This window comes from Equus przewalskii, chromosome 3 (assembly GCF_037783145.1).
Source record: "Equus przewalskii isolate Varuska chromosome 3, EquPr2, whole genome shotgun sequence".
Lineage (NCBI taxonomy): Eukaryota > Metazoa > Chordata > Mammalia > Perissodactyla > Equidae > Equus > Equus przewalskii.
In genome coordinates, this window is record NC_091833.1 from 98,063,412 (window position 1) to 98,351,769 (window position 288,358).

Sequence of the window (288,358 nt, forward strand, 5' to 3'; positions counted from 1 at the left end):
CAGAAAGCCCATGACTTCGTGGAGCTGAGTCTGCCATTGGCTCACTGGAATGGACCCAGCTCCATCTCCTTCTGTCTCTTGAGCAAGTGAATGAATGTTATGAATGAATGAGTGAGGCTTACCACGGCAGGATAAATAAAACCAGGCCCTAACAGCAAGCATAACAAGGCATAACAAGCACAGGTTTTAGAGTCAGAAAGACTAATTTGCTGTCTACCACTTCCTAGCCGTGACTTTCAGCAAATGACTTAACCTCTGAGAGCCCCCATTCCCTCTGCAGCAAAATGGTTGTTAGAGATAAAGATAAATATGGAAAGTTCCTAGCACCTAATACCAGGAGTTTCCGTCCTCATTCTTCCACCCTTCTCTTCCTCCCTCCTTTATTCCCTCCTTATAATAACTAACTAACATTTAATAAGTGCACACTAGATGCCAGGCCCTGTGTGCCAGGGGCCTTCCTACACATCCTCTCATTTAGTCTCATCCTTATGCGTTAAACAGTGTCCTGTATTAGTTTGCTAGGGCTGCCACCATAACAAAGTATTATGAAGTAGGTGGATTAAATAAGAGAAATGTATTTACTATTAAATAAATCTTAACAGTATCACAATTAAATACCACTCTGGAGGCTAGAGGTCCAAGATCAAGGTATCAGCAGGGTTGGTTCCTTCCAAGACTGTACGGGAGAATGTGTCCCAGGCCTCTCCCCTAGCTTCTGGTGGTTTGCTGGCATTCTTCGGTGTTCCTTGGCTTGAAGAAGCATCACCCCTTCAAAGGATGCTTCCTCCATCTTCTCATGGTGTTCTCCCCGTCTGCATCTGTCACTGAGTCCAAATTTCTCCTTTTCATAAGGACAACAGTCATATTGGTTTAAAGTCCACCCTAATGGTCTCATCTTAACTTGATCACTAGCATAGACTCTATTTCCAAATAAGGTCACATTCACGGTACGGCACTTCATTCATAGGTACTGGGGGGTAGGGCTTCAGCATCTTTTGGGGAGACACAGTTCAACCCATTCAGCTCCCAAAGGTGGCCAGCAAGTCCAGAACCAGGACTCACACTCATATCCTTCTGTCTGTCTGTCTTTCTCCCTGGAGCTGTCTTCGGTGTAACTGTTCACACCAAACTCCGGAAGAAATGCAGCGTGAACAATCCAAGCACAAGGAGAAGCTTGGGAGAGTCTTAGAGCACGTCAGACTGGAAAGAGATCTTCAGCATCTCCTGGTCCAGTACTGCCATTTTACAAGTGAGGACACGGAGCTCCACAGAGGGGCAGTGACTTGCCCAAGGTCACACCACTGGATAGAAAGAGGCCAGGTCTGGAACCCAGGTCCCGGATGCGCCTGCAGAGCCACCCCTCTCCTCCGTAGACAGTCCTCCAGGAATCCTGCGGCAGGGACTCGCCAGCCCCCACACTGATGCTGTCCACTAAGGTTGAGGAAGAAGACGTTTCTCAAACATGAAGCTGAGTAAAATCTTCACTCAGTTGCACTGAAGCACTGCAGGAAGCAAGGTCCATCCTAAACCAGAGGAGGAGACTATTATTGTTACTACCATTATCATTACCTAATCCTCAAGTCAAAATGGCCAGTAAGTCCAAGAATGCCACATTCCTCCCATGTCCACTTTCAACAAAACAACCCACAGAAACTGAATCACAGTTTCAGCTAAATACATATTTAATTCCTTATGTATTTTTTATATTTTGTTTTGTGCAGGACTGTTTACCTAGTTAACGATGAAGGGGAATCTATTGTCACCAAGTTTCTAGGTTTTTCTCTTACTCAGTCTTGAAGTGCCCTCTAGTGAAATGTTTTTATATTTAAGAAGCTGAGGAAAAAGTTGAAAATAAGATTTTCAGAGAGCTGAGGAGAATTTTAGAAAGAAATGGGGGCAAAGTTGGGGGTTTGGGGGATGGTTCCTTTGTTTCAAGGAGTTTGAACATGATTCTTGTAAAATCTCTTTCTAAGCCCTTTTCTATATGCTTGCTCATGCAGAGTGCCTTGCAGATTTGTCACTGAGACAGGAAGGTTTTACCCACAGAGCATACGCCAGACAAATCCTGCAGGCCCGCCTGCAACCAGGCAGTGGGAGCAGCCAGCATGGCCAGACGCTGCGGCCAGAGCGAAGCCAGGGATTCAGCCAGTTACTCAAGCAGGTGCCGTGAAAATTTTGCCAACACTAAGTTTGTGCATGAGCGATTTTAGGGAGCATCCTTCCAGGAGAGGAAATCTGAGAGTCATCCTTTGGTTATTTCAAGTCTTGCAAATTTGTATCGAAAACAGCATTTGATGGGGGAAGCTGTGTGTGTGAGAATGTAGGGATATATGGGAACTCTCTGTACTGAAAAATAAAGTTTATTAATTAAAAAATTGTTTAAACCCACAGCATTTGATAAAGCAAAATAAAGCCACAGGAACTAAGCATCAGAGAGGTAACCAAACATCAGCTTCATCCAAAATGACAGTTTGCAACCTGGCCTCCGTACCAGAATCACCTACAGAGCTTTTTAAAAATACCCATTCTGGGGCTGGCTCCATGGCCTAGAGCTTAAGTTTGGTGTGCTCCACTTTGGTAGCCTGGGTTCAGTTCCTGGGCGTGGACGTACACCACTCATCACCAGCCATGCTGTGGCAGCAACCCACATGCAAAATGGAGGAAGAGTGGCACTGATGTTAGCTCAGGGCGAATCTTCCTCAGCAAAAACATATATACATATACATATATATATCCATTCCCTCTCCCCATGCTCAGAAGTTTGCATTTGATTGGTTTGGGGCAGAGCAGGCATTAGTCTTCTCTCAGAAGTGCCCCCAAAGCAACCTGATTGAGTGCAGCCAGGGTTGAGAAACACTGACCTAGATGATGGCCCTTGCTCAGACTCCAGATCTCACCAAGGCACCTCTGAGGGGTGATTTGGGCTCCCTTGGGATCCTCCTACAGGCAGGAGGATGGGGGACTGGCCATGCAGAAGGGATGGGCATGCAGGTTTCCAGTATGCCATGTCCCCTGGACCTCTGTGGGAAGGCAATAAAGCGGCTTCTGATTCTAGATTGGCTCCCCAGGTGAGCAGTTCACAGGGGGATTCAGATCTCCATGTCAACTCAAATTATCAGGGCAACTTCACCAACTGGACCGGGCCACAAAGCAATGCTGCAGCGTGGCCTGCACTCCAGCCGGAGCATAATGCTCCTGAGAGGGCAGCATGTCCCCCAGGGAAAGGCACCGGACACCTAGTGAGCTACCAGAGACAGCCCAGGGGCTGCAGTGAACCGTGCAAGAAGGTGTCTATAAAATGAGTATTCCCAGGCCTCCCCGGCTCCTCCATCGGTCTCCAGGGGTGGGGTCAGGAATCCATGTTGTGTAAATGCTCCCTGGGTTATCCAGATGGGTTTCCCAGGTATGGAAGCCACCAACATATGAGAAAGAGCCCCAGGTTTAATCCAGACAGATCTGGATTCTAGCCCCACCACTTATTAGCTGTGTGGCCAGGCATAAGTTGTTTGACCTCTCTGAGACTCAGTTTCTTTATCTGTAAAACCAAAATACATATGCCTTCCCTCACAGAGTTGGGGTGAGGTTTACATTTAAGAGTGTTTGCAGGTGTCTGGCACAGAGTCCCATGTATACAGCAGGGCTCAATCAACAGCAACTTTAACGTTAAGCTTCAGCCCTGACCATGCTTGGTGGTAGCTCAGAATAAGGCTCTAGACCCTCTTACTTGGGGAAGCCACTTAACTTCTCTGAAGCTCAGTTTTCTCATCTTAAAATGGGGATGATAATAATAATAAACGATATAATTGTTTTGAGGATTAAATGAGTCAATCCATGGAGAGCAAAGCTCTTGGAATTATTCGGGTACACAGTGAGTGCTCAGCAAATGCTGACTTGTTTTGTTAGCTCCAGCTTCTGTACCTCTGCTCATTTCATTAACCCCTTTATTAAAGTCTAATGAACATCCCACCTCCTGTGGTTACCCCAGCCAGCCGCAAGACACCTTCAAAGTGCAGCATAAAACCCGGAGCCATGGAAAGCAGTAGTCCCAGGTTCAGATCTCATGCTTGGCTTCAGCAGTATGTGTCCGTGGCTGGTTTCTTCACATCTCTGAACCTCAGTTTTCTCATCAGTAAAATGGGTATGTAAGGTTCTCCAGACTTCAGGGCTATCACTTCAATACCCATCTAAGGGAGTCGGAGCCCCCATGCTACGGCTCTGATAGGATGCTTCTCTCCCCACATTTCTGAGAGCCTTTTAGGGAGTGTTTCCACATTGCCAAAGGCAGTGCCAGCTGCTGCCTGCCAGCCCTCGCTTCAGACCCCTGTGGGCATCTCTTCTGCTTACTGTCTTGTTGTAACCATTTCTCCCAGCCACTGTCCTCCCTCCTTTCTACTGTGCTCCAAGCATGAGAAACACAGCTTTTCTGTTTCCTCCAAGCACAGAAAACACAGCCTGTGATGTTCAGTAAGTCTTGACTGGAGGCCTGAACAGAACATCAAGAAGTCTCGGTATTAAAAAGGACAGTTTCAACAGGACTATCAGATGTCTCCACTCCCAAAGGCCATCGGGCTTACTCCTTCTTGGGAGGCTCCACTGAGAAAGAAAGAGGGGATAGAGCTTCTTGAAGGATGAAGGGATGAGGAGGATGCAGGGATTGGCCCCCTGGAGAGCTCCAGGTGGTACAGCAGCAGTCCATGGAACCGCACACCATGGGAGCTGATCCTGAGAATGTCGCCCATGAAAAGAGAGGGGCCTTTGCCCAGGAACAGTCGCGTGAGGGGACCCAGAGGAGGACCACTTCAGAGGCTTTGTCAAGGCCAGTGACCACATGGAAGCCGAGTCCTCATCGCTGGCTGTGACCACTGCCTCCACAGCACCTGTGGTTCTGGTCAGTGCAGGAGAGGGCCAGCGCCTTGGCCACCAACTGTGCAGCCAGAGTGACACCTGTGTATGCCATGGGACTGCTTGGCATCATCCACCTGCCCTTGTGAATACCTACGCCTCTCCAAATGGCCCAAGAAAACATGAACCTAATGGTCAATGGGCAGGGACGTCTAGCTGGGAGACGGGGGTACAGGAAGCATCCTCACCTGTTTCAGAGGGAACTGAACACCTCTCTTAGGGGTTTGTGACACCCCTCTTGATGTCTGAGACCAGCTCTTCTTTCCCCATTGGACAGGGACAAGCAACACTGTTCCCAGACAGCGTGGCACTCATGTCCCCTTTGCCCAGCCCACAAGAGCTCTAGCCAGAGCCTGAGTGCTGCTTGGAGGAGGTGCTGGGCACTCCCAGGAGGGCTCTGCCGCACTGTGAAAAGGCCTCACTGCTGTACGATCCTGTAACGATGGAGAAAGGACGTTATGCATTTGGCAAAACCTATAGAACTGCATGACACAGAGCAAACCCTAAGGTAAATGATGGATTTTAGTAGTAACAATGTACCAAAATCTGTTCAACAATTGTGACAAATCCAGCACACTAATGTAAGATGTTAATAACAGAGGGAACTGGAGGAGGGGAGGGGAAGCGAGTGGATGAGAACTCTCTGTACTTTCTGCACAATTTTTCTATAAACTTAAAGCTGCTCTAAGGAAGAAAGTCTATTAATTTTTTTTAAAAAGGCACTAACTTTGTGAACTTCCCTTGGAATGAAAAGCATGACCTTACCCATCAGAGGCAGCATCATTTGAAATGTCCAATCATCCCTGCACAGGGGAATAAAGCCTACGGGAGCAAACTCACACTTGGGCACGGCCCCTCCAGCCCTCCCAGTCCCCAGAGTGGTAGCCTCAAACCAAACCACCAGCCTCTCACGCAAAGTCCCCAAGGCAGAACCGCTAGAGCTCCTCCCGTCATCAGAGAGCCTAGACTCCTCCTTAATTATAATGAGTGGTGCTGTCCCCACTAAAAGCTCATATTCAAGTGTAAATAAATTGGGCTGGTGAAGATGGCTGGGGTTTTGGTATTACATACCAGCTGCTCCCAGGGCTGGGAATTATTTCCTTACAAAGGTGAATACTTTCTCCAGGGCTGCATCCCACCAGCAACATTTGCCACACCTGCTTCCTGGTGGATGGGTACCGAAGACCACAGCCAGATATTCTGCATGTCCCATTGGGCGAGCCACCGTGAAGTCTATCCAGGACTGATGAAAGCTACATCTGCCCACTCCAACTCAGCCAATTTGTCTGCCCAGGGGGAAAAAAAATTACATTGAAAAGAATGGCCAATTTTAAGACAGAGGTTGCTTTTTCATTATTGTGAACCATTTAGTATAAAGTGATATTTATCACCGTTTGCTTACTGCATTCCACTCTGGTTGCTAAAAATAAGGAGGCCAACGTTCCCACTATCCTGAAGGTGGTTAGACTTGTGTTAGCAAGGCTCCCAGGGGACTGAGTAGCATCCAAGGTGTACCAGGAGCACTGCCAGATGAAATGTTTACAAAGTCCCCCCAAAAGATGCCTTAACAGAAGCAAAACAGCCATAGATCATGACAATAAAGGAGGAAGGAAGATCTGGTGGTTTTAAAAAATAAAAGCATCCCTAATGCAAAATTTTCCCTCTGTGCAGGACACCCAAAGGAATGTTTCTGGTAGGCTGTCCCTCCTCTTTCCACCTTCGGATTATCCCTTCATCTACCCCATTCCCTCTGCCCCTCAGATAATCTTGGTGGGTATAGGATTCTCCACTTTCTCTGCTCCAATGCACATCTTTACAAGAGAAATCCCAGAAAGGCATTTACTACCACTTCCTCCCCACATTCATGTCCAGGAGGAACACAAGGCCTGGCCTGTAGGAGACGCTGGATAAAGGTTTGTTGACTGAGCAAAGAAAGATGGGCATCAGTGGCCCCATTCACAGATAGGGAGAAAGCAGCTCACTCCATAAGTGATGATGTCGTGGTAATAACCCACGAAACCGATAAAAGGAGACAGATACAACCAAGAAGATCGATCTGGCTCTTAATCCCGTGACCCTGCCACAACATGGTTCTGCTACCGGCGGCTGGTGGCTTCACAGTTGATAGTCCAGCTATTGGCTGATGCATGGAGATCAGCCTAGACTAGCAGGCAACCTCTAGCTGTGTGCTCAAGAGGCCTTCAGCACAATTCCCTGAATATATTAAAGGAAAGTTTCTCAATTCACCAGGAAACTCAAAACTAAGAAAGGGTGTTGATGATGGTTGCACATAATGAATGTATAAATGCCACTGGATTGTACACTTTAAAATAGTTCAATGCTAAAGTTTATGTATTTTACCACATTTTTTTTAAAGCATGATGTGCCTTAACTTCTGATAGATTTTGATTCCCTACCAAGTCCCTTCTTGCCCTGTAATTCTACCCCAGGCCCCTCCTTAGCCTGAGAAGAGGTATTTCTGAAGGAGAAGCAGTGGCTTCTTTACGAGGGTGGCTCCTACACTACTCCAAGAAGTCCCCAAGACCCCAGAAGAGGGAGCTGACATGGGCTGGACAAATGGGTACGACTAGAGCCCCAGCTTTCTTTAAAAAAATATTCGTACGCTGCTTCTGGACTTAATATACCACAAACATTTTCTCCTATCCCTTCAATATGATTGTTAATATCTGCATAATATTCCATTTCTGAAAGTATCCTAATTTGCCTTAAGGTTCTGGTTGTGTTACCAAAGCAAATTGGGTCCAGTTCCTGGTGAGTTGAAATCAGAGCCTTCTCCAGAGGTAGTTGTCACACAAAGTAAAATTTATTTGCGGCAAATAGGAGACCACGTGGAATCTTCTCCAAACGCACAGCTGCCCCCCCCCCACCCGCCTCCACAGAACACCGGGCAGCAGGGGCCTTTTATTTCAGATGGGGAATGAATATTCAAAAGGGAGAGGTGGGCATTCAATTGCGCAGGCTCAGTTGGAAAACGTGCTTCCGTATACATCGCATGTTATGGTAATAAGAACTAAGCTCCTCCTGAAGCAGAGATCTTAGGACTAAAATGAAGTAAAGGGCGACTTCAGGTCATCTCTCTGCTCATCTGCACAGGCGCTGCTCTGGCTGCTCCTGGCCTGATCTGGTTCAGGGTGGTTGGTGATTGTATCTGTTAACATCACAAAAAAGAAAAAAACAATTTAGAGAAACAGTTACATGCTTCCGAAATCTCCCTTGAGTTACTCAGGCAATTAGTCGGTGCCGGATGGTTCACCTTTATAAATACGCTGCAGTGAACATCTTCATATGCACATCCCTGTGTCCTCCCTGGGTATTTCCAAGGCTATTTTTAGTGTCCCCAGAGAGAGCCCCCTCTTTTGCCCCACCACTGTGTCCCCCAAGCCCTGCCCAGCAAAGACCCCAGGGCTCACCTTGGCTCAGTCTGCCCAGTGGAAGATCCCCAGAGATCTCCACAGAATTTCTCCTCAACCCTGCTACGTCTTCATTGGCAAATACATTCCTTCCCTTAGAGGGCATTTATTGATCTTAGTTTGCCACTTCAGCCAGCCCTCCAGAAAGCAGTTACAAACATTGTTCTAGACTTGGACGTTAAACCAGGGCATGGGCAAGGAAGGTAAACCCAATATTTAATCAAAGAAAAAAGGAAAAACACCTTAGTGGGGGCTCTCTGCGCAAGCAATAAATTCATCTGAGTTCTTTCCTTTGCAATAAATTCATCTGAGAATGGTACTGGCTTAAGTCATTTTTAAAGCTCTTTCTCTTTAAAAAAAAACAAACGTGAAGGGACGTGTGTTTTATGCCATGAGATAGCTGCAGAAGGTTTGTGCTTCGTTTTGCTCAGTATTAATCTCCACATTCAAGTCAACGCTGCTGTGGCTGAGTCAGCGCCGTTCCTTTAAGTGACCTGATTCTGTAATTCCATTATTAATATTATGAAAATAGCTTTCCTCTACACTATTTTGTGCTATCGATGGAAAACCACAGTTCCAAAATGCATTAGCCGTGGCCGGCTCCAGCAAGATTATTTGCATCAATATAAACCGAGTTAATCATCGGCCAATTTGAATAATCAGTCACGTGGCGCCCGCACCTGCCCGGGGCTCAGCCGCACCTCGCTGGGGGGCCTCGCATTTCATTTGGGTCCCGCATTCTGTTAAACACGGCAGAGTTTCCTGCTCGCTATCCTGCAGCATCTCGCCATTTACTTCGCAATTTTTCCTCTCCTTCCCTGACAGAGAGGTATGCCGGTGCCCAGCCCCCTAATCAGCAGGTCAGAGGTGGTAAATGGCATGTGTTAAGACGGATAAGCAGAAAGAGAAAGAGAAAAAACAGAAAGAGAAAAAGAAACGTTCATTAGGAAAAATAACGAGTCCAGGAAGAATAAATGTCAGAACAGCAAAAAACACCTCTTATTTTTTCACATTATTAAATTGCCTTTGGTATCTTAGGCCTTGAGGTAATATTTTACTGCTTTACAATTTGCAAAACCAAAATTAAGGCAGATGGGGAACAGGGGTGGGAGAGAGTGCAAATTAGATGCTAATAAGGGGGCGTTTGATGCGTTCCAACCTGCACCTGCCCTCACCTGAGCCTCCTGGGATTGTCAGGGATTTCCCACTGACAATATTGTTGGCGATCATCAGAAAATTAGGCCGTTGGAGGCTGGGGAGAAAAAAGGAGGAGCCAGGGAAATCTTTTAAAAATGCAAATCAGATCATTTTACTCCATATAAAACCACAAGGTGGTATGGGGCCCTGTGATCAGAACCCACCTGTCTCTCCAGCCCACTTCGCCCCTCCCCACACACAGACCCTCTCTGTCCCAGCCCAGCTTGCCTCCCCTTCCTTCCCTGGGAGGTGCCCCGTCTCATAGAGCTCCGTCTTCCTTCCTTTGTAATGATCCACCGCTCTGTAATGTTCTTCCTTCTGATTTCAAACAATGTCACTTCCTCTGACAAGCCTTCCCCCAAAGAAGAGGTTGTTGCACCCTTTTCTTGAGCACCCTATGAGTCCCCTTTGTAACATGCTCCACACTTTTAACCTGTTCACCAACTGCAGTGAGTTAAATGGTGGCCCCCGAAGAGATATGTCCATGTCCTAACCTTGGAAACCTGTCAATGTGACCTTATTTGGAAGAAGAGTCTTTGCAGGTATAATTAAGGAACTTGAGATCATCCTGGATTATCCCCATGGGCCCTAAACCCTGTGATAAATGTCCTTTATAAGAGACACCCAGAGGAAAGACACACAGGGAAAAGAGGAGATAGTCATGAGAAGTCAGAGACAGAGACTGGAGTGATGCAGCCATAAGCCAAGGAACATCTGGAGCCACCAGAAGCTGGAAGAGGCAAGAAAGGATGCTCCCCTAGAGTGCTGGAGGGAGCGCAGCCTGCTGACACCTTGACTTTGAACTTAAGACCTCCAGAGCTGTGAGAGAGTAAGTTTCTGTTGTTTTAAGCTACCAAGTTCATGCTGATTTGTTATGGCAGCCGCATGAACAGATCTTAAGTTCCATGCAGTCAGCCACTGTATCTGTGTTGCTCACCAGTCTCTCCAGAGAGTGTACTAGCACATGGCAGAGCTTAATGTATGCTTACTGGATGAATGAATGAATGAACAGACAAGTGGTGAAGTACAAAGTAGTGTAGAAAGAAATGTGTTTCTTCAACATGGACCTCCAGCTTTGTAGTTAACTTGCAACCGAGGCAGCTCCGACTCCTGGCAACCCTGTGAATGAGTGATGTCCACCATGTCCTGTCCTTAACAACACTACTCAGCCCCTGTAGACTCATGCCTATGGCTTCCTTTGTGGAGTCAATCCACCTCATATTTGGTCTTCCTCTTTTTCTGCTGCCTTCTACTTTTCCCAGCATTATTGTCTTTTCCAAAGAATCCTGTCTTCTCGTGATGTACCCAAAGTAGGACAGCCTCAGTTTTATTATCTTTGCCTCCAGTGATGATTTAGTCCTTATTTGCTCCAGGACCCACTTGTGCATCTTTCTGGCAGTCAAGTGTCTCCTAGAGCTCCTCTCCAACAGCATATTTCAAATGAAGCGATTTTTTGTGGTCAGCCTCTTCACTGTCCGACTTTTGCACCTGTATATAGTGATTGGGAATATGAGGGTGTGGATAATCTTGGCCTTGGTCTCTAATGACACTTCCTTACACTTAATGATATGTCCTAATTCTTTCACTGATGCCCTTCTGTCACCAACTGATTGCCCCCAGGAACTCAAGGGAAGTTTCAGAAGCATTTAACTGTTTCTCCAAATTGTTTTTTTTTCTTTTTTATTATGTTAAGAGATGCAATCACCAACCACCTAGGACCAAACCACGCCCCACCACAAGAGCAGCACCTGCACAGACGAGCGGAGAGATGACCTCAAGTTGCCCTTTATTTAACGGGCAGTGTACGCGGAAGCATGTTTTCCAGTTGAGCCGGCACAAGCAAATACTCACCTCTCCCTTTGAATATTCATTCCCCACCCAAAATAAAAGGCCCCTGCTGTCCCATGCTTGGGGAGAGCCATGACTTTGGAAATGATTCTGTGTGGTCTCCCATTTGCTGCAAATAAACTCTCCTTTGTGCGATAACTACTTCTGGTGGAGAGTCTGATTTTAACTCACCAGGAAGCAAACCCAATTTGGTTCAGTAACACTTCCAAGTCTCAGTCTTCTGATTTCTTGGCTACAGTCTCCACTTAACTTGATGATTATAAATAGGCCTCCAGCCTATACTACCTAAGTACCTTATTGGAAGGGGCTCTTTTGTTTGCAAATGATGGAAATTAACTAAAGCTCTGAGGCAGCCTCTGGAAATCAGAAATGTGGCCAGGCTTCAGAGGACTCAGGAAGAGGAACTGGGAAGTCATCGGCACCATCTCTCCCCACACATCCCTCATCTCAGCCCCTCCACACAGCTGCTCTGAGCTTCTCTCTTGCAGCACAGTTTTCTCTGCTTCTGCCTGGAGGAATCCATCCTGCTCACATCTCCTCTGGGGTAGTCCAGCTACTCAAAAAGAGTGACTCTCTTCCTCTACCCTAATTCTAAACTATCAGAGAAGAATCTCTGACTGGCCAGACGAGTGAAGAGCCCACCTTTTATCAGTCACAGGCAGAGGAGCAAACATGGCTGTCAGAAGTCCCCCACCTTTGCAGTTCTTAAAGCAGAGAGGCTGAGCAAAGAACCCAGGAGGTACCCCCTACAGCTTGTGTGAGCTTGTCTTATATCTCAAGCATCTGATTGACCCACTGTCTCTGGAGCCACCACATCCTTCACAGGCTGCCAGCCTTGTGAATGCACAAGCATTCAGTGCACAAGAGTAGACTCTGATAGCCTGTGCTCAGCAATAATGCACCGAGACTTGTGGCTATTCCCCTTAATTAATTGCAAACTCCAACTGCGCATCCCCATGTAGCCATGAAAATCTCAAGGAAGCTACACCCAAAGCAGCAGCAGCCTGAGCAGGAAGATGATTTCCTTAGGCAGAGCACATACACTGCAAAGGGGCCAGCATGCAATACAAGAGACATTAGAGAACATGCTGGAAATGATACCTCCCTGAGAAATGAAAGGCCCAGCAGTCTTTGAAAAGTACTAAGAGTGAAATCAGTCCCCACCAGTACATGCTAGAGACTCAGGCTCTTGCACATATGATTATACCACAGAGAAAAGCCTCATTAAAAAAAAATCCCGCAATAAGAAAATAACTACTTAGAGGCACTTATCATAATGAAGCTACATTAAGTTACAACAAATAGATGTCCTCTTGAAAGAACTTCTACAGATAAAAAGCTTCACCGGGCAGAGGAGAGCCAGGAATGTCAGAACTGGAAGGCAGAATAACAATCGTCTAACTGAAGGACCTCACTTGACTCGTGGTGAGCCAGCCTCAAGGGGGTGGAGGGATGTGCCGCATCTCACCATTGGCCAGTGAGAAAGCCCTGGTTAGGAGTTAGCTCTCTCACATGCCCAGTTAGTGCCGTCATTGCTCCCTCTCCTCATGTATCAATAAGTCAAAGCAAGAGACGGGTAACCAAAGAGGGTCAAAGAAAAGCAAGGACAGAGGTGAAAGAAAAGGCAAGCAAATTTATCCAAACAAATCAGTCTCTCTTGAAAGGACAACAGCCAGTTACTAGAATATTCCATAAGGTTATTTTCTCATTGCTTCTTTCACAAAAAAAATATTATGTTCTTTTGTGTATGAAGACAAAGATGAACAAACTCTTGATGGAGACAGGGTTGAGACTTTTAATCCTAATCCCCATACAATTCTGGAATCCAAGTGATTTAAGAAAGCCACTTACGGAAAGTTTATGATCTCTTTGCCAAGATCTCCTGTCTTCAACATGCAGGTTCCAATGGGCCGTGGAGAGAAGTGCCAGAGTTCCCCTCCCAGGACCCTGAATCTCAAATCTTGGTGACTGTGAGATTGCCATGTAGAAGAAATATATGTTTGGTCATACTCCCTTTTCCTGGCACAGAGCTCCTGAAACTCTTGGAATTTCCAGTGATATGAGCCATAAAGATGTCTGTTGTTGTGTTAATGAGGTGACTTCAGAAAGCAGCTAAGGAAAGGGACCAGCTGCCAGGAGAACCAACCATGTGATTAGAGGGTTGGAATTTCAGTCCCACTCCCCTGACATCAGGGGAAGGGAGAGGAGCTGGAAGTTGAATCAATCACTGATGGCCAATGATTTAATCAATCATGCCTATGTAATGAAGCCTCCGTAAAAACCCAAAGGATGGGATTCAGAGAGCGTCTGGGTAAGTGAACATGTGGAGATTCAGGGAGAGTGGCACCCTAGGAAAGGGCAAGGATGCTCCACACCCTTTCTCCATACCTCCCCCTGTGCATCTCTTCCATCTGGCTGTTCCTGAGTTATATCCTTCTACAATAAACTGGCAATCCAGTGAGTAAAATATTTCTGTGAGTTCTGTGAGCCAATGTAGCAAATTAACTGAACCAAAGGAGGGGATTGTTGAAAACATCAATCAACATCTGGTCGGTCAGAAGCACAGATGACAACCTAGACTTGCTTTTGGCAGCTGAAGGGGTTGGGGGTCAGTCTTGTAGGACTGAGCCCTTCACCTGTGAGATCTGATGCTCTCTCCAGGTAGATAGTATCAGAATTGAGTTGAATTGTAGGACACCCAGCTGATGTCCAAGAATTGCTTGGTGTGGGGAAAAAACGCACCTTGGAATTTGGTGACAGAACTCTAGTGACCTTCCCAGAGAAGTTTAGGCAGCATCTGCAGCACAGACAGCTGCCCTGCTTTAGCGGAATTAAAATAAGAACAAATCCCCAAGCCTGTTCCAGCTGATCGGTGCCACTGGAATCATGAGTGGTTCAGTCAAGTTGAGCTAATTGATGAGTTGTGCTGGCCAGACCCAGATGTGAACTAGAAAATATGTCCATAGGAATTAATCCGTCCTTTTCTGCCGATGAAAAGTTAGAACTGTCGACTTCAGTCACCAAATGCTTTTGGTGCACACTGATTCCGTTGTCTTCTAAACAACCATCCTTTGCCTCTTCTAATTAATTTCCACTGGGGAAAGCTTGGTCTGGGTAGAACATCAGAAAATCAGTTCCTCTCCAACACCTAAACAGGATACAAGCTAAGTTCTTACACCCAGTCACCACATTTTGTATGTCTGGAGGTCAAGGCTGCAAGTGTGGAGACAACCACGAGAAGCACATTAGGCCCTGTCCAGTCTCATTTTGCACAGATACTCAGTTCTGTTGGACCTTAAGCATACAGAACAGGGAACTGCCATCAGCGTTTTGCCAGGTGCTCTGGAAAGAGCCCTCCCTTGCTCTGATTTCTGGGTCCCATCCTAAATTCCTGGGTCCCATCCCCTTTACACCTTCTTTTTTATTAAAGCACCAAAGCTATATGAAGGTTCTTAACACCAAAGGAGATAAGACCCCGAAGCAAAGCAGGTGCATTTTGATGGGCAGAGAGAAAAGGGCCAGAGTGCTGGGACCAGCAACCACGGGAGGCCGAGCCCACAAAACATTGGGAAAAGACAGGGCTAAGGAGGTGAAGTCATGGGTCCAACCCACGGCAGACGCAAGAGTCTGGGTGTTAGGAGTTCTCTTCTATGCTGTACAGACAACTGGTCATCATTTCCGAGACACACTGCGGCCTTGGAAAGGCCACCCCCAGACGAAGAGAGACATAGAATATGAGAATGACTAGTGACCTTTGACCCTCCACAGCATCTCTGTGACAGGGAACCATGGCAGTAGCTGACACTGCTTGGTGATCTCCATAAACGCCTTCATTCTGTTCTGCCTGCAATCCAGGGAGCAGGGCTACTGTTATCCTCAATTTAGAGGATGAAAATGGTCTCAGGGACTTTATAATTTGCAGTCTCATTGATTGCAAGTGGCCAAGGTCCTGTTTTTATAGGGGAAAAAAACATCACTTTCTTGAGCCAGCCCTGATGGCCTAGTGGTTAAAGATCAGCTCTCACTGCTTCAGCAGCCCAGGTTCACTTCCTGGTCACAGAACCACACCACCCATCTGTCAGTTACCATGCTGTGGTGGCAGCTCACATTAAGAACTAGAAAGATTTACAACTAGGATACACAACCATGCACTGGGGCTCTGGGGAGGGGGAAAAAAGAGTAACATTGGCAACAGATGTTAGCTCAGGGCCAATCATTTACTGCAAAAAAAAAAAAAAAAAAAATCACTTTCTTGCCATCCACAATAAGAAGAGAGAAGATGCTTCTAAGTGCCATAAAAACTCTAGACCAGGTTCCAGCAGCCACCATCCAGGACCATCATGCCAACTTCTTCCTTTCTGGCTATATGCCAGACCAGGCCATTTGTCCCAGATCTCCAGGCTGATGGTAAATCTTTCAAAAATTCTATTGGCCTCCACTGCGCCAGGCCTTGGTTGGAATCACCCTGCCCTCCTTCAACTTTTGTGCCTCAGAGGTTGAGGGGTGGGTTCTTTTATGCTCAGAAGTCTCCTGGGCTCCTAAGGTCCTCTTCCTCCAAGAACTCCAAGGGAGAAGCCACATTCACCAAACCCACAAAATATTAGTTAAACTCGATTCCCAGGAAAAGGGGAACCTCCTTGCCTTACTGGTTCTGTGATCCCTGGACAAGTTTTCTGTTTTCTGCAAAATGAAAGTAATAATAGTACCAACCTCATATGATTTTTCTAAATTTAAAAGAGATAATGCTTGTAAAGCACTGAGCGTGCACACGCTAGATAAATAATAATTATTATATACAATGTTGCTATCGTTCATGCACACGCTAGATAAATAATAATTATTATATACAATGTTGCTATCGTTATCATTCACCTCCATTTGCAAAAATAAGGTTTTTCAAATGACCCTCTGCAAAATGAAGATCTGCTTCCAACTGTCTTTCTCTCCGAGTCTACTCCTGTTGCAGCTGGAATCTTCTCTCGACTAAAGCCTACCCTTCCTTACATATGCACCAATTCACGGTCCCAGCACCTGGCTTCACAGAGAGCTGATGCCGACCTTTCAATGTATTGCTGTCTCGAGGTTATTCTGCATACTCTGTCGTTCATTTACCTCTGACTCCCCTCCACATTCACACACACACACACCCCCCATACACATACGCACACACCATACACACACACACACACACCAGCTACTTAAAAAATTTTTTAAAAAGGCTTTCAGAAAGAAAAAAATATTTAATGTAATCCCTGTTCTGTTCTCATGATTACTGATACAGAGAAGTGCACTGGAGCAAATGTTTAAGCCCATTAAAATTAAATAATGCATTGCCTGTGTCTTTGTATTACCTAACACACAGGGACCTCTGTCAAATAATAAAGGTTGCCCACACTTTCGTAGTTCAAGTTCTGGGACAGCAATCACTTTGTAAGTGCCCGGTATCACCTGTGCATTCATTTATCTCCTAGAAAATAAGTCCTTAGCAACTGTCACTTAAACCTGATTAGAATGGGGAAATGAAAGAAAACCAGGATTTAAATAGGCTTGTGAGCTTAAACGCGATTCTATCGAACACACAAAATCATTAGCAAATGTGAATGTGACTGATGGAATATTGTATTAAGAGCTGTTAAGAAAAGGGTTCACCTGGCAGCGTTCATTTATAGGAAGGCCGTTCGAACTTCTCTCTCCCTACACCTCTCCTCCTCAATTACCCACTTCAGTACTTGATTTGTTTTCCTTCTAAGATATAGATACAAGGCAGGCACCATTTATTCCATCCCACTTCTATTGGGTCCCTATCATGTACCCAGAACTGTGTCAGCCACTGGAGACAGAGATGAAGATGCCATGGTCCTGCCTTAAGGGGACTCACGGTGGAATGGGCTGCTACACATGACGAGGGCTATAATGTAGAGAGAGAGAATGTCAGGGGCCACAGGGAAGGAAGAGTGCTGTTAACCAGGCATCTCTGGGAAAGCATTACAGAGAACACATGTCAGAAGAGCTTTTAGGGCTGAGGCGTTCACTAGGAGAGAAGGGGCCTTGTATGTGGAGGAAAAAGAAGAGATTTGAAGGAGCGAAAGTGCTTAGTATTTTCATTGATGGCGAGCCCAACAATAAAGTTAAAAGGAAAATGGTTTGTTGAGTTTTGTATCAGGAAGGTTTTTCCACAAGTAACAGAAAGCCAGACCACCAGTAGCTTGAGCCATTAAGATAATTATTGTTTACTTAATAAACAGTCTGTGGGTTCTAGATGGTTCCAGGGTTCATTCTGTGGCTCAATTATGTCATCAGATGCTCTGGCTCTGACTATCCTTTTTGTCTACCATCCTCAGAGCATTGGCCTTCTGCCCTGGTACTTGTCAACTCATGATGATGGCTGCCACAGTTGCAGACATCACGTTGCCATCTAGTGTCCCAAGAAGGAAGGAAGAAGTGGGTGCCAAAGGGATTCTCTTATCAGAAAATAAAAGCTTTCCAGACCTATGCCCTCACCTGACTTCTTCTTTGATCTGAAAATAGGTTATGTGTAGAAGGAGTCCGTATCTGGCAAAGGGAAATGGAATTGCCAGGACTGGATTAGATCCATCCTGATTTGTCCCTGAGGAAGGACACATGGTTGGGTCAGAACCTAACTGTGCCGCAAGATTTTTATTCTTAATGTTTGAGACACACAAAACAGCATGAAGAATAACAACTCTCACCCAGCTTTAAAAAATAATTCACTGCCAACACAGTTAAATTCCCCTTATCGGATGCTCCAAGATTCCTCCCCTCCCTTCTTTCTATCCGGGAAGGACCCCTGACTGATTCTGGAGGTTTTTTATTTATTTGCATTTCCTTTTTCCCCTCCATCTATATATCCCTATTCAATTGATGGAATTGTTGCACATATTGAACTTTCATATAGAAAGCATACTGTGAACATTCATTTGCAAATTTCTTCTTTTGATCAATATTATGTTTGTGGAATTAATCCATATTGACTCATTCAGCTCTAGTTCATTCCTCTCCACTGCTATGTGGAGTTCCATTATAGAGAGAACACAATTTATTTCTCCTCTGGATGGACAGTGGGAAGTTTCTAATACTTTACTATTATAAACAATACTTCTATGATTATTGTTTTTCATGTCTCCTGACATATATGTGTGTGTGTGCATATATATAGGTGTATATGTGTATATATGTAATTACATGCATACATATATATGTGTGCATATATATGTATATATATTAATTCATCTAGGGTATATATCTAGAAGTATAATTCTTAATAATAGTGTATGTGTATCTTCAACTTTACTGGATGTTGCCAAAGTTTTCTCCAAAGTGGTTGTACCAATTTTCATTTCCAACAGTAGTAGATAAGAGTTCCCATTATTCCACATCCTAAGCAAAACTTAATACTGTCAGATGTTTTATTTTTTGCCAATCCGATGGTGTGAAACAGTATCTAGTTTTAGTTTTAATTTGCATTTCCCTTATTAATAATGAGGTTAAGCATCTTTTCAGGTGTTTATTGGCAACCAATGTTTCCACTTTGGTAAATTGCATCTTAACCATTCTGCCCATTTTTATTAACCTGTTTGTCTATTTCTCTCTGATTTAGAGAAGTTCTTTATGTATTCTGGATATTAATTCTTTATTTCTTCCTACCTGTAGGTAATCTTTTCATTTTCTTAATGGTATCTTTTGATGAACAAAAAACTTTTTTGTTTTAAAGCAAACTGAATTTTTCAAATTTAGCTCTGGTCTGTGAGTTTGAAACATCATAAGATTCTTTTCTCCATCAGGTTCATAGAGATGTTCTATTTTCTTGTAAAAGTTTTAGACATTTATATGTCTTTCCACAATTAGGGCTTTAACTTACATGATGCCGAGGATGTCACTGTATTTTTATCCATGTTAATAACCAACTACTAATAAATAAAACACTAACTGAGGGATGCCATTTTCCCATTGAGCTGCGGTGCCAGCAGAGATGCATGGAGTGTGTTTGGGTTTGCGACCTATTGCCAGGGATCTATTTGCCTGTGCCAGTACCTCACTGTCCTTACTATAGCTTCACAATCTGTCTTGAGAGCTAGTAGGGAGCATCGCTACCCCGCCTTCCCCTCCCCCACCCCGGGCTTGTTCTTCCCCTTCAGAGTGTCTGTTAGCATAGTATAAAATATGGAGGCACTCCTATTCCCATCCGGCTCCTTCCAGCCAGTCTTCACAACCCGGGATGCTTGCTTTCCTCTACAACCCACCAATAGCATCTCTCGCCTTTTAATTTGCACACTCAGCAAAGTGTGGGATGGTTTGGACTCCTTCAAGCTGAAAAATTTGCTTCCCATTTGAAGCCCCATCTGAAAACAGACACCCCATTAGCAGAAGTGCATTCAGAGGACAATTCCAGTGTCTCAGTTAAACATCCTCTGACCACATTAGTGAGCGCGGGGAGGGAAAGGGAGGAACGGTCTGCCCCGCCCCCTATAAAGCGTAAGCGCCCCACAGCCAAGGAAAGCCACAGTCCGACCGACAGCTCCAGGAAATCCCAGGTGTCGGATGGACAGCCAGAAGGGATGGAGACAGGAGGGGACCAGCGGTAACGTGGCTTGTGTTTCCTCCTCCTCTCATCCTGGGCTGCCCCAAGCCCCACCCTCATCCACTCCTCTCTTCTGCTGATAGGGCAAGAAAGACCTTTCGATTCTACCTCTTCCAGGCCTCCCCTGGTTCGCCGAACTCTTAGATCTAATTTAAAGCTCAGATTTTCTCATTCTCATTCCTAACACTAATCTCTGTTCAGTTCCCCTAAGGAATTTCTAATTTCTGTTTGTGTATTTCTAACTGCTGTTTTATATGCATTTATATTTATAAGTATCTTCAAATATGTTTTAGGGAAAGATAAAATCTAAATGTATGTTCCAGTTTACAGATCAGGAGCACAAAGTGTGTGTGTGTGTATGCTGTGTATACCCACTTTAATAATTAAGTGTGCATCTGAAACCCTGCAGGAAAGGTGACCCCCCAACGCCAATTCCTTTTTAATTCCTAAACCCTCAGCGCTTCACCTAAGGCACAGGGTTTTACAAGCTGCTCAGGAAAGGAGGAAAAAATCCTGACACTAACCTAAAAGCTCTATTTGCCCAGCAGGAACTATCATTTTGCTATCAGCACAGAGACCTTGCCTGACAAGTGGGGCAGAGGCCTTGTCTAGAACACAGAAGAAGGAATTGCAACAATGGCGAGTGTGTTAGCACAGTGAGCAGGGGCCAAAGATGAGCTCTCTCAAATTGCTCCAGAGCCACAGGAAGACCCTGCCAAAGGGAAGCAGGTCAAGCCTAACTGGGACACAGTCACCCCCAGACCTGGGTGGTCCCTCCTCACTCACATGTGCCGATGCCCGGGAGTCCCTACTCACAGGTTCATGTAGCTCTGATCCAGGGGCTGTCACACTTAAGCCCACATCAGAATCACCTGGAATCGCTCATTAAAGCAGATTGTGGGCTCCACCCCAGAGTTTCTGGTTCAGGCAGGCTTGGGGAGGGGTCCGGGAATTCGCATTTCCAAACAATTCCCTAAAAAGCGATGCTGCAGGAACACGAACCACGTGTGAGAACTGTGGCTCCACTCAATTCAATTAAGCTTGTTAAAGATCTCAAATACCATTACAGATGCCAGGCGCTGTGGGAACAGAAAAATCAATAAGACACAGTCTATCCCTCCAGGGGCCTAAGAGTCACACCTTCCCCGCCTCCCACCAAGATGCTTCTTATGTTTTTGAGATAAGGCTGTGTTTCCAAAACCCAGTTAATCAAAAAGAGCACCCAGGAAGCTTGAAAACATACAGAGTCCTAGGCTCCTCCCAGAAAAAACAGAATTAGCACATCTATAATGGATTCAGGAATCTGTATTTTCAAGAAGTTCTCCAGGTAATTCTTTTGATCATGAAAGTTTAGACAGACTTGACTTAAGGCATGATTTTCCAGAATGCCTGGACCTTCTACCACTAGGAAGGTCTCAGAGTAACCCATGAATACTCCCACTTCTATTTTCTATTATCTATCTGGCATAAATTATTCTAAAATAATCTGGCTCCTTCCCATAAATGATCCCAAATAAAGAGCCCTGGAATAACAATGCGGAAGATGAAGAAGGAGTGAGACCAAGGACAGGTAACCTTAGTAGGCCTGGATGGAAGGCATGAGATGCAGAGAGGTTTCTGGAAGTAATGTGGTAGATTGCAAAATGGCCACAATACTTTGTAGCTCCTCCCACAAAGAAGTGGAATCTATTTCTCCACCCCTTGAATCTGAGCTGGCCTGTGACCTGCTTTGATCAATAGCATGTGATAGAAGGGACACGGTGCAAGTTCCAATCCTAGGTCTCCACATGCCTGACAGCTTCCCTTTTTCCTGTACGGGAAACCCTACGGTCACCCTGACAGCAGGCCCAGCTAGCCTGCTGGAAGATGAGGGACCGTGTGAAGAAGCCCCAGTCAAAAGCCACTCTAATCCTTCATAGGCCAGCAAGCCCCAACCACAGACCACAAATGTCTGAGCAGGATGGGCCAGACCAGAAGATCCGTCCCGCCAAGCCCAAGCCACACGACCTGCAGAATCAGGCGCTAAATGGACGGCTGTTGTTTCAAGCCACTATATTCTGAGGTGGTTCACTACATAGCAAAGGTAAACTGATACAGGAAGGAGGCCAGGAAATGTCCGGGGAACTCTGAAAACCACTTCCATCGTTGGAGCATTTTGCATTGGGCCAGATCTAAGTATTGTGCCCCTGTTGATAAGCGCACCTTCAGGCTCCCCCGCCTCCCATCCTTCCCACAAAATTCAAAGCTTTTCACTGAGTAGTGAACAGGAAAACTCCGATCCTTCTGACATCTCAGCTTTGCTCACTGTCCTAGTGCCCTGAACTCAGTCATGAGATTCACTTTAGATGGGAATTAGCTGTCATTTCACCACTTGCCTCAGTTGCCATCTAAGAAGGCGAAGCAGGCAGTCCCCCATACACACGCATATGAGGAGTGTCCTGCAACATCTTGTGGATAACTGAACCCTGAAGTACTCTTTGTGAGGCAGGCATTCACACTGAGCTAAAAATGGGCTAGCCGAGAAGCAGGTGGTAAAGTGACAGCATACAATAAGCAATGGGCCAGGGGTCTGGCAACCAGGGTTCCAGTCCTGCCATATTGTCATTGGGAATCTTGGGATAGGCACTTAACCTCCCTCAGCCTCAGGTCTTCAGGTTGGATTTGATCATCAACAAGTTTCTAGGAATCTGGAGAACAGAGGATGAAGCTCAGGTAAGAGATCTGAGCCACTGTTCAGAGACAGCTGCCTTTGCGAGTGTGTAACCCACACAGTTACACAGGGGCCTGGGCACAGAAGAGTCACATGCTTGGTTTAATGCTCCACCGTTGCCATCTTGAAATTCTTAATAATTTTATCTTTGAAGTTGGGTTTTTCAAATGAAGTTTGTTGGGATAATGGAGCATGCACATGAGCAGAGAAGACATACACAATATGTATGTCTATCTTTGTTCCTTGCTGCCACCTTCACATGTACTGTTCATGGTTCCCCATGAGCACAGAATGCCAGTGGACCTATGACATGGGACTTCAGCAAAACTCACATCTACAACTGGGTAGCAGGAGCACGGACAGCCCCAAGAGGTCATCCTTTCTGTCGAAACCAGAACTTGCTTCAAATACAGAAAGAAGGCAGTGAGTTCTAACAAACATGTACAACCAAGGAAACTGTCATGGGTTGAATTGTGTAGCTGCCTCCCAAACTCATAGGTTAGCTATCTTAATTGCCAGTACTTCAGAATGTGACCTTATTAGAAATGGGCTCATTGCAGATGTAATTAGTTAAAATGAGGTCATACTGGAGTAAGGGGCCCTAATCCAATATGACCAGCATCTTTATGAAAATGGAAATTTAAACACTGACGTGCACACAGGGAAAATGCATGTGAAGACTGGAGTCACACTGCCACAAACCAAGGGCTACCGGAAGGCAGGAGAAAGAGCTGAAGATCCCTCCCTAGAACCTTTGGAGGGAAATGGCCCTGCCAACACCTGACCTTAGAGAACTATGAGATGCTCCATTTCTGTTGTTTCAGCCCCTCAGTGTGTGGTACTTTGTTGTGGCAGCCGTGGCAGAGTAACACAGACCCCACTGATAGCCTTTCTTCCTCATGTTACCACGCATGCTGAAAACGATGGCATCGAAGGAAAGGGAAAGCTAGGTAAGTCATAATTCCTCTTCCTTTCTGTCCTTCCTTTCTCAGCCGTAAGCCAAAGGTGGAGAGTGTTGGTAGCATGTGCACCTATCAGGAAGCAAAACTTAAAACAGCTGAGTTAGTTTTGTGCATTTCTACTGTTCTGGAAAAAAGAAAATATATATGCACGTACACGCTACGAAGTGTGAGTTATGGAATCTCGGTGATTGTATGAGTTAAATATTCTTATATTTGCATTTAAAAGAGGCATTGTACAATGCAAGGATGAGCATTAAATTCATGTTAATAATTAAAGTTTTAATTTCTCCTCACTTAGAACAACGTTAAGAGCAAATATAAAACATCCTGAGAAGCTGAGAGAGACCACAGAAGAAAGGAAAAAGCTTCATCTTGTGCTACCTTTACCAGCATTATTTTCCTGCTTCTTGGAAAAAACCTGCATTTTCATTTTGCTCTGGGCCCTGCAAATTATGCAGCTGGCCCAGTTCTGGAGTCAGTCAAGCGCTGCAGGAAATGATATTTCTACTCAGGTGTTCTGAACTTTTGGCTTTTCCCCAACTCCAAAATCTGGATCTCCTGATATTATTTCTTATAGCTATTTATATGCATATAGCAAACACAAATTTTACATAATCACAGTGCTCAAATGTGCAAAAATGTCACCTTTTTCATTTCTCCATAATTGATACAAACTTACTTCTCCGGACTCTATTTACCACTGATGGGGGGAAAGAATTTGCGCATTCAAGGAAACTCAATGACTTTGGGGTTTAAACTCAGTCAATTCAGGATACTGTCCCTGCAAACTCCTCTGACACACACACACACACACCCCTCTCCAGGGAAGGTTTAAAATCTGGAAAGAAGTTTCTGACCTGCCGTCACTAGCATTCATCCATGCTGACTTGTTGAGATATAAAATTCCCTTTTGTCTTTAGCCTTCAGCCCTCATCTCTCTACAGATGTAGTTGAAGTGTTCAAGGCCTGCTCTGCCCTACAGTCCGCACAGCCCCTTCTGCATCTCTTCGTGCTCACCCAGAAACCCTTCCACATCCGGGAGCCAGCCTCAGCCTCTTCTCACTTCTCATGGGTATGCTGGTGACTCGGGGATTTGACTCAAGTCCTCTTAGCCTAGACCAGGGGTTGGCAAACTACGGTCCAGGAGCCAAATCTGACCTGCTGCCTGTCTTTGTAAATTAAGGTTTGTGGCAACACAGTCACACCTATTCACTCACGTGTTGTCCTTGGCTGCTTTCACTCCACAATGGTGGAGTTAAGTAGTTGTGACAGAGAATGTACGGTCCACAGCAAAAATACTTATTGTCTGACTCTTTACAGAAAAAATTTGCTAACCCTTGGCCTGGACATAACGGCTGTTACTTTTACTTACTGTAATTTTAATGTGGTAGATATTCTTTTTTTTAGAATGTTGGCTGCTTCCCTAGGAACGAGGGGTTTAAGTCCTCTCTACTTTGCAGAATCCCACAAACTTACCTGGGGTCTCCACCCACCCTTTCAGGAGGGCTGGGCATCTGTTCATGTCCCAAGATGGAAATCCCTCATTGTCTTAATCCTGGTGACATTCTCTCTGCTTGTACTCTACCACCAACAAGCCATCAGATCTTTCTCACCTCTTTGGACAGGAAAATTGATTTTATATCATTGTGCATTGGCCACATGTATTGGTTACCTATTGCTGTATAACAAATTATCCCAAAACTTAGCAGCTCAGTAAAACAAACATGTATGAGCTCACAGTTTCTGTGGGTCAGGAGCTCGGGCATGACTTGCTCGGCGTCTCTGCCTCAAGGTCTCTCCCAAGACTGTAGTCAATCTGTCATCAGCCGGGCTACTGTCATCTCAAGGCTGAACTGGGGGAGGATTCACTCCCAGCTCCCTCATGTGGATGTGGCAGGCCTCAAAAGACCTGTTCGAAGGTCACTCACATGGGTGTCTCCACAGGGTGGCCTCATGACATGGCAGCTTGCTTCCCACGAAGAGAGTAACCCAAGAAAGCATGAGAGACAGCTCCCAAGATGGAAGCCACAGTCCTTTTCTGCTCTGTCCTTGGAGGGAAGTCTCATCACTTATGCCATCTTCTATTCTATTTGACCTAATGTGCCGTGTTCCATTTAAGGAAGTGGCCTTAAAACCACCATAGCACTCTTAGGCTTATGACAAACTCTGGCCTGAAAATACCTTTTGTCAAAAATACAACCAAAAAAACAAAGCTCTTGCAGTAAAAAACCTGGGCTGCCTTCCATTCAGAGACTACTGGGAAGATGGCAGCTAGGAGGACTCTGAACTCACCTTCTCCGATGGGCACAACAACTTTACAACTATCCTTGGAAAAATTATCCCTGAGAGAGAACCAGAAACTGGATAAAAAGAGCCCCAACAACAAAAGGCAGTGATGACTGAGGTGGAAAAGGCAGAAATTCCTTTCTGGAGAGGATAAAGCTGCCTTCTAGCCACAGTGCTTCCCAGCTGGGAGCCATCTGAAGGTATGACGCTTTCTCTGGAGGAGCGGCGGATCTGAACAGGAGAACTTTGCCACAATAAGCAGCTTTTGAACTCAGCACAACCGAGACGAGTGTCATAATATCTGGCTTTGGTGGCTATTAAATATAGTGAGGAATACCCCCAGAAAAGTTATTAGACATAAGAGAAAGAAAACCCTGCTCTTAAAGGGCCCAAGCACAAATTCACCTGTTAGGAAAAGCAACCTAAAGTCATGAGAAAGAAAAGTACGCAGTCCTTTGGTGAGAAGAGACTCACTTGATAGGCTGTGGGGGCATCTCAGGGAGGCAGGAGATGACTGGAACCACCTCCCCAGGGACTGAAACATTGGCAGCAGCCATTATTGTGACCTAGGACAGGTGTGCTGACACAGACGCTGGCAGTTGCCATTAGAGTTCTTCCCCTGGCCTATTAGCACAGGGGTCTGCCCCAGCCACTAGAGCACCAATTTAATCCAGCTCAGCCAGGGCAGGAAGCCCTCCCTAGGGACTGACCCCACCCAATAGCAAGCCCTTGAGCAACTTGTGGGCCCACTTAGATGGGGTGTGTGGGGCTGCTACAGCAGGGCAAGTGGGTGGGGGGTGCACACAAGGTGGGACTGCATTGACAGGGTGTATGTGCCTGCAAGCAGTGGGGCTCGTCAGCTGCAGCAGACTTATACTTCTCAAACAGCCACATAGGGGATTGGCCCCAACTTCCAAAGCCTGAAACAATTGTGTGCTGCCACACCTGGGGCCAGCCCCACACAGCTGCCCTACTGAGGGAGCTGACAACAGCCTTCCAGGCCAGAGGCCCACAGCGGTGTGAGCCCCTCGGCCTAGCAACCAGCCACACTGGGGGCCTCAATTAACAGAAAAACTGCAACAGGAATGTGCTAGTAGACCTTGCAGCCAACTGTGCTGGGGCTCCTCATGCCCGATGAAGTAACTGAAGGAACTATAGCAGCCACACAAAACTGAGCATTACAACAAGCTGGCCAGGGGAAAAGCCTAGCCTCTCCATTTACCTGCAGCAACAGCAGCCCCACCACAAGAGAAAGACACACAGAGCCCACACAAGGGACAGTACTGGAATATTTGGAAGTGGTGATGAGAGGGAAGCACCCTGCTAAGCCTCATAAGACATCTCTTACATAAGGCCACTTCTCCAAGATCAGGAGACATAGTTGATCTCCCTGACACATAGACATAAGCACAGAGAAAGGCAAAATGAGGAGACAAAGGAATATATTCCAAGTAAAGGAACAGGACAAATGCTCAGAAAAAGAACTAAATGAAACAGAGATAAACAATCTACCTGACAAAGAGTTCAAACAAGAAGTCATAAGGATGTTCACTGATCTAGGGAGAAGATTGGGTGAATACAGTGAGAACATCAACAAAGAATTGAAAAATATAAAAAGGACCCAATCAGAAATGAAGAATACAATAATGGAAATGAAAAATTCACTAGAGGGAATCAATAGCAGAGTAGATGATACAGAAGAATGGATCAGCAAGCTGTGTGAAAGACTAGAGGAAATCATGCAAGCTGAACAGAAAAGAGAAAAAAGAATTTAAAAGAATGAGGACAGTCTAAGGGACTTCTGGGACAATATCAAGTACACTAACACCCATGTTATAGGTGTCTCAGAAGGAGAAGAGAGAGACAAAGGGGCAGAGAATCTATTTGAAGAAATAATAACTGAAAACTTTCCTAACCTAACCAAGGAAACAGACATCCAGGTACAGGAAGCATAAAGAGCATCAAACAAGATGAACCCAAGGAGGCCTACACCAAGACACATTATAGTTAAAATTTCAAGAACCAAAGACAAAGAGAATCTCAAAAGCTGCAAGAGGAAGGTACCAAGTTACATACAAAGGAAACCCCATAGAAGAAGTATCAGCTGACTTCTCAGCAGAAACCTTACAGGCTAGAAGGGAGTGGCATGATATATTTAATGTGCTGAAAGGAAAAAACCTACAGCTAAGATTACTCTAGCCAGCAAGGTTATCATTCTGAATGGAAGGAGAGATAAGAGTTTGCCAGACAAGCAAAAATTAAAGGAGTTTATCACCAAGAAACCAGCCTTACAAGAAATGCTTAAAGGGACTTATTTAAGTGGGAAAGAGAAGACCACGAATAGGAATAAGAAAATTATCAATTAAAAAAAAACAAGAAACTCACTAGTAAAGACAAAAATACAAAAAGGGCAGCAGATCAACCACCTATGAAGCTAATATGAAGCTCTAAAGACAAAAATACCAAAATTATCTATTTCCATGATAAGAGGGTAATGGATATACATGCACAGAAAAAAGGTTAAATATGATATCAAAAACATAAAATGTGGGAGGAGGAGAGAAAAGGAGTAGAGCTTTTAGAAAGAGGTCAAACTTAAGAGACCATCAACTTAATATAGATTGTTATATAAGTAGGTTATTATATATGAACCTCATGGTTATCACGAACCAGCAACCTCTAATAAATACACAAAAAGTTAAGAGAAAGGACCCCAATATAACACTAAAGAAAGCCATCAAACCGCAAGGGAAGAGAGCAAGAGAAGAAAGAAACAGAGAAGAACTACTAAAACACCCAGGAACAAAGTAACAAAACGGCAATAAGTATACACTTATCAATAGCTATTTTAAATGTCAATGGACTAAATGCTCTAATCAAAAGACATAGGGTGGCTTGATTGGATAAAAAAACAAGACCCATATATATGCTGCATAGAAGAAACACACTCAGACCTAAAGACACTCACAAACTGAAAGCAAAGGAATGGAAAAAGATACTCCATGCAAATGGCAATGAAAAGAAAGTTGGCGTAGACCTGTACACTGAAAACTATAAAACATTGCTGAAAGAAATAGAAGATGACACAAAGAAATGGAAAGATACTCTGTGCTCTTGGATTGGGAGAATTAACATGGTTAAAATATCCATACTTCCTAAAGCAATCTGCAGATTCAATGCAATCCCTATCAAAGTTCCAACAACATTTTTCACAGAAATAGAGCAAAGAATCCTAAAAGTTATATAGAACAACAAAAGAGCCCAAATAGCCAAAGGAATCCTGAGAAAAAAGAACAAAGCTGGAGGCATCACAATCCCTGATTTCAAAATATTCTACAAAGCTAAAGTAATCATAACAGCATGGTGCTGGCACAAAAACAGAGACACAGATCAATGGAACAGAATCAAGAGCCCAGAAATAAACCCGCACATCTAAGAACAGCTCAATTTCGACAAGGGAGCCAAAAACATACGACGGAGAAAGGAAAGTCTCTTCAATAAATGGTGCTGGGAAAACTGGACAGCCACATGCAAAAGAATGAAAGTAGACCATTATCTTACACCATGCACAAAAATTAACTCAAAATGGATTAAAGACTTGAATGTAAGACCTCAAACCATACAACTTCTAGAAGAAAACATAGGCAGTATGTTCTTCCACACAAGTCTTAACCTCTCATTTTCAAATACCATGGCTGACCAGGCAAGGGAAATGAAAGAAAAAAGAAACAAGTGAGACTACATCAAACTAAAAAGCTTCTGCACAGCAAAGAAAAGCATCCACAAAATGAAAAGACAACCTAACAAATGGGAGAAGATATTTGGAAACCATATATCTGATAGAGGGTTAACATCCAAAATACATACATACATCTCAACAACAGAAAAAACAAACAACCCATTTTAAGAATGAGCAAAAGATCTGAATAGACATTTTTCCAAAGAAGATATACAGATGGCCAGCAGGTACATGAAAAGATGTTCAACATCGCTAATTATTAGGGAAATGCAAATTAAAACTACAGTAAGATATCACCTCACAGCAGTCAGAGTGGCTATAATTAACAAAACAAGAAACAACAAATGTTGGAGAGGATGTGGAGAAAACGGAACTCTCAAACACTTCTGATGGGAATGCAAACTGGTGCAGCCACTCCAGAAAACAGTATGGAGATTCCCTGAAAAATTAAGAATAGAACTACCATACAATCCAGCTATTCCACTACTGGGGATTTATCCAAAGAACATGAAAACACGAATGCATAAAGATACATGCACCCCTATATTCATTGCACTTTATTCACAACAGCCAAGACTCGGAAACAACCTAAGTGCCCATAGAGAGACGAATGGATAGAGAAGATGTAGTATATATACACAGTGGAATACTACTCAGCCATAAAAAACTGAAATCATGCCATTTATGACAACATGGATGGACCCCGAGGGTATTATGCTAAGCTAAATAAGTCAGACAGAGAAAGTCAAATGATTTATGATCTTGCTCATAAATAAAAGATAAAAACAAAAACAACAACAACAACCAAACACATAGATACAGAGATTGGATTGGTGGTTACCAGAGGGGAAGTGGGGAAGGAGGAGGGTGAAAGGGGTGACTGGGCACATGCGTCTGGTGATGGATGGTAATTAGTCTTTGGGTGGTGAACATGATGTACTCTACACGGAAATCAAAATATAATGATGTACACCTGAAATTTGTATAATGTTGTCAACCAATGTTACCTCAATTGAAAAAAAGAAAAAAATTCCGTTCAGAAACTTGTTTGGAAATCATTCATAAATACTCCACAGTTCTAAGCACATGACTATTTGAGTAAACATTTGACCCACATCAACATATTAGCAGGTAAGTCTTTCAGGAAGAGATCATTGGAAGACCTCGGCTGAAGAAAATCAAAGTTGCTGCTCAGATGGAGTCCATTCTTTGTACACAACCTATTTTCTTCTATCTCTTCCAGGCTCCTTACTCAATCCCCCATCACAAAAGTTTCAGACTGTCAACTTTGAAATCTCCGCCTTGATTAAGACTAAATTCAGTGGTCTTCCAGCATCAAGAAGATTAAAAACATTTCTTCACTGTCCTCTTTCTGAGAATAAATAACAATAAAAACAATAGCTACTGTTTTCTGTGTACATATTATCACTTACTTTGTTAGGCACCTTACATACATTATCTCATTTAATTCTCATCCTCACAACAACCCTGTCAGAGAAATATTACCTCTTTTTCAGATGCAATAACAAGCTCAGAGAAATTAATTCATTTTCCCCAGGTCATACAGCTATAAAATGGGGAAGTCAGAATTCAAACCCACATCTTTCTGAGTCCTGAATCCATTCTCTTTACAGTATTACCATTCAAGGATTAAACCAGGTGCACACATCTTCCTGGAGCATCCATTACCTGTCAAGATTTAGGGGGAAATAGTATTTCCATATTAAAATAAACATGAATATATTATTTATAGGAAAATTAAGATGTATTGTTAAGATCAAGTAAATGCATGCTTTCAGTCTGCACGTTTGGACCACACATCGAGATCTCTGGGGAGATGGGTTTCCCCTTGGTTACAGTTGAAGTCTCCTCCACAAAAAAGTCCAGGAAGCCCAACACCCCTGCCTCCCCACAAGCAAGCAAATAACAAGCTAAGAACAGCAAGACACTTAAGTTTTTTGATTTTTTGTTTTTAATACAGTCTTGATTCCTTTGTGGGACTCTCTTAACACAGTAACTACTGCACAAGTGAAAATGGATGTTTTTTTTCTATTCCTGTCCCATCCCCTGTGCCACCTTGCCTTTGAGTTCCGATACAATCCTGTAGAGATCCTTACAGGGGAGTGAGACATTTTGATCTGTTTGTTGATTTCAAAGGCAAATCCCTGGGAAACACCACAGCAATTGTGTTCAAATTCACCTGAGTAAAATGTTTTTGCTTATTAGAAAACAATCTTTGCAACAGGAGCAAGCTGTGCATAAGATGCAGAGATCAGGGATGAGAGAGGCCAAACAGGGACCCTCTAAAAGTTACCAATAATTTCTTGAGATGTACTGATGTGTCCTATTTGAAAAGAAAATGAAGGGAGCAAGTGGGGCCACTTGAAAGAGTACAACTCAATAATTTAGACTTCAGTCACCAAAAACTCACTGTAATTTTGGATACAGCCTGAACTAATAGATAAGGGCCATTAAGAGAGTGACTGTGTGCCACAAACTCTGCACATGCGGCCCTCGTCTATTCCTCACAACAACCCCTGGGGTAAGAATCGTTATTCCCATCTTACACACGAGTGAAATCAGGCAAAACATCCAGGAACTTCCCTAGGTCAGGGAGCTTAAAAGCAGTAAGGCAGAGCTTCCAGGTTGGCGAACATGCCCACGTGCTGGGAGGGTGGCACACCCAGAGAGGCATGGAAGCTCCCTTGGAAGAGGTTTACTCGTCCTTGGAAAGTCTAGGGAAGTAAATGTCAGTGAAGCAACTGCTGGAGTTCCTAAACCCAGGAAGTGCCAGGGCCGTGGGGGAGCCACCTGCAGCCCCAGTGGGGGTGATTCCTAGGAGCTCACCCAGAAGCTGCTACAGACCTCATGCCAGCATCTGCCCACAATACACAAGGATGATAGTTCCCCTTCTCTTCCACTTTCCAAATCTCCCTCAAGTGCCTCTGACTGGCTGAATATAAGCCAGAACCATATGAGGACAGCAACTGCGGGGCATGTAAGTTCCTGTTTGCTCCCCACAGTACAGAAGAGAATGGACAAAGAGGCAGCAACAATTCTGAGCTGACTGTGGCCAATCCGGGCAAAATGCTAAATAGTCTATGCTTTGCCAATTTATAATCTCAATCTCTCCATCTGGGACTAATAAATGGATTTTTTTTAAATGGGTGCCATTACTGTATTATCGATCTATTGCTGCATAACAAACCACCCAGAACTTAGTGGTTTAAACAACCACCATTTATTTGGCTCACAATTCCCTGGGTTGCCAATTTGGGCTGCACACAGCTGGTCTCTCTCAAGTGTCTGTGGTCAGCTTCCATCCGAAAAGTCAGATGGCTGTTTTGGTGGGGTTGGCTGGTTGTTGACTGGGGACATCAGGGAAAAGAAGCCACATTTCTCTTGTCGTCCAGCAGATTGGCCCAGGCTTGTTCTTATGGAGCCTGAAGGAGTTCCAAGAGTGTGAATAGAAGCTGCAAAACCTCTTAAAACCTAGGATTAGAACTGACACAATGTCATCTCCGCCACATTCTATTGGCCAAAGCAAGTCGCAAGGCCTGCCCAGATTCAAAAGATAGAGAAATTGACCCACCTACTGATGAGAGAAGCCGCAAACTCACATTCCCATTGGGAATACATACATGAAGCAGAGTATTTTAGGAAACAGTGAGGTAAATAGAGTTCAATATGTTCTCAAAAATCCCTTGCAGTACTTTAAAGCACTAAAGTGGATTGTTAATCTCCAAGAGGAGATTGTAACGCGTGATGTTCCCCACAAAGCCCTTTGGGTTTTGTGCATGACGGGGCCCTGGTGCTCTGAGAATCGTCCTTGGGAAACACCACGCTCACATTGTGAATCAAGAATCAAGGAAGATAGCTGTTTCCATAATTTGGGGGATAAAATGTCATCAGTGGGACAGACACGTTGTGGGGGAGAAGGCCTTGTTTTATGGTTGGGTCGACAGGGGAAATAAAGCCCCATATAGTCCTTAAAGCTTTGGTTTCCAACCTGGAAAGACCACAGCGTGTGTTCCAACAGCCTCCCTGAAGTCATTATTGCTTCAGAGCCAGCTGAATTGGTTGATGATAACTATTCTTTGCACTTCTAGAACGCCTTTCCTCTGAGGAGTGCCAAGTAATTTACAATCACTTATTAATTAATCCTCAGCCCCCACATGACATGACGACGGGTTATTATGCATCTTTGACAGATGTGTTAAATGGGCAAAGGGAGACAAAGTGACATCAAGCTTCTACCCAAGGTCACCATGTTGTCAGATTCACTGGACACGTTCCCAGCTCCGCCGACCTCACCATTCATTTTGGGAGCCTCTCCCCCAGTAGCACTGGAATTCTTCAGAGCTGGGTTCCAGCCATTTCAGAAAAGTATGAGCTTTTCAGAACAAATGTGAAGATTGTGCTGTTCCATTCTCCAGGGTTTTGTTTTCACTGTTCTGTGTCTGATTTGGGTGTCGATATGGCAGTTGTAAGTCTACCGTTGAGGTGTCCAGGGAGAGTTGGCCCAAACTGCATTACTTTTACTCTTTGTCCACACACATCACTTAGGGAGACCCTCTACCAGCTGAAATAGGATGCCTAACAGCTCACAGAGTGTGGGAGAGGGACCGAGAAAGGAGGAGAGAAGTGTGTGCTGCCTCTACCAGGGCCTTGTATTTCACAGCCACATCCAATTAAGAGATAAATGCAGATTCGCTTTTCTAAACAGAACGCACTTACACGAACACTCAGGAAGCTGGTGGCTCCCTTCCCTTCGTAGCTGAACGCATTCACAGAAAAAGCTCCTGGCTACAAAGGAGCCTTTGAGATCACTTTCTGTCACTGTTTCCAATTTATTTTCAAAAAGATCTCTTGCCTAAGTATGTGTTTTTCCAAATATGCAAATTAAACCAACCAGAGTGGGTTTGGTTTTATATAGAGAAGCAACCTGTCACACAGAAAGAAGAGTTGTGCACATTGAAAACTCAGAACCTGTGAGGGACATACCCCCGTGACGAGGCAGCGAGAGCCACAGCCAGCCTTCTGAGCTGCAGTCACTGCTGGCAAATCAGAATAGACACTCTGGGTGACCTGAAAACCTAGGAGCCACCAAAGAGTGCTTAAGAACGGTGACTTCCAGGGTGATTTAATGGAAGAAAGCTGTTTGGAACTTTGCGAAACACTCTTTGGGTATGATACAGTCAAAGCTAGGCTAACTGATAGAACTTCATTCCTTCCTCCTTCATTCATTCATTCTCTCATCGAATGTTTAGTAAGCACTTGCTTTGTCGAAGGCCCTGTTCTGGGGCAGCCCATAGTAGAACATTCGATGAGTTAATGTCCATGGACTCTTGCCTCCTCCTCCTCCTCTCCCTTCAGGCCTATGTGCCATTTGGCTCTGCCAGGTACAGTATCAGTCCCATTCCTGGCAGATTAGGTTGTAATGCAGAATGCTGTCCTAGGAAACAATCTAAGAAGGCTTTGTGGAAGACCCAAGCACTCCAGGTCTCAAAGAAGGAGGCCATGATGGTGGAGTTGCTGTTAGAAAGGCTGCCATTTGTGGGACAGAAGTGGTGCTATCCGTGAGTCCGGATCACGTCATGTTGTAGGAGCCCCTCAGCTGCCTGGGTCACAAGCAGAGGGGAGCACGGTGCACAGCGGGGTGTAGAGAGAGTATGTCATTGTGTCTGGGGATTGGCCTGCAACTTGCAGCTACTGGCCCATATCACAAGGCTTCCTCAGGACCACACCGGCACACCTTCAGACTTGCTCACATTGTGAGCCTCAACACCTTCTTTGTTCCTGGGTCCTGAGAGTAATCTTGCATATCCGTGTGTGTATGACAGGGGAATGTATGCCCTTACATGTGTTTTAACTAATTGCTCCTTACTGAGTGAAGTTTGTTATCTTCAACCCATCCTTTTCCCTCCCGTCCACCCTCACCCACTGAATCCTCTTGATTATATTCTAAAGCCACATTTGGCTGGTGTGAATCTCATCTCTGCCACTGCACGGCCCTGGGTGACAGATTTCACTTTTGAGTCTCATTGTGGACAGGGTCATTGTGGAAAAGAAATGAAATAACCCATGTACAGCACTTGGCGCAGAGCCAGCAGTCAGTAAATGTTCACTCTTTTTCTCGGCCTCCAATGTCTTTCTCTGAGTTCCTGTGGTGAGCTGTTCATACGACTCTAGTTGGCTTGAGTGACAGGCTGCTTTGTATAAAAGTTGGTGACAACTAGCCCTTTAAATTAATGATGAATAATTTTTTAAAAAGATAAGTCGAATCTTTATTGACTACAGGGTAACCAAGATAGAAAGAAGAGGCACAGCCTCGGGGGGCAGAGGGGGGTGGCAGGGATGGGAATCGTAATTGATTTGCATACACACACTCACCAGAGAATTAGAAACCGGTCATTTGTTTATCATCAAATCCTACAATTTCAAGTATTTACAAAGAATTTATCAAATCAACACAACTATATTTTGGAAAGCAATCTTCCAGAAATTTGCCATACAAGAAATTCACTCCATATTTAAAGAGACAAAGGGAAACGACAGACAACCATGAAACAAGTTGCTACCCTAAAGGATATAAACATGATCCCAAAGAACCCAAAAGAGAACAGATGTGACATTGGTAAAGGATGTGCTTGCTTTGGATAGATCCTTGAGTGACTGCCAATGTCAGTTTATATGTAATTTAATAAAATATGTGTCACAGAAAATGCACAGTTTGGCAGACATCTGAGAAACAGCCACTGGTGGATAATGAGTTAACACATGCACTGCTTGCAGACAGCTTCATTTTTTCCGACCTATTTGAAAATGAAGGATAAAAAAGAAGATCCTATAAGAAGCAAAGAGAAATTCCAGCTCTTTACCAAAATGATCCGTTACCTGGTCTCTATCACCACCAGGTGCCTAAGCCACAAAAGCCCCTGAGAAGGACTAGCCAGCACATAAATTGTCCCTCAGTCCCTCCCTGTGACCAGCTGGAGCAAAACCAGAAGCAAATCTTCAAATATCCTCCTGCTTTGAGCCTTGCTCAGCACAACAATATTTCTATAATTCCATGCTTTTAGGGAAAGAAATGTACCTTCACCTGCATTTTATTTTGAGCCAAATACACTTTGGGCAAATCAAAAAGAGATGATTATGCACTGCCCCCTCGCCCCCCCCCCCCCCCCAGCAATGTCATATGGCTTAATTAGAGACAGTAATGACTCTGGGGACAGAAAAGATGTTAGAATTCTAAGCCAGCCCCAGCCTAGCATGTTCCCTCACCAATCAGGAATCAGAGAAAATGGCGAGAGAGCAAGACCAGCCTGAAGGTCACCACACCAGGGGAAGGTGACTCCTCTCCAGTTTTAAAGAGAGAGGCAGAAAAAGCCAGCAGCTGCAGCTGGTGGCCCACAGAGCTGTATTCGTATTCATCCGGGGAGGCAGGGCCACGCAGATTACAGACAAACTCACACACGTAGTCTCACTGTGGGCAGCACCCACCAAAATGAGGACGCCCACGTTAGTAAGATGACCCGGCTTCTCTCTCTCTCTCTCTCTCTCTCTCTCTCTCTCTCTCTCACACACACACACGCATCACAAATATTGTCTTTAAAAGAGATGTCAACAAATGAAAAACTATGACTTTTCTCAGCAAATTTGGACCTCTCCGGCCTTCTGCATTGAAGGCATCTTGTGACAGCCCTGAGCAGACCCACGCCTTGTCCGGTTAAGCGATATGCACCAGCTTTGGTGGGCGGAGCTTCACGTTTCCAGAGTGAAGATGGTCCCGTGGTTTCAGCTCTAGTTAGCCAGCTGGGTGGAAATTCCCAGAGCCCCCAAAACTCCCCTTGACGTCTATCCCTGATTACAATGTAGTAAGACAAACTTCATAGATTTCATTCAAATCTACTGCTCAATTGGGAGACCATTTTAAATTTTATTCAGTAATGAGGATGGCTTTATTGTTGTAGCTGCCGGAGGAATACAAATTGGCCAGGTTTCTGGTCCATAAAAAGGCCAGCATGAGAGTCTGGAGGAATGTGAAGTCGAGAAGAAGAACTTTTCTGAAGATTTATGTGTAAATAAAGTTAAAGCACAAAACAGGGAAACTGAACTCTTTAATACGGCTCTCCTTTAGAAATATTTATACAAGCCTTTGAACTGAGCCCAACAATTCAGAGTTGCTACCCAGCAGTATTCTTAAAAACTTATCAAATATTAAAAACCCCCATTTTGCAGAAAAACAACACTTTACATGCTGAAAAGGCAGAGTCACACTTAAGCAAAGATCCCTTTGTTTTCCAGCAAGAGAAACTCGAGCATTTTTTTCACCTTTTATAGTCTGTGAAGGAAGATCTTTTCCTTTGTTGCAGATTCAGTAAGAAGCTGGCAACTTGGGAACTTTCATTACATTCATCCTGGACTCCCACTGCAGGATGTCAGTCTCTGACCGGTTACTGAGCACAGCCCTGGGGAGTGGGTGGCATATGGAAAAGGATAGAACCAGCCTTCAGGGGCTTCCAGTCTTGCTCTGTAAGAATGAGATAGACAACTACAGTGAATGTCACTGTGGCCTGAGATTATTGGCGAACACTTTCTGAAGAAGGTAGGAATTCAGCCGTGCCTTGAAGTAAAAAGAGTGTATACCTAGTTAGCTATTTCATATTCCCATGTCTTTGCATATCCTATTTCCTCTGCCTGGAATGCTGCTCCTCCTTCCATCTTCTCAGAGAACACCTATTCTTCCTTTAGGAATCTCTCAAGTCTAAAGTCGGAGCAGCTTCCCACCAGACCCGCCTCTCAGTCCAGCTCTTCCCTTCCTATTCCCTCAAGTCTCGCAGCCTTTGCAAATTCTGTCAATTACACTGCAAGCATTTTGACAGAACTGGGTTTAACACAGGACTTCCAGACCTGAGGCAAGACAAGATTGTCCCAAGGTGGAAATGCAGACCTCCTGCTCCCTATAACAAGATCCCATTAGCCAAAGGCTACAGTGTTGAAAATACATGCTCTGTACAAAAGGTGACTTGTCTTGAAATTTTTCTTGCAACTAGAAAGATTGTCAGAATTTTAAGTGCTCCGACAAGGTGGATATTTACTTGCTAACTCAGATTCCGTTTACCCAGGGGCTAGAGCCACTGAGAACCTGGGCACAAAGAGGGTTGGCACCATACCTGTCTGGGGCATCTTTTGAATTCCCTCAGTGGGGGGCACTGAGACTCTGGAGGCAGTCAGAGAAAGGGAAGGTTCTCTGTTGTGGAGACAGAGGTGTGTCCAGGAAGGCTTGGTGGAAGATGCACAGTCATAACCCGGGTCCCGAAGGACACAAACGGAGAGACGGGAAGGAGGAAGGAAGGGTGTTGGGAGGGTCTGGAAGAGCACAAGTTAGGACTGGTCCCTGGTCAGACAGGGGCAGGAGCTGGAGGTGAGGAGGTAAGGCTGCTTCTCAGACTTCGCAGGGTAGGACCCAGGCTCATGTTAAAAGGGGAGATGCCTAAAAGCAAAGGCCACTGATGACCTTTCCTCTAGACGTGTTACACGGGTGCTGCCAAGTGTGACCCAAAAGCCAGACTCCAAGCAGGATGTGGAAAGAGGGGTATGCCAGTAGGGGAACCATGGTAAAAACCATGACTTGGATCTAAGATTCAAGACATTCAGTTCAGGCGTGGGGAGCAGTCGGGCCATAAGAAGCAAGGTTGTCTCTCTCATGATAGCAGGGCCAGGTCACAGAGGACTCTGCACACTGCATTCAGGGTAAGCCTGGGAAGGCGGACACGTTCTGTCTCACGTGCCATTTCCCATGAAATCATAGTAATTGCCAGAAGGCTGTACGAGAAGGACCCAGACTGTTCTCTGTGGCCACAGAGCTCTGCCGGCGACAGCCCAGCTCACCTGTCTGCCTGCACTTCCTCCTGCCGCGGCCCTGCCCCTGGCTCATTGGGAGGAAAACTGTCCCCACAGTTAGTTCTGTCCCACAGTGGGGACGGTGTTGACGCAATGCCACCCACGACATTCCCATCCTAGGGGAAGTTCACACAGGGACTGGAGGACCAGTCTGTCGGGGAAATTGTAACCCTTGAACACTGGATGAGAGGGCCTCATAGGGTTCTTTCAATCCTAACATTTTAGGATGTAATCAAGGTGATGACAACAAGAAAGCTTAACTCCTACTTAGGTTGGTCCAAGATGTAATTGACTCAGCTAGTACAAAAGGGAACAGCAGGGTCCCTGTTTCACACTCAGCTGTCAAGTGGATTAACCAGGACTAAAAAGACAGCACTTTGAAAACCCAAAGCACCAAAACCAAAGAATTAAATCAGTGAAATATTAGTGGGCTGTGCTTGAAGATAAAATTGCATACTTAATATTTGTCTGTTGCATACCAAAGTAAATTATACAAAATAACTCAAAATGAAATATTTAATTAGCTGCTCTGAAATGGATTTGCTCTCAAACCATTAATCTAATTAACACACACAACTTCCCTTTCGCAGCACTTGCCTAGTTTATGTATGAGGCCAACACACGGTGCACATTTGTCTACTTATGTGTATGTATTTCTCTAGGAGCCTCTCCCTGGTAGTGCAGACTATTTCCTGCTCCCTTGCCTCCCATATTTGTGGGCAACATTCATTATCCACAAAACAAAATAAAGAGATCGCTCCAAATGAGAAACATTTGATGTTTCCAAGTGCACAGAGAAGAGGCTATTTTTCCAACGTGCACAGCGGCTGTAGCAGCTGAGTGCGTGTGCACCGCAAACTCGAAATGAACAGCCCATGTGATCGTCACAATTATACGTTCCAATATATTCTGTTTCTACTAATTAACTCAGGCAGCTCCAAGTAGGGGGAAAGAAAGATTGTCATTTTGTTCTCTTAAATATTGCAGCTTATGGACTCTACCTGCTTACTGATAAATTTGACGTTATTGAAAAAAATACTGTAATAAATTTAGAAACAAAAATTATTCCCACTGAAAAATTATGGAATTAACATTTGAAGGCGGCTGGAACTGGGAACAGCTGAGATACTACCAGTACAATACTGCCATCTAGAGGAAGTGATGAGAAACTACAGCCCTTTTTAAAATTTTTCTGGTTCCCTTATTCCAGATATGGAAAAGAAACCAAATATCCTAAAGTGGTTTGCTGGCATATCTGATAATGACAGGAAAAGGAAACTCAGATTTCTAAATAATGAGAGCCCTATTATTCTTATATGGCTTAAATCAGATCTCTTTAAGCTTTTTTTCACTTCCCTAAACCCTGGGGTATTGGGGAGGCTGAAGAGGGGGTTGGGGGTACCGACCCAGAAGACAAGGCTTTTGAAGAAAAGTCACAAACTCAGAGGCCACCGGGTCTGTCAGGAACTTGAATGAATGAGCAGGCCCAGGCTTGGCAAGGCCTGGTCTTCCTTTGTTCTCTTTGATTATTTAAGTAAAGCTGAAAATTTGTATTTGTATGTGAAATCTCCTACTTTAATTTGGCAACTTTTTTTTTTTTAAAGATTGGCACCTGAGCTAACAATTGTTGCCAATCTTTTTTTTTTTTTTTTTATGCTTTATCTTGCCATATCCCCCCTGGTACATAGTTGTATATCTTAGTTGCAGGTCCTTCTAGTTGTGGTAATTTGGCAACTTTTTAAAAATTTAACTGTATAGTCTGAATAAATCATATCTGAGGGCCAACTTTGGCTCAAAGAACAGCCAGATTGTGACACTTGGAATGGAAGAAAAAACATTACCGTAAGTAAATATTACTTACTACTGACCAAAGGAGAAAGGAAGAGAGAACCTAGGAGGTCGTGACCAGCTGGAAATTTATCGTGAGATATTGTGCCATACCGGGAAACACCAGTCTAGTCAAGCAGGAAGACACGATTCTAACATAACATTGTTTTAACTATCCAGCTCTGTAACACGCAGACTTCTGTGGTGTGAGACTCAATGAAATGTGAGAGTGCAAACGCAATGAGCTATTTCCCCACCTTGTCACACGTGGGAAAGTGTCCATAGCGCTGAATCATTAGTGTCTTAGGCCAGTCCTTTCTCCTAACCCTGGTTACACCTGAGAAATCCCCCCCAAGAACTGTGAACCAGGTGATGGAAGACACGATAGGAAAGAAAGGAAGAAGAAGAAAGCTTAGGAAAAAGAAATGCCGAAGGCAGAGGGAAACTGCCAAAGAAGAAAACAGGGCTTTTGTTCTGACAGTGTTTTCAAATAATGCAGTGAACAGGTTAAAAATCATAACTGACTTTGGCCACAGTATCAACTCACCAAGAGAGAGTAAAACAAAAATGGCATACCAAGTGACGCGAAGCTCTGAGTGTGTCTCTGTTGAGCAAGGCAGTTTCTGCAGGTAGTGAGCAAAATACCCGGCACGTTGTGTTGTGGCAACTGATCTGCATGCCTTTGTTGACCTGCACCGAGGTGCTGAAGGTTCTGTGTTTTCCCTCTTGGTTAAATAATTGCAGGTTTATACTGTCATGGAACAAAGAGAACCATGACACATGTTTCATAATTTATTTAGCTGATTCCACATACTTTTGATAAACAGAGGGATAAAGGAAGGACATTTCAAATATGTGTGTGGGAGAGACCAGGAGGAAGCAGGGGCGCAGGGGCCGAGTGGATGAAGAGGGTACGTCTCCTGGGCAGCTTTCCCATCTCCTTCTTTACCGATTTTTTTGTCTTCTTGTTCCATCAACTTATGAAAACAAGGTGATAAATTCTCCAAGTATAATCGTGGATTTGTCTAGTTCTTGCTTTAATTCTAAGTTTTTGTTTCATGTATTTCAAAGCTCTATTCTCATGTGCACAGTTACATCTTTAGGATTTCTGTGCTTTCCTGGTGTATTAACTCATCATTATGAAGTGTCCCTATTTGTACGTAGTAATAATCTTTGTCTTGAATCTTTGTCTTTGTAGTAATGATCTTTGTGCTACAGCCACAGCAGCTTTCTTGTGCTTACTATTTCATGGTATATTATGAAATACCTCCTTTTCCTCTCATTTTTTACATCAAAATACATGTATATGCATATTTAAATTGCATCATTTATAGACAGCATATTGTTGTCTTATATTTTTATCCAGTCAGACAGTCTCTACCTCTTAAACAAAGAGTTTAGTCAATTTACTTTAAGTGATTAATATGATTGGGTTTGTTTCTACTATCTTGCTATTTGTGTTCTATTTTCCAATCTTTTTTGTTTGTTCTTATTGTTCCTCCAATTCTCCTTGCTTATTTTTTTTAATTAATCAAATTTCAAGTATTTTATTTATTTCCATTGAGGTTTTAGCTATATCTTTTTTTTTTTTTTTTTTTTTGAGGAAGATTAGCCCTGAGCTAACTGCTGCCAATCCTCCTCTTTTTGCTGAGGAAGACTGGCCCTGAGCTAACATCCATGCCCATCTTCCTCTACATTATATGTAGGACGCCTACCACAGCATGGTGTGCCAAGTGGTGCCATGTCCACACCCAGGCTCCGAACTGGCGAACCCCGGGCCTCTGAAATGGAACATGTGCACTTAACCACTGCACCACTGGACTGGCCCCTAAAATGTCATTTTTCCCCAATAAATTAAGTTTAAAAAGTCTTTTATATTTATTTATATATTTATCATTTCCAGTGCTTTTCATTACTTTCTGTATATCTGAGTTTCCGTCAATATCATCTCTCTTTAGGCTAACAAACTTCTTTTAGCACTTCTTGTAGTACAGGTCTGCTGACAACAAATTTTTTCAGTTTTTATTTATCTTAAAATCTCTTTATTTCATCCTAAATTTTGAAGGATATTCATCCTCCTTTCAACATTTTATAGATGCTTTTCCATTGTCTTCTGGCCTTCACTGTTTCTTATGAGAATTATTTGTCACGTGCATGATTGTTTCCCTGTAAGTATTGGATGTTTTATTCCTGGCTGCCTTAAGATTTTCTATTTATCTTTTGTTTTCAGAAGGATGACTATGATGTTTCTAACTGTAGTTTTCTTTGTACATTTTTGGGATTTGCTGAGCTTCTTGATAAATAGATTAATTATTTTTCAGCCAAATTTGGGAAATTTTCAGGTACAATTTCCTCAAATATTTTTTCTGCCCCATTCCCTCTCTTTCTTGGAGTCTTAATAGACAGTTTAATGATCTCTCATAGATCACTGAGGGTCTGTTCATTGTTTTCATCTTTTTTCTCTTTTTTCTTTAGATTGGATAATTCTGTTAATCTCTCTTCAAGTTCACTGTCCTTTTCTTTTGAACTCTCCAATCTGCTATTAAACTCATTCAATATTTTACCTTTTTATTTTATATTTCCAATATCATACCTTTTTATGATATTGGAACTTTTTATTTCCAATATCATACCTCTCAGTTTTAGAATTTCCATTTGGTTCTTTTTTAAAGTGCCCATTTCTCCACTGAGATCTCCCATCTGTTGACTTATTGTGTCCATCTTTTCCTTTTAGTTTCTGAACATATTTATAATGGCAGTTTTAAAGTTCCAGGCTGCTAAGTACAACATCTGGGTCATATTAGAGTCTATTTCTATCAACTGGTGTTTGTTCCATTGATCATAGGTAACACATTACCTAGTTCCTCACAAGTCTAGCAACTTTTTATTGTATGCTGGACATTGTGGATGTTATATTCTAAGGAGTATAGATTATGCTGTTTTGTTTAAAGAAGGTTAATTTTGTTGTGCAAAGCAGGCAATTATTGACAAATCTCCTTACTCTGGCTTGGTTTCACTCTTGTTAGGGTGATTCTGTTTCATACTTATTCTTAGTCCCAGAACATAGCTTTTACTCTATTGCAGAGTTAGCAAATATTGTCTGTAAAAGCCAGGTAGTAAATATTTTAGCCTTTGTGAGCAATGTATGGTCTCTGTCTCTTCTTTTTCTTCTCCTCCTCTTCCTCCATCCCCTCCTCCTGCTGCTGCTGCTGCTTTTTAACAACACTTTAAAAAATGTAAAAATTATTCTTAGCTCATGGCCACACAAAAACAGGCCACTAGCCATATTTGGCCATAGTTTCCTGACGCCTGCTCTATGGCATGGTCCTTACTCCTAGCATGTGGCCTCTATGAGGCCTCAGCTGAATGCCTGCAGCATTCACTAAAGACATTCCATTCTGGACTGGCCAGAGCCAGTGTCTCACAGCACTGTACAACTGCTAGCCCACCAGTAGCCACTCTCTCCTAAGCCTCCTGAAGCCTCACCCTGTGTATGGACAGCCCAGCTCTCAGCTAAGGACCCATAAGAAACCCCTGTGCTCGACCACATAACACTGAAGTCCAAAAGGTGCCCCAGGCAGAAATCTGGGTGACTGGTTCACTTGATGTGTTTCCATTCTTTCAAGGAACACAGTCTGGCATTACTTGTTTTTCAATACCTGAAATTGATTTCCCCATATATATTGATCTGTTTTATATTTGCTTATGGCAGATCAGTTCCTCCATCAGGGCCAGAATGAGGTCCCAATAAGTTGTATTTTAAACAAGTTGAGGGTTTTTTTTTTTTTTTAAGATTTCATTTTTTCCTTTTTCTCCCCAACGCCCCCCGGTACATAGTTGTGTATTCTTTGTTGTGGGTTCTTCTAGTTGTGGCATGTGGGATGCTGCCTCAGCATGGTCTGATGAGCAGTGCCATGTCCGCGCCCAGGATTCGAACCAATGAAACACTGGGCCGCCTGCAGCGGAGCGCGTGAACTTAACCACTCGGCCACGGGGCCAGCACCAAACAAGTTGAGGTTTTAATGATTCTGAGACCTGCAGGTAGAAATGTCCAAGGGGTAGATTATGAAGATGGGAAGGATTTCTAAAAATACAAATTGTTAGTATGTGACACTTGATATTAAATCAAAAGAGAGAAAATCTCTCAGAGAAAACACACAGTTGATAAACAAAAAGGGCAAAGGATTGAGTCAAGGGGAAGAAATAAAGGTGAGAGCTACCTGAGAGGTAACTTGGAAGAGCTATGCAGTGAAACGAGCAGCTCAGCCTTCCCCAGGTTAATTTCTCTCTGAGGTGGTGGTTTTAGGAAGGCCCCGAAGCCTTGTCAGCGTCCTCACTATCTCTCATATGTTCTTACCCTCGGAGGAAACATTGATCCAAATCTTAGAAAATGGTTATTCACTCCATCATCCTTACAGATGATTTTGCTCTCCTCCATTCTAAAATTGTTGATCATTGTGAAAAAAAAAAGTCACCATCATTCAGTCTTGTCATTAACTTCTGATTTTTCTCTCACGCTTCCCTGAAGACTCTGCTTTAAGCTACAGGCTGAAAAGTAGGTGTTTAACAAAGACAGACGTCCTCAGAACCTCAATGAAAAAGAGAAGGTACTCTTACCTACTGAGACTTTAAGTAATAGACTCATGGGTACAGACTTCCCAGCTGACACCACTTAGACAACTGCAGGTTGCAGCAGGGACTGATATGGTGAATATAATTCCGGTTATTTGTTTGGGGATATTATTTATCTACTTGTATTGGTATTATTTTTAATCTTCTATTTTCTAATGGGCATATGAGGAAGTCCTTTCTCTTTCTTCTTCATCTATCCCTAACCTTTATTTTGAACTAGGAATTAGCAAACGATGGTCCATGGGCCAAGCCCAGCTCACCACAGATCAAACCTAGTCCAGGACATGCCTGTGTTTACATATTGTCTATGGCTTCTGTTATGCAGCAATGGCAGATTTGAGCACAGATCAGCCAATGGAGACCCACAGTGCACAAAACTGAAAACATTCACTATCTTGGCCTTTATAGAAAAAGTTTGCTGCTCCCTGTTTTAGACTATGCTTTTGAAAACTGAAATAAAACATTATTTAAATAGTGTTTTGTTCTCACAGATACCTCACAATTCACAGACAAATAATTTTACTAAGTCTCTTTACTTTTGAAAGCAAGGTAGTTTTTCAGAGTCAGTAAGATTTTTTGGGGGGGGGGTTGTTTTTAAGCATTTATGGTTAGAAAAATCAATTATATAACCAAAGCTATACTTAAAGTGTCATATGAGAATAAATCTTATTTAACCAGATATGCTACGCTTCCCATGGAGACAGGGGTGTGCTGCATATGCAGAACCAAGGTTCACAAAGGCCTAGAGGAGGCCACTCCAGCCCCTGTTCTATGGCTTTCTGGGTTCTGGAATTTTTGGTGGAAACAATCATTTCCTGGCAGACCAGTGACCTTAGCAGATTTGGGGAACCTCACAGTGAGAGAGAAATTCATCCACATTTATAGGTACTCCAGGCGAAACGGATAGAAATGAATTTCTTGAGCTCGGTTTTCTAGCCTCAAAACATGAGTGCAAATAAGAGCAATAAAAAACTTTGCTGGCCTACTGAAAAGATGATACTAGATTCCATGTAAGTTCTCCAGACCTTAATTTTTTGGCCTTAGTAGTTGCTTACACCACAAGGCCCTGAGTTTGCTGACCATACTTCAAGGAAATTGATATATTTAATTAACACTGCTTGATGTACTAATGTTAATGAGTCAGAACAAAATAAAATAAGATTAGCTTTTATGACCAAGAATAATCTTCGGGAATTGTTTATGATCACAAAGGATGGCTGTTAGAAAAAGTGTCCAAAACCTAGAAAAAGATAAAGAGATTTCTGACTGTCAACGTTTCAGTGTTGTGTTGAACATTGTTTGGAGGCCTGCCCAGAGTTATCCTGCTTCAGCGGTTTCACAGTATGAAACCTGTTATGGACCGAACTGTGTCCCCTAAATTCATCTGTTGAAGCTCGAACCCCCAATGTGACTGTATTTGGAGACAGAGCCTACAAGGAGGTAATTAAGGAAAAACAAAGTCATAAGGTGGGGTCCTGATCCGATAGGACTGGCGCATCCTCTGTGTGTGCGTGCGCGTGCACGAGCAGTCCATGTGAGGACAGAGCAAGAAGGCAGCTGTCTGCAAGCCAGGGAGAGGGCTGGCAGCTTGATCTCAGACTTGCAGCCTCCACAACCGGGAGAAAATAAGTTTCTGTTGTTTAAGCCCCCCAGTCTGTGATATTTTGTTACGGCAGCCAGAGCTGACTAAGACAGAGCCTTGAACTAAAGGAGGCGACCACCCTGCTAACTTTACTGCCCACTGCTCCCAGGTTCTCTCTAGGGTCCTTACTAGTCTCCTAAAATGCCCTACTCATTCTCCCCTTTATACTTGTCTCCCTCCATTTGGAAGCCAAATTGCTAAATATCTACTGATTGTCTAATTTAGTGGCAGGTGCCAAGAGGGAATTTAAGGATATATAAACACGTGCGTTTACCCCTCAAGCTGTGTGGAAGCAGTGGAGATATAAAATAAATAAAAGAGAATCATTCTTGCCACGCTTAACTCTTTCAGTGATTTCCCATTGGTCTCAGGATCAAGTCTGAAACCTTAAACATGGCCTCAAGGCGCTGTGCAGTCTTGCCCTTTTCCTCACCCTCTTCACTGCCCTCCAGTCACAGCAGCCTTCTTTCGGTCTCCTGAACACACTCGATCCTTTCCCTCTCGTCTTCCTACCCATGCTGTTACCACCGCCTGGGACACTCAGACACCTGTTCTCCTCGCTGTCTGTTTCCTACTAATTCTGCAGGGTTAAGCACAAACGTCACTTCCTCCACAAGGCCCTTCCTGACCAAGTTAAGTTAGACCTCCAACAAATCATCGCATAGCCTTGTGGACCTTTTCTTCCTAGCTGTAATTACAAGCATGGTAATGTAAATAATTATTTAAGCATTTGTTCAACAAGGTAGGTAACGACTATGTTTAGCTTAGGTACTATCATAGACCCAGCACTCAGTACCTCATAGGTTCTCGATATATAACTCTTGAAAGAATAAGATCTAGTAATACAAGAAATCACATTAATTACCAGGTGCATAGGATAGCCACTAAGAGGGGCAGAGCACCAGGCATGGATAGGCTAACTGCAGAGCAAACACCTAAACAGAGCCTGACGGGAAAGACGAGGCCTATGCAGACCATGCTCACTATTCACTGTCCAGCTCTAAAAACACATTTTGTAAAGAAAACATACTGGTTACTCCATGCCATCTTAATCTCTTCCTTCCTTGGAACCTCCATATAAAACAATGGAAATACAGCACACAATGCTCATTTGTCTTAGATAATAATCTTGAACTGTTTTCTAATCATTAAACTTGTGAATGCCCTTAATCTGAAACTTGAAGGTAGCAATAATGTCTGTTGTTCATTTATTCACTCATCAGGCACGTAATGTACTCAGTGCCTAAAGTGTCAGCCCTGGGAGTTCAAAGCTGGGTAAGGCAGAGTCCCTGCACTGAAGCAGTTCAGTTTACTGGGCAAACAATAAACAGGTCATGGTGATGTGACAAGTGCTGTAATAAACACAAAACTCTGGACACTTGTAGAAGTGGCATCTTACCCAGATTGGGGGCGTGTATGGAAGGCTTCCTAAAGATAGCTGAGCTGAGTGACGGGTTTAGAGTTAGTGGCTAAAGAATGGAGAGGACATTCCAGGCAAAAGCAGCAGCCAGTGCAGTCAGGGAGGTGAGTGCGAAGCAGCCTGGCTTTTTCAGGAATCTGCATGAAGTTCTGTGTAACTGATCAGGTTGTGTGCATACCGGCCAGCTATGAGGCTGCAGTGAGCAGGGCCCAGAACATCAAGGTCTCTTGCTCATCTCTGTTAAATTTATATTTTACCCTACAGGCAATGGAAAGGCATAGAAAGATTTTAATCAGAGAAAATCCATTATGTGGCTTAGAAAGCTCACCAATAAGAGGACGAAAGAAGGTGAGGATGGGTCCAGTTAGCTTCTTGAAATTAATAAAATGAGAAATAAACAAGGCAAGGTCCCAGGGCAGTAGTCAGAGGCATCAGCTGAGATATTCAGGGATTAAATGGATGAGATCCGGTGATTTGACAATAAACGCACCCTTTCCTCCCTCGCCCCTCCTTTCCCAAGGTCCCATGGTCGGCCCTATTTCTAGTCATTTTCTTACCTTCACGTTAAAGCTCAAAGGCAACCTCTGGTATAGTAGCTCACTATTGTACCCAGGCTTCACTTTGTCCCCCCATCTAACCCCTTTTTAATTTCTTGTCATTTTTCTTTTTGGCTACAGAAGCATATCTTGCATGTTAATAAAACGCTTTTTCAAGCAGAATCAAACTTCAATAGTTTGATTCTTTCAAAAATAAAACAAAAAAGCCACATTCTTATTCTAGAAACCTTTTCCAGTTCCTAAGGGGTGGTGTCCTTCAGTCTCCTTAGAATCTGGTGCCACCACATCCCAGGGACCAGAAGTCTAGAGAGTATTTCAGCAGTTATTCTCACACAAGGGACATTAGCCCACATGGATATTTTAGAACTAAGAAGCTTCAAATAAACAGATGGTACCTAAGAAATAATCGTAAGATATTCTTAACAGAACTCTAACATTGGGGTGGCTGCTATATAACACAATTTAAAACTAAAATGCGCCAATCTGAAGCAAGAGATGAAGAACAATTTTGACCCAGATAAGATTTCTTAGAGTCCATTGTACAGGGAACTAGAACCTACCGGGGCGAACCAGGAAGGACGTGGGAAGCAGCAGCAGCTCTGCCCTTGCTTTAAGGCCTGGCGATCTGGAATGGCTGAGGAACTGTGCCTCCCTGGAGCCCATGTGCAGAGCTGTTCTCATGAGGTGGAGGGGAACGGCCTGCCTCACCCTGAGCCCATTGCTTGCTCTCTCTCACTTTTGGAGACTGATGAAGACGTTGCAACATACCCAACAAAGCTGGAACATCAGGATCACGGAGAATCTGGCAGTCAAAACACTGTAATCAGGAAAGGATCCGGGGCATTCTGTCGTAATCCCTGCACACTGGTAAGACATCAAGATCTGGACCCACGTCTCCCTAAAACATCCTCTCTGGACAAACATTGCTGTAGAGAGCACCCTCTGAGTGCCACTTTGGAAACTTGTGGATAACCTCAGGAAAGCCCAATCAAGGGACAAAGGTAAAATCCCGAAATGTGGCCTGAAGCCCATTGACACCAATTGATTCGAGAGAGGATCAGGCCCACCTGGGTAAATGTGAAGGCTCATCTTTCAGAAAAAACTACCCTGTTTTAGGGCTGGGATGTGGGGAAGGAAGCAGTCTGTTATCAGCACTATCAGGGCTTATGTGGGCTTGCTCAAATGCTGCGTTTCTCTCTGGTAAACAACCTACCCTAAAATGAGCACCCTCACAGCTATTACAAAGTGTTTTGCTGGAACTCAGTAATTGCAAACTCCTTTGGTGGAACTAGATGACTAGTTAGTAGAAGCCCTAAACCTAACTTGCCCTTGGACCTCCATGTTTCAGCCACAGCAAATCTCTCCACATCCTTAGCAAATTAACACCATTAAATTAAATAACCTTTGATTTAATAAACACTTTTGAGCTACATAATCTCTCTCCCCATTAGCTCCCATCACCCCAACATTTGGTTTACGTTTCTATCACTGCCCTTACTACAAGGATTTTTGTTTGCTCTGTCTCACCTATTAGACACCAAGTTCCCTTAGGGCAGGTGCTGGTTGCATTAGTCTCTATACCTCCAGAGCTTATCATGACGCTTGGTACACGGTAGGCTATTAAATATTTGTTCAATGCATTAAGCGAATTCTGCACTGTCTCTTACCTGTAATTTTTTGGGGAAAATCTACTCTCTCATTCAAGAGCTAAAAATAGGAGATCAATAAATCTAAAACTTAAATCTAGGTTTTTCTTTCACTTACTTTTTAAAATAAACATGAAAAATACATATATGATTTTTAAAAGTCAGTTTTAGTTGGCAAATGAAAAATACAAGAATAGCTACAATTGAAAGACTGTGTAAAAGGTTTAGAAAATACTGGGACCCCAAGAACTTAATGGGCAAAAAACATGAACAGACAATTCACTGAAATGAAAAACACATGACATGAAGAAACTTTCCAATCACATTAGACGTTACTTACTATTAAATTAGCAAAGTTTTAACCAAATGATAATTCAGAAAGATGGAGTGAAGTAAAAGGGCACCCATACACTCAAGTGTGGGGGTATAAACACGACTAAACGGATAAGCGAGCTTAAAAGCAGTTACACTCAAGATACATATGTGAGACCATGTGAGCGTCTACATACATACATACATACATATGTACACATAAACTAAAAATATCTTTATGCTCTTCTATACACTTCTAAAAATATATATTCTAAGGAATCAAAATGCTGATTTGAATTTATGTGGTATGACTTAGAAGTTAACACAGTTCTACCATGTACCAGCTATGTGACCTTCAGCAAACTATTAATTTTCTGGGCTCAGTTTCCTCATCAATAAATCGGTGACTTAAAAAACACACACACACACACACACACACAAAAGTACCTGCCTTACAAGGTTGGTGTGAAGATTAAATGAGAATACATAGCAGAGTTTAGAATAGTGCCTGGCACAGAGAGTGCTCAATAAATGCTAAATGCTATTATTCCACATATCAGAAATTTGGAAGCAGACTAAGGATAAATAATAAAAGAATGACTTAAAAAATTACAGTAAATCTATACAATGGGATATTATATAGTCATTAAAATGTTCATGAAGAGTTTTTAATGATGCTAGAGAAATGCTTATATTAAGTAAAAAAGCGTGATAGGAAATTAAACATATAGTATTGTTTCAACTGTGTAAAATATATATCAATATATAGAAAATGATCTAGCAGAAAACATACCAAAATATTAAAAATGATTATTTTGGCCAGTAGAATTTGACCTGCTTGCTGTTGTTTTTCCTCTTTATACTTTCAATCATGAATTGTTTTTTATAAGGAAGATATTACTCCTAAAATCAGGAAAACACCATAGTTTTATAAGGTTAAAATAAAGTAACAAACAGGTAATTATTTATTTTGCTGAGGAAGAGTCACCCTGAGCTAACACCTGTTGCCAATCCTCCTCTTTTTGCTTGAGGAAGATCTACCCTGAGCTAACATCTATGCTAATCTTCCTCCATTTTGTGTGTGGGTCACCAACACAGCATGGCCACCAGCAAGTGCTGTAGGCCTGTGCCGGGCAACGGAATGTGGGCCGCTGAAGTGGAGTGCGCCGAACTTAGCTACTAGGCCACGTGGCCAGCCTATAATTTTTAAAATTTATACTAATGCTCAACTCTTAATAATGTATAAATGATGTAATACAGAAATTATCATGGCTTTCCAAAACTCAATTATTTTCTGTTGAATTTACAAATATAGAGCATTGTACTAACGCAAAGTAAATATTATAAGAACCACAAAGCAGTAAATATCCCTTGGTTGAATTCATCTATAAATGAGTGTGTGAAATTTAGCACAAACAAAGCATTTCCTGACTTAAGATGGCCCACACTCTACTGAGGCCAGCCTCTCCCACCTCAGCCACAAGTTCTAGCATCCAGCTGGTTCTTATCCAGAATTCCCTTCTAACTCTGAACAAGCAGCTGGCTTTGCTGGGAGCCCCTAGAGCCATTCCTCCTCCCAGCTTCACTCCAGGGTCCAGTGGCTTTTACCATTTCTATCCATCCAACTACAAAGTTCTCATCCCTTTTGCAATTTTCAAAGGGAAGAACTCCCATCCGGTTGTAAGAAGGAGAAAGAAGATAAGGTATCCCCTTCACTCTGAAGAAACTTTCCAGAACGCTTTTCAATTCTTCATGCATAATTTTTCGCCCTTCCTAAACAGCTTTAGAGCCTGTCTTCCTCAACTTTTGGGCTTTCAGGTCATCTTATCTTCTTATTTTTCCAAAACACTGTTTGTTTCAATCAATTAATTTTTGCCCTTACAGCACTGACTATTAAATATATAAATATCTGTGTCTATGAACATCATTCAAGACCTTAACAGTTTTACAACAGTACTAAAAAGAATAAACAATCACAATTTACAGGAAACTGTTCATATTCTTAATAAAGTATTTTCTTGGAGCAAATCTCAAACTTCTTGTTTATCAATCAGCATTTTCATCTAAACGGGACTGGATTGGACATTACGTATTATAGCCACAATGCTGAAAAACCATTCTAGTTAATATGTATCAGCTGTTCACCCAAAGGTCCATCCACATTGCATTAACCACAGTGCATTTATGATGGAATTTTTAAAAGAAGGAGTTTAAGCAGAAACTCCCCAGATTTTAACGTACTTTGTTGCTCCATGTGACAATCTTCACAGTAAAAGCTACCCTTGCAATAATCTATCAGTTTAACAAACCCCAAACTTTACAAATTAATACAACACAATCTAAATGCACCATAAATTTATATTTGTTAATCTTGATATTAGAACATTTAAACATTTCAAACTACATAAAAATATGACAAACAATATAAAATAGAAAGAAATTTGTTGACAACTTATTTCCAAAACATCACTATTTCTTATATTGCAATTAAGCAACAAGACTGCTTACATAGCTCTCCAGAAAACATATAGTGTTTTTAGTGGAGTGTTATCAATAAAAATCAGCACAGTCCCACACAATAACGTCTCTGATTTATTATCTTTTCCACAGTACAAATTTTTCACAAACCATAAATCCTTTGCAGTTATTTGAAGTCTGTAAACAAGTGCCGGATCCCCACATCCCCCCCTCAGTTTAAGCTTGTGAATGTTTTAAGTCCTTCCATCAAGTTTTAACTCTTCCACTTGCATAAGGAATCAAGAGCCTTCTGTCTTTAAATTATTCATATTTTATCATACAGCCTGCAATGCAGTAAATCACAGTGAAAGCCCTGGGAAAAACAAAACAACATGATCTTTACAGCAGGACTTGAAACTTTATAATATTAAATGCATTTAAAGAAGCTTCCCATAATAAAAGTGTGGGTTTTCATTTCCAGAAATCAAGTCAATTAGAAACCCTAGGTTCTACTTAAAAACCCATTTTGATCTAAAAGTGAAAACAGTCCCCCATCCATAGTCATTTTATAAACTCTAGACAGTTTCACTTGCAGAGATTTTTTTTTCCAGTCTGGAAAACAGTAGTGCAATTAGTTTTACTTCTTTTAAGTTATTTAGTCCAGGACGTAAATAGCTGTGGAAAGATAAGAAGATGCTCCGGTAAACAAGAAAATTTTGCAAGCCCATGCTGGCTTACTAGTCCATTAAAGCTTGTAAGTCCATAGTGGCTTTCAACAAAATGTTGTATATACATCACTAACAACAAAGCAGAAATAAATAGGCAGAAATGACTGTAAACTGTCTCATCTCCTAATGATTTTTCAGTAATAACTGGCTTGATGAATTGATTTATATAGTCATTTAAATAAGCAAACAATCGACAGTTGCCCTTAAGGACATTCCACTATGGCATCCAGTATGGAAAGCCCCAATGGAGTTACATTCCTAAAATTAAAACAAAAAGGGGGAGTAGAGGGTGGGAGATAAAAGTTTAAAGATTCCACTTGAATGGAATTCCACCAAGTCAGCCAGTTCACTTAGATTTCTTCTTAAAGAGGCTTTTAATTTTTGATGGCTTTTTGCTTTTCTCTCCATTATGACAAAGGTCATGTGGGATGCTGCTTATCCTGGCAACATTTGGGGCTTCCTGAACTGGTTTACTGTCGTTCCCAGCTGAGGAACACGATGTGTGGCGAGGTTTAGGCACCGGGATGCCACTAGAAAGCTGGTTCATGCTACAGGATTTCTCCAAGATGCCATTGTACACTTTGCTTGCAGGACTGAAGATCATACTCTTCGTTTCTGTCAGACCTACACAATCAGGAGAACCCCGAGAGATTTCTGCAGTTATGGGTGAATCTCCCCTGGATGAATCCTCTAGAGACAGCTCATCTCTTGATATCTTTCGAGGAGACAAAGTTTGGTATATCTCAAGGCTTGAAGGAGGAGACTGCTTCCTTCCAAAGGAAGAATTTAAGGAGTCACATTCTGAAGCTGTGTCTGGCACTTCCCTGCGTGAGAGACAGGCAAAGGCAAAATTTTAAATCAATATGTTCTGAAGAGTACCAGCAGACGTTCTAACTAATTCTAACTCAAACAACTTCCATCGTTTAATCTATTGGAATGTAAAAGGGGAAAATACTGAAGTTCTATACACATTTCAATAAAATTAGAAAATTACTACTTTAAATAACTCAATGTGTAATTTTTAACATAAACTATAATAATGAAATATTCTAATCTGAGAAACATTATAATTTAAGTTACACTTTCTTCAGTTGTCAAGAGAAATGGAAATGTTTAAATTTCACAGATTTTTTTCTTATTTCAGCTACTTTTGTGTTTTGTTTCAATACTGAGTATTTTTCTTTCTAAATCACATAGTTGACATTGTGTATCTGAAAAGATGACTTTTAGTAGCTGCCTATCCCTTTATTTAATTTTTCAGTCATTTAAATTGATGAAATATAACTTCCTAAGGAAGGAAGAAAGGAATGTGCTAAGCTAAAATGTTAAGTTCTCCCAAGTTTAAAAAAAGGAGGAAAGGAGTTAAGGTGCAACAGGGTGGGGGCATGGATGGGAGATGAAAGTCAATGAGATAATCCTGTTTTTCAAAAAGGAGACATTCAATAAATTCTCACAGGTTTATTCCTTTGTGATTTGCCCCCCTTTCTCCATAGCAGAGAGAGAAGAGAAATAAAGAGAGAAAAAATAAAGTTCACAACCTCAAACCCAACATACAGTAAATGCTTTCAGCCATTCCTTCAAAACATATCTCAAACCCACCACTTCTCACTCTCCCGCTGCTACCATCCCTCTTCCTAAACCACCATGAGGTCACCTCAGTGATTGCGACGGCTTCCTAACTGGTCTCCCTGCTTCCATTCTTCTTCCTCCCTCTTAGTTACTTCTCTACATGGCTGTTAAAGTGGTTTTTAAAAATGCAATCAGGGAACATCATTTTCTTGCTCAACTTTCCAATGCTTCCTTTCATACTCAGACTAAAATCCAAAGTCCTCGCCAAGTCCACAGAGTGCTGTCCCATCAGGTTCACAGCTACCCCCGCCGCCAAGCTGCATGCCCTACCATTTCTGCCTCATTCCACCACGGCATCCTCCTTGTTCCTCCCATGTGCCCATCTTGTGACTGCCTCAGGGCTTCTGCACATGTTTCCTGCGCCCCATATTTCCTTCCCCTCCATCTCTACAAGGCTTACTTCTCCATGTCATTTGGGTCACTGCTCAAACGCTCTCTTTCCAGAGATGCCTCCCCTACCCACCCTATCTAAAATAGCATTCTCTTTCCTTTTACCTGTGTTTGTTTATCATCCCAGAATTTACCACTACATAAAATGATATTTTATGTTAACTTATTTACAGTCAGTTTCCCCAGAAGAAAAGAAACTTAATGAGGACAGGGAATCTTATTAACTTCTGTATTCTCTGTAGTGGAATAGTGGCAAGCTCACGGTGGGTATTTAATAAATATGTTGAAAGAAAGAAAGAAAGAAAGGAGGGGAAGGGGGGAAGGGAGAGAAAGAGAGAAGAGGAGAGAAATAAAGGAGATCTTGAAGACTAGGGATCATGCCTTAATCATTTTTGTATGTACCATGCCTGACGTAAATATTGTTCATTCTATGAAAAGAATGATTAAGAAATGAAAAGTAGGGTCAAGGTAGAAAGTAACTAGAAATAAGGTGGGAGAAGTAAGAGAGCTGAAGACAGAATAGAAAGGCAAGAACACACATGATTATAAGCCACCAGCTAGAACTAGGCCAGGACCTTGTCTCACTTGTCTTGGCAGCTCAAGTTATTAGAAAGTGCACCGCACACTGCAAGGACTACATTTATATTTATAGAATGAATGGACTAAATGATCTCTCACCTTGGATGACCTATGATTACTATCATTATTCATGTTATGATATGCATGTTTATTACTTTTGACATCTATTTTATGTTAATACCATATTTTAGATATATATTGGATTGCCAAAAATATTTAGTCATTTCTATGTACTTTACTCAAACATGTATGTGAAGATTGTCTTTATTACACTATAAGCTCTCAGAAGGTACGAAATCCCCCGGGCAAATACAGACTTAAATAAAGCTTTCATACAATACAGTTACATGTGCTACACAATTTTCCAATGCTTTCACAACTTGATAACAGGGAGTGCTAACAGAGGGCAGGAGGCAGTTCAGATAGGAAGAAATGATTCAGAAATCAATCATTGGTAGGGACTTTTCTGCTAGGCTTCTTTTTGGAGTGGATGTCCATTAATCGAACAGCATACATCACTGTTCCCTGAAGCTGTTCAACTTCCAAAGCCAGAAGCTGATTTAGTTACAATTTTCTGAATTTACCTCCTATTCTGCCACTTGGTTTGGCTGCTTTGTGTGTGAAATTCTAAGCTAGGTTAAAAATATTTCAAAAACTAGTCTCTAATCTCAATAATGTGTGAAAAAAATACCGATCTAAACTAGGAGACCTAGATTCCTGTCCTGGTCCTGCCATTAATCAGCTGTACAACCTTGGGCAAACCATTTAATTTAAACAGGTCTCAATTTTCCTGTCTGTTAAAGTAAGAGAATTTGATTAACCTCTAACATTACTTCCAGTTCTAACATCCTAATTCCAAAACAAGTAACAATCTGAAGTGTTGCTTCTTCTGCATAACTAGTCAGGTTTGTAGTGTGGGTTTAGCAGACCTTAAAATCTCCCATTTTTTTCTAGAGCATATATTCTTTGGAATGTTGAACTTAATTATGTGTACCATTTATGTTATTTTTCTATTTCCCTTTTTCCCCACAGTGATGTGCAGTTGAATTCATATAAGTTTAACGCACATATGACAAGACTTAACTCAAGCAGAGGTTTAAAGGAATGTACAAGTGCATAATGCATAGAACATAAAAGATCAATAAACAGTAAATGTAGTTGTTATTGCTATGTACTATGTAAGGACTCTGTGGTTCAACACTTAAAACAATGAAAATGGAGAGGAGAAAAGTTTTCTGAATCTAAATTCTCCTCATATTTATGAGCTACCTGAGAATTTCTGACATTGCTATTTGAAATGAGGACCGAACACTTCCATCAACGCAAAAAACTCCATTGGGCAGCAGAGCTCTAGAGTTTTCCTACTAATTTCCATAAGCCCACAAAAACTTAAGTTTTGTCAGTAGCGCCATCTTGCTGGTGACTATGATTTTGTCAGTAGCACCGTCTTGCTGGTGACTGTAGTTATGTTGCAAAAGTTATACAAAAAATTAATGCTAACCAAGAAAAGCTGCATGAAATTCTCCAGGTGCAATGAGGATACACAACCTGCACTCTCTGCTTTGGAATACGCTATAATGATCACTTGGCTAATCATAAGATCTACTTTCACTAGTAGATCAAAAACTATGTATGAAAAATGATTATTTGATGATGTCAACTGAAGAATCACATGATAGAGAGCTACCAGGGATCATTCATGGAAAGCATCCAGTCCATTCTCTTTGGTTTTATTTCTCATGAGGACAATAAAGATTTCGGGGCCACACAACTACTAAGTGGTAAAATCAGAAATTAATACCAGCTTTTCTGTCATTTAACACCATACTGCTCCAGAAGAGGAATGTGGTTTAGAAAGGGAGAACCTCAGGAGCAAGAGGTCTCATGGAGCACTGGGTCCTTAAGCTTGACCAGAATATATTGCTGCTATATTCATTTTATAGAAAAAACTGTTACGAATATAATTTCCTCCTCTAATTCCCAATATTTTCTTAAACCTTTGGCAACTGATACCTCTTGACTGCTAGCAAGTACCAGCATACGACAGAAAAAATCATTAAGTGGCAACAAATATTTCAAAAATTCAGTCATACTTAATGTTTCTTTGGCTCAAGTATATTTAAGTTCATACCTTTATATTTTACAAATAAAACTGACTAGTTTATGTTCTGAGATTTGAGTCAATTGTGTGCAAGGGCCTCTAAGCAGTTATACCTCAAAAAACCTACCTATGTCTGTAGTGGGCAGAATTCTAAGATGGTCCCCAAATTCCTAGCCCTGGTTTACACACATCTTCTCCACTTAGTTATTCTATCAAACACTAATATAGGTGCTGCTATGAAGGGATCTGCAGATGTAATTAAGGCCCCAAACCAGCTGATCTTAAGATAGAGAGATTAGTATCCAGGTGAGCCTTTTAAATTTGGATCGAATGATTAGAGATGGAGGAAGTTAGAGATTTAAAGCAAAGGAGAGCTTTGACAGAAGGGATATTGTCTGTTGCTGGCTTTGAAGATGGAGGCCACATGTAGCAAGGAATAGTAGGCAGGCTCTAGGAACTGAGAGTAGCCCGTGGCTAAAAGCAAGCACGGAAACCAGACCTCAGTGGTATAACCACATGGAATTGAACTCTGCCACCTCCAAGTGAGCTGTGAAGAGGCTCCCAAGCTCCAGATAAGAAAAATGCCCATCCAACACCTTGATTTCAGCCTTGTGAACCCCTGAGCAGCAACATCACACTTGGATTTCAGCATACAGAACTGAGAGCTAATAAATGTGTTTTGCTTGAAGCCACTATGTTTCTGGTAACTCCTTACGCAGCAATAGAAAATTCATATAAGGCACCACTCCTACCCACCCCACTCCCACCTCCTACATGCCACTTCACATCCACCCAGCCCAACATATACTGTAGTTCACTCAGTGCCAATACCATTGCTTTTCAGCAGAGAAGTAAATGGCCTCTTCCTCCTCTTCATTTCGATACAGAGCAGGGCAACTTGACACTGACAGGATATCTGGATCAGGGGAAGGCAATGAGTGCTGTGTGTGCTGGGGATGGTGGGGATGCCGAGGGTGTGACGAGTGAGGAGCATGTGGAGGAAGCTGCGCACGCTGAGACTGCGGTGAGGACGGCACAATGCTGCGACGAGAGCGACACAAGCTACTGCTTCTGGCTAATGACCCCGCAGGTTTAGCCATGGCCCCTGAAAACCAAACATGAATAAATAAAAACACTCATAAAATCCTATGTGCCTTTTATGCACAATACAAATACACAAAAAAAGAGAACTGATGTTACTAATATGTCACCATTTAATCTACCATTATTGAAGTAAGTAACTGCACAATTATTACCATCCTCTATCACCTATACTGCTCCTCAGGAAAATTAAGAAATAAAAAATAAAACTGAAAACAGGTCTAAAAAATGAACAGAAGTGAACATAAACACATGAGGCTTTAATATAAAATTTGACATTACTAACCAAAAAGGGTTAAAAATTTACCCAAGATAAATCCTTAAATTTAAAAATACAACATATTTATAAGGAATCTGTACTTTGTTGCCATCCTTTTCATGAATTTTAACATTAAAAGAAGAAAACTATCAGTAAAAAATAGGTTGGATTTTTTAATGTTTATCTCTTGAGTTAGTGCAACATGTTTGTACTTTAAGAAATTTTAAATCAAGGATCATTTAAACACTGCATACACAGTCTCACAGCTAGTTAGGCAGAGGTCAGACCAAAACTTGTTTCTTGAACACTGATTATTGTGGAACTAACCAGAAGTCTTAGATTCTCTTGTTTCTGCTATCAGTTGCAGTCTAGATGCATGCAGATAGTATACAAACTTCCTCTACGTGCTTAGTATCGTCATTAAATAGGCACTCCATTTCTTTGCCTTAATTGAAGCATAACTCTCCTAAGAACAACTTCTCAAGCTGAAGCTGTTTATTCTTGTATACTTCATATACTACAGCGTCAGAACATCAGGTTGGTGGCCTTCTCACTCCCCAATATTGTCTGTACACCCTTACTCCTACACCCTTTTATGAAAATGTGTTCCTTCTGAAGCCCACACTATTAAGTCACGTGAATTTTTCACCTCCACTTCACTAGTCACTTCCTGGTCATTCTTTCTCTCTCTTACCAGTCCACCCAACCTATCACGAACTTGAGCAATCCCATTTGTAAGACCTACGCAACACTTTAACCATGGTTTTTATCTCTTCTCATATGACATTTACCTCCAACTCTACCACTCACCCTCATGCCTCGTCTTGCCATCATTTGGAACTGCTCCATATTTGAAATCAGACAATTTAGATTCTGACCATTTTTCTACCTTTCTACTTCACAGATTCTGTTCCTTCCACTTATCTGTCCCATGCTCTACCCCAAGCTCAAGGACTTTACCTATGGATTATCCCTTCTGTTGCCTTTATTTTCATCTTCTCCCGTTCTATTTCCTGTCAGTATTTAAAAACCAACGCTGAAAAAACAAACTTAAAAAACAGATAAACAACAGCAACAAAAAAAAACCCTCCTCTACCTAGACTGTTTTTCAGCTGACATCTCTCTCCCCGCTCTTACGAAAAACAATTCTCTATGTTACTTTCTCTACTATTTCATCTTCACTCATTCATCAGAGGAACCGTAAAATGTTTCCGTACAATTTCACTACAATTATTCTCAACAAAGTTATAATCTACTTCCTTGCAGCTAAAGTCAGTGAGTATCTCAATCTTCCTCGACATTGGACCAGCACCTGCTATTACTTTGTCCTCTCCTTAACTTCTCTTAACCACATTCTCACCCCGCTCGGTATTTACCTTTCCCTAAAGTGTTGGTCTTCTTCAAAGTTCTGCTCTAGGCCTCATTCTAGTCTTGTTCCACTTATTCTTCTTGAGAAATTTCATCCACTCTCATGACTTCAATGATCATTTGCAGACTACAGAAGCCCAAATCCGTAACTCCAGCTTTAATCTTTTTCCTAAACTTTAGAACCTTGCAGCCAACTACGTACTGGACACTTGGATGCCCTATAGATGCCCAAACTGAATTCAACATTTTCCTCCCCAAACCCACTCCTTCTGTGTTCCTTTCCTTGGTAAATAACACCACCACTCACCCAGTTAATTAAGTTAACAACAGGCATTCTTGACTCTTCTTCGTCCATCATAATCCACATCTAGTTAATCATAAAGTGTTTCCAATTCTACTTCCTTAATAACTCTCAGATTTGTTCATTTCCCTACATCCCCACCACTGCTGCGTTATGCTGGACTACTGTACCAGCCTAATAACTGATCTTTCTCCTTAAATTTATTCTCCATACTGCAGCCTGCCTGATCACTCTAAATTGGAAAAGGAATGTAACATTTTATTGCTTAAAACCCTTAAATGCCTCCCCATTACTTTTAGGATTAGAATAAAGTCAAACTCCTTAAGATGGCTTAGAATGCCCTATTTACCTAGCTTCTATTTTGGAACTTGTGTCCCTCTTCTCTGTTACAGAACACTGGGAACAGTACACCTCTCTCAGCTCCCAGAATTATTCTCTCTTGCCTCCATGCCTCCTTTCCCCAACTTTTCCTTGACCTCCCATCTCACGACTTTGCTAAATGGCAGTTCCTCCAGGAAGTTTCCAAACCCTCCAAGTTTGAGGTCAGTGTTTGCCCTCTTGCGCTCACATGGCAATACCACAGTATATTTCTCCATCATGTAACTTATCTCAGCACATTGCTTGTCTGTCCTCCATTAGACTGTAAGTTCCACGAAGGCAGTAATTGTGTATCATGTTTAACACTGCATCACAAGTAGCACAGTGCCAGGCAAAAAGCAGACACACAATAAGTATTTACTGAGTGAATCAATGAACGGTTCAAACAGAAAAAATTACGGAAATAGCAAAAGACTGATAAGGAGAAAATGAGGTGAAATTAAAGGGAATATTTTCAGAATTTTTGACCACCTCCCTCAGAACTGTACACGGCTTCTTCCAAACATAAATTATATACTATGAAAATATTTGTAATTTAGTAGGCAACTAGAATTTTCTCTCACTTGTTTATAATGATTTATAGATTGGAAAACAAGAAGAGACCCTGACAATCTTTAGTCTGAAGTTCTCACTTTGCCAAAGAAGAAACAATATCCTACAAATACTAAAAGAATGTGCCCAAAGTGACACAGATAATTAAGTTCCACAAGTCTCAGCATGTACTACAGCCATTCTCATCGATCACTGGTTATGTGGAATATGCAGTAAAGTGTAGCCAGATTCAGTCATGACTGTAGATGTGAGGAGAAGGGCTGAGAAGAATCAAGATTTACTGCTTGGAAAAATGAGTACTACTCACAGAGATGGAAAGATATTGCATGAACCTTTAAGAAGAAAGTAAATAGTTTATATGAGGAAAATTCTAAGTAATCCAATAAAGAATATAAGATAAAGACGAGAATCTATAAATGGGTCACATCTAGAAATTGTTTACAACTCTAAAATCTTATCCAAAAGTTTTCTTTTTACATATGTTGCCATCTCTTTTGCCTAGAAAAATGTACAAATTTTCCTAATGTATAACTGCATTAGAGTTATACACACTTAGAGTTGAGGGTCCTTCTTCCTTGTTGCTTCAAGAGGCTTAGACAGGGCTGCATACAGTTAAAACACCATAAAATTCATGTAAGATTAAAAATCAGTGCACTTTGACCTTGTAACAAGCTTTTCTTTACAAATGTAAATATGTTTTAGGATATCTTCAGGCTATTATTAATTCCCAATGATGGTGGACATCCATCTCCTCTTGTGATATATAAGAGTAGTAAAATGAAACACTAAAGTTCACTATATAGAAATTTATTTCTGAGATAATTTTTCATTCTACTGTTAATAATTACATATAGAAGCATAGCAGTTTAATATGACCCTATTTTTCAAGCTGTATTTTCTTATGGAAGAGAAGATAAATTTTTGTTTTGTAATAAAGGATTCCCCCTGCTACAAACAACCAAAAATAATAAATAATATATGAACTCCTGATTCTAGCAATATGGCAGTCAAAGGTAACCTGACCACTATTTCCCTACCTCCAACAACACACTTTAAATACCCTCAAACATCCTGATATGCTGAATAAAATATAACCATACTTTTAAATGCATAGGTGAGTTTGTAAGGAGGAAGAGAAAATTCTCAGATGTCAACATAGAGAGACTAAAAGTAAGAGCTAATAGGCCTATGAGTGATGCTGGAACTGCTGTGGGAGGTTCTCAGTCTCAGTAATTTAAGCGTTTGGATTTTAATTTGGGGATATAAATGATTTCTTGGGCCCAAATGAGGTGTAATTGTAAGTGAAGGCTCTGGATAAAAGCCTAGGCCTAGATAGGCTACATCCTTCAATAAAAGGGTACATTAGAAAAAACTCTGACCAACGAACAAAGAAACTTCCTTCAATGCATGATCTCTGGAAACAGGGAGTTAAAAAGGCTCTTGTGAAAAACTCAATACTCTGGGTATTCAATACTCAAACTCAATACAAGCTAATTCACATTAGTTTGCAGTTCAAGTTTATACTATCAGAAGGGCCTGTGAAACCCTAATCCCAAAGTTAACAAAAAAACTGGCCCTGAATAAGTGATACCCTTGAAACTACTACCAGAAGCAACGGAAACCATTTTGAGGAGTACTCCTACCCCTCACAAAGTGTTTCCAGGGAAAAGAAAAAAAAAAAAGCAAGTCCCATTAAAACAGTTCAGTAAAAGATATACAACAGAAGGTTTACTATGCAAATTCAAAAAACAGATGCAATAATCAATCAAGAACATCAAATAATACAATTATCAAGTAAAACTAAAAAATAAAGATGTTTAAAATCATTAAACTATAAAATAATAACTTGAAAATACGAGAAAAAAACAAGGCATTAAAAAGTGGGAAAATGGGTAGATTTTATGAAGAATCAAGGAGAACTAACGGAAATAAAAACATAGTCATTGAAATGAAAAATTCAGAGGATGGCTTAAACAAAATCAGAGCTGAAGAAAGAATAAGTAATCTAGAAGACAGATCTGAGGAAACGTCTCTGAATGCAGCACAGATAGATAAAAAGACTATATAAAAAAAAGGCTCAGATGTGGAAGATAAAATAAGATCCAACATACAACTAACAGGCTAATATTCATTAGTCCTAATATTTCTATATAATTACTATTCCTGTAGGAGTGAATAAAGAAAAATAATATTTAAAGAGAAAGTGGCTAATAATTTTTTCATAATTGAAAAAGACATACATCCTCAAATTCAAAAAACACATCAAGTATCAGGGGGAAAAAATCAACACCTAACCAATTTATAGTGAAACTGCGTAACAAAAGACAATGAAAACATTTCTTAAGGAATCAGGGAGAAATGAGAGAATACCTAAAAACAAACTGGAACAATTTGACTAAAATTTCTCAATATTAACAATAAGGAGCCTGAAAATGACGACAAATATCTTCAAAATAGTAAAGGAGAAATAATTGTTAATCTAGAATTTGACACCAAGCTAAAATATTATTCTCAAGTGAGAGTGAAAATACATTTTCAGACAAAGGCTGAGAGAATTCACTGCTCCCAATCGCTCACTGAAAGACCTTTTACCAAGGAATATATTTTCAAGGAAGAAGAAGAGAAAAGGAAGGGGTAAAAAGCAAAATGCAACTATGAACAAAGAAAAGACATAAGTATATCTAAACAATAACAATAAAAAATGACTTATGGGGTATTCAAAACGTAAGAGAATACTAGGTAACATTATAACATATAAGATGGGGAGAGGACTGACTAAAATTAAAGCATCTGAAGATCCTTTAGGAGAATGAGAGAGAAGCTGAGGTGGGGAAAAAAGAAACCACAAAATAGTATGCCAGAGATAAATCCAAACAGATTAGCAAGCATATTAAATATAACAATCAAATTAGTTGGCCACTGAGATCTTCACATGAGATGCAAAATAAAACCAGCTATTGCTATTGCTATACAGACATATCTAGAGCCTGATGATGGAAAAATTTTAAAGAGAAAAGACATGCTGGCAAATATTAATCAAAAGAAAACTATTCTAGTTATTTTAATATCAGATAATACAAACTTAAAGGCAAAAATTATTATTACTCATAAAGTCTCTACATAATTATAAAAGGAATAGCTAATATTTAAAAAAGATATTACACCTGAACTTGTATTCACCAAATAACTTGGTTCAAATCATATAAAATGGAAATAAGTAGAATTACAAGGAGAAATTGATAAATGTGGGAGATTTTAACAAACATCCCTCTGCAACTGATAGAAAAGCAGACAAAAATGTCTAAGTATATAGATTTTATCATCACACCTGATTTAGCCAACAATACAGTACCCTATAATTAAATATTAAGAAAAGGTACTTTTCAGATATTAATGGAAATTTAAAATATTTGATCAAATAAGCACTAGGTCATGAAACAAGTTTCAGGAAATACCAAAGAATAAATGTCATATAGACACTATTCCTTAACCACAACACAATTAGAAATCAATCAGTAAAGACGTTTTTAAAAAACAACCACCGAACAAAAACCAAAACAAAACAAACATACATTTGGAAACTGAAACACATACTTCCAGATAATTCAGATTTCAAGGAAGAGATATATTAGAAGTTTGAAACATTTTAAAACTAGATGATAAAATATACATATCAAAACTTGTGGATTAGGTTAATGTGGTTCTCAGAGGGAAATTCACAGCCATAAAGTCATACACTAAGGAAAACAAGGAGGACTGAAAAATTCGTAAGCTAGGTGCCTAAATGTTAAAACAAACAAAAAAGTACATTGCAATAAAGGAAATAAAAGATAGCAGAAATAAATGGAGAATATCAACAATACTAACAAGTTAGTTCTTTGAGGAATGAAAGAGTGAAATAAAACTGACAAATTATGCCAGATTAATCAAGGGAGGGGAAATGAAAAGAAGACTTAAAGATGTAAGTAAGATTTTAAAAAACCATATAAAATACTACGGACAACTTCAAGCCAACAAATTTTAAAATTCAGATAAAACAGACAATATTCTAGAAACATATAACTTAAGAAATCTAGACTTTTAACCATTATAAGCTGAAACAATAGTTAAAAAAATCTGTCCCCTTCCCTCCAACCAACACACACACACACACACACACACGCACACACGCCAAGCTCAATTTCTAAGTAATTTCTCCAAAATCTCCAAAGAACAAGTAATCTGTATCTTATACTATTTCAGAGTATAGAAAAAAATTCAAAACATTTATTAGGGATTATTACGGGTTAGGGTCTGTTCTATGTGTTTTACGGGTATTATTTAACTTAAATTACAAAATAACTTCACAGGTAGGTTACATTTCACAGACAGGAAGCTGAGACTCAGAGAAAATACCTCCTATAAGCATACACAAAAAATAAATGTTTTGTGGGACATTCAAAACAAAACACTAGACAACATTAACATATAAGATGGAGAGGGGAGTGAGATATATATAAGACGGTGGAGTAAAGATTCAAATCCAACCAATCTTGTTATAGAGCCCAAATTCTTAACCACTACATTATACTGCCTCTATAAGAGTAGAAAAGAATGGAATGGAAAAATAAAGTGTATTCCTTGACTCATTTTGTGATGCTAATATAACCTTGATACCAAAATCAAACGAAGAGTGTCGAGAAGGAAAATTATTGGCTAATCTAATGTACGATCAAAGATGTAAAAACCCTAAGTAAAATAATATAGCAAACCAAATCCAAAATAATATAGTAAACCAAATCCAATTTATTATAGAAACTGCACATTGTAACGAAAATAGTTTCATTGACATTCAAAGGAATTTATTTAAACAGATTAAAATTCAACAGAATAAAGAAAAATAGGGGCCAGCCCAGTGGCTGAGTGGTTAAGTTCGTGTGCTCTGCTTCAGCGGCCCAAGGTTTCGCTGGTTCCTGGGCATGGACATGGCACCGTTCATCAGGCCATGCTGAGGTGGCATCCCACACAGCACAACCAGAGGCACTCACAACTAGAATATACAACTATGTACTGGGGGCTTTGGGGAGAAGACGAAGGGGGAAAAAAAAGAAAAGATTGGCAACATGTTAGCTCAGGTGCCAATCTTGAAAAGAAAAAAGAAAATGAAAACAACTGATCACCTCAAATCGTGCAGAAAAAAAATTGGTAAAATTTAACATCAAGTGATTTAAAGGAAAAATCATTCTTAGCAAAATAGGAATAGAAATTAATTTTCTTAACTTAAAGTAATCTATCAAAAACAAAGAGCAAAAAAATCACACTTCATGATTTCCAGAGAAATATTGGAGGCATTCTCTCTAATGTCAGAAATGGCAATTGCTATTGCCTGCAATAACCACTTTTATTCAACATTTTACTGGAGGTCCTAGATTGGACAATAAGGAGGAAAATGCATTAACAATTGGAAAGGAAAAAATAACTCATTATTATTGTCCACACAAAAAAATCCAAAAGACTCTCATTAGAGAATTTAATGTTTCCATATAGTGCAAGATCAGCATACCAAAATCAACAGCATTTTCCTAAAGATCAGCAACGGGCAATTCGAAGTACAATATTTTTAAGAAAGGCAACATGTGTAACTACAAAAAAACAAGCTAGAAATTAATCTTTAAAAAAAGGACATTCGGGGCCAGCCCAGTGCATGTTCCGCTTCAGCGGCACGGGGTTCATGGATTCATATCCCAGGCGCAGAACTACACATTCCTCATCAAGCCATGCTGTTCTGGCATCCATACATAAAATAGAGAAGGATTGGCACAGATGTTAGCTCAGGAACAATCTTCCTCAAGCAAAAAAAAAAAGAGGAAGACTGGCAACAGATGTTAGCTCGGGGCCAATCTTCCTCACCAACAACAACAAAAAAAAGGACATGCAAGAACTGTACAGAGAAAATTATAAATTTTATTTAAATAAAAGGAGATCTCAATAAAATTTCTGAATAACAACTCTTCCCAAATAAATCAATAAATTCAAAGCAATTCCAGTAAAAGCCCAATGGCCAAAAGTAGCAATTCTGGTCATGAATAATAAAGGAAAATTTAGACCTATCAAACATCAATACTTACTATAAAGCTATATAAAGCAACTAAAGCAGAATAGGACCAATGGAAGAAAACAGAGAGCCTGGAAGCATTTATGTATCTATGGAGAGAAGTGGTATTACAAATCAGCAGGGATTGAGCAGGAATGAGGCTGGGACAACTGTCTGTCCATACATCAAGAGATATATTTAGATTCCTTCCTCACGATATGAACAAAAATAACTTCCAGGTAGATTAAAAGACTAATGGATTAAAGCAAAACTTAAAAACTTTTAGGAGATCAAACAATAATTTATCATCTTCTGAAAAAGACATAAAGAAGACATAAAAAGCACAAATCAGATTCATAATTTGTCATTAAAAATGATTTTTAAAAACTCATATGATTAAAAAAGAAAATAAATAATGTAGGACAGTAAAAAAGAAAAGTCAAAGCCTAGGAGAAAATAGCTGCAACCCTCGAATAATCAGAAAAATAAAAAAAAATCAAAAAGAAAAACCTCTTCCAGACCAGTCAGACTGGTTAGGAATCTTGGAGAGATTCCATAGCAGGAACAAGCAACTCAGAGAGGAAGAAATGACAAAGACCCAGAAATGAAATGGTACTCAATCTCAGTAGTCATTAGGAAATAAATATTTTAATAACAGTAAGGTATCATATCACATCCATTCGAGTTATAAAACAAATCAGATCATTCCAAGAATTGGAGAGGACAGGTAGACAGGCACTCTTACAAATGGTGGGCGTGTGAACTGATAGAGCCATTTTGAGAGCAACTTAGCAATGACTAATAAAAGGTACCTTACCAATGACTCAGCAATCCATTTCCAGGTGTCCACCCAGAGCAACTCTCAAAGTTATGCACAAAGAAAGAGTTAAAGATACTCACTGCAATATTGTTTGTAAGCGCAAAAAAGTAGAAAGAACCTATCTCAGTAGAAAAACAGATAAATAAACTATGGTTTATTATTACAATAGACAGATACACTGTGGTTAACTCTTATTAAACAGTTACAGTGAATTTAATCTATATACAAACATGGAAAATTTCTAAAACATACTTCTGAGCAAAAAGGAGTTGCGAAGCGATACCTAGAGCTTGATAATATTTATGTAAACTTTTTAAACAAACAGCAATTGTACCTATTGCTTATGGATATACCTGCTGTAATTAAAGTACAGCAGACTTTAGAATGATACACAACAACTTTAGAAGAACGGAAAGAGGAGGTGAGGTGGTTTAGCTGTATCTGCAATGCTTTATTTCAGAGAAAAAGACATGAATAAGGCAAAACGTTAAAATCTGCTTATCTTTGTAGTAGGTGAGAATATTATCTTCAGTATTTTAAGTCCATCTGAAGGGCTTTATAACAAGAAAGTTTAAATAAATTGCTACCACATTCCCACTATGAATATTTAGCAGATACTATAAAAGTAATAGGAAAACAATTATAATCTGTTCTTCTACCCACACAGCACTAACCTTTGATATTATTTTGTCTTTTTTTTTTACAGACAACTAAACATAGACAATATTATCCTGTGAATAGTTTTACAATCTTTTACTTTGCTCTTACCATACCACAGAATGTTTCCTTGTGATTATTTTATACTTACACAATTTACACATACCCATGGTACAAACTGAAAACTGTTCAGAGGGTATATAATGAAGATCCTTCATCCCACCCTAGAGCCCAGTCCTACTACCAAGACTTTCTTCTTTATCAGGTCCAGAAGTTACGCTTTTATAACTAAGCAGAATGGAGTATCACTGTTGTGCCACTGGGTGGAGGCAGAGCTCTCAAAGTGTAATCTTCGGCAAGAGTTATTTTTCAGAAATAATAAATTTGATCACAGCATTTCCAGAACATACTAAACTAAAATCAACTCTTGCACTTTCTTCACATTTAAAAGTTGAAATTTCTCTGTATATCACAATCACTGAAAACTTAATTATTCATGTTTAGTGTTGTTTTCTTTTAATACACATATGGATATCTTTCCCCCTCCAAAAAGTTACTTTAAAAAGAAAAGCACAGAAAAAACTAGTTAATTTAGGGAATACATCTTCATGCACATTTATGATATTGAATAGTTGTGTATTCTAAGGAGGAATTACAACTTTAAAAGCTTTAATTTTCAAACAAAATCATGTGCTTATGAATCAGTATTGCATTTGGCAAACTTAAAGGCATATAATTCAAATAAACACAACTGACAATATTTAAACAGCAAAGTTAAGCCAGATCTGGAAATAACTTTGCAATCATCACTGTCTTGCAGTGTGGGGCAAGTGAAATGAGCGGGGTCACATACTCCCAATATTCACTGCATTCACAAACTGTCCTCTCCTCCCTCCACTTTTAAGAGTTTAGTGCCTCCCCAATCTGCTTGCCGTATCTGTCTGTCATTAAGCCAGAGAATTAAAACCACAGAAATGAATACAAGTACACAGTCACTGACTATTTATTTGCAAATTTAGGGTTGTATTTAATAAAGTTGCTTTAAAAATTAGAACCCTTTCTAAATTATAGCTTCAGAAAAGCTGTAACAATTGGATAGAAAAATTCAAACTGGACAATGCTCATGTATCATGATTTGTCTTAAAGACTAAAATTTCTATGTAAGTTTTCAACCTATCAATGATTAAATTCTGCTCTCCATTCTTTGGAATCTTGTTCTCTCTCTAGTCATGCACCACTACCGACATTTCAGTCAACGACGGACGCATATATGATGGTGGTCCCATAGAATTAGTACCATATAGCCTAGGTGTGTAGTAGGCTATACCATCTAGGTTTGTGTAAGTACACTGTATGATATTCGCACGATGACAAATCACCCAACAATGCATTTCTCAGAACGTGTGCCATGGTTAAGCAACACATGACCGTACACTGTTTCAAAAAGGTCACAAAGATTGGAAAAATGAATCAGGCAGGTAATAATCAAGGATAAAGAGTTTTTCAAATGATTTCTAATACAAGAAATACACCATTTGAAATGTAAACTCTCTATAACTTTGCAAAACCTCCAAATACTAATAAATTCTAAAATTTAGTAATAAAACCTAAAATATTTAAATTTCACCTTCTTACAAAAATGTATTCTTTACAACGTAAAAATTTTCAAAGAACAGAGCATAATAACGCAATACAGTGAAAAATGTACATGTTATAATCACCTTTGGGAGAAGTTCCATTTTCTAGCAACAAAAAAATATGACCTTTTCTAAACATAAACACAATTTAATATTGTTTAATGATAAGTTGATTCAGTGTTTCATGAGTTAAATACAGCAGGATAATACTCTTTCAACAAAAGGACAGAATTGGAAAAGCAAAACAGAATACTAAAAAACATGCCTACTGGGAACGGCAACTCAATTTAAAATAAATTACAGTCTGGCTCAAAGTCATATAGTTGGTTAATTAGTGGTAGAGCTAGGACTGGAACTCAGGTTTCCAAGACCTTCCCCTAATTTTTACTTTCTACCATAGATTAAGCTGCCATTTGAAAGGATGTCTTCCCTCAAGGCTCAGCACTTCATTCATACAATGATTTAGCATGTATGATGTTTTATTATACGTGTGTGTATGTATACGTGTACATGTGTGTATATAAATACATACACACACCTCATATAGCATTCTCAAACAGTAAACATTATTAACAACAAAAAGAGGAAAGAGAAAATGAAGAATACACGAAATTTTTATCGTAGATTTCGAAGTAAATGATTCATAAAAGGCATTGCATAAAGTTACTTTAAAAACTCCACCAACTTTCTTTTTTGAGCTCACCACTTACCTGGAAACTGTGACACTATCGGGGGTGTATCTTCATCTAAGTCATCAACTCCTCCCGCAATTGGATAGGGTGGAATGGAAACTCTGGGCATCACCACCCAGCTGTGATCAGAATACAGGGAAGAGGTCAGGCTGGGGAGTCCCGAGTTATGGGCTATCTGAAAGCCACAGATCTTCTCAATCTGTTGCCAGCGAAAAAGTCGCTCTCGTAAACAAGTTGTCAACTCAGAGAGAGCTTTCCTGGAAAATTAATATTGGGATGAATTGTTGTTCATCAAAGAGTCTTTAATATGGCACTGAAAAAAGGCAAATTAATTTCAAGAAGAAATTACCCACTCTTAGAATTAGCATAAATCATGTAATCATACATGATTGAATGACAGATTAAAATATGAATTGTCTACAAATTACACATTTCAAGATAATAAAAATAAACAGATAGCTAAAATAACATTCTTACTTTGCTTCCAGAATTTTGTGATCTACCTCATCTAGGGAGGAGCTATGTGCAACATGGAGAGTCCCAAAGACTGTGCTTCTCTTCTTTTTAATTTTCTCTGCCTAGAAACCCAAAGAAAGAAAAGTAAGGCTAGGTTTAGGAAAAAATACACATATACTAATGAAGTTTATTTTGTTTTGAATATATTAAGAATCATAAAATCAGTAGAGAATTATTAGCCAAGATATAGCCCTATTTTCCAAAAAAGAAAACAGATGAGAGAGAAAGCATGCTTTCCTAAACCAATCAATGTAACTCCAAACTGTTCTGGAGAATTTTTCTCTCATTTCTATTGTTCAGAAAGACCTGAATCTTCTAGTAAAACGAAGAGAATAACATTAACTATGTCTTACTGTAATGGAGGTGTTAGTAAGTGAACTGAGCTTTTTTTTTTTTTTTTGGCTAGAAATCAGATTAAGACAATCTTATTTCACACAATTTAATAAGAGTCAGACATTAATTTCTAGTAACTACTAACCTGAATCAGACATGAAGCAGCAACCTAGAGGAGAAAAGCTCTGTATAAAACATTTATGATAATGATAATAGGGATGATTTTTAAATGACTTTAAGGTCATTCTGAAAGGTATATACTTCTCTAAATAAAGTAATTTTACTTTGCAGCCTATGATTATAAGTCAATTTATGCAATAAGTACCAATCCATGAAAAGAATCTGCAATAATAAAATTTTTATCCATATCTTTGTACGCCAATTAGTTAATCCCTTTAGAAATTAGGAAGCTTTGAAAAACAGTAGAGTACCTCATCTTTAGCAATAGCTAATTGCATTTCCGCATTTTGCCTTTTAATATTGTAGTACTGTACTTCTACTTCATGAGTTAACTGAAGCCATTTTTGAAGTGCATCTGGAACAGACCAGCTGCTTCTAAGTTCAAATTCTTTTTCAGCCTTTTTTAGAGCCATTCGAACCTAGGAGGGAGGGAGGGAGGAAGAGAGGAAAGAATTGGGGGAGAGGAAAGGAGGGAGAGAGAAAGAAGAACAGAGGAAGGGGAGGGAGAGAGGAGGAAAGAGAGAGAAGGAAGTGAGAAATTTCTCTTTTTAAAAAATATTTAAACTAAGATACTTTTTTAAGATATTAAGATATTTTTGGAACCAAAATTAAGAGAAAAAGCAATTTTAATTATGCTCTTTGTAAACATCTTTTTAAATCATGAAGTCTAAAACAATGTTTTCCTAACATTAAAACTAAAGCTGAAATTTGAAGTGCATCTTAAACTCACTAAGCAAAGTCGTAAAGCCAGAAGATAGAGGGGGTTCATGTATATCTTAAGTTGCAATATTTAGTTTTTATAGTTTATAATAGCCGGACTCACTAAGAGAAAAAAAATCCAGGGCATGTACAAACTAAAACTTACGACATTTTTCTCATTCTGCATCTTTTTGTTTATGGAGTAGGATATGAAGAAGTGTCCAAAATAGGGTGAATACCAGTTCTCCTACCCCTTTTAATGTTCTCCTGAAGACCCTACTGTAGCTACGTAAATAGATACTCACTTTTTAAAGTAATTATACCATTTTTTTAAGTTTTTTCATGACATCTTTCTGGCCATTTATTTCTCACGATTACAAGCATATCTGTCTGTTCTACCACTCCTATTTAATTTACTGCTTCTAACATACCAGAAAGTAGATAAATCAGCAGACCACGTGTAAATTTCAAGAAAATCGACTCTGAGTGAGAGTCTGCTTCATTTTTCCATGAGAAACTACGCATAGATTTCAGTGTCAGGATATCGAAGTCTTTCTTCTAGCTGCCCTTTAATAAACAGATAGAAAACTAAAATGCTTAGTATGTGAGGTGCTATTAAGTGATAAGGAAAAAAACTCTTAAGGAAAGCCTCACTAAGAAAACAACAGAAAGAAAAGACAACCCATTAGGATAGCAAGAGCTCAAGCTAAAGATGTGTAAGGATACATAACAGAATTTATAGAATTATGTACACACTCAAGACCTTCAGACAAAGTGATGAGCGAACTATGGCACATCCTGCTTCTGGAGCACCATAACTGCAAATTAATTTTCCTCAAAGCGAAGTAAGGTAACTAAAGTCCATTTCTAAATTAATGTGCAGAAGTGTTTGAGCTAAACAAATCCAACCTACTTAAACAAACTTTATCACCTGCCAGAATAAACTAAGAAGAGTTCTATACACAAATTTCTGATAAAGAAATAGAACACCTGTGAGATACTGTAGGAAAAAAAACTGTGTATAAAAGTATTTTTTAAAACTCCAAAATTAAAAAAAAAAAAATCAAAATGGGACACTAAGTAGACCATTCAAAATGCAGACATTAAAAGCACTGGTCAGATAGCATTTACTGAAAAGGAATCCTAAGCAACTTTTGCCTGACACAAATCACTGCGATGTGCTTGGGACAATACTGCATTAATAAGACAGTTGGCTACACTGTGGCGACCTGCTAATTTCTCAGGAAGAGAGGATCTGAGCTCAGGCCTGTGACATGGAGTGCTACATAAGAGCAAAAAGTGTAGGGGAAGCAGGTCTTTCTTCTCACCGATTTTAAAACTAAAATTCCTATACAATCTTCACGGCCAGGGAAGTATACAGAGAATCTGAACAAATTTCATTCACGTTTCTCTCTTTAATCATAAAGATTTTCCTTAATGTTATATCCATAAATTTATTTCTCCTAAAAAAGCTCAATACACACAAAGAACTGATATATTTCTAGCATAAATTAAGGCTGAACAATGTTTTGATTGACTGCCAAATAATGTCTGAAAATTCTGGAAATTCTGACCTTCCAATAATAGCAACTATTTTCACTATTGTCTCTACTGATTTCATAAGTTTATCATTTGACCTAAATTCTTACCCTTAGTTTGAATTACATTGCTATTTATAAGGCAATGAGTGCAGTAAAAACTGATTAACAGCTTTTATAAATGATGAATTATGAAATTGTTTAAAAATATGATTATGTACATAGTCTCTGTGTCTTAGGAATAAAATAGCAGTAAGTAAAAACATGATATCACAGAAAGAAACGGCCTAAATACATGAAAACCTGGCTTCTAGATCCAACTTTATTATTTATTATCTCTGTGACCTTCAGCAAGTTCTCTATTTTCTAAGGCGCACTGTCTCATGTAGAACAGGGATACTATGACTTATCCTGACTTTCGGCTTCTTGAGACTTTAAGAACAAAATGATTTATGTGAAAAGTATTTAAGCAAAATATAAAGCAGTACTATTATTCACCCAAAAGTTTTTGTTTTATGGAAAATAACACTATATAAAGTATGTATCAGATTTTCCTGCCTTCTAATTTTGAGAAGTTGATTATTCCCCGGGCAAGATATAGTAATGTTTTAAACTATGTGGAATTGTGAATTACGTGACATTGTACGTAATTAATTTCCCAGTTAGACTTACTTCTATAAACACAGCTTTTAACAGCAGTATGGGAAAACATGAACTTTGGAATAAGACATGCAAAATCTTGCCTTTGTCACGTAATAGCTGTGTGACCTAAGGCAAGTTATTTAACCTCTCTACACATCTCATCTGTAAATGAGGATAATATATCTACGTACTGTGAGGATTAAAATTAGGAGCAAACCATTTGTAATGTGCACAGTGTAAACTACTGGTGAACACTAAGCACTCATAAAATTGTGTTTCTTATTAATATAATCATATTGGACAGAGTTCTTTTAAATACCCATTTCTCTCCTTTAAACTACCTCTTACCAACTCAGGATCTCATTAGGATTATTATGTTTGTATTGGGACATAACATCAGGGTAATCTTAGGGTGTACTGAGTGCAAGGTCTCTATGCCAAAAACCTCAGACTGGAACGTGTGTGATTCTTGGGTCCTTTACACTGTGTCTTCTCCCTCACTGTGAGGCAGTCACCTGTAAAATACCACTATCAGTTTATCTCGCTGTAGAAGAATTCCCATTACTGCTTTCTGATTTGCTCTTCCTTATCTGCAAAGTTCATAAAAACAGCTAACAAGCTTTTTAGTTTAGTACTGGGAACAAACCAAGTGTTAGAAGTCTCACTGGGAACAGGCAGGGAGCTCTCACAGGAGTAAAGGGGGCACACTATCTAAATCTTGGACACAGTATAATTTTGGTGAGGCATTTTTTGTTAACTCCTTGGTTCTTCACTACATTCTGTACAGATAAGGTTTGTCAGGTAAAAAGGGCCTGAGTGCAAAATACGTATAGGAGTCAACTTAAGAGAACAAATTCCTTACAGGTAAAAGATCCAAAAATAGACATCTGGAGTACGAGGGAAAGAATAGTTTACAGCTAACAATAGAAATGACTGCATTCAGTTAGACAAGTCCTATCAAAAATGACAATCTTCAAGTAAATAGTAAAGTACATTGAACATTTTCTCATGAGCTGAAATTGAAATTGATTTATCACATAATTCTTATTCATAATCCTTATTCATTTAGCACTGGATAAGACAACAACAGTGCATAAAGCGAAGTGGGAGACAGAGTACCTAGGTTCTTGGCCCTGCTTTACAACTGAATTACTCTCTAATCTTAAACAGGTTTTCTCACCCTCATTTTGTTCCTTAGTTTCTGTATCAGTAAAGAAAGGGTCAAAGTTAGAAGGAGATGAGGCCATGCAAGCAGACATTGGGTGACATGCTTTGAAGACCAAAGAAGGGGTCATAAACCAAGAAATATAGGCAGCCTCTGGAAGATGGAAAAGGCAAGGAAACAGACCCTCCCCTGGAGCCTCCAGAAGGAATGCAGCCCTGTAGACCTATTTTCGACTCTGACTTCGAGAACTGTAAGATAATAAACGTGTGTTGTTTTAAGCCACTAAGTTTGTGGTAATTTTTATAGCAGGAATAGAAAACTAATACATTTGCCTATAATTAAATTCTCTCAGAAACCACACTCCCCTTTTCCAGAGGACCACGCAATGCCTGATTCCATCTTGAGTAAAGCCAGAGTAGAAGCAGATACTGAAAAGGACACCTTTTAGATAACTTCAGAAGTTTTGGCAGATTATGTTCTAAAACTAAGGATTCAAATGGATGTTTAACAAAGTCTTCACCTTCACATGGAAGTTTAACATTAGATATATTTTACTAGGTTACAGTCAGAGACTCAAACATAATACAGGTGTTAAACACCTCAAATTTACTCAAGATAATTAACACGACGTGGGATAAGATTTCATGAATGAGTGAACAAAATGGTAACTTTTTCTGTTAGTTACCTCTTTGTTATTTTGCTATGTGCACTTTGATCAATGCCCACAATAAGAACAAATGATTCTTTTATTAACTAAGGAAGAGTCTACAATGAAATTAAATGTAGGAGACTGAACAAAAACAAAAAACTTCTCACAGTAGCATTACAAATACCCTAACGAGTACTTTTCTTTAAAATGTAAATACCTGTTCCAATTCCTGCTCTGCATATTGACGTCTACTCAATTCACATGCAGCTCCCTCCCTTAGCTCTCGCAGCCGACAAGCCTCTTCCTTTGCGTAATTGATTTCATCCATCATTTTGCGCTCTAGATTTTGCTTTTCTACAGCAACATTTCTGTTTTCTTCCTGTGCCTTTTCAAGCCTTACAGACAATAAAAATGAAAAGTCCTCACAAAAATTTCCAGAATTTCATTTTTTTAATGAAGAATAAATAGGTGTCAAGCAATAGGATACATGTTTCAATCAGAATTCAAAGCATTTTCTATTAATCTTACTTAAGTTTGGATAACAAAAACAACAGCTGGCCTACCACACTACTATTTTGGTTATCTTGAGCTCAAAACACAGGGATAGCAGAGAAATACTCTTCGGCAAAGAGACTTTTAAGAAATTCATAATTATTTAAATTATGTTAAAAATAAAATTTAACTCCACATAGAATTTCACCTATATTTGATTTATTTCCACTGTATTTCTACCCATTTATTCCCTAGTGCATACCTTCATAATAAATCTGTAATTATGATAATATAATACTTTTCTAAAAATATGAAACAAAATGCACATACATTCCTGATGTGTGTACTAACCTGAATATAAGTGTGTAAGGACATGCCCATGCTACATTTTCATGAATTATAACAAGACTTAGAGCTTTCTTTACTTTCTCACCTCTCTTGTAAGTCCATTAGACTCTGCTCCGCAGTTTGCAGACTCTCTAAGTCTTTCATCATTTTTGCAACATGCTCTTTTGACGTCTTATTCTGTGTGTAAGCAAACCAGCACCCTCCAACACCAATTACTATAGAAACTGTGAGGATAAAATCCTTCATCCAGTTATGAGGAGGGCCTATGAAGAGAATTACAGGGATTAATCTTTGTAAGAGAACCTCAATACACAGGGGCTTTGTTTTTTTAAGTGGTAGGCATCTAAAACAAAACAAAACATAAAGATGCCCCTCCCATATACAAGCTCTAGCGTTTTAAAAATTCTTTCTTCAAACAATCAATGTGCTTATTATAACTACCTGATATTCTAGACCTGTAGGAGGGCAGAGATAAACCCACATGGATGCACCTACCCCTGGCTAGTAGAGGAGGTGGTAACAAAAGTCCTGGGGACCCCTGAAAAAGCAACAGCATCTCCAACCATGTACCTCGAGAACGGTCCTCTATGGGGTGAAAGGAGTCACAAAGAGTATCACCATTATCATTCCAGCTCCTTTCTTTCATTTAAGTAAGGCAACTGTCATGCTTTTATACACAAACTGGAATCCCAATCATTTACCAAAAAGAATTTTTCCCAAGTATGTAGCCATGTTAACTAATTAAGATTAATCAGTGATTCTCAACAAGGGTGATATTTCCCCCAGCAGACATTTGAGAATTTTTGCTTGTCACAGTTGGGGAGGGGGCCAGAGTTGTGACTTCTCTCTAGTGGGTAGAGGCCAGGGATGTTGCTGAACATCCAATAATACACAAGACAATCTCTTTCCTGCCCCGCTTCTGCCGGTAACAAAGAATTATCCAGCCCAAAAGGTGAACAGTGCCAAGGTTGATAAACTATGGGTTAAATGATGATAACAAGCATCGTTTTAGGTGACTATTTGCCAGAGTTGTCTAGATTACTAGAGGGAAAGAACAGGATTGCTTCCCCACCACACTAGGCATGACAGTAACCTCCAGTATTGTTTCTAAACTAAGGAGTGAGGAGCCAAGGCCTACTGTCTTCAGTGACACAAAACACAAAAATCACTAGTCAAATAATTTCCTAGTTTATCTCTGTCAATACACACTAATTTTCAGGGGACTCTCTGAAGGGAAACACAATGATAAGTAACATAATATAATGCATTATTTGCTCCAAAGAGATGTAGTTTACAGTGGAAAACTGCCTAACTGGCCAAGCCTCCAGCAGGAAGACATTTTGCTTATTTGATCAGATGAAGAGCTCTATAGAAATGACAAGTTCCTATGCTTACAAGTCTAGCGTTCCTATATGTTTACATAGTGTGACAGATGCTCTATGTGAGTGACCCTCAGGGTTGCCTATTCCCAGAGGGCACACCCTCACCTACAGTGACAGAGATGCACTGCAGAAGACTGAAGTCTCAAAAGGATTTATTTTTATTTCTGCCTCAGACTGAGACGTTCAGCTCAGGATCTAGCTCAAATATGCAGCCGTTCAGGCTAAAATATAATAAGCAGAAATAACAATAAATAGATGGACAAGTCCCAAACTCTATAATAAGTATCAAAAACCAGAAAAGATTTCAGTGAAAACTCCTCCAAAATGTATCTCTATTCATCTGACAAGGCTAGTTTTTTATAAATGTAACGTGGGTGTTCTGACTTAGGGCTCATTTATTCAATACTTCTAACAGAAACACATTAAAAACGTAATGCATCATTAACTTCTTAACTGGTTTGTTTATTAAAACATTTGTTTTCAACATTCTTTGAGACTACTTTGGTTTCTTTTCAAACGATAACACAATACTGCTTTGGCTTAGAGGGTGGTTTGTTCCTGGATTAATAAAATATAAATGTTCAGGACCAAGTTGTATATACAGACAAATTCAATAGTTTAAGTCCTGTTTTCACCAATCATACACATAAAAAAATTAGATAGAATCTCACAGAAGACAACCCCCAGTAGATTCAGTCAAAAACGTAGGACAAGGAGAAGGTTAGAAAGGGCATCATCTCTGTGGAATGCTGGGCATTTCAGCAGCGTTCTATTTCCTAGGGTTTGTAATTTCCACCAACAGTGCATTTCTACCAACTCTCACAAGAGGAGTTCCAGCTGTTTTACCAGCTGCTCTTTTAGCCAGAGCCAAAAAAGAACCACCAGTAAAGTCATGGAATCCATCCAACTACTCCAGTAGCCCTTTTTTTAGCAGGGCCACCCCCCAAGACGGTAGCAGAGAAAACTGCGAGTCTCCTAACTCCAGGAACCGAGGTAACATAAACATTAGTTTGCTAATTCATAATTTGTGGAAGCCATTTTTCTTGTATTAATTTTATTCCTTTTTGGCTTCTGAAAAATAAAACATAATTCCTCTAAAATGTGTACTCTTCACTTTCCCTCACAGCTTTCTGAAATTTTAAATTAAATAAAATACACATGTTAACATTTTCAGGGGGAAAAAATATTCCTGTCAAAGTAAAGTATTACAAGGTTGATTTTCTTTACAAATATGACATAACAAATTCTTAAATGTTCCTTTTCAAAACAATCTAAAGAACAATCAAATAACATTCTCCACCTTGAGCTTCTGCCAGGATAGACTGCTACTTTGTAGTTTCAGTTGGGTCTTTGCTTTTAATCTGTATCTAAAAATATCCCTTTTTTGGTGATTAATGAAATTAAGTCAGAATCTATCACTTCATGCCATCAAGATGGTTAGATTGCACTATTTTTTAAAGGGATTCTTCAGTGAATATTTAGCTATAAACACAGCTTAAAACTTTATAAAGATCCAAAGTTTTAAATCTAGAAATTTAATTCTAAATTATCAACTTAGTTTTTACATCAGTAACCAGCTTTGAAAATTTCACACTCCATATTTCCATGACAGAAAATCTCACTCTACAAATCTTTTGTCTTAAGATAGTATTACCTTTCTTTGACACCTAAGAGATAATTCATCTTAGTGATCCACTACCTTACTTTTTCCTTCTTTAAATAACAGATAGATGATCTGGTTATTCTTTTGTACCATACTCTTTGAGAGAGAATACTAACGTGTTAGAGGTCCAAACAAAACCACATCCAGTGCCTTGAGCTGAAGTTTTTGTCTGTGACTCCGGTCGTTGATTTTCAACTGAGAGGTCATAAACAAAGGTTCATGTACCGCAATCCTGTTCATTTAAAAAATACATACATATCAAATAAAAATACTCGTAGTATGTAAATTTAAATATTTGAGCAACGTATTTAATACTTTACATATAAGTGATGATTACTATAAGGGCTCATCCACGTGTGAGTTAATACTCTATTACACGTACCAAAAGCTTTTTCAGTGCAAAGTGTGCTGAAAATACACTCCTGTATGTTAATAATTTAGCTGCTATATTGATGTTTTTGTTTTCTAAGGTTACTTTATGCTATAAGTTGCTGTGGTTTAGAAATTTATCAAATTCAAAATATTTTATCATTAGTTACCTCTTGCACTTTAGTATCATTTCACAAAGAACAAAGAATAAATTACAAATAATTTATTTAACATCAATAGCAGACTTTAAAAAATAGTTCTCAATTTAGCTCATATTGCTTTTCTTTCAAAGTATCTTAAAAATCTATACCTTTACATTCTAATGTTTAAACTGTTTAAAAATTAAACAAAGTCCACTGAAGTCATAAGTGGGAAGTAAGAAGTCATCACCGGTTGGGGGAGTAAACTGAGAAATTTATGTACAGAAGTACTGAACCATTTTATTAGCAATGAAGAAAGCAGGGGGCTAAAAGGTACAGGTCAAATAAAATCACTTTGTTTTGGACTTCAAATCCAAGTAGCCCAGTAATCAACTACGATTTCTTAACAACCAAGTATGATGCCAATAAAAATCTTTTTAACATAAAGTCTAATAATAATAATAAAACTGTTAATAACAATGACATTAAAAACAAGCATGTACTATGTGCCGGGTCCTGCGCCAAGGGCTTAATCAAAATTCAAAAAAGCCTATAATATATATATAATTCCCATTTTATAGATGAGGAAACTAAGGTAGTGAGAGGATGAGTAACTTGCCCAAGGTTACATAATTAGTAAGAGGTAAGGCAGGGATTCAAACCCAAATATGTATGATTCCAACGACCGCACTCTGAACCAATATGTTTTATTTAGGAAGATATCAGAACCTCTGATTACGGAGAAGTTACAGGAACTCTTACGAGGCTTCTACAAAACTTCAGAGCGTAAAGAACTCCAACCCTGCCTTTACAAAAGGCCTTCCTTCATTCATCTTTTCCGCAGGTACCTTTCAAGTATGCTCCGGTTACACTTTTAACATGACACTTATCAAAACTGCTTGAAGGCAAAAATTATGTCTTATCCCTGTATCCCCAAACCTAGCGTGGTGCTTGGCAAAAGTAGATGCTTGATAAATGTTTGTATAATAGAAGAATGAATGCATGGATGGATGCATGAATGAAGTAATAGCAACACTATCAAGAGACTAAATTTGAGAAAGACAATGAGATGTAGTAAAAAGGAAACTATAACAGAATTTTACGCAAAGTTCGATATGAGCCCAGAGGTGGAAGTGATTCTACCTGAGTGGGTGAGGATGTCAGGGAAGTTCACACAGGTCTGAAAGGAATGAGGAGGCATGTGTCAGGTGAAGAGAGCCTTAGTATAAGCTCTGGTAATAAGAATTACAGAGTATAGAAAATACAGCAAAAGGCTTAAGATAACCATAACTAACATAAAACTAACATATTTTGGCTGCCTACTATAGATGTAACAATATTTTAATGTCACAGAAAAGAAACATAATAATGAATTGTTGTAGGCATGTGTACATCTATAGTTACCCTACAAAAAGCTCTGTAACTTACATAGTTGTTTTATTGCCCCTTTAAATTGACTCATCTAATTGCCATTACCATACAAAAGGGGTTTGATGAAGGGTATTCCAGTTTTCCCTTCTCCTGAACTCAGAAACGTTCCAATGGGCTGATCTGAAAGCTGAATGTCTACATTTATAATTTTTCTTCTGTAGTAACGTGTTCACTATTATAAAAAATTATCTTGATTGTGTGATGTTATTTCAACAATTCTAACAGTTTGAGGAATCTTTGACCACCTTTACTTAATCAAAAGAAAAAAGTGGCTATAACATTTATTGCCAAACATAGTGCAGCCTATTTTATTTCACGTTGTTACATAAAGAAACATCCTAAAAGACAACATAAGAAAAATACTATGAGTTCCTCATAATGTATATTTTTGAGGTAACATATATAACTAGAAAAGCCCTAATCCCATTTTAATACTCTACTATTCTGTTCTGTTTTAACTTAGGAACCTGTCTTCTTTAAAAGAACTATATCTTATTTAATTTTTCTCTTCTTTCCAGCATCTAGTTGCACCACGAACACAAAAGATACTCAATACACACTTGCTGAATTGACTTATCCCTGTAATTTCATCATTATGGTCATGAGCACAGCAAAGTCAGAAATACTGACGTTGATTTCAGAATACATTTAAGGGAGATGGGAAAACTCTCAACTTGATCTAAAATACAAACTTCAAAGCAACAAAAGCCACTTATTTAAATAGGGTATATAAGCAAACTGATTATAAATACAATGTGCCTATTTCATCATATATAATAATTAGATAGTAATAAGGGATTAGAGACTTTTTTTATACAAGAAACAATCTAGGGAGGAATGGAACATAAGCAAACTTGTAAGGGTCAAGTTCTGGTAGAACTGTTGCAAATTTTAACACGTAAATCTATAAGGATTATTAAGTTAACTAACGGAGATTTAGAAAACATAATTTAGAAAACTAGTAACAATTAACTCCAGGCATCTAAGGGATAAACTGGTATCCTAGACTTTGGTACCAGACCTATCTGGGTTTAAAAGCTGCCTCTGACAAAATATTTAACTTCTCTCCAACTTGGTTTTTTCAATCTGTAAAATGGGGATGATAATACATACTTCATTTTAACCATGTAGCTTAAATGAGATAATACAGAATATCTCCATGTAATATACATTTAAAAATGGTTGTTATTATTTATATTTTGTTTATTGAACTTCACTTTTTTGAGATTTAACTTATGGCCACTAATATTAAGCAGTTATTGTTGCTATTAAAAGACTATCAATTAAGAAGGATTTGCACATTAATCAATTCAAACAGGTCTTTTCATAAAGGTGGATCCATATCAAATGAATAAATTTTCACTATAGTTACCAAGTGGTTGGCCCTTTGATGTTATCTAAAAAAGATGTAGTTGGCCCACCTTCTAATTCTCAAAATTACTTTCCTTGGGAATAAATTTTAAAAAGGGTCTGATCATTTAGACAAGAAAAATTCATACCTTAAAAAAATTAAAGGAACAGACATATTTATAATATTTCCTTAGAGGTCTTAGCCACAGAAGTAACTTGTAGATTCGGCATTGAAAAGTAACACCTAGCATATAATTCTCCATGCCTGGAAAAATACATTTGGATAATAAAGACCCACCTGGGAAGCGTTGTTCCTTTGACATTATTGTCTCTAAAATTCTTCTCATATTGGGGTAGTTCAACAAATTCTATCAACCACTGAAGTGTGTCCTCGAGGGTCCAATTATGAACTGCAAGAGTTTATAAAAGAGGAAGACATATTTCAAACACAACTGCTTTTAGAATTTATATAAATTATACGTATACATTTATATACATACACACATATATGTAAAATTACTATAACTTCAGAGGAAATAAAGATGTTAGATTGAATTTTTAATTCAAGTCAATCATCAGTGAGTACTAAATTGGTATTTAGCAATCTATAAGAAGCTAAAACAACAGAGACATATCTCCTACCTTTAAGGGCTAACAATAGGGAACAGAGAAGACACGTAAAACAGAACAAAACATTAGCATGGTTAATTATAAAATAAGCAACTATGCAAAGTTTGTACAGGATGAAATAATCCATTACTTCCCTGGTTGTAGAAAATTCACCAGATATCTATCTATTCTTTCTTTCTTTCATTTAGCCATTCATCCATATAACAATGTAAACCTTCTGAGTATTAGGTTCCATTCTAAGCACTGAGAACACAGCAGTCAACAAGATGGATAAAGTCCTTGCCCTCATGGAACTTAAATTCTTTTGGGAGTGGGAAGGGGCAATTTATGAAAGCAGGAAGAAAAGGGGGGGAAATTTCAGATAGTGTTCACATATTAATAAAGAAAGGAAAGATGTCAGGGTATACCTCTGTGAGGAGCTATTTGAACTGAAACCTAAAAATTGCAAGGAGCCAACATTGTGATGATCTGGGAAAAAATATCCCAAACAGAGAAACTAGTACAAAGGTCTTAAGATAGGAATGAACTAGCTGTGTTTGAGACATAGGAAGAAACCAATCAGAGAGGCCAGGTCACAGAATTTCAAAACTTCTGGATATTTTTCTAATTTCAAGAAGAGGGGGGGTAAAATAATCAATATTTTTAAAATATCAGTCTTCAATGTAGGGAATGGTTTGCAGGAGACAAGACTGAAAACAGAGAGAAATAAGGAGAACATTTCTTATAGAACAGTCTAAGCAAAAGAGGCTATTGCCTTGGACTATGGTGCCAGTAGAGGATATAGTGACAATGGTCAGATTCAGGACATATTCTGGGGTTAATGCTGCTAGATGTGCTGATGAAATGGATGGGGATTGGTAGCTAGAGGAAAGCCAAAAAAAGTACAGAGGGTGGTGCCGTAAACTGAGATAGGAAAGAATGGGGAGGAACAGATTGGGGAGGAACAGATTGGGGAGGCAAGTAGGGGCAGGTGACAGAGATCAAAAGTTCTGTTTTTAGACATGTGATGTTTGAAGTATGCATGAGACACTTAAGTGTAGATAAACAGTAGCAAGTCTGGCGCTTAGGGAAGAGTAAGGTTAGGAAAAGAGAGAGAAATTGGGAGTCGTCAGCATACAGATGGTCTTTAGACTGAATGAGATCCCCAGAAGAGTGAGCATAGCTATTAATGTATTCTAGGAGACTGGCCCTAAATCATGAAGAAAATGATAGCTAACATCTCTTCCTCCCAGACACTTATTTTGAATTAAGCCCTTCATATACATTTTTTCCTTTAAGGCTTTAAGAAGAAAAACTTATGAGGCCCTGACATGATTATCTATCTCCATTATGGAGATAAGAAACTGAGAAGTTAAGAGACTAAAATAGTCAGCAGCAGGATGGGATTTGAACCCAGACCGAATGACCTCAGGACTTGACTCTATGCTATTCTGAGATCAATAATAATAAATAGCAGTAGAGATATAAACAAGCAGTTAAACATTGGGAGCAACTCAGACATTTCTGCTTAAGGAGTATAAAGGACAATGATGAGCTTATCCACAGGACAGGATGCAAATATGCTTGGAAAATGAAGAGAGCTCCATACTGTCTGCATCTGAGAGTCTGGGAAAACAAAGATCACGCAAAGGTCAAAAGAGAGAAAAGAAAACAAGTGAGAAACAAAAGCAGAACTAGGACTCCATCTGTGGAGGTATAAATCTGAGAAAAGATCTTCCTGATAAACTACAGAAAATTATGAATTAACTTTTGCAAGCAAAGCTAATTTTTCACAATATGCCTTTTTCATTAAGTGCTCTTTAGAGGAAAAGCTTAAATAAATCATAAACAAAAAATTAACAAAAGTTCATTTAAAAAATACATATGATTACTGATAATTTTATACTGAGACAAAGCTTTGACTACTTTTTTATGTTCTCTCCTTCATGTGTTCCTGCCACAATCTTGGACATGTGCCTGAGGCTGCCGTAGCCATTTAGCCAAAGAACTTAGAATATCAGCCAAAGATTCAGGCCCGGAGTGCTTCCCACTGAATTTAATACATTCAAAGTAGCTTTTTTAAAGCTCTTAAATTTCTTTCTATTCAAGATGCACTGCATTGAGAATTGCCCTGTCTTGACTGCCAAGAAACTGACAGTGCAGCTGCACCTACACACCCACACAAAACCTCAGCCAAGAAAACAGGATAAGATTCTCTCTGTCATTTCTATGGCTGTTCAACTGATCAACAGCAAAAGTCCCTGCTCTAAATGCTTCAGTACATCAAAATATTCACTCAATTCTAAATGAGCCAGGATAGAAAGGAAGAAAAATCAATGAAAAAGTGTTCAAATCCTAGTATTACTCCACCTAGCAAATAGAATATTATAGTGGTTCTAAAGTAATTTTCTTTACAATGACTGTTTAAAATAACAAAATTTTAACATAGGGCACACAGTTTACTTTGGGGGAAGGCTCACATCTTGAGATGTCTGGTTTCTTCAGTGATGCCTAGTAAATACCTTCCTTTCTCTTCTCATGACCAGGACTTGAATTTTAATATTAGCTTGCTCTGCTCAAAAAACACTAGCTGTCTTTCAATTCTTAGGCGAGATCATACTATGTGCTTCCTCAGGGCCTTTGCACATACTGTTTCCTCAGTATGAGATCCTTTTCTCCATTTCTCTGACTCATCTTCACCTGTTTACTTTATTGAGCCCTCCTATTTCAGTTAAAACTTTAATTCCTCAGGAGAAAGCTTCCCAAACACTGCTACATGATTATAAGTCACTCTGTACTTTTTATGCACAGCATTTAACTAATAATAATTATTTATTTGTATGATCATTATTTCAACATCTGTTTATTCCACTAAAGCATAAGTTTCTTTTTTTTTTCTTCTGGGAAATATTCACCTACAGCTAACATCTGTTGCCAATCTTCTTGTTTTCTGGCTTCCTCCTCAAAGCCTCAGTACATAGTTGTATGTTCTAATTGTAGGTGCTTCTAGTTCTTCTATGTGAGCTGCTGCTACAGCATGGCTGCTGACAGACGAGTGGTGTGGTTCCGTGCCTGGGAACTGAAACCGGGGCCACAGAGGTGGAGCATGCTGAACTTTAACAACTAGGCCATCAGGGCTGCTCAGCATAAGCTTCTCACTTACTATTCTATCCCTAGCACTCGGTACAGAAAAGGTGCTCAACAAATTAACTGTTGGATCCTCTTGAGTAAATGAAGTAGAACATGTTTCATTGACAAGTATTATGAAAACCTACTTTCACATTTTAGTGAGGAGACCCAAATGAACAGAAATAGGAATTTGTCTGTGTAAGAAATTCTTGATGGCAAAGGAATTATTCATTTAAGAAGTATCTGGAGGCCAGCCCCACAACCTAGAGGTTAAGTTCAGCATGCTCTGCTTCGGCAGCCCAGGTTCAGTTCCTGGGCACAGACCTACACCACTCATCGGTGGCCATGCAGTGGCAGCAACCCACATACAAAATAGAGGAAGACTCGCTCAGATGTTAGCTCAGGGCTAATATTTCTCAGCAAAAAAAAAAAAAAGAACTATCTGGTTCCTTATTACCTGCCTCTCCTTGCTCTTTCACATGTGCTGTTGCTAAATAGCACTTCCACCAGAGAGCAGGCAGAGAAGGATATTGTGTTCCTTTAAAAAATGTATTTCCCTATCTGTAAAGCTACTGAAATGCCAATTTCTACATTGCTAACTTATATTGTTTCTGCTAGAAACTGTGGCCAATGTTATATCAGTTAGCATCTCTGAGCGATTTGGGGCAATTTACTCCAAGACCAATAAAAGAACTCTGAAATGAAAGAGACCTCATTCTAGTCCCAGCTGTGTCACTGATTCACTGTGACATCGCAGACAGGTTATTTAACTGTGACTTAGTTTCTTAACACACAAAAGAGTGAAACTGAGTTAAACCATCCTTAAAATTCATTCAAATTCTGTTTCTGTAATTGCACTAGAACAAACAAGAGTTCGTGTTTAAAATACTGCTAAACTGTTAGCCTAGAACAGTAGATTACAGAATACTCACGGGAAAAGTCACTCTAAGAACTTTCAGGGCAGCAACAAAAACTGCTGCTAACATTTATTACATGTTTATTAAACACCAGGAGATTTGCAAATGTTATCTCAAATAATCACTGCAACAACCCTTTGAAGTAGGTACTTGTATCATCATACTGAATCTAAAGGTTTATGAAGGTAAGGTTCTTAATTAGGTATAACAGATAAGCAAATGATGAAACCAGGTTTCAGACCAGGTTTGTTTCTAGCATTGTTAACCACTGTGCAATAACTGCCTCTTTAGAGTTAGGTAAGTAGTCCCAATAATCAAATTAGGTACCACAAGTAGAGAGTTTAAGCTCCAATCGTATTTGCAGCTTTCTGAATGTACCATATTCCCCCAACCACTCCTTCAACCTGGAATGGCTTTCCCTTCTTCCTTCTTTGCCAGGCTTGCTCTTCCTTAGCCCTTAAGACTCAGATCAGAACTCCCTCCTCCACAAAGTTTTCCCTCTCCATCCATTTCCAGATTATAGTTTCTCTTCTTTGTGCCCCTTGATGACCTGTACACATATCTGCCATAAGATTTATCACATACTTCAACACAGGATTTTACATTTTACTATACACTTTCAACATGCATTCTCATTTAACCACCTCAATAACCACATTTGAGAAATAGCTGTTATCTCTACAGTCTATACAGAGAACCTTGCCCAAGAAAGGCCAAGTAATCACACACTTGTTCATACATCTCTAGCAACCAGGAGAGCTAGAATTTGAACTCTAATCTGATCCCAAGTTCACTATCAATATAGATGGCTCCTGATTCAGAACAAGAGCTGACTGTTTAATACTTAAAATACATTTTCTCTTAGAATCAAACCTTCTAGACATACAGTACTAATGTAATACAAGAGTTAAACATTATATATGAACCATCTGCCATAGGGAATTGCATTAATGGATTCAGGATTCCACTAGAGACATCAAATACACATCGCGGCCTACTGAAAGCCTGGAGATAGTAACACAATAGCTCAATGGAGCTATGTCAGTTCATCATGGGGGTGACTCCCATGACTTGAAAAAGGGGCTCTAACAGCCTGAAGGACAAGATTTCAAAGAGGCAGGGGATTCGGAGCTGAAGCGGGACTCTAGAGCAAAGTAGGTCGGCGGATGACAGGGGAGAGAGGGGACAGGGTGGTGAGTGAAATCAAATCTTCAGGAGATGAGGGAGTGTGGGGATATAGGATGTGTGGGGGCACGTGTTTATGGATCTTCACAGAAACAGAGGTAAGATGAGGATTCTCCTTTTCATCATCCTTCTCCCTTGCTGCTATCAACAGGGCTATTTCTGTAATAGGGAATGAAGCCACTGAGGCTGCAACAACAGTTTCCCTTTCTTCCCCTTTCTACTTGCTACTGACAGTCCGACTGCCATATAATTATTTTGGACAAGCACTTGAAAAAGATAAAAAAATGATACTAGGCCGAAGGGGAGAAAGCTTTTAGACAGCAGTAGGATCTGTAGCCATGGGGAGAATGAAGAGATAGGAAAGGCTAGAAATAGCCAGCAACAAACAGGTAAGGAAACTACCATTCCTGTGGCCACCCAGCTGAAGCAGGCTTCTAAAAAAGACATGAGTCACGCATAGGTATATCCACAGCTGTACAAATTAGGTTAGAAAAGGAAGAAACACTCCAACTGAAAGTCATCTCTCCCTCTCCCCAATTTCCATAGTACTTACTATCTCTACCAAATGGCATATCATATGTGCTGTCTTATTTTATAACTATTTACTTAATTACATCTTATGTTCATACTATACTGTAAGCTTCCGTAAGACAGGGATTATGCAGCCCAGCATAAAGTTGTCGTTCAAGTATTAGCTGAATTTATAGCTGACTTTTTTTCTTCATTAAAGAATTTGTTTTGAATTGTGTCTACTTGCTATCCCATAGTCATGTGAAAGACAATTCCCATAGTTGTGTGAAAGACATACTGTTTTCATGATATCTCGTTTGAAAGCAGCACTGGAGAATCCTTGACTCCAAACAGGATCACAGAGACCTATAACATAATGGAGGTTAGAAGGTGCTAATTTACAGCTGTCTGTTGGATAGTAGGATGAGATATGAGAATTTTCGTGCTGCCAGTCCATCCCTGCCTTAAGCAAACGTGATTTACACAAATCAGAGTGAAAGATACACTTCAAAAGATTAAAATATACCTATTTACTTGCTCCTTTCATCTATAAAAGGCGATCTTATAAAACCAATGCACCCAGTGCACTTAGCCATATACTTGTATTAAGTTACAGGCCTAAAAATACAAAACAGCTTAGTGAAGAACTAACATATAGGTTTTCATCTGTTATATTAATATAAGTTATATTTAATATAAGAACATGTTGTCCTAAAAACCCTCAAAGATAATTTGTGAAATCACCTAAACACTGTGGAAAAAAATAATTTCTAATTATAAACCATTAGTGTGCATGTAGAGACATGGTAATAATAGCAATAGCTAACATTTTGTGAGCACTTGGCAATTTCCAGTAACTGTGCTAAATATGCTTTACATAAATTATCCTGTGAAATTCTTTCAACAACCCTACAAAGTACGTTTTAGAAGCAATAATATAATCTTTATTTACAGATCCTTAAGCTGAAGCTCAGAGAGTATGAGTAACTTGTCTAAATTGCAAACATTAAGTTAAGTAGTGGAGATGGGATTCAAAACTACATTTGTTGACTTCAAAGCCCCAAGTCTTAACCATTATGCTCCTCCTCCTCTCCCTCCTCTGCAAGCTGAGAAAATTTCAAAATGCAGACAAATTCACCATCAGCCATGTCAGATCCTGGATATAATAAACACACTATTACATTTATTCTGCAATTCATTTTTTAATAGCTCTCCTACTACTTTTTAAAAACTTCTATATCCTAAAGATTTATGATAAAAAACATCTGTAACGTTGTTCTCAATGTTAAGAAAGCAACTGGCATAACAGTTTCCTTTGGCAAACTAATGTATCTTAGAGAAATCAACTTCTGATGTCATAACACAGTACCGCACAGTTAAATACACCCTCACTACTTTCTATTAAAGCATGAAAACATCTTGATAAGTACCAAAAGGTTTGGTAAGGGGGTTAGGCAGGAAAAATAACAAACATTGTTAACAAAAGTAACTATATTTAAAGTTGGCCATATGAAATGGGTATTGAAAGAAGGTCTGATTTTGAAGCTTCTCTGATATACAAGCTAAAAACTATTCAGTTCGAAAAATATTTGAATTATTGTCACGTTTATATGAAGTACTATATTCTAAAAGATAGGTGCACATCAGTATTTACTTTTCTAAATTCAATTTCAACTTACAAAAGCCTCAAAAGTTTTCTTCACAGTGACAGACAACTTATCACAGGAAAATGCAATTGACCTAAGGTTCAATATAGCAGGACTTTGATACAAGCAACTTTATGCAATATAAACATTTTTTTTAAAAAAAAACCTCTTTAAAATCTAAAAGATGAAAAAGCTTAAAGCCTTCCACACTTTATCTTAATTCACCCAGTGTATAGACTTTGTGGTGCTGCTTCTGAGTGAGACTTTAGATGATCAGCTGCTCAGCACAGTCAGGGCACGCTTATCTTTAGAACAGTGCAGAATGCGAGCTCCTCATGTGCATGTTGGTCAGCGGGGCATGTCTTTGTAACATGGACTAAATTCCTGCAACATGCTATATTTGGACACCTAAAAGCTACACCCTGAACTTGGGAAGTCCAGATATTAGTAGTTATACCAAAGAGAAATAAATATGCACCTTCCCTCATGAGCTCCTTCCCTTTTACCATGAAAGAATTACATGTAATTTTTAGGCACACTAGGTAAATGTTAGTAAACATCTGAACATTCAGAACTTCAAAATTACCAGGGTGTTCTCTTCCCAACAGTGGTACAATGGACACTAAGGGAAGGCTTTATTACTTTTTCTACCGTAAACTGCAATCTTATCATTTAACAGAGTACACTATCAACATCTAGCTCGTGAAGATGGTGAGAGATAACAAAGACATATCTTAAAAACAGAAATTAGGGAAACACTGAGTCTCAAAACTGTATGACTGTTCTGCAGATTAACTAACTAAATGTACATGGAAATGACTCTTAGGAGTGGTAAAAGTGCTCTACAAATGTAAATTATTAATAACATAAATAAGTATAGGGTCAGAAATTTTTTGTAATTAAGTCAATTCAAGGAACATGCTTTCTTTATAAATGGTTCAACAAAACCAGTGGACTCAATGGCCATAAAGGAACTAAATGTTTAATCAAGTTTTCTTAAATATCTCATCATAGTGTCACTGAAGTACCACCTTAGGGACAGAGTGGCTGAATCTTTGGTTATTCATTCTTCCATTTCAAACTCAGTCTTTTTTTTTTTAAACATTGAATTGAGAATAAAATGAGCATTTCACATCAAATGAAGGTAAATTCTTTAAAGGGCAGACAATATTTCTTATTCATTCCTATATTTCCAACATGTTATAAATGCCAAAAATATAGCAGGCTACTAAACAAATGTGGAATGGCAGATACATCTTGGAAACTCAATGAATACTTGTTGGATGAGTGAATGGATGACTAAATGATTCTTTTAACCACAGCTGCCAGGAAAACATCACCTTCATTCACTCTTTTTAGTGGCATTTCTAGATAAGACAAAAACTCTTTCAAAAGTATGACTAAGTTTCATAAAATGGAAAGGATCCTGTCTTTCAAAGAATATGTTTAAGAATAACAAAAAATCTACTTCTAAATTATAATTTTACAAATGTTTGCTTTAATTTTCTGCTACAAAATGATCAAAAATGCTCAATTTTTTTTTCTCTTGGAATTTGAAAGCTTCTTCAAAAGATTTTCTGTACAGACAACTTGGAACCCTTTTACTCAATAAATATTTACTGAATGCATAGTAATTACTACGAGGCACTGGATAAAATAAATGGAAAACATCAGAGTCAAGAAACTATTAGCAAGGCTAGCAGAAAGCTCAATGTAAAAAAATGTATTGACTTGAAGAGGGAGTTTGACAAAAAATGAACACAAAAGCCCAGTTAATAAACACCTTCTTTCTAAAAGGTATTAAATGAAATGCCAGCTAAAAAGAGCTTTTACAACTTCTTGTCACATAATCTCCAGGTAAGAAGAGACATTACATTCGAAACTTGTCAATCCTAGTTTCTTTTAGAATAGAAAAATTCATGAATTCCAATGGTAGAAGCATTTTCAGGATAATCTTACTCAGGAAATTTGTTTGATCTGAAATTACATATGACTTTTTCTAGTACATTTAGCATTTAAAAATCTAACAGTTCACAAATATCATTAGCTGCATTTACTTAGTATACAGCATTTTCCAACTTAGGCTTCACTTACTATATACAGTAGTGGTTTAACTAATTATTATTAATGCCAAAACTTTTAGGAAAAGTTCACTTGTTTTGTAAGTACTGACACAGTGGTCAAAACACTAAAATCCTAAGTAGCTTAGGAGACCTTTGTCAACAGCTAGAGTTATGTGAAGAAGGAAAAATATGAATGATGTGCTTCAGTAATAAAAATAAATTCATCAAGACAGACTCATCAACACAATGTCACTGGATAGTGCTCACTCAGACTTCGCTCCAAAGTTCTTTCCAATTCTCAAATTCATTTCAAAATCTTTCAATTGCCCAGCAGCAGCCAGGTTCCATGTGAGGGTGGGAAGATAGGCCAGTGGCAGCCAGAGTCTGCATAATGGGGACACTGAGGTTGCAGCTCAGCAATGGCAGAGGTCCACACAAGGCAGGCTCCTGAGTGAGGTAACAGCCCAGTGGGGTCAAGAGACTGGTCATGTACAGGGAAACTAAGCAAATGAAAAAACATATTTAAGATAAAAGAGGGATGTTTTCCACAGTTAGTAAAAAGAGGTACAAATAGGGAAAGAGGTTAAGTGAGAATTAACCCAGTAGTGTTGGACTGGTGTTAGTGTGAACTGGTATCAAGTATCAGTGTGAATGCAGGACCTTTAATATAGAGAGAGAAAAAAAATAAAGGGGTGTGTATATCTTAACTCTGTCCACTGACAGGGCCTGGGAACAATAACACCTCAGTAACAATGAGTGCACAAATCTTGGTTTCTAAATACCATTTCAACTAAAAGTAACCAGGACTCCTTGGAGAAATGGTTGTTTCCAAGGCTAGGGCTGAGAAATAACAAAATGAACCTGGAACATCTTTTTAGGCCAGAAAGTAAGGAAGGGCTCAAAAAATGATGGAGACAGACATATACAAGAATACAGAAGCCAGCTTGAAAGGCTTCCCACTAGCCAAGTTTGGGACAATTTGAGCATCAAAATAATGACAGCAACAAATTATACGCCACTGAATAAGACAAAAATCCAGGAGTCCACAATGATATAAATGAATAAATGCAGATGATAAATTTTTAGAACAGTCATAAGATTGTGAGATTCACTATTTCTCCAATTTCTATTTTCAAGATATGTCTGTTATCTCTCACCATGTTAGCAGGACACGATGTTGATAATGTGCTCTGTTTAAGTCTTTTCCTTAGAGTAGAATGCAAACTAATAAATAGAAAGAATGATGGAACTTGAAAAATTACAATTTGGCAACCATCAGAGTAATAATTCAGGCAAGAAACATTCATGGATGCTAAAATTAGTGGATGAAAGTGACATAAGTAATGCAATTTTACAAAGTCTCCAAGTTTCTCCTCACAAAAAATATTTATTAATTACAAAGGGGGCAAAAAGTAACTATATGGTTACAGAAAGGTAGCAGACACTTTCTTAATCGGTTGATCAAAGTTAACACCATCGGTAATAGGACAAATTGACACTATGTGCCACTCAAAAGTGTGTAATGAGGGGCTGGCCCCGTGGCCAAGCGGTTAAGTTCGCGCGCTCCGCTGCAGGCGGCCCAGTGTTTTGTTGGTTCGAATCCTGGGCGCGGACATGACACTGCTCATCAAACCACACTGAGGCAGCGTCCCACATGCCACAACTAGAAGGACCCACAACAAAGAATATACAACTATGTACTGGGGGGCTTTGGGGAGAAAAAGGAAAAAATAAAATCTTTAAAAAAAAAAAAAAAAGTGTGTAATGAAAAGAATCACTTCTGTGACTGCGCAGCCCAAAACGCACAATCTGGATCTAGTCATATGAAAACATCAAACAAATTCTAATTTAGATACAACCTACAAAATGACTTTGGAAAATTACTGGCCAAAGACATGCAAGTCCAGGAAATACTAAGGAATTGTTGTGAATTAAAGATTACAGAGCCAGGATAACTGAGCATAATGCATACTCCTGGACCTTTTGGCTGTAAAGGTCATTATTAGGACAAATGGCAAAATTGGAATAGACAGTGTATATGAGACCTCTTTGTTCTGTTCCTGTAACTTTCACTAAATTTGAAATTGCTTTCAATTAAGAAATTAAAATTTAAAAGAGAAATCTTTCAATTGTTTTTCAATTTGTAGATACAGAGTTCTAACAATTGCTAACTTCTCAATTACCTTGCAGCTTGTGGTTTTCTTCAAGGACAGTAATCTTCTAACACTAACAATAATAGGCCCTTGTTAGCTACCAAGTATTGTTCTAGGCTCTGTCTATTCATTAACTCATTTAATCCTCAACCTAATCCTCTACAGTGGGTACTATTATTAGCTACGTTTTACAGATAGGGAAAGTTAAGAACAGGGAGATTAAGGTACTTGGTCAAGATCACAAATCTAGTATTTAGACACTTGAATTCAGGCAGTCAAGCTCCATACTTACTTTGGGACGCTGTGTCTAGGAAAGGATAGCACACCTTGGGGTTTCTCAAGATATCAGAGTCTAAAAGATGAGAGGCTTCAGTAATTATGAAGCCTCAGAATACATAAAAAGTTTACTTGTTGTTCAATATTCATTTAGTACCAGGTTGAAAAGATGTAAGATACTAAATTCACAATATGGGAAAGCTTTTAGTATGAATTTAAGATATTTATCTAGCAAAACACTAATAAACTACTATAAAAATGTTTATGATACATTTTGAAAACTAGACTTTAAAGGAAAACTGATTCTTCTCTTGACTTTGGTTGCATTCAGGAATAATATGAAATTTTAGTAGTCCTTTTTAGGAACAAGGTGATTAAATTGGTTTAAATTACGAAAACATTTAAACTGTACTATTTCTCTATTTTTTCTGGGCCAGAGATGAAATAATCTGCTTCAAATTTTTTTCAGCTTTTCTAATTGTTTATTCAATAATTCCCACTTGTATTTCTTTGTTCTCTTGAAACTGACTTATTTCCCAGATCCAGAAGTGCTTTGCGGTTTTAACTCTTTTTTTCCAGTCCCCAGCTGTGCCAATGGGGAAGAAAGTAATTTTGCTTACTTTGGTGAAACAGTGTTGGAGATAAACCAACAAGTTATTACCAAACCTTCAGATTCAGAGTTCTTCTTAAATTATAAATTGCCCTTCCTTATATTTATTTCATACAAACAAAATATTTTATTATCTAGTAAGTAATAATTAATTTTAAAGAAGTGTAGACAAACCAAAAATGATAAAAGTGACCTCTAAATCCTGCCTAACCAATTTACTTGCAAAATAAACAAATTCTTATACTCTAGAAGACAAATAATATACCTATTTGTAGTTTATACATGTCTTCAGTCTACACAAATGCTACTAATAAAAATATTGCACCAAATCAGTATTTCAAAAATATTGCACCAATTTAGAATTCTGCTCCTTGCTTCCCATTAATATAAAGAAAAATGAAAGACATTCACAATGACATCAAATTAATTTTTGAAAAAATATAACCCCAATTTTTCATTAAAAAAACATGGAAAATGAAGACAGCACTATTGAAGACAGCTCTGTAAACTGTAAAACTATCGGTTTCTTATAGTTGCCTAAGTCACATAAATGTGTCACTTTTCCTGGAATTAACAGCAAGATAATATCTATAACTACTTTTAATTTAATAAAACTCTTTTTGTAATTTCATAAAGGCATATCCTCCTAGACAATTCTCTACATGCCTTTATAAACTTTACATTCCTTGGCTTTCTAGTGTTATATTTGTTCTTTTTCCCTATAAGAAGGCCTCACTTGGCAAAAATTCATAAGTAAATCAAATGACAAGAACTCCAACATCATGAAGACATAGCACTGCAAAACACTTCCACATTCTTAAGTTTGATAGTACAGCAGAGCAGTAGTTGGGACAGCAGTTGATATTCTCAGACATTACTTAGGTGTCATGAATACTATCTGCCTTTTGGATGCGTTTAGGTCACGTGCTAAGAATCATCCATTCCCTGAATTTACAAGGTATTTGGAGGGCATTTCTATTTCAAGATTTCCAAAGTAACTCAGAATGAAGAGCACCTAGTTTTTGCCACCTCAAATTTACTTTTCTGCTCCTCCAATGATGCTTTTAAAAACACGTGTTTCCTCTTGCACAGTACAGACATGTCTGGTGACCCTAGTTAAACACAGTCAGGGTTTCACCTTGTCACAGTAAAAAGTGCCGTCCATGCAGAAGTGAAAATCTATAATGGCCAGGAAGATTTTGGAAAGGGGAGAGGTGGAATAAAATTTACTGATATAGGGGTCGGCCCCGTGGCCGAGTGGTTGAGTTTGCACGCTCCACTTCGGTGGCCCGGGGTTTCACCAGTTCGAATCCTGGGCGCGGACATGGCACCACTTGTCAGGCCATGCTGAGGCAGTGTCCCACATGCCACAACTAGAAGGATCCACAACTAAAACTACACAACTATGTACCAGGGGGCTTTGGGAGAAAAAGGAAAAAAATAAAATCTTAAAAAAAATTTACTGATATAGTTTCCAGTGTTGTTATATTAGCTCATTTCAATAAAATGTCAAAACAGGATTTAATAAAGCATCTATATTTGAGAAATGATATACTCAATTACCATAAAATTCAGAGTGAGGCCAAAAGAGGCCCATGAGAAAATCCATGTATAGTACAGAAGTTCTAGACTGCAATTTGTCAAGAACATATCAGATTTTTCTGCAGGAGTGGCTATATCATGGGAGCCATGCTGCCAGATCCTACTCATCCATCCCTGGATCCAGAATAATCTTTTAAGCTTTTCTTCTACCTACTCTTCTCAAAGTCTAGTTGCTCTTATTCATCAGTCTATTATGGCTGTTTATCTGCTAGGTACCACTTCTCTCTCTGTCTTCTGAGACAAGACTTATCATTGCCAGGGAGATGGGGCCAGGGGAGGAAGTAATCACAGGACTCCATCCTAGAGATCACAGTGATAGGTGTAGGTGTGGCCACATAATCTAAGCCAGTTATTTCCTGAAACTTTTTAACTAGAGTAGGTAGGTAAGACTCCTGTATCTCTTTGGTCATGATCCTGGAAAAAGGTAAGCCTACAACTGCCAGCAGCCACAGAGATAACCTCTAAGAAACGCAGTAGGAGAAAACAAAACCAAAATCCAGAAAGAGAGGCCAGCCAGGTGGCAGAGTGGTTAAGTTTGCACGTTCCACTTCAGTGGCCCGGGGTTCACTGGTTAGGATCCCAGGTGCAGACCTACACACCGCTTGTCAAGCCATGCTGTGGCAGGCATCCCACACATAAAGTAGAGGAAGATGAAAACAAGCCATACCAACTCATCTGGGACACAGCAAAAGTGGTCCTAAGAGGGAAATTCATTGTGATACAGGCTCATCTCAATAAACAAGAAAAATCTCAGATAAGCAATCTCAAACGACACCTAACAGAATTAGAAAAAGAAGAACAAACAAAGCCCAAAGTCAGTAGAAGGAGGGAAATAATAAAAATTAGAGAAGAAATAAATGAAATTGAAACAAAAAAGACAGCAGAAAGGATCAATGAAACAAAGAGTTGGTTCTTTGAAAAAATAAACAAAATTGACAAACCCGTAGCCAGGCTAAGAAAAAAAGAGAGAAGACTCAAATAAATAAAATTAGAAATGAGAGGAGAAATCACAACGGATACCACAGAAATACAAAAGATCATAAGAGAATACTATGAAAAACTATATGCCAACAAATTGGACAAGCTAGAAGAAATGGATAAATTCTTAGACTCTTACAACCTCCCAAAACTGAAGCAGGAAGAAATAGAGAATCTGAACAGACCAATCACAAGCAAAGAAATCGAAACAGTAACCAAAAACCTCCCCCAAAATAAAAGTCCAGGACCAGATGGCTTCTCTGTAGAATTCAACCAAACATTCAAAGAAAATTTAATACCTATCCTTCTCAAACTATTCCCTAACACATTATATGATAATGAAGCCCACATCACCCTGATCCCAAAACCCAACAAGGACAACACAAAGAAGGAAAACTACAGGTCAATATCACTGATGAACATAGATGCAAAAATCCTCAACAAAATTTTAGCAAACCGAATACAGCAGTACATTAAAAAGATACACCATGATCAAGTGGGATTTATATCAGGGACACAGGGATGGTTCAACATCCACAAGTCAATCAACATGATACACTACATTAACAAAATGAGAAACAAAAACCCACATGATCATCTCAACAGATGCAGAGAAAGCATTTGACAAGATCCAACAGCCATTTATGATAAAAACTCTCAATAAAATGGGTATAGAAGGAAAGTACCTCAACATAATAAAGGCCATATATGACAGACCCACAGCCAACATCATACTCAATGGGCAAAAACTGAAAGCCATCCCTCTGAGAACAAGAACAAGACAAGGGTGTCCACTCTCACCACTCTTATTCAAGATAGTACTAGAGGTTTTGGCCAGAGCAGTTAAGCAGGAAAAAGAAATAAAAGGAATCCAAATAGGCAATGAAGAAGTGAAACTCTCACTGTTTGCAGACAACATGGTCTTATATATAGAAAACCCCAAAGAATCCATTGGAAAACTTTTAGAAATAACAATGACAGCAAAGTTGCAGGGTACAAAATCAACATACATAAATCAGTAGCATTTCTATACTTTAACAATGAACTAACAGAAAAAGAACTCAAGAACACAATACCATTCACAATAGCAACAAAAAGAATAAAATACCTTGGGGTAAACTTAATCAAGGAAGTGAAAGATCTATGCAACAAAAACTACAAGACTTTCCTGAAAGAAATTGATGACAACACAAAGAGATGGAAAGATATTCCACGCACGTGGATTGGAAAAATAAACATAGTTAAAATGTCCATACTACCTAAAGCAATCTAGAGATTCAACACTATCCAAATCAGAATCCCAATCACATTCTTCAGAGAAGCAGAACAAAGAATCCTAAAATTCAAATTGGGCAACAAAAGACCCCCCAATCGCTAAAGCAATCCTGAGAAAAAAGAACAAAGCTGAAGGCATCACAATCCCTGACTTCAAAACATACTACAAAGCTACAGTAATCAAAACAGCATGGTACTGGTACAAAAACAGGTGCACAGCTCAATGGAACAGATTTGAAAGCCCAGAAATAAAACCACACATCTATGGACAGCTAATCTTTGACAAAAGAGCTGAGGGCATACAATAGAGAAAAGAAAGTCTCTTCAACAAATGGTGCTGGGAAAACTGAACAGCCACATATAAAAGAATGAAAATTGACCATTCTTTTTCACTGTTCACAAAATTAACTCAAAATGGATCAAAGACCTAAAGGTAAGACCTGAAACCATAAGGCTTCTAGCAGAAAATATAGGCAGTACACTCTTTGACATTAGTATCAAAAGGATCTTTTTGGACACCATGTCTTCTCAGACAAGGGAAACAATAGAAAGAATAAACAAATGGGACTTCATCAGACTACAGAGCTTTTTCAAGGCAAAGAAAAACAGGATTGAAACAAAAAAACAACCCACCAATTGGGAAAAAATATTTGCAAGTCATATATTCGACAAAGGGTTCATTTCCACAATATATAAAGAACTCAACAACAAAAAATCAAACAACCCAATCAAAAAATGGGCAGGGGACATGAACAGACATTTCTCCAAAGATGATGTACGGATGGCCAATAGGCACATGAAAAGATGCTCATCATTACTGATCATCAGGGAAATGCAAATCAAAACTACACTAAGTTATCACCTTACACCCGTTAGAATGGCAAAAATAACCAAAACAAAAAGTGACAAATGTTGGAGAGGTTGTGGAGGAAAAGGAACCCTCATACACTGTTGGTGGGAATGCAAACTGGTGCAGCCACTATGGAAAACAGTATAGAGATTTCTCAAACAATTAATAATAGAAATACCATATGACCCAGCCATCCCACTACTGGGTATCTATCCAAAGAACTTGAAATCAGCAATTCTAAAAGTCCCATGCACCCCTATGTTCACTGCAGCATTATTTACAATAGCCAAGATGTGGAAGCAACCTAAGTGCCCATTAATTGATGATTGGATAAAGAAGATATGCTGTATGTATGCAATGGAATACTACTCATCCATAAAAAAGGATAAAATCGTCTCATTCACAACAACATGGACGGACCTTGAGGGTATTATGTTAAGTGAAATAAGCCAGATAGAGAAAGACAATCTCTGTATGACTCCACTCATATGTGGAGGTTAAACATGTAACCAAAGAGAACAGATTAGTGGCTACCAGGGGAAAGGGGCAGTGGGGGGTGGGCACAAAGGGTGAAGTGGTACACCTACAACATGACTGACAAACAGTAATGTACAACTGAAATTTCACAAGGTTGTAAACTATCATAATCTTAATAAAAAGTAAAAAAAAAAAAAAGAGGAAGATTGGTGGCAGATGTTAGTTCAGGGCCAATCTTCCTCAAAAAAAAAAAAAAAAAGAAATCCAGAAAGAAAGAAAGAGAGAAATACAGATAACCAGAGTGGATTAAATCCCTGACTACAAACTTACACTTTCTCATTAAATAAGGATAGTTTTCTTCTTTTAATTAAGATAGATTGATTTTCTCCTACATGAATTATTTCCCAACTGGGTCATTCCATTAATATATAAACACACGGTAAAATTTCCCATCTTTTAGAAAATAAAAAAACTTCCTTCCCATCATACGTATCTTCAGGTATCATAGTCCCATTTCTCTTCTCCTTCTTCTGAAAGTCAACAATATTTACTATCTTCACTTCCTCTTTAATCCACTCCAATCAGACTTTCACTTCCACCACTACAGTGCAACTGCTTTTGTCAAGATCACCAACAACCTTAACCTCTACTTTGCCAATCCAATGATGAGGTCCCTGTCATCATCTCATTCGAACTTCTGGAACATCTAACACTGACTGTGCCCTCTTTTTTTCTTTTTTTTGAGGAAGATTAGCCCTGAGCTAACTACTGCCAATCCTCCTCTTTTGCTGAGGAAGACTGGCCCTGAGCTAACATCCGTGCTCATCTTCCTCTACTTCATATGTGGGACACCTGCCACAGCACGGCTTGATTAGCCGTGCCATGTCCGCACCTGGGATCTGAACCGGCAAACCCCGGGCTGCCAAAGCGGAACGTGCGCACTTAACCACTGCACCACTAGGCCGGCCTCTGACTGTGCCCTCTTTCTTAAAATATTTCCTTCATAGGCTTCCAGGACCCTACATTCTCCTGGTTCCCCTCACAAATCTCTCACTGGTCATTTCTTCTGTTTCTTCCTTCCTGGCTCCTTAATCCTGCTTCTTAATCTCTCAGCACTCAGTCCCTCACCTCTTTGCATCATGATCTCAGTGTTTCTCAACCTTTTTTTTTTCATTATTGACTCCCCCAAATTGAGCCTGTTCAGACTTTTTTCCCTTAATCGCCTCCATCTCCAAGAAATTTTAATACCACAGGTATATAAAACCTAAGAGCCATCCTTAATTCCTGCCCCACCCCCCATTAACTTTCTGCATCCAATCCAACAGCAAATCCTGTCAGCTATTCCTTCAAACTATATCATAAATCCGTCCTCGCTGCTACCTCCCTCTCGCTAGGTCACTGCAAGACCCTCAAGAGACCTTCTACTTCTACTCCTGCTCCTCTTCTTCAAAAGTCTAATATCCACATAGTAACTACAATAATCTTTTCAAAAGATAAATCACATCACTACTTTGCTCAAAATTTCTAAATGGAGCTAGACTTGCAATATACTTACATTATGCTTACAACAAATTCCCTACTCTTTATTAGACCCTAAAAGGTCCTGTGAGAGCTGGCCCGTCTACCTCGCCGATCTTGTCTCCTACCACGTTCCCCATCCCTTACGACCTTCTGGCTCTACTAGCCTTCTTGCAGTCCCCTGAACACTCTGAGGCTACGCCAGCCTGGGGTCTCAGCCTGGCAGATCCCTAACCTGGAGTATGCTTCAGCTGGACCTTCCCTTGGCTCACTCTCTCCCAGCACTCAGGTCTATGACCAAATATCACCTCTTTCTGGAGATCTTCCTTGATGCACCTTACTTAAATAGCCCTTGCCCTACCTGATCACTGGCTACATGTTATCTTGCTTTACTTTTATCACATCACTTATCTGTTCCAGTAGTCATGTGAGTGTGTATATATCTACATGCACACATGCAAACTTGTTCACTATCTGTCTCCCTAAAAGAGTGTTAACTTCATGAGGGCAGGATATCTATTTTGCTCAATGCTCTATCCCCAAAACCCAGAATAATGCCTGTCTCACAGGAAGAACTAAATAAATTTTTGATGACTTAATGAATGAACAGAGCAAGTGAATTTGACTTTTGCCCCTTGCAATTAATAAAATCAGTGATGATAAAGTATCCTTACAACAAATTGCCCATTACTTGAGGTAATTTGAGTCTCTTTATCTTCTGCCACTAAAAACGGACTTACTAAAACAAATAAACTGCCCAAATTTTGAAATAAAGCACTACAGTAAAAAAGAAGACGTAGTATACTATAATTTCAAGCCACTCAACAAAGCATGTTGAACAATCGGTTATGCACAGGAATTTATTAAGCATTTAGTTTTGTAATAAATTCAGCCTCCAGTACTTAATATAGTGCGGGTTCCATTAGAAACTAGAGTGATTACTTTTTTGGGCATTCCTGAAAACTACTCAAAGAATCTAGACACAGTCCAAAAACATATATCCACTAACTTAAAACTTAACCTACACTTTTTCAAAAGCTTCCAATTACACACCTAAAAGAGAATGCAGTCTAATATCATGGTCAGATTCATGCAATTGAGCATGCTCATTAAAAACAGATGAGAGAAATTTAGACAACTATCAAAGCAGATCAATCTGCAACTATCTCACACTGCAATCTGGGATGTGCTTACCTTTGCTAAGGTCACAGGCTCTGGATCAGTGGGTATGCAGCTAGTACACAGAAACCTATTATTATTCATTGTAGTAGAGGTATAGCACTATCATTAAAATTCTGCCACAAAATATTTGGTACTGGTCAAAACATGGAAAATAATGACGTTAGAATTCTATATTCTTACAATACGTAATTTAGAAACCAACAAATGCATATGCAAATTTAAAAGATAAGGAAGTTCCTGGGGTTCCCCTTTCTAATTACTCACCCTCTCATTTCCCCTTTTTTGAGCCCACCTCCATCCCCTTCCAAAAAGTTCAAGACATTGTTTTAAAAGAATTTTCATTCAAATTCTTCATAGAAATAAATTCTAAGAATGATTTGAAAATGGTACTAACATGCCTGTGAGTCAGTGCCATCCAGCCATGGAGAATTATTTGTCAAGTTTCATGCCTGTCTTAGCTTAAATTCATTTTTTATTAACCTAACAATGTTTTCAATCCATAAACCAACACATAATTACCCATAAAGAAAATAAATGCTGACATTACATGGAAAGGTGTAAGAAGGTGTAATCCCAGTTACCAACTCTTATACATAGTGGCAGTACTATCTGAACAAAGCACTTGCTGAATTGAAAATTTTTTAAAATGTTTAACCTGTCAGTAGAGGGCTTCTCTTTTTCTTTAAGCATAATCAGATTTACCAGTCTTTAAAAAACCCTTTACTTGATCATACTATCCATTTGTAACTATCATTCACTTTCTCTCCATTTTCTTGCCTATCCCTTAAATAGGGGGTTACTCACGGTTTCTACTTCATATCTACTCTTTATCTTAACTCATTTTTTTATTGTGGTAAACAAACAAAACATAAAATTTACCATCTTAACCATTTTTAAGTGTACAGTTCAATGGTATTAAGTATTTATATTGTTGTGCAACCATCACCACCATCCAACTCCAGAACTTTTTTCATCTTGCAAAATTAAAACTGTGTACCGATTAAACAATAACTCCCCATTCTCCTCCCCCTAGCCCGTGGCAACCACTATTCTACTTTCTGTCTTCATGATTTTGACTACTCTAGGTACCTTACATAAGTGGAATCTTACTGTATTTGTCTTTTGGTGATTAGCTTATTTCACTTAGCATAATGTCTTCAAGGTTTATCCATGTTGTAGCATATGTCAGAATTTCCTTCCTTTTTAAGACTGAATAATACTCCACTGTATGGATACACCACATTTTGTTTATCCATTTATCTGTTGATGGACATTTGGGTTGCTTCCACTTAAATCTTGTTTAAGACTTATTTTGTGTGTGTATATGACTCAATTCCCCTTACCAATGTTTAAATTGATTTCTTAAAGTTTAATGATTTTCTCCTTGCCAAATCTAATGGCTTTTTTCCAATATATCATATTTCTCTATATCAAAACTACTAGCTACTTTTCATCTCTCCTCGCTCTATCTCCCACTGCAAGAGAGAGACAGACAGAAAGAAGAAATGACTTACAAAGATTCATGTAATGCAAAGAGAATGAAACATGAAAGATGTCAGTGGACCAGGGAAATAAAACTAAGTAAGAGCACGCATAAAATATACATGAGATCCCTAATCATAGCTACAAAAAATAGACAAAGAAGGAAACAAAATCAGTCACAAGGTTCACAAGGCAAGCACAAACCATCTCCTCAAGACTACATCTATTCGTATTACAGAGACATAAAAAGAACATTCTTCATGCGGGCTCTCGGCAGATACTGTGCAATATGGTGGACTATGCCCTCAGCTACACAACCATCCATCAGTTCCTGAAAACCCTCTTCTCTAGAGTTTCAAGACACTGTACCTTCCTGATTCACTTCCCATGTCTCTGATGGTCATTACGTATTTTATTAGCTAATCCTTTGCTTTTGCCTTAGTGGCAGTATTCCCAAGGGACTATGCTCTTTCCTTCTCTTAGTGAACTCTCAATTCATACGACTATACCTATTATACCTTTATGTGAGTGAATCACAACTTTATACCATTAATTTTGTTTTAGAACATAGCCCTTAAGCAACCATAAGTTCCTAGTGAAAAACACCTACTTTATACTGTTTTTTAGCTGATTAATGTTACCAGGAAAAAAAATTGATGATGGAAGTAAAAATTTAATTTCCTTCAATGGGAGTGACATTTATTATTTTGTCAGACTGATCTAGACTCTTAATTTTAAACTAATACCTTAAGTAAGTAGCTGATTTTAAACACTCTGAATCAAAACTATCTGTGGTTCGCCACTTTCAACATCCTAGAAGAATTCACACTGATGCTAAAAGAAAGAGAAAAAGAAGACTGGTCAAATGTTAGAAGAATGCTTATTAAAGACCTCTTATTGAAGAGCATCTTAACCAAATGAAAAAATTAGATGACAAGCTTTATTTGTACTTACTACTCTTATTTAGACAGAGTAACCATCCATAGACTGAGAAGAATTTTAAGTATGAGACATATATACATGCTATGTGATTTATCCTTTTTTTTTTAAAGATTTTATTTTTTTCCTTTTTCTCCCCAAAGCCCCCCAGTACATAGTTGTATATTCTTCACTGTGGGTCCTTCTAGTTGTGGCGTGTGGGACGCTGCCTCAGCGTGGTTTGATGAGCAGTGCCATGTCCGCGCCCAGGATTCGAACCAACGAAACACTGGGCCGCCTGCAGCGGAGCGTGCGAACTTAACCACTCGGCCACGGGGCCAGCCCCTATCCTATTTTTTTTTATCGTTCATTCCCTCTGAGCCATATATTTATATGTGTAATATAACATATATGTATATAAATATATGTTCCAGAATTAGAGAAATGCTTAGAATTTTTAAAAATAAGCCATGTTCATTCAAGAACATGTTCATTTAATTCATTCAAATTGAGTTTGAAATTTTATTTTCATAGTATCTGTAATTTGTATTATTTCTATTACAGTTGTTTCTAAATTGCTAAGTAATACTCAGTGGAATAGAAAAAAAAGACCCAAGTAAGCATAAGACTTGTTTGAAAAGAAGAAAGAATTTTATAAAACTGACCATCTTTGAAGAGGAGAATACAATTATCAACAAACAAGATCCTTATCTAAAAGAACAGAAATAAAATATTTGTTCCACCTAAAGTGAATCTAAATAGAGAACCTCCTGCAATAACATACATTTTAACACCCAGAACTGTAACCAGAGTCCCTCCTATCCACCGCTTTCCCAAACCGAGAATTGGTAAAGCAAAATTTAACACACGTCTGTATGTAACTGATTCTCAACTGCTGGGGAAAGTAAGGAAAGAAAAATAAGATGTTCACGAAAGCCTCCTGTTTTCTAGACAGTCCATCACAGTGAAAAGTGGACAGCCCTCATTTTTACCTTCTGCAGAAGGTTCTGTTACTGTACTCCAAACTTGAGGTATCCCTTGAGTCTGTGAACACAGCAGAGGAGAAATGTAGAATAATTCAGGTGTACGGAAACACATAAGGCAAATTCACAAACAATTTTAGAATATTACTTCCTTAAATTGTAAGAAAAGCTTCATCATGAGATAGATTACATACTGGAAGATTTGTTATTTAAGAAAAAATGAGGCTCACAACATATCCATTTCATGTGTTCCCAGAGAATAGAAATTGTTAAATTTTCTAAGGGCCAAAGTACAGAGAGAAGTGATAGGCAGTTGGTTTTTGCATCCTATTCTGGGAGTGGTCTCTATTTCAGAATAAAATCAAGAAAGATCTATAAAAGGAAGACAGAGCTGTCACAAAGTCAAGTACGTTCCATAGATTAAAAAGACATCATCAATCCTAGCAAATCAGTATATGCAATGACCCTAAATCTCTGAAAGTCAAGTATCCTGAAGTAAGGAGGAACCGTGTCAACAATAAAAGAGAAAGGGAAAGAAGACAACTAATATAATAAAAACCAAAACCTAGCCCTGATGAATACATTTGAACTGAAGGGAACAGAGAGACTGAAACACTAACATAGGATGATGATTAAGAAAGATTAGCAACTTATTGTGAGTGCTCTGAACTCATTTAGATAATTTTATAATAAAAAGAAAGCTATTTGATCATAAAGGAAGAAAGGACGCACTATAAACAAAAATACAAAAATCAATGCTGATTAATACAGAAGTGTTTTGCAAACTGATTAATTTTCAAATTGATCAAGTAATATTTATGCTACTCTTCTAGCAAAAACCCAGGTTAAGCAGACATAAATGTTTGTTGATAGGGTAAATGAGCACTATGTTTGTGTCACCTATTCCCTACATACAATAAACAGACTACAAAAGACTTTTGCTGGTGGTGCCAATAATGACATTTGTCATTTTGAAAACAGACTCTACTTCAAGAACAGGCCTTACACTGTATAAAGTACTTTCTGTAGACAATGAAAATCCAGTACCTCTATAGATGGCTAACAACAGCTCTTCCTAGAAGTAAAAGTATTGTTTAAAAGTTGAAAAGTGTTAAAAACCTGTGTTAATAAAACAGCACAAGCATTTGAAGCACATTCAGAGCCTTGTGTTTTCAAAATGTGCTATATTAATCACAAATATCCTGAAAGCTATTAATTCAGCAGAATGTCTCTTAGTGAAGAGCTGACGAGAGATGAAAGGTAAATGTCCCTTAATCCAACTAACTCCTCTGGCCTTACCTGACCTCTGTAGGCAGACCAACATACTTCTTATTCAATTATCCCACAGTGCCTACTACATGTAACTCGATTACAGATCATATCACATCCTTTAATTACTTAATAGACCTTTCTCCAATAACAGACTGTAGACAGGTGGAGGACAGAAAACATACTCTTCATCTGTCCATCTTCAGTACCTGGGACAATGCCTTGCTCATAATAAGTATTTACTAAAAAGCATTCACTGTTAGGAACCAGTTAAATGATTCTCCTCAAGCCCAATGGGTCTAAAATCACAAGGAATAAAAAAAAGAATGGAATTTATTCTGAACAAAGGGGATAAACTAATCCAAGTCTTCCTTTAAAATATTTCTCATTTATATAAGGCTATAAGCCAATGTTACCGCAATAAAAAATAAACAAACAAACATAGACTCAGGATGAGCTGGCAGTAAAGTATAATTCAAAATTTACTAGCATCAAAAGTGTTCTAGATTAGAAGAGGTCCAGGGTCCCTTCTAGAATACCATTACTCTTGAAGATGAATAACTATCTTCTAAATACTTTAAAACTCGATGAAAAATGGAGGGAAATTCTAATTTAAAGCATCAGCTTTGTTATTGAAATGAAATAGGTTATTCCTAAAGAGAATGATTGAGGAAAAGAAAATTAATAAGTTGATTTAAAAAGAAATGTTTGTTACCCAAAAAAAAAAAATATTTCTCAGAATTCATGATTTCTCCTTCTTCCCATTCAAATACACATTATATTACACTCAAAGTTAGTCGTCGTGCTTATGGTAAATTCACCTTCTTATAACTAACTCTTCTATATTATAAGGCTTTCCAAAACAAGAAGCTGTAATAGCTCCTAATACCTAGTTCAATGATAATAAAAATGCTAAAATATGCTACCACTTTCCATACACATAGTAAATATTGCTAACCAGTAATTTCTACAATAACCTCCTTCTTTGCTACTGAGACCACACACAAACCAAGCTTCCTTAATACAGTGCTCTAGGCAACCACTATCAATTGGTAAGCATTCATATATGAGTGGGATCTTACTTGCCATTCTTGGAGCAGCTTATCAGGTTTAAACATTAAGGCTCACTAGTCTGGTCTCCCTCTCTGACTGACCCTATTTTCCACTATTCTCCAACTCAGATGCCTCTTCCAGCATTATCAGTCTCCAAAGTCCCCTGCATGTGCCATGTGCACATTTATCTTACAAAAACCATAGTAACAAGGGATAGTCACTGAGCACGTGCTACGTGGTAGGCACTGTTCTACGCACTTTACACACACAAATTCATTTCATCCTCAACAACTGGATGCAGTGGATGACTTTTACCCCATAATAGATATGAAATTATGACACAGAAAGGTTAAGCACTACATGTTAATAGCAAAAGATAAATATTAAAACAGTGATTTATCTCATATACAGTAAAAACATTATATTTCTGATTTGTAAATTGTGCTTGTTTGAGGGATTTAGGACTTAAGTCTGGAATTACACCTGTTCATCCATTCATTTTAATGTGCTAACCTGTGTATATCCCTAACTTTCTTATTTCTAAGAAAATTTTCTCTCTTTCAAAATCTTGCCGAAGAGTCACCTCTCTAATGAAGACTTCCCCAAAATAAATCTGCCCATTCTCTTAAACTCCCACAAGAGTATCACTTACCTAGTATTTAATCAAAACTTCTTGTATTGTTTTTTAACATTTCATCTGTGCATATGCAATAATATTGTAAGCTCCTTGAGGAGAAAGGCCTTATCTTATACTTCCTTGTATTCTACCACACTGACTGCTATGCATACTGTAAATATACAAATAAATACTGCATCAACAAATGCCACAAAGATAATGCTACCTGACTATCTGCAAGGCCTACATTTTGAATTACTCTTCTGATAATGCTAAACAATATGCACTGATCCTTTCATATTGTTTTTTCATTCCAGTTTCATTGTAACCAATAGCATAGACCTAAAAAAGCTGGTAGATTTTATCAACACTTAGAGATCCACTTATACCTTCATATCAAGAAGAAAATCCTTATGAATATTAAAAATATACATAAAGGAAATATTTATAATGCTCCTTACTTTTAGAAATTTAACATCCATGGTCAGCAAATTTTTTTCATAACATTGCTTTTTATGTAACATTTACATTTTTGCTTTCCTAAATAGAAAGAAAATAGTCTTGGTCATTTCTCTCTAGGTAGGCATTATATACACTTGCAAACAACCATTATTAAATGCTCTTCTTCAGACAATTTCAGCTCCCTTAAATTTCTAATCAAAAAAAAATTAAACCTTCTGCAAAATTTCCAAATGTCTATTCAATTTGTAAAGCCCAAAATTACACAGTGACCTTAGGTAAGATAAGACCCGTGCTGAACAGGATGGAAAGATTACCTCATGGTTGTCACATGTTATAATAACTACTTAACCCAATGAGTTATCATTTTTAAAAACAGTACATTACTTAATCAGTTTTTTATCTACTATGGTCCCTAAATCTTACACATAACCAATAATTTTCTATCTACTTTTTCCTTCATTAGGTATCTGGCTACTATTAATTGCATTCAGTAATTGTAACAACTTATCCAGTTTATCAAAATCTATCCGAAATCTAATACCAGTTTTTTAAATGGCTTTTATTTGCATTGGACTGCTGCCATGTGCAAACTGAGCAAGCATTCTCTACGCACACAAAAAGAACATTCAGGTCATGTTGAAATTTTTCTTTGTGAGATCAGGATCAATTTCTACATAACACAATTTTACTCTTCCCCAGTTGACAACATTCCATAAAGATCTTAGGTACATTTCACCCTCCAAAGAACTGCACATTACAAGGGTAAGTATTTAGCCTAAAATGTCTGTTCATTTTATTGATGAATATTAGGGAACTGAATCAAAAACCTTTCAAAACTTTAAATAGAGCCAAACACTTTAGTTTTATTCAGCATTATTACAAAGATTAGTCAACATTTACTAAGTGCCTCCCAGGTGTTGCCAGAAATTACACTAGGCACTTTTACTACATTACTCATTTATATCACACAAGAATTGCATTTTCTCAGTCAACTTTAAAATGTGCCCAATGTCTTAATGTTCAAAAATAAAAGTGCCAGGATTTAAAGCTTGAAAGCCCACACACTTCCTACAGCATGCCGCCTCCACTTCCACGTCTAGCAAATTTTCAGGTAACTAAAGAAGGAGCCATGAGGGGGCTACCATTTATGGTCTATCTCCTTATTTCCCTCAGAACTCCTGGTGAACCCTCACAGCCTGTTGCAAACGCCACCGTCTGTGTATAATCCTACCAGAGAGTTAATTACTCCTTCCAGTGAGCTGTCTCCATATCCTTCACTTACTTCTATTATTGTACATATCACCAGATATTGTAACTATTTGTTTCCTTTGTCTTTCCCACTCAGCTATTTACTCCTTATAACCCAGAGACATGTTTAACACATCTTTAACACCAGGATCCAACGCCCACTTAGCACATAACATATTAAACCTGTTCTGCTGACCTGCTTCTGTAACATGACTTAGCTTATGTGCAACTGGTAAATAGGGATCTTGTCAATATAAAAGTCACATTTCACTTGTGACTTTCTTCACGTTATTATTTTATATCACCAAGTAACAGCAAATGGATACAAAGAATACAGAAGGCCAAAACAGCAAGCTATTAACACGATGCCCACCCACCACTCCTTCCTTTTAGCTCAATTTGGCCACAGCCTCTGTCTTAGAAATGCTTGTTGCTCAGCTCTCATCTTCGTGCACTTTGTCCTTGTCTTCATAATTTAGCAACCTCAACCCTACCTAATCCCTCCTTCCATTAAGTTATCTTTACTCATATTCTAAGGTAAAGTCCTATATCTACCACAGTATTTACCAATTAGGAATTTAACACGTCTTTTTACCTGTGCTAGTATTATTGTTAGTACTGTTAGTGCCCTGGTTACAAAGTTGCATAGGTTTTGAGTAGTCTGATTCAACCTCATTTTTTTCCCATAAACTTTGTAATTTTTAACTTCATAATTTTGCAAAACATAAGTTTTTCAGGAATGCATATACTTCATTACAGCAAAAATGTCTGTACTCAAAGTATTTGATGAACTGAATTACTGAGTATCCAATGCTCATCAGGCATTATACATTCACTCATTGAACAAATATTACTGAATATCAAAGTAAATAAGGCACTGCTCTAGGCACTAAGGACAACAATGATGGGCAAAGTACGATTGTGTATGTCTCTGCGTGTATGCATATGTGTGTGCATGTTGTACACATGTGTGTATGTATCTGCATTCATGTTCAACTAAACAACCTTGAATTACATATTATTGCTAGAGGTACATTCTAATCTCTATATCAACAGTTTCAAAACCTTTTCAGAATCATTTTTTGTTTCCCAAGAGAAATCTTAAGCAGAAACAAAAAATATCAGATAAAAGCAAAACCCTGCACATTCAGCATGCCCTGCCCCTGAGATACCTCCAGGAAACCTGGGGCTTGTTAGGCTATGATTTAAAAACCACGATCTAGCAATGATACTCCACCTTTACATGACCCCTTTAATAAATAAAAAGAGTCTGACACGGGTTGAGAAAATCAATTAGGTCACTGTAAAGCTTGTAGTGGAGGATGATTTCACTGGACTCCTCTCTTCCCTCCCATGCAGCTGTTTTAATAGGAGCCCGAAGACTACTCCTCCCACGCCCTGATCCCCTAAGAGGGTTATGTGAGTGACTGAGCTTTGGAGAAAAGGAAGTAGAGAGTAGATGCTTTAGGTCCACTCTTTGGAGACCCAGGGGGAAATCTTCTCACCATCATAACGGTAAAATCTTAGGGAATGGAAATTAAGATAAAAGTCTAGGGAAAAAGAGATTTAAGAGGCTACTCAACATGAAAAGGCCTTAAGCTAAAAAACAAACAAACAAATACTCTCATAGATCACAAAAGATCTCCCTGAAATCACTAAGGTGGGAAAGCAAAATGGAGTTTTGAGGACAGAGTCTCCTAAGATTTGGGATACAGTAATAACAAAATAGACAAAGATCCTCTGCTTTCTAGGCTTACCTTCTCAGGGGCAGGGGAGAGAGAGAAGAGAGACAAACATAACGAACAAGTCAGTTATATATCTTAGAAGGTGATACATGATATGTGGAAAAGAAAGTGTGACGCCATGTAAGAGGGATCTAGAGTGCCAAAAAACAAGGGTAGCAGGGAGGGGAGGGAGTGTGGTTTGCAATTTTAAATAGAGTGATCAGGGTGGGCTCACGGAGAGAAGAGCCCCAATAAAGGCTTTAATAAAAGAGGTAATGGGGACCAGCCCAGTGGCGTAGGGGTTAAGTTCCCGCACTCTCCTTCCAGGGTTTGCAGGTTTGGATCCCTGGCACAGACCTATGCACCGCTCATCAAGTCATGCTGTGGCAGTATCCCATATACAAAATAGAGGAAGATGGGCACAGATGTTAGCTCAGGGCTAAACTTCCTCATAAAAAAAGGTGGAGGGAAGGTAAGGGAGTTAGCCAAGAGGACCTCTTCACTCCTGCAGTGGTAGAATAGCAAGAAGTCAAACTGGGAAAGAGGAGGGAGGGAGGGAGGGGGAGGGGGAGAGAGACAGAGACAGAGACAGAGACAGACAGAGACAGAGAGAGAGAGAGAGAGACAGAGACAGAGACAGAGAGAGAGAGACAGAGACAGAGAGAGAGAGAGACAGAGACAGAGAGAGACAGAGACAGAGAGAGAGACAGAGAGAGAGAGAGGGAGGACAGAAGGTGGAAGAGAGGAGGGAGCAGGGGAAGGCACACCATGTAGAGACTTACAGGTCTTTGTAATGATTTTGGCTTTTATTCTGAGCCATTAAAGGGTACTGAGCAGATGTGATTTATCTTTTAAATAGAATATTCTGCTATGTGAAGAAGAGACTATAGCAGAGCACAGGGAGACTATTAGGCAGCTGCTGCAATTCCCCAGGCAAGAGATGGGAGCTGAACCAGGGTGGTAGCACAACAGGTGATGAGACGTGGTCAAATCTTTTTTCCTTCATTCAAATATAGTTAAGTGGGCTCCATTCAACTTACCACATATCCAAATCTCAAATACACTAGTAGCAATAGACTCCATAATGGATCTCCAATTCCTTTAGTAAGATCTACATGTTGCTGAGGCATTTCACACAAATAGACTAAGTCTTACTGAGTTTTCCACCATTCTAGCACTTTCCTCCCATGAAATTTATACTCATTTATTCCTACGCAAGTTCATATTACTTAAAAACAGTACGAGGAGGGGAAATGGAGATACAGATTTTTAAAGTCTATGTGATTTTCAATTAAGTCTGGTATTTTTTTCCCTTCTTTCTTTTTCTCTTTCCTAGTATACTTCAACAGATGCCTCTTTGAAAAAGTGAAAACAAAAATGTAAGCAAGCTATAAAGCTTCTTCTCCCTTAATAAAATACTGAGCTTTGGTGGGATAGTTTTCTGTATTTTCCAATTTCCATATGTTGCCATTGGCAGTCTAGTAAATGTTATTATTTCTTTATACTCCAACTTGGTAATCTGTCCCAGCTTCCTTTTAATTTCATTTCATTTTTCAAACAAGCAGAGAAAAATATATGCTACAACATAATTGCTTAACTTTGGTAAAAGGATAGAAATCTTAGAAAAAAACATTTTGGTTGACTCTGTTACTCAAAAAAAGAAAAAAAATGCTTAATGGACTTTTTTACTGTGCATTACTGTGCACAAGATAGCTTGAGAATTTAAAGGTAGAAACAGAATATAAATAACACAACTTTATCAGGTAAATATTAGAAGACTTCATAAAGGGTTTACTTGAGAAAAAGCTTAAAAGTTCTGTGCCTTCTAAAGACTTTAGGAACCGTTCTCCAGAACTAATAAGAAAACTTTAGGATCAACATGTTTGATAAACCTTTTATAATAATTCCATTTAACACCTAAAACAATGCTCTATAACTTTAAGCTCTCAGATATGCATTATCTTATTTATTCTAGCATAAGGTATTAAATTATCTGAAAACAGGCTGACCCTTAATGAATCTTAAGATAAAAATCATCTTTCAAAACCAAAAACGAAAAAATTATTTACTAGAATATAAATATCCTCACAGATATGTTATCTCGATTCTTTTTAAATCATATGCAATCAGTGAGTTAACAACGGCTAAGCAGGGCAGAAGGGCAAGTGAGGGATCCGGATCACTGAAAGAGTCTTACCTTCTGACGTTTTCCATCGTTTCCATAAATCCTCAACAGTTATATGCTTATCTTCTCTGTGCAGATGGCTGTGTTTATTAGAAGCATCTTTATATTTCATATCTTCTCTGATAAACTATAGAAGAGAAAATACTAAATTAAATATACTTAAATTCACAATTTTAGTCTCTATAAACTAAGGAAAATAAAATGTGAAATCCAGTGGGTGGTGATTTTCATATAATAAATGGTACATTTTTGGTATTTTATACTCACAATATTCTTACGTTTATAAAACTTTTAATGAAATGTCTTCCACTACCAATCATAACAGTAACAACAATAGCAGCAGCAGTAAAAGTGCTTATTTAATGCTCGTTATGTACCAGGTACTATTCTATATTATATAATAAATACGTCTCTATATCTACACACACACACGCATATGCAGAGAGAGGCAGTCATTTCACTTCATGACAGTTCTGTAAGGAAAGTATTATGTATCCTCATACTTTATAGATGAGAAAACCAAGGCCCAAAGAGGTTAAGTAATTTGCCCAAGGTTGAAAAGACAATGAACAGCAGAGCTGAGATTCCAACCCAAGCAGTTTGGTTATGCTCAATAGCATAATATACTCCCTCAGTATTACACATTTTTACCAAATACCTAGTGACGGGGTGTTTCAAAACACAATAAATACTAATTTCAACTGCTGCATCATATTTCTACCTTTTAAGCTATTACTTATAGTTGAAAGGTATTTGATTACAGTGTTTAGAACTAAAACACTTTTAAAAACTAAAGTAGATCCTTTATTAATCTTACTGAAAAATACATAGAGAGAAAACACTAAAACTTTCTTTGCTAAAAATCAACGTGCTCCGTATTACTTCCTTATATAAAATTCTTCAATTGCTCCACATTCTCTACCAAATGAAAAGCACACTCATTTTTATGACTTACATACCATTTCCCAATCCTGTCCCTGATAATCTTTTAGGCCTTATCTCTTGACATTCTCCCCATATAAACTAGCCATTCTAATTACACAAAACTAACAGGTTTTTTTTAACTATTATGCTTTCTCTACCACAATATTTCTGATTTTTCTTGTTTGGTATGGTTTTATTTGGCATCTTTATTAATTTTTTTCTAATTCCAAAATTATGAGATCATACAAAAGATTATTTCAGAAATACCCAATGTAGAAAGTAAAAATCCCCTACAGTCCCAAACGCCAGAGGCATATTTCTCTGACTTTTATATACTGACATTGAAAATCATCTTCAGAGAAAAGACTGAAGTAGAGTTGTTCTCTACTGAAACTAAGAAAGAAAATTTTAATAGCTGTATAATATTGAGCAAAGCATTTCACTTTTCTGAGCTTCAATAACCTTGGGTGCAAAATGAAGAAACAAGGTTTTAGGATCAACAACACTACTCAACAACTGGTCAGCAGACCGATGTCAGTGAGCAAACTGATACCAGTCTACATTATGTATAGAAATGGAGAGTAGCCAGCCAGACACTTTTACAGCAATTAGACAGTGTTTTCATGCATCTCACCTAAGCATGTGATAAACGTACTTACTATGTAGGCCCTATCTATAATGAAGTGGAAATGAAAAATCTGGTCCTCCAGCACAGATAATTTGAAAAGCACTAATCAAGAAGCTCGATTCTAGCACATGTATATTCTGTTGTTCTAAGTAGTGCCTTACCCTTTTTTCTAAATGTGCTTTCTTTTTTTTTTTTTGAGGAAGATTAGCCCTGAACTAACATCTGCCACCAATCCTCCTCTTTTTGCTGAGGAAGACCAGCCCTGAGCTAACATCAGTGCCCATCTTCCTCTATTTTACATAGGATGCCTAACCACAGCATGGCTTGACAAGTGGTGCATAGGTCCCCACCTAGGATTCAAACCGGTGAATCCCAGGCTGCCAAAGTGGAACGTGCGAACTTAACTGCTGCACCACCGGGCCAGCCCCCTAAATGTCCTTTTTTTAAAGTTATTTTTAAAGGGGCCTGCCTCATTGCCCCAACTCCTTCTACTTCCATTGCCTATTTTCTATTTTCCTATTTCTGCCCATCTCCCCTGCTCTTCCTGATACCTTCAGAATTCAATAGACATACCTGGAAAAATCACTGTCACTGAGATGCTCAGAATTGCCCCTATCTGGAAGACGTCCAACAGCTAGAGAGATATTACAGATTGAAAAGTATGATGAACAGAGCAGGGAGGAAGCCTATCTTGGAAATGGTTCAGTCAGCTGGAACGAATGGCAACTGTTTCATTTATGTGCTACATAAAAAAAAATGTCTTAGGAAATTCTCTTCACCACATAAACACAAAGAACCCAGAAGTAGAGTTCTGTGGCTTCAAGATCAATATATTTCAGAAAATAAACCTGGGCCGGCCCGGTGGCGCAGTGGTTAGGTTCGCACGTTCCGCTTCTTGGCAGCCCAGGGTTTGCCGGTTCGGATCCCAGGTGCGGACATGGTACTGCTTGGCAAGTCATGCGGGGTGGGAGGTGCCCCATGTATAAAGCAGAGGAAGACGGGCATGGATGTTAGCTCAGGGCCAGGCTTCCTCAGCAAAAACAGGAGGACTGGCAGTAGTTAGCTCAGGGCTAATCTTCCTCAAAAAAAAAAGGAAAATAAGGCTAATTTCCATATATAGTCTATATGTGGCATTCTAGCTGCTGAACTATTTTAGAAAGCCCAGAATGAGAGTACAGGTTCTGCCAAAATATATGCTTACCAAAATAAAAGAATTAAGACATCAAAAAAAGGCAATTAAAACAAAAAGCTAATGAAGATATCCATAGCTCACTTGGTGTAAAAGAACTATCTGACTCCTAAGAAAATTGGGTGAAAACTGAATAAATATATAGAATTATATTTCCCTAGAATTATGATTTAAAAATTAATATATACTTCTGTTTTAAAACATGACCCCAAGGTAACATAATTCATAACAAACCACATAAAAGTTTATTATATATCTTCAACATTTTGATCACAAAACAGCAGTAGAAAAGACTGTAATTAAGAATTACGTCATACTGAAACTAGGTTGGAAAATGTTTAACTGAACCAAATACACTAAAAATCATCAGCTTCCCCTAAATCCTCTCCCAAACATCCTACAGAAGAGTAGACCATTCTGACTGTTCAGACTTTTCTAAAACTTCATAGAAAACTGCAAATTTTTGAAATGAGGCAGGCTACTTGAGAAACAGTCACCAATAAGTGAAAATGTATGAGCAAACGACAAATGCTTCTTATTCACTGCAATCTGTGAATTAAGGAATCTCAAAAGAGAATCTGAAATTCTATGAAGAAACCTTCAAATAATGTACAGGAAATGAGGTACAGCCCTTTGGTAAACAAATTCAGTTATGCAAACCTACTATAGGAAAGCCCGAATTGACAACACAAATAAAGAAGTGCTCAATAAATAAATGACTATTGAATATTCTCTTCAAACATTCACCCAGACGATTCTTTTAAATAAATTCTAGTACCATTGAAGAATTTACATATTCAGTTTCAGGAAGTTAGTTTTTAAATGATAAACTGATTTCAGTTCCTTGTTCCTATAACATATATATTATTTTGTATTTTGTATTTGTACTCTTTTTATTATATTTTTATTGTTTGTTTTATTTCTATGTTATGTCTATTATATTTATATTTTGTATTTGTGCTGTTATTTCTATGATACTGCTTTAATAAAATCTGACACGTTAGTATAGACATATTTTGGGTCTCTATTCAGCCTACACCCCTTTCCCTGAGAACTACCTCCCAAGATTAGTGTAGATCCCTGAATGTGTCCAGTCACCCCTCCCTCAACCTATCACCCACTGCCACAGCTATGTGACCAAAGGATGAATGCTTGACCCAGAAGAAAACAATAGAGCCTGACTAGACTGACAGGGTTTTATCTCACAGGAAACTACAATTCAGATCATGAAAAGTTGGGTCACTTGGCCATGGGTCTGAATTTTTAAGATGATAAAAGACACTGGTATTAAAGGTTTCGTTTTATGAACAATCAAGATGGGCCAGGTGGTAAGGAGAACAGAGGAAGCCAATACACAGAGAGACAAAACAATGACAGAGAACAGAGGTGAGCACAGGAAGAGAAAGAAATGGCACCAGGAACTGTCTCAGTTCTTGATAACATTCCAGTTTCACTTCCTCAGGGGGCCTGAGCTACACAATTCTTGCCATGATTTCCATGACACAACAATGATAAATTTGTTTCCCCTTTTATTTTTAAATACACAATTTTAAGACCTCAGTACCAAGGAAAGTGGATTTATCATCACAGTTAAGCACTCAGACTCTGGAGTCTGACAGACTAGACTATATACAAAATCTGACTCTACTAAGTACTCACATTCTCTTTAGCCTCACACTTCTCTGTACAATGAAGAACATAAAACTGCCTGACATATACAGCTATCAATACGGTTAAATAAAAAACGCATACATAGTGCACAGAAGTGTTAGACAATAAAAAAGTTTTGAGTGGTTTTTACATTTCAATGTTGTTATTGCTGAAGTTTAAAGCCTGAATAAATGAGTTTCACCCTGACTATACTGGTAGATTTAATACACATTTGGGAAATATCAGACATTTATAAAGCTAAGATTGCCCAATACTCTTAAAGTACCATTTCAGATATCCTGAAACAAAATACATAACTCAGAGATGGAGAGGAAAACCACAGCCTTTTTATTGACAATGTAAGCAGAGACTGTCCCAAAGGACACCTGTCATCAAAACAACGTCCTAAGTCTGACATGTGAGTCAGTTAAAGCAGATGGGTTCCTTGAAAAAAAATGCAGGGTCTTTCTATCTTGAAAATAATACTAAAATAGCTTAGTATAAACGTCTCAGGGAAAAGAATGCATAACAAGAAAAGTACTACTGTTATTCTCACTTTTAAAAATGAAAAAACGAAGGCTAAGGGAGGGTTAGCAATTTACTCGAGCTAGCTGGAGAATTCAACCATTATTTATGACACTGATTCAAATGACTGATCAGTCAGTAGAGAGATTTACAAAGAAACTTGTGAAACAATGTTTTTATGAGCTGAAGTCTGCCTGTCATTTGTTTTATAGGAACCGATACATGACCTATATCATTAACTACTCTTCAAGATTATTATTGATTATAATCCAAAAATCTCTAACAAAATTACCCATGATTCCATCAGTCTCTCCATTAGTTGGAAAAAAAAGTACTGCACTGTCATTAAAAAGCACATCAAGAGGCCAGCCTGGTGGTGTAGTGGTTAGGTTCCCAGGCTCCGCTTCAGTGGCCCAGGGTTCATGGTTTCACATCCCAGCCGTGGATCTACACACTGCTCATCAAGCCATGCTGTGGCAGCATCCCACATACAAAACAGAGAAAGACTGGCACAGACGTTAGCTCAACGACAATCTTCCTCAAGCAAAAAGAAGATTGGCAACAGATGTTAGTTCACGGCCAATCTTCCTCATCAGGGAAAAACAAAAAAGAATACCAAAATGAGAGTCCAAAGGCCTATACCAATGACTTACCTTCTGTGTTCTCATTTGAAAAATAAAAGATAAAAACTACCTCACAAAGTTATAAAGATAAAAAAGAGAGCACAGCTTTACAAATATATGGTGAAAATTTGTTGCTTTTATTGGAGTTAAAACAAGTAAGTACTGTGGCAACTAGAGATATATTGAAGTCTAGTTTGGGCCTTAGTTTCTAGACAAAATCTACAATTAGGCTTTGGTTTCAGCTTCCAGAACTCTGAACACGAACACCCAAAATACCTACTTAGATGTCTTTCTGCCATCCATGAACTTGTGAGTGCCAATACCCAGGGAGATCATGGACGTTGAAATTATATCCAATCAGCATAACATCAGTAATATATAAGGTGAGTCACTCAGATTTAACATGAACAAGTGAATTTCACTTTAAGTAAAAGTAAGCATTCAAGAAGTAACCAAAAAACTCCTTCTGTTTTTTATTTGCTAAAATCAAGTAAGAATGAACTTGTATTTCCAGCCAAGATGAGGTTCCAGAGACCAGATTTGCCACTACCCCCCAAAACAACTAAAAGATTACACAAAATATATGTAACTATAGTTTTCAAGACATTGAACATCAGGAAAAGTACAGTGATCCCTGAGAGATCAGAAGCAAAGTATGCCCTATGACCAGCCTAAATCAGTTCCTGGAGAGAACTTCCAGGACTCCAGGACACGGCGCAGGAAGAGGGAAACTAGGCAAAGACTGGCAGTCCTGAGTTGAAGAGATGGAACTGGGAGTCTGGGGAGAACAATGGAAGCTAGAGATTACAGGGCTAAGTAGAGAAGAGTGAGTGAGTTGTACAGAGAGAAGCCATATAGGAAGGGTGCCTCGAGTCTTCAGCTGACTACTGATCAGCTCACAAATGCAAGGGAGCTATAGAAAGCCAAGAAAAAAGATAAGCAAAAGAATTAGAAGAAACAATCCCTGAAGATTACATAGGGCAGGAATTAGCACTTGTTCCAAGGAGACAGAGTGGAAAACCTCATAATTCATGGGTTACCAGGTAGAATACTAAGAAAGGTTTTGCCTCAGTACTGGGGAATGTCAACCCTACACTAAACTCTACCTTGGTCCTACCTGAAAAAGATTCTAAGTGCAAGACAAAGGGATTAAACTGTTTCCAAGTAACTTAACCCCATCCTAGAAGTTTAAGAACATTTATAGGAATACAAAATACCCAGCACCCAACAAAGTCAGGCATCCAATGAAAAATTACTAGGCCTGCTAAGAAACAGAAAAATATAACGTAAAATTAGGAGAAAAGTCAACTAAAACCTACCCAAAAGTAACAGATGAGAGAATTAGTAGATAAATATATTAAAACAGTTACTACAGTTATGTTCTATACATTCAAAAAGCTAGTAAATATTGAGCATGTTAATGGAGACATGTAAAATTAAACGTTTTTAAGAGCCAAATTAAAATTCTACACATGAAAATTACAATGAATGAGATGAAAAATACACTAAATGAGGGGCTGGCCCCGTGGCCGAGTGGTTACGTTCACGCGCTCCGCTGCAGGCGGCCCAGTGTTTCGTTGGTTCGAATCCTGGGCGCGGACATGGCACTGCTCATCAAACCACGCTGAGGCAGCGTCCCACATGCCACAGCTAGAGGAACCCACAACGAAGAATACACAACTATGTACCGGGGGGCTTTGGGGAGAAAAAGGAAAAAATAAAATCTTTAAAAAAAAAAAAGAAAAATACACTAAATGAGACTACTGACAGATTAAACACCACAGACTAACATATCAGCCAATTTAAATAAAATAAGCATAAGAAACCATCCAAATTGATATTGAGCTGTGGGACAACTTCAGGCAGCCTAATATAGGTGTAACTGGAGTCCCTAAGGAGCAAAGAGGGAATGACAAAAAATATATATTTGAAGAAATGATGGCCAAAATTTTTCAAAACTTGATTAAAACTATAAACCCACAGAACCCAGAAGACAAATAAACCTCAAAACAAGAAGCACAAAGAAAACGATACCAATACACATCATAACCAAATAGCTTAAAACCAGGGATAAACAGAGTATCTTAAAAGCAACTTGGGTGAGGGTGGGGGGCACATTAGTACAGAAGAACAAAGATAAGGAGGACAGCAGAATTTTCATCAAACACAATACAACCCTGAGAACATATTAAGCAGCATATTTAAAGTATGAAAGAAAAAACTGTTACCTACAACTCTTGTCCACCAAAAACATCTTTCAAAAATGAAGGTGAGACGAAGGGGTGGAGCAAAATGGGGGGGGTGAGCTGACCCGGGATTCTCTCCCCTCCAAAATACAACAAAAGATTGGAAGAACTGAATTTCAGAGAATAAACATAATGCCAGCTCGTTAGAGACCTACAATACCAAGAAGGCGGAGATCATAAATCTTGCTTACACCCTCGGAGGCGCTGGAACCGTAGGAGAGAACATCGCTCCCTCCCCTAGAGTCTGCGATGGCTGCAGCGCGGGTCGGGAGGGAGCGGGGGAGGGGCCGCGCGACTGGGGGATCATCCAGGACTCCTGCCGCTGATTCAGTGGAGACCCGCTGACGGGGGGGAAAGCTTCCGTCCGCGGGGACCCTATAAATCAAGGGCCTTGGGAGACCAGAGAACAGAACTGATCTGAACCCAGACCGGCACATGTGAGTAACAGCCCCTCCCCCCCCAGCAAAGCCAGTGGGCGCAGCCATCTTGCCCCGAAGGCGGAGAGCTAACACGCCGCTCTCAACCCCCATCTAGTGGCGACAGGCTGTAACTGCAACTGAATTCTACCACCATGAGAAAAAACCACTCCTCTACCATCCAGCAATTTATAAGAGCCCCAGACCAGAAGGAAAACAATAAAAACACAGAATTAAGTCCTGAGGACTTGGAATTAGGTAAACTAAGTGATAATGAATTCAGAGCACCTATAATCAAAAAGCTCAATGAGGTAGAGAGAAAGACAGAGAAACAAGCCGAGTTCTGGAGTTACTTCACAAAAGAGATTGAAATCATAAAGAAGAATCAAACAGAATTACTTGAGATGAAAAACACAATGGACCAGATAAAACAGAATACAGATTCCCTGAATGCCCGTGTAGACAACCTAGAGGAGCAAATCAGCATAATCGAGGACAGACAGGCCGAATGGCGCCAGACAGAGGAAGAAAGAGAACTAAGAATTAAAAAAAATGAGGAAAATCTCAGAGAGATAATGGATTCAATGAGGAGTAAGAACATAAGGATCATAGGAATTCCCGAGAATATGGAAAAGGAAAATGGAGCAGAAAGGGTGCTTAACGAAATTATTGAAGAGAACTTCCCAAATCTAGGGATCAACGGAGAAATGTGTGTAGAGGAGGGTTTTAGATCTCCTAGATTTGTCAATGTAAAAAGACCCACCGCAAGGCACATAATAGTAAAATTGGCAAATAGGAATGATAAGGAAAGAATTCTCAGGGAAGTAAGGGAAAAAAAGAGAATAACCTATAAAGGAGCCCCTATCAGACTGTCAGCGGATTTCTCTACAGAAACCCTACAAGCTAGGAGAGAATGGAGTGATATATTCAAAGCTTTAAAGGATAAAAACCTTCAGCCAAGAATACTCTATCCAGCAAGAATTTCCTTCAGATATGAGGGAGAAATTAAATCTTTTCCAGACAAACAAAAGTTAAGGGAATTTGTAACTAAAAGCCCTCCATTACAAGAAATCCTCAAGAAGGCTCTCATACTTGAAAAAAGAAAAAAGGGAGAAAGGGGACACAATCCACAGACTAGGGAGACCGATGGATAGAACCAGAACAGGATAGCAAATATTCAACTATAGCATTAGGGTAAAAATAAGGAAACTACCAAAACAAGGACGATCTTAGCACTCTAACTACAAATTAATAAGACGAATTGGAATAAAAAAATGAAAATAATTATTTAGGAGGGGAAGAGCAAAGGGTCTAAATCAGTATTGGTCGAGTAAGTAAGAGACCACCAGAGAATAGACTATATTATACACGAGATTCTAAATACAAACTTCAAGGTAGACACTAAAATAAAGTACAGAACAGAGTCACAAATCATAGATAAGGAAAAATCTAAGAAACCCAGCATAAGAAATTGCAGTATTAAATGGGTAGTCTAAAGCACACAGGAAAAGAAACACAGGAAAACAAGATAATGAGCGACAGATTGACAGCATTAAGTCCACATGCATCAATAATCACTCTCAATGTGAACGGATTGAACTCTCCAATAAAAAGACACAGAGTGGCAAAATGGATTAAAGAACAAGATCCAACAATTTGTTGCCTCCAGGAAACACACCTCAGCCCCAAGGACAAACACAGACTCAGGGTGAAGGGGTGGAGGACAATACTTCAAGCAAATAGCAAGGAAAAAAAGGCAGGTGTTGCAATTCTCATATCAGACCAAGTGGATTTCAAAATAAGACAGGTAAAGAGAGACACAGAGGGACAATATATTATGATCAAAGGGACACTTCATCAAGAAGAAATAACGCTTATAAATATCTATGCACCCAACACAGGAGCACCAAGATTCATAAAGCAACTATTAACAGACCTAAAGGAAGATGTTAAAAACAACACAATAATAGTAGGGGACCTCAACACCCCACTCACATCAATGGACAGATCATCCAGACAGAAAATCAACAAGGAAATAGTGGAGCTAAATGAAAAGCTAAAACAATTGGACTTAATAGACATATATAGATCACTCCACCCTGAAGGAGCTGAATACACATTCTTCTCAAGTGCACATGGAACATTCTCTAGGATAGACCATATGTTGGGAAACAAGACAAGCCTCTACAAATTAAAAAAAATTGAAATAATAACAAGCATCTTCTCAGATCATAGTGCTATAAGGCTAGAAATTAATTACAAGAAAAAAGCTGAGAAAGGCACAAAGATGTGGAGACTAAACAACACACTACTGAACAAGCAATGGATCATTGAAGAAATTAAAGAAGAAATAAAAAAATACCTGGAAACAAATGAAAATGACAGCATGCCATACCAACTCATATGGGATACAGCAAAAGCTGTATTAAGAGGAAAATTCATCGCAATACAGGCACATCTTAACAAACAAGAAAAATCCCAAATAAGCAACCTTAAAGCACAGCTAACTGAACTAGAGAAAAAAGAACAAATGAAGCCCAAAGTCAGGAGAAGGAGAGAAATAATAAAAATAAGAGCAGAAATAAATACTATTGAAACGAAAAAGGCAGTAGAAAGGATCAATGAGACAAAGAGCTGGTTTTTTGAGAAGATAAATAAAATTGACAAACCACTAGCCAGACTTACAAAGAAAAAAAGGGAGAAAGCTCAAATAAACAAAATCAGAAATGAACGAGAAGAAATAACAACAGACTCTGCAGAAATACAACAGATTATAAGAGAATACTACAAAAAACTATATGCCAACAGAATGGATAACCTAGAGGAAATGGATAAATTCCTGGACTCCTACAATCTCCCAAAGCTCACTCAAGAAGAGGCAGACAATTTGAACAGACCAATCACAAGGAAAGAGATTGAAACAGCAATCAAAAACATCCCAAAGAATAAAACCCCAGGACCAGATGGCTTTCCTGGGGAATTGTACCAAACTTTCAGAGAGGATTTAATACCTATCATTTTCAAGCTATTCCAAAAAATTAGGGAAGATGGAACACTTCCTAACACATTCTATGAGGCCAACATCACGCTGATACCAAAACCTGACGAGGACACCACGAAAAAAGAGAACTACAGGCCAATATCACTGATGAACATAGATGCAAAAATTCTAAACAAAATTTTGGCAACCAGAATTCAGCAATTCATCAAAAGAATCATACATCAGGATCAGGTGGGATTCATACCAGGGACACAGGGATGGTTCAACATCCGCAAATCAATCAACGTGATACACCACATCAACAAACTGAGGAATAAAAACCACATGATCATCTCAATAGATGCAGAGAAGGCATTTGACAAGATCCAACAGCCATTTATGATAAAAACTCTGAACAAAATGGGCATAGAAGGAAACTACCTCAACATAATAAAGGCCATATATGACAAACCCATAGCCAACATCATACTCAATGGGCAAAAACTGAACCCCATCCCCCTGTGAACAGGAACAAGACAAGGATGCCCTCTATCACCACTCTTATTTAACATAGTACTGGAGGTCCTGGCCAGAGCAATCAGGCAAGAAAAAGGAATAAAAGGAATCCAAATAGGGAGGGAAGAAGTGAAACTCTCACTGTTTGCAGACGACATGATCTTATATATAGAAAACCCCAAAGAATCCATCAGAAAACTGTTAGAAGTAATCAACAACTACAGCAAAGTTGCAGGGTATAAAATCAATTTGCATAAATCAGTAGCATTTCTATACTCCAGTAATGAACCAACAGAAAAAGAACTCAAGAATACAATACCATTCACAATCGCAACAAAAAGAATAAAATACCTTGGGGTAAATTTAACTAAGGAAGTGAAGGACCTATATAATGAAAATTACAAGGCCTTTCTGAGAGAATTGGATGACGACATAAGGAGATGGAAAGACATTCCATGTACATGGATTGGAAGAATAAACATAGCTAAAATGTCCATTCTACCTAAAGCTATCTACAGATTCAACACCATCCCAATCAGAATCCCAATAACATTCTTTACAGAATTAGAACAAAGAATCCTAAAATTCATATGGGGCAACAAAAGACCCCGAATTGCTAAAGCAATCCTGAGAAAAAAGAACAAAACGGGAGGCATCACAATCCCTGACTTCAAAACATACTACAAAGCTACAGTAATCAAAACAGCATGGTACTGGTACAAAAACAGGTGCACAGATCAATGGAACAAAATTGAAAGCCCAGAAATAAAACCACACATCTATGGACAGCTTATCTTTGACAAAGGAGCTGAGGGCATACAATGGAGAAAAGAAAGTCTTTTCAACAAATGGTGCTGGGAAAACTGGACAGTCACATGTAAAAGAATGAAAATTGACCATTCTTTTTCACCATTCACCAAAATAAACTCAAAATGGATTAAAGACCTAAAGGTGAGACCTGAAACCATAAGGCTTCTGGAAGAAAACGTAGGCAGTACACTCTTTGACATCAGTATTAAAAGGATCTTTTCGGACACCATGCCTTCTCAGAGAAGGGAAACAATAGAAAGAATAAACAAATGGGACTTCATCAGATTAAAGAGCTTCTTCAAGGCAAATGAAAACAGGATTGAAACAAAAAAACAACCCACTAACTGGGAAAAAATATTTGCAAGTCATATATCTGACAAAGGCTTAATATCCTTAATATATAAAGAACTCTCGCAACTCAATCACAAAACATCAAACAACCCAATCAAAAAATGGACTGGAGACATGAACAGACATTTCTCCAAAGAAGATATACTGATGGCCAATAGGCACATGAAAAGATGCTCATCATCGCTGATCATCAGGGAAATGCAAATCAAAACTACACTAAGATATCACCTTACACCCGTTAGAATGACAAAAATATCTAAAACTAATAGCAACAAATGTTGGAGAGGTTGCGGAGAAAAAGGAACCCTCATACACTGCTGGTGGGAATGCAAACTGGTGCAGCCACTATGGAAAACAGTATGGAGATTCCTCAAAAAACTAAAAATAGAACTACCATACGATCCAGCCATCCCACTACTGGGTATTTATCCAAAGAGCCTGAAGTCAGCAATCCCAAAAGTCCTGTGCACCCCAATGTTTATTGCAGCACTGTTTACAATAGCCAAGACGTGGAAGCAACCTAAGTGCCCATCAACAGACGAATGGATAAAGAAGATGTGGTACATATATACAATGGAATACTACTCAGCTGCAAAACAGAACAAAATCATTCCATTTGCAATAACATGGATGGACCTTGAGAGAATTATGTTAAGTGAAATAAGCCAGCGAGAGAAAGATAATCTGTGTATGACTCCACTCATATGAGGAATTTAAAACTATGGACCAAGAACAGTTTAGTGGATACCAGGGGAAAGGTGGGGTGGGGGGCGGGCACAAAGGGTGAAGTGGTGCACCTACAACATGACTGACAAACATTAATGTACAATTGAAATTTCACAAGATTGTAACCTATCAATAACTCAATAAAAAAAAAACTGAAAAAAAAAAATGAAGGTGAAAGAAAAACTTTTTCAGACATACAAAGAGTGAAAGAGTTTATCACAAGAAGTCCTGTACTACTAGAAATGTTTTTAAAAGTTTTGTATGCAGAACGAAAATAATACCAGATGGAAATCTGAATCTTAATAAAGGAATAAAGATTGCTGGAAATGTAACTATATGGGAATATATGTACAATCTATTGTAGGTCAATGATACCTCAATAAAGCTGTTGGAAAAAAAAATACATAAAGAATAAAGAATGTGTGGGAAATGGTACATTCATACATCTGTGGGAGTACAAACTAGTACAATATTTTTGGAGGGTAATTTTAGCAAATCAATTAAAATGTTACATGTTCACTGTCTTCATCCCAAAATTTCCACTTTTCAGAATATATTCTACAGTACCACTCCTAGAACTATATAAAAGGTCAAGGATGTTCATTGTAATATTGTTAGCAATAATGAAAATTTTGAAACTACCCAAACTGCCAACAATTAGAAGAACTGTTAGATGATGATACTACAGCAAAATTAAAAATAAGGTATATCTACTTATCCTTAATAAAAAAGAGAAGTTTACAATTATTTGACATTTAATAAAATTATGTCCATTGAATATGATTACCTTATATATTTTTTCATGCTGATTAGAAGTTCTGGATAGCTGTTATATGTCTATTAGATTAAAAAACAAAATTATACAAAGTCAGGGCCAGCCCCATGGCGTAGTGGTTATACTACTATGCCTCCACTTTTGTGGCCCAGGTTTACAGGTTCAGATCCCGGGAACAGACCTACAGCACTCATCAGCCACGCTTGGTGGTGATGCACATATAATACAGAGGAAGATTGGCACAGATAGGTCAGGGCAAATCATCCACAGGAAAAAAAAAAAGACAAGAAAAATTACAATAAATCAATCAGAGCTTCTGACTTACATTTTCATACTGTCTCCTAACTTCTATGCTAATGCAAGAAAGTGTTACCTGGATTCATCAAAGCACTGTTTGATAATTCCCAAGAACAAAACAGAACTAAATCAGGGATCCCCTGATTTAGGCTTACTGAGATTAAAATTCTCTTGTATGTTTATTAACCACTTATATCTCTTTTATGAAATGTCTATTATATACTTAAATTGCTTCTGGAAATATGTGTTGGTTTCCTCTCTGATAAAACACAGCGAGAGGGAGAGAGAGAGAACAACATCCCTCTGGTCTTCTCCCTTTTGATGTTATCATGGGAGGATACACAATGCTTGGAGCTACTGCAGTCATTCCCAACCATGAGTAGAAAGCCAACAAAATGAAAGAAAAGGTAACACAGAGCCCTACACATCATTGAGGCCCTGAACTAACCTTGAAACCACTTAGCCTCAGACTTACGGCAATGTAATTTCAAATATTAAATCCCTATTGTTTAAGCTACTTTAATCAGATATTCTATTAATCGCAGCCAAAATCCTTCTAAAATATACAGTCCTCAAATAACAAAACGCCTATAGCGTGCTGGTCCCCATCAATTAGGTCTAGTATCCAGAGTCTCCACTCATTTAAATGGCCAGTAATAAGCAAAGATGGCTTTTGACCTGGAAATAAAGCAAAAGACAAACAGGGAATTATAAATACAAGGAACCACAAAATCAAACTGGGAAACTGACTTTATAAACCAGATTATCCAACTGGATATTATTACATCTATACATCCTTTTACTAAATACTAAGGGTTATGAAGCCACCCAAAATTCGGTTCAGCTTGGTGGGAACTCAAGGAAAGGCATATTTCTACAATGGAGTTAGATAAAGGAAAAACAAGAGTGCAGAGAAGTGTGAACACACAATAACATACACACACACACACACACACACGCATGCCAGGTAATCACACAGCAAACAGTGAGAGTACTTCCTATTGAGAAGAAAACTATCTGGAGATTAAAGCCAGAGCTATAAATTGAACAGTTCCTTCTATCTGATATTCTCTCTTGCCAATCTTAAAGGACTAAGGTTTAATTAGGCTACAGTAAGGGAACTGACAGGTTCTTATCAGAGGTTCTAATAATTTCTATTAAGTATTCACCTATATTTTCTTGTAATTTCTGTATGGTTTCACTTTGATTATTAAACTTTTTAACTGATCTGGTGTGGTTTTTGTTTTTTGGGGATTTTTTTTGGTGAGGAAGACTGACCCTGAGCTAACATCTGTTGCCAATCTTCCTCTGTTTGCTTGAGGAATATTGTTGCTGAGCTAACATCTGTACCAATCTTTCTTCATTTTGCATGTGAGATGCCACCACAGCATGTGCTTAATACGTGCTGTGTAGGTCCACACCCAGATCCGAACCCTGGAACCCCAGGCTGCCAGAGTAGGGTGTGTGAATTTAACCACTATACCACCGGGTCAGCCCCTGCTCTGGGTTATTTTTTACATAAGGTGACAGGTTAGGATTTAATTTTATTTTTCTCAAAATTTTAATTATCTAAGCATTATTTATTGAAATAACTTTAATATCCCAAATGATCTGCAATGCTACCTTTAAATAATTTAAACATGGTTGGATATCAGTAGTTTTTACAGGTTTCAACCTAATCATACACACCCAGTTCTATTTCTGGGATACTCATTCTATTAATTACATTTACTTGTTTCACTTTAATAGTAATAGAAGAAAAATGATGATTTTTGCACGTGGCACTTATAATAATGACATCATATGCAAATGTAACAATTTTATATATATGGCTCTGGCACAAATCTAATTGACATCATTGTAACTTTCTAAATCTGCCATGGATTCCAATTCAAACAGTACTAGTAGTACTAATAGTACTAAAATAGCACATGATTTTTTTAAGACTTTATTTTTTAGAACAGTTTTAGGTTCACAGCAATATTTAACAGAAAAGTAGAGCATTGCCAAAAACCTCTTGCCCCCACAGTACATGCTTTTTTCATTTAAACATTCTCCATGCACTGTTAGAATTAAAACTCTCTATATTGAGCCATATTCATAAATCAGTATACATATACATATATATGCATAAAGTTAACAGAGTTTGGGGAAACATTATTTAGGTAATCAATTAGAAAAACAGATATTCAGTGATTATTAACTTACAAAGAATACTTTGTTACTTTCATTAAGAAACTATTGTCACTAGTTACTGGGAAAGATTATTACACAAAAGTAAAAATAAACTTTAAAATACTAATTTGAGCTCTTCAGTATCTTGTCACTCTTAAATGGAGTATTTAGTAATTGATTATATTTTAACAAACACAAATTTTAATTTGCATTAACATGAAACACCATGAAAGCACACTGCAATCAATTATTCACATAAATATTTATTATCTATTTATGAGCCAGAACATGTTCTGAGTGGTGAGAACACAGCAGTATAAAGCCAAAACAATAATCTCTACTCTCAAAGAATATAATTCCTAGCATGGGGAACAGAGACTTAATAAAGTAAGTAAAATTAAAAGTATATTGCTACTGGGGCCAGCCCCGTGGCCTACTGGTTAAGTCTGGCGTGCTCCACTTCAGCAGCCCAGGTTCAGTTCCCAGGCACAGACCTACACCACTTGTCAGCGGCCATGCTGTGGCTGCAACCCCCATACAAAATAGAGGAAGATTGGCACTGATGTTAGCTTAGAGCAAATCTTCCTCAGAAAAAGAGGAAGACTGGCAACAGATGTTACCTCAGGGTGAACCTTTCTCAGCCAAAAAAAAAAAACGTATATTGTTACTTGAAACAAATGATGTTGATTGTTTTAAGAAAGAAGAGAATAAAAATATGTGTTTGCTTATATTTAAAAAATTAAAGGACAGGTAAACCATAAAATTAGGGGTAAAAAAGCCACCTTTAAAGGGAAGGAGGAAATATGGTATATGAGACAGGGACAGAAGCTATACTTTTTGCATATGTTTTGTTTCATACACAGGACTATGGAATCATATAAATTTTTTTCTAATTATAAAACAAAATCAATTTTTAAATGTAATCCCTAAAAGTCACAAGTAAAATCTAACAAATGAACCTAACTGTATAGTTAGTTAGTAGTATAACCATATAGTTAGGAACACTCTCTACTGACTTTAACCACATATCCCTAGTGGGATACACCCTATGAACAAAAGAAAGAAATGAGAGAAAAGGCTCAAACTGTTTTCAGTATCATATCATCGGTATTAATGTTAGTATTGTTATCCTGAGACTGTTGTGTGCACAGTGTGGGATAAATCTAATAAGTAATTATGCTGGTATTATTAAGCACCAAGAGTTTCAGTGTGATTGTTGGAAGATACAGGGTAAGATCAATAAAGTTAAATAAAAACCCTGGAGTATTGAATTTGAATCATAATTATCAGGCTGAATTCATAGTGTTTATCATCTTTAAAAAAAATTTTTCCTAGATCTGTCCACTGAAAAGTCATACAAACAATGATTAAGCCAGCACTGCCAGCACATTGAGTGTGGTCTGTCAGATACTGTTTTCCAATAAAAGAAATCAAGACTTCTTAACGAAATAGCTGAAGAAAGAGGAACTCTGGGGCCAGGAATGTACAAACTGAGCCTGGAATGTCTTATCACTGTAGAAAGCAAGAAACCTATCAAAGACTACCAAGGTGGGGTCAAAAGGATCCAGGTGCAAGCTTAAACAAGCTTCTACTGCCTAAATATGGGACAATTTAAACAACAAAATAAATAATAACAGCCTGAAATTCATTTAAATCCATGAGTTCATGATTCTACACACACATACACACTCTTCTCTTTTATCTCCTTTGGAGGGTCCTTGGAAACCACCTAATTATTTTGAAAACCTATAAATAAGGGGAAAGAATCAAGCATTATCCTGTCTTTCCTATAGAAATAGGAAACCAAAGAGTTGACATATTGAAATTTCTCTTTAAAGAAGTATTCCAAATAATAAGAAAAAAGAACAGAATTAAATTATTGGCATTTTGCAACCTCTAACAGATTAATGGATCTGGGTAATGATCAACAATGGTGGATAAGATCACAAAACATCAAAGATGATGCCAAATTTTTTGGCACACTCAAGGATTATTATGATGCAGTTGTTTAAACAGTAACTCCACCGTTAGAAACAAAGATAACAGAGAAGAGATTTGAGTCAAACAGAAAATCACGACTCAATTTTGAGCACTTTAAACTTAAGATAACTATTAGATATCCAAATGGAGATGTTGATGCAGTTGGATATACGAATCCAGAGCTTAGGACTCCAATGAATAGAGGGTATTTAGGAGCCTTGAAATTATGTGAGATCACCAAGGGGATAAATATAAATAGGCAAAGAGGCATAAGGACTAAGTTTAGAAGCACACCAATGTTAAGAGATCAAGGAGATGAAGAGGAAATCAGCAAAGAAACTGAAAAGAAGAAATCAATACAGTCAAAGGAAAATAAGGAAAGCACGGTTTCCTGAAGCCAAGCGAAAAAAAGTGTGTTAAAAAAGAAAGCATGTTCAACAGTATCATGATGCTGGTAAGTGATATGAAGACTTATTAACTAAGCACTGCACAGCAGCGTGGACATCTCTAGTGAGCATAATAAGCTGTTTCAGTGGAGTAATAGAGGCAAAAGTTTAAGTGAGACCCAGAAAGAACAAGATGAGAGAAATAGTACACAAGTCCTTTTGAAGATCTTGTTATAAGGGAAGGAGAAAGGAATTGGGTAACAACCAAAGGGAGAAGTTTTTGTTTTGCTATTATTTATACGGTGGGAAAATAATGGCAGATTTGAGTTAGGCGGGAAAGAGCCAGTAAAAAATAGAAAATACGGTTGTTGAAGAAGAGAGGAAAATTGCTAAGTCATTGTCCTACAACGGCAAGAGAAGATGAGACATGCAGAAGTGGAGGAATTCACTTTTGCAAAGAGCACAAACAGTGAATCCACAGTAATAAGAGAGAATATAGAGTTTATGGACACAAATGCAGGTGAATGAGACCCCGGTGGTTATATGGCCTCTGACAGTGAGAGAGGAAAAAACTTCCCTATCCCAATCCTAACATCTTTGGTTAGTTATTAGATCACTGGGACAAGATTTTAAGCATACCACAAAGTATAGAAATAAACTAGAAATTAAGAGTTAAAGAAAAATTACTAATTATATTTAACAAATTTTATAGCAACACAAAGATTTCTCTTGTCTTCTACAAAAGAAAGCGACGGTTTCAAAATGTAAATATCAAAATGTTCTATATCTCAATTCGGGTGGTGCATACATGGGTGTATACATTTGTCACAATTCATCACACTGTATAGCTAACATCTCTGCATTGAATTATATGTAACTTATATTCAAATATTTAAACCATTAAGAAATTTAAGAAATTTGTTATCTTTCACAGGGACAATTTTATTCATTAAAAAGATATTTACTTTAAATGTACTGTTCATCTCTCAGGATCTTTAAGAAAGCCAAGCTTTAAGATATCCCATTAATTTGCTACATACTGTAATTTTTAAAAGTCTTTTTATTCATTTGTTAGGTTTTCAGGGTAGAAGACAAGACTAGCAATGGGAAAATCCGCCAGACATCAAATAGTAAGAATAAAACTCAACAACTCAGAGAGGGAGACAAAAAGGCACACAAAGATGAGTCCAGAGCATTGAGCCTGAAGCGTAGGTAAAAGAGTGATACCATCAATCCAAATAACAATATAAGGAGAAACAGGAAACAGTTTTTTAAGAAAAGCACCGATGGGCTCAGTCTAAGACTTTCTAGACAGGAAAACAAGGAGAGAAAGTAACGTATTTTTTTAGAATTTAGGACACCACGTTGGAGATCCTAGCAGACAAAATGTGAGAATGAAATTCAGGACCAAAGTCAGAACTGAACATACATGGAAGTGATAGTTAAAGCCATGAGCCTGAAGGAATGAAAGAAGAGGCCCAAAGACAAAAATCTTATGGAAGGAGACTTCTAGTTTCCAGTTCTACATGTAAGGAGCTTGGAAGTTACCACTCCATCGTAACAAGTAAAAAGCTAAACTAACTGAAAAGTAAACAACTCCTTCTGGATCCCTAAGAGAGAGAAGGACACAGGACAAACCGCTTCCCCCAAGACTGGAGAGACCAAGAGGAGAATACAGGCTTACCCTTCCTGAAACAGTCAGGAGAGGAAACAGCTGCAGGAACTGTGCTGGGGTAGGAAAATCTGAACTGTAACTGACGAATTGCTGGAGGCTCAGCGCACACAAGTCTGGAAGTTAAAGACTCCAGGGATACCCAGTCATAGGAAGGACCCCCACAATATTGTGAGATTTACCTCCAGGAGCTCGACCAGATTCCAGCAGTAAATACTGGAGAAAAATCCCCTCCTGCTTCTGGCAGGGGGAGGGGAAAAAGAACCATTTTGAAATACTGCGAAGCACTCTGTGCCTCTTATCAAGGCCTGCCCTCAGGAGAAAATAAACCAAAGCCTAACCTGCTGGGGTATTATCAGAGCCTAACTGACAGGAAATACTCAATTCCACCTGGCTCTAGCCTTCCAGTGGGAGAAGAGAAATACTCAATTCCAGCACACACTAGCCATCCTGCCTCAGCTAAGAGGGAAGAAAAAAACAAAAACTGAGAAACATAACAGCCCAGAGGCACAGGCTCTCTAAACAACTGAGACCTCATTGCAGGACTACAGAACGCTTTCCCTCCCCCCATACCTCACCACCATATTACTAGAGGCCATGACAAGAGTTCCTTTTACCCCATACAACATGTCCAGCTACTGAGAAAAAATTACAAGGCATCCCAAAAGGCAAAAAACACAATTTGAAAAGAGAGCATGTATCAGAACCAGACACAGCAGGGATGCTGGAATTATCAGACCAGGAATTTAAAACAACTATGAATAATATGCTAAGGACTCTAATAGATAAAGTAAGTAGTATGTAAGAACACATCGGCAATGTAAGCTGAGGGATGGAAATCTTAAGAAAGAACCAGAAAGAAATGCTGGAGATCAAAAATCCTGTAACAGAAATGAAGAATGCCTTTGATGCACTTATTAATTAGTAGACTGGACACAGCTGAGGAAAAAATTTCTGAGCTAGAGGATATATCAATAGAAACCTCGAAAACCAAAAAGCAAAGAGGACAAAGACTGAAAAAAAAACAGAACAAAATATCCAAGGACTGTGGGATAACCACAAAAGGTGCAACATATGTGTAATGAGACTACCAGAAGGAGAAGAGAGAAAGGAACAGAAGAAATAGCTGAAACAATGACAGAGGATTTTTAGGGCAGTGAAAATACTCTGTATGATATTATAATGATGGATATATGTCATTATACACTTGTCCAAACCCAGAGAATGTACAACACCAAGAATGAATCTTAAAGAAAACCGTGGACTTTGAGTATGATGTGTCCATGTAGGCTCATCCTTGGTAAAAAATGCACCATTCTGCTGAGTGATGCTGATAATGAGTGACTAGACACACGTGGGGGTAGAGGGTATACGGGCAATCTCTCCTATCTTGCTCTCAATTTTTTTTGCTGTAAACCTAAAACTGCCCTAAAAGAATTAAGTCTTAAAAAATAAATCTATGGAATACACACACTTCAGGGTGCAAGAAAAGCAAGACCAATAAAAAAAAATCAGAGGAGAAGTAGCCAGAAGCAGAAAGAAGGAAAACCAAGCAAGTTCATTTCAATCCTATGTCCTACAACACCATACTCCAGTCAGACTGAATTACTCACTAGTGCATAAATTAGTACCCAACATTCTTGCTTTAATGCTCTTCCTTACCCTGAACCTTCATGTTGGAATGTTCTACTACCATCTACACCTGTGAAAACCACACCCGTTTCCAAAGGTCCATCTCAAGGACGCCTACCCCAAGTTTTCCTTGATGCTCCCCAAATAGATGTGCACTCTCTTTTCTAAAACATAAGAGCACTTCCATGATTCATGTCTATTCCTAGTATATAATTTGCCATAATGTGTCTTGTATTATTCATATACGACATTATATGCTCTACTAGATGGTAAGCTCATAGAGGTCTATGGTCATTTTTTCATTCTGCCCCATATTTAGTACAGTGCTGTATATATAAACAGAAACTTTAAACATTAGGTGAGTTTGTTTTTAACTGAGTGGTCAATAACACCCTTAGTCAGGAGTTCAGGCATATTTCCCAAGTCCTTGAGGGGACAAGGAAAAGAAAATAAAAGGAAAATTAAAACAAAACGAAAATCAACTATTTCATTTTAAAAACAGTTTTTAAAATTCCACAAAAACCCCATACCTCCCTAATTAAAACCTGAAAGAAATTTTACATACTTATGGGATATAAAAAATAAAAAAATAAAGGTCAGTTGGAAAGGATTAGTGATTAAAGTGAAAGGCTCTCAAATATTTTTAATCAATTATTTTAAACATTTTCAGGATCAAGGTAAAATATTCCTTCAGTTTTAAAAAGATCCTCTTTATCAATTGAGCTTAACAGACTATAGTTTCAGCCCTCCAGGCCTAGTAACACTGTAAAAAGGCCAGGGGCTAGTAAAAAGCAGGTCATCAACAGCTGGTAGGACCAGTACTAGGTCATGAGCAAATCAAGCCAGGCCAGACCCAGAAAAGTCCGGATAGAAAGCCTAACTAAAATACAGGGCTAATTAACAGGGGAAAATAGCAATCTTTATGGTGAGGTAAGGTGTATTCTCCAGGCAAGCTTAACATAACATTTAAGACATAAGCCAATATGATTCAAATCGAATATAGGAACAAGCAGGTCTGAGGTCCTAGGGAAAAAGCTGACATCAACATCCAGAGGTTTTCAACTAAAACTGAGATCATTAATAGAAACATAGTTCAAGAATGCATAAAAGGAGGTTCTTTCAGTTTCCAGGGCTCAAACCTGAATACAAATTTTAAAAAACAACAACTTGGAACTATGTCTAAACCTGTTGTGGAGAGTGAAGAGGAGTTGGGAGAGTTGGGCTCTAACCCAGTTCTCTTCACACACACAAAGTGACCCAAGTAACATAGCCTCTCTAAGCCTCGGTCTCCTCATACATGAAATAGGGATACCAGCTGTCTTGCCAATTGCAAAAAAACATCACTGAAGATAATGTGAGACATCACAAATGCTTTATAAACCATGATGTTAGAATCAACTTGTGGTGGGGTTTTCTGAGGACAAGAACAATTTACTTTGCATCTCCCTGATACAGCACAGTATCTTACCTTAAGACCTCAAAAATAGCTTTCTAGAGCAAAACAGCCTTCTGAAGACCACGTGGTTAGTGACAGCTGAACAGAGGATAGAACTATAGGAAAATGTAGACTGTTATATAATTTTCTTTAGATATGAAAATTTGGGACAGCCAGGAAACTTACTACTAAAAGAAAATTCTAAAAATCAATGAAAAGGTCGATGAGTACATTTTAAGTTAATACAGAAAATATTGTTAAGCTATATAATTTCTAGAGAATAAAAAGACAAAAAAATCACTGAACTCTAAGAAAAAGAAATAGAAAAATATCTGAGTCTCTGTCACATTACTAGAAAATGAGCTGTACCATGTAGAAAGACTTAGGGTGATAAACTAAATTAAAACAGATCCAAGCTTTACTAATAGCACAAACTTGGCATAATACTTAGATCAATTCAATAACAACTTAGTGAAGGAGCAAGACACAGATAAAGGTAGGTATAATAGAAAGGAGACTGTGATTAGACATATAATGAGGTAATTATACAGCCCCATTTGCCTGGGACAGTCCTCATTTACACCTGTCTTCCTGGTTTAATTATTAACAGCACCCTCTTTCACTCTCAAAAGTATCCCAGTTTGGATGATGAAATATATGGTCACCCTATCTACAAGAACAATCTATGGCAGAGTTAATGTTACAGGAAAGGTACAATTTTATTTAATTTGTGAAACGGAAATAAACAGGTTCTGTACCCACTCGAACTCAGACATCTTTTGGAAGATGAGACAATATGTGAAGGGTACTAAACTCCCAAAAAAATGCATTACATAAACGCAGTGCCAGGCTGTGATCCTGAAAATGTCCAGGAAAGGAGGGGGAGAAGAGGAGCAGGACTGGCAGTACAGTCAGGCTGGAACTGAGGGAACAGACGCAGGTCCTGATTCACACTCCTACTCTTCTGCCCCCTTCCAGTCTGTAACAGGATTTAATATGAAACTCTTGTTAAGGTAAATTAAAAATTAATGGGAGAGGAATGGGAAACAAATTTTTTTAATGAAAATACATAATTACCAGGTGGTCTGAGTAAGGAAAGTGGAAATAATTTGAAGGAAGGGGCTAAAGATTTACTAGCTGAAGCAGGGGTCGTGATAACTCCCAGAAAGAGGCAAAGGAACTAGGTTGAATGTTTCAAGGCCATAAAATGATTTCAGAAGCTTTTGGCTCTTTATAGACAGATCTCATTCTATAGACCGTTCAGTCCCAGTTTATAAACTGTTTGCATTTAAGAGTGTTTATCTGCCATTTGAAATACATCTTTCCACAGAAACTATTACAGTGTTTTAAGTTCCTACCTACTGCAGCACAAAAGCCTTTTTAATTCACATGTAACTGAACTATACGTATACCAATGGTGCTTCTCAAATGACCTGTGACTAAGGAAGCATCAGGAAGAGAGAATCCGTTATAATAAATCAGAGTTTGAGGTAGAGGCAAGATATTGTGGATGGTAAGAAATGGCAGGATAACAGTCTTCTAGTTTCTATGGTAGTTGCTTTGAGGGACAAGGAGATATATGAATAGAAACACTCTGGGAGAATTAATTCTCATCAAGTATTATAAACAGAAAGATAACAACCACAGTCAGTAAATAAATTGGAAAAGCAAGAGACAGAGGAGGAAGTACAGTAATTAGGTACTACAATTGTCAAGGCAAGACATAAGAGTCCAGGTATGCAACTAAATAAATGCTGAGGCAGGATAAAAAATTCAGAACTTAAGAAATATTCTAGGTACAACTATAAAATAATGAGATTTTCTTAAAATCTATCTCAATATTTTATATAATGGTTCTTAACCATTCTAGGTTACAAAGCCATCTTCCTTTAACAAAAAAAAAGCAAAGAGTTTTCTCCCCAGAAAAATACACACACAACCCTACTTTATAGTAACTGTATGTCCATGACTCCCTGTAGAAAATATTAAGAAACTTGTAAGGTAGGACTTGGCTAAAGTGAAATCACAAAGTACAGGGGCAGGAAGCAACGCCGTTTGCAAGACCATCACAATAGCCAAATATAAATACCATGCCTGAGATGACAAAAGCTGTTACAAAAGTACAGTGCAAAAACTATAAGATTTATTAAATACAACGCAGACATCAGAATCACCTGAGGACTTGCTAAAATACAGATTTCTGGGCCCCACCCTCAAGTTCCTGATTCAGTAGGGCTGGGACGGGGCCCAAGAATTTGCATTTCTAACAAGTTGATGCTTGTCCAGGGAGCATATTTTGCTTTATTCCTTAGAGCAATCTTTCAAAACTACAGCAATTCCTTCTTCATTCTCTTCTCTCCCTTGAGGCCCAAAGATTTGGCTGCAACGATCTATTTTGTCAAATGGGTTCATCGCCTTTCCTTCCTCATTCTGTAGGTTAAATACAAAGTAGGAAAATGCCCCAACCTTTTTTTTACCTTGCTTCCAAAACACACATGCAGCCTCCATATTATTTTGAATAGCTCAAAGTGCAGTTAACAGATGTGAACAGAGAAGACACAAGCCAAATGACTAACAGGTACTTGGTGCTTAACAGATTTTGGTGCATTGTAGAATATCAAAATACCTTGATCATACATCCCGAGAGGACTTCCTTCTAGATAAGAGGAGGATGTTTCTTCCATAGCCTCCTATTTAAAGGTGTTCAAAATCATTAATTCTCTTCTAGGATCTCTACAGATCAATAATTTAAATTTAAAAATTAAAAGAATTTGCAGCTGAAAGAAAAAGTCAGTGGCAAATTAAAAGTATTTTTCAAACAAAGGAAATAGAGATTTTAATGTCTTCTCTTATCAAAATGATATCTAAATTTTCTGTCTCAGTCACTCCCCACCTTTTTTTCTAAATTAATATAAATGAATGAGCTTTGCTCCATTCTTACAATACCATTACAGGTATCATAGATATCAGAGCCAATTTCAATCATGAAAAGCAGAGTGGTCACCATAACAATATCAGTAATTGATGTGCTATATAGATAAGAGACCTATATACAGTGAACAGTGGAAATTAGAGAAAAATAAATATTAAGATTAGCAGTGTCTCTGGAACTTGCTTTCTGGAAAAACTCTCACAGTTGCCTGTTCTTATAAAAATGAAACGAAGACTACGTGACTTATAACAGACCTTGCTTTACAATTCCTTAGTGCAGTGGTCTCCAAATTCAGTTGCCCAGACCCTACAAGGATGGACAATCTAACCCACTTGAGAGGGATAAAATATCAGAACTTCCATTCATATTTAATTTTTATCTTATTTTTAATTTATACTTTTGTGAACATTTTAAAAAGACAATAGTATAACAGTATGTATGTATATACATTAAATACATAATAAATACATATATACACATGCACTACTTATATACAGCTATTTATTTATCCAGGAGGGCATAATGAGGGAGATTAATGATACATATTAACAGAGAAAAACAACACAGAGTAGGAATCAAGAACATGGATTCAGTCTGGCTTCAAAACCCCAGTTCTATCATTTATAAGCTGGTGACCAAAGGCACATTGCCTAACTTCCGTGAAGCCTGTCTCCTTATCTGCAAATAAGATAATAATATTATATTTGTAGCTCATAGGGTTGCTATGAGGAGTCCATACCATAGTACATGCAAAGTGCTTACAGTGCGGAATAAACAGTAAATGCTCAATAAATGTTTTCTGTTATTTTAGTATCTAAATCTATAAATGTAAGTTTGAGAAGTCCTATAGTAACAAAACTAAATTAATCCATCATTTCCCAATTTTGGCCATCTAACCATTTTTTCTATGGCTTATCTATTAACATTCTCTGCTACTCTAATTGTACGCTTATTGCTATTATTTTCGAGGAAGAATTAAAGTCTGTTTTTATGGCATCAAGTAATTAACTAACTGAACTATGAAAATTTCAGTATACAGGAAAACACCTCAATAATTATAATTTAACAGAGAGCAAGAATTCTTTAACACCTACTCTCTTACCTTACCTGCTTGGCCTTTCAGGGGAATGCCAAGTGATCCTTCAGTCAAATAAATTGTACTGGTACATTTGTGCATGCAATTACAGACACAAAGCACTGTCCAACACATCACGCTTTCAAATTCTAGACATATCCTATTACAAAGATAAACATGACAAGTCTTACTGTGGTTCACTTCCAAAATGAAGCCTTTTGAAGGAAGTTATGTAACTTGAATGTTTTCATACTTTATAATTCTGTGGCTTGAGAATTTCCCATCAAATATGGCTAGCATATTTGTTAGTACCGTTAGCAGAATATAGAAACAAATCACAGTAAACAGCCTCTAAAATGGCTCCCATGATCACCACATCCTCGGATTCATGCCATCATGTAACTCCCTCCCCTTGAGTATCAGCGGGATCCGGTGACTCACTTCTGGCAAACAGAATATGGCAAAAAAGTGATGGGATGTCACTTCTAAGATTAGGTTACAAGAATAATTTGACTTCCATGTTGTTGGCCCTTCTCTTGCGCTCTCTCTCTGAGCTCCCTCTGACTCTCTCGGAGGGAAGCCCACTGCCACCTTATGAGCCGTGTAGCAGGGAACAGATATCTCCAACCAACAACCAGTGAGGACCTGCAGGGCCAAGAAGCACATGAGTAGGCTTCGAAGTGGATCCTCCTTGAATCAGGCCTTGAGATAACTAAAATACAGCTGACATCTTAATTGCAGCCTTGTGACAGAGACCCAGAGCCAGAAGACCCAGCAAAGCTGCACCTGGATTTCTGACCCACAGAAATCATGAGATAATGAATGTATATTGCTGTAAGCCACTACCTTTGGGAGAAAATTTGTTACACGGCAATAGATGACTAATACGTAAGCTAAAATTTTAACTTAAAGAACACATGCATTTATTCTTTGAGAAACAGTAATCCAAATAATTCAAAACTCATTGATCCTATTTTAAAATGTATTTTCTACTATGTTTTCTAAGCCCACTTTTACCTATTTTCATAAGTGATTCTCCTTGTTTCAGACACAGATACATCTGTGTTGTTAACTAAATTTTCTGAGAGGTACATAGACAAATGATGACAAAGGTGTTTTTCAGGAAGAATAGTTACTGAAGAAAAACTGAAATACCAGGTACAACCAGATTTTCCATATAAGTTGGTCTTAAAGTTGATTATATATATCAAACCAACTGATAAGAACAAAAACTCTAAAACTACCTATTCCAAATGACATCGATGAAAGAGAAGAATGGGTAAAAAGGAAAAAAAAATTAGAAAAAGGGAAGGAATTTTTAATAATTTAAAAGGAAAAAAGGGAAAAGTAAAAACAAAAAATAAAGTTCACACAGATCAGAAACTATAATAAATTTTTCAGTCACAAAGTAGGCAATACAATGTGAATTCTCATTGCCTTCTATTGCTGTGCTCAAGGCAACAAAACCATTCATTTCTCTTATTTAAATTATTTGCTGATCAAGTACCTACACTTTCAAAAGTATCTTCAATATTGACAGAACATTCAAACTTGATTGTAATCAACAACTCAATCTAAACAGGTCACAGATCCAGCACAAATTGACATTTAATCTTTTTGATCTTGGGCCAAAAGATAATGAAAGCAAAAGCTCTACATCCTGTTCCTAATCTGAAACACGCCCAGTTCTCCAATTTCAGGTTTAGAATAGCTCTGGAAAATTGCCAGATATTTATTCCCTTACTTGTCCAAGTACTGCATACAGTACACTTAAGTGTTACCTTCTTAATGAGAACTGCCGTGACCACCCTATTTAAAACTGCAGCCACCCATAATCTACCTGTCCTGATTCCCCTTTCCCTGCTTATTTAGCTTTTTGTTTAGTCTGCCTTCCACAAGCCCCAAAAGAATGTTAGCTTAAAGGCTTGAAGATTTAAGTGAGATTTTGTCTGTTTTCTTCCTGATATATTTCAAGATTTATTGAGTATCTGGCATATAATAGATCCTCAAATATTAGCTCAATATTAAATGGATGAATAAACTACAAGAGTAAATGCCTTCTCATACAAACAAACATACAAAAAGAAATACAAAAACAAAAAACATTAAAACAGAGGGCACTAAAAGAGAAAAAAATTGAGTTTTCGACCATCATTTTCAAATGCTAAGTATTTTTTTAAACTTTTTTTGAAAAGCTACATTGCAAAGCAAAGATCAAAAGAAGAAATTAAGTATTTTAAGTTTTTGACTAAGGTTTCCTATTAAACTCGTGAAATTTCCTAATGATGGCTGCTACAGGACCATAATAGTATTACTATTTACTTCTTTAAAAAAGAGAGACTTTAAAAAGATGTGGGCTGGCCCAGTGGCGCAGTGGTTAAGTTCACACGTTCCGCTTCTCAGTGGCCTGGGTTTCGTCGGTTCCGATCCCAGGTGCAGACATGGCACCACTTGGCAAAAAGCCATGCTGTGGTAGGTGTCCCACGAATAAAGCAGAGGAAGATGGGCATGGATGTTAGCTCAGGGCCAGTCTTCCTCAGCAAAAAGAGGAGGATTGGCAGTAGTTAGCTCAGGGCTAATCTTCCTCAAAAAAAAAAAAAAAGACACTTTAACAAGAAATACAAATCAAGATGTAGCTACAATAGTCCACCCTAACCTGTTTCCCTTTCCACAGTTTCAGTCACCCACTGTAAACTGCAGACATTGTCTGCTCTTGACATCCAAACATCCAACCATCAACATCAACATGGCTCCATGATGCTTCTTCTGACATAGGTCAGAAGGTCAACAGCTGCCTAACACTACGTCATTCACATCACTTCATCTCATCACATAGGCACTGTACCATCTCACATCATCACAAGAAGGGTGAATACAGCACAATAAGATACTGAGAGACAGAGCACATTCACACAACTTTTATTACAGTATATTATTATAATTGTTCCATTTTATTATTAGTTATTGCTGTCAATCTCTTACCATGCCCAATTTATACATTAAACTTTATCATAGGTATACATACACAGGAAAAAACACAGTATATATAGGATTCAGTATTGTCCTCAGTTTGAGGCATCCACTGGGAGTCCTGGAATGCACCCCCTGCAAATAAGGGGAAACTACAGTATTCTGAACTGAAGGCACCAAACTAGTCCAAGAACTGCAGAATTAATAACTCATTCCTTAAAGCCTACAACACACCAGTCTCTAGATCAGTGCTGTCCAATAGAAATAAATTGTGATCTACATATGTGATTTTAAATTTTCTAGAAGTTGCATTAAAAAGTAAAAAGAAACAAGTGAAATTAATTTTACATTATATGTCATGTAATCCAGTATGTCCATAATATTATCATGTTCAACATGTACTATTTTAAAATTTAGATATTTTACATTCTTTTTCTCACATAAATTTTCAAAATTTAAAGTGTATTTGACACTTATAACACACCTCAATTTTAAGTGCTCAACAGCCACACGTGGCTAGTAGCTACCATACTGGACAGTGGATTTCTGACTCTTTTAGGAACTAATAAAATATAGAGGTATACTGTATTTGCTTTTAAGTGTTAATATTAGAAGAAATACAGAGAGAAAGAGATCATCTTTTTCTAATCGTTCAAGTTCATCTATCATACTGATAGAATTCTAAGCTCTTTTAACGTGTCTTACTTTTTAATATAAAGTTTTTAGTCCTAACTTTTATTACAAAATGTTTGCAATACCACTGAAATTTAAAAGACTCAATAAGAACTCCATTGAAGTATAAATTACATAGCCATGTACACTTACTCTGTCTGGCACAGTGATAATGATAACATTTCACAGGTTTGAGCATTTAATATCTGATGATGAGGTAAAAACAATTAAAATAACTCAAGTCTAGGAACTATTACGCAATCAAATATATTCAAATAGGCTGTCAAATATCTGCATAAGCTTACTTAAAACCTCTCTGTCTATATATATACAATTTTACCAGATCTTTCCTTTGAAGGTATTTTTAATGATTAAGAAAATGTACACTTTTTTCAGATTTAAATATTTTTGTAAGTGTGATATCATAAGAACTATATTTGGTCTTTGTCCCTGATTCCTGCCACAGAGCTCTTAAAACTCTTGGAATTTCCTAAGTGATAGGAATGTCTTTCACCCCTTTAGATCACACCTGAATTCATGCTAATGAGATGACTTATGGCCCCTGGATCACCTCAGGATGAGGCTGGTCACCAGAAAGACCAAGTGATTAGGGGGTTGGAACTTTCAGTCCCACCCACCTGACCTCTAGGGAAACTGAGCTATGTAAAAACTTTTGAACTTCAAGATCCTGAGAGCTTCCATGTTGGTGAACATATGGAGGTGGTGGGATGGTGGCATGTCCAGAGTGGGCATGGAAGCTCTGTGCCCCTCCTACCATACCTTGTCCTATCCATCCTTCCCATTTGGCTTTGCCAAGTTGTATTCTTCATGATAATAAACCAGTAAACCTAAGTAAAGTGTTTTCCTGAGTTCTGTGAGCCACTCCAGCATATTATCAAACCTGAGGAAGGAGTCATGGGAATCCAAGATTTATAGACAGTTGGTCAGAAGTATGCATGACCCGAGACTTGTGACTGGCATCTGAAGTGGGGGCAGTTCGGTGGGATGGTGCCAGAACTGAAATGAGTTACTGGAAACCCACGTGGTGTCGGAGAATTAAAGAATTGGTTGGTGTCAGAAAACAACCAAGAGTAGCAATATTTATAACTTGATATATCAATTAACAAAGGTGATTTTTTAATATAAAGAATTTAGCCTTTTTCTAGGCCTAAAATTAACCAATCTTAATATGTCAATCTGTAATTTCTGAAATGCAGCTATCTAAAACTATTCAACTTTTAAAAAGTGAAACTGTACACCAGTATTTTCAAATATTTTATAAGACTAAAACTCTCAAAATTAATCACATATGCTCTTTCAATCCCACTTCTCCCTTCCCATAAAATAATCCTTCAGCATTAATATGTTTCCTAACCTAAAACAAAGCTAAGCAATGATTAGGTCCTCAAGCAATACTAACATCAAAGGAAAACTTAGCACCATCAGTGTGATAACTGAAAATTATGTCCTTTCAGTACAGCACCACAAGGTTTAATGCTAAAAGTTATCTCCAATTTAATTGCTGGACACAATTAGAAAACTGCACAGGGCATTCATCTACTAAACACTATTCACTCTCAGAGCTGACATGGAATTTGATAAAACTAATACTGTCATACTGTAAATGACTAAAAAAATGTAGAACAATTATTTTAGGAAATCTATTTAGCCTAGAGAATAATTCTCTCTACAAAGAGAATCAAATATGCAAATATAAATTCTATTTAATCCATAATTTATAAGGATAGTAATAATTTATAAAGTAAATAGAGTTTATGTTCACATATTTGATATTCACATTCTTAAGCAACTATATTGGCAACTAAATAAACCACTTAGACAACCTTGGGAGGATTAGAAAGAACAATTCATCACTAATAATCCCAAGTATTATTACTAAAAAGTAATCTTATAGCTTGTTTTAATGTGTGTGTGTGCGTGTGCGCGCACTTATTGGGACAGAGAGAAGGAATGATGATGATGTTGAGAGAATGAATTACTCGATATAATAAAATGACCCACAATAAATGACAACTACTTTATTTTCTAGCAACAGTAAAACTCTTGATAATCCAATTTCATTTCACTGTACTTCATGACCAAGAGAATATATTTACATACTTCAAATACTTTTTAAGTTAGAAACAATGTAAAATAGGATTATCCTGTCATCTGTGGTTCTAGAAATGAATAAAATAAATTGGACTATTTAGAACTGAAAGCTATGATTATGGTATTAATGGAACTGAGCTCTAACCAAAACAATTTAATCACAATGAGAAGAGATTATCTCAGTAAGCAGAAATCAGATGATGCTGAGACATTAACTTTAAGACTGAAGAGTTATTACCTGATCTAATAAACAATAAGAAATCATTGTTAAGTTTCTTAGCTAGAGAAAACACTCTCCAAGTGATATGCATGATGGATTGGAGAAGAAAAACTTAGAGGTAATAATCTAGGCACAAAATAATAAACCCCCAGATTAAAACAGAGCATGTAAACAACTAGAACAGAGAAGTGAGAAAGGAAGAAAAAGAAATCAATTTTAAGAACACAAGACAGAAGGGGTTAGCAAACTACAGCCTGCTGCCTGTTTTTGCAAATAAAGCTTTACTGGAACACAGCCATGCCCATTAGTTCATGTATTGTCTATGGCTGCTTGGCACTACAACGGGAAAGTTGAGTAGTTACAGCAGAGACCATATGGCCCACAAAATCTAAAGTATTTACTAGCTGGCCTGTATTAGTTTCCTAGGGCTGCTGTAATAAAGTACTACAAACCGGATTGCTTAAAAGAACAGAAATTTATTCTCTCACGGTTCTGGAGGCTCTAAGTCTAAAATCAAAGTATAAGCAGGGCCATCCTCTAAGGCTCTAAGGGGACAATAATTTCCATACCTTTCTCATAGCTTCTGCTGCCACTAGCAATTCTTGTCATTCGTTGACTTGTAGTTGCATAACTCCAATCTCTGCCTCCACTGTCATATGATCATCTTCTCCCCTGTGTCTGTATCTCCACATGGTGTTCTCCTCTCTTACAATGACACTAGTCATATTGGATTACTGGTCATATAGCCTCATGTTAACTAATTACATCTGAAATGACCTTCTTTCCAAATAAGGTCACATTCTGAGGTACTAGAGGTTAGGGCTTCAAAGTATGGTTTGAAGGGGAACACATTTCCACCCGTACCTTGGCCCTTTACAGAAAATGTCTGCCAACTCCTGATTTAGAAGAATAAGAATTGAGGAGAAGTAGGTCCAGAAGTACCATTGAACAGTGAAGCGTTTCAAAGAGAAGAGCTGGGATTTTGATTTAGACAAACTAAGTTGAAAGCAAAAGTAAGAGTCCTCACAAGATATCAGGCAGAAAGCAATACACATAGGTCACGAATCTGGACTGGCTTAGAGACAGAGGAATTAGGAGCAACCTAAAAATGGATAAGCATTCTCAAGGTAAAAGTTTTATACCGCAGGTTAAGAACTGATCTTGAGAGAATGTTACTGTCAGATAACAATGTGATCAGAGGATGTCATTATTATATAACATTAGATAATAATGTAATTTAGTATTATATAAACTAAAAGAGAAGCATTTCAACAGCGACAAATACAACAAAGAGGTTGAAGAGGCCTGAAAAAATGACCAGGGGATTCGGTTAGAATGAAACCACAGCTGAATAAAGAAAACAACTCCTACAGAGAAACTAAGAGGGACACCAGACAGGGGTAAGATGAGAATGCTTAAGAAATAAAGCATTATTTACTTGTACAGTGAGTAGAGCAGATTAATACATTGATGACCCCCAATAAAACCCTTTTCCTGGTATTTATACCCTTGTTTGATCCTCTCCCACATAGACTCTGAGTTTAGCCAAATAACTTGTGTTAAGCCCATTTGATAAACAGGCATTGGCAAACAGAGGCATGATAAGCACTTTCACACAGGAACTTGTTTTCTTGGAGCACTGCCACTCGCAGCCAGCTGCCATGCTGTAAGGAAGCTTGAGCTAGACTCCAGAATGGAGAGAGACTCTGAAGGATAAGAGGTCATCTCAGATATTCCAGCCCCAGCAGAGCTCCCAACTGACACAACTGCCATAGTGACCCCAGCCCACACCTAAGGGAACAGAAAAAGTGCCCAGCTGAGCCCAGTCAACTCAGAGACTCAGAAGAAATAATAAACTGTTGTCGTATTAAACCACTAGATTTTGTGGTGATTTGTAAAGCACCAATAATAACTGATATAATCAAAATAGGATGTATGTTTGAGAAATCCAAGAACATGAGACTGAAGATTCTTATAAAACTGGGAAGACTTGTATACATATGAGAAAAAAGAGAAAAGGAAAACCATGTAAATACAAAGAGTAAAATTAAAACGTAAAGAGAAAAACTAAAGATAAAATTAAAACGTAAAGAGAAAAACTAAAGATGCTGAATGAAGGAGCTGAGTCAGATAAGGAATAATAGGAAAATTTAAGACTAAAAACGGTCATTCTGTTTTAAGAGAATACAAGGGAAAAAGTTTTTCCACCTACTTCAACACTTTCATCTACTTCAATTCCACCATCTTTGTCATCATCCATTTGTTTATGAATTGTTTGAAGAGCTTCCAGACTAAATCTATCTTCTTCTGTGAAGCACGGTGGACTCAGTGACATGCAGGGATCTGAAATAGAACAAAGAGCAATTACTAACTTGCCATGCCAAAACAGAGGCTACAGCTAAGGGAATGTAATTTAAAAGAAGACCAACAAATTAAACTTCAGACTAAGTCAACCTAAGAGGCTTTAAAGAGTCTAGCAGAGTATTCTTCACATGAAAAGTATAATATATGAACACAATTGACTGAAAATAAATAATTGAATTTACTTGATATTAGGCAGCTACAACCAGGAGTTACACCAGTACTAACTTCAGGTTGCCTACATTGTTCCATATCCCCAACCATTTTCTTCTTATCCAACCCATTATATTTATTAATTAGTCCCCCAAGAAACAAATGAACTCCCTCCTTAAAAAAAAAGAAATCACAGAATACAAGGTGTAATTTTTATATAATCCAGTTTAATTAAAATGTAAGTCCTAGGAAAATATCACAAATAATACAAGAAAAGGAAATGTAGAATATTCACATGATCCTTAGAAACTTTTTTTTCATTTTTTCTTCTTAAGAGAATCCAAGAGTCCACTCATGGTATTTTTAAATATATATCTTCTTAAATTCAACAAGGAAAATCCAACAGAAAAAGACTGAATTGTTAAAAATTTTGTTCCTCATGTTTTCCTTAATATACATTTATTGGTTAAACCTGTTCCTATGGAAAATGTGTAAATCCTCACATTCAGGTTGTTAAAAACTAACAATTTAGAGAGTATGTAGGGTTATTAATGACTTAAAAAATCAGCTTAATAAAAATTACCTCCTATTGATTTAAACAGTAAACAGCCTATGTACCAAAATGGAAAAGTACTGCCAAACTTCACTCATCCAATCTGGCTGATGGTAGATTGACAAATTCCACAAACGTACTTCCACTATTCAACCAGGTCACTAAAATAATATCCTTTCAAAATGTCATCAGATTGACATGTATTTCTAGAAATAGTATGGGCTTAAAATTTAAAGTGGTTATTAGCATGATAGAAGGGTTAGCCAAAATTTGATTATCTCCTCAACAGTAGTTAAAAATCAGTTTATCATTCTGGCCCTGTTATGAATTAACTGATGTGGACAAATCACTTGTCCTTGTATCTTAGTTACCTGACCTCTAAAATAAAGTGAGTAGACTAGATGCTTACTAAGCTCTACTGCAACTACAACGGCTTAAGAATATCTAATTCTGTGCTTAGGAAAAAAAATTGCAAGAAAAACCAGTGCTGGAGACCATAAATACTAATAACTTTTTTTCTAAAGAACAATGCAAACCTGTATTACCTACATGTTCCAGTTATAACCCATTTTGGTGATTTAACATTTTTAATAGTTTTAATTCAAAATCTAATTTTAATTTCTTTAGTCTTGGAAGGCAAGAAAACAGAAAAGGAAATTCTAAAAAAACGCAAAATGCAATTATAAGTTATGTGACCTATACCTGTATATATAAATATTTACAACTCTGATCAAGATTTGCTAAAATCTAAGAAGTTATATGCATAATGGTCAATTATCATCCATAATCCACAAAACCACTAGAACCTTGATATGCCTGTGATTTCGAATTCATTTGTAATTATTCTGAATGGATGTAAAGTAAAAGATAAACTCTCAGGTATCATAACATATGGTATAAAGAAGATGTGTACACAATGTGCTATACCCTCCAGCAGATTTTTTTACACATTTTTTTACACATATTTTACAGATATTTTACACATTTTTTTACACATATTTTATTTTGCTAATAAACATATGAAGTGAAAGTGTTATTGCAACTAGTATATAAGGAAAGGGCCAGCATCACTCACTCTAATTAAATAGGCTTTGTTGACAAACTCTCTAAGAGAAGTCAACAGTGAGGGCTGAAGAAACTTTATAAAGCTTCAAGAGAAAGTTAGGAAGAACATATGACCTGAAAAAAATTCCTATAAAAATGAAATTCGTAATTTTTTACTTAACTTATTTAATAAACAAGTTATTTAATAAAACACTATCTTTCAAGGTCTACTTCAGGATGTAACTTGTCCATGAAGTATTTCAGAAATACTATCTCCTGGTAATTATTTCCTTCTCTGAACACCACTCCATCCATTCAACAAAAATCTACTGAGCACCTCCCATGTGTCAGGCATTAGAAATACCATAGTGAACAGAAGAGATAAAAATTCTTCATAAAACTTACATTCTAGTTGAGGAGGTGAGCATAGCAAAATAAATAAGTAAAAGGCATAGCATGTTAGTAGGGGTAAGTATTAAGGAGAAAAAGAGTAAAGAGCAGACAAGAAACGCCAACAGATTTGAAATTTTGGATTATATCTTTATTCTCAAATCATTCTACCTAAATCCTCACTTAATGATGTACTTTACTAGTCTCCAATTGCTTTATGTGTCATTTTGTTCATACAACTAAGCTTATGAACAGGGCAGAAACCATGTTCTGCCGTTTCTCACATGTTCACATAATACTCAGGACTTAGCTGGGTACATTTTGTGCCCCCTGATAAATTCTGTTACTTCAGACATTAAATCACAAAGTTCTAGGCTTCTATACTGTACAAATCAGTGACAGGCATTAGGCATTAAATAGATAACAGTATCCTGTACTCAAAAAAGCTCACAGTCTAGTGAGAAAGAAGGCATGCAGACTACCACAATATATTTGGTTAGCTACCACTGAGAAGATTCATTGTAGAGTGTTATGAAAGCATGGAGGAAGGGCACCTAATCCAGACTACGAAGGAAAAGTCAGAAGTTTTCTAGAGGTAACCCTGGGGAGTTTTAAGTGACCTGTAGTTGACCTTGGGAAGGAGAGAAACGCAAGCCTGGAAAAAAGAAACATCATATGTTCAGTGGCATGAAAAGAACATGGAATATTCAGATAAATGCAACTGTTTATATGTTTGGAGTACAAAGAACATGTGGAAAAAAGACAGGGGATCAGGTAGGTGATGGGTAAGAAGGGGTCAGATATTAAGGAATTTGGAGTTTTATCCTAGAAACTATGAGAAGCCCATAAGGGATTTCAAGGAGAGGACTAATACAATCAGATTCATTATAAAAGGACCGTTCTGGTGACAGTGGAAAATAGATAGGATCGAGGCAAGACTGGGAGGCACAGCAGTCAGGAAATGCTACTGTGATCCTGGCTGCACTCAACATTTCATGCCTCCAAGGAATGGAGGAGGCAAATTGGAGCAGCAGAAGGAAAGGAAAGACAGGAATTGAGGATATGGCAAGAGTGATCCATTTCTCCACATAAAATTTTATTTACTTTTGGTAAAATGACTTAAGGCCTAAAATCTAACTTAGAATAGCTGTGAATTCTGAACTCTATTACCTATTATAAAGTCCTTTTCATTTCTTTCTCATTTGTTTCCCTTCTAGGTTAATTCAGCACAAGTGATCATTTTAATTCAAATTAAGTTGACCTAAATTTCTCTTAAAATACATAAACTCTTATAAAAGATCCATGCATATAATGAATCAGGTATAATGGTTTCAAAGACAACTGCTAAAATACCAAAATCTTTCTCCTCTGCCAACATCTCATAGACATCTACCTTAACTACCCAAAATGCACCAGTGTACATCATGTACTCCATAGCCAGCAGATGTTTCTCATCAAAACAGAAATTCACTCGTTCATTTAAACATGCTACAGAGTGCCTGTAATGTGCCAGGCCCTGTGCTTGGTACTAGGCACCCTATGTGACCAACTAAGACAAATTTCCTCCCCTGAGTGCCCTTACCTTGTATTAAATGCAACATGATATATCTTTTTAGCATTATAAACTGAGAATTCCTTTTTTCTCTGGATCAAGACCAGCACTTTCCACTAAGGAAAAAGGAATCAGCTGAACAGAATAAATCTTAACCAAAGTCCGCAATCAACACTATTGTTAAATTCCACCTTTTCTTCCTCCACTCAAAGCCAAACAAATGCTCAGTCTGATTCCACAGAAATAAAGTTAAATGAATTAAAATGATTTCACTGAAGAAAAAACATTTACTACATTCTAGAAACCAATGCTATTTTATGTACATAATTTAATCCCTACAACGCTGTGTGGGGCATGTATTATCTCTATTTTTCAGATGAAAAAATGAAACTCGTGAGTAACTTGCTTAAGATCAGACTCCTAGAAACGACAAGAGCTGGGATTCAAACCTAGTCTTCAAGACTCCAATCCATGTTCAAGTGTCAGTATGATGAACATAAATGGGTCAGCGTCACCACTGTCAGAGAAGAATAAAGTATTGCTATTGTAGATACTGCTAGGACCTGGATGAGTTGCTGAGAGCACCAAGAAGCATCAATGTGTCCCACAGAAGGGGATCCTAGAAGTTCATAAATGATATTCATAATCTAAAATACATACTTATACTTCCTACATTACTTTTCCTTTTGACAATAATGTATCTTCACTTCATTTCACACTCCCCTTGAAGAAATCTTATTAATAAGCATATGATTACCACAGTGACTGACATACTTGTTGAATAGTTTAAATATATATAAATACTAGAAACCAAATAAATGAACTTCTGAATACAAGTTATTTATCTAGCAAATAAATAAATGCCAGACTCCAGGTTGGAAACCAGGTATATAAAACCTAAAAACAAATAAAGTTAAATATGGCCGGTGCAATAACAGACATGTAATAAAAATAAAATGGTGACAAAACTAGGGAGTAGTCCTGTCTACAGGCACAGCAAGAAAAGATTCAAGGAGGAAGTGATCTTTACATTGATTCATGAAAGATGAGCAAGTGTGCTCTAGGAAGACATGTAGAACAAAAGCTGCTAATAGTTATTACACAACAAAAGAATAATGACAACTATTATGCAGTGTCTATTATATAAATATATATAAATTAAAGATCATACATTTCACTTTGCCCATAAAGTAGGCACTATTATTCCCATTTAATTAGATAATTAAGAGAAAAGACTGACAACGTCAGTGAGGGCCACATTATGGAGGGATCTACAGACTATTCTAAAGTGACAGAAAAGGAGAAAAATATTAACAAATTACTCACTGAAAGCTCCTACTTGCAGTTTGCAGAGTTTTCTCCCCAGTACACTCCTGGTTGGGCAACTCCTTTCATTCCAACTCAAATGTTTCCCCTCAAAGGCTGTCTCATTTCCCTATCTAAGATAGTCTTCTCCTTTACTCTCTCTCTGCTTGCTTTATTTTTCTTCACGGTACTTTATCACAATGCACTAGATTATGTGGGGTTTTTATTTGCTTACTGTCCAATTTCCCCACTATAACGCAATCATGAGATCACAGGCATTGTTTTGATCATTGCTCTTCCTCCACAGCCTAGAACAGTGTTTGGCATATAGTAGGTGTTCAAAAAAATATTTGTTTACTGATTTACTTACCTAATTAGTTTTTCAATATATATGTTTGGAAGAGAAAATTTTTTCAAGAAGTTACCTGGCTGATTAGAAAACTAAGACGGAGAAAATGACAACTCCTCACTTCTTTATGGCACTGATCTAAGTAGTTAATAGAACTCTAATAACATTACTCCTCTGATCAAAACTATTCAGTGGGCCCCCAGAGCCTAAAGTATAAAGTCTATTTATTCATTGTCAAATATTGCTGTTTAAATATTTACTGAACAAAATATACAACATATTATGCAAAAATAATCAAGGGAAACTCTAAAATATTTAAGATGGTCTTCCTCAAGGTTCTTATACTCTAGCAGTAAAGATAAAACTTCATGAGGGCAAAGACCATACCTGTTTTAATGATTACTATATATTATTACTATTATTATATGTATATTATTACTATATATTACTACACCTAATAAATAATTATGCTTGACTTTTACGTGCAAACAATTGCATTTTGGGTAGCATTAAGAAAGACAAATTAGATTTTAATAAGTGGGGTTAGAAGAAGGTAAAACAAGAACAAATTCAACCAGGACATAAAATGAGTCTGGGACCTACAAAGAGTAGTTCAGCCAGCAGACTAGTTCTCAATTTAGAGAGCTATTTAGTGCTCCTCCCACTGCTGCTACCGGCATTCAGTAAGGAGGGGCAGACAAAGGATGTTAAGTAACTACAATGCACAGGCCAGTCCCACACAACAAAGAATTGTCCTCCCTGTGCCAACAGTACTCCCCAAAAGGAGGACGAAAACACTAGCAAGTGATGGGTAAAGGAGCAGTAGGATGTGAATCTGGAAACATAGCCTAGGGCTATCAGTCAGTGAAGGACAATGAACCTCAGAAAGAGGAGTTTAAAAGAAGCCACTGATGATTTTTAAGTAGGATTGTGACATGATGAGAAATGTAATAGAGAGAAATTACAACTTAGATTTTGTGTAGTACTTGCAAATTCAAAAAATGCTTTCGTATATAGTCAGTTTTATTTTAATCAAAAGAAGAAACTATAGCCTTAGATTACATGCTTGTTACCAACAAATGCCTATGTCAACAGTCCAGGCAGGAAGTAACAATATAAACTACAATCATGGCAGTGAGGACAGAAAGAAAACGTCATACTTAAGTGACAACTGAATGTAGTGAGAGAAAGGAGACAAATATGACTGACATTTCAGGCCTAGAAGTCTAGGTAAAACAAAGGTACACTTCTCTTCTATGTGACTGAGCCAGACCAAAAACCAGTGCTACAAAATGTGTCAAATGTGATTCCATTAAGCCTTCACTAGAGGAATACATATGTATGCCATATTCTATATTTTGTCATTCCAGTCAGTTGATATATGTAAGGAACACAGCTCAGAAACCTCAGAAAATAAGAGCTTAAGAAATAAATGAAGCTGAAAAAGTAAATCCAGTCTTTAGAGTAGTTTCCCTCCGACAATACCTTTAAGGTCAGCAAATTTCAAGCAGAACATAACAACTAAGAAGGGGGAGCCAGCCAACTCTTAATCACAAACCAAACTGTAGCCCATTAACAATGCGCAACATCATATACTGCCAAGACCCTGGCTTACCACACTGGCAACTATTTGTGAGTCTCATGATTAGGATTTTCTTAATTACCACTACTGAGAGAAATTTTTTAAATAAATATTGTTTGTATTTAGTACTTCCATTAATAGTTTAAGCATTTATCAAATCAAATACTTCAATCTGAATATTTTGAGAGTAAATTTTCTCTAAAATATTCAGAGATAATTCTTTGGTGTCATTTTTCAATAAACCAACTATCTAATTCAAACTCAAAAAAGAAGTGAATAATGTCTTCTTTCTCTTCTGATAGCCTCGTTAGGGCAGAGTCTTTTTTATTCCCCTTATACTCCCAGTGTGTAGCACACCACCAACACTTAGCATATAGTAGCCTTAAAGGATATTTCTCAAAAAATCTAATAAGTAAATAATAAAAGCTGCTGCATACATTTTCAGAGAGAAGTGAGTTTCAACCAATTACCTACTATATTATCTGGTATACAGTAGCTATTCAAAATACACTAACATTTACTAAGAGCACATTACGTGAGCCTGGCCCAGTGGTGTAGTGTTAAGTTTACGCACTCCACTTCAGTGGCCCAGGGTTCGCAGGTTCAGATGCAGGGCACAGACTCAGCACCACTTGTCAAGCCACGTCCTGACAGCATACCACATAAAACAGACGAAGACTGGTAACAGATGCTAGCTCAGGGCCGATCTTCCTCACAAAAGAGCGTATTACATACCAAAACAACAAATGAGAAAGTTGTAATTGGTATACACAATGCTATACCAGGATGCTATAAAATGCTTAGAATCTCTAATATTTACTAGGACTTTTGAAAAGTTCAACAGTTAAAGGAGACAGACCTTATCAATAGGGGGCTGAGAAACCACTGCAGATGTATCTAATCACGGCTTCGGTGCTATATTGAACAGAAAATAAAGGGCCTTTTCTTTGAAACCGCTTCTGACCGATGACTGCATCCTGGAGCTCTGAATCTCTAATCATTGACTTTGTATAAAAAGTGTCTATTAACTAGTCTGGACCTTTGTAAAAAGAAAGAAGTTTCCCCTGATCGTTGGCTAAAAATTTCCCAGAAAAACTGCTAAGTTCAACTATACTTTCCAAGTGGTTTAAATAGACTATGTCATACAAATTCAGTTACTTAGATCCCTTCCCACTTTCCAGGGACATTTTTCAATTTGCTATCTTCCGATTATTTCACTGCCACTTATTCCCCCACCCACACAAAGCATCTTGTCTTTGCCATGTCAAAAATTTCCTGCTAATCTTGTCAAAAAGCCCTTCTAAAGGTAGGAGACAGAAGGTAATACCTCTGCCTCAAAGCTATCTTAACATGCAATTTATTTACCAACAAACTCCCCTATCCAAAAAATATCTACACATACATTCATGGTTAACCAATATGGTCCTTCAATGTATGTCAATAAATGACGAGGAGGAGTATTTATGCAGCTGTATTTCTCTCTATATTCACTGACAGTTACCTAATTTTTTCCATTTTGTTTTATACTATAAACTCCTAGAAAGCAATAATATATCTGTCTATAACCTTGTTGCATCTGTCCTATATGGGAAAATACTGTTGACTAGGTGCAAAAAAAGAAAAAAGAAAAAGGTCTATGGATACACTTATTGACTCCTGATATCCCAGGATGCTATAAAAATCAACGAAAAATATTTTAAACAAAAGAGAAGGATTTGGGTGCATACAAATACACAGAATCACAGAAGCAATCCCAACTTATCTCCAAAGATCTTATTGACATATACAACCAAAAGCAACATAACCAAAATTGGGAATCAGGATTTCAAGGTCAGCCTCTTTCGAGACAGTATCTCATGCCACTAACATTTTGATTAACAACATTATGTGCACAAAGCAGTACAATAGCTTTGCTTATTTTTATTTATTCTATGTTGTTTTGGAGGGAAGAATATAATTCAAAGTTACAACCAGAACATTCTGAATGCACTTAATATCAGTGAATTGTGCACTTAAAAATGGTTAAAATTGTAAATTTTATATTATGTATATCTTACTTCAATAAAAACATTTTCTAAAAAAAGGTACAACCAAAACACAAGCTATAGCAAACATCACTAATACTATCCTACCCACATCAACACTTGGGAAATGAAGAGAAAGTTGCAGTTACCGCCAGGCATTGATCCAAGAGCATGACCCTGTTTCACACCTCTCTCAGTGCAAGAACTTAAGAACAATCATGTAAAATAAAATTAGTATCCCAATTTTACAGATCGGAAAGGTTGAGTAGTCTAGAGGGGGAAAAAAGAACTTTCAATTCATTCTCATCCTGCCATTTATTGTATAACCTCAGGAAAGTTTTATTTAACTCCTTGCCTTAACTTCCTCATCTGTAGAATGGGAATAAAAGCAACCTTGCAAGGTTGTTGTTAGAATTAAATGAGATATCTATATATAAAACATCTAACACAGTATGTGGCACATATTTGGAACTCAAGAAACAACACTCAACAGATACCTATTACTATTATCCAGAAAGGTAAGGTGCCCATAGGAATGAGCTGGGCACAGTAGGAATTCAATGCTAAGTCTCCTGCAATCTAAATCATCTTCCTATTATATTACCACTACCTTAACAGATATGAAAAATATCACTTTTTTAATTTAACTTATCTCTAAATATCTTTTGGCTGACTCCAAAGCCAAATACACCCTAAAATACAAAAAGAAAAGGCAAAGAGGGAATAGAGCAATTATTGGGTAAGTATTATATACCAGGGTGCTTTACTTGGTTATCTAATTCAACTTCTCCCAACCTGCCATGTTGGGATCATGCTGCTGCTTCTCATGATGAATAAAACAAGATTCTCACAGGTAAAGTAATTTAGGTCAAACAGCCCAAGGTCAAATAGCTGCTTAATCACTTTGCTGAAATTCAACCCAGGTCTGTCCAAATCCAAAGAACTTTATTTTTCCCTATGTCCCACAAACTGTCAAAACAAAAAGACTTCCTAGTTTTAAAAATACCCAAAAAGAATATTCTGAAGACAAATTCCAAAACAGGAACTCTAAAAGCAGGTTTATTAAAAGCAGTACTTACTACAAGTATATAATCTCCAAAAATTACTATTTTGAAAAAGAAAATGTTCATGTAGCTATAAGTTTTGCTGTGTCCTTATTGAATTTTTCTGTTTGTTCAAACAATTATTTTAGAAAGTTCTTAACATTTCTAAGTGGAGACAAATTCACATTTCCAACTGGGAAGCAGAGTCCATTGTCCCATCTTTGGTCTCAGCAACAAAAACGGGTAATTCCCCTTCCATGTACTGTTCCATAGTAACAGAAGAAAGATTCACAAAACTATACTTCACTCAACGGAAAAGGGGAGAGTCAGGCATATGTGCAATGTGATGGTGGCCACAGGAGAGAAATGAGGCTAAAACCAGAGACTTGATGTTCAAAATAGTTATAAATCAATATTTCTAAGTTGGGAACTGCCTATACAATGCAGAAAGAAAGAGCCAATCAATTCTTTTTCATATAGAAATAACCTTCAAAAACAGATAGCCAGTGATCTGGTCTGGTCTGGTTTGGTGGGGGAGAAGTCTCATAAAACCCTTCACATTAAAGGTTTGCCAATTAAGCTTCCAACACACAGGGCTCTAAAGCAATGTAAAGTTACAAAGTTTACCAAAATCCTTATTGATAAGTAAAACAGCAGAAAATATTATAATGGTGTCTCTGAATTTATATCTCCCTAGAATTTTCTTAAATATTCTCTTTAAGACATCCAAAAGCAGCAGACAGAAACTGAAGATGTCAGCACTCATTAGCAGCCTGCAAAGGGCCTTCACGCAAAAAGCAAAATCAGGCAAAGCATCTGTTTAATAGTTTGTGAGAGACCTGACACCTAACTCTGATGATCAGTAACTTTATTCCCCAATAGAGTCTTTTCTATCCATTCTTTTCACATGATTTTTCACACCATATAATTCTAACATCTATTTCTGCTTTAAAATATGTGAGAAGTGGTGAAAGGAGTTCCAAGTTACAGAGAGTTACTGGAGATTCTGTAGCAAACACTGTTCCTAACAGTAACTACAATACTCCCTAGAGTCACCACTTGTCTTTGAAAGCACTTACTCCAACTCTTCAGTTGTACTGATTTGTTGTCATCAACTTTTAGGGGTTCTCTCTCTCTAAACACCTGATTTGATTGAAGATAACACTAAAAGTAATGAAATGCTTTAATGTATATATTGAAATACATGCACACAAATTAATACTGCCGCTCCCCTTCAAAGAATTCTCACTAGGAACGTAGATACACTTACTCCAACAACTCCGCCACTGTCCAAAACTCATGGCACTCATGACTTAATCAAAAGAACTACCCCACAGCATGTGCAATGTTTCATGCATGTTCTCAAAAATAGTATAATTTCTTCCACTTAGGGTAGATTTAAACACTGGAAACTGCTCAGGCAATCAATCGGCAGAATATCACTTCTAGTCCAAATGAGGTATCAGGTTCTAGTAAAGAAAAAGATTTTCCCATGCGGCCCATAAATATAAAATAAATTCCAATTCATTAACCCTCAAATTTAGTTGTTTTTTTTTTTTTGGAATATGCCAGTAATACCTTAAATTATTTTAAATCTTTGTGAGCTAAAAAATAACTGCGTGATAATGTAACTTCCTGGAGGAAGAGTATCAGAGACATAAAACTGGCCTAAAAATATATAGTCAACCAAACCAGTTATTTAGCGGTTCAATACAAAGATAATATAAATTTTCATTAAGATACAGTAATCTCTTTTATTTCATAAGTTTCCCAAAATATCATTTCTCACTTAGAACTAAAAACAATGTAAATTATTGATTTAACTATGTGTTTTGTTCAGAGCTACATTCGCATCACTGAGACCACCACCCAAAACACAGCAAGACTCACTAAGTATTTACTGAATGAGCGAATCAATACAGAAATGTAATGAGTGGTCACGAATCAAGCTGATTTATTTGCTTACCTTATTTTCTAGAAAATTAGCATAGAATTAGAAAATTATGTTTAGAAAATTTTCCCTTTTTATATGGAACAATAAACAAAATATAACCAAACTATCAAGTGTGATAATGTACCAAGCACTTCAGCTGACAGTAACTGCATTCTTACAATTGCTCAAGGCCAAAAACTCTTAAGGTCATTCTTGACTACTCCTCTCCCACACATCCCATCCAACCTGAGGAAATCTGTTGACTCTATCTTTGAAACATTATCTGGACGCTGCCCTATTCAGTTACCATCATCTCTTGCATAGATTACTGTCCTTCACCCTTAATATCTTCTCTCCCCTCCTTTCATAGCTAAATCCATGGCCACTCATAATCACTCCTCTGCACACACCCCCAACTCCCTTGCCTTTCTCTCATCTCATTACACTGGGTCAGCAAAGCCATAATCCTGATAAAAATCTAATTCTCCACCTACTCTGCACCTACACCAATGCATCTAAATATTGCTGATTATAATGCCCTAAATCCATAACCACAGACCTCAACAGCACCCTTAATGTGGCCAGGAAACAATACTGTAGCTCCCTGGTCCATTCACTCTCCCACTCTATTTCCTATCTTCTTGATCCTCAACCCTCAAGTTGTCCCCATCCTTATTCACGGCAATGATTTTGCTTCCTATATTTCACAGAAAGAAAAAAAAAATTAAATGAAACAATCACAAGAGAACTTCCATAAACTTTCACAGCGAACCCATCGAACTACCTCCCAGTGCCTATACTTCACACTGTTTCTCTGGCCCACTGGCACAGATGAATTATCCAAGTTTCTATACAATGCCAACCCTTATACTCGTGAACTAAATCTCATCCCATTGAGTCCCTCAAGAGCACTACTCCAGGAATTCATTCTTTCCATTTTGCTCTCAAAGGATTTTCTGCCATCAGAATATAACATGCTTTTTCCCTCTTGTCCTTTAAAAAAAAAAGGCAAAACACTCTCAACCTCACTCTACTAACCACCCCATTTCTTTGCTCCCCCACTTGGAGAAAACCTTCTTGAAAGCATTGCTAACTTACCAGCTCCAATTTCTTTCCTCCCCTTCTCTCTTAAAATATAGTCCAATCAGGCTTATGCTCTCACCACTCCACCAAAACTGCCCTGGTCAAAATCACCAGTAATCTCCACATTACTAAATCCAATGGTCAGTTCTCATTTCTCATGTTGCTTGGCCTATCAACAAGCATCTGCCACATTTGATCATTCTCTTCTTCATTCAGATTCCAGGACAACACAATATTTTTGTTCTCCTCCTCACCAACTGCTCCTTCTCAGTCTCCTCTCTCAAAGGGTGTGAGAAAACTTTTGGGGATGATGTCTATGTTCATTACTGTGAATGTGGTGATGGTTTCATGGGTATACACACGGTAACACATCAAATTGTACACTTTAAATAGGAACCATTTATTAAGTCAATTATACCTAAAAAAATGTTTCAAAAAAACCTGTCAGCCTTCACATACCATTCCTAGTCTCTAACATTGTTCAAAGATCATAAAAACAGGATTATTAAAGTTGTTTTTAGACCCTGGAATAAAAATATCCTGGCTACTGGGAACAGTTAGTTCCTATCTCATTCTATTCTCTCTCAATAACTTGTATCTACCATTTTCAATTATTTTCCTACCAAATGAGAGAATCAAACCCGTGAAGAGTTTGGCTTCCTGTTGTTATCTATTATCATTACAGTATCAGAAATAATCTGCTGCCTTCCTTGTTCTTTCTCCAAATATAACATTCAAAAATGCCTTTTATTATTCTTAGCACTCTTTCTAAGGCTCAGCTAAGTTTGGCCTTTAGTATTATGAAGATGGTTGACAGAAATCTGTGCCACTTTCTTATTTACTATCAGTAATGTGTCCTATTTCCTATCTTTTCGTAATTTTATACCTGTCTCAATTACGATCTACATATATCAGGTATTGTAATAAATTCTATTAAGAAGTAATTAAGTAAAATAGTGCTTGAAGCATAGAGGAAAAAGAAATAAATTCATTAAAATATTGTACAAAAATCAAGCATGTGTGTATGTAAGTGCAAAAGTAAAATTGTTGAGGGGCTGGCCCAGTGGCACACTAGTTAAGTTTGCATGCACCACTTCAGTGTCCTGGGATTTCCAGGTTCGGATCCTAGACATGGACCTAGGCATTGCCTGTCAAGCCATGCTGTGGTGGTGTCCCACATACAAAGTAGAGGAAGACTGGCATAGATGTTAGCTCAGGGGCAATCTTCCTCATCAAAAAAAAAAGAAAGAAAGAAAGAAAAAAAATAGAACTGTTGAACTGGCTAGATTTCGTGGAAACTAAATGTTCAAGAAGCGACTCTGATTATGCCACAACTCCAAGCTTTAGCAGAACTCACTAGCAATAAGAGACTCACAGAGACATGGGTGGGACAGTCTTGGATTTGTGTCTAGAATATTCAGACAGCTGCAGAACATGGATTTAAGGACAGCAGACCAGAGGCAGGGAAACAAGTTATTTTATTATCTCAAGCAACAAGATCTAAACTAAAGCTGTGCTAACAAGGTGAGATGGAATGGGGCAGATTACAAAATTAATTTCTAGAACTCTTGTTCATTCCACTATGGTATGCAGCCTCCATTAAACAGAGATGTCATCAATGAGGAAAAGACCTATTAATTAGCAAGCATAAAGATAAATACTATTTTCCTTTGTATTTTGTAATTTTAGAGAAAGATATATAACTAGATATAGAAACTAAATTTCTAATCGATTACATACTAAAAACCAAACTCATATTATTATAAACTTTTTTTTTTCCAGCCCCATTAATAACAGAAGGACTGTTCCTGCAGACAATCCAAGAAAATTCCACCTACCACATGACAAACTAGAACACTGCAACAGCTCCCTTTCAGCTCAGGATATGAGGAAAGGGCAAGATGCAGGGTGGCATCAAATAGTTAGAAATTGACCTAGGAGGATGCGTTGTCAAAAAGACCGACAATTACTGCATTCTTCCTGCCTAAAGAACTCAATCAGAAACTTATAAGAAATGATTTAGAATGATCTAGAATGGAATGAAAGAAGTCATTCATAAAACACTGCTGATCATTTTAAGTAATATTATCTTGGCTTTCTGAAATGTGACTGTGTAGCTCCTATACTGAAAAGTCTCATTTACATTATTACAATAATCCAGGCATAAATTTTTTTTTGTAAAAAAACAGCTTTGTCACTAAAAGACGTGATTTCCATCCTAAATGTGGCTGTACTCTTAACAATTAAAAGCAGAGTTCTTTGTGGATCAGCAACCTGAACATGATCAGAAGTGAGTCAGTCTTCTAAACACAACCATTTCAGCTTTCACTATTTTTGACAGGAAGGGAAAATGAGTGAGAACAACATCTGTATATTGTCTAATTATTAAAAGTTCAAATCCAGTTCTCTCCTCTCCATCTCTTCATCATTGCCATTAATGGCAACCTCATCACTCTTCCTAGAACCCTCCTGTAATGGTCTCCCTATCTCTAGTACCACCACACTACAAATGTATCCCCTTTTAAGGCTACCATATCTTTTTAAAATACGAAGTTGGTCACGTCACCCCTCCTGCTGAAATCCTTCAGGACCTCCCAATCCCCCAAAGGATAAAGCCCAATCTTCACAGCAGGAAATACAAGGATATTCTGATCCCTGAAGAATCACTTCACGAGTGATTCACCCCTTCCAGAAAGCCTTCCTTGTTTCCTATTCTCCACTGTTACAGCATTTTACGCATACCCGTTATAATTACAAGTAACTATCACCAGTTCACACTACCACCAACTTTGGAGTCAGACATGAGGTCAAATCTCAACTCCACTATTTACTAACCATGTAATCTTCAGCAAACCTCTTAACATCTTTGGTTCTTAGTTTCCTCAGCTGGAAAATTAGCATAAAATACTCACCCTCATGAGATGAAAATTATTACAAATTTGAATAGCAATGAAGAAATAGAAATAAAAAATACATAGTTCTGGAAAACCTGTAGAACTGTAGCGCAGCTAACAATACCCACAAAAATTAAAAAGAAACTAACATTTACTATACAAGGAAACTAAACCTTCTCTATGGCAGGTACAAGTTCTATCTTTGTGATAAGGAGATTTAATATTTTTATTTAAAGAAAATATCCTGTTTTTCAGAGAAAAAGTCACAAGCTTATATTAGAGCTAAGCTAACATTAAATTTGACCTTCAGATTCAAGTCACCAAAATTATAATAAATTTTATATAAATGCTTATTGAATCCTCATAGAAATTAGTATTTAAACAAAAAGAACATAGTTCAGTTCCTAGAAACTTTTTATTCAAAAGAGCTACTGAAAAATCTAGCATTTGATAGTATTACATCTAAAAAAAATACAAGTGTGATGAAAATGACAAGTAAAATTTGTAAAAACTCATTTAAAATATGGGACACATTTTCTATAAAGACATTTGGGATTTTAAAATAGTCTCACCACATGTGGGTTCCTCCCTTTTATGCGTCCCTATGTGCCTCACCATTTCACAGGAATGAACTTCCTAGGAGAGGAAGGAGAAGAAGGGAAGGAAAGAGGAAATTCTTAAATGAGAGCAGACAGAAATAAGGATTAGCAATTGAAGGGGGAGAGGAGGCAATACTGGAGGGAAGGAAGGAATGGGGTACAGTCTGGGATCTCCAGTATACTCAGAAGAAGAAGTCCCCTCCTGAAGATAAGACACCACAAATATGAAACAATATACTGAATCCTCAAAGCTTAGATAATAAACCTTTCTGTTAGTAGTATCAACTTAATTTGAAGGAAACTATTTTTTTCAAGACTCTACGTAGAGACAATAAGGAATTAGGTAGACAGATCAGATTTCGAGGAACTATCTCCTACAAACACAATGAGTTTGAAAGTTTTCATGATAAATATAAGATTTAACTAAAACTATAACTGAAGTAACAATCTTTAAAGTAAAATTTCAACTGAATTTCACGTACAATTTCAGTAATGCGGCAACCACACAGGGCCTTACCTCTTACCGTATTAGATGAATTTTAATCCCTGAAAAGTATAACAAGGTTCTCTTTGTCTAAATTCTGGGGAAAAAATTCAATAACTACTTTGACAGCAGTTTTAATTACTGGTAACTTAAGAAACTAAAGTCTTAAAATTCCTTTTCTCCCTAATGTCACATGTACTTTTCTGCCTAACCTCTTGGGAATGATACACTCAACTACGTACCTAAAGAAGTCAAAGTTTCTCTCAAGTACCTAGTATTTAACTTGAAGGAAGGCAAAATAAGAAAAGCCCAATGATTTGAGAAGCAGAAGGCCTGGGTTGTGCAGTCAGCTCTGTACATACACTAGTAGCTTCTATTTCCCATAAAATGGAGGGAGTCAGACAGATCTCAAGGGTTTCTTCTCTCTAACTTTCTTTGAACATTTTCCCTACATTCACTATCTTTAAAACCTGTCCTTTATATAGTTCATAGTTTATAAAGCACTTCCAGTTCATCCTGACAAAAACTATGTGAAGTAGGTATTTGTTTTACAAATGAGGACTCTACGGCTTAGAAGAGAGAGACCCAAGATAGTAAGTGGCCGGGCCAAAAGTTGAACTTAGATATCTAGCTCAAAGCCCTTTACTCCTTAAAGATTCATTATTCAGAAACCCTACAAACTCATGAAGCTTAAAACACAAATCTAAACAATTGTATTAAGGCAATATAGTAGGTAATCTATTTCTTTAAATGTAATTCTATTCAATATAAGTGTAATTACTCACAGACAAAAAAATATATAGGCTATACCTCAAAAACTGGAGACAAAACAGCTCAACTCAAACCATTCAGCAAAAAATATTAATCAGCAACTGAATTTTTCACTTATAACTACCAGGCTATCACCACAGGAAGCTACTACTTTTACCTTACACATTACTCAAAGAACTAAAAACTAAACCACTTGAGAATTTTTCCCACAAAGAAAATTCCAAACCCAGATGGTTTCATTAGTGGGTTCTAGCAATATAATCAACGAAAAATTGACACAAACTCCTATAGAGAATAGAAACAAGAAACTTCCTCAACTTGTTTTATGAGGGTAGCCTAACACAAGTACCAAAACCAAAGAAACAGTACTAAAAATGAAAACTATAAAGCCAGCCTCACTCCTAAACATAAATGTAAAAGTCTGAAAATATCAGCAAATTAAATTCAACAAACTACAAAAAGGATAATAATACATCAAGACAAAATTGAGTTTATTCCAGGAATGGAAGATTGGTTTAACATTAGAAAATCAATTAACGTAATTAGCATTAACAGATTAAAGACAGAAAACTCACATGATCATGGGAACAGATACAGAAAAGCATTTCATAAAATCAGCCATTCATACACGATAAAATGTATAGGAATATAAGGGAACATCCTTAGTCTGATAAATAAAAGGTATAATAATATGCAAATAAAACCTATAGCAAATCACATTCTCAATAGTGAAACATTGAAAGTGTTGCCTCTGAGGTAAGGAATAAGAGAAAGACTGCATTATCTCATGTCTATTCAAACAGCAGTGGAGTTCTATACTACCAGAGTAAGGAAAGAAAAAGAAATGAAAGGTATAAAGACTTGAAAGGCAAAATAAAAACTGCCATCTGCAGATGATAAAATCTAAAAATAAATTTCAATGAACAAGAATTTAGCAAGGTTGCTAGATTTAAAAGATCAATGTAGGGGCCAGCCCAGTGGCACTGTGGTTAAGGTTCACGCACTCCACTGCAGTGGCCCAGGGTTCACAGGTTCAGATCCCAGGCACAGACCTAGCACCACTCATCAAGCCATGGTGCGGCAGCATCTCACATAAAAAAAAATAGAGGAAGACTGGCAACAGATGTTACCTCAGGGTCAATCTTCTTCACCAAAAAAATATATATATATCCACCAATTCAAAATGATACACAAAGAAAATGATGGGGGGAAAAAAACACCTCACCGGTGTCTTCTATAGATTGCTTGAGCACCAAATCATTACTCTGAGAACTGATAAATAAAGAGAGGTGGAGGGAATTGAGCAATTTTCCAGCCTTTCCTGTACAAATGTAGCATTTCACGAAAATAAAAAAGTTGATAAGCATTCTTACAGTCCAGCAAATAAATGCAGGAATAACTAAATTGGAAAATCACCATTCTGCAACCCCAAATGAAATACTGAATCTAGGCAACAAGCATCAATAGAAGCCATAACCGTTAGGTTAAAGATTAAGGGAAAATTTTTAAATGCAGGGATGAGGCTGACAATACCTGAACCAACCAATCGAACTTAGTAGCCCAAAAAGTGGAACAACCAAACATTACATGCCTCATGACGTGATGTAACAGGAAGTACACAGTACACTGTGATGTATTCTTGTCCAAAAATCTGACCCAAACCTAACCAAGCCACTAAGCCTTACTATCAGTTTACAGGAAACGGGACAGACAAGTTAAGTGACACAAAGAGAAAGGAATCAGCCAAATCCAAATTAGTCTAGAAGACAAATGACCCAATTTCTCCAACAAATCAATAGCCTGAGGAAAAAAACAGGAGGCAGCACTGTCAAAAAAGAGCACATGATCTTATCTGAACTGATTTAGATCAACCAGTTTGAAAATACATCTTTGAAACAAAAAAATGTAAATATGGACTAAGTATTAGACTTAGATAACTATTATCCATTACTGATTTTTACTAGTACATACTAGTTACTAATATACACCATAACTAATGCACACTAAGTATATACTAATACTATTAGGTATTAGTATTAGAAATTAAGGAATTATCATTAAATTAAGTATGATAATATCCTAGTGGTTATATTTTTCAAAAATTCTTAAAAAGAGAAATGCATAGTGAAGTACTTACAAGAAAGTCATATCTATGTATCCGATTTGCTTTGAAATACTCAAAAGAAACAAAAGGGCAAAATGTGGTAACAGTTGAAGCTCTGATAATAGGGTTTCACTATACTATTGTCTCAACTTTTGTATTTATTTGAAAATGTCCATAGTAAAAAACAATCAAAATCCAATTAGAAAACGGGCAAAAACATGAATAGGAGAAGATATAGAGATGGCAGATAATCACATGAAAAGATGGTCAAGATTGCTGACATTAGAGAAATGCAAACTAAAACCACAATGAGATACCACCACACATCTATAAAATCTGGTGAAATTGGAGTACAGTCTATAGTCTACTTGATCATATTATGCTAATACCAATTTCCTGGTTTTCATAACATATTATATCTATGACATCTATATAACATGCCACCATTGGGGAAAACTTCCAAATTTTAGATCGGAAGATTCAACATCAGACTGGGTACACAGGAACTCTGTAACAGTTTATGCAATTTCTCATGAGTCTATAGTTAGCTCAAAATATAAGCATTTTCATTTTAAATGCTTAAAATGTAAGCATTTAAAAAGCAATCCAGGTGTGGAAAAAAAATCAAGGCATCATCTGATACAAGGAACTAAAATTTTCATGTATGGATCAGAGTGTGGTAGGCAGAATTCTAAGATGGCTCCCATGACTCCTGCTCCCTGCTGTAGATACCCTGTGTAATCTACTTCTCCTAAATGTGAGGATTTGTGAATAGGATAGGATATCACTATCATGATTATGTTACATTACATGGCAGAAGGATTGTGCAGATATAATTAACGTCCCTAATCAGTTGACTTTGAGTTCACTTCAAAAGAGACTTTATCCTGGATGGGCATAACCTCATCCAGTGAGCCCTTAAAAGAGGTCAAAGAGATGTAACGTGTAAGAGAGATTCACCTGCTAGCCTCCAAAGAGCAAACTGCCATGTTGTGGAGGGAGCAACAACTGGCCAAAGGGCAGCAAGAGTTCAAGGACCTGAGAACTGCAACCACAAGGAACTGAATTCTGCCAACAATCTGAATGAGCTTGGAAGAGGACTCCAAATTCCAGATGAGAATACAGCCCAACCAATACCTTGATTTCAGCCATGTGAGGCTCTGAGCAGAGAACCCGGTTAAGCCACGCCAAGACATCTGACCAAGAGAAACTCTAAGATGATAAATGTATGTTGTTTTAAGCAGCTGAGTTTACAATAATTTATTATGCAGCAATATAGGTAACACATTGAGTTTGATGATTATTCCTCAAACATGCTTACAAAGAGAATGACTTCAGGGTAGTAAATAAAGCCAAAAATAGATTCACTTACTTTTTCAAACTATTGTTTGTGTTCAAACAAACAAATCCAAAATCTGTCTGGGGGCCACCCTGTGGCTAAGTGGTTAAGTTCGTGCGCTCTGCTTCTGCAGCCCAGGGTTTCACTGGTTCGGATGCTGGGCAGGGACATGGCACCTCTCATCAGGTCATGGTGGGGCGGGGTCCCCTATGGCACAACCAGAGGCACTCACAACTACAATATACAACGATGTACCAGGAGACTTTGGGGAGAAGAAGAAAAAAAAAATCTGTCTGAACCTTAGGCCCTCACGGTCTGGCTAGAAGTTTCATCAGACTTCCAGGGTTTGGGATTGCAACTCTAGCTGGGCCTCATAAATCACACAGCAAGATGGAGACTTAAAACTGATGAAATTTGTTTAGAGCCAAATTCCTGGTTTCTTATGTTTCTCATCCCTAGTGGGTTTTCAAAACCCAACTTAAGGCCAAACTCTTGCCTTTTCCTAGCCATACCAAAAAGTTTCAGGAAAAGGAAGGGAATACTTACAAATTCATGCTTGTTGAGGTACAAAAAAATCTCAGACAGTCATGAATCCATGATAATACTTGTTATCCTAAAGAAGAGGAACTGACAATATCATTTTAAAAATAAAGAGACTTGAATATTTTTCTACAAAAGAAGAGGGGATTAAAACATAAAATACCTAGGAAGAAATACAACAATGTGCAAGACCTCTAGATAAAAAAATTATAAAACTTTATGAGAGCCAATGCAATAGACTTAAATGGAGATATATACCAAATTTTTAGATTGGAAGATTCAATGTTATAAAGATGTCTGTCTCCCAATCAATTTGAAGGAATCAATGCATCCAAATTCCCAACAGGCTTTTTCCCCTAGAGCTAGACACGCTGATTGTAAAATTTATATGATATGTAAAAGGCAAAGACCAGTCAGGTAGTTTTGAAAATGAACGAAGAAAGAAACCTTGCCATACCAAATATTAAGATTTATAAGACAACAGTAACTTAAAAACATGTGAGTTTTGTCAAAGCAACAGACAAATAAATCAGTGGAAGAAATAAACAGCTCAGAAACAGATGCACACACACACGGACACTTGCTATATGACAGAATTAACAATGCAAATTGGTGGGGAAAATTCAGACTCGTTAAATAAATGGTTCTGAAACTACCTGAGTATCCATATATAGAAAAAAAAACAGAAATCAAAACCGAGTCTCACAAATCAATTCCTAGCAAATTAAAAACCAAATTTGAAATACACCAACTACACAGCTTTGAGAAGATAATGTAAGATAATATCACCAGGGTAGGGAAGGATTTCTGAACTAAGACACAAAAAGCACTTAAGAATAAAGGAACAGCTCAGTTACTTTGACAATATCAACACTAAGAACCATTCATTAACAGACCATAAAGTAAACAAAAAGACAAGCCACAAATCAAGAAGAGATAGTGCAACTGTAACCAAAAGATAGAAATATAAAGAATTCCAAAAATACTTTGTAACCAAAGGATAGAAAGGATAGAAAGAATTCCAAAAACACTGTAAAAAAAACAAGGACCAATCCAATAGAAAAATGGACAGAAGACTTGAATCGACAATCTCTAAAAGAAGAGATCCAAATAACCAATAATACGAAATGATGCTCAATTTCTACAGTATCGAGCAAATTAAACTCACAAGAAGATACCATTACACATCCACCACAGAAATTTTTTTTTTAAGTGTATAATACCAGTGTTGGTAATGCGGGGAAAGTAAACTGATATATCTTCTTTGGCAAATAACTAGGTATTACTAAGTAAAGTTGATACCATCTGACCTAGCAACCTCCTTGGTTATATATCCTTGAGAACCTCACACAGACATGCAACATGGGGATACTCACAGAAGCAGTGTTCATAAAAGACCAAAACTAGAAACAAACAAAATGTTCATTAGAAAAATTGATTAAAATGTGGTGTATTCAAGAGTGGAATATAATACAGTAATAAAATGAACTGCAGCTACATACAAAATTAACAAAACTCACACTTTTCTTGAGCAAAAGCAAGAGAGACAAAAAGTACAAATAATGATTCTATTAGTATATAGTTTAAGACAAAACTAAATAAAATTATTTAGGTTTCATACACAAACAGTAAAAGTAAAAAGAAAAGGAAGGAAATTATTACCACAGAAATAATAGTACCTTCAGCAGCAGAAGAGGTTGTGATTAAGAGGGAACAGACGAAGGAGGAGCTTCTGGGGGTGTTGGTGGAGTTCTATTTCTTCACCAGGTGGTGGTCAAGATGACTTTTCAGCCTGCCCTAGAGATTTCAGACTTGCTAGCCCCCCCAATCTATTGAGGCAATTTCTTAAAGAAATCTCTTATTTTATATATATATATATATATATGTTTGTGTGTATACACATATATACTTGTTCTGTGTCTGTGAAGAACCCAGGCTGATACTGATTTGGGTACCAAGAGTAGTTTTAGAGGAACAGAATCTTAAGGATGAGTTGTCCGAATTGGTTCTGGGATTTCTGAAATTGGTTCTCTACTCTGATTAGATTTAAAATGACTCCATTTCCAGTAAAGAGATAAAGGCAGCACTGGTAGTCCACAGCATGATACAGCCATACATATACACAAAATATAGCTATTAGATACTCCTAATAAATATTTATAAAAAGGTTCTAGGTGAACATGCAATTGATACCTAAGAACATTTGTCAAACTAATGATTAAAATGAGATTAGCTGGTGACTCCTACTGTGCTTATCAAGTAGGGAAATAAAAGCATAAGCTCAGGGCTTCATATGTCCAGTTCAAATGCCATATAAATGACCTGAAAGCTTCTCTGTCTGCCCTAAGAGAAACCCTTATCTACTGAAGCCTCAGAGCTGAGATTTCTAAAAACCAAACCCGAATGTCAAGCTGTGAGTGGCTGAATTACAATGCAAATTGAGTTCCTAAACTCACACATTATCTGTTAAAGTAAGGGTGTTGATTAGGAAGAAATGAGATCCTGAAAAGTGGAATGGGAACATGTGGGCAGAACTCAATCAAGCTGAGGACACTGAACCCCTAAATACTGCTGGGTCTTCTTTGCTAGTAGCAGCAGACCTTAAACCTTCGACTGAGGTCAACTCTGCTTTGCATGAAGAATCTGTAATGATCTCCCCTGAGATAGCTGCCTTCCCAGACAGCTGATTCTCCTCAGGACCTCCACCAACTCTTTGCTTCTAGACGTATAACTAGACTCAAGTCACAGCAGGCCCCCAAAAGGTGAGGTAGAAAGTGCGACCCCCAAGAGATACAAAGAGATATAATTCAAAACAACAGCATGATTTTTCCAATTAATACAGACCCAGAAACCCAGGGAATATGGGTGGGATTTGATATGAAGAATGAGGGATAATATGGACAAAACATAAAGTTGGATGAGGCTGAATTTATTGATAGGAGACCACTATGCAGAGAGTCTAAACTCAACGTTGTAGCTCAAGGTGTCAGACAGGGTTCTAGCAGTTCGACTGGTTCGCTTGGTAAAACATGGACCAAAAGGTGGCCTACGTTAAATGAAGTTGAAATGCCACACCTGCCTTGGCATTATATAAAAGAAAGTATCCAAAGGCTTGGAGAAACTGAACTGTTCTAATGGTTTTATCATGTAAAACCTGCTCACCCACGCCAGGAGGGTCCAGAGGACACACCTTTCACCACAACTGTGAGAAATAAATGTGAGGTGAGTCTCAGCATTGTTGAAGAACCCTGTGGCTGCTTCTCTGTAGGTGGGAAATTACAGTGGGCACTGCTACCACTGAACTGAGATCCTTAAGTGCAATGGGGATAACTGGATCCTGGGGAGGCAGGGGCAAAGTGGCAGTATTTAGTCACCAAACACAAGGTGGACATGGTTATCATAATGGACAGCAGAGTGACAACAGTAATCAGAATAGTCTGACTGACAGAGACCTATGGCACTCACTAGTTGGTCATGGTCCTCTAGAAGAGAAACAGATGGACTGTCTTCTAAATTCTTACCTGATCTATAGGGGCAAAGAGTTCTAGGTCAAGTGAAAAGAAGACTAACTTGAATTACCAAAACACAGTCAAGGCCCCCTCAATGAATTCCCAAACTTGGGCCAGTTTACACTCAGAACCCCTTGAATGAAGGGGAGGATGAGTCTCCTTGAGGAAGTATCCTACTACACAGTAAAAAATTCCTACTGTTAATCTTTCTCCCAGCCTTCCCCAAATGGATCCACAGCCTTTTACCAGGGTGACTGTGCACTGGGAAAAGGAAATAACTAGACTTTCAGGGATTACTGGACACTGGCTCTGAATTGTCACTAATTCCAAGAGAACCAAAATATCAGTGTGGTCCATATGTCAGATTAGGGGATTATGGAGGTCAGCTAATCAAGGGAGTTTTAGCTCAGATCCATCTCACAACAGGTCCAGTGGGTCCCCTGAATCCATCCTGTGGTTATTTCTCCAGTTCCAGAATTCATAATTGGAACAGACATACTCAGCAACTGACAGAATCCTCACACTGGTTCCCTGACCTGTGGAGTAAGAGCTATTAGGATAGGAGAGGCCAAGTGGAGACTACCAGAACTGCCTCTATCTAGGAAAATAGAAAGCCAAAAGCATACCACATTCGTGGAGGGATTGCACAAATTAGTACCACCATCAAGGACTTAAAGAATGCAGAGTTAGTGATTCCCGCCACATTGCCATTCAACTACTTATTTGGTCTGAGCAGAAAAGACAGGTCTTGGAGAATGAAAGTGAATTATCATGTACTTAACTGGGTGGTGACTCTGATTGTAGCTACTGTACCAGATGTGGATTCACTGCTTCAGCAAATTAACATATCCCCTGGTACCTAGTATGCAGACAGAGATCTGGCAAATGCTTTTGTACCTGTTAATAACGACTACCAGAAGCGGTTTGTTTTCAGCTGGCAAGCCCAGCAATATACCTTCAGTGTCCCACCTCAAGAGTATGTCAACTCTCCAGTTCTATGATTCTAGTCATAGTTTAGTTCACAGAGATTCTGACTTTCCCTTGCACAAGATATCACACTGGTCCATTACATTCAGGATATTATACTAACTGGACCTAGTGAGTAAGAAGTTGCAACTACCCTACACTTACTGGTAAGATATTTGCATGTCAGAAGGTGGGAAATAAACTGGACAAATATTCAGGGGCCTTTCACCTAAGTGAAACTTCTAGGTAGGGGTCTAGTGGTAGGGAGCATGTCAAAATATCCGTTCTAAGGTAAAGGATAAGTTGTTGCAACCAGCCCCTACTACAAACAAACAAAAAAAAGACATTACCCAGTGGGCCTCTTTGGATTTTAGAGGCAACATATTCTTCATTTGAATGTGCTACTCCAGTCCATTTACCAAGTGTATCAGTCAGGGTTTTCTAAAAATACATAACCAATGGAAGATAGATATATATAGATAGATAGATAGATATAGAGATATATAGATATATATATACACACATATATAGTGTGTGTGTATATAAAATGTATATAGGAGGGAGCAAGGGTGGAAGAAAGAGAATACACATTAAAATATTTATTTTAAGGAACTGGCTCACATGATTATGGGGGCTGGCAAGTCTGAAATCTACAGTACAGGCCGTTAGGCAGAAAACTCAGAAAGGAGTTGATGTTGCAGTCTTAGGTCCAAAATCCGGAGAGCATGCCAGCAGACTAGAAACTCAGGCAAGATTTCTAGAATATAGTCTTGAGACAGAATTCCTTCTTTTCCAGGATATCTGTTTTGGCTCTTAAGGTCTTCAACTGATTGGATCAGGCCCACCCACATTATCGAGGATAATTTCCTTCATTTAGAGAATCAACTGACTGTAGATATTAATCACATCAACATCTACACTAATGTTTGACCAAACAACTGGGTACATAAAACTCATCGGTCATACCAAGCAACCTGAAAAGCTACTAGTTTTGAATATGGTCCAGAAGAAAAGAAGGCTCTGCAATAAGTCAAGGTGACCTGCAAGGTGCTCTGATACTTGGGCCATAAGACCCAGCAACCCAACAGTGCTTGAAGTATCAGAGCAAAGAGAGAAGCTGTTTGGAGCCTTTGGCAGGCCTGCATAGGTTAATCACAGTACAGACCCTTAGGATTTTGGAGCAAAGCCCTGCCATCTTTTGCAGGTAAGTACTCTCCTTCTGAGAACATACTTGCTACCGGGCCTTAGTAGAGACTGAAGGTTAGCAAAGGGCCACCAAGTTACCATGTGAAGTGAGCTGCTCATCATGAACTGGGTGCTGTCTGGCCCACCAAGCTATAAAGTTGGGCATGCCCACCAGTAGTCCATCATCGAACGGAAGTAGTATATACAAAATCAAGATCACACAGGCCCTGAAGGCACAAGTAAGTTACATGAAGAAATGGGCAAATGCCCATGGTCTCCATTCCTGCTACATTATCTTCTCTCCCCCAGTCCACATTTATGACCTCATAGGAAGTTCCCTACCATCAGTTAAATGAAGAGAAAACTTGGGTCTCATTTACAGATGATTCTGCACAATATGCAGGCACTACCTGAAAGTGGACAACTGCAACCCTTCTCTGGGACATCCCTAAAGGATAGTGGCGAAGGAAAACCTCCCAGTAGACAGAACTTCAAGCAGTGCACCTGGCTGGATGAAGAAATGGCCAAAGGGGCCACTGCATACCAATTCACAGGATGGTTTATCTAGATGGTCAGGGACTTGCAAGGTCATGATTTGGAAACTGGTGACACAGTGGTCTGAAAAAGAGGTATGTGGATAGACCTCTCTGAATGGGCAAAAAACATGAAAATATCTGTGTCCCATGTGAATGCTCACCTCAGCAGAGGAGGATTTTAATAATCAAGAGGATAGCATGACCCATTCTGTATATACCAGTCAGCCTCTCTCCTTAGCCATTCCTATCATTGCCCAATGGGTTCATGAACAAAGTGGTCATGGGAGAGAGTAAGGTTATGCATGAGCTCAGCAACATGGACTTCCACCCATGATAGCTGACATGGCTACAGCCACTGCTGAGTGCCTAATACGCCAACAGCGGAGATCAACACTGAGTCCCCAATGCGGCACCATTCCCCAGGGTGATCAGCCAGGGTGATCAACTGGTGGCAGTTTGATTACAGTGGACTGCTTCCATTATGGAAGGGGAAAAGTTTTGCTCTTCTTGGTAGGGACATTCTGGATACAGATTTGCCTTCACTGCATCCAATGTTTCTGCCAAACTTACCATCCATGGACTTACAGAATGCTTATCCACCATCATGATATTTCACAGAGCACTGCCTCTCATCAAGTAACCCACTTCATAGCACATGAAGTGCAGCAATGGACCCATGCTAATGGAATTTATTGGTCTTACCATGTTCCCCATCATCCTGAAGCAGCTGGCTAACAGAACAGTGGAATGGCCTTTTGAAGACTCAGTTATAGTACTAGTTAGGGAGCAATACCTCGCAGGGCTGGGGCAATGTTCTCCAGGAGGCAGTATCTGCTCTAAATCAGCATCCAATATATACTGTTGTTTCTCTCATTGCCAGGATTTGTAGATCCTAGAATCAAAGGGTGGAAATGAGAGTGGCAACACACCATATTACCCTTAGCGATCCATTTGCAAGATTTTTGCTTCCTTCCCCGTGACCTTATGCTCTGCTGGTCTCAAGCTCTTAGTTCCAAAGGCAGGCATGCTTCTACTGGGAAACACAATGATTCCATTGAACTGAAAGTTAAAACTGCCACCCGGCCACTTTGGGCTCTTCCTCCTTCTACATCAACAGGCAAAGAAGGGAGCTCCTTTACAGATTGGTGTGATTGATTTTGATTACCACGAGGAAACTGGACACTATTACACATGGCAGTAAAAAAGGTAAGTCTGGATACAGGAAATCCCTTAAGGTGACTCAGTACCACCATGCCCTGTAATTAAAGTCAACAGAAAACTACAACAACCCAAATTCAGGCAGGAGTGCTAATGGCTCAGACCCTTCAAAAATGAAATTTTCGATCACCCCACCAGGCAAAGAATCACAACCAGTTATGGTGCTTGCTGAGGGCAAAGGGAATGTGGAATGGGTAGTGGGAGAAGACAGAAATACCAGCTACAACCACGTAACCAGTTACAGAAACAAAAAATGTAATTGTTATGAGTCTTTCCTCCTTATTTTATCAATCTGTTTATACATTTATATATTAAGCAAATATCTTTGTATTCTTCCCTCTCTTATTCCCTTATCACCTAACATAAGATAAATTAATAATAGTTAACTTTACATGCAGTATTTAAGTTACAGGATATCAACAAGAGCAAACAAGGACTTTGTATCCTCTCCTGAGGAAACACTTCACATGTTTTCAGTTGTATGCAGTATAGCTGTTATCATATTAGGGAAAAGTATGCCTTTGTTATTGTTTTTATTTGGAGACTAAATATGGTTTTTAGATGTGTATGAGTGTAAGGTTGACAAGGATGAACTGTAACGGTATCCAATTATTCAATCAAACACTAATCTAGGTGCTGCTGTGAAAATATTCTGTAGAGATAGTTAGCATCTATAATCAATTTACTTTAAGCAAAAGAGATTACTCTCCATAGCATGGGTAGGCCTGATCCAATCAGTTAGAAGGCCTTAGAAGCAAAACTGAGGTTTCCTTGAGAAAGAAAAAGTCTCTGCTTCAAGACTGAATCATCAATTCCTGTCCTATATATAGAGTTTGGACTTACCAGTCTTTACAATCATCTGAACCATTTCTTTAAAATTAGTCTCTTTCAATTTCATATATATACATATAATTTATTTTGTTTTGGTTTGGGTTTTTTCTGGTGAGGAAGATTAGCTCTGAGTTACTATCTGTGCAAATCTTCCCCTATTTTGTATGTGGGATGCCGCCACGGCATGGCCTCATGAGTGGTGTATAGGGCCATGCCGAGGATCTGAAACCACAAACCCCCAGCCACTGAAGCAGAGCACACAAACTTAACCACTATACCACCAGGCCGTCCCCTACTTATTTTTAATATTTAAATGTTGAACAATTATTAATTAAAATATATTTATAGATATTTTTTCCTCCTTCTGTTCTATTTCTCTAGAGAACCCTGATATAAGATCCTTCAAAATATGAAGACAAAAAGCAGCCATTCTTTAATTCAAAGAACAGATCTAGAATTCACAGAAGGTACTAAACGATTTCAGCTCAACATAACAAAGAACTTTTCATAAACTAGAGCTGTCTCCTAATGAAAAAGGCGCTGAGGATACAGTGAGCTCCCAGTCACTGAAAGCATTTGAAGAGCTAAGGAATGGGGGGTTACACCATAGGGTTCCTGTAATTTGTAGAAAATTTGAGCATTGAGGTTTGTTCATCTCTTCCAATTCAAAGTCTATAATTGTGTAACAGCATGCTCTGATTTTAGATTAGCAAGATAAAAATAACTTCAACCCAAGTAGAAACTACTTTTACTGTCTTTCCTAGTCCCATTTATTAAAACCAAGTTATCAGCTTCTGCTCATCTGACAAGTAGTTCCTAATGGGCTTCATTATTTGCTGTCTTATGCTTATCACAAGTCCAGATAAGGCTACATTTGTATCTCTGTAGTTCTTTCCAAAGGGACCAGAACAAAGAAAGGGAAAGAAGCAAGCAAGCAAAGTGAGTACCACCTAAGAAAATATTCAGTGCAATACTTCATATATTTATCTCTATTAACTCTTAAAAATTTAACCTAATGGCTTATAAGGGGAAAAAAAGACAATAACCATTTGAGGGACAACTACTACTACTGCCAGACACTGTGCTAGGCACTTCACAACTCTGAAAGACAGGCATTCTGTTTTCCATTTTACAAGTAAGTAAAAGAGGCTCAGAATACCCTGCCAATCTAATAAACAGGAGAACCAAGATTCTAACTCACATTGATCTGATTGCAAAGCCTGGAACTTATCACAGACTATAATAATTGAGATATAAATATGTACGAATTTTTTAATGTGTATATGACATAATGAATACAGTCTGCAACAGGTAAGTGAATAACAGAGTAACAAGAAACTAATACAGAATGAATAAAGCAAAAGAAATTAAGCATTTACTAAGTACATTTATTTGCCAGACAATGGTAATAATTCATTCTCTTTATTGCTTTTTCAGAATGAAATAAGCTTAGTTATGTAATTGAGCAAAACAGAGACAATGATATAAGTTTAAGAGAATTTAAGAGATTATACAAAATCAAGAAAGAAGGGTCAAAAATCTAAGAAACTAATAAAGAAAAACTAGTTAAAGTATGGACAAACAAACAGATCAACTATTTATTTGTAATTACATCAGCACATAAGAGGAAGGCTAAAAATCAGAAACAAAACAAAGCTGAGAGAAATGAAAGCAATATCCACCAAAGAGTAAAAATAAATAAATAAATAAATAAATAAATAAAGTATGCTTTAAAGGGACTGGGGACATGGAGAGAGGCAAAAAAAAGTTTATCTGGTTTAGTGTTTATGCTATCCCATAATATCCAGCATGTAAGAACTACACTGTTTCAATGTCTTAACTCCTTAAATTATATAATATAGCAGAAGCTTTTATGGTTTTGTGTATTTTTCTTTTAGATTTTACTTTTCCTTTTTCTCCCCAAAGCCCCCTGGTACATAGTTGTATGTATTTTCAGTTGTGGGTCCTTCTAGATGTGGCATGTGGGATGCCGCCTCAGCATGGCTTGATGAGCGTGCCACACTCACGCCCAGGATCCGAACCGGCAAAACCCTGGGCCGCCGAAGCAGGAGCGCGCGAACTTAACCACTGGGCCACAGGGCTGGGCCCCTCTTTTACGGTTTTATACCACAATGAAGTTTCTATTACAATGAACTTGATTTTCAAACAACAGAAGAGAAAGGCTTCCCACTGTATTTGCTATCTGCCTACAGAACCACCAGTATTACCTCCCACCATCTCCACAGCTAGCACCGGAGCTCCACCACTCTCTCCCAAGGACAAAAGTCTCCTAACTGGTCTCCGTGCTCTGAAACTAACCCTTCTACAGTCGAATCTCAACAAAATAACTAAAGTGATCCTTTTAAAAACAAGTCAGACAATGTCACAACTCTTCTCAAAACCCTGCAGTGGTTCCCCATCTCACTCAGAGAAATGCCAGTGTCCTTCCATCAGTCTACAAGACCCTGTACCTTCTGGCCTTGGCTACCTCTCTGACTTAATCTCCCACTCCTCCCTCCATTGCTAACTCCACACCAGCCCAATAGTCTCCTTGGAAGTTTCTCCAAAATCCAAACATGCTCCACATCAGGGCCCGTGCACGTGCTGTTCCCTTCACCTAAGGGGTACCTACAGAACTGTGTCTCTTCCTTCCCTCTTTTCAAATGTCACCTATGCTTTCTCTGACCACTGTATGCAAAACAGCAAATATATACACACACTCTGCCCTGACATTCTCTATTTCCCTCTCCTATGTAATTTTCCTCCATAGCATTTATTACCTCTTGACATATCATATATTTACTTGTCTATTTGTTTACTACCTGTCTCATCCACTTAAATGTATACTGATTGTTTTGTTTTATTAATTGCCCCAGTGCCTAGAACAATGTCTATAAGTGCTCAATGAATATACGTTAATACATTAGTCTTAAATCAAAATTTTAAACAATCTTCTCAATTATGTGAATATGCTGTTAAACAGTAAAAGCTTCGAGCAGGACAACATGATATAGTTTTCCAGTTCTCCTTCCATTCTTCTTACTGATTTTGTTTTACAATGAATATAAAAGGAAATTGTATGTTCCACCTGTCATATTTTTCTTCTTTTCCACTTAACCACAAATTATGACCTTCCAGAGACCCAACTTCCTTATTTGTCAAATAAGAGGAACTGGACCACGGTAATCAGCTTCTAAAAATCTAGTATTCAGGAGCCAGCCCAGTGGTGCAGTAGTTAAGTTTGCACGTTCTGCTTCAGCAGCCTGGGGTTCCCCGGTTTGGATCCTAGGTGTGGACCTACACATCGCTTGTCAAGACATCCCATCCATAAAGCAGAGGAAGATGGGCATGGATGTTAGCTCAGGGCCAATCTTCCTCAAAAAAAAAAAAAAATCTAGCTTCTAAGAATCAGATTTGAAGCAAAGTTTATACAAACTTTTCAATAAACCATCATGGGATTTCTCAGTGCTGAGAATAAATCAACAATGTATATGTACACATAAATTACATATATGTATACCTTTATCAATAACCTGAGGTGCTTAATTTAGCTTCATTCTCATAATGCAAATAATACTGACCTTACATTTTAAGTTTTTCTGCTCCTAAAGTCCTTAGTCTGATAACCACAGTAAACATTTCATTTATCTGAAAGCTCCTTATGGCTTCACCTATGCAAAATATGGATAAACCTGAAAAAATACAAATAAATGCTCAGAAATAAAAAAGATGTCACAAACGTCATACACTAAAATTCTACACACTTAAACAAGGATCCTTCACACTACCAATAGTTACAACTCAAGCCTTGATACCCACCAGCCTTAGTAAATAACAAAAACTAAAAACTTACAGCTGTCCAATGAATTAACTGTGACATAATCATATGTTGATGATGCCACATTTATATTATATTCAAAAACAGGAAAGCTACTCTACAGAATTGAAGTAAGGATAGTGGTTAACCCTGGGCAGAGGCAGGCAGTGATTACAGGGGACCATGAGGGACTGTGGAGTGAAGACAATATTATGTTTCTTGGTCCGGGTGCTAGTAAAATCGAGTATTCACTTTGTGAAAAATAGCTGAGCTGTCTACTGATTTTGCGTCCTTTTCTCTACTGTTATACTTAAGTAAAAAGCTTATGAAGAAATAAATATTATAGCAGGTTTAAGGCCATGAAACACAAGGCTGAAGGGCTCTACACAAATCAATTTATTGTTGTTAGTGCTGTCAAGCAGATTCCGACTCCTAGAGACCCTGTGTATAGCAGAGAGGAACCTGCCCAGGCTTTCTGCACCATCCTCTCACCTTCCGGTGCTATATCAGACAATGTTCTGTGGCTAATTCATACAGTTTTCAAATCAACAGACCTGAAGAACACCTGTGCTTTTGCATGTGCACTAACAGTAACGTTGTATCTGTTAAATTGCATTCAGTACAGGCACAAATTTTAGAAATAATTTGCTTCTAAAAAGTTTGAAATAAAACAAGATTATAGTAATTCAAAGGAGTTAAGCTGCAATTATTCAAGAGTCAAAAGAGTACCGGTTAAGAATGTGAGTCCTGCTGATAGAATCCTGTCTCTATCATCTGCCAGCTCTGTGAACTTGTACTTATCCTCTCTGGGCCCCTGTTACCTCACCTGTAAAATAGACATCTACCTCAAGCTTGTTGTGAGGACTAAATGAGTTATTGCATGCAAAGCATTACAGCACCCGACACATATTAGCACTCAGTAAATGTTGGCTCTTCACTCACATGGGATACTTAATCGCCCAATGATGCTAAATAAACAGGGTGTTTCTACCATAGCCAATTGACAGATGGGCAATGGAATGCAACAAAGGGCCCCTTCTTAAAATAACTTGTACAGTACTCTTTCTATAAAGCAGAATAATTAACTATTAGCTTTCTTTATATGTGAATTTCCCAAAGTAGTTGCTGTAGTAGCAATAAATCACAATCCAGTCCCATTCTGGTCCTTTTTTAATCCTTTATTCCAAATATATTTAAGATTTAAAGCACTGCATCATCACAGGAAAAAATGTAGTAATTTAAAATAATACTAACAGCTAATGCTTTGTAAGTGTTACTATGTGGCAAACATTGTGCTAAACATTTTTCCTATATTGATCATATTTATCGTTCACAACAATCCTATTAAGTAGGTATATCATTCACCTCAACTAAAATCACCATTTTACTTCAGAGCCCATTTTATTTATCTCCTTCACTCTATTCTCTCAAAACTCATTATATATTCACCTCCATTATCACAATGTTTTATACTTATATCTGCTCTTTCTCACTAGATTTTAAATTCCTTGACTCCCCATTCCCAGAGCTGGCACAGAGTATGGCACACAGAAGGGGCCCAGGAATGTTCGCCAGGAACTGGTTCATTACAAAGATGAGAAGTGGTAACTCCTAACTAAGCTCAACTGCGTTTGATTGAATTCTAGAGCAAGCACCTTCTCCTCTAGAAGAATATAAAGAACTCTAATCCCATTCTTTCAGTCCCACTTGAGATAACTTTCTTGGTTTGCTGAAAGGTTCATCTTTTTGCCAGGTGTTAATCCAGGTGACAGTTTGATAATCCTATTGTTAACAATAATTTTTCAAGGAATAAGATAAATGCTGAGGATCCATGTGATGGGCAAATAGATGAAACTAAGCACTCAATGTTCTATCAAAAGATAGAATCTTGCAGACTTAGATGCCTCACTCAGTACAGCAACAACACTCCAACACCTTACAGACTGCTTTTTTCCTTCAATTACAAAAGAGCATTATTTGATACAGCATTAAGTCTCCTTCAAAGAAATTAATAAATGCAGCAGGAAATTTTCATTTTAAATTAAGCTTCAAAGAGTCTTTTCATACCGTTTTAATTATACAGTTCTACTTCCACTACGGCTTGGTTACAGAGAAGGAATCTGTTAAACTGCTTTGCCCACCACAATATAACTTACTGCATAAACTCAGCACTTCAGGCAATGTCCTGGCATATACTAGTACAATTCATACCTGTGTTTGTACAATATGGTCTTCCTGAACATTGTGACAATCCCTCTATTTCCCAAGGGAAAAAACAGCTAATTTACTGAACACCGAATACTACACTAAACAGCACAGGTATATATACATGCTGAGTGTGTATAATGTAATCCTTACTATGATTTTAAAAGATAGGAATTATTAACTCCTTTTTTCCCTAAGGAAGAAACTGAGACACAGAAACTCTATGCTACACAATTAAAATGTAGGCTTATGTTACTCTAAAGCCTAGTTTTTCCTTTATTCCATCCTATCTTCTCCTCCTGAACTTACTCTTTCTCACTCTGCAGAGTTTTCTCTGATCACCAGTCCCCATGGTGGAGCAGACAAATGGATAGTCCCTGAATTTATATATTACAGTTCAAGCCATAAAGAGAGACAAACTTTACGCGTTAGATATCATGGACCTCACTATTTAGAGAAGAGAGTCAACATTCAAGAGGAACTTACAACAGAAAATAAAGCCAACCAACATTCGTAATACTCACGGTAAGTTCTCAGAAATCAGAGTTGTTAAATTAAGAAATTCAAGAAACTAGGTTTCTGTAGTAAACCAGAATGAAAAGGAGAGGGGGAAAACCAACTACCAACAGTTGAAACTTTAACAAAATCGGAGAAAATGGAAATACAATTAACCTATTGGAAAGCTCAGCCCTTTTAATGATATCATATTTTTACAAGAGTCACCATAATGGAATGTCAGCAAAGACTCTTGTCTTCATCCTCTCATTAGTGTAAGAGAACTGTTGTCAGGACCACTCCAACCCTAGACCACAAAGGAGAATGTGTTTAACAATACACAAAGGAGAAAACATTCAACTCCAACAATTAAAGAAAGGAAACATGATATTCCACCCGAACAGCAAAGATTCTCTTTCAATGAAAACACCAGTGGACACAAAAACATAATCCTTCTAGAAAGCAATGTGGCAGTAACATATATTATTGCCAGTAATGTATGTACTTTTAAATCTTAAAATATTCGCATCTTTTAATCTAGTAGTATGCTTTTGGGAATATATCCTTAAAATTCAAAATGCAGAAAAGGTTTATGGACATAAATGTTTATAACAATATTTTTAACAGAAAAACTGAAAATCTATTCAACAATGGGAATCTATTCAAAAATAAGAATAATTTATATCTTCTATTCCATTTAACAGTTAAGAAAAAGCTCAGAACATGTTAGATTTAAAAAAGCAACCTACAAAACTGCACCTAAGAAGATTGCAACTATATAAAATAATACTTACTATATATAAGAAAGAACAAGACCAAAGTTGTTCTGAAGAGTGAAACTTGTTTATTCTCTTTGCTACTCTTGTCTGTATTTTCCAAATTCATAGTAAGAAAAATTATTTATATAAATGAAGAATGAAAACGGAGATGACAGCACCCATTTTAAGAATCATAAGAACTAAAAAAAGAAAGGGGATCATTTCCGAAATGTTCAAATTAGTAAATATAGTTAAAAACACATTAAACATTTCCCTTAGCTTAATTCTGTTTTGGCTTTCTATCCTTGGGGGCGGGGGGGGGGAGGCGGGAATAAAAATACAGAAAAATGTTTATGTGCAAAAGCTACAAATCAAGACATTCTTTATCAAAATGTTTTATAGATTACCTATGACATACTAGACAATACCTAGGTAACATATGAGCAACAAAGGGTCCAATTCTTTAGAAGCTAACATTACTATGAGTAAGTACAGATAGCAAGTTGATTAATATATTAAAACACAATTTCTAGTTATAAGTGTTAAAAGTGCTTGATGTAGGGGCCAGCCCAGTGGCACAGTGGTTAAGTTTGCACACTCCACTTCAGCAGCCCAGGGTTCATCAGTTCAGATCCTGGGCATGGACCTACACACCACTTATCAAGCCATGCTGTGGCAGGCATCCCACACATTAAGTAGAGGAAGATGGGCGCAGATGTTAGGTCAGGGCCAATCTTCCTCAGCAAAAAGAGGGGGATTGGCAGCGGATGGTAGCTCAGGGCTAATCTTCCTCAAAAAAAAAAAAAATGCTTGGTGTATTTATTGGGGAAACGAAGGAAAGAGACTGCTCCTACAGGTGGTCACCAGAACACCAGAAAGAGACAAGAACAAAAACTAAAGTCAGCCATGCAAAAAGCTGATGAAGAATAAAGGAACAGTCAAGACATAGGAAACATCAACTGCCAAGACTCAAAAACAGAGAAAGAGTTTGACATATTCTACCAGCAGAAAGGAAGTCAGTGTGGGGGAAAATGGTAAAAAGAGATGAATCTGAAGAAGTAGACAAGCGCCAGACCATGCAGGGACTTGCAAGACAGGGTGAGAAGTTTCCATTTTATCGTAATTACAAAGGGAAGCCACTGAAAGGGGAAGGAAATGATCTTATGTGCATTTTTACAAACTTCTGAGAGAACAGACTATAGAAGGTCAAGAGCACTAACAAGAAGTTAGGAAGCTCCTACAGTAATCCCAGTAAGAGGTAATGGTGGCCTGGACTAGAGTGATGGCAAGGGAAATAGAGAAAAGTAGAGAAACTCAAAACACATGTGAGCAGTCAGAACCCATAGCATTTACTGACACATGGTCAGGATGTGGGAGATGAGGACACAGAACAATCAAGTCGATATAGCTCCTAGGAATCCGGCTAAATCATTATTTATAAAACTAAAACTTAGAGTGTGTTTCTAATAATAGAGAAATAGTTAAGTATATCATGAAGTATCCATCAGATGGAACATTACTAATTGTTGTGGAAGGTTTGCTTCTCTTACTATATGAGGTAATGGGCATGATACTTAAGTATTCAGGCTTTCAGTTTCCTAAAATAATTACTCAATAATTCCTCAAATAATTACTATAAATAATACTTACTGCTCTCACAGAGTTGTTGGGAGGATTAAATGTGAACCCAAGAAAAATACTTAACAAGTCAAAGTGACTGTGCTCAATAAATCAAAGCTGCCAGGAGTCATATTAATGACTGCACTCAGAATAAAGAAGGTAGTCAATAAACGTTTTGTGGATAAACAGGCAGATAAAAGAAATGGTGGAGCAGGAGGGGCTGGCCCCGTGGCCGAGTGGTTAAGTTCACGCGCTCCGCTGCAGGCAGCCCAGTGTTTTGTTGGTTCGAATCCTGGGCGCGGACATGGCACTGCTCATCAAACCACGCTGAAGCAGCATGCCCCATGCCACAACTAGGAGGACCCACAATGAAGAATATACAACTATGTACCGGGGGGCTTTGGGGAGAAAAAAGGAAAAAAATAAAATCTTTAAAAAAAAAAAAAAAGAAATGGTGGAGCAGGAATTTAAACCCAGGTCATCTGACTCAATCCCTACAGAACAATGCACTCTTCACCACAGGTAAGCAATGAAGATTAAAAACTGAAAGAACCATTAGATTGTGAAATCAACTAAGGAGAACTATGGAATTCTCATAGAGACTTTCTGGTACAAATTACACAACAATCTAAGGTCTGGAGGGTTTAGTACTAGACACAGGCAAATACACTAACTAGAGTAATTGGTAATTTCTGAATCACAAAAATAATTGAAAGCTTACTGACTTTTCAGTAGGTACCTTACTTTTAAGTTAAATGACCCAATCTGAACGCAATGAAAATGAAGGACAAGACTAGAAATTTAGTTAGACTATGGGGGTCTAGGCAGCAAGAAATTATCAATAGGAAGTCAAGGGCTAGACAGGGAATACAAGTAAGTGCCAGGATAAGAGAAGAGAATCCAAAACCTGGAAGGAAAGCTTTGGCAAAGAAACACAGACCAAAAACCAGGAGTAGTCAGAGTCTGAGAGACAAGCACAGATCAGGAGAAGCAGGTATCTACCTCTGAGATAGGGTTAGGAAACCATTCCATCCCCAGGACCCACACAAAGATCTACTGTTCCTATAGGAGAGGCAGAAGTAAAAGCCCACTACTTCAGGAAAGGGACAAGAAACTCTCTTGGCTCAGGATCCCGCACCAAAACAAAGCAGTACGCTACCAGTGGGCAAAGGACAGGAAATTCTCTGGCCTAAGTCCTCCTTCAGGTGCAAGCAGAGTTTGGCTGCCAATGGGGGAAGAGGAAGAAGACTGAGAGAGCCCCACTCCCAAGGCCCAGGCTCACAACCCTACATGAGACGAAGAGTAGATCAGAACCAAGAACTCCTCCACTCCCACCACAAATCTGGCACCCACCTAGAGAGCCCCTCTAGAGCACAGGCATACCTAATAGCTGCCAATGGAGCAGGAACACTACTCAGGCAGCACAAAGTAACAGCAATCCACTACTAGGGAAATTTCAGGTCTGGAGTGCACTGAAGGTCACAATAGTAACAAGAGAGCCATACTCAGCTCAACTAGTGACTCAACCTACCATACTAACAGTCTGACAGAAGAAGCGTACCCATTTCTGAACATAGGCAATATTTACCTCAGTCTCAACTGTTCTATCACTCAAACAAAAACTTTAAGACACACGAAAAGCCAAGAAAAAAAAAACTCACTGTCAAGAGATAAAGCAAAACAACAGAACCAAACACAGAGACGACCCAGATGTTGGAACTAACACACAGGGATGCTAAAATAACTATGATTAATATGTTAAAAGATCTAGAGAAAAGATTAATATGCTAAAGGATCTAGATAATATCTATGAACAGAAGGAGAATTTCAGCAGAGAGATGGAAACTATAAAAGAAAGTCAAACGGTAATACTAAAATTAAAAAAAACAATTTCAAAGTTGGAGAATTCCTTTGACAGGCCTATTGGTGAACTTAATAGGAATTCTCCTAACTGAAACAAAAAGGGAAAATAAACTATTTTAAAAAAAAAAGAAACCAGAAGGGAGCAGCCAATAATTGTGGGACAATATCAAATGGTCTAACATATACTTAACTGGAGTCCCAAAGGGAGAAGAAAGAAAAAAGGTTAAAGAATTATCCGAAATGATAATGACTGAGATTTTTCCAAAATTAATGAAAGACAACAAACTACAAATCCAGGGAGGTCAGAAAACTCTTAAAATTGTGAAGTGATCGTTATCTTAAATTAAGCACATTAAAGCAAAAAGTTTAGACAAAAGATATAGCTTGAAAGAATTACTGAAAAGCATGTATTTAGCTGATATTGTAAAAATATTTTCTATTATCTATAAAAATACAGTGACACACCATCTCCACAAAAACATGAACTAGAAGGAAATGGATAAAACAGAAGAAAAGGTGGTAAGTGATGAGAAAGACCTGAATTATAAAGTACAACCCAAAAAAAACATATTATAGTTTCCTTCCAATAGCCACCAAACAAATGTAGATATTCAGACTATATTACTTTGACCAAAAAACTTAATTTTCAGTACGTACATTAAATGAAGACATTTAGTAATGAGTAGTAAAAACAATTATTGTATATAAATTCAGTAAATCTTCCAAGATGATGATTCTACTTTGTGAAAATTCTATTACAAATTTATTTATGGTTTATCATTTCCACTATTGTGAGAATTTGTGTCAGAGATGACTGAAAAAAAAAAGGGATGTGGAGATTGACAAGAACAGAGAAGCAGAGAAGAGCCAGAGCTGATACTTTTAAAATGCAATCTTGTGTTAGAGGAAACCTAGGAAAAGTCTGCCTAGCCTTAAAAGTATTCCCTTGTGTCTGAAAGCTAGGAAAGTGCTAAGGTCCAAAGACGCATCTAAGCAGTGGGAACAGAGCCAAGTCAGAATGTACATCATCATCTTGTCTCCTGATACAAGGTCCCAATAGGAAAAATTCGAATTTTACCAATACTCTGTGAATTACTGAAGATATATGAGCCATAATAGCAGGGATATTCAAGGAGTTATTAGATAAATTTACCCAAAGCTTTTCCCATTGTATTTATCCAAGTTAATCAGCATATCTGGAAACACTGTGGACCCCAAGCAGAATGAATCAACAATTCCAAGCAACAAAAAAAGGATATCTAACTTTCCAGTGGACTAAATACTGAGTAGCATACTAATTTGCTCCTTACTGTACATACTGTATCTATTACAACCTAAAATGGGTTTCTAAGTATCTCACAAGCTACAGAAGGAAATTCTGAACCCTTCCTTATAATAAAAGGATGATAAATGGAAATTAACTTTTCTGAATTAACTCAGAACATGCAAACAATTCTTTACTATGGTATTTTCTTTAGGAAACACATATTAACAAAGAATTTCATAGGGTTATTAATCCTCACTTCAAAGCATATTTTTCCCATAAGATCTTAGTTCTTCAACTTCAAATTGTGCTAGAGTGAGATTTTTTGGGAACAACTTCATCATGATTAGGAAGGAATTATCTATAAACATATCATGCCTTGCTCTGGAATTTGTATTTAACAAAAAATAGCTGATGTTTATTTAGAAATCTTAAAAAATTCAAGACAAAAAAAGACTTATCAAAGCTGCCCCCGTGGCATAGTGGTTAAGTTCGCGCACTCCGCTTCAGCAGCCCAGGGTTCGCAGGTTTGGATCCCAGGTGAGGAGCTATATGCCACTCACTGACCCATGCTGTGGAGGGGTCCCACATACAAAATAGAGGAAGACTGGCAAAGATGTTAGCTCAGGGACAATCTTCTTCAAGCAAAAAAGAGGAAGACTGGCAACAGATGTTAGCTCAGGGCCAATCTTCCTCACCCAAAAAAAACCAAAAACAGACTTATTATCTTTTAATTCCTAACCAGATTCTATTAATCTTATTTTGTTTCATTATAAATTAGAGGCCTTAAAATATCATAACAATTTTTTACCCCTTTACTAATCTAAAATATGAAGGAAAAAACAGTCCTAATTATTAAGAGTTTAATATTCACAGCTTATGATGGAATATCATGACCACCAGCCATGTACCTGAAAAAAAACTTTTAAAGACTGCAAAATGTAAAACTAAATTTCCAGTACACTATAAAAGCTAGTTGATAAATTTATAAACAAGTTTAAACAATTTATCATAGGTTTTCATATGTTTGACCAAATTCAAAGGATCAATATACTTGCATGCTTCTATGACATTTTAAAGTAGATCCCATTAAGAAATTTTACATAGCATATGGCAAAAACAACACAGGACTGGGAGTTAATAGATTTGAGTTCTAGTTCTAGGTCTAGTATATTGCATTAAAGGTTATTTTAGAATACATGTACTTACATATGCTTTGTATAAGACTCAAAGAGATTTATCGTGACCTGTATAACTGACACTATACATAAGTAAACAGATTAAGAAACAAAACCAATGTGCCACCCAGCTTCATTACAAAGGAGTCTGGGAACTAGTGAATACTGGGATCAGTGGCAATTATCAAATGAGGAAGTTGCCAATTTGTTCACAGATCACATACTGTATACAGCAAAATTATAATTACACAACAAATAACCAGAGCATTAAAAGTGAAATCACAAGAGCAGAGACTTCACTGATTTAGTTTTCTATTTTTCCACCACCTAAAAAGGGTCTAGCACTAGGCATTCAATCATTTATTGAATAAATATACTCCCCAACTAAGTAGCACAACGTATCTCACAGTCCACACCTACTATGTACTGACTTTACTACTTTTAATTTTACATTAACCAGTACTTTTTAAATGTTTTTTAAAGTCTGTGAGATTAAAAATTCATAAAATTCCAGCCTTTTTAATAATCACATCATTTTAATTTCCCTAAACTCCTTTCAAAAAGATGTGAAATTATCAAGAAGAGTTCATGACTTAAGCCAACTGAGTAATATATTAATCATAACTGCTCAGTTTATGTAAGTGAAAATCTGAAAGTTGATCCTGTTACATTTTCCCACTAGAAGTTAGCAGTCACAAAGATGTGCTACAGTTCTTCCCAAAAACATTTAACACATAAAATCTTTTAATACCAACAAAGACATCTTAGATAAGAACAGATGTTAATGATTAAATCACACTATATTCCAGACTAACTATCCATATATTTTAAAGCGTTGGGCACACTGTGTCAAAGTGATATTTGTAAATCATGATACCTTTATCATCAACTACAAAAGATTACAATCAAAAACAAACCTTCAAGTCAAAAAGTATTTACAAGACTATGGTACAACTTTTATGAGAAAGATGAGTAAAAAGATAGAAGATACTTCAAATGGGTAAAAAGAAAGAAGAAACACTGTGATAGAACACAAGTAGACAGATATTGCCAGTTAGAATTGCAGTAAGAAAGTTCCAAGCAGGAAGAAGTCAAGTCTTATTGAAGATGACTTTGGAAAGACTTTATGACAAAAGAAATATGACACAGCAGGAACTGTGTCCATTTTTGCCCACCATTATATCTCCAACTTGTACAACAGAACACTGAACACAGAATATTTTCAATAAACATTTACTAATTGAACAAACATCTGAAATGAACCTTGAGGGATGGAGAGGACACACTAGTATGAGGGAAACATGCAATCAAAGGAATAAAGAAGGAAATAAGGTGTGTTCAAAGAACAAGGAGTGGCCTAATTTTGCTGGAGTATATTTACAACATGCAGAAGATCAGCACAAGTTTGTGTCCACTATGAATTTTATAAAAAGTTTAAATTTAATTTGGTATTAATGGAAAATAATAAAGTTTTATTAACAAAAGTAGGATAGAAGAGCACAAGATGAGTTACAAAATTATTGCCACCTCTAGCACAAATGGTTTAGTTCAGAATGAATGTGGTAGCAATAAGAATGGAAAGAATGGGGAAAAGGTCAAATGTAACTCCAAGAATTTGTGTTTGGTTGATCAGAAAAACAGTGGTACCATTAAAAGAAATACAGAGTGATGTCAGCATCATGGCAGAGTGAGCTTCCAGTAATCTCTCCCCCAACATACAATGAAAAGGATACTCATACTCCAACAGAGGACATCCAAACACAACACAAAAAGCATCAGAGAGATCCACGCAGCCATATGATGGAGGGCAGAGAGGCTGGAGTCCCCCTTGGAGGAGGTGGAATGGGGTAAGAGAAACCTTCGCTCCCTCCCCTAAAGACTGTGATCTAGGACCATGGGAGGCCTCCAAGAGGGAAGGAACGGGAAAGGGGACATTCGTTCACGAGAACATCAAGGATCTCCAATGGGCTCTTGCAGCCTAGAGTGAAACCCTCTATGGGGGTGAAACCTTTCGCAGGGGCTGACCTTGTCAAGTCAACACCCCACGAGAGCAGACAGCAAGAGCAGAGCGAGAAATCCCTGAGAGCACGCAGGAGAAAACATCCCTTCCCCTACCCACCCAGTGCCGACTCCACTGCCTGGGGTCTCACAGAAGGCACAGGGCTCAGAATATGCGGTTCTCGACCCCCACCCAGTGGTGACAGGTGGTAACTGCGACCAAATAACACAAAGATGCAAAAGAAGAGCCACTCCCTCTAGCAACATCAAACATTATATTAGATCTCCAGATCAGAGAGAAAATGACAAGTACCCAGAAATCAGTCCTGAGGACACAGAAATATGTAATCTAAAAGACAAAGAATCCAAAATAGCTATCATCAAAAATTTAACGACTTAAAAGAGAATGTAGAAAAACAACTCAACAAGTTTAGGAACTACTTCATGAAAGAGATTGAAACTATAAAGAAGAATCAATCAGAATTATTAGAGATGAAAGACACAATGGTAGAAATAAAACAAAATATGGATTCCCTGAATGTGCGAGCAGACATCATAGAGAAGCGTATCAGCATAAGTGAAGATAGACATGTTGAAATGCTCCAGATAGAGGAGAGAGAACTAAGACTAAAAAGAAACAAAGAAAGCCTCCAAGAAATATCCAACTGAATTAGGAAATGCAACATAAGAATTATAGGTATTCAAGGAGAAGTGAAGGAGAATGGAGCAGAAAGCTTGTTCAAAGAAATACTAGAACTTACCAAACCTAGGGAAGAAGATGGAAATGCATGTGGAAGAGGTTATCATATCTCCTAAATACATCAATGTAAAAAGACCTACTACAAGGCATATAGTAGTGAAACTGGCAAAAGTGAATGACAAGGAAAGACTACTAAGGGCAGCAAGGCAGAAGAAAATAATCTACAAGAGAACCCCTATCAGGCTTTCAGTTGATTTCTCTGCAGAAACCTTGCAGGCTAGGAGAGACTGATATGACATATTCAAATCTTTGAAGGACAAAAACTTTCAGCCAAGAATACTCTATCCAGTGAAAATATCCTTCAGATACAATGGAGAATTAAAAACTTTCCCAGACAAACATAAGCTGAGGGAGTTGACAGCCACAAGACTCCCTACAAGAAATCCTCAAGAAGGCCCTGATAACTGAAAAAAGGAGGGGGGTGGCGGGGAGAAGGGGGTTACAAAGCACAGAGTAAGGAGATAACTAGGTAGACAGAATCAGAGCAGGATAGCAAATACTCAAGTATGGCATTAAAGACAAAGGGAAAGAAAACACCAAAAACAAAGATAATCTTGTCATTTTAACCACAATCTCATAACACAAGATGTAATAAGATGTAAGAAAAACAACTTAGGAGAGGAAGAGGAAAGGGACTGAATCCATTTAGTCTAAGGAAATAAGAGCCATCAAAAAAGGGACTATCTTATCCACAAGATTTTGAATACAAACCTCATGGTAACCACTAAACAAAAAAGCAGAACAGAGACACAAATAATAAATAAAGAGAAAACAAAGAAAAACAACATAAAAATGACATAACTTGACTGGTAGACCAAAACACACAGGATGAGAAACAAAGGAAGAGCCAGACACCAGAAAACAAGTGATAAATTGGTAGCAGTAAGCCCTCATGTAAGCCATCTGGCTTCCCTGGGGAATTCTACCAAACTTTCAGAGAAGATTTAATACCTAACCCTCTCGAAGCTATTCCAAAAACTTAGGGAAGATGGAGCACTTCCTAACACATTCTACAAGGCCAACATCACTCTGATACCAAAGCCTGACAAGAACAACACAAAAAGGAAAACTACAGGCCAATATCATTGATGAACATACATGCAAAAATCCTCAACAAAATATTGGCAACCCAAATACAGCAATACATCAAAAAGATCATACATTATGATCAAGTGGGATTTATACCAGGGACACAGGGATGGTTCAACATCCTCAAACCAATGTAATACACACACCACATTAACAAAATGAGGAATAAAAACCACATGATCATCTCAATAGATGCAGAGAAAGCATTTGACAAGATCCAACAGCCATTTATGATAAAAATTCTTAACAGGGGCCAGCCTGGTAGCGCAGCAGTTAAGTGCGCACGTTCTGCCTCGGCAGCCCAGGGTTCGCCAGTTCCAATCCTGGTGCAGACATGGCACTGCTTGGCAGGCCATGCTGTGGTAGGCGCCACACATATAAAATAGAGGAAGATGGGCATGGATTTTAGCTCAGGGGCAGTCTTCCTCAGCAAAAACAGGAGGATTGGCAGCAGATGCTAGCTCAGGGCTAATCTTCCTCAAAAAAAAACCAAAATTCTTAACAAAAGGGGGATAGAAGGAAACTACCTCAACATAATAAAGGCTGTATATGATAAACCCACAGCCAACATCATACTCATTGGGGAAAAACTGAACACCATTGCTCTGAGAACAGAAACAAGACAAGGATGCCTACTATCACCACTCTTACTTAACATACCACTGGAGGTTTTGGCCAGAGCAATTAGGCAAGGGAAAGGAATAAAAGGAATCCAAATAGGGAGAGAAGAAGTGAAACTCTGTTTGCAGATGACATTATCTTACATACAGAAAACCCTAAAGAATCCATCAGAAAACTATTAGAAATATTTAACAACTACAGTAAAGTGGCGGGGTACAAAATCAACTTACAAAAATCAGTTGCATTTCTGTACTCTAATAACGAACTTACAAAGAGAACTCAAGAATACAATCCCATTTACAATCGCAACAAAAACAATAAAGTACCTAGGAATAAATTTAACTAAGGAGGTGAAGGACTTATACAATGAAAACTATAAGACACTATTGAAAGAAATAGATAATGATATAAAGAGACGAAAAGAGATTCCATGCACATGGATTAGAAGAATAAACATAGTTATAATGTCCATACTACCCAAAGCAATCTACAGATTCAATGCAATCCCAAACAGAATCCCAATGACATTTTTCACAGAAACAGAACAAAGAATCCTAAAATTCATATGGGGCAACCAAAGACCCCAAATTGCCAAAGCAATCCTGAGAAAAAAGAACAAAGCTGGAGGCATCATAATCCCTGACTTCAAAATGTACTACAAAGCCACAGTGATCAAAACAGCATGACACTGGTACAAAAAGAGACAATGGATCAGAACTGAAAACCCAGAAATAAAACCACACATATCCAGACAGCTAATCTTCAAGAACGGTGCCAAAAACATACAATGGAGAAAAGACAGTCTCTTCAATAAATGGTGTTGGGAAAACTGGACAGCCACATGCAAAAGAATGAAAGTAGACCATTATCTCACACCATACACAAAAATAAACTCAAAATGGATCAAAGACTTGAAGATAAGTCCTGAAACCATAAAACTCCTGGAAGATAATATAGGTAGTACACTCTTTGACATTGAACTTAAAACAATCTTTTCGAATACCACATCTTCTCAGACAAGGGAAACAAAAGAAAAAATAAACAAGTGAGACTTGATCAGACTAAAGAGCTTCTGCAAGGCAAAAGAAACTAGGATCAAAACAAAACGACAACCCACCAACTGGGATAAAATATTTGCAAACCATATATCCAATAAGGGGTTAATCTCCATAATATATAAGGAGCTCACACAACTGAACAAGAAAAAAAACAAACAGCCCAGTCTGGGGAGAGGATATGAACAGACATTTCTCCCAAGAAGATATACAGATGGCCAGTAAACACATGAAAAGATGTTTAACATCACTAATCATCAGGGAAATGCAAATCAAAACTGCACTAAGATACCACCTTACGCCTGTTAAAATGGCTATAATCACTAAGACTAAAAACAACAAATGTTGGAGAGGGTGTGGAGAAAAGGGAACCATCATTCACTGCCGGTGGGAATGCAAACTGATGCAGCCACTATGGAAAACAGTATGGTGATTCCTCAAACAACTAAAAATAGAACTACCACAAACCCAGCTATCCTACTGCTGGGTATCTACCCAAACAACTTGAAATCAACAATCCAATGTAACATATGTACCCCATGTTCATTGCAGCACTATTCACAACAGCCAAGACATGGAAACAATCCAAGTGCCCACCAACTGATGAATTAATAAAGAAGATGTGGTATATGTACATAATGGAATACTACTCAGTCATAAAAAAGACCAAATCATCCCATTTGCAACAACATGGATGGACCTGGAGAGAATTATGCAAAGTGAAATAAGCCAGACCCCATAAGAAAGACAAACACCAAATGATTTCACTCATATGTGGAATATAAACAAACACATTAACAAAGAAAACAGTTCAGTGGTTACCAGGGGAAGAGGAATGGGGAGTGGGCACAGGGGGTGAAGGGGAGCACTTACGTGGTGACAGACAAGAAATAATGTACAAGTGAAATTTCACAATGATGTAAAGTATTATGAATTCAAATTAAAAAAAAAAAGAACCAACGGCTCCTAAGGCCTAGGGCTCAAAATAAACTATTCTAAATGGGAAAGAAAAAAACAAGATAATTGGGAGGATGGAGGAAATGAGGTAAAGAAAACATTTATTGAGCATTTATTTCTTGCCAAGCACTTCAAATACACTGTTTTATTTAATCTCCACAACAACCCTGTGAAGTAGTACTATTTCCATTTTTTAAATGAGGCAAAAAAGGTCAAGATATTTTCCCAAAGCTCGCAAAGCAAATTACTATGTGTCATTCCCTCCCTTCTTCCTTCCTAAGAGGACCTCCATTCTGTTCAAGCATGGGGCAGCAATGTGCTCAGGAAGGTGGGCTATTCCCCCCAGTCCTAGGAGAATGAAACATGATTGTTCTAAACAAGGGAAATCCTATTTGCCTTGTCCAATAACCCAGGTCTGACCTATGAGATATGAGAAGAAATACGTCGAGGGCTCCTGAGGAAGACTTTTTCCTACCTGCATTAGCATCATGGAGGTCATGAGGAACCTTGAAGTCATCAATCTAAGAGCTGTCCTTAATTCCTTCCTTTCGTTCACCCGTTTGCCAATCCCTCAGCAAGTCCAACCAATTCTAATTCCAAATTACCTTGTTAACTCTTCTTCTCCTCCTACCATCCTAATCCAAGCCATTATTAACTCTTAACTGGACTCCTAGGCAATCTCCCTGTGGTGACTCTTGCTTCCAACAATTTATATCCTAAACAGCAGACAAAGAAATCATTAAAATGTAAATCATGGAGCAAGTGGAACCTGTGTTCTCTGTTGACAGGATTGTAAAATGGTATAACCACCATGGAAAACAGTATGGAAGTTCCTCAAAAAAAATTAAAAACAGAACTACCATATGACCCAGCAATCCCATCACTGAGTATATATCCAAAAGAATTGAAAGTAGAGTCTCAAAGAGATACTGCACACCCACGTCCACAGCAGCACTATTCACAATAGCCAAGAGGTGGAAGCAATCCAAGTGTCCAATGACAGATGAATGGATATAAAAAATGTGGTATATACAGTCATGCATCACTTAACAAGAGGGGTATGTTCTAAGAAATGCATCATTAGGTGATTTTGTCATTGTGCAAACATCATAGATGGTATAGCCTACTACACACCTGGGCTATACAGTACTAATCTTATGGGACCACTGTCATACATGCAATCCACTGCTGACCAAAATGTCATTATGCAGCACATGACTATACATACAACGGAATGTTATTCAGCCTTAAGAAAGAAAGAAATCCCATCACATGCTACAACACAAAAGAACCTTGAGGACACTATGCTAAGTGAAATTAGCTAGTTACAATAAGACAAACACTACGTGATTCCACTTATATGAGTTATATAAAGTACTCAAATTCATAGAAACAGAAAGTAAAACGGTATTTACCAGGGGCTGGGGGGAGCTGTTGCTTGATGAGCATAGAGTTTCAGTTTCGCAAGATAAAAAAGTTTTGGAGATCTGTTTCACAATAATGTGAATATACTTAATGCTATTGAACTGTACACTTAAAAATAGTTAAGATGGTAAATTTTATGCTACAGTTTTTCCATTAAAAAAAAAAACTAGGGGCCAGACCCTTGGCCGAGTGCTTAAGTTCATGCACTCCACTTTGGCGGCCCAGTGTTTCACCAGTTCAGATCCTGGGCACAGACCTAACATGGCTCATCAAGCCATGCCTAGGCAGCATCCTACATAGCAGAACTAGAAGAATCTACAACTGGAATATCAACTATGTACTGGGAGGCTTTAAAAAAGAGAGAGAGATTGGCAACAGTATTAGCTCAGGGCCAATCTTTAATGGAAAAAAAACCTAGGCCAAACCAAAAACAAAAACGTAAATCCATACCACTTCACTCCCGTCCTTAAAATGCTTCACTACTTTCTATCACCCACTGAATAAACCCTAAACAGGGTCTACGAGGCTCTGTACCGTCTGATTCTTCTCTCTCGTAGAGCTAGATCGATCCCATGCTACTCTCTCCCTCCATCAAGACGATCAGTCAAAACGATATTCTTTCACTTCTTCAAATAATTCAAATTCTTTCTTGCCTCAAGGTCTTTGTCCATGCTATTACCCCTGTGTGGCATGCTATTCCCCAACTCTTCACAGACTTGTTTCCTTATTATCCTTCAGTTGTCACCTTAAATGTGACCTTCTCAGGAGCCTTCCCTAACCAGACTACCTAAATGAGTAGGAGTCCCCATACCATCCACATTGTTTTCTATCTTATGTCTCTTTTGTTCCTTGATAGCATTTCTCACAAATTAAAATACTGTTTGTTTTTCCTATCTTCCCAAGTGAAATGCAAGTTCCATGAAGACAAAAAGACCTCATCAATCTTCTTCATCACTGTGTCCCCAATATTTACCACGCGCCTGGAATATACTTAACATTCCATTATTTACTAAGTAATTTCACATTAAAAATAATCACTCTATGAGTTTATTATTAAATATATAAAAATATACCCACAGATCTTAAAAACACCATAACTGATGCTACAGCTCTTATCTCTAGTTATTGAGGTAGACGTATTTTCCACTTAATGCTTTTCGGTATGTTCTATCTTTTCTATAATAAAAATATTTAGTTTCTGAGTGTAAAAGTTTAAGTCTGATACTTCAGCTGCAAAATGCTTTACATCTTTTAATAATATAAAATAACAAAAGTACAAAACAATTTAAGCTAATGCTACCAACTTTTTAAAAATACCACAGTACTCCTCACTCTCACTGTCTACAGTTTCATGTTTCTACAAAGTTTTAACTAATCTCAGACCATTAATGGTTATTTAGATCACAGAAGAGACTCAAACTATGTCTTCAGACTTTTTTAAATGCAACATAAAACATCTTAACAATAATTCTCACTGTATCACAGCACATTTCTACAACTATCCTACATCTAAATCTGTAGATAAAAAAAAGTCAACAATAATTGAACATTTAACACTTGCCAGATTCTGCCCTAAGCACTTTACACAGACTAACTCATTTATTCTTCAAATCCATTTTAGAGATATGGAAATTTAGGCACTAACAGATTATATCACCTACCCAAAAGTACAAAACCACAGTCACACTGGACTCAAGCCCAGGAAATCCTGCTCTAGACTAGAGGCTATGCTCTTAATCACACTGTACAAAAGCAGGAACAGACTTACAGCCTACATAAAAGCTGGAGATGAAAAATGCTATGCTTCTCAAAACCCTAACACATTCTATAAAGACAACATCACCCTGATCCCAAAACCTGACAAGGAGAACACAAAGAAGGAAAACTACAGGCCAATATCACTGATGAACATAGATGCAAAAATCCTCAACAAAATTTTGGCAAAACAAATACAATAATACATCAAAAAAATTATACACCATGATCAAGTGGGATTTATACCAGGGACACAGGGATGGTTCAAATCAATGTGATACACTACATTAACAAAATGAGGAACAAAAACCACATGATCATCTCAATAGATGCAGAGAAAGCATTCAACAAGATCCAACATCCATTTATGATAAAAACCCTCAATAAAATGGGTATAGAAGGAAAGTACCTCAACATAATAAAGGCCATATATGACAAACCCACAGCCAACATCATACTCAACGGACAAAAAGTGAAACCCCTCCCTCTCAGAACAGGAACAAGACAAGGGTGTCCACTTTCACCACTCTTATTCAACATAGTACTGGAGGTGCGGCCACAGCAATTCAGCAGGAAAAAGAAATAAAAGGAATCCAAACGGACAAGAAAGAAGTAAAACTTTTGCTGTTTGCAGACAACATGATCTTATATATAGAAAACCCCAAAGAATCCAGTGGAAAACTATTAGAAATAATAAACAGCTACAGCAAAGTTGCAGGGTATAAAATCAACATACATAAATCAGTAGCATTTCTATACACTAACAACGAACTAACAGAAAAAGAACTCAAGAACTCAATCTCATTCACGATAGCAACAAAAAGAATAAAATACCTTGGGGTAAACTTAACCAAGGAAGTGAAAGATCTATGCAACAAAAACTACAAGAATTTCCTGAAAGAAATTGATGACGACACAAAGAGATGGAAAGACATTCCATGCACATGGGTTGGAAGAATAAACATAGTTAAAATGTCCATACTACCTAAAGCAATCTACAGATTCAACACTATCCAAATCAGAATCCCAATGACATTCTTTACAGAAATTGAACAAAGAATCCTAAAATTCATATGGGGCAACAAAAGACTCCGAATTACTAAAGCAATCCTGAGAAAGAAGAACAAAACTGGAGGCATCACAATCCCTGACTTCAAAGCATACTACAAAGCTACAGTAATCAAAACAGCAAGGTACTGGTACAAAAACAGGTGCACAGATCAATGGAAGAAAATTGAAAGCCCAGAAATAAAACCACGTATCTATGGAGAGCTAATCTTCAACAAAAGAGCTGAGGGCCTACAATGGAGAAAAGAAAGTCTCTTCAACAAATGGTGCTGGAAAAACTGGACAGTCACATGTAAAAGAATGAAAATTGACCATTCTTTTTCACGATTCACAAAAATAAACTCAAAATGGGTCAAAGACCTAAAGATTAGGCCTGAAACAATAAGTCTTCTAGAAGAGAATATAGGCAGTACACTCTTTGACATCAGTTTCAAAAGAATCTTTTCAGGCACCATAACTCCTCAGACGAGGGAAACAATACAAAGAATAAACAAATGGGACCTCATCAGACTAAAGAGCTTCTCCAAGGCAAGGGAAAACAGGACTGAAACAAAAAAAGAACCCACTATTTGGGAAAAAATATTTACAAGTTATTTATCTGACAAAGGGTTAATCTCCATAATACATAAAGAACTAACACAACTCAACAACAAAAAATCAAACAACCTGATCAAAAAATGGGCAAGGGACATGAACAGACATTTCTCCAAAGAAGATATATGAATGGCCAATAGAGACATGAAAAGATGCTCATCCTCACTAATCATCAGGGAAATGCAAATCAAAACTACACTAAGATATCACCTTACACCTGTTAGAATGGCAAAAATATCCAAAACAAAAAGTGACAAATGTTGGAGAGGTTGTGGAGAAAAAGGAACCCTCATACACTGCTGGTGAGAATGCAAACTGGTACAGCCACTATGGAAAACAGTATGGAGATTTCTCAAAAAATTAAAAATAGCAATACCTTATGACCCAGCCATCCCACTACTGGGTATCTATCCTAAGAACTTGAAATCAGCAATTCCAAAAGTCCCATACACCTCTGTGTTCATCACAGCATTATTTACAATAGCCAAGATGTGGAAGCAACCTCAGTGCCCATCAACTGATGATTGGATAAAGACGATATGGTGTATATATACAATGGAATACTACTCAGCCATAAAAAAGGAGAAAATTGTCCCATTCACAACCACATGGATGGACCTTGAGGGTATTATGTTAAGTGAGATAAGCCAGACAGAGAAAGACGAACTCTGTATGACTCCACTCATAGGTGGAAGTTAACATATAGACAAAGAGAAGTGATTGGTGGTTACCAGGGGAAAGGGGGGTGGGGGAGGGCACAAAGGGTGAAGTGGCGTACCTACAACATGACTAACAATAATGTACAACTGAAATTTCACAAGGTTGTAAACTATCATAATCTTAATAAAAAGGAAAAAAAAACAAAACTACATTCCATCCTTAAGGTATAGTCATGAAAACAAAGTACAAATAGTAATTCCCCACCTATTGAGGATACTAATTTTTTTTTAAGTCATTTGTCTTAAGCCCCAGGAATTCCATATTTTAAACTAGTGTTTTTTTAAGATTTCAGAATATTTAATAGAAAAATTTTAAGAAAAGAAAAACTGGTTATTTACCAAAGCTAAGTGAAGAAGGAACTCATAAGGTTCCTTGGCCAATAAAGATCTAGAATTTAACATTAATCAGAATGTTTAATTCTGCTACTTCTCCAGCCTCGTTTCCTAATTCAACTCCAATCACACTCTGTGCTGCATCATAAAGACCCTCGGCACTGGCAGATTTTTAAGGTATATAGCGTTTGAGAGCAATCCTAAATCTCCGCTATATGTAGTAACATTATGGGGATAATGATAATCTCATAAGGATTCTATAAGGATTCAATGAAATAAAATATACAATGCCAGGCATAAATTTGAATTCCACACACAAACATGGATGAAGATACACTACAAACTGGCTGACCATTGACTCTACCATAGTGGGTATTTGGTAATTCATAATCTCCATTTAGCACTCTCAAATGCCAATGTCTATGATAAATGTCATTCTCCACTCAGTTTCCTCCTCTCTCACCATTATACTTTTCCCTATCTGACAAACTCTTACGCATTCTCAGTGAATACTTTTACTCTGGGGGAAAAAGTCTTCATTAACAACCCACCTCTCCACATCAAAGTGAGGAACTCCATCTTTGTTATTCTGTTAAATACAGCATACACCCTTATGCCCTAACACCCTCATCACAATGTATCATCACCCTTTAAGAAGGTATATCTCACAACTAGAAGGACTTACAACTAGAATCTACAACTATGTACTGGGGGGCTTTAGGGAGAAGGGAAAAAAAAAGATTGGCAACAGATGTTAGCTCAGGTGCCAATCTAAAAAAAGAAAGAAGATATATCTCCTCCTGGAATACAAGGCAGGGTCCATACATATCTTACTGATCTTGAAATTCCAAACACCTAACTTGGTGACTAGTACATAACAATCACTGAAGTGTTTTGTTTGTTTGTTTTGTTTGTCAATGAAGAATAAAATACAAAAGAGTGAACAAAAAAGAACTACATTTATTTATATCACACCCTTGTTCCAAAGAAGGGGAAAGGGGGGCTTATTTTTAATACTGCAAATGTATAACAAGAAACTTCTAGTAAATATTCAAAAATAGACATTTTCAGTAAATGTAGGAATGCTACTAGATAAGCTACCACAGTAGTCTCCTTTAAAAAAACAAATATAATATTTATACACTATTTTTAGATCATGCAATCCACTCTTAGGTAATTTTCAAGTTTACACTCTTCTTGTAACAATAAAAATGGCCAATATCAACATTTTTATATCCCCAGTTCCTCTCATCAAAAAGTCACTTAATAATGGCACAAAACAGGCACTTAATAAAGTTTACAACTATATGTGCACACGCACACACAGATTCATTGAAGTCTGACTTTTTTTTTTTAAAGACTGGCACCTGAGCTAGCAAGTGTTGCCAATCTTTTTTCTTTTTCTCCCCAAATCCCCCCAATACGTAGTTGTATATTTTAGTTGTGAGTCCTTCTAGTTGTGTCATGTGGGATGCCACCTCAGCATGGCCTAATGAGCAGTGCCATGTCCGCGCCCAGGATCCAAACGGGTGAAACCCTGGGCCACCAAAGCAGAGCGCGTGAACTTAACCACTCAGCCACCGGGCTGGCCCTCCCGACTTTCTCACTTTTAGCCTCTATGGTTCTTTTTAAGATCCATTTCAACAGACCTAGAACCAAACACTGGATGTACCCTGAAAGGTATATTTTAAAAAGCAAATTCAAAAAATAGCAAAGGGTACCTATACCCACAGTTGGACAAAGATTTTTTTTTCTTTCCCCCCCCCCCCCCCCGAGGAAGATTAGCCCTGAGCTAAATACTGCCAGTCCTCCTCTTTTTGCTGAGGAAGCCTGGCCCTGAGCTAACATCCACGCCCCTCTTCCTCTACTTTATATGTGGGACGCCTACCACAGCATGACGTGCCAAGTGGTGCCATGTCTGCACCCAGGATCCGAACCGGCGAACCCCAGGCCGCTGAGAAGGGGAACGTGTGCACTTAACTGCTGCGCCACCAGGCCAGCCCGTAGACAAAGATTTAAACTAGGTTTTTTAAAATTTGGTACCCAAAAATACAAAAGAAACAAATATCAAGGATTAACCCAGTCTGCATGTGTGAAAAAGTAGAAAGAAGAGCTGAAGATGACAGACAGTAGGGAAACAGAGGAAAAATTACATACTTGTCACTAATGGAAAAGTTAGAGGTTTATTGCTGGAGGATAGGAATAAAGGAGGAAGAGGATTAAGATTACCTATTACTCAACATCAGGTATTTTTTAAAAGGTAAAAAAAAAGTAGTGGAAAGAAACCATGAGCGTAATAACATGAACCTGTAAAAGGTACAGTGTGTTGAAAAGCAGATAAAAACTTCAAGTAAGGGTTTAAAAAACCTTTTTCACTTATTGAGAATCATTTAAGAAACAACTACAAAGCACTTTTGTTACTCTAGGGATTTGTGGTGAGGTTGCTCAGTATTTTTTAATCACATAAATAAGATTCATGCCAAATGTTTTTAAAATTAAAAACGCAGTACTTAATTGAGTAAAATAGTTTTTGAAGAGTTCAGTTCCATGGAATGGCAAGTTTAGGAAGATCAAAGAGAGAGGTGGAGAAAGAAAGTGAAAACGAGGAGAGGAAAAAGAGTACGTTACATACAGGCCAAGATCCATAAGCGCACACAAAGAAAATTCATCTGTAAGAAACACTGGGACAAACAAAAGCACTTGAGTTTGAGATGAATGTTAGTCCAAGTAAACTGGTCCTGTCCTAGTCTGTCTAGTCGTTGCCTGGTCCTGGGGGAAGTCACCACTATCTTAAGAAAACACTAAGTAGCGACTATTAAACATTCTACAACTAATCTTAGCTTTAATCCTAACATTGTTTCACTTTAGGCAATATGGCTGACAGAGCCTAGCAGAAAGGAAATTACTTAGGACTGCAGCCATGATGGCTGTGCAGTATCACCTCAAGGGCCAAATGAAATAAAGCCAAAAGTCAAACCAATCATTGGCTTGGGGTTCCCCACCTCCAATTTAGAACTTTCTTAGTAATGAAGTTCTCTGAGGAGGAAATGTTCAGCTAGACTAGAGGAACACAAGACTGAGGACAGAGACCTATGAGAGAACCACCCTTAAAATAAACAATGAAACCAGTCAAGGAGAAGAGTTACTGCAGGTAGGATTAGAAAGTGTCAAAAAGGATTGAATACCTAATACCTACCTACTAATAAAAAGATCTAGAAGCATAAGGAAAAGAACAAATCATTTAGATTTGGCATTTGAAATAATCATCTACAGATCAAGCTTGAAATTCATACAATGAAATTCAAGTTAATTTTGAAACAAATAATATGCTACTACTCTGAGACATTGTTATTCAAAGGGGGGGAGATCAACTCTGACGCATTACAATGTTAGTTCAATCTGGAAACAATTACCCTTTGTTAAGAAATAAAAACATGTATTTTTAAATATGGAATACTGAAAAGCTTTACATAAACTACTTTGTAAATTATCATATATATAAATCCAATCATATACAAAAATAATAATTTTTATACTAAATAGGCACATTTGAAGACACTCTACAACAGAGTTTCTTCTTGCATATTCTCAAGGACTTGCACCAACTTAAGTAAGTCATTCTACAAACTCTAGGTGTTTAAAATTTAAAAGTAATTTTTGTTTCTTAGACTTCCTATAAATAGATTTCTTTCTAATCTAACAATAAAACAAATTTCATGAAATTTCCTCTAAACATCTTCATAGCCACTGCATAATTTAAACTCTCAAGATCTCTACTTCTAAATAGCTTCCTAACCTCTTAACTTTTATTATCTCCTGACTTGCATCCACATAGACTTAGCTTTCTCAAACACAGAAGTCATGTCACTCCCATGTTCAAAAACCATAGTGCTTCTCAACCCTGACAGGATAAAAGATTTAGAACTCTAAGTTTAGGGAAAAAACACTCTGAAAAGTCAAAATACCTTTTTAAGCCTTTTGCTTTACCTTAAAAATTAAAGTACATTTACATTCTCCATAACATGTGCATGTTTAGTATTGTTAAATGTTTTAAATTCTTACTGATTAAATATTTAATGTTTGTTTCCCAAATAATCTAGTAAAATGGATATGCCAAGAAAATGTGTCACAATTTTCCTGTAGCTTCCCATACTCCCAAGCACATGGCTGAGTACCCCAGTTTTAGATGTGTTGACATTTCAATACATAGGGAATAAAGTAGGGAATATTAAAGCTCTTGATAACTTGACCCAACCTTCTTTCTCCCTGCATTTCGCACTACCCTACAGACACCCTATACTTAACCCCAAATAAAAGTATTAAATTTCCTTATTCCTGCATATGTCTCCTCCTAGAAAGTCCTTTCTTTCATTTCCACAAGAAGTCTCATCTATACATCAAGGTCCAGCTCAGACTCCACCCTCTTCCAAGTAATATTCCCTAATACCTTTCCTTTCCCCAATATTTTGCAGTCCATCATGGTACTAATCACAGTGTGTCTCACTATTACATTTATTTGTGTGTATAAGGATGCACACAACATACCAGTTAAGAATCAACGCTTTTTAATTAGAGAAACCCAGGTCGATGTCTGACTCTGCTACTTACTAAGTGTGACTTGAGCAAGTTACTTAAGATTATCCTGCATCAGTTTATATGAAATTAACAGCAGCTATCTAACAGAGTTAATCTCAGAATGAAAACAGTGAGGTAGGGGACAGCCCAGTGGCGCAGCAGTCAGGTTCGTGCATTCCACTTCGGCGGCACAGGGTTCGCCAGTTCAGATCCCAGGTGCAGACCTACGCACCACTTGTCAAGCTATGCTGTGGCAGGCGTCCCACATAAAATAGAGGAAATGGGCATGCATGTTAGCTCGGGGCCAGTCTTCCTCAGCAAAAAGAGGATTGGTAGCAGATGTTAGCTCAGGGCTAATCTTCCTCAAAAAAAAGAACAGTGAGGCATATAAAGCACTTAGCACAATACTGACAACTAGTAATGGTTTAATAAATACACCTCTTATTCCCAATAAGCAGACCCATGTGTGACTCTTTTTTGTATTCTTTCCCATTGCTACTATGTGGTATTCTGCACGTGCTTAATAATTGCTTGGCTGATGAAATCTGATCAATTCAGAAGTAATCTCCTAAGTAAATCTTAATAAGATAAGGTCCAAATTCTAGTGAATATCAAAAATGGTCTGCTAATCATATTACTGTTAATTTTAACGTTAGCTTAACCAGTTTAAACTTTAACTACCATATACATAAATACAGATGTCAAGAATCATTTTGAAAGTGTTTCACACTGCATTATTATCAATGAGTAAGCCAACATCCAAAATGCTTGATATAGTTACTCAAAAGTCTAAATTAATCTAAAAGCATTAGCATGTATCCAACCACAAAGCAAGCCTTTAGAAAATTAAAGAACACCTGTGTGGATCCTCCAATTGTTAAAGTTAAGCTAAATCCTGAGCCCAGTTTCCCAACTGGCCCTCTGAGTTATTCCTGTGCCGGGGGGTCCCAACAGAGACTAGCCAGTTCTGCCCAGGTATTCTCAAGAAGAGTACCAAGAGATGCAATGTTTCCAGACTAATAAGATTACCACTAATTCTTAAAGATTCAGAATAGACTAGACCAAAATGGACACAAAGAACGGCTGGCCCCATGGCCGAGTCGTTAAGTTGCCGCGCTCCGCTTAGGCGGTCCAGGGTTTCCCCGGTTCGGATCCTGGGTGTGGACATGGCACCACTCATCAGGCCACGCTGAGGCGGTGTCCCACATGCCACAACTACAAGGACCTGCAACTAAAATATACAACTATGTACTGGGGGGATTTGGGGAGAAGAAGCAGAATAAAAAGAAGATGGGCAACAGTTACTAGCTCAGGTGCAAATCAAAAAGAAAAATGGATACAAGTAGATTCTTTACTCTTATAGTTAGCAACAGCAAGGGGAAAAAAAACCCTACAGCAATGGCCAAAGACTGATGAAGAAAAGGACTGGTAATGATAACTACAGTGAAGGAAAAACAGGATACAGCAGAAGACCTAGCCATCAAAAGGTGACTTCAGGAAAAAATCATAAGCTAAATTCAGAAAGAACAACTTCACAAAAGGAGGAACAATGTTTTCTGGTACTAGGTGAATGACACTGTGAGTTGAACTACTGTCACAATGTGCACATCAACCCGAGTAAACACAGTGTAAAATATTCCTCAAAGCAATGTATATACACTACCCCGAAGCCAATTACTACAAAAAAAAAGGTGCCAACATTTGCTGGATAAATATTAGGGATGCAAGGTGAGAGAACTCAAAGTGAAGCTTAAGATTTTCCAACAATAATCATGCTCATATGAGCTATTTTCACCTAAATTAATGAAAGCCCCACAACACAGATGTGTTTAACACTAGTGAGTAAAGTAGCTCTTCTTTACTAAATGGTTATTATACTTTCAAACTAAGAATATTTTAAATTTTCATTGAAATTTTAATACTTAGAAAAGATATGTTTTAAAACATGAATTTTATATTCCTAACATACCAAATTAGTGAAAAGTCTTATAGTTAAAATAAAACCTTTACATAGGCACTAAAGAAGATTGCATTAATTCATAAAAAAAGAATGACAGAAGCAAATATTTCTAAAGTTAAAATTAGTTTTAAAAAATTCTGAACAAGTACATAAAAGAAAAACAATTTTAATGTTTCAATTATTCTGCATATTTTGCCAGAATAAAGAATTGCGTTCATGGGGGCTGGCCCCGTGGCTGAGTGGTTAAGTTTGCACGCTCCACTTCAGCGGCCCAGGGTTTCGCCGGTTTGGATCCTGGGCACAGACATGGCACGGCCCTTCAGGCCATTCTCAGACAGCATCCCACATAGCAGAACCAGAAGGACCTACAACTAGAATATACAACTATGTACTGGGGAGCTTTGGGAAGAAGAATAAAAAAAAAAAGCTATGCTCCAAATTGATCAATCACAATAAAAAATTTAATAGGTTATTTAAAAAGAAAAAGAATTGTGTTCTATATATGCTATATATTTGTGTGTATGTGTATGTGTGTGTATATATATATTCACTGTCCTTTCATAAACTATTTCTTGGGGACCATATCTGGATGAGATCAATCATTCCCACTGGGATTGAGTCATTGATTCTACATCTGTTAGGCAAAAGAGAAAAAAAAAAAGGAATGTTTTGAATTCTTAAAGCACCGCTTTAGATTATAATGAAAAACCTCTCAGTCAGCAATCCCTAACTTGCTTTAAATTTCAGTCACTTTCAAAGTAACAGACCTAAAAATACATACATATATATATAAATATATATATAAAATTAAAGCCCTTACTACATGGCATTATATATATTGGTTTCACCTTTCAAAACATTTGCACATTGAATCCTGAAAAGCTAACATAAAAAAGGAAATGAAAAAATAAACCAAAATTCATTATGACAATGGGTCTGTTTATTTTGATGATTTGTCAGTCTCTTTATAAGAACTCGTGCTTGCTCAAAACTAAGCATGCAATAGATGATTTAAAAGCAATTTATTCTTAAAATACACTAAACCCCTAAAGTAAAACTCTCGAGAGGTGAACCTCAGTGGAGAAGAATATTTTCTAGATTTTATTAGTAAGAGGCAAACTCTTCTGAAATTTCTAAAGGTAAGTATTAAAAATACCAATTCGCAGAGGAAAAGAGAAGGTAATGTGATTTTGGCTGTCATTTGCAGAGCTATTAAGAACACTCACTGTTAAATGACAACTTTAACATGGAGCCAGAGAGAACAATTCTTCTCCCAGGATTCTTTCAAGAATTTTCCATTTTCAAAATTCACATGAAGGTTAGTTTTATTACTGATGCACTCCACTCCATTTCTATCCATTAACACTGCCTAGAATATGATAACACAGTTTTTAAGTTCAGTCTATGGTTCTACTTCCTGAAGTGTACAGTAGCCATAATTAATTATGTTCCGGGTAGCAGAGCATTTACAAATGGAAACCATAAAAGAAAGCACTATTCATACCATCAGAAGAATAGGAAGGAGCACTACAGAGACCATATAGTTCAAAGAAATTCTCAATATGCTCTAACTTTATCATGGACTTTCAATTTACCTTTCTCAGATACCAGTGCCAATGACTGTATTTACACAAACTTATTAAAATGACCACAATTTAACTTTTACACTGTGTAGTTTGATTACCTTAAACTTTAAATGGAAATGTTTAACTTGTTAAAAATCAATATTCTAACAAAAGGAAAGAATAAGAACATTAAAAATAAATGCCAGGGTTAGTATTATTTTAGTAAACTTACTTTAAAGCACTAGAGCACAAACTCATTTTGTGTGATGTATCAGACTTTTTATCCAATAAGAATCACCTTTCCCTTTTCACAATGCTATAAGTAACCTAGAGAAATTCATCTTCAAAAGGATTATAGATTATTAAAATAAAATTCCATCTGAAGTCATTTTCCTGATATAATCTACATAATATACAATATATTGTTAGTGGTTAATAAGTACTAAGTTTTCTGAATCGCAAGCCCTCCCACCAATTACATATTGATGAAACATGAGACAATTATTTATTAATCAAACTTTTCTGCTCAAGAAACCAAGAGTCACACTCCTACAGCTTTTAGAAGCCCAAATATTTCTGCTCCCTCCCTTCCTGCATGAGGTATGAAACCTTCGCATTATAGTTTTATCTTGCTACTTTCCAAATAATCACTATTCTTCACTACACTTTTATTCGCCACATTTTCATTTGGAGAACAAAGGCTACTCAAAGAATAAAACTATCCAATCTATCCTCTCACTCAAACTACACCGTGCTCCTACTAAGGATCATTCTGTAACCATTTCATCCAAATCACCCAGTGATGGGTCTGACGTTTCAAGTTCCAGTTAAAAGGGCTTGATGTGTTTCAGAGTAAAGCAAGTTATATATTCTGATCATTATGTTCTACTTCCAAAGAGCTCGAGAAAGTTTACCAACACCATCCTCTCTAGAACAGTAAACATCCTGTGACAGATCCCAGAGAAAAGCTGCTTTGCGGTAAAGAATATAGCTCCTGAGCACTTCTCAGAGCAGCTGTTAGTAACTTTCAGACGCCTGTTTGACTATCACCTTTGTTAAATTAATCATGGGTCATCTTGTTCCACTTCACTTTTTCCCTCTTTTAGTCTTGCAGTTAACGTAGAAAACCTACAGGTCACTTTTAAAAATAAAGTACAAAGAAAAATAATAACCATTACTTTAGCTCCCCTACTTTTCCAAAGTAAATCGTTTCAAGATCCTTACATCATGACTTAAACCACAACATATCAGTTGTACAGGGCACTGGAAGGCTTTCAAAATTTTCCACCTAACCTTACCAAACATGTTCGCAAGTTTTCAGTAATTTCGAGAACGTTCTGTATTAAAAGGTGCTGGTGCAGTCTATCCGAACTGCTGCTCAAATACAAGCTCCGAATATCCTGCACTTGGCAAATTTTAGGTATATTCTGGATACCTGCCGAGCTGTCTGCACCCTTTGTCACCCAGTGATGCTCCCACCAGCAAACACTTTCTATCCTTTAAAACGGCCTTCCTCCCAACCCCTCAAAAAATACACGCTAGACTTGGAGGTTTCCGCACACCAATACGGAACCACTACCACCAGAGGTATTATGGTACTCAAAGAATCCTCTGTAGCAGCCTCCCCTGGGACACTGTGCTCAGCGGGGCTTTGAACCTGTGAGACCCGCTGCCAGCTGCCTTTGCAAAAGCAACACCAAGAGGCAGACTCAATACCGCATTGCTGCTGCTGCTGCTGACTTTCCCTAGCAGCTTCAAAAAAAAAAAAAAAAAAACCAGCCCAGTATCCTGCAGATCCTGCTGGCTTTTCTGCAGCACAGAAGAGAAACCGCCGCATTGCTCTGCGTGGAACACCCGGGAACCCGACGAAAGGGGGGAAAAGCGAGCGCCGTCGAGAGGCTCTGTCCAGGGCGCGGCGTCCGCGGGATGGGGGGGAGGGAAGGCGTCCGGAGTGTAGGGGACCGCGACGAAGCAGCGGCCAGGGCGCCGGCGTCTGGGAGCCCCGCTCCGCAGCGCGCGCCGGCCGGGGCTGTCGAATAGCGGGCCCCTCCCGAGGAGGGGGGTCCCGGAGCGCCAGGCCGAGCCCCGCCCGCCGCCACCCCGAGCCCTCACCTGTCAGGAGCGCCGGGCTGTCGCCCGCTGCCGCGGCGGGGGAGGAGGCGGCTGCCGCTGCAGAGCCCGCCGCCCGCCGCCCGCGGAGGTTCCTAGGCACCAGCTCGCAGCCGTCCGCCGCGCCGGCCGCCAGCAGCCCGAGCAGCAGCAGCGCAGCCCAGCGCCGCCGCCGCAGGCAGCCCGAGGCCCGGCCGGGCGTCGCGGCGGGATGAGGGCGCGGAGGAGGAGCGGGCGGAAAGCGCAGCGGCTCTCCGGCCGCCGGCCACTCGCCCGCTCCGCGAGGCGCCGCCGCCGCCTGCGACTCCTCGGGCCGCCCCCGCCGCCTCAGACGCGAGCTCCTGCCGGGCGCCAGCCTGGTCCCCTCGGCACCGGCGGCCTCCGGAGCTCGGGTCCCGGCTGCGTTCATTGGTTCCGGTTATTTAAAAAAAAAAAAAAAAGGTGAGGGGCAAAAAGGTACGGCGTCTTCAGGCCGGGCGCGACACCCTCGCTGCTGCGGCGGCGAGACCGGGCTCCGCTGCTCTGGCGCCTCCAAACACCAGCCCCAGCCCCAGCGCCCGCGCCGCCGCCGCCGCCGCCGCGGCGCATCCCCCCGCCCCCTCCGGCCCGCGCCCGTCGTAGTACCACGCTGGGCCCCGACGCCTCCTCCCCTCGCACACTCGCTCGCATACCAATCCCCCGCCTCCTTCAGCCTCTCCACCGCGCAGGCGCGGCGCTGCTGCAGTGCGCCTGCGCGGCCGCTCAGCCCCGCCCCCGGGGGCGCTCCCGGGAAGACCGGAGCCCCGCCGGGTAGTTTCTAACGTTTTAGCTGAGCCTCAGAGATAGAGGGTGGAAAGAAAGCCAGGCACGTCCCCTCCCCCATCCACACCCCCACCTCGATTGCTCGGGGGGCGGAGGAAGCAAGGGAGCGGGGAGAAGAAGACACACATCCCAAATCCTTTAGGCGAAGTATAGCCATGTAGCCGGCAACAAAAATAATTGCATGAGTCAGGACAACCTTGTCATCGGAAACAGCGGCGTCTCCAAAATTTCAATACAGGTGGGGCTTACAAGAGGTTAGCAGTGTGGCAGTGGAGGTTAACGTAGCATCGTTTTATTTACTTGTCCAACACTGAGAGCACTTGCTGCGTACCAATATGCCGGGCACTGTTCTAAGCCTTTTACACATGTACATGTTGTAACTCTAAAGGTTAGGTAGTGTTATCGTTGACTAAGGCCCTGAAATGTCAAGTAACTTGCACCCAGGACCCACATCTAATAAATGGGAGGCAGGGCCGGGTTTAGCACAGCTGAATGGAAGTAGTGGAAAGGATTTGCTCTAGCCTCTGACTCTCCTATGTTCAAACATTACGTGAACTCATCACCTCCCTACCCACCACCCCATGGAGTCTTTGCTGTCAGTTGAAGAGGTTGACAGAAGAACGGTGGTTCAGACTTCACATGGCTTCAGCTACCTCGACTGAAGCACAGTTGTTCGCACAGAAACACAGAGGCATTTTCTCTCCCAGGGGCACAAAGTTGTTTAAGATTTGCAGATAGTGTTCTTAAGCTCAAAGATCCTATTTGGTACTGGGTTTTTGTTGTTGCGTTAGGGTTTTGATTTTGTTTTTTATTGGTTTGTTTTTCTCAAGTCAAGAAGATACTCAAATTACAGAATCTCTCAAAGAATTTCTTAGGCAGCTTGCCCCACATAACCATTCACTGTGGAAAGGCAAATGCACACTTCAGAAAAGAAGCAAGAATTTCTTTGAAGCTGGTCAACCTATCAACAATTATTTCTTGACAGACTTCTTGGGGACATGGTTTTCAGGTGGCAATTCTTTTTTTCTTCTTCTTCTTTTCCTCTGAAAAGCCCCCCAGTACACAGTTGTATTTTCTAGTTGTAGGTCCTTCTGGCTCTGCTATGTGGGACACCGCCTCAGCATGGCTTGACAAGCGGTGCTAGGTCGGCACCTAGGATCCCAACTGGGGAAACCCTGGGCCCCCAAAGCTGAGAGCATGAACTTAAGCACTCCACCACCAGGCCAGCCTCAGGTGGCAATTCTTTATAGGGCAACAGGGAGATTATATTTCCCCTGCAGGAAGGCACAGCAATCAAGTCATACATTTGCTGAGTGTCTGCCAAAAGGAGATATTCTGCTAGAAGACTAGGAAAATATAAAGAAAATAACAGACTTGTTTCCTGCTCTCCAGAAGGTAACACTTTATTCAATCATTATTTACTAAGCGCCTAGTATGTGCCAGGCAGAATACTGAGTAGTGGGTACTCAACACGGAATAAGAGAGACACTTGAAAAAGTCAGTCAAGTCATTACCCAGGTATATAAGATAGAGAACACAGTCCCTGCCTGGGTAATCTTACCATCTTGCTTAGGAGATAAAATTTACACCCATTAAACAATAAGAGACTGATACAGGTAGTAGTTAATCAGTTGCTAAATTGGGTAGAGCAAGCTGTGTTATAGCAATGACAGCAGTATAAACCCATGAACAAATTAACAAATCATCAGGGCCAACCTTCTGTAAACAAAGATGATACGGTGTTTTTTTTTTCTTTCTTTCAAAGATTGGAAGGATGCTGGCACTGAGAGGGTACTGGATTTGGGGTTAAGGTTAAGCATTTATTCCTCTCACTACTGGAGCCAGGAAGGAGATAGGAAGATACAGAACCTACAAGCTGTGAAGAGACCTCTTTCAGGCAGGCCAGTGTCCAGCAATAAATCCTCCATCTCTTAGCATCTTTGCCAGGGGTACCGAAGTTTCCGACTGTTAATGAGTTGCCGGAATGCATCCTCTTGCTGAACAGAGGTATACTATCACTGTGAATTTAGCATAACCCTAAGTGCAGAAAAGAGAAAGTCCACTGCTTTGGAAGACAAGCCTACCTCTAGAATTACAGATGCTTCTATTTGCAAACCAAACATAAACACAAGGTTCCAGTTGAGGCAATCACTTCCCTTTCTTCTCAGATTACCTGTCCCACCTCCAAGCCTTTGCTTTCCCTTTCCTTGCCTCCTCAAAGCTTTCTTCTCCCCTTTCCTCTTGCTAAATCCCACTCAAAATCTACTTTGAGCCCCTTTTCCTTACCTCCTTACTCCTACAGCCTGATTTATACCTCTTAAAGTCCAAACTTAACGATTTGCCACTTATTTACAGAATGTCTTTAATTTTTACAGATTCATGATTTCATGGGTCTGATGGACAGCACTGAGTTTTACAATCACATAAACCCAGTGGAAATGGAACTCCACCATTTTCCAGCTGTGTGACCTATAGACAAATTAATCTGTCCTCGGTTTCCAGGGAGGAAGTCGAGGACCATGCAAATTGGGGACCACATAATAATACCCGCCCCACAGGGTTGTTATTGGCGCTAGGAGAGTGAAATTACGGGTCAGCGCGGTGCCTGGCACACAGGTACGTTGTCATCCCTCGGGGAGAACTGCCCCAGGCTCTGGGCGTGTATTCTGAGCGTGTTCCTGGCTTAAGATAAGCACATCGCACTTTGCGTGGTGGTTTGGTTTCATCTTCCGACAAATAAATCACTAACTCCGTGGGAAGTGCCCAACACAGACGCACAGCAGGATCCGTCCATCCAGCCCCGCCCCATCCCAGAAGCAAACTCGCCCTTCCCAGGAGTTGGGCTCCCTCCCCATCTCCTTCTCCCTCTTCTCCGCCCCAGCAGGGATAGCCCAGGGCGCCCCACCCGCTCCAACCCGGAGAACCGGATCTCGTCCCGCGAGCGAGGCCAGCAGTGCGCCTGCGCCACTCGGCCAGCCTCACGCATGCCCGCTGTCTCCACCGCCCTTCCCCAGGTGCGCGAGCGCTCAGGCTCCCGCGGTTCCGGGACGCCGAGTCGAGGCTGGCCCGGCTTCCGCCTCCCACTCGGTGGGCGGCGCGTCCGGGCGCCGGGCCGCCGCGCGATGACGTCACCGCGCGGGCGGACGCGGCGGGCTTTGCGTGGGCGTGGGGCCGCAGCTGGGGCGAGGGTGGAGGAGTGGGGAATTCCGGCCCGCGGTTAACCGAGAGGTGCTTACTCTTGCGTTTCGGTCTCCCGTGGAACTCCTCCGGCCCGCCGTTGACCCCCGAGGGCGGGTTGCAAGCAGCATTTCTCTGTGCCCCTGCAATGTCGGGGACTGACGGAGCATCATCCGAGAGCCCGCTGCATTTGCTCATCATGATTAACCCCCCTGGGAGAAATGCAAAGTGCACCCTTTGGTGGGAAGCCCTGTTGCGTACCAACCACTTTGTTTCTCCACTAATTCCCCACGCAAACTTTCCAGGGAATTGAGGTCACGAGAACTTTGGAAAGATGTGTAAAGTCATAGAACTTATATGAGGGCCCCAGGATCCAAACTGTGAAGCCTCAGCATAGAAATATCGTCCTCAAATTTTTGAGTGAATTAAAGCGCTGAGAAAAATAGTGACACAATGGAGGTAACTTATTAGCAAGATTCTTCCTAAAGCCATTAAGGCATGGGAAATTCCTCAGCTGGTTTAGTAAAGGGGATAAACCTTATCATCGCATCTTTGTCTGTGAATGGAGGAAGGAAGTCTTTTAAAAGGTCTACTGCATCCAGAGTAGGAAATCAAAAAACCCTAAGAATTTTTAACTTATTAACCTAGTTTTTTAAAAAGCCACCCAACTAAGCCAAAGCAAGTCAACTTTGCCCCCCAAAGCCAAAGGAGTCAGTGGGCTTGCAGGGTCATTTCTATTATTAAGGAGGATGTTTGTTGTATTACTGCTTAATTTGAGACATTATATAAATATTATTGATCACATAATATCTGTGCTGAAGCAGAAGGAGTGCTGACTGTTCTCGTAAAAGCAGGAATAGAATTGTGATGGAGAGAAAAGTAGAGATACTCACAATTTAAAATGATGAGAAAATGAGAACTGCTTCATTTGCACACAGAGGAATCTTTGGATGGTAATGACAATTCTGAAGATGAAAGGCAAATTATGCAATAGGTAAAACATGATATGCCTGTGCTCTTGACAGCAAGAGACTGGACAAGTGATTGATGGGATGGAAAAACTTTTGAGTATGATGCAAGAGACTAAGCTTCTAAGTCAGATGCCTTCTAACCTAATCTTAAGTCACATAAGACCAAGTATTTGTTCTAGAAGTAAAGCTTAGGATGTTGAAAGCTTAGGACAGGCAAAGTGTGGTTCCATGGGCCCAAAGCACCAATCAGATATTCATGACATCTGTGAGTTATGAAGCACAAAGGTGCTAAGGAGTTCCTTACAACACCTGAAGAGATTATCTAAAGAAGGGAATTACCGATCCTCAGTTTCATAGTGTGCAAAACATGTCTGTCTATTGTTTTAAAAGATGTCATGGAACATACACGAGCAAGGAGGAGAGAAGTAGACCTCTTTTAAAGTTTCAGGGGGTTGCCCACTTCCCCGTCCTTTTGTGGAAAATTCATACAGAGACTACAAATTTAACCTCCTTCTTCTCAAGTTTAGATGAATAAAAACATGGCCATAAGTACAGCCATTTGGAATCTCAACCCTTCCTAAGGAGAAGAACTCCTGTATCTTAGTTCCAGTAAAGCCAGGTCCTTGCTACAGACTTATCTGAGGCATGGTGTCTTTAAGAATACGGATCCTGGAGTTCACACAGCCATTTACTAACATAGCTAACAAAGTGTGACTTTGGCCAAGTTATCAAACATCTTAACTTCAGTTTCCCCTTCTGTAAAAAATAATAATAATACTAGTACCTAGACAGGGTTGTTGTAAGGTAAAAATTGTTGTAAAGGTGCCTGGTGTATGGTTAGCTGTTGTTAAACCCTTCAGGGTGCCAAAGACAAGAGCTTGTTTTCAGTTAAATTGTGAAAATAGGAATGTGGAAAGAAAGAACACAAGAAATACATATGAGAGCACATACAACAAAAGTAGGCACATAAAAATCTTTACAGGGCCATATGCCTCAGGGGACAACGATGATATTTTAATCCAGGTTCCCAAGAAAACAGGACCCAAGGTAAAGGCTTATGTAACAACAATTCTTTAGAGCGTACAACCCCAGGTAAGCAAGAGCAAGGGGAAAGGAGAAATGAGGCAGGGAAGATGGTAGAAAAAAGTCAAGGAGATGAATTGCTGAGCTGGCCACAGCCTTGCAACAAAGTGCTGGCTGCCAGTCTCACGTGATGTCTCCATACAAGACTTGGGAGACCACGATGTTTTGGAACAGAAGAAGAGAGAACAATGACGTTCTTGGCTCCCATCAGTCAAAGGTTACTGCAGGAGACATGAACTCCCCCAAACTTTTGAATCATGCCTCCTGCCTCTCCAGGCAGCTGCCAGGGAAGCCAGATCCCTCAACAGCAGTGGCATTATCCATGCATGAGCTGAGCCAGCAAGTGAATGGGAGCCAATAGCACTCCCCAACTGTCCGCCTGCAGCCTGCAGCTTCCGGCGGTGTCTGTCACCTCTGTAGCAACAGGGAAGCCCCATGCCCAGAAAAAAAGCTGGAGATTCAAGGCATTATTTAGTCATGCCCAAAAGCAACATGAGAGACCTGGGGCCAGCAGAACATCACAAAATCCCAGCTACTATTATCAAGGCTGCCACAGAGCTCAGCATGCCTCCCTCCAATGAAAATTGAAACACCCCTTCCACAACCTGGAAGGATGCTGTTGCGGCACAATGATGTTCCTGGATGGTACTAGTAGCATCAAACAGAAAACTATGACCAAGCAAATGCAGGGTAGCATATAAACGGGGTTCAACGTAATAGTAATGGCAGAGGCATGGGAGGACGAAGGCCTGAAAGGCATGTGAACTGAAAGAAGCCCTTCGTGCTTTCAAAACTAAATGCATTTTAGGGGTCAGGTACTATATTAGGTGCTAGGATCAAAGATGAATAGGATAATCCCTATGTCCAGGACCCAAGGAGCTCACAGTCACACAATAGTAATAAAACGGTAGATATTTACTTCATTCATGTATTCATGCTTTGTTATTTAATAATATCTGTCCCCATCAAATACTGGTTCTACAGCTTCTGGTGTGGTTAAATCTTTCTAAGAAAATAATTTGTTTCAAGAAGTTCTTGCCTCCACAAATTAACATCAAGTGAGTTTATGAATGATCTCATACTTCACATGATGCAGCTGCCAGGAACTGGTAAAATTAGACATCTGTCTGAATGTTTTAATATTTACACAACGGTGCTCCAGAATGTGTTTGCAATGGGGGAGTGGGATAATTAAAGGAGAGTTTGGAGCAAGCCTTCTGACAGGAAAGGAAGGAAAACAGAGAGTCTAGAAATGTGGAGGTGCAAATTATGGAGGAGCACATTCTCACAGCATTATTGCAAATCCTGAAGGAAGAAGAAGATGAGATTTTAAAGTCATCTCTCTAACTGGGACAATTAGTGCCATTTGGCCAAAATTTACTGGGCCCTTTACTATGCAGCAATAAAAAAAAAGAAAACACACCTCATGAAATTACATTCTAATTGGAGAAGCTACTGCTATGTGAGACAGGTAAAATATATCATGTGTTCGACACTGATAAGTGCTAAAGGGGGAAAAAAGACAAGGAGAAGCAGAGACAAAGTGAGACAATCATACAGCTCTCTGGGGAGAGAGGATCCAGCAAGTAGAAAGGTTTTCGGGAAATGGTGTGTGTGACTTATTCCAGGAATAGCCAGGAGGTAAGTGTGGTTTGAGTAGACAAGGGAGAGAATAGTAGAAGATGTAAGAGAAGTAACAGGGGCCAAAAAATACAGACTCTTACAGGTCATGGTAAGAATTTTAGCTTTTTCCTCTGGAGGAGTTCAGAAACCACAGGAAGGTTTTGAGTAGTGTGATGTGATCTGACATATGTTTTTATAGGATCACTCTGGTTGCTTCATGGCAGGAACAAGGATAATAGTTAGGAGGCTCCTGCAACAAGAGATGTTGGCAGTTTGGGCCAGAATAGTGGCAGTAGTCCTGGTAAAAAGTGATGGAATTCTTGGTAAATTTTGAAAGTGGAATCAACAGGCTCTATGGACCAACCAAATACAATGTGCAAGAGCACAGTCGAGGATAACAATAAATTTTTGCCTTAAGCAACTAGAGGAATGGAGTTGTCATCAACTAAGATGGGAGAGACTATGAGAAGGGGCAGAGAGTGAGTGGTGGCAGAAGATTAGAAGCTCAGTTTTGGATAGGTTCAATTTGAGATGCTGTCAGGCATCCTAGTGGAAACATCAGTGAGCAGTTGAATATACAGGCCTGACTTCAGAGGAAAAGCCCAGGCTGGTTATTTAAATTTAGGAGTCATCAGCATATGGGTTGAATTTAAAGCCATGAGGTTATTCACACTTTACCCCCAATGTACCCTTCCTGTCTTGTTCTTCATGCACTAAACAGGTGCAAATAAAAGAAATAGTACTTATCACAAGAAGGAACAAATTTATAGAAGAAATTCATATATATATTCATATATAGAAATTCACTACCATAGAAGTAGTACAGAATAAATACTTAAATAACTGCAAGGAAGGCTTAGTTAAATTAATAGTCAAATGATCCAAAGTGAGTTTATTAAAGAGCATTCAGTAGCTTAGGTTTACACTCTTGCATCCCTCATCCAAAGTTCAAAATGTCAAGGAATATATTTCACAATAAAAAGGAAAGTCTTTGGAACCAATCAACCAGGGGATCAGTCTACTCTGTTTGTCATTGAGAAAATTAATGTATGTCTGCATTAGTTTGCTAGGGCTGCTGTGACAAAGTACCACAGACTGGGTGGCTTAACAACAGAAATTTATTGTCACATGGTTCTGGAATCTGGAAGTCCAAAATCAAGGTGTCAGCAGGGCTGATTCCTTCTGAGGGCTGTGGGAGAAGGATCTGTCCCAGGCCTCTCTCCTTGGCTTGTAGCTGGACAACTTCTCCCTGTGTCTCTTCACCTTGTCTTTCGTTTTTGCATGTCTGTCTCCAAATTTCCCCATTTTAGAAGGAAACCAGTCCTACTGGATGAGAGCTCACCCTAATGGCCTCACTTTAACTTGATAACCTCTGTCAAGACCTTAACTCCAAATAAAGGTCACATTCTGAGGGACTTGGGGTTAGAACCTCCACATATGAATTTGGGGGAGGACACAATTTGACCCATAACAGTGCCTATATAAAATAATAAACTTAAATTTCAAGACTGTCTTGAAGCTTAAATAAGTAAGGTGTCTGATACAATACCTAGCACGTAATAGACAAATTGTAGGGAAACAGAAAATATGGTTTGGAAAACACTAGTGATCTAAGTACAATCCCTAAAAGAACCTTCCATTAACGTGATACCAGACATGAGTTGGCTATAAAAATAATGAAAATGTGGCTCTGCTTCAGAGCAAACTAAAAGTTGCAGATCTAACAGTGTGTTGGCTGGTCTTAAAACCTGGAAAATGATTTAGGATTTAAAGTTGACATGATATGGATTTAGAGATCCACCCAACAACAAAAGAAGCTTAATTTTTCCTTGTGGTATTTAAGTCTCTTTCATTTGCAAAGGGCATTAATTTTTTCACCGTATATGTTATCAATTGATTACTAATGCCAGTCACTGTGCTACTTGCTGAGCATCAGAGGTTAAAAAGACAGATTGCCTGCTCCCAGGAAATTTTCCATCTAGTAATGAGACATATGAATAAGGATTTACAGTTAAAATGTGATAATAGAGGTAAAAATAGAATGCTCCATAACCAGAGTCCAGCTGGGACACCAGGGAAGACTTCTTAGAGGAGATAACTGAAATGACTTTGAAGGACAAGAAGCTGTTACCAATTTAAAGGCTAACTAGACAAAGAGAAAGGGAAGGCATTCTAATCAGGAGTAATAGCATCTGAAAAAAGAAAGTGAAACCTTTCTTATAGAAGGGTAAATGTGCACTCTTTGGAGAACCATATTTTGCTCACCATTAGCATGTAAATAATTGAATAATAGATTTTGGCATCATGAGGCCTCAAACTCATGATATTTGTGTGTGTGTGTGTGTGTGCAGTTTAATATCGAACCACTTGGAAAGTTCTTGGAATACCATATTCTAATTTGAAAGATCTAAACCTAAAAGCTTATTTCCACCTAATAAGCAATGTGGTTGGACAGATGGAAGAAAGCCACAGTAAAGTACACCCACAGGAGCAGAAATGGGTGGGAGGGGATCTTTAGAAAAGCCAGTGGCTTATTATTTTAAAATAAAAGGAAGAGGTAACAGTGAAAAAAAGGCTTCTGCGAATTTGATTAGCAGTATTCATTCTTTGGCTACCAGGAAGCTCGAAGCCAAATTTACTGTGGGATTTTAATAATCGTATAGAAACTTAAACCTATATAACAATGTACTCTTTCTTCTAAGTTTTTATTCTTCTGTTCCATCAAAATGGTGGTTCTATAAATAGACATGGCAGATAAAGGGGAGAGGCAATTGAATTTGGGATATGGTTAGTTTGAAATGCCTTTGATGCAAAACATGCAGGCGCAAAACTACAGTAAGCATTTAAATATATGACAGTTCCCAGAGCTCAGTGTGCAGACCTCTTCCCTAGCTACACTCATCCTTTGATAATTTCATCCAACGTCATAGCTTTAAATGACATTTTATATATATATATATATATATTTTTTTTTTCTTTAAAGATTGGCATCTGGGCTAACAACTGTTGCCAATCTTTTTTTTTTCTGCTTTATCTCCCCAACCCCTGCCCCCCCCCCACCCCGTACATAGTTGTATATCTTAGTTGCAGGTCCTCCTAGTTGTGGGATGTGGGATGCCGCCTCAACGTGGCCTGGCGAGCGGTGCCATGTCCGCACCCAGGATTCGAACCCTGGGCCGCTGCAGCGGAGCGCACAAACTTAACCACTCAGCCACAGAGCCGGCCCCTAATGATGTTATGTTTTAATGACTCCCAAATTCTTTTCTCCAGCTCAGAGCTACCTTATGAGCTCCAGACTCATATTGACATCTCCACTTGGATATCTAATTAGCATCTCCAATTCACCTGTTCAAAAACCATGGTCCTTATATTCTCCCCAAAACCTGCTTCTCTCTGCAGTCCCCATCTTAGTCAGCAACTGAGATCCTTTCTCGAATTCCAACTTCTAATCACTCAGCATTGACTCTACCATTTCTCACCACCTCTACAGCTACCACTCTGGTCCAAACAACCATCAACTCTTTCCTGGAATATTGTAATCACCTCTTAAGTGATGTCCCTGTTTTTCCCATGCCCTCCAAAGTTTATTCTTGACACATCTGCCAGAGATCATGTTTTTTCTCTCCTAAAACTCTCAAACAGTCCATTTTGCTTGGAGCAAAAGCAATAAATGGCTGACAGGGCCCTGCGTTAAATGGCCCCAATTACATCTCTGACCTCATTTCCTGTTGCTCCCCTCTTCATTCTATCTGCTGCAGCCATTCTGCCTCCTCACCCCTGCTGGAACAAACCAGGTACAAACCTGGTACAAACCAGGTGGGCTCAGGCTTTTGCACTTGCTTTTTCTTCTGTCTGGACTGTTCTTCCAACAGGTATCAACAATGGTTACTCCCTCATCTGTCTCCTTCCAGTCTTTGCATAAATGTCCCCTTCTCAGTGGGACCTTCCTGACCACTCAATTTAAAATTGCAACCCTCACATCCGCCCACAGACACTTTTTCACTTCCTTGCCTGCATTTCCATAGCCCTTATCACTACTTAAAATACTATGTATTGTACGTACTTACAATATTGTCAGTCTCACCCGCAAGTATGTAAGTTTCTCCAAGAGTAGGCATTTTATCTCCAGAAAAGTGCCTGGTAGAATAGACATTCAAGTAATATTTGGTAAATATTAAATGAATCAATGACTGAACACATAGATCTGAAACCCACATAGGAATTTCTGCCAAAGAGTTTTTTTTAAAAAGGGTGTCATTCATATTTGAGTCCAAGGGGCAGATTACTCAGAAAGAATGTGCAACATGAGAAGAATAAAGAATTTAAATAAGTCTTAGGAGCAGGTAGAGAGAGAGGTGCAGGAAAGGAGCCTGAAAACCAATAACAAGAATGTAGATGGAGAACCAGGAGAGAGTGAGCAACAAAAAGGTAGACATACTTTCAGGAGTGGTTAGCAGTGTCAAATGAAGCAGAAATGTTAAGGAAGACCAGAAGTGAAAAGTGTTCGTAGGAATTGCTTAGCTATTTGGAAAAAATAAATAAATGTAGATCGTCTTACACCATATATCCAACTCCAGATGGACAAAGTATTGAATGCAAAAAATCAGTGAAGAAATATTTGATGGGTAAGAATTAAAATATCAATTAAAACAATACTAAGATTTATTAACATGGGTTGTTTTTTAAGATTTTATTATTTTTTTCTTTTTCTCCCAAAGCCCCCCAATACATAGTTGTGTACTTTTAGTTGTGGATATTTCTGGTTGTGGCATGTAGGATGCTGCCTCAGTATAGCTTGATGAGTGGCGCTATGTCCGCACCCAGGATTCAAATTGGCGAAACCCTGGGCCTCCGAAGCAGAGCACACGAACTTACCCACTCAGCCATGGGGCCACCCCTACTAACATGGTTTAAAAATTATAATTATGGGAACTAAACTGTGACCTAACCAAGTACAATCCATTTTAGGAAGCAATTTAAAAATAGAATGAGATATTTGCCATAGCCAAAAGGTGGAAACAACCCAAATATCCATCAACAGATGAAGGGATAAACAAAATATGCTGTATACATACAATGGAGTATTACTAAGCCTTAAAAAGGTATTTGATACGTGCTATACAGTGGATGAACCTTGAAAAAATTATGCTGAGTAAAATAAGCCAGACACAAAAGGACAAATATTGTATGATTCCACCTATATGAGGAACCTGGAATAGTCGAATTCTTAGAGAAAGAAAGTTGAATGGTAGTTGCCAGAGTCTGGGGAGGGAGGAGTGGGAAGTTACTGTTTCATGAGTAGAGTTTCAACTGGGGGTGATGACAAGCTCTGGAGGTGGTTAGTGGTGACGGTTGTACAACATTTTTAATGTATCTAATGCCATTGAATTGTCAAAGTAGTTAAAATGGTAAATTTTATTTATATGTATTTTACCACAATAAAAAAATCTCAAAAGATATATATAATAAGAGCCTTAAAATGACCCAGTAACTCTACTTTTAGAAACTACTCTTGTGGAAATAAACCAAAATTCAAGCAAAATGTTTATCAGAATGTTATTTATAATTGCAAAACAACTCTTTGGAAACAAAATAATAATCCAATAAACAATGGCACACTCCTACTAACTGGAAGCTCCAGGGCACTGAACACCATGTCTGTTCTTGCTCTCCGTCTCATCTCCACCGCCTTCCTGTGCTGGAACATAGAAGATATGCAACAAACATTTGCTGAATTAATTAGCATGGTGAAATATTATGTATAAGAATATTTACAAAGGATTTTAATGACATAGGAAAATGGTTTGATATAATAAGTGAGAAAAAGCAGGATAAGACTTGTATATCCAATTTGATTTCAACTATGCAAAACAAGGATTCTTGCTGTGTGAGATAATGGATTCCCTTATTGTTTAAGCCAATCTGAGTTGTGGCTTTTCATTACATCTGTAAACATCCCAACTGGTCCTTGCATCCACACAAGAACTTTACTCAGAAAGAGTCCCTCGTGCTTTCCCAGAGCTTATTAAAGAGAAAAGCAGAAAGCAGAAAAAGTAATGGTACCATTAATAAAAGTTACCTGACAGCAAGGGAGAAAACAGGAAAATTATTTAAACAAAACACAAAAAAGCAACTGCAGTACCATAAAAACACAGCTGGCTGGAGCATTTAGTGTAGAATCTGACAGTTTTACAGACTTCATAACTTTTTAAGCTATTCTTATAATAATGGATATTTGCAATAATGATCCTGAGTCACCAATAACAATGCCCAGGTTGTGCAATAGATTGTGGTCGAGAAGATGGTGCATTATATAACACAGTTTAGAAGGATTTTCATTAAAATGTTGAAAACATTTAAAAGTTCCAGGACTTATGGGGGTAAGCAAATTAAATTCTTCTGGAAAACCCATGTGGCTGGAACTCCTCGTTTCCCTAATGTTGTTAAAGAGAAATGAAGAATTATTTTATCTGAAAATCTGAAATTCTTGTACTTATGTTAGAAATTTGGTTTTCCTAAAATCTGGAGTGCCTAATGGCCATGGGGAACGGGGGTGAAGGGCCTGTTAAAAATGCAGCTCCCTCAGTCCTTCCTCTAGGGATTCTCAATTACTGGGTCTGGGATGGGGCTTAAGCACTGGCATTTTTAACAGACACTCCAGATGATTTGGTCTGGACCTTCTGAAACAATGGAATCGAAATATGACGACTTAATTTAGGAAGTGCTAGAGAATTCCCTGCTTTACCAAGCCTCCGGCTCAGAATGTATTAGTGCTTGCTCCTCTGCACAGGAAGAGGTAGATAGGCTCACTTGTTAGATTAAAGGAAAGTAGGAATTTACCCAAAATAACCTGCTGCGTTTTTAAGGCAGTTGCAGATCACATCTATACCGACTTCAGCTAAGATTTTATGATTCTGCTTTTAACTTTAAAGAACTCTGGCTCTGCTATTACTAAAGCTTAAAGTTCGGCTTAAGAATAGACCCTATCCCAATAAGTTCTGTCTCATTTTTCCTGCATCATTTAGTCATTTACTGAGAGAATCCAACATACTATGCCAGACATAAAAAATGTACAGATAAATAAATATATCCTGTCTTTGATTTGCTCATAGTCTAGTAGAGGAAACAGACATATAAACAAATAATTACAATACAACATAATAAATGTTGTAAAAGCAGGCTGTTAAAAAAAAAAAAGTAATTTTGCCTGGGAGATTATAAAAAGGCTTCTTGAGGAGGTAATATACGATCTGGCTTTTGAACAGGTAATTCAGGCACCATGCACTGTAGGTAGGCATGGAAATATGAGAAGGCCTGGAAGATTTGGTAGAAGCGATAGAACTCGATGACCAGTTGGATATTGGAAATTGAGAGAAAGGAGAGAACTGAAAATGTTTCTAAGATTTCATTCATTCGACAATTTCGCAATACTCTGTTAGAGGAGAGTGACTAGATATTTTTCATTAAGAAAAAAGGAAATGTAAGAAGAGAAGCAGGTTGCGAGGATGAGATCAGAGGAAAATATGTTGAGTTTGAGTTGTCCGCAAAAACCTGCAGGTATACCAGCCTGCTGTGCCCTCAGAAATGTGGGTCTGAGAGGAGTGGGGGGGGCGGGGGCCAGGCTGAAGATGAAGGGGTGGGAGCCACGGCAAGGGAAGGGTTGGGCAGGAGCAGATATACAATTTGTGGGGCCTGATGAAAATTGAAAATGTGGGTCCCCTTGTTCAAAAGCAGAAAAAAGTGCTACTAAAGTGATTAAATGTAGTAAGTTACTAAAATACAAAGCATTTTCCTTTCTTCCACAGTCTCTCAGTGTGTCACAGTGATTTTTATTTACTATCTAATGTTGTTCTAAATAAGTACAAATTTTAAATTATTGGCATAAATTTTACTGTTCATCCTTATATTGTGCAATGCCAATTTTAAATGTAAATATCAGAACATTTAACCTGTATATGGAATCACTGAATTACGCAATTCATATTTTGTGGCTTGACCTTGGAGGGTGCCTCAAGCTAGTCAGAGGAAATGAATACAAGCCAGACTCAAGGAAGTTAGAAGGAGGAAGGAAAGGTTCCCCTAGGCACAGTGGGGCCCAAAGGATCTGGGGATATTTGCAGGGTGAGTTCAGAGCCTTGCAGGTGCCTGGGGTTCTGCCCTGGGACTGGCAAATTCCGCATTGCACTTGGATCTGATGGGCTCCCATGTTCCTCCTCTCTCCAGCCCCCAGACTGATGCACCACACCTCAGCAGGGAGCTGGGAAGTCAAGTCATGCTGTTACCGAACCTGAAGTAAGTTCGCTCACCCGTTGCGCAGCAAGCCAATCTCTGACACCGGGTGTGGTGGAAGAAAGTAGGAATTTTATTTTTGCACGGTGCTGAGCAAGGAGAGAGGGCAGCTAATGCTCAAATCTCAAACTCCCCGGAAAGCTAAAAGGAAGGGTTTTTATTTGGGGCTTTAGGTAGGGGAGGGGGAGCATATGGCCTTGCTGGTCAGAGCTTTCCCACCAGCCTGTCTTTGGCCTTGAGACTACTTGCAGACAGGAGGGAGCTCATGATCTTGCTGGTCAGCAGCTTTCCCACCAGCCCGTATCTCTTTGCGGCAGGAGATAGTCCAGGTGCTTGTCCTTGACGGTGTCTGTCTCCATGGAGGATAGTGGATTCTAGAGCAAGGAAGCCAGAGAGTAAGCAGGGAATGGGTGTTTTGCTTTTAACCCCATATATGCTGGGTTTAATGTGGGGAAACTGATATCAGGGTCGATATCAATGCATCTTCCCTTTCCACTGGTCAGCTGTCCCAACCCACAGCAGATGGGTGACCCCAAGGGTATTGCAACCTCTGCGCCAGGAGGCACTAGGTATGTGGATCAAGGGTGGCGAGAGGCTGACCCCAGCCCACTCACCCACTGCATGAGCTGTGGTGCTGCCAGCCTGCGGTGGGGATAGTCGCCACTGCTGGGCCTTGCCCCAAGATGCCACTGGGTGTGACCCACAACCCTCCTCACACCTGTGCTCAGATCCCTGCCATAGCAGAGGGCAGCAGCAGTTTGGGGGGTAGACATGGGGGAAGAGCAGGTAGGACCGAGGGTGCAAGGGTTTGGAAGCACGTGGCTAGGAACCCTTCCCAGGGAGGCAGGGGGAAGAGAGATTGCACTTAAACTGAGATGTCAAGCCCCTGGTGCATGCTCCATTGTCCCATCGGACTTTACTCACAAAACACAAATATAGTATACGAATTTCAAGACAGCAGCTGCACAGCCCTAAACCCCAAGTGTAGTTCTGAGTGTGGGGCCCTGTGCAACTGCCCTGGTTGCAAACCCATGGAGCCAGTCCTAGGACTACGACATTGCCCAAGAGGATGAGAAAATCGAAGAGGACCAAGCGGGAAGACTAGGGAGCCTCAACATGAGAGAGGTAGGTAGGAAAGAAACGAGGCTGAAAACAAGGCAGAGACGAACATGCAGAAGGGAGAGAGACGTAGGCCCCGAAGCCAAGAAAAGGGGAGGATCATCTACAGCGGAGGCTTCTCCGGGGAGGTCTACAGATATGTTTACTTGTCCCACAAGCATTTTAAAAACTTGAGCCAATATCGGAACATTGGAAACATTCTCATAAAAGCCAAGCTTTTCTTTAAAAAAATAAATATATTTAACAAGGCTGTGTCTACATTCCTCCATGGCCAAAATCAAACCAGAGATGAGCAGCAGCTGCGCCCCTAGCAGGGGCTCGTGCCCACCCTTTGACAGGCTTCCTGTGACTCACTCGGCATCTGCATGTGCGGCTACGCGGGTCCCAGCTTCACCCAAGCAGATCACTGTGGGCACATGAGTTCAGAAACTCGGGTCCACACTGCGTGTCCAATGCTGCAGAAAGGTCAAGTAAGAGGGGTCTAAAAATAGGTCATTGGATTCGGCAAGAAGGAAACCATTGGTAACATCTTAATAAGAACAGTCTGAATGGAGCAATGGGATGGAAGCCAGATGGCAGTGGGTTGTGAAGTGAATGGGAGGTGATGAAGTTGAGACAACAAGGGTAGAGACTAATTTTTCAAGCATTTTTTTTTTTTTATCATAAAGGAGGATGATGGAAAAGTGGTTTGAACCCACCCAGCTCTCCCTATCCCTCGCTCATCCTCCTTCCCACACACTCTCTCTAACTAAATAAAGAAGTCAACCAGCATGACATGAATCAAGATCTCTGCTGGAAATTTTACACTTTAGAAAAAATTCAGTTCAAGACCAGAAGTGGAAATTAACTGGGATTTTACTGTTCTTGTGAACATGTCATACTCAAAGGTACCGATCATGAGTATTTATCGCTGCCAGTATTGGTGGTTAGAAAAAATAAAAGTAGGCTGTTTGAGACTAATTCAGAGGTTCCATTTTTCTTAAGTGACTTGAAAATGTTACATCCTATGACAACATGGTTTTTCATGTCAAGTTTCAGGAAAAACCTGTTTTGTTTATATTGTAGAACAATGCAGAGTTACACATTTAGGCACTACTTTAAGAATCTGGAAAACTATTTGACAGCTCTGTTTTTTTAAAATAATAAGTAAACTACTCAAATCCTAAGCCCTAAGCTGTTGTATAGAATATACAACATTCCCCCTTTCAATTGTCGAATAAACTGATCTTAAAATAAATGATGACATCTGTTTCCACCTACGGCACCGTTGTTTGGATGTTTTACAGGCTTGTTTGTTCTTACCGAATGTAATTTAGAAGGCTGATATTTTATTGTGAACACAGTTAAGTTTAGATTTAGCAGGCTCTGCATTTTGTGAAAGGTCTAAGTTGGTCAAGTTTACCCTATCCCCAAAGAAGAATTTACCAGAACTGTGAGGGCTGAATGCCTCTTGCTAGGTGCTACTGGAGATTCTCTGATTTGTTAACAGATTTCTGAGAGGTGATTTAGGTCAAGTTGTGAAATCCTTGCAAAGTAATCAGATTTTCACCTTGGCTTCTGCCAGTCTGTCAAAGCACAGGAAGCCTGTTCGTTCCCGCTTCCTCTGTGGCCTGCTCTCACCAACTGTTTACAGAGTGCGGTCTGTGGAGTTCACCAGGGTCTCGTGAGATATGCAGCTTTCAACACTTAATGGTGAGTGTTGGTGTGATTTTGGTGAGTGGATGTCAAGTACATGAGACAAGCTATGCTTATACGAAAAAAAGGAGAGGGGAGAAGTGTATAGTTCTTTTATGTTTGTTTTTAATAAAGTTATAAAAGGCAACTAGCCTTAATTTAGTAAATTGCTAGACATCCTTAGGAAAAACCCCTGAGCATAACTTTAAGCACCATTAATCTACAACTTTAAGCACCATTCTTTGACGCTAATAAGTACCTTTGGCTTCCACAGTAAGTTATACTGTCTACATATAGTCTAAACTTGGAAGTCAGTGAACTAGCTTTGTATACGTAATCCCAATAATTGGCCCATCCTAGACATGGATGACGGTGGTGTGGGGAGCTTGTGGGTGAGTTGCTGAGGGTGTGGGGTGGGAAGCGCTTTGTGGTAGGCAGAGGAAATGGGCCAAGAAGATGGTAAAATAGGCCATTCTCGCCATGTTACTTCCTCATTATTCAGCCCCTCTTTAGCCTTTAGAAATCTAGTTCGGTCACCACTACATCATTGAAACTGATATCTGCAAACCCCATGGATTTTCCTTCAACCTTTATTCTTTTTAACACCTTGTAGGAGATGTCAGTCTTTGCAAGTCTCATTTTTCATGAAGTCTTCTCGGGACTTCTGTGACACAGACCTGTCTTGGTCCTCCTGCCACTTACTTTCCTGCTACTTCTGTACCTCCTTTCTAACTGACCTGTCTCTCACTTCCAACACTTCATCCTCCCACCCACCCACTCACATGTACCCTTGTGGGTCTGGCTTCTCTCGTCTTGCCTTTAGTGATCTCATCTAGTGTCTTGTTTTTGGTCCTCTCTTCTATGCAGATGACTACCAAATCATGTTATGTAAACTCAACCTCTTTGCCAAGTTGTAGAACAGTGTCAATGAGCAGTGTAGTGGAAAGAGCTAGGAAAATGGAATTGAAATCAAATGAGATCACAGGTAAAAACTCAAAGTGCTATACAGATGCCAGTTATTTTCTGCCTTCCACAGCTTCCAAGTGGCTTTAACTCTGTCTTCCTGACTTCTCCTAATGCCCCCACTTTTCTTTGAATTAAATAGGGAGAAAATTGTGATGTCATCTTCGATTTTTCCTCTCTCATTCATCTCTTATAACCAAGCTCCGTAGCTTCTAAATACTAGCTTTCTGCCAGTTTTTGCACCCTTCCCTTTTTTCCAACTCATCCCACTCACCACTAAGCAGAACACTCTTCTTATGGCCAGCTCCAATCAGAGCACTTGACTCGAGACCTCAGGGGATATCCTTTGTTTACTAAAACCAGTGAAGACTTTTCTACCCAGTATTTGAGTTCTACAACATTCACCTTTTATGCCTCTGTGGCTTTTCTTCTTGCCACTCTCTGATTAGATCATTATGCCCCAGCCAAACTGGATGATTTTCTACCCTCCAAAAACCCCTCCAAATTCTTCCACCTCTGGACTTTTGCTCCTGGCAGTCTCTTCAAATGAAATGCCTCTCTGTCTTCACCCTCTAGCCTGATTTCAAGACAATATTGATGTGGATCCAGGCAGGAGAATAGAAACCACTCTAGGTGTTTCAAACACAGGGTATTTGACATAGGGAATTGGCTTCAAAGATGCTGGAAGTGTTAAAAGAGCCAAAGGGAGGAGGAAGGGGGCTGAAGGAGCAAAAAAGAAGCCACAGCTAAGCACCCTTAGTCTGAAGCCCCTAAATTCATGCCTGCTGCTGTGCTGCCTGTCAGTTCTGGATGTGCCAAAGGGGTGTTGCCTGGACCAGGCTGGAACTGCTGAAAAGGTGCTGCCTCTACCTGGGCTGCTGCAGTCCCCACCCCTCCTACCACTCCAGCAACTGCCAGCAACCACCTCACTCTCAGAACCAGAATAGGACTGTTCTCTTTCTTCTGCCTTTGGATTTCCCTCTGGGCTCAGCTGGCAAGGGATTCTGGGAAGTGTAGTTTTCAGACCCCTGCCTCTATAAAGCAGGACACAGAAGGGCAGGCAGGGCTGTGAGACAACGGGGAAATAACCGGACAAAGGCCCAATTGAAATACCATGTATTTCCTGAAGTATTTCTTGACTCCTTACTCTTTCCCACCTCCAACACCCCTAACTCAAAGAAACTTCTCCCTCTCCTGAATTTTGTTTGTTTCTTTGACTCAATCTCAATTTAAAGTGTAATTGTTGAGAAGCCACCCTGTGCCAGGCTCCATGCGAGGTGCTAAAAATACAAGTACAAGTGAGACAGACTTGGCTTCTGTTCCCCTGGAGCTTCATGGAGTTGAAAGTCTAGTTGAGACATACAAGGAAACACGCAATTACAGTGTAGTTCAGAAGCACTGAAATGGGGGAAGTGCAAGTGTTGGAGCCCACAAGAATGGTGTTTAAGCCAAACTGGGAAGGTCAGGAAGCGCTTCCACAAGAAATCAAAGTCTGAAGCCAAAGAGGTAGGGGTCAGAGGAAAATGTTCTTGATAGAAAGAAAATCATGCACAGAGGCCCAGCAGTGAGAGAGAGGGCACTTTACACAGAAACACCAGAGCAGAGTAGCCAGCACCTAGGTTTTGAAGCGGAGAATGAGGAAGAGAATGGGGAGAGGCAGGGCTAGAGGAGGCAGTAGGTGTCACATCACACAGGGCCTGGCAAGCCACATGAAGAGTCTGGATTTTATCCTAAAGACAACGGGAAACCACTGAAGGTTTACAGTAGAGATGTGACATATCTGGTGTTCATTTTAGGGAGTATGTGTGGAAATACCATACCTGCCGAAGTTCCATTATCCATGGTGGTTTTTATAGCACAAGCTTCCTTTATCAACTGCCCCATTTGCCTTAAGATGCTTTAAAGAAGTTTCATCTCTAAAAAGCTCCTCTTTGCTTGAGATTAAAATCTCGCCGTCTCTGCTGCCCACTATATGATTCCATTCTGGAAAAGGCAAAAATATAGGGACAGAAACCAAATCAGTGGCTGCTGGGGCTGCGAGTAGCTAGAAGGGTTAACTACAAAGGGGCACAAGGGAATTTTGGGGGGTGATGGAAATACGGTTTCATGATTGCCCTTCTCTGTTGTGTCTTCTACCCCGGCATTTGCGAAGCCTGATTATTTATGTCAATTTAAATCTATCTGTTGCAGGACAATGTAAAGTCTTTCCTTGCTTGTTTCTGTGTGCATCTGCAGCTACAATTTAAGCTCCTCGAGGACAGTGGGCAGGGCTTACTTGCGTCTTGATTATTTTTCCTGTAGATAAATTTTGAGGGGCGAATGTTTCAATCCACAGGAGCGAATTCCATTTGGATGGCCTCTTCTAGCCTTTGATTGACTTTCCTCTGGCTCATCTGGTGCCCATCCCAGCTCTTTCCCTTTTCCAGTTAATTCATTTGTTCAAATCTCACTATCTGTTACTGTGCAGATAAGAAAGGTTCTAACCAGACAGCATGCAAAACTGGATATTAAACAAGAAGATAAAATGTTTAATTATTTCAAATGTGGAAAGTAAAAAGAGGACCAGAGTTTCTACCATTTTGCCTTGGAAATAAAGGAAATTGCAGACTTTGGGAGTATCATAAGGATTTCTTTTCTCCCCAATTGGACAAGCAGCAGCCTGGAGCCTGGCAGGCGCTGACTGCCTGTATTTGCAGTGCTAGAAGCCTGTGATTCTAAAAGATACTGGGTTTCTAGAAAAAACAGAAGTATACCTGTGATGGATTAGGGAAGGGTTTCCCACCCAGAGTGAGCCTTAGGATAAAAAGACTGTTTTGCTGTAGTCATTTGCCAAAAATCTGATTTCCTTGAGTTGCGTGGAAAGACTAATTACGGTTTCAAGAATCCAGTTTTATTTTTGTCTTATTTCCTGGAAAAATCACACATGTGGAGTTCTTGATTTTAACTGTTAGGTGTTTAACATCACCCATAGCTTGCCCAGCATGTGAAATATTTGTTGAAATTACTTTCATTCCAACCCAAAGCCAAGAGAATAATATGATCAGGCATTTTATTTTGGCAAAGTAGCCTGAAATTGGTATATATCATGAACCTGACAGATATGTGAGCCTTATTGTTTTCAGCCAATAGCATCTGTAAACCTTTAACACGGGGATCAGCAAACTGCTGCTGTGGGCCAGATCTGGCCGCCACTTGTTTTTATAAATAAAGTTTTATTGAAAAACCACCACTTCCACTTGTTAACATATTGTCTGTAGCCTGCTTTCCACACAACAGCAGAGTTCTTGCAGCAGAGACCACGAGGCACAAAAAGCCAAAAAATTCACTATCTGATCCTTTGCAAAAGAAGTTCGACCACCCTTGCTCTAAGAGATAACATTTTCCAGAATCGGTTTCAGAATCCCCATCATTCTTGTGCTCAGGCCTTACTTTTGAGACTAAGAATGGAAAGATAGCATCTGTATTGTGATAATCTCTCTCATTAGTATAGATACTTTATTTTGAATGAAGAATAGGAGAAAAGTTAATAAAGTTTTTTTTTTCCTAGAAAATATCTTAGGCAAAGTTTCCAGTTGAACCTCTTTGTGATAGATAAAATTCATGGCCATGTGTCTACGTGTCTTCACACATCCTCAATAGTAAACAACTTAAAACAGCATCTCAGGAAAAGCAATCATTCTCAAATTTTTGATGGGTTACCAACATTTTGGGGCACCAGCAGAGAACTGAGGATCCTCTCTTTGGGGCTAAACACATGTAAATGCACATACACTCACCCTTTGAGTATAGTTTCAAGAGTTCCTGGAGACCCGAAGCCTGCCTGAACAGTCTAGGTAAATTCCTCCTCTCCTGAAGGATGCATCTCTACAGGTGGAACTCCAGGCATAAGCCAGTTGGAGGAGGGGCCGGGAAGGTATCAGAGCAGTCCTAGCATCCATGAAAAATCTCACGTCATAGGCAGTCACTTTGTCTTAGAAAACTGAAGTCTTAAAGGGTTTTTAGGCTGCAGGTGCTAGAGTTTGGCTCCTGATTCTATGTGATCTCAGGTACAGACGAAGACTTTTGTGAGCCTCTGAGGTGCAGACGCTGCAATCTGGAGATAAGAGATCCCCAGAAGAGAAGACAGCTGCGGAGGTCAGAGGTGAAAAGTGTCCTAGAAATGCGTGTATACTGCACAGCTCTGAGAGTTCCCTGAGGGCCCCCACCTCATTGCAAGCACCTCTCTCTTATCTCTTCCAGTTTTGTCCACCTATTAGTGTGTAGTGGATGTCAGTTTTGCAGAAACATCTACTCTACAGAAGTAGGATGTCACATACACTTAAAGTAACTGAAAGATAACCCAGCCAGTTTTAAGATGGGAGCTGGGAACCCTCCAGTGAAGTCTGCACTGACAAACTGACCCACAGAGCCCAGGAATCCTGGCCAAACATGGGTGTTCATCATTTGCATATAAGCGTTGTTTATTCATAGACGGAACAGACCAAGTGATTTGCAAGTACCTGTCAAGTTGAGTGAACAGTTTGTAATCTTCCCTCCAAACTCAGATGTGAGACTGAGGGCTCCTCTGGTAGGGTCAACTTCTTACAGAAACCTCTTTTGTGGACCACGGCCTGTGTAAGTCGAGGAGCCATAACCAGATGGAATGGCCCAAATTGCTGACGCCTTGTGCCTCTAGTCCAGCTCCTGGATGGTTCCCGTGCTGTTGTGTGGATGTGGAAGGGTGAAGAAGGAACTGCCAAAAGATAAGCTCTAACCACCCCGAGAGCCCTGTCACACCAGAGAACTCTGGGCTGGCCCCGTGTCAGCTCACATTGCTTGCTAGGAGAATTCCAGGAGTGCAAAATTCCACCTAGTGGGTGGTCAGCCACCCTGTGTCCACAGGCATCCTCAGATGCTGCCTGGACCCCACATGGCAACGGATTTTAGTCTTGATGAAGTGAAAATACACAGACGCAAAATCTTACCTGCTTCTACTAAACTTTCACCTTGAATGGCTGGTGAGTCATCGTTTCTCTGCTAAATCATTATTGTTTCTACAGGTGTGGGATCAGTTTATCCTTTTTTCTGTTTGAGAGGGAAACAATTGGAGAGTTCCCCATCTGCATGTAGCAGCTACCTCTACCCTCTGTCCCGCGTCGTCCCGCTCTCTGTAAGATTACAGATGTGTTAGGGGAGAGGGACCTGACTAGGAACTAAAGAAAGGGGGTGTTCATTTTAGCTCTGCCGGTTGCTAAGTAAGTGGCCTCCGGCAAACCCATTAGCCTCCTTGGTCTGGTTTCTGCAGCCATGAACAGATTGCTTCGGAGGAGATGATTCCTAAATTCTCTTCTAGCTCTAAAAATGTGATTTCGTGATTGCTTTGGAATATCTCGGGACATTCAAAGAATCTCTGACTCCCAAAGCGGGAAGAGAGTCCCAGGAGGGACATGACCTGTGTAGTATTTAAACAAGTGAATTGCAATAAGGCTTTTCCCATTAAGGTATTCGCGCAGGCAAGCATTTTATAATAAACTTCCCATGAGCTCATTTAAAGCTCCATTAAAAAGCAAACATATTTTTCAAAGTGAGCTCCTTCTAACTACCTGTTATTTGAGCTTCATGTTTCCTTCCAGTCTTGAGTGCTGGGCACCTGTGGATGCCCAGGCAAAGTTTGTAGCTCTCCAGAAAGATAATTGATTGATAAAGGGCGTAGATATAATGACTAAGGGGTATAAATTAAGTGGATTTGTCCTCATCTCCCTTCCTAAGTTCTCCCCTTTCTAGCATTTACTCAGTACCTACTAATTGTTAAACACTGTCCTAAAGGGTAACGCTAAATATTCCAGGCACCATTCTAAGTCCCTTACATTTGTTAACATATCAAATTCTCCCTACAATCCTCTATGGTAGGTACTTATATTATCCCTGTTTACCAACGAGGAAACTGAAGCACAGAGAGGTTAAGTAACTTGTTCAAGGTCACACAACTAACAAGTGGGAAAAGCAGTATTTGAAGATGGTCGGGCTCCAGAGTCCACACTCTTAACTGCTTTACCATACTGCATTATACTTGGGCCTGCATGGATTCAGGAAGCAACGTTTTATAATCAAAGTTTTTAAAATGTGATTTTGTCAAGTGTTTTACCATCCAAGCAAAGGCTAATCTAAAGATGATTTGGGATGACAAAATGGTTTCCATTTGACAATCTTTCGGCACAAAACCAAGAGCTATAAGATTATATGGAACAGCCAAAGATATTTCAGTACTTTCTTTTCATCTCTGCTCTCATAATGAATTTCTGAAAAAACTGCCAGAAGAGTCTACTCTAGGCCAAGCTAGAGTTTATAAGTCGGGTTGCCTCCATTTAAGGCAGGTGAGGCTACAGTCTAGAGGTGGGAATTAATTGCCCCAGTTGATGTACATTGTCTACTTGGGAGCAGTAGAGGAAACTGAGGCTCACAGGCCTGGATAATTCTCCTGGGCACCACACACCTAACGAGAGCCAGAGCTGGGGCCTTCTGACTTGCAGCAGTGGGCAATCTCCAGCCTACCCTTTAAACCCACAAGCGTCGAATCACCTGCTAAACTAGACCTGGGAGGAACCATTTCAAAGTTCTTTCTTTTAAGAATCTTCAGATATGGATTTGTTGGGTGGCTTCTGTGCATCTCAAAGCCCAGTGAAATGATCCGATCCTCAAAAACATTTGCTTGGATTTACAGCCCGGAGAGGTAGGTGCCAGCCTAATGTTTTTGACCCAAATGATGGATTTGGTGACTAAGTTGAGAGACCATTTGAATAGTAATACATTTATTTATTTTTGTTTGTTTGTTTTTGAGGAAGATTGGCCCTGAGCTAACATCTGTGCCAATCCTTCTCTATTTTGTATGTGGGATGCTGCCACAGCATGGCTTGATGAGCGGCGTGTGTGTCCGAGCCCAGGATCCAAACCTGCAAACCCCAGGCCACCGATGCAGAGCATGCTAACTTAACCACTAGGCCACCAGACTGGCCCCAGAATAGTAATACATTTAAAGCTGAGTATTTTAATCAAGTGAAAGTGAAAATAAAGTGTTTTCCATCTTCATATTTATGATTGATAGAAACAGAATTTGTGATGAGGAGGGAAAGAATGGGTATAGAACAGCAGTCTGCAATGGTTCACCTGAGTTATCGTGGGAAGGTCAAGTTATCCTGGTTAAAGTTAAAAATTAGTTGCCTTTCCTCATGATACGATTGAATAAGCACATGAACAATTTAGAAAAGGGGTTGTGAAACCTCCTAAGGAAAGAAAAATTATGTAACCAGTTTGGAGGAGAGACTTGGGTCGCCCCACATCTCAGCAGGGGGTTGAACTGCATGACTGGGAGGTTCATTCCTATTTCATAACTATTATTACTTCGCTGGCAGGGTTTATCTTTTATTGCTAATAACACTTCCCTCTGCACTTTCTCTGCTCCGTCCTCTCAATCTACGTCACCGCCCACGCCCAGAACCATTATAAACATCTACTAGACACCAGGGAGCTAATCTTTATTAAGTGAAAACAGCAGTCTCTTTTCTGCCTACCAACGGAGTTATAAACCTTGAAATGTCACTATGCCAAGCTTTACTGGATTTTGTTGTTAGGGTGGTTGAATAGCTAGCTGAACCGAGTCTAGCAAAATACAGACAGACACTAGCTATAACAATGACTCTCAAAGTGAGCATTTTAAAAGGTATATTATAGAAGGGAAATTAGAAGTATTTATGATGGTGACAGCACCACTACCTTAATAAGGATAGTCTCTTTGTTTAGTTTAAAACATGGTTAGTAGTAACACCATTCATTATTTTCTCCTTAAATAATATTCTCCTACTATAAGCAGACAGTAAGGGCACTAATATATATAAACTTTAAACTGTATAAAATATCCTGCTTTTCATGATAATTGTCATCATTGACTATGTATTAAGTTGATGGGCGAAAAATGCCCTAATGCTAGATTGAAGTGATGGGCAGGCAGAATGTGAAGTTTTACCTGCAGCGGGGATGAAATTTTCCTAAAACTTTATAACAAAAATATGGAGCCAGCCCTGACAACCAAGTGATTCAAGTTTGCTGCTCTCACCACTTCGGCGGCCCAGGTTCATTTCCCAGTTGCAGAAGCACACCACCCGTCTGTCAGTTGCCATGCCGTGGCAGGGCTCACACAGAAGAACTAGAAGGACTTATGACTAGGGTATACAACTGTGCACTGGGGCTTTGGGGAGGGAAAAAAAAAAGAGAGAGAGAAAGATTAGCAACAGATGTTAGTTCAGGGTGAATCTTTCCCTGCAAGAAAAAAAAAGGTCTTCAGATAACATTTTTGTTAAAAAATGCAAGCAGTCTGTCTTCTATATTCTCCCAGAGGCAGGGTAGGTGGGCTTGGGTCCCCATTCCACATATTAACAAGGAGGCTTTGGCTAAAGTGATGCAATCCCTCTGCAACTTAGTCCTCGTTTATAAAGTGGCCATTACAGAAGAAACTGATTCGGAGAGCTGATGAAGATGAAGTGGGATGTTTGTATCATCCTTCTCACACATTCAATGCAGATCAGCTGCTACTGGATTCTGTGACTGATGGTTAATGTTAACTGAGGGCTTAACTTGTGCGAGGAGACCTTGTCACCAAGTGCTTTATTCACCTCATCGTAATGATCCAACAACCCTATGAATCAGATACTGTTATCCCCGTTTTACAGATGAGAAAAATTAGGCACAGAGATTTTCAGCAATTTGTCCATTGTCACACAACTGGTAAGTGATGGGGCTAGATTAAGACCCCAAAAAGCCTGGCTCCAAACCCATTTTATGTACCCAGGGTAACTACACAAGTTATCTCTCAAGTCATTGTACTTAACTCACGGCAGGTTGGTGATACAGAAAGTCGTCAGCAAAAATTCAAAGCAATAGGTGTTTCCAACCAAAATGCATCCACTAGGGCCTGGAGTTCTTTTGCACATACAGAAAGTGTCATTGGAAAAATAACTAAAATGACTGATAACGAGGCATTACCTTATCTATCTGATTACTCCTGAAAGAAAAGTAAAAGAATTCCAAGTGTTTGGATGTGAAGAGGCAAATAAGAAAATATCAACAAAAATAGCTGACCAACATATGAAGAAAATGTTCATCTTGATTAGTAACTGCGGCAATAGCAACATCCAGTGTGTGTGACGGTTTGGAGGAGCAGCGAAGACACAGATTCAAACAGCCTTCTGCAGGGCAGCTTGGCAATGTCTCTCAAAAGCCTCGCAGGGCCATGCCCTCTCCCGAGCAATTCCACTCCTAGGACTTTATGCCATACAAAGGAATGCATAAACATGTTCATTTAAACATTATTTATAATAAAAAATTGGAAACAACCTAATGAGGAATTTATTATGCATATGACTATGTGAATTTATGCTAAGGAAATGGCTATGGATGTGTGCAAAGATTTGTCAACACAGATGTTCATGATAGTAAATAGTAAATAACAGAAAAAGAAAGAAAGAAAATGACTTCAGCTGTTAAAAGAAAAGACTAAATAAATTATAGTGCACCTACATAATTTGGAACTAATGTTGTAGTAATCCATAAATAAGCATATGAAAAGACTCAAAAAACATACACTAAGAGGTTAGCAATCATAAAGTCAGACTTGTGGTCTAAAAGTGAATTTTGCCTTATTTTCTTTGTGTTTCCAGACTGTCTGCATTAAGCATGCATTACTTTTGTACGAGTGAAAAATAAGAATATTATAATAAATAGAAAGAACTATTTATTTTAGTGTGAAAAAAATTTCAGGTCTGTAGTAATCAAGATTCTAAACTGCAAGTGACAGAAAGCTCAGCTCAAACTGTCTTAACTAGAAGGAAGTTATTGCTTTACATGCTTCAGGCATGGCTGGATCCAGGCCTCAGGGATTGTTGTTAGGATTTGGTTCGTCTCTCACCATCTCTTTATCTTTTGTCTTTCTTTTTTCTCTATTGCTTCCTTTCCAGGAAAGTTCTCTCTATTATGTGATGGCAAACCATCCATGAAGATATTTGTATCCTCCTCTCTCAGCAAACCCTCCAACTGCCTTTTCAATGAGAGTTATAAGTCCTGAATCTTATTTTCACTGGTCACCTTGGGATAGTTTACCCATCCTTGATCCAATCAAATAGCCCCATGAATGGAACGCCCTGTTGGTTATGCCTGGCTCACATGTCCACTGCTGGAGCCAGGAGGTGAGGTCAGCTAGGATGGTATTGAGTGAGAGTGGGGAGCAGTGGTTCCCTAAGAGGCAATAAAGTTCCTTGTGAATAAAAGAAGAGTGGAGGATCCTGGTGAGGTAAAAGCCACAACAACAAAGACACGAAAACACATTCATCACAAGGTTTCGGCGTTTCTTTAGATGCTGGCTAGGTGTGGCTAGGAATAGCATTAGCAGCCTTGAATCATTTAGGTCTCTTGTGGTTGCAAGTGACAGAGAGTTCATAGACCTGGCTTAAACAACAAAGAGAATTTATTGGCTTAGTAACTGAAAAGTCCAGAGGTAGGGCTGGCTTCAGGTAAGTCTGAGCCATACAAGGATCTGGCTCTCACAATCTCTCCAAATTCACACAAAGGCCCCTGGCAACTCTGGGCTCTCCCCAGGGTGGGAGATTACTCCGGCAGTTCCCTGCCTCGCATCCTCATACCACACCAGGTGTGACCAGGGACAGAGAACCCCTTTTATTATTTTCCACACAAGTCCTGTGATTGTCACCTCTCTCACAGGCCCGAACTGGAAGAGTCTGAGAAGCATTGGTATTCATTCTTCCTTGAATGTTTGGTAGAATTGACCAATGAAGCCGGCTGGACCTGGACTTTTCTTTGTTGGGAGGTTTTTGATTACCGATTCAATCTCCTTACTGGTCATAGGTCTCTTCAGATTTTCTATTTCTTCATGATTCGGTGTTGGTAGTTGAATGTTTCTCAGAAATTTTCCATTTCCTCTAGGTGGTCCAATTTGTTGGCATATAATTTTTCCTAGTAGTCTCTTATGATCCTTTGCATTTCTGTGGTATTAGTTGTAATGTCTCCTTTCTCATTTCTAATTTTATTTATTTGAGACCTCTCTCTTTTTTTTTTTGATGAGTCTAGCTACAAGTTTGTCACTTTATCTTTTCAGAAAACCAGCTCTCATTTTCATTGATCTTTTCTATTGTCGTTAGCCTCTATTTCATTTACAATGTCCACTCTGATCTTTGTTACTTCCTTCCTTCTACTAACTTTGGGTTTAGTTTGTTCCTTTTTCTCTAGTTCCTTGAGATGTAAAGTTAAATTGTTTATTTGAGCTCTTTCTTTTTTCTTAATGCTTATCACTATGAATCATTGACCCACATTGGATTATGAGCTCATCCTTGACCAATCTATGTGGCCTGAGGAATGGCATATCTTAATTGACTTGTGCCAATTAGAGTCCATTTCTGGAGTTGGGGGTGGGGTCCATCCCATCAACGCCACCAGGGAGAATGGAAGGGGGGTGTGTGTCCAAGGAAAATGAAGGTGGGGGAGGGAAGAATTCATGCTGGAGGGATAACCAGTGAATGTCAATCACAACTCTGTAGGAGTCAGACATTTTGAAATTCTTAACTAGTTGTTCCTTTCTGAATAGGAAATATGTATTAAAACTACATCCTGCTTGTGGCTTAGTTGCAGAATATTGCTAACTTACCTGGCTAAATGAAGAAGCATATATTTATCACAGGTCTTCAACCACATCTCTGTTTTAAACCTTTCAAATGTGCCTGCTGTTATCAAGAGGGGTAGAGACAATCCCAGCATCCTGTAAACTGTGTGACCAGCCATGGGCAGCCTCTCTTCTCTTCGGGTTGTAATAACCTGAAAACAGTTTTGTTTTTTTTTAACACATATTTTCATGAAGCTTTGTTTAGGGAAACATATGGGGCTTTGAAATGTCAGCACACTGGGAGGGAAACAGGAAGTTTAAAGGGTTTTGTGCTCCTGTCTCTTTTATTGACAGAGGGGGTTCAAAGTCGTGCAGGGTTAGCGAGAACAACAAACAAAATGATCCATGTCTGCTTTGGATGACATCTGTCCACTAGGACGGTCACTAGCTTTTGGTTTTGAAAGGTTTTCGGTAGATGGCACAGGCTAGGAAGGAGATGTTTTCCTTCCATCTCCAGAAGGAAGTTTCATGAATTCTTGCAGAGCCAACCTCTTGTGTGATAAATAAATGTGCCTCTGCCAGAGAGAGCAACGAGAAAAACTCAGCAACTGACAGCTTAAGAGGGAAAAAAAAAATCACCAAGGCTAATGTCATTGCAAATGAGGGACAGCTTTGAAGGTTACATGATTAAAAATGCTCTGCACAGACAACAGCAGGGCTTGGCATCCGATGTGACTAACTGATCTGTTTTCCCGTGTGGCAATTGCTGCAGAAAAATCCCCCATCTTGTCTCACATGAGTCAACAGAATTCTGCAAAAGTGTCAGAAAATGGCCTGAAAACATTTCTTCCCCCAGGGCCCATCTTCCAGGGATGATGGAAGTGGGGAGACGAGAGTCACGGGGGGAAGTGGTCGGCCTGGTCACCAGAGGTCTGCCACACATAAAGAATGGGTACCCAGCAGGCTTGTGCGTGATGGCAGATGGGACAGAGACTTCCAGTACAACCACAGTGAGCCCTGCCATGGCTTCCTGGCTGCCCACCACGCTCACGGAACATCAACCACTGATCAAGGACCTACATTTCCAGGCAGTAAAGGAAGACTTCCTGTTTCTAACCTCTGACTCTTGCCGCAACTATTTTGTCCGTTGGATTTTCTAGGTCCCAGGCCTAGGTCCCATGAGTTTCCAGGAGCCCATAAATGTGACTGAGTCCCCAACGAAAACAATGATCAGCCCTACTATAGACCAGGAGCATTGCAAAACCTGAATTAACAAATGCTTACATAAATGCCCACAAAGCATAGAATTATCACAATTCCACGAACTATTGAATTGATTATTCATAAAAAGTTCATTACATTTGAAAACTATTTTAACGTTAGGTTTGATTTCCCTTCAAAAGAACTCCCAATTTTGCGTGATGACTGCTGGAAGCTGGAGCCAGTCGTAAACCAAATGCGCCCCTCATTGCCAAAGGATCGCAAAAGCAAAATTATAGCAGTCCTTTAAAAATGTTTCAGCCAGGGGACTGGCCCGGTGGCGCAGCGGTTAAGTTTGCATGTTCTGCTTCGGCGGCCCAGGGTTCCCCGGTTCTGATCCCGGGTGAGAACACGGCGCCGCTTATCAAACCATGCTGTGGCAGGCGTCTCACATATAAAGTAGAAGAAGATGGGCACAGATGTGAGCTCAGAGCTAGTCCTCCTCAGCAAAAAGAGGAGGATTGGCAGCAGATGTTAGCTCAGGGCTAATCTTCCTCAAAAGAAAAAGTTTCAGCCAAAATTATGTTTAATGTGGAAGGTGGGTGCATTTAAATATATTTGCTAGGATGTAAGAGGGAATCTTCAAAAGAAACGGTAGCTAGAACTCAAAGGTCTGTCAACCAGTCCAGAACCTGCTGAGTGTTGATCAACACAGGTGTAAGTCCCAGGGTCCTTCCTTCTATGCATCACATTGGGACCCACACACCCCTCCAACAAATGTGGTGCAGGGGCCAGGGCACGTGGCAACCTGAGGAGAGTGACTCTTGTTCACTCGGTAGCCGGTCATCACATATTTACATGCCTGCTATGTTCCAGGTAATGTTCTGGGCTCTGAGAATGCAGTCATCAAACATATTAATCCCTGCGCCGAGGGAACTTTCAGTCTAGTGGGATCAGACTATCACCAAATAGGTTAGATGTGTGGTGGGTTAGGTAGTTGTAAATGCCAAGGAGAAAAGTCAAGCAGAGAATGTGGCAATTTGCAGTTTTAGACATAGTAGCAAGAGACGGCCTCACTGAGAAGGGGTTATTTGAGCAAAGAACTGAAACTGGTGAGGAAGAAATTCAGGCAAATATTTGAGGGAAAAGCATTCCAGGCTGAGGAAGGGCAAATGCAGATACCCAGAGGCATGACATGTTTGGATCGTTCCAGGAAGAGCAAGAGGCCAGTGCAGTTATAAAGGAGTAATCAAGACTGGGACAAGTATTTGATAAGGTCAGCGAGGCTTCTGGGAGCCAGACAGGGTAGGGCCTCATGAGCCATCCTAAGGAGTTTGGACTTTATTCTAAGAGAGATGCGAAGCCATTAGAGGCAACAGTGTGACACGATCTGATTTACGTATTAACAAGATGACCATGGCTGCAGTGCTGGGCACACAAGGAAAGTGACAAGAGCAGAAGCAGGGGGATCACAGTTTTTGCTATTGCTCTGGCCATGTCTGTGGCTATCCTGGTCATCTAGGTGAGAGACGCTGGCAGCGTGGACCAGTGTGTGTGTTGGAAGTGATGAGAAGTGCTAAGATGCTGGATCCATTTGGACTTCGAACTCTCACTTTTCTTCTGTGTGGACATTTCCCTCCTCTTCCCACCATTCCCCACTCTGTTCAGGGGAAACTCAAGCAAAACAGAGTGGGAATGGGTGCTCCAGGACCCCAGGAACACCAGCGCACCTTCCAGTCATTCCCAGCAGCAGAGACACGACCCTTGCCACCTTGGTCTTCATGCACCATCTCTGGTACCCAGAACCTCCGCGGGCCGCTGTCCTGGGAGAGGAAACAGACAACTAAGTTTAGGGCAAGCTGGTCACAAACACTAGAGAAAAAAGTCTGGCTACTCTTTTGTTTTAGAAACAGTTAGTCTCTGGGGATTTCTTTTGTCCTTGCTTCCAGCAGCTGCCCTGGGAGGTCGCAACTTGCCTTTGTTGGGTGTTGGTCTCCGTGGCATCCAGTTCTTTGGGGATGCCACGGCCATTGTTTCCAGAAGCTCAGATGATTTTTCTACGTATGTGCTAACCCGTGGGCTTTACCTTGAGCGTGACATCAGGAAGGACGCCCTTTTACTTGATTGCCTCGCATGCTCTGCTTCCCCCAGGGCCAGGGGCTCGGTTGCCAGTCACAGGCTGGTCTGGGGTCCCGTAGCTTTCAGGCAGCTGTGAAGTTTTGGTAAGAGGACAGGTATTGGAGCAGGGGTTCAACATAAGTTTTAAAGGGATAAAAGTGGTGCATGCCTGTTTAAAAATATTCACGCAACAAGAAACTTTTAAAAAGTGAAAAGTGAAAATTCCTACTCTCTAGAAACCATTGGCAAGAGCTTGCTTTCCATCCTTTCAGAGTTTAGGTGTGATTGGAAATGTGGATTCTTGGGTCCCCTCCAACAGGAGCGGAGCTTTGTATTAATACGCGTTTTAACAAGTTCACCAGGTGATTCTCAAGGACTCTAAAGTTTGAGAGGCCTATTGTCCCTTGACCTTTCTATTAACACAAAACATAAGTGTATGCATATAGTTTCACACACACAGACTAATCACATACCCACAGGGATTCTTGCAGCACTAACTGAATGTAGCTGGCTCTCAACAATGTATCACTGATAACCTTCCCGGTCTGTATACGTACGCAGCAACACCTCATAGTTTGGAACAGCCGCTTCCTCTTCCGTGGCAGTCATGGACATAGAGTATTTATCTGGCCTCCTGTTAGGCATTTGTGTTGTCTTTGGTTATTTGGAGCTGGTTTTGGATCCCTCCTTGGCCACTCTGTAGCTGTGTACCCTTGGTCAAGTGTTTAATTATTTTATGACTCACTTTTTTCCTTCATCTGTAAAACAAGGTTACTAATCGTCTCCCCTAAGGTGGTTATGAGGATCGGAAGCGCTTACCTGAAGGACAGAGCGTACATCATGCCCAACATAGAATCGGTGATGAAATAGTGACGGACTGTCAGTCATTTGCTGACCCGCCTCACACTCTGGGGTCTAAAAATGTGGTGTTCTAAGACAGGCTTCCAGTGCTCCAGCTGGGAGAGCGCAGGGCTGTGGCTTGAAGTCAAGGGGCTGCTATTTGAATAACATTCCTCAGCCTAGACATAGACCAACGTAGTTTCTACTCTGGGCCACTGTACTTATTGCCACGACACAGAAAACACGTTCCAATCTGCTTCGGAGGCCATTTCTCTAAGCTGTGTGGACTTTTTTCTTTTCAACTTTTTATTTTGCTATAATTTCAGTCATTCAGAAGTTGTGAGAATAATACAAAGATTCTGCACTTGTATCCTCCAAATATTAATATTTACCACATTTGTTTTACACATACACAGACATAGACACACACACACATAAACACATTCACATTTTTGTCCTGAACCTTTTGAGAGTCAATTTCATGGAGGTGACCAACTCTTCCCAGTTTGCCTAGGACTTTTTTGACTCTCACACTGAAAGTCCTGCATCCGGGAGCCCCTTCAGTCCCAGGCAAACCGGGGTAATTGGTCACCCTAGTTGCAGCCATGCTGCCCATTTACCTGTAAATACTTCAGTGTGTATGTACGAAAAACAAGGACATCACCACTGTACAATTATCAAAATCTAGAAGTTAACTTTCATACAAAATACTCTTCAATCTACAGACATTTTTCTGATTCTGATGCTCTTTCCAATAATGTCCTTTGCAAAAAGAAAATCCCAGATCATGAATTGCGTTCATGTATCGTGTTTCTTTTCTATTCTTTAATCTGAACCAGTTTCTCAGTCTTTGTCTTTTGTGACATTGACATTTGTGAAGAGAATAGGCCAAAATATTATGTAGAATGTCCCTCGGTGTGGGGTTGTTTGATGTTTTCACACGATTGGATTCCGGTTATTTATCTTAGGCAGGAATCCCAAAGAAGTGAAGCACCCGGTGTTGATTTATCCCACCACCAGGTATATTAACTTTGATCACTTGACTGAGGGGGCTTCTGCTAGGCTTCCCCCCTGTAAAGTTACTATTTTCCCCCTTTGCAATTAATAAGTATGCTGTGGGGAGCTATTTGGAGACTATGTGAATATCTTGTTTCTCATTAGATCTCCCACTTGTTTTCGTATCCATTGATGACTCTCCCCTGAATCAATTATTTTTACGATGGGTTGCCCAATGATTGGACTTTATTTTTGAAAGTGTTTAACAATGGAGAATCTTCATTAGAAGTGCACAGGTGGAGACAGACAAGTTAGAGATAATTACAGTACAAAGTAGCAATTGCTCTGTAAGAAAGGAAAGCAGGGTCAAATGTAGCCCAACCCTGTTTTTGTAAATAAAGTTTTATTGGAACACAGCCATGCCATTCTGCTTACCTATTGTCTATGACTGCTTTTGCGCTACAATGGCAGAATTCAGAAGTTGCAACAGAGGCTCTGCAGGCCCCGGGGGGTGCAGCAAGTCACATGCGTTCCTGCCCTGGAAACTAGTATTGTGTAGGGCTTCTCCGTTTGGGTTGCCACACACACTCAGAGGTATCACGCCGTGTCTTACTTAAAAGAGATTAACTCTGATTTGTTTTGTTTTTAAGTATGACTATAAATTATCAAGAAGAAGGAAAATTATACTAAGTCATAGTAGTTAAATACAATTACCATAATTAGCCTGACCAAAGTCTTTACATAGCAAAGTATTGCCAAATTCTGTAAGGATGTCCTCTTTACTTCTAGCAAATATTTGCTACAACAAAACTCCAAGGATCAAAGGAGTTTGAACTCTCAAAGCATATAACATGAAGACAGACTCTGTTCTGGCACTAGATTTGCTAAAGATAAGTAATAAGGTTATTACTGGGAGGTTAAAAAGTGCCAATTAGTCATCTACATGTGAAATTACTTTTCTTTCCAGAATGTATCTTGTTCACTAAAGCTCCAGGCAGGATGAGGCTAAATTGAATGTGTTGCTCAGAAGGCTATGTTTTGTCATAGGAAGAGGAAGTTCTGGAAAATCAATTAAGAACTCAAAGTAACTTAATCTTGTTGATTGTTCCCTTTTACGGGGAACACCCATGTAGTGCTGGAATGACGACTCCAGAGAAAGATCAGATTTTCAGGGCGAGCATATATGATTAAAGTAAAGTAGAGAATTAAATGTCTTTCTGGTGAATTTTGGCCACAAGAAAATTGATCTAGATTTTTGTAAAGTCAAAGCAACAATTTCTTATTGGTGAAAACCATCCGTAGGAGATTCTTGCTTGATATAGTGTCAGGATGATGAGGAGAAGAGAATTTTGGTGAGTGATAGAGGTTTTACTAAAAATTATTACTTTAGGCTCTAGGGAAGCATGTGACTTTAAAGCAGATAAAGCAGCCAAAAAACTAGACAGAATGTTGAAGATCTGGAAGAAGAGAAGAAGGAACCCAAATGTTTACAGAATGGCTGAAGATGGAAAAGGAAAAGTAGATGGATCGGTGTAAAACTAAGGCACAGAAACTTCTGCCTGAGACTCTCACTGAGGGTGGATAATAGAGATTAAGCACAGGCAGCAAAGAGCAGCTGAGCCCTGAAATGGACATCTAGGAAGGGAAGAGGGCAGATCCGGGACTTTCCTTTTTCTAGTCACCTCTGGTCTCAGCACAGGGCAAAGGTATACTTTGCTTTAAACAAAGTATTATGGACTGCGTGTTCGTGTCCCTCCAAATTCATATGTTGAAACTTTAACCCCCAGTGGAATGGTATTAGGCAGTGGGACCTTTGGGAGATACTTAGGGTTAGACGAGGTCATGAGGGTGGGGCCCTCATGAAGGGGTTAGTGCCTTTATACAAAGAGGAGGAGACAGGGATCTCTCTCTCTCTTTCTCTCTCTTTCTGCTGCCTGTGGACGCAAGGAGAAGACAGTCATCTGCAAACCAGGAAGAGGGACCTCACCAGACACTAAATCGGCCAGCGATTTAATCTTGGACTTCCCAGCCTCTGAAACTGTGAGAAACCAATGTTTGTTGTCTAAGCCACCCAATCTATGGTGTTTTTGTTACAGCAGGTCGAACTAAGACACAAAGCACACATTCTTATCCAGAAGAGTTAGGGGGAAAGGATATAAGGAAAAATTGAATATTCTAGTTTCCTAAAAGTTCTTGAATTATTTGCATTTCTTTAGAATTTCCTGGACATTTTCACATACATTGTTTTACTGTCATGGTGCATTCTGAAACAGGCATTATCAGCCCCTTTTTACAGATAGCAAAACCAAGGACCAGAAAAGTAAAGTGACTTAGCCAAAGTTAGCCAATCCTCAGACTCAGGCCTCTTGATTTAAGATCAGTGCATTTTCACAGGGCACTACAGGGACTCTCTGATTTGTCAATGTATGACAATATGTTGTACAAGTGTGTGGCAGGAAATAGCGTTCATTCTAGATGGTGCAAATGGAGAGACTCTAACAAAGGGGCTGCTTCCGAGGTGTGGGCAGGGCGCAGAGAACAAACAGAGAGGCGGTGTGTCCACCTCCTGCAGTAGTGGAGGGCGGTTACTACTCCTAAGAGCTGAAGGAGGGAAAGGGGGATACAGCGTGTCCCAGCTCCCGGCGTGTCGGGAGCCAAGAATGTGAATGGGGCTGCCAGCCGGAGCTGACATGGGAACAGGGGCAGTTGGTGCCAGCCAACGGACACCAGAGCGGGAGGAAGCAGAGAAGAAGCACGACAGCCTCCCTGTCGCCTGGCCTCAGTTCTCCAGCCAATCCCTGCCACTGGCCATCAAGGGAGTCGGCCAGAATGAGGCTGTCCACGTGGGTGGCCTCTCTGAGCAGAGGGCAGGGCAGTGGCGTCTGAATCCAGGAGGGGACAGGAAGGAGGTGGGCAATGAAAAGGGAATAGCCAGCGCTCTGACCTCACAAAGTTGGAATATCCTAAAAAACACCTAACACCAAAATAAAGTTGAACACAACTGATATGGGCTCAGGCCCCAAATCCCTTATCTGAAGCCCTTTGGGCCAGATATGTCTGGAATTCATAATGCTTTGTATTCTAGAAGTATAATAACATGCATAAACTATATATTATATAATGCCCCCAGCAGGGTCTGGGACAACACCTGTAGCAAAACACATTCATATGTCTGCAGCAAAACGTATGAATATTTACTCTAAGTGAGATAAATGAATATAAATAACTTCTCATTAGTTCAGGTCAATTTTTGCTACCAAATGAATTTTGGAATTGTGGATAAGGAGTTATTGACCAGTAGTTCAATTTTCAGAAGGCACCCTAAGATTTTGTGGCATTTTATTGTCATTATTATAAATGTTGGTTGTCCTCGTACAGTCTTTCTTTTACTCTCTAGTTAATTATATCTATTTTTTCTGGATTCTAGAAAAATGAAAATTTACCTTATATAATTTTTTTTAATTATTAATTAAAAAGTAGAAGAGGGTGGCGCTTCATTTTGCAAACGAGTCTCCGTCCTGGAAGTGATTCACAGCAGATTCCACTTTAAATAGCAAGCATCCTGGTAGTCACAGTTTGGCTTTGTTGACAAGAAGCAGAGCTGCATGCTCCTTTTCCCAGGTGGCCTTGAATGCTGTGTCAAGGCAAGGCCCCCTGGAAGGGAAGAGAACACCTCCCGGTCTCTGTCCCCTTGGACGGTTGGCGCTCTCTGGAGAGCCCAGGTCCGCAGAGTGAGGAGTCGTTTCCTGGAATTCAGTGGGGATGTTCAGCGGTGATTTTGCTGGCAGGCATTCTTAGTCTCTAAACCTCTGAAAACCACAGTTCTCAGAACGACTTAACAGGAAGCCTCACCCACGAACAGAGGAAGCTGAGGAAGGAAGGAAAGATGGCAGTGCTGGGGGAGGGTCAGTATATTAAACAATGAGCAAAGTCACACTCCTTGGGACTGCTTCTACGTGGTCAGAGGAAGCACCCTCATCTGCACCTTCCTCACTGCCCCCCAGCGCTCTCCTAGGTATCCTGCACTCTGCTGGCTGGATCATTCCCCATTTCCCAGGCCCACTCAGAAATGTCCTGCCTCAGGCCATTTGCACTAGGGTTCCCTCTCTCTGGACCACTTCCTTCCCCTCCTCCTCATGCTCTCCAATGCCACTGCCCAACTATCGCTGTCTTTCACGACCTTCACAGCCAAAGTTCACCTCTTCTACAAAGAAGTAATTGCTGCCTGCTCTCCAGGCTGGTAGCCCACAAAATGGTGTAGATTTTCCTCATGATTCTCACTGTATTCCACCTTGTATTAAAGGAATTGTCTTATTTCCTTTCCAAAATTAAAAGCTTTGTTCATTTACAACTTTTTTTCATTAATTCATTAAGCATTTATTCCAGGTTTACTCTGTGGAGGTATGATACTGGGCCTGGGAATTTGAAGATAAGTAAGATAGAGTTTCTGCATCACAGAGTTTACAGTCCAGTGGGAGAAAATAGGCAATATCAGAACGGAGTGGTCTGGAAGCACATAAGAGGGACATGTCACCCAGCTTGAGTGTGTGCTAGTGGGGAGTGATCAGGGAGGGCTGAAACCTTGAAGACAATGGGAGGTAGACTAATGCATGGTGGGAAAGGTTGTTCTTGGCAAAGAGAGCAACGTGGTACAGGGCCGGAGGCTTGAGGATTGGAACATATTCCAAGATCTGCAGATAATTGAGCGTAACTGGTCTATGGAAGTCAAGAAAGAGGGTGTGGTGGAGAAAGCATTGGGGAAAGGTGAAGCTGGACAGTGAGCAGTGGCTTGATCGTGAAGGGTCTTATCAACCTTGCTGTGGAATTTAGTTTAGTCCATGGTAGCTCGTAAGTGACCTGTATAGACAAGGCACTCGATGCCACAGGTCAAGATATGATTACCTGGTATCTTAGGTTGAGGTCCCACAGAAGCAGATGCTGAGATAAAGATTCAAGTGCAAACAGGTTCATTGGGAAGCAATTCCAAGAAGGGCTGTTAGTGGGTTGGGAGGTAGGTCAGGAACAGGAAGGCGGCCACTACAGGCAACATTGACAAAGCAGTTTGTTGTTGTGAGCAGCTCGGCTCAGACCTCAGGAGAACTGCACAACAAGCTTGAGAGTCATTCGGCTCAAGGGGTGAGGAGGCTGAGGTCTTATCCGCTGGCTCCCCCCTGTCGTTGCTCGAGGGCTGCTCTCAGCGTCTTTCACGCCTCAACACTGTGGCCTGCCCCGTGTGAGGGCCACAGGAACCTTCAGCTGGAGAAAACTTGCAGGCCCTTGGAGAAGAAGCCATCGGTGTGTATAGAAACAGCCAGTGACAAGGGATAGCGTGGGACACGAGCATGTGCTACATCTGGTCATTCAGATAGAATAATTTGGGAAAACATAGCTGGTTTTGGAGTCAGAGCAGGAAAGAGACGGCCTCCTCAAGGGGTAACTGAAGAGAGTTGGATGAAGTGACAACTGACAGAGATGTGTGCAGGTAAGGCAGCCCCAAGGGAAGCCACATGCTGAGAGCTTGCAGCAGTGGTCTCAGTACTCGGGGATCTGAAGTGGGGGCCCAGCCTCCTCACACCTCGGGCAGGTCAACTCTGAGGCTGGTCCTACAGTGTTTTCTAGAGGTCTGCGCCAAGCATCTCACAGTGGCAACCTGCCATCAATACTCCTGATAATGGCCACTTTCCCTTTCCTGGCCCACTTTCCCACTCCCGTAAACAGTCCATCTTAACCCAATTAACCTTCTTGGTAGAAGATGGTGAGAGATGGAATGGAGGAGAAGAACTTACCCAACAGGAGTGTGGCCTTAGTTAGAAAATTGCAGCCCTGCCCAGTGACGGCTTGCTAGACAGGGAAGCGAAGGCCACAAGCACTGTGTCCCTTCTCTTGCTCAGTCCCCCAGCCAGAGGACAAGGAAGCCCCAGTGATGTGGTGGGTCCACATGCAGCACACCTCCCTCACAGCAGGATATAATTTTTAACCTGCACTGTTCAGATTGGTACCTACGCTCCCAGAAAACTCATCATTTCATGGCAAACAGCTTCATCCCACAATGCCTTATGTTTGTGAGCTTCTTATAGTTACAGTTACTTTTCACTGACCCCGTACTCCTTTTGCCTTAAAATAACCGGGTCAGCTGTGCAGAGCAGGTGTAAATAGCCATTCCCTATTGAGGCAGGAGTCCAAATCTTATCTTTTGCTTCCAAGTCCAGCATTCACTCCAGCACACTATGTCTTCCCAGGAAACAAGGTCGTTGGTGCTCAGCAATGACCACATTCTGAGTGTTTACCGCACATCTTTGTAATTGTTCAGTTTGTGCTTAGAGTCAGTAACCAAACTTCTCGATTTCTGGAGCTCTCTTTCAGCTTCAAATTTCTTAGTTTAGTAATGATCTCCCTTAAATTAGATATGACCTAGGGTGGTGCCATAGACAGAATGTTTGTGTCTCCCCCGGCCCTCCCAGCTCCAACTCATGTGTTGAAATCCTAACCCCTAATGTGATGGTTTTAGGAGGTGGGCCTTTGGGAGGTGATTAGGTCATGAGGGTGGAGCCCTCAAGAATGGGATTGGTGCCTATGTAGGGGCTGAAGAGACCAGAGGATGTGAGGACACAGTGAGAAGACAGCTGTGTATGAACCAGGAAGTGGGCTCTTAACAGAATGAATCTGCTGGCACCTTGATCTGGACTTCCCAGCCTCCAGACCTGTGAGAAATAAATTTCTGTTGTTATTAAGCCACCCGGTCTGTGCTATTCTGTTATAGAAGGCAGGACAGACTAAGACAGGTGGGTATATCAGATCTCCTTAACTGTTGAATTTCATGTAAAATCTACTTAGGCGGTGGGAGGCTGACGGAACTGAACTTGTTGAATATCTACTACGTGCCAGACAACTTGTAAATGTCATCACTCTACAAGTGGAGAAACCTGGGCCCAGAGAGGCTGAGTAACCTGCTCGAGGTTACACGTATCTGGTGGGGCAGAGGTACTAACAGAATCTGTGTCTTACTGACTCCAAATTCCATATTCTTCCATGCTTCAATAAATGTTTCTAGTGGATTATTGCTAAGAAAATCGATAGTAGTTATTTTTAGAAACACAACAAACAAGATAAGCCAGAGGAATCATTTTCTGGGTTCTCAATGACACACGATATGCCTCTTGCAAAGGCGTGTCCTTCAGCTGCACTGTCAGGAGCCTGGGCTCTGGAGCCAGACCACCATTGTCGCACTCTGGCTTGTCACTTATCTCTTATTCACTTTGTAACTTTGGATAAGTTATTCAACCCTCCTGTGCCTCAGTTTCCCCATCACCAAAGTAGGGCCAATAATAGCCCTTCCCCCAGGGGTATATTGAACATTACTCGAAGCTCGTGGTGCTGGAGCAGAGTAAGCGTCCAGTGAGATCTGCTGTGATTGTTCACATTTCAACCCATGACCTATCCTGGAGAATGCAGGGTTGACCTGAACAGGCCAGGAATCCGGGACCCAGAGGGCTGGGTTCTTTGGTGTCCTGGTCATGTTCCCTGTGGATGGGAGAGCGTGACCTCGCCAAGCAAGTGGCATAGTGAGGGGTGGGCAGTTCTCGTCAGAAACATATTTTGGTCTGTGGTTTCTCTGAGCCATTTTTATCTTTGCCAAATGACCCTCTTGGGAAAATGAGGCTGCTCGATATATAAATAGCCAGGATGCAAGAGAGGAAGTGAGAGGTTTCCCAAGAGAGGGCAGAGCAGTGGTTGTGGGAGCTCAGAGTCGGGCCCAGCACATGGCACCCGGCCAAGGTGGGCGCTCGATCAGGATCGCTGAACCAATGGATGGGTTCAAATGACTTTTCTTGTGGCAGACCATCCTCCCTCCTTGGACAGAAGACATTGTCTTGATGGCACGTGGCAGCTCAATTTATGTTAAGCTGGCTTTGGCTGAGGCAGGACGGTTACTGGTCTCGCCATCTCTAACTCGAGAGTGGGAAGGACTCTGGATCCCTGCTGTGTCTCCTGAGGGAACCCTGTCCGCCAACACCCCTCAGAGCTCCCTGGAAATGTTACAGGGAAAGAGGAAGGGAAGCTTTGCCTTCTCATGGGCGTCAGAGGGCGGGGGAAGGAGGTGTCTGAATTACTCACTCACTCATGAGTTATTAGGTGTTGGATGAGTTTCCTAGGGCCGCCATAACAAAGTACCACAAACCAGCCAGCTTGAAACAACAGAAATATTCTCTCACAGTTCTAGAACTAGAAATTGGAAAGCAAGGTGTCAGCAGGGCAACACTCTCTGAAGGCTCCAGGAGACGATCCCTTGTGTCTTCCTACCTTCCGGCATTTGCCAGCCATCTTTGGTCTTCCTCGACTTGTAGTTACATCGGTCCAGCCTCCGTCTCTGTCATCACATGGCTTTCTTCCCTGTGTGTCTGTCTCTGTCTGTATCTTCACATGGCCTCTTATAAGGACACCAGTCATTGGATTTAGTGCCCGCCCTAGTCCAGTATGACCTCACCTTAACTAATTGCATCGCAAAGACTCTACTTCCAAAAAAGGTCACATTCTGAGGTTCTGTGTGGACATGAATTTTGGGTATAGGTGTCTTCTTTATGCCAGACACCCTGCTAGTTTGCCTGGATATAAAAATGAGTAAGACTCTCACAGGCTCACAGTCTACTGAAGAGGTAGGCACATAAGGAAATTATTGTAATTCCATGAGCTAAATATGAGCTAACACTTTACACTTATTGAACACTTACTAAGTGCCTGGCACCATTTTAAACAAAGTACATTTTCGCTTGATGGATGAATGGATAAAGAAAATATGGCATATATATATATATATATACACACACACGCACACATACAAACACTGGAATATTATTCAGACATAAAAAAGAGAGAAATCCTACCATTTTTGAGAACATGAATGGAACTTGAGGACGTTCTGCTAAGTGAAATAAGTCAGATAGAGAAAGGCAAATACTGTATGATCTCATTTATATGTGGAATCTAAAAAAACCGAACTCATAGATACAGAGAATGGATTGGTGGTTGCCAGAGGCAGGGGTCAGGGGTCAGTGAGGTAGCTGAAGGTGGTCAAGAGGTACAGACTTCCAGTTATAAGAGAAATAAGTTCTGGGGGTGGGACGTACAGCATGACGACTATAGTTGACAATACTGTATATTTGCAAGTTGTGAAGAGAGTACATCTTAAAAGTTCTCATTACAAGAAAAAAAATTTGTAACTATGTAAGGTGATGAATGTTAACTAAACTTATTGTGGTAATCGTTTTGTAATATATACGTAGATCAAATCTTTATGTTGTACGCCTTAGACTAATACAATGTTACGCGTCAATTATATCTCAATAAAACTGGAAAAAATAAAAAATTTTTAAATTTAAACAAGTGTATATTTAAACTCGTATGATCCTCATGGTGACCCTAAGAGGTAGGTGCTTTTATTATCCCCATTTTACAGATGAGGAAACTGAATTCCAGAAAAGCTGAGTAACCTGCCAAAGGCCCCAGAGCCAGCTCCTTCGGCTGTGGAAGTCAGGGCACACCTCCCTGAGGAGCTAGCACACCACTGGAGACTTGTTTGAGGAGAAAACAGGAGCTCTGGGAAGGCTGATGGGGTTGGGGGGATGGGGCAAGGACAACTGTTTCAGGCAGAGGGAGGAGCCAGTGCCAAGCCCTGAGACGGGCACAAGCTTAGCCTGTGCAAGGGGGGATAAGAAGGCTGCTGTGGCTGAAGATTAGTGCAAGGCAGGGAGGAGCCGGCTGAGGTGAGAGACAGGGCCCTCAGGAGCACAGGACCCTGGGCCCAATTTAGTCTTTAGTCTCTGTGGCTGTGAAACGAGAACAGTCAAGAGTGGAGCAGGCGGCAGGTGGGAGATGGGTTACGAAAGGATGGAGGTCTGGAGGAAAGGCCGGGTTTGGGGTGCTGCTGACAGCACTTGCTGATGGATGTGAAGAGGGAAGGGGAAAGAGAAGTCACCAGCTCGAAGCCTGAGACTGGGCCAATGAGGATGTCCTGAGAGAGACGGGCCAGACGGGGCACAGGAGCAGTGGTGGGAGGGAACGCCCCATTTACCTTGTCTGTTAGGGATCTGTTGGTCTTTGAAGCGAAGGGACTGAGTCTGAATGAGGCCCCCGGGGTTGAGAATCATGCTGGGGCCACTTCTCCATGGGGTCACAGGACTCTGGATCCCAAACCTGGTTGCCCAGCAGAAAACTCTGGAGGGCATGTTAGAAATACGGATTCCTGGGCCTTATCTCAGACCCACTGAGTCTTACCTTAAGAGGGTCCAGGAATCTCCCATTTCCTTAGGCCTAGTGCAGAGTTAGGAAGCAAGAGCTTACTTTTATTGAGCACGTCCTATGTGCCAACACTTACATTCCTTGTTTTTTTAATCTTGTAAGAATTCTATGAGCTATACACTTTCCCTTCTTCTGTAACAGATGAAGACAGGAAGGCTCAGAGCAGCTAAGTCATTTACCCAAAGTCTCCCAGCAAGTCCAGCCTAGCATCTGTGGGATGAGGAGCTAGGCCGCGGGATCTCGAAGCTAAAGTGATTTCACAAATCTCCTGAACCTTCAGGCCCCCTTTCCTTCCTTCAATCAGGGGATTACTTCTCTATTGCCTATGGCTTACTTCAGAAGAGCAGTCTTCAGTTTCTTGTCCTGAGTCTAGGTTAGAATATTTCAGCTGTCTGGCGATCTCCTCTTTAAGTAAATATTTAAATCGGGTTTAAATTTTTCCTCTTAAATCTTTCTAAATAAAAATAAATCTCACCCTCTGGACTGTGTCTGCCGCTTCCCGTTTATTTAAGAGCTCCGTTTATTGCACACAGGGTGAGTGCTAGCGAAGCGGAGCCCGGCCAGTAGCGGATGGCTGTGGCCGAGGGGGGAGAGGGGAGGAAGGAAGGTCCAGAGCTGGGCTGACCTCTTCTGCAGCTGCTGGGCCAAAGCCGGCCTTGGTAGCCAGAGCCCCTTCTAGTAAAACAAGGTTGCTTCCCAGCTCTTTCACAATGCTTTGATTTCGCTGAGGTCCACCAGCTCCCCCCAGGTGGAAGCCTTGGGAGGGAGTCACGTCCCAGACAGACCTCCAGATGCCAGGGTAAATGCCCACCATCCACTGTCGGAGATCACAAGTTGTAAACTTTTTAGTAACAGAAAAATGCCACCGCTTGCTTGGTTTGTGTTGCTTGTTTGTTTTTTTAGGAGTTGGATCGCTGGGCCCTCAGAGACAAGTTGCCTGAAAGAGAAATTGAGACTGCCCATTGAATTCCATTTGAATTCATTTGAATCCATTGAATTCCAGAAAATTCCATATTTCCTATCTCCACTCCCCCCTTCCCTTTATTTATAATTTAGCTGCAGTTTACCAAGACAGGGGAGCGGCAAGGATTCTTGCTCAGAAGGCCCCGCAGAATCAAAAATGAAGAGAGATATTTCCCTCTCCTCCTTTCCCCAACTGTGCTCTCTCTCCCCTGTTCTGCCAGAAACCCCACCAGCTCGCCAAGAGCCACCCAGGAGCAGACTTCCTCTCTAATCTGTTGCATCTGTTCACCCACTCCTACTCCCTGCTAATCCCTCCAAAGGCACCGTTTGCCGCAAATGGGCTGGAGACAACTGGGAGCGAGACCGTGGAGCGGATTCTTGAGGCCCCAGCAATGCTCTCATTTGTTCTGTCTCTTTTGGAAACACAGGGAGGCAGCCACCTTCTCTCCACCAGCAAGGTGACTCCGGATCACTCCCTTTAGTCTCAGGTTCAGTCTCAAATTCCCAGTCTGTGAAGCCAAGCCTTTGCCATTTATAAGTTTGCATTCATCGATTTCATGTCCATGACTTAGTTATATTTATCTGGAGATGGTGCCCATTTAAGCCATGGGAGAGTCAGGATGCTTATGTGGTATTTATGGTTCAGTAATTGCCTTGCTGGGGGCCCCTGGCTCAGGAAATAACCCTCTCTGAGCCCACATTTCTCCATTTTGAAAACAGGGAGAAATCCTCTATGGAACGGCTATTTGTCAGATGCACTGAAATCTGCTGAGAAAAGATAAATCTTTATTTTAACAGATCAGTTTTGTGATTAATTTTCTTCTTTTTTTCCTCCTTTTCCCTGTGAGTTGTCCTGTAGCACCCGCGATGTACTTTTGGTATCCCAGACAACCTGTAGAGACAGCTTAGTACTTCTGTTATGGCCTGGATGTTTACGGCCCCCCAGATTCATCTGTTGGAGTCCTAACTCCAGATGTGATGGCGTTAGGAGTTGGGACCTTTGGGAGGTAATTAGGGCTAGGTGTGGAAATGATGGTGGAGCCCCCATGATGCGATTGGTGTCCTTATAAGAGGAGGACAACACATCAGAGCCTCCGCTCTCGGCCTTGTGAGAATAGAAGGCGGCCGACTGCATGACAGGAAGAGGGCCGTTACCAAGAAGCAAATCTGCTGGCACCTTGATCTTGGACTTCGGCCTCCAGAACTGTGAGAAATAAATGTCTGCCGATTAGCCACCCAGTCGATGGTACTTTGTTATAGGAGCCAGAGCAAACAAGACATTATCCTTCTGCTATTTTGTCTCCATGTTCATTTAATCTTCCGTAAGTATCAATGTACATCTATGCAGCTACATACATAAGATGTTTACCATTGTTTTATTATTTTTATATTCTTCTATATCTTGCTTTTTTTCCCTCACACCTAATGGAATCTCTTGTAATTCATCCAGTTTAGTTCCAGTTTGTTCTTCTTAATAGCTGCTTATAACTCTATGATGTAGCAGTAGTATATTTTCAATCATTCTCATATAGACGACATTCACTTTGTTTCCAGTTTGGTTTTTTTTCAACCAGTGTTTACAATGTAATCCACTTCTGTGTCAATATGTCCTTAGGTTTTGAAGCTTTTATTCATAAGGGATAGATTCCTGGGAGCGGGATTTTTGAGTCAAAGATATATATTTTTTTAATCCTAAGAGATGTTGCCATATTGTTTTCAAAAAAGATTGCATTAATACATAATTCCAACCAGAAATGTACTAAATTCCCCACATCCCCTTTAGCAATAGGGATTGTCAGTCTCTCTTTTTTTCATCTGATCAGTATAAATTGATGTCTCATTGTGACTTTCCTTGTAGCTCCCTAATTGCACATGAGTTTGACCCTCTTTTCATATCTGTGTCGGCCACCTGGGATTGCTTCTGTGAATTGCTTATTCGTGTCCTCGGCTCAGTTTTCTGTTTTGGTGTTTATCCTTGACTCACTTATTTGTTTTGTAAGAGTTATTTGTATATTGTAGCCATTCAGCAACTGTCTGATCTCTGGTCGCCAGTCCCCCCTGCTTGCCATCTAGTATCTGTTGACTCAGTTTATGGTGTCTTTTCCAAACAAAAGCTTTTCATTTTTATCCGGTCAAACGTGTATATATGCACTTTAGAGCTTCTGAGTTTCCAACCTTAATTAAAAAGCTCTCCCTCACTCAGATTTTACAAGTGGCATTCTAGTATTATTGTTGTTTTAATTTTTACACCGAGGTCTTTAAGCCATCCAGAATTTATTTTTGCATATGGTGTGAGAGGGGTCCATTTTATTTTCTTCTGGCTGGATGGTCAGTTGATCTACCATCCTCATTTAGTACCCAATCTTTCCCCACTGGATTGAAAAACCACTTATTAAAAACAGTTTTACTGAGGTGTAATTTACACACCATAAAACTCACCCATCATGAAGTGATTTTAGTAAGTTGATAGAGTTTTGCAACCATTGCCACAATCCAGATTGGGAATGTTTCCATCACCCCAAACAGTTTTCTTGTGCCTGTTTACCCTCCAGCCTAGGCAACCACAGATCTGTTTTTTGTGTCTATAAATTTGTCTTTTCTAGGCATGAAAAATCGCTTTTGTCCCACTTGAAACTATAAATATATGAGTAGTTCTGTTCAGGACTCTCTATTTTGTCCCATTGATTCATTTGTCTGTCCTTCAACCCAACAGAAATGAACAAAGAAGAGACTTTGAAAAGAAAATACAAATGGCTCTTAAAAGATGCTTGGTCTCAGTCCTAATAAAAAAAAAAGCACAAATGAAAACTATGCTGAGATATCATTTTCACCCTTAAGTTAGCAATAATCCAAAAGTTTGGTAACACTGTGTTGGTGAGGATCTGGACAAATACATTCTCATCCATTTCTGGTAAGACCATAACCCCTTGGCACAACCACTGTGTAAGGCAATTTGGCAATATTTCAAAGGCATATTCCTGGCAATTGTACTTTTGGGAAATTATTCTACAGATATATTTTAATTAAGGAGAAAAGGAGTGGGCATGTGTGCACACACACACACACATTGCAACATTACTTGAAGTAACAAAATATTAGAAACAACCTCAACATTCAGTAACAGGGGACTAGTTAAATAAATCATGGTTTATTCATACAATGGAACATGAAGCGGCTGTATAATGTAGGGTAAAAAAGCACTTTTGTACTGTAAATATCTTGGAAACTTAGTAAGCAAAGTAACAAGATTCAAAGTGTATAATATGCTACGTTTTATATAAAAAATGTGGAAAAAACAAGATTCTGTCTTTGTATCTGCTTATATGTACATATAGAAAGAAATTCTGGAAGGATAGACATATGGTTGGGGGTGAGATGGGACCGGGCAGATATGGGACAAGAATGGGAGAAAAGTTTTCATTATATAATTTTTTTCCTTAATTTTAATTTATATTAAATTTTTATGTATTCAAAATTGTCTCTTAGCCGTTCCCAGGCATTTATTCTTCCATATAAATTTTAAGACAATTTTATCCAAATCTCACCTTCTCAACGCTGCTGGCATTCCAATTGTGATTGCACTAAATTTTTATCTTAATTTTGGGAGAATGGACTTTTAAATTACGTTGTCTTCTCAACTAAAACTATGAAAATTTTTTCCGTTTGTTAAGATTTTGGTTTGGATGCTTTGATAAGATATCTTTTTTTATGTGTCCTCTCTATTAGATTTATTTCTAGAAAAGTTTTGGCTTTATTGTGAATGAAATATTTTTCCTTTTTTTTTTTCAGGTGCTTACTGCCAGAAGAGAGAAAACATTCAGTTCTTTTATTAATTCTAGTAGCATTTTATAAGATTATCTTGGGTTTTCTAGGTATGTCACTATCACATGAGCGAGCAGAGAGAGTTTAGGCTCTCAACATTTATATGTTTATTTCACATTCTTGTCTCAAGGCATTTGTTAGAATCTCAAGACCATGTTAAATAATAATGATGATTATGGCTTTCTTTTCAAGTTCCTGATTTTAATGAAAACGGTTTTAGCACTCTGCCGTTTAAGTTAATATTAAGTTGAACCATATGCAATTATTTTACAGGTCTAAAAGAATTGAACATTGATGATTTCATGTGATTCAGAACAAATGTTCACTCTTGGTTTCCACACCTCTTTTACCTGAAGTTTTTATTAGAAATGGCTACTAAATTTTATCAAATGTGTTTTTGGCACTCATTGGTAGGGTCCTTTGATTTTTCTCTTTTAATATTGTGGTGGTTTGTTACACTGGTAACCCCAATGAACTATACTTCCCAGTATTCTCGCCCCGGTATGATTCTTTGTGTGACTTCAGCCAATTAGATATTAGCAAGCTTGATGCAATCAGAGCTTGATAAGCGAGTGCACAATAGAATTGGTCCTCTTGGAACACTCCCCCTTAGAAGCCAGGCACTAAGCTGAAATGAAGCTTGAGCTAAATACTGAATGTTGAGAGGCCATCTCAGATGTTCCAGTCCCAGCTGAACTCCCAGTCGAAGACAATCACATGAATTACTCAGCTACACCATATGGAGAACTGCCCAGCGGAGTCGAGCCAAACCACAGAATAACGAGAAATAATATATTGTTATTTATTCAAATCACTAGGTTTTCGGGTCATTTGTTAAGCATTAATAGGCAATTGGATACATGTTGTAGGAATGAATTATATTGACAGATTTTCTGATATTAAACTAACCTTGAATTATTAGAATAAACCCACTCAATCACAAAGTTATTATTTTTTTGATTCATTGCTGAATTCTATTGGCTGAGTTTTTAAAAAGTTTTGTATGCTTAATTGATTGCTTGATTTTCTCTTTTCATACTGAATTATAGAACTTCTTACATTTTTATATGGCCTAGAATTATTTAAGAAACATTTAATTATCTTTTTTAAAATTTATTTTTATTGAGATATAATTGACAACATTGTGTAAGTTTAAGGTGTATACATGTTCAGTCGATATATTTATATATTAATATATAATTACAATTATAGTGTTAGCTTCTACAGACTCAAGCACTTTTAGCATCTTCGCCATCTCCTTTTCTTGTTTCAGTCATTTGGAACTCTCTTCCTTTAGTTCTTGAACCAGGTAAGTTAATTCCTCCATCAGCATTGAGCTGGTCTTCTTCACCTTTCTGTAAGTATCTGTAAGACTGGGTATATTTAATGACTCTTTCTCTAACCCGGCATTCTCTAAAGATGCCTCAATCCCTGTATACTCCTTTTCAGCAGTGCTAAGCTTGTCCATGAGTTGGCATATCTCTGCAATACCTGCAGCCAGTGTTTTCGCCAGCTGCTCTCCACATCTTACATAAAGTCTACTTTTAAGAGAATGAACAAGTCTGTATATAAATGACACCACCAATAAACCAATGACAGGTAGGCACACCACTGTCTCCTACTGGAAGCCATGGAAGGTGAGTCGTAGACTCAGGTCATTGGGCGCAGCTCCACCACCACCTCACCCAAGGATCAGCTCAAAGCCAAGCTCCACGGAGGATGGCAGCCCCTCCATGGTACTGATCCACCACAGGGCTCTGCCCAGTCACCATGGATCCACCAGCTACAACAAACTCCAGGAAACACAACATTCCACCTGGAACCCAACCAGCAACTGGCAGTCTGGAAAGGTCAGTTATACAGTCAGTGTCAGGGGAGACTGATAAATAAAAATGTGTTTATCTCCATGACTATTTAATGTTCCTTCTCATTTCCCTTTCTTCTTTGAGATCGTCCCGGCCATGAAGTGCAGTGGGCTAGGGTGTGGCTTTTTCCTCAGCAGAGGTATATTTCTGCCTGTTCCACCCTGTCCGTGTTATCCCTTATTGTGAAGGTTCTTTTTATCCAGTTCCCAGATCCTCTCTCAGAGGAAATTGCTTCACAAGTAGTTATAGATTTGTTGTGTCCGTAGGAGGAGTCAAGTTCAGGCTCCACCTAGGCCGCCATCTTCCAAAGGCTTAGTGGTGGTTTTAAAGTCATCTTTTCCGTCTCCTCTATGATAATTAACATTTATTTGATTTTTCTAGTTCTTTTATGATTAATTTTGATATTTTGTTTTAAAAAGCATAGATTTCCTTTATGTTTTCAATTGTGCATCCATTTATGACTTTTAATCTCTTCTGTATATGTTATTGTGTCTCCTTTTTTATTTATAAATTTACATTTTTTTTATCCTTGATAAAGCTCATGAAATCTGTTTATTAGTCTTTTCAAGTAATTCAATTTTGGATTTATTTATCCTTTCATTATTTTGTTGATTTCTATTTGGATAATGTTAGATTTTGTCTTTATTATTTTCATCTTCCTAGTTTCATTTGACTTGTTTTCTTACGTTTTAAAAACTTGATATCAAGTTCCAAAGAACTAACAAAATAAGTCTCCAAAATATGAATAGCTAAGCAACATTAATTCTTGACTTAAATAGGAATTTTCCCTTCAAAAGTAAATTAAAATTAGTAGTATAGAATGGACAGCAATACTTTTTTTTTATTGAGGTCATAATAGTTTACGTTGTGAAATTTCAGTTGTCCATTATTACTCGTCCGTCACCGTGTAAGTGCTCCCCTTCACCCTTTATGCCTACCCCTGAGCCCCCTGCCCCTTGGTAACCACTGAACTGTTCTCTTTGTCCGTGTGCTTATCTTCCACACAGGAGTGAAATCATCTGGTTTTTGTCTTTCTCTGGCTTATTTCGCTTAGCAGGATACCCTCAAGGTCCATCCATGTTGTTGCAAACGGGATGATTTTGTATTTTTTTATGGCTGAGTAGTATTTTATTGTGTGTGTATATATATATATACCACATCTTCTTTATCTAATCATCAGTCGATGGGCACTTGGGTTGCTCCCACATCTTGGCTATTGTGAGTAATGCTGCAATGAACACAGGGGTGCGTAAGTCTCTTGGAATTGTTGATTTCAAGTTCTTTGGATAATTACCCAGTAGTGGGATACCTGGGTCATATGGTATTTCTATTTTTAGTTTTTTGAGAAACCTTCATACTATTTTCCACAGTGCCTGAACCAGTTTGCATTCCGACTAGCAGTGTATGAGGGTTCCCCTTTCCCCACAACTGTTCCAACATTTGTTATTTTTTTTGTCTTGGTGATTATAGCCATTTTAATGGGTGTAAGGTGATAACTTGGTGTAGTTTTGATTTGCATTTCCCTGATGATTAGTGATGTTGAACATCTTTTCACTTGTTTATTGGCCATCTGTATATCTTCTTTGGAGAAATGTCTGTTTATATCCTCTGCCCATTTTTTGATGAGGTTGTTTGTTTTTTTGTTGTTGAGTTGTGTGAGTTCTTTATATATTAGGAGATTTACCCCTCATCAGATATATGATTTGCAAATATTTTCTTCCAGTTGGTAGGCTGTCTTTTTGTTTTGATCTTGGTTTCCTTTGCTTTTCAGAAGCTCTTTAGTCTGATGAAGTCCCACTTGTTTATTTTTCCTTTTGTTTCCATTGTCCGAGAAGACACGGTATTTGAAAAGATCCTTTTAAAGATAGATGTCAAAGAGCATACTACCTATATTTTCTTCTAGAAGTTTTATGGTTTCAGGTCTTACCTTCAAGTCTTTGATCCATTTTGAGTTTATCTTTATGTATGGTGAAAGATAATGGACTGCTTTCATTCTTTTGTATGTGGCTGTCCAGTTTTCCCAACACCATTTGTTGAAAAGACTTTGCTTTCTCCATTGTGTGTTCTTAGCTCCTTTGTCTAAGATTAGCTGTCCATAGACGTGTGGTTTTATTTCTGGGCTTTCATTGCTGTTCCACTGATCTGTGTGCCTCTTTTTGTACCAGTACCATGCTGTTTTGATTACTGTAGCTTTGTAGTACATTTTGAAGTCAGGGATTTTGATGCCTCCAGATTTGTTCTTTTTTTCTCAGGATTGCTTTAGCTATTTGGGGTCTTTTGTTGCCCTATATGAATTTTAGGATTGTTTGATCTATTTCTGTGAAGAATGTCATTGGGATTTTGGTTGGGATTGCATTGAATCTGTAGTTTGCTTTGGGTAGTATGGACATTTTAACTATGTTAATTCTTTCGATCCATGTGCATGGAATATCTTTCCATTTCTTTATGTCGTCATTGATTTCTTTCAGTAATGTCTCATAGTTTTTATTGTATAGGTCTGTCACCTCCCTGGTTAAATTTATTCCTAGATATTTTATTGTTTTTGTTGTGATTGTAAATGGGATTGTATTCTTGAGTTCTCTTTCTGTTAGTTCATTATTAGAGGACAGAAATGCAACTGATTTTTGTAAGTTGATTTTATACCCTGTAACTTTACTGTAGTTGTTAATTATTTCTAACAGTTTTCTGATGGATTCTTTAGGGTTTCTATATATAAGATGATGTTGTCTGCAAACGGTGAGAGCTTCAGTTCTTCATTTCCTATTTGAATTCCTTTTATTCCCTTTTCTTGCCTAATTGTTTTGGCCAAAACCTCCAGTACTATGTTGAATAAGAGTGGTGATAGTAGGCATCCTTGTCTTGTTCCTGTTCTCAGAGGGATGGGGTTCAGTTTTTCCCCACTGAGTATGATGTTGGCTGTGGGTTTGTCATATATGGCCTTTATTATGTTGAGGTAATTTCTTTTCATACCAATTTTATTGAGAGTTTGTATCATAAATGGCTGTTGGATCTTGTCAAATGCTTTCTCTGCATCTATTGAGATGATCATGTGGCTTTTATGCCTCATTTTGTTAGTGTGGTGTATCACATTGATTGATTTGCCAATGTTGAACCATCCTTGTGTCCCTGGTATAAATCCCACTTCATCATGATGTATGATCTTTTCGATGTATTGCTGTATTTGGGTTGCCAATATTTCATTGAGGATTTTTGCATCTATGTTCATCAGTGATATTGGCCTATAGTTTTCCTTTTTTGTGTTGTTCTTGTCTGGTTTGGGTATCAGAGTGATATTGGCCTTGTAGAATGTGTTAGGAAGTGTTCCATCTTCCCTAATTTTTTGGAATAGTTTGAGAAGCATAGGTATTAAATCTTCTTTGAATGTTTGGTACAATTCTCCAGGAAAGCCATCTGGTCCTGGACTTTTATTTTTGGGGAGGTTTTTGATTACTGTTTCAATCTCTTTATTTGTGATTGGTAGAATGGGCACCAGTACTTCTTTCTGCTGCTGTAATATACATTGCCCTGCTTTTTGGCAACAGAACATCGATTTCTCTTTGGGGATAACCTCTCCCTCATCTTCAGTCTAGGAGATCTCAGCTCCAAGCTCAAGGTGGAGGCAAATGACTCAAGCCTAGCTAATCAGAGTTCTGCATCTACCTGGTCACAGTGATTGGTACAGGAACAGGCACATGACCAAGATGGGCCAATCAAATCTCTTCTCAGGGTTTGCCAGAACTACAGGGAAAGAAGCTCTCTCTGTCCTTCTGAGATTTCAGGTGCTATGAAGCCAGAGAGTCTGGAGCTGCTGGAGGCCATTTTTGTTGCCACTAGAAAGAGCCTGTCTGAGAATGAAGTCAACATAGAGGAAGACAGAAACAAAGAGATGGATTCTTAATGACATCAGCTGAAGCCTTGATTGTCATGTCTGGAGATGATTCATCTCCTTTGAACATTCCAGTTATGTAAGCGAGTAAATTCCCACCTTTGTTTAGCAAGTTTGAACTGGGCTTCTGTCACACGCCATTGGAGGAATCCTGATAGACACAGACCATGTGGTCCCTGCATGTCTTTTGGCAGAGAGGAGTCAAGTCACCACTGGCAGATGAAGGGAAACGGAATATGCCGCCCCTAAAATATGCCTCTTGGGCATGTGGATTATTTTGAGCTGAAGGCAATGAAGACTCAGCAGCCTTGGGGAAAAGCTTTTCACCTCCCCCTTACCTGCCTAAAAGAAATTAGAAAGGAGCCCTGTACTGGGAAGAGAGCTATTACCAGAGATAACTTCTTATCTGAGAGACTTATTTGCATAGCAGGGCAAACATTTGTTTACCAAATATTTCCTCTTCTCATCCTCCTGTGAACTGCCCTCCTCCCCCTTGAAGCCCCAGACCTTATCCCTTTCCTTGGCTCAGGATGGTATATAAGCCTTAGTTGCCTGACTGCCTGAGAGTTTCATATCTTTGTGTGGATCCTGTACTTATATACATGCTTAAATTTGTTTTTCTCCTGTTAACATGTCTTTTTGTTATGGGGAGGGGGGGGGGGTCTCAGCCAAGAAACCTAGAAGGGTAGAGGGAAAATTATGTTTCCTCCCTACGCAGTCACCCCACAACTTTAGGCCTCTGCATCTCTGGCCTTCTTGGCTGCATCCCTCAGTGTTCCTGACTCTTCCTTCCCAGAAACACCCACTCCTTTGGCCTCTTCAGCATGCAACTTCCACATTATTTAGTTCTCCAAGTCTTCTAGTTGTTTATTAAATGTTCATATTTTTTAAGAGTAATAGAAAAAAATACACCTTTAAAAGCCGGCTGGAATTTGAACTTTTTGACTTGGAAGAGAAGCAGGATTGCTTAATTTTCTGGTTACAGAACCACTTCCTTAATGGGCCCATTTGTCTGGAAAGGCAGGAAGGCTGCAAAGGGACCAGCCCGGCCAGAGCAGAGAGTTTGTGTCAGGGTGGAGGGAGGAAGAGGCCAAGAAAGGAGCTGTGTTCAGGATATGGAGGGCTTGGAAAGCCAAGCTGCCCAGCCGGGAGGCCCTGATCAGAACCCAGCTTCTCAGAATTGGGCATGCATATCCTTTGCAGTACTTGAAGGGCAATAGGACAAATAGAGCATGTTTTCAGTGGAGGGTCAATTTTACTCAAAGATTTGAGGAGTAAGATTCTGCTCCCAATTGGGATTCCAGTCTGTGTTTTTCCTCCACACTACCAAGCAATTGTCTGACACCAGCTAGGTATCCTAAATTCAGCTCAATTCTGACACTAACTACCTGGAGATAGCATCAGATCCCACTAGTTAGGGGCTCAGTCCTGCAAGACTGCTCCCCCCATACACACACTTCAGATGCCAATGACAAATAGAATGGCAAGCAATAGGCTATATTGGAGTATATGAGGAAGCCATTTGGTGTAAACCTAATTTGGCCTGACTTTGTTTTTTTCCCAAAAGGGCCTGACGTGGCCATTGAGCATGCATGGTATATCTGCTTTAAACATTTACTATGGCAAGAACAAATGGCCTTAAGATAAAGGTACAACTTCCCCCCACATTGGCATTTCCTTAAGGATAAGCATCTTTCCTTAGGCTAGGAACTAATTGCTGCTCTCGCCTTTGACCACCCAGCTCACCTGTGACCACCCAGCTAGAGACAACAGACCTGCCACCCTGCTATGTCCACGGAGACAGCGACCTACCTGCTGTGTCCATCAATTGCTGTGCTGACAGAGCAGTCTTGTGACTATTGTAAAAGGGACATTTCAATCATATGTGAAACATCCTCTTTGGGGGTATATAACCACTCTGTACACCCCACTTCTTTGGTGCCCTTTCTTCCTTCAGGAAGGAAGGCCCTGGGCCATGGTCCTCACATTTTAGCTCAGAATAAACTCACCCAAATTTTCATTTATAGATTGGTTATGGATTATTTTCATCGACATAAATCACAAGTCCAGGTTGCCACCTGTGCTTCCGAAGAAGCAAGATCAGAGGTTCCCATGGGCCCCTCCTTGGGTCCGGTTAATTTGCTAGAGTGGCTCACAGAACTCAGAGAAACATTTTACTTACTAGATTGCTGGTTCATTATAAAAAGACTTTGCTCAGGAACAGCCAGATGGAAGAGATACAGAGGGCAAGGTATGGGGAAAGGGCGGGAGCCTCCGGGCCTTCTCTGAGAACGCCACTCTCCTTGAAGCTCTGCTTGTTCACTGATCCAGAAATTCTCTGAACCCTGTTATTTTGGGGGTTTATGGAGGCCTCATTACATAGGCATGACTGATTAAACGATTGGCCACTGGTGACTGATTCAACCTCCAGCCCCTCTCCCCTCCCTGGAGGTGGGGGTGCGGGTAGGACTGAAAGTTCCAACCATCCAGTCTCATGGTTGGGTCCCCTGGCAACTAGCCCCCAACTTTAGATGGGGCCCAAGTCACCTCATTAACATAGCAAAAGACACCTTTATGGCTCTTAGTGCTTAGGAAATTCCGTGGGTTTTAGGAGCTCTGTGCCAGAAATGGGGACGAAGACGAAATCTATATTTCTTATTATAGGTCACAATATCACAGAAGGAATAGATTACTTGTAAATTCAAACAGATATTCTTCAGAGTAAAAAGGAAAATTGATGTGGATCTTTAAGATTTCAAAGAAATTTTATGCTTATGGAAGTCTGCTTTGGCCAATGAACCTACAATTTTCTGGTCACATACAATTATGATGTAATTCTCCCATCTTAAGGAAAACCCTTTCCTGCCCCATATTCTCCTCCAGCTAGGGCCCTTTTCATTGGCATCCTTTACAGCAAAACTCATTCAAAGGGTTGTGTCTAAATTTACTGTCTCTTCTTCTCTTCAGCCGAGGCTTTCCTGAACCATCCCTATCAGTCATTTGTACCCACTTTGCTCTTGTCAAGTCCTCTGTAGCTTCCATGTCACTGAATCCAATGGCCAGTTATCTGCCTTCAGTTTATTTGACTGCTGCAGAACCTGAGGTAGTCCATCAGCCTCTCCTCCTGGAAATAGTCTCTTCACTTGGCTCCCAGGACATACATTTTGCTTGGGTCTCATCTCTTACAGTGGCCACTCCTCTTCAGTCTCTTCTGCTGGTTCTTCCTGTTTCCCAGACCACTTAGTATGGGGGAACTGCAGGTCTCAGCCCTTTCACGTTTTAATGTGGTGATCTTGATACTGAACCTGTTAATCTCAAGTTCATGTGCCCGATGCACAGTCAGCCAAACAGAGGCATCGGTGCTTGGAGATGGTGAACGGTATATTTGCATTGGCCAAAATGAGAAGGTGGGAGCATATATTCTCTCAAATCTGCCTTCACAAGAGCAGAAACCTGGGAGGCACGGGTGTTTATAGAGCTAAGTGGCTTGGCAGGAGGAGCTTCGGGGAAACAAAGGAGTCACTCCGGACAAGCCCCTGAGCAATCTGACTTCTGGGGGTCAATGGCTGCTGGGGACCTGCCATGCTGTGATGGCAGCCTTGCCAACGGCATTCTCTTTCTTTGGCAAAACAAGCTCACAAATACTCCCAACCCCTGCGTCATCAGTCAAGTTGAACATGAAAACAGCAAATTGAACAAGGTTGAAAGGCAATCATGTTCTTATTGAATGTCTACAGTAACCCTCAAGTACCCAGCTTCAATCTCAACCAGTTTCACAGCTTTAAATACCATCTATATGCTGACAGCCTCCAAATTTATGTCACCAGCCTAGACCTTTCCCCTGAATTCCAACTGCATACTTGACATCCCCACTTGGATATCTAATATGCATCTCAGACTTAACACACCCAAAAAGGAAACTCCTAATCTTCCCACAATAAACTTGTTCCTCTCCCATCTCATTAAATGACAATTCTATCTTTTATATTTTTAGACTTCAAACAGTGGAGTCATTATTGATTCCTTTTTTACTCTTAAACTCCACATCCAATCAATCACAAAATCATCTTGGCTCTATGTTCGAACTATATCTGGAATTTCCACTGGTACTAACTTGGTCTGAGTCGCCATCATCCATCATCTCTTCCTCACATTGCTATCTTAGGCTCCTTACTGGTCTCCTGGTTTCTGACTTTGCCCACTCTAGGCCATTCTCCACCCAGCAACCTAAGTGGTTATTTCAATACACCTCAGGTCATGCCATTCCTCTACTTGGAATCCTCCAGTGGCTTCCCAGTTTGCTCAGGGTAAGAGCCAAACTTCATCTGATGGTTCTCAAGCCTTCACTTGATTGTTTCCTTGCCAGTCACGTTGGACTCCTTGCTCCCCCTCAAATAAACAAGGCCTGATGTTGGCCCAAATCCCTTCCTTCTGGAATGCTCTTCCTCAGCTCTGCACATACCTTGCTCCCTCACCATCTCAAGTCTTGGCTTAAATATCACTTTCGAGTGAGTCTTTCCCCAGTCATCTTATTTGAAATGGTATCCTCCTGCCCTTACTCCTGGTACCTACTATTATTCATCTTTATTTTTTTCCTTATGCTTATCACCATTTAATGCATGGTGACTTATTTACTCATTTATTCTCTATCTTCCTAAACTCTAGTGTAAGCTTCCTGAGGGCAGAGATTTTCGGCCTGTTTTATTCACTCTTGTATCCCCTGGTTCATAGCAGGTGCTCAAAGGTTTTAGGGTTAAAGGATGCTTAAAAAATGATTAAAGGATGAATGACACCAGTTTGTTCTCCTCTACCATTACAGCTCTTCTCTAGAAAAGCTTGAAATTCTCTGCAAGAAGCAGCCAAGAGCCATGCAGGGTTCAGAGCAGGAGAGAGAGGTGACAAAGGAGGATTTGGGGGCGACTGTCCGGGGGCGAGCGTGCTGGCTGGGTCTGCGGTGGGCAGGGCGTCATGGGGAGGAAACGGGGGCAGGTTGGCCTGTAGGAGGTCACTTTAATAGTCGAGAAAAGAACTAATGATGACTGTGGGTTTAAGCCTTTGTGACTGGGATAGAAAGACAGCACTGCAAGAGAAAATCAACATCGTCCCTTCTTTCCTTCCCTCCGTCCCTCCTTCCTTCCTTCTTTCCTATTCCCCATGTAAACAAGTGATTAATTGTTTGACTGGAAAAGTGAAAATATTATTTTTGTACAAACACCGTATTTGGTTGAAAAACAAATTTAACTGTTTGTCTCATCAAGATGGTATCTCTTTTGAGAAAACTGCCTTTTGCTTTTCTTCAAGAAACATAGGAACGTACTAATAAATGCCTCAATGTATTTTTCTACAATGCCATCTTTTGCCCCCAAAATGCAAAGTCTATAGCTGTATCGTAAAAATATATTATTAATAGTATCTTAGTGACAATCTAAGGAACAAGACTCTTGCCTAAGTGAAATAAGTCAGACAGAGAAAGAAAAATACTGTATGATCTCACTTATATGTGGAATCTAAAAAAAAAAAAGCAAACTCATAGAAAAAGAGATCAGATTTATGGTTACCAGAGGCAGGGGTGTGGCGGGAAGGGGAACTGGGTGCAGGTGGTCAAAAGTACAAACTTCTAGTTATAAGATAAATAAGTTCTGAGGACGTCACACACAAGATGATGACTAGAGGTCACACCGCTGTATGGTATATTTGAAAGTTCTTAAGAGAATAGATCCAAAGAGTTCTCATCACAAGGAAAAAAACATTGTTTTCTTTTTCTTTTTCTTTTTTTTGTATGTATTTGTGATGATGGTTGTCAACTAAACTTATTGTAGTAATCATTTTGTGATATATGTAAGTCAAATCACTATGCTGTACCCCTTAAACTTGTACAGTGCTGCGTGTCAATTATATCTCAATAAAAGTGCACAAAAAAAGACTTTGTGGCCAGCTACCTTGGCAAGGCTTAAAGATAAATCTCTCAGTATCTCTCTCTCTCAATGTCTGTTTATCTATCCATCCATCTACCCATCCACCTCTCACGATAAAAGCAATCATGTATATAGCTCATTTATATACATGTTCCAGGCACTGTTTTGGGAGCTTTGCGTATGTTAATTCATTTAATTCGTACAACAAGCTCATGAAGTAGGCTGGCTGCCGGAGAAACCCGTCCCAGATTCTGAGCGTCTTAACACAAGGCAAGTTTATTTTTCCCTAAGGAACGGTTGAGCACAGGTTTTTGGAAGGCAGCCTTCCACATGGTGATTCAGGGGCCCAGGCTCCTTCCATCTGGTGGCTCCATCATCCCCGAGTGCTCCAGGGTCCTCTTAGGCACCCTCAGCCAGCCAATGGGATAAGAGAGAGTGTGGAGGATCACCCGGGAAGTTTTTATGGGCCAGGCCTGGAATTACTGCCCATCACTTCCCCTCACGTTCCATTTGCTAGAGAATTCAATGACACAGCAGCCCTAAGAGCAAGGGCAGCTGGCTGGGAAGAACCGTCTGGCTGTGTGCGAATAGTTGGTACATATGGGTCTTTGCCACGGCCGTACTAGTATGCTATTCCACACACGGGAACACCAAGGCCTAGGAGGTTAAGAAACTTGCCCAAAGTTCTATCAGTAACAAGAAATGATGGAGCCAAGAGTCAAACCCAAGCTGTCAGCCTCCAGAGTACAGGCTCTTTATCACTACAACTATGACAACGTTCCTTGGAGATTAGGTCAAAGTGAAGACCAGTCATCCCAATAAATCAAAAAAAAAAAAAAAGCAACAAGGACTCCTAGACCCAGAGTGCTCCCATTTCCTGCTCGGTCTCAATCTGCCGCTTCCCAAGTACACAGCCAAGGAGGCCAGAGCTCAGCAACAATTCCCCCTCCCCCTAGGTGCCAGCATACGCCTGTCCGCCTGTCCGCCTGTCCGAGAGCATGTTATCTTCTCAACAGGAAGCAGGCCAGCCTGACAGGCGGGGGTGGGGGAGCGCTAAGGGGAAGGGGTTAATTGGAAGGAGGAGAGGGGCTGGCGGCATAAAGACTAGCAAAATAGTCCTTCTTGATGTATTTAATTTCCGTCTAGGGGGTCATTTCAGAGCATCACAGAATGTCACTTTATTGTAGGCTCTCTCATGGGGCTAGGGGCAGTAGGAGGGGCCCTGGACACTGCTTCTACTCCCCTTACTCCCCACCAGTGGAGTGACTTCAGGCAAGTCACTCGATCACGCTCCCTGGGCAAAATGGGGATTTTAGACGTGATCAAGACATGTAGGGGGTCTTAGAACCACAAGCATCTAACTAAAACTATGGGTCTTCTCCCCACAAAATGCACATACTCACCTAATTTTGCAGGAGTTTACAGACTTCCGGAGGGGTACCCTGAACTCTCAGTCAGATCAGCTGGACTTTAGGCACTTTTTAGCTCTACTGTTCTCGCTTTCCAAAAGCGGGGAAGAAAGAACAGCTCCCCTTGACTGCTGCCTACTGTGGAAGGAAACCTTCCAGGCTCCTTCTGGTTTTCTGTGTCAGCTCCACGTGGTCTGCTTGGTTGTGGAGAGCACAGCCCCTCCCCACAACCCAAGGCCTCTGGTTGCCTGGAACTGCGCCCCCAGATCTGCTGGCAGACAGCCTTCTCCATGGAGCCTTGAGAAAGGGTGAGTCACGGCAGATCACGCTTCTGAGTCACAGGTAGCATTTATTTGACAAAGGAGGTTTAAGGCGCCTTGTTTCCCTTTGTGCCAGCTAATCTGTAAAAATCATTTGCTTCTTAGCCGTCAGGGGAGGGTTTCTGTATGCGGCAGCCTTTCAGCTGCTTCCCTGGGGATAGAGGAGAGAGCTGGCTGCGAGAGTCCTGCAGCTGTTCTGGGCACAGGAAGTCCAGGGGCAACTTGCAAAAGGTAAGGGGCACTATAAATACTGTAAAAAACGACAGCCTCCAAGTTCAAAGGAAGTCCGGATGTTGTCCAGGTCGGGCTGAGGAAGAAAGGGGGCCCAGAGGGAGCCTCTTTGCCTCCTTCTGAACCTTCCATATTCCCTGATCACCTCCAGGGAACAGCCAGAACTCCTTAGAGTTTGAGTCCTCTAAATTCAGGCCCCACTTTGCCTTTCCAGCCCCAGGGTCCTGCGGCTCCGGTTAGCTTCCCTTAGTGACACTGAACGTGCCCCCAGCTTTTCTAGGTACACGCTCTCATCTTGCTGTTCTTCAGTCAGATTGCCCTTTCCATCCTCTCCATCCATCTCAGTCCCTCCTTTCTTCAGGCCTGCCTCTAACTCCACGTCCACCTGGAAACTTTTCTAGACTATTACTAACATAAATAAGCCCAGCTGCTCTTTATGGAGTGCCTACCATATGCCAGGCACTTAACAAACCTCATCACGCTTGATGCCCTCAACAACCCTGGGGCAAGTGTTCTCATCTCTATTCTGTGAGTGAGGAAATGGGTTCCAAGGGGTTAATTAAATCCGCTGAGCTAGTCAATGACAGAACAGTGACTCTAGTCCAATCCCACCGTTGTGCTGCTGCACCCACGCACGCACGCATCCACCTATCCACCCACCACCCACCCCCTTATCCGTGCATCCCACTGACCATCTACCCATCCTTCTGTTCCTCCCCCAAATACCTACGTGTAGCAAGGCAGCTCTTTCAAAGTCCTGTGGCACTTGGTATCTGAACCCTTCCTACGGCAGTCCAGTGTGCTGCATCTTCTTTCCCGGTGTAGACGTTACCTTTTAAACTGGATTGGAAGCGCTTAAGCATAGAGATCAGGTGTCCCTCACAAAGCTGACCTCAGCGCTGTGAGCAGACTGCATTCTTACTGACACTGGCTAATGACTGAATGTTTTCTCCACTTTTACGGGCAAGCTGAGAAGATAACAGTCATGTTCCCAGATGACCAGGAGCCAGGAGGCCATGTCTTCAGGTGACCAGGGCCAGGGAAGGCCATTCAAGAAAGGTCAACAGACAAGGGCCTCTTGCCAGATTCCTGAGCCAGAGTTTACCGGAACTCCAACCCCGCCCTAGTCTAATACTCTCAAAACCTTCTGACAGGTCCGCACTGCCGTCAAGAAAATCCCGCAGTGAGCAGACACTTTAGCCTCAGACGGTGATCACAGGAAACAGTGTTCCGTTTCCTGAGCAGCCATAATTCTTTTCATTTTCCTCCTGCCTGCCCCTTTCTATTACAATGGGAGCTCTGATGACTGGACTACAAATCCAAAATACTCTTCAACAGCAGCCAAAGCGGTATTTTAAAAAGCTCCTGGAGAACCTGGTCCTGTGGAGCACAAGGAAAAGGAAATGATAAAAGCAGCCTTTGTGTGAACCTCTCTGTCCTGTTTCCACAGACGAGCAGACGCGCAGGCATTTTAGTCATGGTGCACATGCGCACTGCACATCTGTTTGTTGAGTGAATGCGTAGTCCCCACCCGCCGCCTGCCCCAGGCGAGGTGGAGTTCTCCTCTCCCTAGTCGTGGACACACTTTGTGCCTTATTCTTACTGCACGTATTAGGATCGTCTGTTTACTTGAATCCTTCCCCACTAGACTGTGAAGTTCTTGAGAGCAATAACCATGTCGTCATCATCGTCATCCCCATCATCATCATGGTGATAATTAACATGTTTCAGTGCTAACTTTGTGGCAGACGTTGTGTTCACTGCTCTCCGCGCATTGTTGGAATCCCGCCGACACAGTCCTGGGAGGCAGGTCCTCTTAGAGTTCTGGGGCCATTTTGATCCTCTGAAGTCCTAATGTTTAGCAAGGTCTATCTTATTGTAAAAGTTCTTAAAAAAAAAAGAAAAGAAGATATTCAGGAGAAATAGTTTCCTCCTTTAGTGCTAAAGAACTTA

The 288,358-nt window shown here is 39.4% G+C and overlaps 1 protein-coding gene and 1 long non-coding RNA gene across 9 annotated transcripts; both read right to left on the minus strand.

Moving 5' to 3' along the window:
- Positions 1–51,452: 51,452 nt before the first annotated feature.
- Positions 51,453–221,928, minus strand: STIM2 (stromal interaction molecule 2). Of its 8 annotated transcripts, none has more exons than XM_070613018.1 (13): positions 221,875–221,928; positions 155,285–155,415; positions 119,168–119,282; positions 86,534–86,645; positions 83,062–83,177; positions 79,986–80,163; positions 79,278–79,455; positions 74,619–74,786; positions 74,333–74,356; positions 73,816–73,916; positions 73,357–73,595; positions 60,332–60,605; positions 51,453–55,625 (listed from the first exon to the last, which is right to left on the minus strand). In XM_070613018.1, exons 2-13 carry the CDS (start codon positions 155,405–155,407, stop codon positions 55,148–55,150), a joined length of 2,106 nt encoding a protein of 701 aa, XP_070469119.1. In that variant the 5' UTR covers positions 155,408–155,415; positions 221,875–221,928; the 3' UTR covers positions 51,453–55,147. The 8 variants fall into 8 exon arrangements, with proteins under 8 accessions (XP_070469119.1, XP_070469121.1, XP_070469117.1 ...); XM_070613020.1 differs by having other exon boundaries at positions 73,357–73,457; positions 221,875–221,907; XM_070613016.1 differs by having other exon boundaries at positions 73,357–73,457; positions 221,207–221,875.
- A 32,405-nt stretch (positions 221,929–254,333) lies between these two features.
- LOC139082332 (uncharacterized) lies at positions 254,334–261,530 on the minus strand. Its single transcript, XR_011538232.1, has 3 exons — positions 261,142–261,530; positions 255,831–255,953; positions 254,334–255,567 (listed from the first exon to the last, which is right to left on the minus strand). It is a non-coding gene; the product is annotated as an uncharacterized lncRNA (long non-coding RNA).
- Between the last annotated feature and the right edge of the window lie 26,828 nt (positions 261,531–288,358).

Bases quoted from the DNA above. Each gene is read 5' to 3' on its own strand.
- STIM2 (XM_070613014.1), bottom strand. From the start codon at position 221,612: ATGAACGCAGCCGGGACCCGAGCTCCGGAGGCCGCCGGTGCCGAGGGG. The intron at 155,416-221,206 runs GTGAGGGCTCGG...GTTCTATTTCAG, and splicing joins CAGCCCGGCGCTCCTGACAG to ATCCCTGCATGTCACTGAGT. The intron at 73,917-74,332 runs GTTAGTAGTTAC...TTGGGTTTCTAG, and splicing joins CTGCTTCATGTCTGATTCAG to GCAGAGAAAATTAAAAAGAA.